The sequence below is a fragment of the Eschscholzia californica genome, unplaced genomic scaffold, assembly GCF_041429995.1.
Source record: "Eschscholzia californica isolate CP2 unplaced genomic scaffold, dmEscCali1.0.p SCAF_1, whole genome shotgun sequence".
Taxonomy (NCBI): Eukaryota; Viridiplantae; Streptophyta; class Magnoliopsida; order Ranunculales; family Papaveraceae; genus Eschscholzia; species Eschscholzia californica.
This window is the reverse complement of record NW_028238198.1, coordinates 27,270,857-27,513,396: the sequence shown is the minus strand read 5'-3', so window position 1 is coordinate 27,513,396 and position 242,540 is coordinate 27,270,857. Positions and strand designations below refer to the sequence as shown.

The following is a 242,540-nucleotide window of genomic DNA, read 5'->3' as shown; positions in this document are numbered from 1 at the left end:
TTGTGCAATCCATAACCGCACTAGTGGTAAATGTCCCGTATCTGCCACTTAAAGACGGGTGTTACTGGCCAGTAGCTTAACGCACACGCGGTAACATCTTAGCCGTCCCTCGAGAAATTCGAATATTCATCTGACGGTCAGATCCTCTTGCCCCTAACGTATCTCGCAGGAGTGATGACACGGAATAAATACGTCGGTTACTAGCTGGTTGTCATCAAGGCAATCCCTTTCCACCACTATAAATACGAGAAGCAAAACTCAGACAAAGGCATCCAATATTCGACTACAATACTCGAGTAATCCATCTTCACTACCAATCCCATCGATAAGTCTCTCAAAGAGCTCTCCATTCTTCCAAAGTCCCTGACTCATCGTCTTAGAAGTTGGGAGATAAGAGCTTGGTAGTCCCGAATCGAACAGTAATTGGCTAGTCGTATCGACACCATTACCACCACCACCTTATCGCAGAAGAAAGCTCTCAAGTCTCATATTGCTCTCATCCAGCAGTAACTAGCTGGCCGTAATACCCTTTCGCAGTAACTAGCTGGTCGTATCACCATCCTAATACGGCTACCTTCTCACCACATCACTCCCCTAGCGATAAGACGCTAGACGTATCATCATCATCCATCCAACGATTCTCACCGTCCGATCCACTTACGACCAGCACCTTATCGCAAGTTCACTTACGACTAGCAAGTTAACGACAATATATCATCACCATCACCCTCTTAGTACAGTAAGTATATCATTACCGTGGGGATCTGTTCTGACAACTCCACGAGCCGAGACACCTAAGCACTCCGACGACGGTTACCTCCTTATCGACCACTTTCTTTTATTTATATTTGATCGAGTGTCTGACTTGACCGTCGGAGCCCCCTTAGGCCGGCACCATCCCGGTGTCCCCGAGGCTTCACGATCTTTTCTCTCTTTTTGTGTGCAGGTTCTTTTCGACACGTAGCCGGTCCCCGAAGCATCCGACCCGACCCGACAAGACTTTTGACCGTCGACCCGTTGACTGTCAGACTTTCCGACCCGTAGACATTTTACCGTCTACAGAACCCATGTCTCGTCTACCTTTCTGAACGACGACGAGTTCATCTTGGATTACCCATGGGAAACTCTCAATAGGAAGATCAAGTTTCGAGGCCATCAGGAACTTGACGAGAAAAATATTCTCTTTGATTTCCGTTAAAGTAAACTTATGAGGATTGTGAATCACTTTGGATAAACGTAACATGGCGAGATTAATACTCCCTCCGTCTCAAAATGAAAGTCCATTATTCCTTTTTGGGTTGTCTCAAAATGAAAGTCACATACCATACATAGCCTATAATATTTATTCAATATTTTGACAAATATGCCCCTCCTTAATTCTATCAAAATGAAGTGCATTTATTAAGAAAGATAATGCATGTACTACTTATCTCCAATAAAATTCACTGGATTGAACGACAATAAATGCTAACAGTCTTATTTAATAAGGTAATATGGGAACACACAAAACAAAAATAAATCAGGTGAGTTTCGATAATGGACTATGAATATGAGACGAATGGAGTATCTATTTTCATTGTACTCTGGAACCAAATAACCCCACTCTTTATAATTTCAATGTCAGTGGGGATTAGATCTTCCCCTTCGACCGTTGAAGTTTCTTGTTAGTCCGTCGTTAAGGCCGCAAATTGTTGGAGAAACAGTAGATATTGCGCTTCCATAGTAGAGAGCTGATTAGGAACATGAGAGAAAATCATATGAAGAACACAAAGACGATTAGAGACTAAATCTCGTGAATCAATTCCCCTCTAGGGGCCCCTTTAGGGAGAGAATTAATAGGAATAAGACAATTAGAGTGGTGGCAAACCGCCTCCTCCGCCCTGAGCTGCCTAGTAACCATAAAATTTGAAGGAAACCACTAACGTAACTTGAAATACCACTGGTAACTCCTCCTAAAACTAGGGAGGATAACTGACTGACAAGGAGGTGCCACTCTTACCCAGAAAAACTCCTCCCGACTCATTCTCTCTCCTAGAGTTGTTTTTTCGCATTAGTATATTATTAATTAGATTAGAGGCGGACCCACCTCTTCTTCTTCTTGTTAATCTTAATCTTATTCTTTTATGGCTACTACAAGTAAACTACAATTTCTACCACTCCACTATCTTATTTATCAAACTCTAGATGGATGCAGAAGACAAAACCTCTCAATCTCCACTGGAAGAAGGTTTTCTAATCGTTTCTATAGTAGGAATTAATGATATTAATGAGGTAAAACCCTAACTTTTATTATTTTATTTTGTATTTTCAATTTTGTAGTTTGGAAGAATTGAAAACGATTTCATGAGCAAAATTCGAAGTGAGAGAGACAACTACCAGAATTTCGTGGATAACCCACAGAAATTTACTACTTTTACTAGAAGTTTCTCACGAAAATATAGGGAAATTATTTGTAGTTTGCCACAAAAATAAATGCAAATTTCTTGTAGTTTGTCACGAAACACGAGCAAGTCTGCTTGTTGTTTTTGTACAAAAAAAATCAAATTTCTAGGTTTTATTTTTTATTTCAAGGGGTTCTAGGGTTCATGAAGAAGACCAGACCTGTCATGGATTGAGTTGGTTTTGTTCAACAATTCATATTTGGGGAAGATTCTTCAATAGTTTCCTTTAATTTTTTTGGTGCCATGATCAACAATGTCTCCAAAGTTTCTCTCTGTACAAATTTCGTCTGTAATGAAGAAGAAGAAGAAGAAGAATAAGGTCTAAGGTTACTGTAAGCAAATGAGGGAGACTTAAGATAAATGCTCTTTTTTTTAGAGGACAAGATTGAAAATAATAGAGTGATCTCTCCTTAAAAATTGTTGTTCATATAAAATATCTAATTATTCTAGTGGCATCGTTCATCAAACGAGATGCCTTAACCCCCCCTGCCCAGTAAAATGGGATTGTTGCACGAAAGCACCGCCATATTCTTGAGATTGTTCGTTCTCCCCGACTACAAGCTCACCTTCCGCTTTCTTTTTGGGGAGAATGCGTCCTAACAGCGGTTTATCTCATCAATAAATTGCTGACACCCACCATGCATGGTCTTTCTCCCCCATGAAAAATTATTAGGATCTCCTCCTAACTTCAATCACCTTCGTGTTTTGGGGTGTCTATGGTATACCAGACGCCCCATTGTCAAAACAAAATCGGATTCCCGTGCTTCTCCAAGTACCTTTGTGGGTTAACCACCAGTCAAAAAGGATACCGTGTTTATGATATCTCTTCACGTAAAATTATTTCCTCACGTGAAGTTTTATTCCATGAGGATAAGTTTTCTTTGAAGTCTCCAACTTCGATTCTATCTCCACCACCCGTGGCACGTCCACTTCTTTCGATTCCAGACGGTGGGAGCTTTTTTTACCCTCCACGTCCATCACTGTCTGTTCGGCAAACTCCATGTCCGACTTCTACAGGCACCTCTCCGGCCTGCATCAACCCCTTCGACCTTGCTTCTCCATCTGACGATATAGGCGCCCCCACTCCGAAACCCCATTCGGAATTTGTTCGCCCTGCGAATTCAAGTCCCCTTGACCAGGTCCAACCGTCCATTTCTAGGGACGCCTCTGACTAGGCCCAACAGGCGGATCCCGTTCATACGACGATCCTCCTCTTCCTTTTGGTTCAGCCGGTTGTTCCTTCTTGGTCACAACGACCACGTCGTCTTCCTTCTTGTCTGAACGAATATATCTGCCACACTTATCCCTCGTCCGATGTTCAATATACAATTGCGAATTATCTTGATTTTGATACATTCTCACCATCTCATCAAGTTTTTCTAACCTCTGTAATTTTCACTCACTGTTGAGCCTACTTCTTTTTCTCAGGAAATCAAATCGCCTCATTGGCGTGAGGCAATGGAAAAAGAAATTTTAGCCTTAGAATTTAATAATACTTGGACCGTTACATACCTACCTTATGGCAGAAGGGCAATTTGCTGTAAATGGGTTTATATAATCAAATTCAAGGTCGTATGATCTTATAAATAATAGAAAGAAGAATGTGATAATTAAGGATGATTTGTAATAGTAATGAGTCCCTTTCATCTGCAGTTAATTAACTAATGCCTCTAATTATTACGGTGTTCCGTCACTTCCGTTTTAGAAACAAGTTACTCCTAAACCTTTCTATTTTAACCTTGCAAAAAAAAAGAAGTTTCTATTTTAACCTAATGATCTTATTCACTACCCAAGTTAGTTACTCACCGATCGAACTCTCTTATAAGTACTACTTGTAGTAGTAGTATCACTATATATATATATATATATATATATATATATATATATATATATATATATATACATATTCTCATTACATTCTCTCACCACAACAACTCCTCCTCCAGAAAGATAGATAGATAGATATTCACTCCCCTATCCCTACCCTACTAGATCTCTGTTTGGTTCGTTTTTTTTTTGTTTTCTAAGAAAAGATGACGAAGCAAATTTAATGATTTGAAGAACCCTAGCATCTCTCTTGCATCTCCCATCAATCAGGTATATATTCTTCTCATTAAACTCTCACTCTTTCTCTTTTGATCCTTTTTCCGTTTTCTTCTTTCATTATAGTAGTTTTTCATCTGTTAATGTTTTTTTTTTACTTTCAAAAATCACCCATTCTTGTTTGTCTTAGTTAGGATTAGTACAATTAAAACTAGTATATTTTATTAGGGTTTTGATATTTTACTTTTTCTTCAACCAAAAATAGTTCTCTTTTATATTTATTTAGACTTGGGTTCGATTCTTATTAGTATTCACTTGTTTCTCCCTACATAAACCACTACCCTCTCTGTGGTTCCTGTGTTGTTCTTTCTTTTATTGCCTTGTTCTTTTTCAATACCTGCCAATTATAATTCCAAGAATCATACTAGTTATTAAGGCACACCCACGGCTGAAGGAGCAAGCCCACTGAAGAAGATAGCATATGACCTATCCACGCTCTGTGAAACCGATACATTCATCATAGGCTATGGACCCCGAGGGAAATCTCCTTACATGGCCTGAGAATCCTACTCAACTAGATACGTTAATCAGACGGTACAAAAGTACGGATGCTATATAAAGATAGGAAGAAGCATTCAAGTAATTTATTTGATTTTTATCAAAATGTAACGAGGAAGAGGAAATTTGATAGAGAGATGAATCAAACTCAAAATCATGATAAAAATTCTAAGCTCTTATTAGTCCTTGTTTGTGGAGATGATTATGGGTTTACCAAGACATAACTACAATGGGGTCGTTGAGAGAATTTAATGATTTATTGGACTCTAAGTTGCAGAAAACTAGAAGAGAAGGAATTGGAATATTTGTGTAAAGAGAAGAAAACCTAAGATTGATGGTGAACTTCTTGGGTTTGTGAGAGGATTATGATCAAACCCATTTAGTATCATCCATGTATGGTGGTGGTGATAGACCGTCAACTTGGTTCATCAGGTCAACAAGTCCTTGGCCTTCTCTTTAGACAATTCCAGTTTCCTCTCTTTGAATATCTGCGATTTAGATTCCAATAAATCTTTAAATTCTTTTAATGACTCCTTTGTAGTTAATGCCTTGATAAACCCCTCATAATCGTCTCCAGAAACACGGACTAGGAGCTTAGAATTATCACCATCTTGAGTTTGATTAATAATTGTTTCAACTTTCTTCTTCATCATTAATTGGATCTTGATAATAACGGGTAAAGTACTTGAATGTTTCATTCGGTCTTTAATATCGATGCTTTGGTAACGTTTTATTAACATATTGAGTTGATTACGATTTTCAGGCCACGTGAAGAGATCCCCTTGGGGTCCATACCCTATCATGAATACATCAACATCTTACTCCTTTCTCGATCGATAACCCGTGAAAAATCTAACTGTGTTTTTGCCAGTCACCGTGATTTTCTTCTTCTTTTAGAATTTTCTTTCTTATTTCTGAAACAATCAAGCACTCAAGTTCAGTGAAAGAGCATCAAATTTCTTATTTTAGAAAGTAGTTAATATAGTTAGGTTACTCAAGTGTAGTATATCAAGGTCAGGGATAATAGTTCCATATGGAGTAGAACCAAAAGGATCCATGTTTGATTTCCAGGGTCTTGATTGAATAAAGTGAAATTAAACAAAGACTCCAAGTAAGGGTGTTTGATTTTTGCACTTATTAAGTGATTTTCACTTAGTAAGTGTGGGTCGGCAATTTTAAATCGTTTTTTTTTTCACTTAATAAGTGTGGGTCGACAAATTTAAGTCGTTTTTTTTTCACTTAATAAGTGAATATCACTTATAAGTGGTGCCAAAGTAAGTGCAAAAAAATAAGAGGGTGTTTGATATTTGCACTTATTAAGTGATTTTCAATTAATAAGTGTGGACCGACAATTTTAGGTCGTTTAATTTTTCACTTAATAAGTGAATATCACTTGTAAGTGGGACCAAAGTAAGTGCAAAAAAGTAAGCTCCAACTCGGAGCTTATTTTTTTGCACTTACAAAATTGGAGCTTGTTTTTTGCACTTACTTTGTAAGTGCTAAAAAAAACATTTTTATCCTTCCCCGAATATAATAATGACCAATATAATTATAATTAGAAAGAAAATCTTAAACAATTAATAAGTAAAAAAAATCTTTTATGACTTTAGCCATGACTCTTTTCCTTCTTCACTCATCCTTCACCTAAGCTTTTCTAAATTCTTTTCACATTTCTTACTTCATTAATCACGGAACCACCCAAACTCCATTATGCAACGTAAATTCTTTCTCCTTCATAAATTTTAATTGTTAGAGGTTAATATTTTCAAAACACAAAGTATTCATAAATCATACTTCTCTTGAATCCAAATTTAACTCGCGAGCATAATGTATTAATATGAGATGCTAATATGTAAATACTTTAAGGTCAAAATAGACAATTTCTCATTTGTATGACATTTAGAATTAATATAAAAATAAAAATCAAGCACTTATAAGTGATGGAAAACAAACGCCATAGTACTTCCTAAGTGATTATCACTTAATAAGAGGTAGCACTTATAAGTGCTAAAAAATCAAACACCCTCAAGCTTCAACTTGGAGCTTATTTTTCTGCACTAACTTTCTAAGTGCTAAAAAAATTTTAGTGCAGAAAAAAAAAAAAAAAAAAGACCTAAACAAGATTTAAAATTACAAATACCTATAACTACCTAAAACTCTATTCATCCAAAGGTCGATGTTTTGGAAAAATAAGAAAATGTTCCGTTGCACAAAGCTTTAGGTGGAAACAAGTTTCTTTTGTTTCGTCTAAAAAATACTTTTATTTATTTTTTGGTTCTTCTTCCTCCATCTTCCATTCTCACCACCATCAACTCCGACGACCATCAACTCCGGCAACCTTCCAACACTAATTTCGGTCGTCTCTTTGTTGCTCTCTTTCTTCAACCCTCTCTCTCTCTCTGTACCTCTCTTTTTTTCTATTTTTCAATGTTCTTTGACTAATGTAATCTTTTATGGCACAAAAAAAACTCATTACAAACTTTAGTAAACAAAATATATGTTTTCGCCATTAATACTTTAGTATAATCTATTCCAAACTTGTTTATTAACTATTAGTTATATGTAAGGATAATTTAGACAATTCACATTTTTCTAGTGCTGCTAAGTGGTGAAAACCAAATGACATTACACTTATAAGTGATAGAAAACAAACGACATTACACTTATTAAGTGATATCACTTAGTAAGTGATATTCACTTACTAAGTGCTATCACTTATAAGTGCTAAAAAATCAAATATAAAACAGTGAGTACCTTTTGATTCCAGAAAAGAACAAGAACAAAATATTGAGAAAGATTAAACACCAAGATTTAGTTTTTGTTGTAATATCTCCACCAAGGCAAGAACGTCTCATATTTGAAAGGAAAGAAGAAGTAAATAAGAAAGAAGAAAACAAGAAAGTGATCTAGAGAGAGAAAGTTTAATAATTTTGCTTAGTGGATGTGGTAATTAAGAAATACAGGATCTTGAAATTTAATTATTCTGAGGAGAAAGACGAAGCTAGCAAAAGAGATAGACGGGAGTGGTAATAAGAGAACTAATAAACATATTAGTAACCCAACCCTAATCCTTTTATAATGTCCTAATCATATACAGTCGGTTATTAATGGAATTTGGGTTATTAATGGTATAAATTAAGTAGTTTGATGGACTTCGGGACTCGGCATATACAGACGCCTCTGTCTCACGCCCTAAACTGGGAGAAAGGAAAGTGCTTACAGCTCACCGACTCAATCCCAGAATCTCCCTAAAAGATCCCAGTCGGTTACAGTTATTAAGTGCTTAAGCAAACTTGGGCTTCAAGAGTCTGAGAGGAGAAAGTATCTCCCCAAAGATCTATCACTTCGACAAGATATCTATGAAGTATCCTTGAACTTAGGAACTTTCATTTATCTAAGATCCGAGATAGACTATAAGGGAAACCCTGGATACGAATAAGAGGAAACTTCTCTAACGGTTTGACGGCCACCGCCTCACCACAACTACTAATCAAAGTCGGCTTAACATTGCCTATAAAAGGGTCCCCCATCGTCTTCTACAAGACAGGTTCACTTTCTCTGAGTAACACATAATCGCCCCCCAAAATGTTCAATCAATATTCAATCTTTTACTGCAAAGAACACCCTGACTGTCCTGAACGTCGGAGCGATTTTCAAACCCTTTGCAGGTTTTTCCCCTGGAATCGAGGAAGCAGGACCAAGAAGGAGGAGCTGGAGCTTGGAGCAAGGAGCAGGAGCAGGAACCAGAGCTGGAGCTAGGACCAGGCGAGAGAATCAGACTCAACATCACACAATATTCACACATAATAGAGGCTGTCATGCATCAACTCCCTTTTTCATGCTGATATAACGGAAGACCATTTTCTGACATCAAAACATATATTGACCACATTGAGTTTTTAAAAATAGCCATGTAGAGGGTTAACTCGGGGCAACATATATAAAGAGAAAAAAAAGAGTTGTCTATGGGATAAAAAGCTTTGATTTCTTAGTGTATTGTGTTTGTTGTATGTATTATTAGAAAGTGGTAAGGATGTTTAAGAGGTTGTCCTAATCCTAAATTAGAAATATTTTAAGAAGTTTTCAAAAAAGAAACTAGTTTTATCTGAAAGCTTCCACCTTAATAAGGCCTCACTTCTCACTTACCCAAGTGTCTATATTACAGCCAGGAGACCGTATGATCTTATTAATAATAGAAAGAAGAAGGTGGTAATTAAGGATGATTTGTTATACTAACGACTCCCTTTGGTCTTTAATTAATTAACTAATGCCTCTAATTATTACCGCGTTCCCTCACTTCCGTTTTAGAAACAAGTTACTCCTAAACCATTCTATTTTAACATTGCAACAAAAAAAAAAATTCTATTTTTAACCTAATGATCTTATTCACAACCCAAGTTAGTAACTCACCGACCGAACTCTCTTATAAGTACTACTTGTAGTAGTAGTATCACTATATATATATATATATATATATATATATATATATATATATATTCTCATCACCACAACTCCTCCTCCAGACAAATAAATATTCACTCTCCTCTCCCCATATCCTAGCTCTCTGTTTTATTTTGAAGAACCCTAGCTAGTTATTTTCTTTCTTGATCTATTACCAAATCCAAGTGATCATTTCTCTTGCATCTCCCATCCATCAGGTATATATTCTTCTGATTAAAATCTCATTCTTTCTCTTCATCCTTTTTTTTTTCTTCTTTCATTATAGTAGTTTTTTTCATCTGTTAATGTTGTTTTTTTATTTTTACTTTCAAAATTCACCCTTTCTTGTTTGTCTTAGTTAGGATTAGTACAATTAAAACTAGTATATTTTAATATAGTTTTGATCTTTTTCTTCAACTAAAAACAATTCTCTCTTTTTTTATTTAGACTTGGGTTCTTTTGTTTCTCCCTACATAAACCACTACGTATAAAAACATAGTTCCTCTGTTATTCTTTCTTTTATTGCCTTCTTGTTTTTCAATCTTCTCATCAATACCCACGAATTTTAATTCCAAGAAAGAATCATACTAGTATTTGAAACTTAATTTAAACCCATTCAAGATTCAGTGATTACCAATAATTTCACACCGGTTTTTATCATCCCTCCCCAATAAATAATTAGTTTATTGTAATAAAATAAGAATTTGTGATTGTTTAACTGATACTGAATTTATTTTTACTGAATTTGCAGAAACAACAGTAAAAGAAGAAAGATGAGTTTATCCTCCTCCTCTCAGTCATGGGTTAAAGAGAAGAGTAAGAAGAAGTTGAATCCTTATTCCAATCGAAAACTCAATTTGATGAAGAAAGCATCTGAACTATCAACACTTTGTCAAACCGATACATTCGTAATAGGCTATGGACCCCAAGGGGATGTCTTTACATGGCCCGAGAATCCTACTTAACTCCATACGCTAATCCAACGTTACAAAAGTACGGATGCTAAAGATCGAATGAAACATTTAAGTAATTTATCTGATATTATTCATCAAAATGTCACCAGGAAGAAGAGGAAAACTGAAACAGAGATGAATCAAACTTATCAAAATGATGATGAGAACTCTAAGTTCTTATTAGTCCCTGCTTCTGGAGATGATTATGGGTTTACCAAGACATTAACTACATTGGAGTCATTGAGGGAATTTAATGATTTATTGGACTCTAAGTTGCAAAAACTAGAAGAGAAGAAATTGGAATATTTGTGTTATAAAGAGAAGAAGAACAGAAGATTGATGATGGTGAACTTCTTGGGGTTGTGAGAGCAAGTCATACTAATTATAATCAAACCCATTTAGTATCATCCTAATATGGTGGTGGTGGTGGTGGTGATCCATCATGTTGGTTCATCAGGTCAAGAATTCCTTGGGCGCCTTCTTTCTCCTATGCTGCAGGATCTCCAATTATTTATGGGAATGCTACTAAAGCCTCCTACTGTTGTTGTTCTACTACTGATTGTGGAGATTTATCATCGATAGTATATGGATCGACTCCTCAGGTTTTTTCTTTTGCTTCTTCATCTTGGGAAGGAAGAAACTCATTGATTTCAACTCCTTATTATACGGGTTGTGAACAATATTATAATCATGAGATACAACCATTAACAAGTCGCCTTTTCGAATTGGTGGCACAAGATGATGAGAGTAGACCTACTACTAGTACTAGTCCTATTGATTATGATGATGTTATTGATTTCAGTTTCCTTTTTAGTTCAGAAGAGACACAAAGTGTGGAGAAGGAGGAGAGTTGAAGTTATTGGTGTATTTTTACATTTTTGCAACTACATTTGTATTTGATGATTTGCTAATTGAGGTCATATTGAATTTAATGAATAACTTTTCAGGTTTCATCTCTCTCTAGCTAGATTGATTAACTCATGAAGTTGCTAAGAAGAGAAACAGAGTATTTTTACTACACTTTTACCTATGTCAATAATGTATGAAGGTTCACCTTTAAAGTTGTAATTGATCAAATTATACTAAGGTCATGTGTTTAAAAATACAAAAAAATCAGATTCGACTCGAAGTCTGAATGGACTAGACTCAGATTTTAGGACGTTGGTTTTTATCATCTGGTTCGTGCTAGTGACTTGTCTGAACGAATGACATGAGCTAATTTTGGCAATTTGAGTGAGACATATGATATATCAAAGTTAATAGCCCAATGTCTAAGACTACCTAAAATAACGAATACAAGTGATCAAATTCAGGTGAGTCCGATGCAAACATTAGAGAAACAAATTTTCGGGTAATGAGCAACATCAGAATAGTGTAAAACTATAAAAAAAAAAGTAAGAAAAGAGAGCAAAAACAATGTTGATCACACTTTCTTGATTGTTCCATAGAGTTGAAGCTTTGCTATATAGATGACTCCCATTATCCGGCTTTGCACAAAACCATCAAAGATTAAAACAAAGATCATTCGTTTATAGGGTGGTTGGCGATCCAGCAAAGGCTAAAAACTAAAGTTAAACTCCTTCACTGGGGTTTGGATATAGTCGATAATAATAATATCCACTACATATTTTGTTTATGGACTCAATGTTTTGAAATGTTTTCAAAACATTTTGTCTATAGACCAAATGTCTTGAAATGTCTACAAGACATTTTGTCTACGAATCAAATGTCTTGAAGTGTCTCCAATATTTTGTCTACGTACTCAATGTCTATAAAGACATTATGTCTAGATAAATATCTCGAGTTTGAGAAGATTAATATACCAACCCACAACTACACGAGATGTGATAAAATGATTCGGTTTTGGTTCCTATTTCACTATATTATTCGACCAAGTACCAACTACACATTTAAAACTTAGAACCAATAAAATTATCAGGAACTTACAGTCTGTATCAGTTCAGCAAGCACCTCTAACACTGGTCCAAGATCTCATGATAGTTCAAAATTAGAAAGGTATATGGTAGTTAAAATTTTAGTGGAGACGATTTCACTTAATGCTAAACTAGTCGGTTTAAGAAAGAAGTTCAAAATTAGAAAGGTACTCCATGGTAGTTAAAATTTTAAATTGGTGAGAAATAGGGTAGGATGTTTGTTTAATTGGTTGTTGTGTTTAGTAGTAGTAGTAGTAAGTACTAAGTAGCAAAGTTAGAAAATATTTGTCTGATCAGTGAGAGTGTTAAACAACAAGTTTCTAAAATTAATAATTAACCGCCTGAGTGTTTGTTACCTAATAAGTACTTAATAAATCACTCACAATTCTCACAAGTTACTAATTTCCTAATTATTAACCGCCTGGGAGTTTCTCACTCTTTTCTACTCATCTCAGATAGTTATAAATACCATTCATTCTTTTCTACTCTTACATAATAAATAATCCTCTCTTTCTAAAAACAAGAAGAAGAAGAAGAAGCAGATTTCATTACTAGTTCAAAAACCCTCCTTCTTTCTTCATTACATCAGGTATTCCCATTCTCTCTTGTTCTTCTTCATCTTTTTTGTTTTCTTTCTTTATTTGGTTTTTGGTTTTATTTTTTCCTATGTGTTTTTTGATCATAATTTCATTCATTCTTCTTTTGTCTGTTATCTTAAGACTACAATATCCTAATTGTGGTTTTGTTATATTTTCTTCAACCAAATTCTCTCTTTTTTGTTTTCTTCTTTAATTGGTTTTTGGTTTTATTTTCCTCTGTTTATCTTCCTTTTTTTGATCAGTTTCACCCATTCTTCTTTTCTCTGTCTTAAGACTACAATTACAATATCCTAATTGTTGTTTTTTTTTTATATATATATATATTTCATAAAAACCTAGTTTCTCACTTCCTGTTCTTACCATTCTTTTGTCTCTTCTTTACATAAAAACCTAGTTTCTCTGTTTCATCTTCTTTCTTTTATTATTGCATAAAAGAATTCCTCAACTCTTTTCAATACCCACACACACCCATTATAATTCCAAACAAAATAATTCTTATGTTATATATTGTTTAACTCATCATCATCATACTCAATTTATTTTTATTGAATCTACAGAAACAAAAAAAGAAAAGAAAGAAAGAAAGGTGGATTTCTCCTCATCCTCATCCTCTCAGTCACGGCGGCCGGTTACAACCCATCAAGAGAAGAAGACTAAGAAGAAATTGAAGACTTATTCCAATCGAAAACTCAATCTGATGAAGAAACCCTCCCCGGCCCCTCCTTCTTTCTTCATTACATCAGGTATTCCCATTCTCTCTTGTTCTTCTTCATTCTTTTTGTTTTCTTTCTTTAATTGGTTTTTGGTTTTATTTTCCTCTTCGTTTTTTTTATCATAATTTCATTTATTCTTCTTTTCTCTGTTATCTTAAGACTACAATATCCTAATTGTGGTTTTTGTTATATTTTCTTCAACCAAATTCTCTCTTTTAATTTATTTACACTTCCGCTTCTTACCATTCTTTTGTTTCTTCTTTACATGAAAACCTAGTTTCTCAGTTAGGATTAGTACAATTAAAACTAGTATATTTGATTAGGGTTTTGATATTTTACTTTTTCTTCAACCAAAAACAGTTCTCTTTTATATTTATTTAGACTTGGGTTCGATTCTTATTTGTATTCACTTGTTTCTCCCTATATAAACCACTACCCTCTCTGTGGTTCCTGTGTTGTTCTTTCTTTTATTGCATTGTTCTTTTTCAATACCTGCCAATTATAAGCTCAAAATCATGATGAAAATTCTAAGCTCTTATTAGTCCTTGTTTGTGGAGATGTTTATGGGTTTACCAAGACATAACTACAACGGTGTAGTTGAGAGAATTTAATGATTTATTGGACTCTAAGTTGCAGAAAACTAGAAGAGAAGAAATTGGAATATTTGTGTAAAGAGAAGAAAACCTAAGATTGATGGTGAACTTCTTGGGTTTGTGAGAGGATTATGATCAAACCCATTTAGTATCATCCATGTATGGTGGTGGTGATAGACCGTCAACTTGGTTCATCAGGTCAACAAGTCCTTGGCCTTCTCTTTAGACAATTCCAGTTTCCTCTCTTTCAATATCTGCAATTTAGATTCCAATAAATCTTTAAATTCTTTTAATGACTCCTTTGTAGTTAATGTCTTGATAAACCCCTCATAATCATCTCCAGAAACAGGGAGTAAGAGCTTAGAATTATCATCATCTTGAGTTTGATTAATAATTGTTTCAACTTTAATTTCTTCTTCATCATTAATTGGATCTTGATAATAACGGGTAAAGTACTTGAATGTTTCATTCGGTCTTTAATATCGATGCTTTTGTAACGTTTTATTAACATACTAGGTATAACCCGTGCCTTCAGCACAAACAATTTCTTTGGAAATTAAATATTGAACTGGTAAAGTAAGAAAATTATTTTAAAGATTTCTTATTATTCATATGTTGTATACAAAGAGTCGTCGAAAATGAATATTTTTATCTTACTTATCTTAAAATGTGAACTTGTATGTCTACATTATAGATTATATTAAATTCAAACTTTAATGAATTTGATATCAATTGAAAGATGAAGAAAATAATCATATATAGAAATAGCGAGATGAAGAGAAAAAAGATACATATTGAATTGCTAATCAGTAAAATACATGATAATAACCATATAATTAGCACGCGTCTCCAACACAAAGGCCTTTGTGTAGAATTTTACGTCTTTTAACATATTTTGGACTTGGTGTTATTGCATCGAGTGGCATTTTTTTTCATTATTAGACCTTTTGAATCAAGGGGATTGAACAAAGGACAAGATTATGGGCCTAATTTTTCATTAGGTTTTTTTGTAAAACAATTAATTTGGAGAAGAAGAAAATGTATAAAAGAAATAGGAAATGATATATAATATAATTATGTTAATGGGTGAATATTCCAGTGATGATAAATACTATATCAAACACAACCAAGTTGAGGGAGAATATTATACAATTATGAACCTATAACAATTTCCCAACGAAAATATTTTAGATAAGTTATTGATAAGAATATCTTGAGCCAATTCTAATAGCTTACCCTTAATTTTAGAAATCATTAAAATAAATTGTTGAGTACAAATAACTAAATAGGGTAACTCGGAAACATCATATAGAGAGAAACTGACAGTTTTTTTCTTATTTCCACGCATAGAATGCAACACAATGATAGAAACTAATTAATTAAGGAATATGTAATGACATGTTCTCTTTTTCTTTCTTCATCACCTTTCCCACAGCCAGTACATGAACTCTCCTTTCACTAAGAGCAACTATCCCTGCTTCGATGCACAGCCTGCAAGTACAAGCAGGGACGGAGGTATGTGAAGACTAACCCAGGCTATAGCCTAGGTTAGTTCTTATAACTCTCCGACCTAAGTATCATCACTTAAGCTAGTTAGCCCGGACGGTAAAAGCATCTCCCAACGCTCGTTAGGCCAGGGGTTAGACCCACCCAGTGAGGTTATTTCCTTTCGTTTTTTTAAACTGACCTTGTTTGAAAGGAATCCCCTATTTATATGCAAGTCATCATTTTGCTCTTATTCATAACCAACTGTCGTTTTGGAACATAATTTTGTCTGAACTTCTTTTTTAGCCCCCATTCTATTTTTAATTGTTTTGTCGTCCTGATCTATTTTATTTTTCTTTCTTTCACTTCATCTTTCTCGCTCATATATTTCATGTTTCTATCTTAGAATGTTTACAATATTTTGTTTCATTTACTTTGTGAGACAAAAGAGTTTATTTGATAATTTTTTTTGTTTTACCTCCAATTTAACTTAAAAATTGTCTTTCACTTCTTAAATCATAGACATGTCTATTAGTTAGAAAATTAAAAAAATTAATCATAAAATGGTTAAACGTACGAAGCAATTGTAATTGAATAAAAAAAATGCATTTATCTTTTGCAAGTACTGATTCTTTCTAAATACAAATTTAATACGCAAATTTTTTTAGGTCAGCCCTGTCTAGGACAAAATCCTGGCTCCGCCCCTGAGTACAAGTAGCCGAGTACTGAGATTGGTATATGAAGGAAAGGAAGAGCTAAAGTAGTAAGTTGGAACAATATGAACATAATTATTTCCTTCGCATAAAAATAAAACAGAGACCAGGATAATATGAACAGGAAAACCGCTCCTTCTCTCTCTAGTCTCTCTCTCTTCAACTTTCTTCTTCTTCGTTCTTGTTGTAGTTTTAGTGTAACCCTCGCCAGATCCGGCGAGGGTTACACCTCTCTTTCCCTCTATTCCTCTCTCTCTCTTTGGTCCAATTCCATCTTCTCTCGTTATCAAACCCCATCTCTTTTTCTCCAATTTTCAGTTTAGTAAACCATTTAAATCCCTTTCCCCCTCTCACTCTCTCTTGATTTCACTGTAAATCTGTTCATGGTGGGGTATTAGATCATGCAAGATTTGGTAGTGGTGGAGTATTTCAGATCTACTGGTTTCGAGTGATCTTTGGTGCGATTGGGTTGTCTGTCGATGTGATGGCGGTGGAGTGCTTCAGATCTGGTAGACTTTTCCGGCGAAGGGTGGAGATGACTTTGGTTATGGTTTGTATATGATTAACACTGAAGATCTGGGTTGAAAGAACAAGGAATCACTTTCATCAATAACAAATAAAAAGGAATTGACTCGTTGAGACTTGCTGAGTTGATTATTCCTTCCGGTGATGACGGCGGTTTTCCGACGGTGGTTTTCCGGCGACAGTTTTCCGGCGACAATGGCAGTTTTCCGGCGAAAACGAAGGGGATGTAAATTTAGTATTTTCTTAATTTGTATTTTCAATTATTATTGTTGTAATTTGCTTTTAGTCAGACCTTTAGGGTCTCCTTTCACGGATCTTTAGGATCCTTTTGTCAGACCTTTAGGGTCTTTTTTCTCGGATCTTTAGGATCCCAGTAGTGTCTGTGTCTAGTCCAATTTCTTCATGAGGTACTTTGCATTTAAAGGTATGTAACTCTCATGAAGTTTTCACAGGAGAGAAATAAGAATTCATCCATGTAAACATTGTGATTCAATCACTTATTAATGGAATTTGTTCCCTTGGTTTCAAAAAAAAAAAAAAAGAATTATTTCTTTCGCATAAAAATAAAACAGGGACCAAATAAATTTTGGATTCAAGATCTATATAACCAAAATTATAGTAGTTTTGCTTGAGAAAATCATACAAACCATATCACTTTATGTTAGAGCAATTCATACAAACCAATTAACTATTAGTACAACAAAAGTAAAGAAAGAGATATCAGTGTAAACTTGGATTAGAGAAACTCAATATATATAATAACAAAAAGTATGGGAGGCTTGCTTCGGAGTAAATTTGGATGATGACTGGAAACTCAATAGGAGGTGTGGGTTTTATAGAAAGGGGGAGTAATGGAAAATATTGTAGAAAGAATCATTTTAGAGGAAGTGTTTGGTAACTGTAGCCCTTTGTATTCAACGTTTCTTTTGTTGAAAGTTGTATTCAACCTTTGATATTCCATGTTTGTAGAGAGAAGGAAAGACATTTAAGAGGACAAATAGGAATAAATAGCGTTGAAGAGGAAGAGGGCGGTTTTTGTTATATTTTGAGTTGGTGAAAGAATTATGTTTGTTTTTAGGTAGGTGAGAGATCAAAAGGTCAATGTGTTAGAAGAAACAAAACGGGTGGCTAGATTAAAATAGCCAATGTTATTAGCAATAAATTAGAGCTATGCTGGTATTATTTTCTTTGTTATATAGAGAGTCAAGATTTATCACGAGATAACGTACGGCTAGACTTATCCCAATGTTTGTCTATTGGGTTTGTCTTTTAGTTTGTCCCAGTTAGCACTCACCATTCTATTTTATATAATAGACTAGAGTATAGCTCGTACCCGTAGGGTACGGATTTTCTATAATGATAAAGAATTTTTAAATGAAAAGATGAAAGGTGAAAAGAAATTCTTTTAAAGAGAGAAGAACAGAGTTTTGAAAACAAATTGTTGAGATCATTTACGGGTGGGAGAGAGATTTATGGGTGCAGAGAGATAATTTTAATTGTGGGTAGTTTAAATATAATTGGCAGAGAGATTTTAGGGAGATGAAGATGTGGGCAGTTTTCTTGTTAGTATTTAAGACATAAATAACCTTTGATATTATATCTAATTACAAAATTTGTTCTGATAATCCGACAGACCTGAATATCTCATACATAAATCTACGGTCCACTCAGAAAATCACCATTGCGTTATAATTGGCAGAGAGATTTTAGGGAGATGAAAATGTGGGCAGTTTTCTTGTTATTATTTAAGACATAAATAACCTTTGATATTATATCTAATTACAAAATTTGTTCTGATAATCCGATGGACCTGATTATCTCATACATAAATCTACGGTCCACTCAGAAAATCACCATTCCGTTTTATATAATAGACTAGATATAGCCCGTGCCCGTAGGGCACGGGGGAGTGTTTATCACACAATTTGATGTAGAATTCGGAAGCAATTGACTAATAACATCATACAACTATTTTTTCTTGATCGAATAGTTCCACTTTACATCTGAATGAGATTCTATCCTATTAGAAAACCTTTATTACAACAAAATTTAAGCTACGAAACAGAGGAAAACCGACAAACTCATTTCATTCATTCAAACCTAAAAACACTCATTTTTACAACCTCTATAAATGAAACAATCAATATCCTACTTACACAAATAAAAAGAAGGAGAATATTTACCAAGTATCAATGGAGAACTATCTACCTCTCTAATTCTCACATTATGTCGTTTTGTGTTCATGACATTATCTTCCATAGGCAAATTATGGTCCTGAACAACAAAATCCTTATTAAAGAAAAATCAATTATGATCTATTTCCTTAAAATAAAACACCAAGAAAATGCTTACCTAGTGCAAATTATTTATGATAACATCCACTGCTCCAACATCCTAAATAGTTAGATATAATACATTTCCAGCTACATCCCCAGAGGTTTCATTGTGTACAATCTCTTGCATCTTGTAATTAGACAGTTTTCCCTTTTACCTGTATTGGTTTTGATGACGAAACATAATAAGATATCATGAATAGTCTGGTTTAAATTCGCCATAAAGACCATGATACAAAAAAGTGAACATGATGGTTTATAAACCAAGTTACCAAACAAAAAGAATAAAAAAACCACGAGTACAGTTGTTGTGAGTTACAAATCGCTTCCTAGTTCAATAACTCCTCTTTGTCTAAATGGTTTTCCAAATGCCGTGCATGTTAAAAAATTTAAACTTCACTGTGTGATTTGTGAAATTGCCAAATGATTCACTTGCTTGCATCCTACGTTTCTAGGTGTAAAATAACGTCTCGAAATGTTTTTTGTAGTCAGGAATCTTAACTCTTTTATAATAACAAACATTACATTGATGCATTCCTTTCACACCATAAGAACAAATTACTAAATAATCCTCGATTAAAAAAAAAAATCTAACAACCTTGTCATAATTCTAAAAAAAAAACCTTTGTCATAGACAATTTTAACTTCTTCCAACCACCAAAATCAATTAGATTATTGTTCTAAAATTAAAAAGCAATAATTTATTTTCCAAAGAAATTAACTCTCTTAGTTGAATTTCTGAATAATGAAAATACCTGTCCCTGGCTAATGTTTTGGTATTCAGTTCCTGCCAATACCGATATATGGAGTAGAGCTCGAGTAACACCTTTCAATCTAAAGTACCTACTTGAGCAGTTGAACAATAAAAAACCAATTAGGTATCTCTTTGAAAGAAAGTAAGATTATCATTCACTTTCATTAAACCAAAACAATTACAAAGATTGAGTTATATAGTTCATCAATCTAGAGAGAGAGTCAGTTATAAGTTTGTTAAGACTAATTACATCTTAACTACCATTAACTAACAGTTAACTAACCTAACCAACTAATTATACACACACAAACTATTGGCACATGTGACAGAGTGTAAACAGGGTGTGAACAAATTCAGTTAAGCTTCTTCTCTTCTTCTTTCTTATCTGCTTTATCTTCTTCTCTCTTACACCCCCCCCCCCCTCAAACTCATGTTTCGAAAGAGGAACAAACATGAGTTTGTCTCTGATTGACTTGAGAGTGGAGAAAAGCACCCCCTTTGTAAGAATATCAGCTAAGTTATCTTCAGATGCCACAAACTTAACCTCAAGCTTCTTTTGAAACACCAAATCCCTAATAAAGTGAAAATCTATATCCACATGTTTGGTTCTGGCATGAAGAACAGGATTAGATGCTAGGTATTTTGCACCCATATTATCACAAAAGATAGTCATAGGCATCTGTACTTCTAGATGAAGTTCCTTTAGCAAGTAAGAAACCCATAACATCTCAGAGATAGCCAAGGAAAGAGCTCTATACTCTGCTTCTGTAGAGGATCATGAAACCACCAATTGCTTCTTAGAAGACCAGCAAATGAGAGTAGAACCCAGAAAAACACAGTAACCACTTGTTGATCTCCTAGAATCTGGGCAACTGCCCCAATCTGAATCAGAATATCCAGACAAGGAAGTAATATTTCCAGGGACAACTCTTATACCAGCACCAATTGTTCCCTTTAAATATCTTAAGACCTTCTTGAGCAGGATGAGATGAGTGGTGCTAGGTTCCTGCATAAATTGAGCAAGATAGTTCACAGCAAAAGCAATATCTGGCCTTGTCATGGTTGCATACTGAAGCCCTCCAACCATACTCCTATAAAAAAGTGGATTTTCAATTGGTTCCCCATCAAACTTAGAAGCTCTCTTGCCATGAGACACTGGTATTAAACTTGGCTTACTATCTTGCAACTCAGACTTATGAAGGAGCTCAGAGATATATTTAGTCTGAGTCAATTCAAGATAGGAACTATGAGATTGAACTTCTATACCCAGAAAATAATGAAGTGTACCCAACTGTTTCATAGCAAACTCATGTCCCAAATCAGTCACTAGCTTTTTCATTAAGAACTCACTTGAGCCAGTGAGAATGATGTCATCAACATAGAGGAGAAAAATGAGAATCTGTCCATCTAGATAAAACACAAACATAGATGTGTCAGATGAACTTCTCTTGAAACCCCATTGGTGCAGATAGGATGCTATTCTTGTAAACCAAGCTCTTGGAGCTTGCTTAAGGCCATAGAGAGACTTGTGGAGCTGACAGACATGAGTAGGAAATTGAGGATCCTCAAAACCAGCAGGTTGTTTCATATAAACCACTTCACTCAAATCACCATGGAGGAAAGCATTTGACACATCAAGTTGTTGTATAAACCACTTATGAGTCATAACTAATGTAAGGGTAACTCTCACAGTTTGAATATTCACTACAGGGCTAAAGGTTTCTTGATAGTCTATACCTTCTTGTTGGTTATATCCCTGAGCAACCAACCTTGCTTTATATCTTTCAAGAGACCCATCTGAATTGTACTTGACCTTAAAAACCCATTTACATCCTAGGACATTCATAGAGGGTAACCTAGGTGTCAAGGACCATGTTTTATTTTGAACTAGAGCCTCATATTCAGATTGCATAGCCTGAACCCAATTCTTATCCTGAGAAGCAACCTTATAGGTCTTGGGTTCAGGAATAGAAGAGATGACAGCAATATAAGAAGCATGGAAAGCATGAGGAGTAGTAAAATATGAGACATGATCAGGAATTCCCTTAGGCTTAACTATCCCACTTTTTAGTCTAGTTTGCATAGGATGCTGATTAGTGAGAATAGGAGGAGCAACCTCTGAAAGAGAATTGGGTATCTCCTGGTTATTTTGAGAAGGTTCTAATGAATCATGAGATGAACTAGGTGATGAGGATATAGCAGAGGATATCTCCTGGTCATTTTGAGGATAGCTACTATGATAAGAGGGTATAGAGGTATTTGAACTTTGATTAAGCATAGGTAGTTGAAAAATTTGATAGGAAGTAGTGTTATCTTGGCTTTGTGAAGGAGTATGTGCAGTAATGTCAGCAAAGGGGAAGGAAGACTCATCAAATATAACATGTCTAGATACATATTCCTTATGAGATGACATATCCAAGCATTTGTACCCCTTATGAGTTGTACTATAACCTATAAACACACATTTAACAGACCTAGGAGATAGTTTATCATGCTTCACATTTCCCAAATATGGATAACACAAGGAGCCAAACACCTTAAGCATTGAGTAATCTGGACTTTTATTGAACAAAACTTCATAAGGTGTGGAATAAGAAAGTACCTTAGTTGGGGTTCGATTTATAATATAGCTTGCTGTGTCATAAGCATGAAACCAGAAACTCTTGGGCATTGAAGCTTGAAATAGCAAGGAATTCCCAACTGATGTAATCTGCCTGTTGTTCCTCTCAGCAGCTCCATTCTGCTCAGGTGTGTAAGGACAGGAACTTCTAAGGAGTATACCACACTTGGTCAAGTGAGCTTTGAAGTCTCCTTTAGATAGTTCAGGAGCACCATCACTTTGGAATATCTTGATGGATGTGGAAAATAGCCTCTCATAGTGTCTTTGAAAGGTTTGAAAGCAACTCAAACTCTCAGACCTGAGCTTAAGGGGATATATCCAAAAGAACTTGCTAAAGTCATCCATGAATAAGATATAATACCTTATCCCAGACTTTGTTGTTACAGGTGATGGCCCCCAAATATCACAATAGATTAGTTGTAGTGGACCAGAGGAGGTACTATCTGAGGTATAAAATGGTAGCTTATGACTCTTACTTAGTTGGCAAGAGTTACATAAGGACATGAAGTCTCTTGAACTCAGTTTTATTCTTTTCTCTTTTTCCAAGCTCAAGATGATATCCTTTGAAGGATGTCCTAGCCTATTGTGCCAGGTTTGAGCAGATGCTGTCACGGAATAGGCTTCCTCAATGGTATCTTGAGGTTTTTCATAAGGGTTTAGTGTGAGATCAATGCTATAAAGGTTGTTTATCATAGGTCCATCAGCAAGGACCTCTTTAGACCACAAGTCTCTAACTAGAAAACCCCATGGCAAGAACTCAAAACTGCAGAAATTTTCTTTTGTGAATTTTGAAATGGAAAGCAAGTTTCTTTGAATGGTTGGTACATGGAGTACCTTTTTGAGCTGAAAAGAGGCTGAACCAGAACTCACATTTGCCTCTCCTGTGTTGGATATGGATAGTGATTTCCCATCTCTTATCATGACCCCATTGGTACCCTTGTAAGGCTCACTGACATTGAGATTCCCTTTGCTATAAGTCATATGACTACTAGCTCCTGTGTCAGCAATCCATTTGCTGTCATTCTTGTTCTGATAAGATGTGTTTGCTGCATAGGCTACCTCTTGATTTTCATCACAATAGACAAGATGAGCTTGCTCTTCTTCTTCTTCATCTTGTTGTGTCAAAAACCCATCTTCATCCTCATCCTCCTCCTCTAATTCTTGCAAATGAAGATTTGCAAAATTTCTTTGGGGTAACTTGTTTGAGGATGATGGCTCAGAGAAATCCTTAAACCTCATCCTACATTGCCTAGCTGTGTGACCCCATTTGTAGCAAATACCACAAGGTATAGTAGTATAGTCAAAAAATACATTTCTTGGTTGAGATGAAGATGATATTTGTTTTTGACTCTGTCTGAATTGATTTCTCTGTTGAAAACCATCTGAATTTTGGGTTTGATTTGGGTATCTGTAAGAGGGTTTTGTTGGGTTTCTTGGTTGGTATTTTTTTACAAAGTAGGATTCATTTTCATCATTCATGTCTTGTTCTTTTAACCAGACTTCATGATGAGTTAATCTACTTCTGAGTTCACCAAAACTCAATATTCCTTCTCTATTTTGAATTGTAATGACAAATTGTGAATATTCTTTACCTAATCCTTGTAAAGCTATTCTTGTTAATTCAACATCACTAACCCTATCATTTACTGCTACAAGGGAATCAGCTAGGGTTTTAATCATACTTAAGTATTCAGAGATGGAAGATGTACCTTTCTTGATGGTTTGTAGTTTATGCCTCAATGATGACTTCTTGGCTTCGAATTCTTGAAGATAAATCTGTTCTAGATATCTCCAGATGTCTCTTGCTGTTTTCAAACCCAGAATATCTGATGCTATAGATTGATTAATTGTGGCTTTGATGAATGATTTTACAAAACTGTCATTCTTCCTCCATTGAAGATAGGTAGGATTCACAATATCTCTTCCTTCAACCACAGTCAATTGTGGTGGTTCTTCATAAGATCCATCGATATAGCACATAAGATCATTACCAATTAATGCATTTTCGATTTGATCTTTCCAAATTAGAAAGTTGGAACCATCTAATTTTGTTGAAATCAGACTTGTTATGTTAGCATTGTAAGAAATTTGACCTGGATTAGGGTTCATAATTTGAGGATTGTTGATGATTTCTGGTTGTTCCATGGAATGAGATCAATTCTCTGATTCTATGATGCAGAAGATGAACTCTTAGTTGCGAATTAGAAAGACTGAGTACTCCGATTCTTTGATGACGGAAGTTTCAGCTCCTTTTGATCGATTTTGGTCTCGTCCCAATTTTAGGGTTTCTTGAATCAATTTTGATCTTCAACTCTTAGGGCTCTGGTACCATGAAAGAAAGTAAGATTATCATTCACTTTCATTAAACCAAAACAATTACAAAGATTGAGTTATATAGTTCATCAATCTAGAGAGAGAGTCGGTTATAAGTTTGTTAAGACTAATTACATCTTAACTACCAGTAACTAACAGTTAACTAACCTAACCAACTAATTATACACGCACAAACTATTGGCACATGTGACAGAGTGTAAACAGGGTGTGAACTAATTCAGTTAAGCTTCTTCTCTTCTTCTTTCTTATCTGCTTTATCTTCTTCTCTCTTACACTCTTCAAGCTTACTATAGTGAAGTGATATCAGTACTTTAACAAAGTTGGATTGAAGAGAATCAAATGGAACTTACAGAATCAGAGGCAATAACTAACTCATGAATCAAATTACAAATCTGTTATCGATAATTGCGACAAAATTGAAGTGTAACGCAACAAAAAAAATCCATGATTCATAATTTTTTTACTAAAATACTTGCTAAAATCACATTAGCATAGAACCTAATAATCAAATTAAAGTTAACCTGGAAGCCCAAACCATATTGTGCATTACTTATTAGACATATCATACAATAAATCCTTGACATACTAACAATAGCCTACATTATTAAGAAAAACCCCTTCAAAAATAAGGTTGGTACAAAAAAGAAATGAATAAAACAATTGAGCAATGAAGTGAAGGAAATGGGTGAGCAAAGAACAAAAAACCTAGTTTATTAGGTTTCCATAATCCTAATCGAGCAGTCACTATGCCGAACTTCAACTCACCTATGGTCCTATAAGGTAATGATTGGATGGAGGGTAAAGAGAGTTGTTAAAAATTAACATAGAGATGGCATAGTTAGATATAAATAATTTTAGATTTCATTTTATTAGAAAGACAAAAATATACTCCCTAGCGTGTCTGAACAATAGATGCATAAAAAATAACTCATTTAAACTTACAATAACACAATATACCTTCGAGACAGGCAGGACATACTCCTCTATTCCCGGAGCAACATTTTCGCTTAATTTTGAAGGTTCACTGGTCTTCTTTGGGAAGGAGGTATACCATTTGCTCCATTTGTGAAATGCATATCATTTGGAAAAGCTTTTTAATCAAACTTCCACTATTTGTAGTTTTTCGACAGAACCAAAATCTCCAATTATGGTCGCTTCATCGATCTTATCGTCTCCGCTCCCAAAGTGTTTGGTGATGTTTGTGGACGCCCAAAATCTGCATCATAAGAAATTTGAGAGGAGGAGATCATTATGTGTCAGGCCTTGACGTGGCGATACTAGTATCAACCTGAAATCCAGTTGATGGTGCAGAGATTACATTAACGGGTGATGACGAAGGCCGACACTCTTCTATAGCATAAATGAAACTTAGCATTAAACAGAAACTAATCTAATCAAATTAACAAACCCAACAAATAGACATTAACATCAAGAAAGAAACATAGAGGAACACTCTGCAAGCAAGATAACCAATTGGTAAACTGAATAAAGGAAAATAATATCAAATTTGAAGATCATTTCATAAAGTTAAATTAAATCAATGAATCAAAAGTTCAACCATTCTGCAAATCCTATAATAAATAGAACATAAATGTAAACAACACATAAAAAAATGACCAATTTAAGGAGTTATGGTTTTAGGATAAAAACTGTGATGGAAAGACATGGAATATCGAGGGTAATTGAACCATAATTGAATCAAAAACATGTTTTATAATGGAGAAACTCATCACTCCAATTTTGAGTTCACTTGTAATGAAAATGTTGACTCTATTGGTGGCATAGCCTCCTCACCCGTCTGTTTATGTAACACCCCAAATCCAGATTTCCACGTCGGCCGCCATGAAAATCTAAATTTAAAGCATTTCTCCGCAGAACAGTTAACATATACGATATACTCATCAAGGAGACAAATAGTATCGAACACGAAGCTCAAAAAGTAACGATAAATCAAACTAATGAAACTTTACCAAGTTTCTCAAAACTCACAGGATGTCTCTAAATCATCGACACAAATGTCGAAAAAGATAAAACATAAATAACACCGAGTGTTTAGGAGATACAACTCCAAATAACTACCTAAAGAAAGAAAGAAAACCACTAAAGAAACTCCTCCAAGGCTAACTATGACTCAAGCAGGTGGCACTTCCCGATTTCCTTGTCCTGAAAAATAAAAGGTTGAGTCAGACCCCAACAAGTAGATTTCGAAACCTCTAAAGCCTCAATAGACAGTTTCAAGAGCTATCAAAACAAATAGACAACCACATAACATGTAAAGATGTCCAAGTATAGTATCCGAGTTGTGACCATTAGAAATAAAGTGTACCACATAAGTAACAAACAACAAAAAAAAGCGACATGACGAGTTGGTGTCCACCTTATGTAAGAGTGTGGTCCACAAGGTCATCCATTGTGTTAGCGCCGACCCCATACGCTCCATACCTATATCACATCCGGTAGAGAGGGTCGAACCAACCACAAAACTCTTACAATCCTTCACCAACTCCATCACGTCACACATACATAATATCACACCATTTGTAATAAACAACCAAAAGCAATATGACAAGTTGGTATCCACGTTGTATGAGAGTGTGACCCACAAGGTCATCCATTGTGTTAGCGCCGACCCCATACGCTCCATACCAATATCACATCCGGTAGAGAGGGTCGAACCAACCACAAAACTCTCACAACTCTCCACCAACTCCATCACATCACACACATATAATAACATCACACCACAACATACACAAATCAAAATCATATTCGTTAGTATGTTACGACATACAAGTTTCATATTTGTAATTTTGCAAGTAATGAATCAATGATGATAATAGCCTAAAATTCTTATATCATGTTAAGTTCTAGGGCATGTTCATGTATCTATATAAAGAGTATTGTCCAATAGTGAGAGACATATAATTATAAGAGCTATATACTAAAATCATGGCAAATAAAGAGGTTTGGCCCTAAATATCATTGTAATACATGAATTTAGCATGAAAATGTAAATGAAGGTTGTATGGTTCATCAAGTATGTCATTATAGCAAATATCCTCAAAATCTAACACATAGATGAGATTCAAAGTGACCCTAAATATCATTGTAATACATGATATGGCCCTAAATATCATTGTAATACATGAATCTAGCATGAAAATGTAAATGAAGGTTGTATGTTTCATCAAGTATGTCATTATAGCAAATATCCTCAAAATCTAACACATAGATGAGATTCAAAGTGACCAAAAATGAGTTTGTACAAATATAGATCTATTACTTCTAGCATATATATTTATGTCAAGAACCCTAATCTATGTTGAAGTAATACTAAAATCTAGGGTTTGTGGTGTTATATAATTTGTCTAGGTTTTCTATAAAAATGGCTATTCAAGCCCTAGAAGAGTAGAAATCTACCTTAGATCCAAAGCAAACCAAGCCCCACACCAAGAAAAACAAAGAAAACAATCACCAAGCTCCAATCCTTCCTTCCTTCTTTTTGGCTCTTTCTCTCTCTAGCACCTTCACTATCCCACCATCACTTTCCCACCAACTTTAACTCACCCCGTGCTGCCTAGTGAGGAGGGGAAAGTAAGTGGGGGAAATAGGGTTTAGGAAAAAGGGATAAAAAGGCTTGGTGCTAAAGGCACCCCAAGAAAATGATAGGGACACTACAATCTCCCCTCCTAAAAAAAAATTTCGTCCTCGAAATTTAAAGTACCTGATGAGAGGAAAAGATGAGGAAAACGAAGTTGCATATCATCCTCGTGCTCCCAAGTAACTTCTTTATCATTGTGATGATTCCACTGAACTTTGACCATGGGAATAGTCTTCCGGCGAAGCACATGCTCTCTACGATCAACGATGCGAGCGGGTTCCTCCTCGTATGCTGCATCTGGTTGGAGTTCTAAGTCATCGTAGCCAATAACTGAATGTTGCTCTTCATCTCTCACATGCTTCCGAAGCATCGATATATGGAATGCGTTGTGCACTCCTGCCAAGCTTGCAGGCAAGTCAAGACGATAAGCTACTTTGCCTACCTTCTCAACTATTCTGAAAGGTCCAATGTACCTCGGAGCCAATTTTCCTTTCTTACCAAACCGTAAAACACCTTTCATAGGTGACACCTTCAATAACACCTCCTCTCCAACGATAAACTCCAAATCCCTACGTTGTTTGTCAGCATAACTCTTCTGACGGCTCTGAGCTGCTTTGAGCCTACTCCGAATTAAGGCAATCTTTTCAGAAGTATCCCGAATTACCTCTGGTCCTTCTACTTTAGCATCTCCTGCCTCTGTCCAACATAAAGGTGATCGACAAGGCCTCCCATATAGTGCCTCGAAAGGAGCCATGCCAATGCTAGATTGGTAACTATTATTATATGCGAACTCTACCAAGGGCAAGTGATCTTGCCAACTACCACCAAGATCTAGTATCGAGCACCGTAACATATCCTCGAGTACTTTGTTGACTCTCTCTGTCTGCCCATCCGTCTGAGGGTGAAAGGCTGTACTAAAGTGTAATGATGTTCCCATAGAAGCTTGAAAACTCTTCCAGAACCGAGAAGTAAAGGATGAATCTCTATCTGACACAATAGACACTGGAACTCCATGCAACCTGACAATCTCCTTAATGTAAAATTGTGTCAGTCGATCTCCACTATCTGTCGTCTTCACTGGTAAGAAGTGAGCCGACTTAGTCAGCCTATCAACTATCACCCAAATGGCATCAAAGCCTCGACTCGAACGCGGTAAACCTGTGATGAAGTCCATCGATATGTTCTCCCATTTCCACTCTGGAATAGGCAACGGTTCTAGAAGTCCCAATGGATGTCGATTTTCTGCTTTCACCATCTGACACACCTCACACTTCCTCACATGTTCAGCAACATCTTTCTTCATTCCGGACCACCAATATTGCCTTTTCAAGTCTTTGTACATCTTGTTACCGCCAGGATGAATAGTGTACTTACTCCGATGTGCCTCGTCTAATATATCCCGTCTCAAGATCGGATCTGCCGGTACAATTAACCTCCCTCGGAATCTCCATCCTCCGTCCTGTCCTGTACTGACCTCAGTTTCAGTTTCTTGCATTAACGAAACCTGTTTCTGACACCACTCATCGTTAACTTGTGCATCCACAATACGGTTCAGTAAGGATGGTCTAACAACCATACTACCCAGAAATAACGAGTCAACTCCTGACCCAACCATATCAATGTCATATGTTGCCACATCCTCCAACATCTTCCACTGATTCATCATCAATGCGGCTATGATACCCCTTGGTTGTCGACTTAATGCATCAGCTACTACATTAGCCTTACCCGGGTGGTATTGTAGCGAGAAATCATAGTCTTTCATCAACTCTAACCATCGGCGTTGGCGCATATTCAACTCCTTTTGCGAGAATAGATACTTGAGACTCTTATGGTCGGTAAAGAGATCAAACTTTTCACCGTACAAATAATGTCTCCAAATCTTCAAAGCAAACACTATAGCTGCCAACTCCAAGTCATGAGTTGGATAATTCCGCTCATGCGGTCTCAACTGCCTCGAAGCATAGGCAACCACCTTATCACTCTATATAAGAACACAACCCAAACCCTGAATTGAAGCATCAGTGTAAATCACTAACCGAACACCACCCTCAGGAATGGTCAAAACTGGTGCAGTAGTCAATCTCGTCTTTAGTTCTTGAAATGCCAAGTCACACTCTGTAGACCATAGAAACGGAACTTCCTTCTTAGTTAGGTTCGTCAAAGGACCTGCAATACTCGAGAACCCCTTGATAAACCGCCTGTAATATCCAGCCAATCCCAGAAAACTACGAACCTCCGTCGCAGATGTGGGTTGCTTCCAATTAAGCACTGCCTTAACCTTAGAAGGGTCGACTGATAGTCCGATGCTAGAAATAACATGACCCAAGAACTTTACTTCTTCTTGCCAAAATTCACACTTCTCGAACTTAGCATACAACTGATGTTCCATCAGTCTCTCTAGTACTTGTCGCAAGTGATCCTCATGATCTTCCTTAGTTCTAGAGTAGATAAGGATATCATCAATAAATACGATGACAAACTTATCTAAGAAATCTCGAAATACCCAATTCATCAAATCCATGAAAACTGCTGGAGCATTAGTCAAACCGAAAGGCATAACCAAAAACTCATAAGAACCATAACGTGTCACAAATGCAGTCTTAGGAATGTCTTCTTCTCTAACCCGTAACTGATGATACCCTGATCTCAAGTCAATCTTCGAAAACCACTTGGATCCTCTCAGTTGATCGAATAAGTCATCGATCCTCGGTAAAGGGTACTTATTCCTCACAGTAACCTTATTCAACTCCCTATAATCAATACACAACCTCATCGACCCGTCTTTCTTTTTAACAAAAAGAACAGGCGCACCCCACGGGGAGCTACTCTGGCGTATGAAACCCAAGTCAAGTAACTGTTGAATCTGGTCCTTGAGCTCACGTAGTTCAACTGGAGCCATTCGGTAATGAGTTTTAGCTATCGGTGCAGTACCCGGTTCTAACTCTATGCAGAAGTCAACCTCTCTGCGTGGTGGCAACCCTGGTATATCACTGAACACCCCATGGTACTCACATACCACATCAATCATCTCTAGCGTCTTACCCATCACCGGATGTTCTATCAGTTCCACGTTACCCAAGTGCATCTCCCTCATCTGTCTCGTAAGTACAGACACAACCAACACCTCTTCACTCGGAAGAGAAAATGTGACCGTCTTGGCAAAACAGTCCACAAGTGCATGATATGAAGCAAGCCAATCCATGCCTAGGATGACATCATAGTAAACTAACTGAAGTACAAAGAGGTCTGAAGCAAACTCTCGTTCACCTAACTTAATAATGCACCCCCGACAAATGTGGTCTATCACTATAGACCCACCCCAAGGTGACGATACAACAAAAGGGCTCACACATCGATCTAACACAATAGGCAAAGTGCGTACAAAAGAAGTAGAAATAAATGTACCCATAGCACCAGGATCAAATAATATTCTTCCCAGATTACTATGAATAAGAAATGTACCTTCAACCACCTCAGCAGGTGCTCCAACATCCCTAGGAACTATGGCATTCAGCTGCAGCTGCTGACCCCGTCCCTGCAACCTCTCTTGTTGATTAAGATCATGTTGTCGCCCTTGATTACCAGTTCGAGTCTCAGTCTTCTTAGGACAATCAACTGCTTTATGACCCTGCCCATGACAAGTGTAGCAAGTTCCCTGGAAAGCTCTCTGTCTTCCCCAGTTGCCATTCAGTGGTTCTGGTTGTCCACCAGTTGCTACCACTGCTCTATCATCCCGATCTGTACGAGGCCTCTTGCCATCACGCTGTCCATGATAGCGGTCACTTCGATTCTTACCACCGCTCTTGTTGTTATTACCACTCCATTTCTGGGTATGTCCCATCTCTCCCTTGACACTCCTCTGCTTCCTCATCTCTTGAATGTAGTCATCTTGTGCCTTAGCACATGTCACCACTTTCTGATAAGTGTCAAAACTAGGTTGCCCAATGATTTGTCTCGCAATGTTAGGGAGCAACCCATTCACAAACCTCTCAATCTTATATTGTTTAGTAGGGATCAAGTGAGTTGCAAACAATGACAGTCGATGAAACTCCTGCTCATACTCTAAGACTGTCTGATTCTCTCCCTGCTTCAAATTTTGAAATTCTCTTGATACTTTCTGTTGTGTTGAATATGGAAAGTAATTTGTCTTGAATACATCCTTAAACTGTGTCCATGTCATAGCCATAGGATCTACTAACCGAGCCTCTGTATCCCACCAAGAAGCGGCATTTCCTTCCAACTGAAACACTGCCATTCTCTGCTTATACACATCTGAGCACTCGAGATTCTGCAAAATCTTATCCATCTTCTGGCACCATGCATGTGCTCTTAAAGGTCTCGCAGTTCCATCAAATACAGGTGGCCCCATCTTCGTGAAATGGTGATAATGTTGCACCCAAGTCATCTCAGTTGGTGGTCTCTGATTCACCACCCGTACCACAAGACCTCCTGTTTCCCGTGTTGGAACCTGAACCCGATCTCGCTCTCGCATTTTAGCCTCCGCTGCAATGTTAATCAAATCTTGCAATGCAGTCGCGTCAATGGTCACCGTTGCCCCTCCATTCGGATTTTGAACTGGAGTTGCACTGCTCTCAGCCTGCGCCGTTGTACCCACAGTTCCTGTTGATCCTCTTTCCTCGGCAAGGACTCCTCGACCTATCGCCTTGCCTGCACCTCGGCCTGTCCCCCTGCCTACACCTCGGCATGTACCTCGACCTCGGATGCGAGCACTACGACGTCCCCTACCAAAAACTCCATCTCCGTCCATGAATCTAATGAAGAGAAGAATAAGGAGATAAACTAAATTAATGTCACGCACAACAACCAAGAAAAGATTAAAGTGTCACTACTGCTTCTAACTGTCTAATAGCCCTAGACACAATTTCTAGGATTTATGAACCTAGAGCTCTGATACCAGTTTGTAACACCCCAAATCCAGATTTCCACGTCGGCCGCCATGAAAACCTAAACTTAAAGCATTTCTCCGCAGAACAGTAAACATATACGATATACTCATCAAGGAGACAAATAGTATCGAACATGAAGCTCAAAAAGTAACGATAAATCAAACTAATAAAACTTTACCAAGTTTCTCAAAACTCACAGGATGTCTCTAAATCATCGACACAAATGTCGGACAAGATAAAACATAAATAACACCAAGTGTTTAGGAGATACAACTCCAAATAACTACCTACAGAAAGAAAGAAAACCACTAAAGAAACTCCTCCAAGGCTAACTATGACTCAAGCAGGTGGCACTTCCCGATTTCCTTGTCCTGAAAAATAAAAGGTTGGGTCAGACCCCAACAAGTAGATTTCGAAACCTCTAAAGCCTCAATAGACAGTTTCAAGAGCTACCAAAACAAATAGACAACCACATAACATGTAAAGATGTCCAAGTATAGTATCCGAGTTGTGACCATTAGAAATAAAGTGTACCACATAAGTAACAAACAACAAAAAAAAGCGACATGACGAGTTGGTGTCCACCTTATGTAAGAGTGTGGTCCACAAGGTCATCCATTGTGTTAGCGCCGACCCCATACGCTCCATACCTATATCACATCCGGTAGAGAGGGTCGAACCAACCACAAAACTCTTACAACCCTTCACCAACTCCAACACGTCACACATACATAATATCACACCATTTGTAATAAACAACCAAAAGCAATATGACAAGTTGGTATCCACGTTGTATGAGAGTGTGGCCCACAAGGTCATCCATTGTGTTAGCACCGACCTCATAAGCTCCATACCAATATCACATCCGGTAGAGAGGGTCGAACCAACCACAAAACTCTCACAACTCTCCACCAACTCCATCACATCACACACATATAATAACATCACACCACAACATACACAAATCAAAATCAGATTCGTTAGTATGTTACGACATACAAGTTTCATATTTGTAATTTTGCAAGTAATGAATCAATGATGATAATAGCCTAAAATTCTCATATCATGTTGAGTTCTAGGGCATGTTCATGTATCTATATAAAGAGTATTGTCCAATAGTGAGGGACATATAATTATAAGAGCTATATACTAAAATCATGGCAAATAAAGAGGTTTGGCCCTAAATATCATTGTAATACATGAATCTAGCATGAAAATGTAAATGAAGGTTGTATGGTTCATCAAGTATGTCATTATAGCAAATATCCTCAAAATCTAACACATAGATGAGATTCAAAGTGACCAAAAATGAGTTTATACAAATATAGATCTACTACTTCTAGCATATATATTTATGTCAAGAACCCTAATCTATGTTGAAGTAATACTAAAATCTAGGGTTTGTGGTGTTATATAATTTGTCTAGGTTTTCTATAAAAATGGCTATTCAATCCCTAGAGGAGTAGAAATCTACCTTAGATCCAAAGCAAACCAAGGCCCACACCAAGAAAAACAAAGAAAACAATCACAAAGCTCCAATCCTTCCTTCCTTCTTTTTGGCTCTTTCTCTCTCTAGCACCTTCACTAGCCCACCATCACTTTCCCACCAACTTTAACTCACCCCGTGCTGCCTAGTGAGGAGGGGAAAGTAAGTGGGGGAAATAGGGTTTAGGAAAAAGGGATAAAAAGGCTTGGTGCTAAAGGCACCCCAAGAAAATGATAGGGACACTACAGTTTACAACAATGAAAATTTCATAATCGATAATATGATCATAAGTTGAATATGAAAAAATATTTTCAAATTGAATGGCTTATAATTCAAATTGCAGGAATTATCTCATGATTATTTAAATAGGAAAACCTCAAGATTGAAGAGAGCTTGGTACTATAAAATCATGCAGTTGTTATAATGGATTCTCCATAATCAACTCCCTTATTACCATAGCTAAAAGACTGTCCAAATCAGTTTCATTGCATTGGGGACTCAAATATGTTCTAATAAATACTCACCAAATGTTCTATTTCAGATTTTGATCAGAATTTTCTATTTCTGAGTTATTGAAATTTGGTCAAGCAAGAGTTTAGCTTCTTATGTAGATCAAGAAATCGACAGAAAGAACATCCAAGTCAAACAGTACTCAAACATAGGATATTCATCTAAAAAGATCTAACTAAAAGAATCCTCAGTGCTAAACTTTCACCAAAACATTCTAAATCCAGCGAAAGGGGAGGCCAAACCGAGTGATTGAACATAATAGCTAAAATCTGCAATCTTAAACTTCATTAAAAACCGAGATGAAGTGAAAATTATATGCTCATGATATCACAAATAAACTCAAAATCAAATGCAAAAGAAAAAACAAAAAAGAAAAAGAAAACAGAGAAGAGAGGTAGTACCCGTCAAAGTTGTCAAGAAGATTTGATTTCTTGGCCTTCAAAGTTGTCAAGAAGATATTCTGAGAAGCTAGCAGTTCAAGAGATTCAATTGGTTAACTTAATAAAATTATGAGAAGCTAGCAGTTTAAGAGATTGGATGAGAACAACCATTAATGATTCCAAAAATGGGTTAATTTAATAAATAAAATTAAGACAGAATACAAATTATAGAGATTGAAACGATTAAATACACTTGAATCAAATCTGAACCCACTGTACCTGATTAAATAATTTGATTTAGCGTAGGATCTTTATGGGGAGTCCGGCCATTTCGTTACTCCACTGGCCAGTGATTGAGGTTGAAGATAGAAATTGATGGTGGAAGATTTGATTGATGGAATTAAGGAAGATTTTGGTGAAGATTCAACTTCTCTTCTCTCACGACCCCGATTTATTGTCTTCTTTACTTTGTTTTGTATAATAGATAAGGAGGGAAAGTTACCATATATTAAATATGAGGATTAAGTATTTCTTGAGACCTATCCTTCTTGAGACTCAAGAGGGACGGGAACCAGTCAACTAATCAAGTATTTCTTCAATCTCGACTACACTAACAAATACGTAGGGTATTATATCTCGGTAAAACACTTAAAACGTAACAAAGATAAAGAGAATAAATGATATAAGCTTATACCTTGTAAACTTCCCAGGGCCTATGATCTCCCTATTCCACAACCTGTAACAACAAAAACTATGTCATTAACTTTAAAAACCATTTAAAACCAAAATCAAACTGAACCAGTAAACTATTTGCAAAAGATCACTAATATAGATTTTTAGATTATTAGGGAAAATCTGAAGCCATATAAATGTGAAGAGGAAAATGAACAACATTTTCCGGTTTAGCTTGAGAGATCGTATGTGAAGATGAAGAAATTCAAAAAGCTGTATTATTTAACATCAGTTCTACTGAAGCAGTTCAATCGTGGAGATAACAATCTTTCAATAGCATTTGATCATTTGATTCCAATAACACTAACAATTTCAATAGCAAAATAATAGGAGGAATACCTAATTTACTGCAAGATACAAATCCAGAAAAACAAAATTAAAAAATCAAATATAAAACAGTGAGTACCTTTTGATTCCAGAAAAGAACAAGAACAAAATATTGAGAAAGATTAAACACCAAGATTTAGTTTTTGTTGTAATATCTCCACCAAGGCAAGAACGTCTCATATTTGAAAGGAAAGAAGAAGTAAATAAGAAAGAAGAAAACAAGAAAGTGATCTAGAGAGAGAAAGTTTAATAATTTTACCTAGTGGATGTGGTAATTAAGAAATACAGGATCTTGAAATTTGATTATTCTGAGAAAAAAAAAAGAGAAAAAAAAGAGAGGTGTCTATGGGATAAAAAGCTTTCTTTCTTGATCTATTACCAAATCCAAGTGACCATTTCTCTTGCATCTCCCATCCATCAGGTATATATTCTTCTGATTAAGATCTCATTCTTTCTCTTCATCCTTTTTTGTTTTGTTTTCTTCTTTCATTATAGTAGTTTCTTTCATCTGTTAATGTTGATTTTTCGTTTTTACTTTCAAAATTCACCCTTTCTTGTTTGTCTTAGTTAGGAATAGTACAATTAAAACTAGTATATTTTAATAGGGTTTTGATCTTTTTCTTCAACTAAAAACAATTCTCTCTTTTTTTATTTAGACTTAGGTTCTTTTGTTTCTCCCTACATAAACCACTACGTATAGAAACCTAGTTCCTCTGTTATTCTTTCTTTTATTGCCTCCTTGTTTTTCAATCTTCTCATCAATACCCACGAATTTTAATTCCAAGAAAGAATCATACTAGTATTTGAAACTTAATTTAAACCCATTCAAGATTCAGTGATTACCAATAATTTCACACCAGTTTTTATCATCCCTCCCCAATAAATAATTAGTTTATTGTAATAAAATAAGAATTTGTGATTGTTTAACTGATACTGAATTTATTTTTACTGAATTTGCAGAAACACCAGTAAAAGAAGAAAGATGAGTTTATCCTCCTCCTCTCAGTCACGGGTTAAAGAGAAAAGTAAGAAGAAGTTGAAGACTTTTTCCAATCGAAACTCAATTTGATGAAGAAAGCATCTGAAATATCAACACTTTGTCAAACCGATACATTCGTAATAGGCTATGGACCCCAAGGGGATGTCTTTACATGGCTCGAGAATCCTACTCAACTCCATACGCTAATCCAACGTTACAAAAGTACGGATGCTAAAGATCGAATGAAACATTTAACTAATTTATTTGATATTATTCATCAAAATGTCACCAGGAAGAAGAGGAAAACTGAAACAGAGATGAATCAAACTCATCAAAATGATGATGAGAACTCTAAGTTCTTATTAGTCCCTGCTTCTAGAGATGATTACGGGTTTACCAAGACATTAACTACATTGGAGTCATTGAGAGAATTTAATGATTTATTGGACTCTAAGTTGCAAAAACTAGAAGAGAAGAAATTGGAATATTTCTGTTATAAAGAGAAGAAGAAACAGAAGATGGATGATGGTGAACTTCTTGGGGTTGTGAGAGCAAGTCATACTAATTATAATCAAACCCATTTAGTATCATCCCAATATGGTGGTGGTGGTGGTGGTGATCCATCATGTTGGTTCATCAAGTCAAGACTTCCTTGGGCGCCTTCTTTCTCCTATGCTGCAGGATCTCAAATTATTTATGGGAATGCTACTAAAGCCTCCTATGGTTGTTGTTCTACTACTGATTGTGGAGATTTATCATCGATAGTATATGGATCAACTCCTCAGGTTTTTTCTTTTGCTTCTTCATCTTGGGATGGAAGAAACTCATTGATTTCAACTCCTAATTATACGGGTTGTGAACAATAATATAATCATGAGACACAGCCATTAACAAGTCGCCTTTCCGAATTGGTGGCACAAGATGATGAGAGTAGACCTACTACTAGTACTAGTCTTATTGATTATGATGATGTTATTGATTTCAGTTTCCTTTTTAGTTCAGAAGAGACACAAAGTGTGGAGGAGGAGGAGAGTTGAAGTTATTGGTGTATTTTTACATTTTTGCAACTACATTTGTATTTGATGATTTGCTAATTGTGGTCATATTGAATTTATTGAATAACTTTTTCAGGTTTCATCTCTCTCTAGCTAGATTGATTAACTCATGAAGTTGCTAAGAAGAGAAACAGAATATTTTTACTACACTTTTACCTATGTCAATAATGTATGAAGGTTCACCTTTAAAGTTGTAATTGATCAAAGTATACTAAGGTCATGTGTTTAAAAATACAAAAAAAATCAGATTCGACTCGAAGTCTGAATGGACTGTTGAATATAGGATATATTCTCTCAATATAGCATATATACATAATATAGAATATATTCTCTCAATATGGGATATATATTGCATATATGATATATATGATATATGGGATATTGTTGAATATAGGATATATTCTCTCAATATAGCATATATACATAATATAGAATATATTCTCTTAATATGGGATATATATTGAATATATGATATATATATGATATATGAGATATATGGGATATACTAAATACGTTATATAATATATTCTATATATGTAACTTTTGTAATTATATAAGGGGAAGAACATCTCCTATTGTATACACAAGAATTATTAAAAGAAAACAAGTTTATCTCAATCTATTATTAATTTGTATTAGTTTCTACTTGGTATCGATAGCAGGTTCGGTAATTGAACCTGGTTATTTTGAATTGAATTGAATTGAATTCCGCTGCGAATCTTGAAATTGAAAGCTCAATGGGTTCCAATGATGATGCAACAATGGTACTATCAAACCCTCACGTTGTTCACAACCACATCGATGCACCCTTTCCATTAGGTAATACCCTGAATGAGAACAATTACACCCTTTGGTCAAAGGTCATGAAGATGCGTATTAATGGTCGGAAGATGTGGGGGTATATTAGTGGCACTAAAGCGAAACCTGCAGAAGGAAGTGAAGAATATGAAAATTGGTACTCGGAGAATGATAAGGTGAAGGGATGGTTGTGTGACTCAATGTCCACAACACTAATGAACAGGTATGTTTGTTTGGAAACTGCGAAAGAAGTTTGGGACTCTCTTGAAGCTATGTATACAGACACATCTGATGAAACTCAAATCTTTGAGTTACATAGGAAGTGTTTCTCAACAAAACAAGCTGGTCGATCTATTGCAACCTATTATGATGAATTAGCAGCAATTTTTCAAGAAATTGACCAACGCAACAATGTGAAAGGAAAAAGTGCTGAGTCTATCGCCATCTTACAACAATATGTAGGACGTCTTAGAGTTCACATGTTCCTTTCTGGATTAGATAGTATGTATGATCAGGTGCGAGGTGAGATTCTTCGAAAAGACCCTCCACTAACTTTGGAACAATCTTATCAGACAGTACGAAGGGTGTCAGTTCACAAACAGGTGATGGGAACCCAAACACTTGTAACTGAGTCTTCAGTTATGACAGTCAACTATAAAAAGGGACAACCTCAAGGTTCCTGGAATTCTCACAAAGAGGCTAGACCCTTACGCCATGATCTTGAGTGTACCCACTGTGGAGAGAAGGGACACACAAAACAGAAGTGTTATGAAGTCATTGGGTATCCAGAATGGTGGGATTTTACAAAGCGACCTAGGAAAAACATATCTGCGAAGAAGGATTCTGCTATAATTCCTCCATCAGTGAATGTTGCCCAGTCAGGTATGAAAATTAAAGGCAGTGTTTTATCTGTAAATTCTTTGAATAATACTTGGTTAATTGATACTGGTGCATCGGATCACATGGTAAATGACACTAGCATATTATCATCCATTATACCTTCAACCCAAACCTCTATATACACAGCAAATGGTGGTTCCTCTCCTGTAATTGGGGAAGGTTCCACTGACATATCTGAAAATCTAACATTAAACTCTGTCCTCATTGTTCCCGCGCTAGAGTATAATATCCTATCAGTCAGTAGGATCACTGCTGCACTTGCATGTACTGTGACGTTTTGGCCTCAATTATGTATTTTTCAGGACATAGTGACGCGGCAGGTTCTTGGTTGTGGTGTTAGAAAGGGCAATCTCTACTATTTGGACCTGTCTAGTAGTGGAGAGCAGAGGATTCATCAGGTGAATAAAGTTGGAGGAATTGAAGAAGCAAAAGCTAATGTTTGGTTATGGCATCGGCGATTGGGTCATCTCTCCTTCGGATATCTTCAGAAATTAAATTCATCGTTATTTTCGAAGTGTAGTGTTTCAGAATTTAAGTGTGATATTTGTGAACTTGCTAAAAGTCACCGTATTCTCCAAGTTTCAATAAAAGTTCAGAACCTTTTAGTATTATTCACTCTGATGTATGGGGTCCTGCACGTATTCCTTCTTTGTCTGGAGCTCGTTACTTTGTGACTTTTATCGATGAGTACTCGTATGACGTGGGTATCGCTACTCACTCATAAAAGTGAAGTCTTTGAAGTATTTAAAGTATTTTTTCAGATGGTTTTGACCCAATTCCAAAGGAGGATACAAGTGTATCAATCTGATAACGGAGGAGAATTTACTAGTAATTACATGGCGAAGTTCCTGATAAATAACGGCATTCGACATCAAACTTCTAACGCTTATACCCCACAACAAAATGGGTTAGCTGAACGAATGAATAAACAACTGTTAGAAGTTGTTCATGCATCTCTTTTCGGAATGAATATGCCATTAAATTATTGGGGAGAGGCGTTAAAATCTGCTGCCTATGTGATAAACCGCACACCATCTAGGGTCATTGAATTTCAGACCCCTTTCAAAAAACTCTATGACCTTATCACCATCCTTGCAATGCCAAACCTAGAACCACGTGTTTTTGGGTGTGTTGTCTTTGTTCATATACCTAAACATCAACGAGGAAAATTAGATCATTGTGCTCGAAAGTGTGTGTTTCTTGGATATGCTGATTTTCAAAAGGGTTATCGTTGTTATGACCCTGAGGAGGGAAATGTATATATCTCATTAGATGTTTCGTTTCGAGAATTAGATGCATATTTTATGGGATCTTCCCTTCAGGGGGAGAAACAAAATGATAGTGAAGGAAAGTTCTCCATTATTGGGGATATATTTCAGGAACTAGAGGATTTGACAAGTAATTTCAATAGGCCTAGTAATCTAGGTGATGATGGAAAGGGGAGTGAACCAGAGCAGATTACAGGGGGGGATCAGGGTAGTGAAGATGAATTTAATGAGAATGGAGAGGATCAGACAACAGGGGGAGATCAAGCTGAAGTAGTAGAAGTTGCCTGTGACTCCAACTTTCTAACACCATCTACCGAAGACATGCCTCCGAATGTCGAACCTCAGGTATTACTTGATCCTACCACTGTTAATGATGTTCAACCTAGACGTTCAGAAAGGTCTACTAAAGGTATTCCAAAATTTACTTATGAACCAGATATTAATTCTAAAGCCAAATACCCAATTTCTGATTATGTGTCCACCAATAGGTTGTCTAAGTCATTTACATGCACCATGAATCAATTATCCTCTGTATCTATTCCTACTAATTTGCAGGAAGCATTATCAGATCCACGATGGAAGAAAGCTATGAATGAAGAGATGAATGCATTACAGAAGAATTCCACTTGGGAACTTGTTGATAAACCCCACGGATATCGTATTGTTGGGTGTCGTTGGATCTTTACAGTAAAGACGAATCCAGATGGAAGTGTTGACAGGTACAAAGCCAGACTTGTTGCCAAAGGGTATACCCAGACTTATGGTGTGGATTATGAGGAGACCTTCGCCCCGGTGGCAAAGATAAACACTATTCGTGTACTCATGTCTCTTGCAGCCAATCAAGGTTGGCCATTACAACAGTTTGACGTGAAGAATGCATTTCTCAATGGAGACTTAGAAGAAGAAGTATACATGGAGTTACCACCTGGAGTCACGAATTCTGAAGTAGGAAAAGTATGCAAATTAAAGAAGGCATTGTACGGGTTAAAACAGTCACCACGAGCTTGGTTTGGACGGTTTACAAAGAGCATGAAGGCATTTGGATATAAACAAAGTAATTCTGATCATACTTTGTTTATAAAACAAAAGTTAGGCAAACTTACTGCTCTTATTGTTTATGTTGATGATATGGTTGTTACTGGAAATGACTCAGTGGAAATGGAGGCTCTGAAAAACTATTTGTCGCAGGAATTTGAGATGAAGGATTTGGGGCAATTAAAATACTTCTTAAGCATTGAAGTTGCAAGATCAAGTCAAGGTATTTTCATGTCCCAACGAAAGTATATATTAGATCTTCTTGTTGAAACTGGGATGCTTGATTGCGAACCAGTATATACACCGATTGAAGCAAATCATCACTTGGGAATATTTTCAGATCAAGTTCCATGTGACAAAGGAAGGTACCAACGCTTAGTGGGGAGACTAATTTACCTTTCTCATACTAGACCGGATATTGCATATTCCATTAGCGTCGTGAGTCAATTCATGCATAATCCAAGTGAAGAACATATGAAGGCAGTCTTTCGAATACTAAGGTACTTGAAGAAATCTCCGGGAAAAGGTCTCTTATTCCGGAAAGGTGGTGATATGGAAGTAATGGGATACACCGATGCAGATTGGGCAGGAGATATAACGGACAGGAGGTCAACCTCTGGATATTTTACGTTTGTATGTGGGAATATGGTAACATTTAGAGCCAAGAAGCAAAAAATTGTTGCTAAATCAAGTGCAGAATCTGAGTTACGGGGTATGGCTCAAGGGGTGTGTGAATTACTATGGATACGAAATATATTGAAGGATCTTGGATTTAAGCTTGTGAAAGCAATGGATCTGCACTGTGACAATAAAGCGGCAATTATGATTGCACATAATCCAATTCAACATGACCGTATGAAACATGTTGAAGTGGATCGGTTTTTTATCAGAGAAAATATTGACAAAGGGTGCATATGTCTTCCATTCGTAAAATCAGAAGATCAACTTGCAGATATTCTTACAAAAGGAGTTTGCGGACGAATATTTAACAAATCGATTGACAAGTTGAGCATGATTGACATCTATGCTCCATCTTGAGGGGGAGTGTTGAATATAGGATATATTCTCTCAATATAGCATATATACATAATATAGAATATATTCTCTCAATATGGGATATATATTACATATATGATATATATGATATATGGGATATTGTTGAATATAGGATATATTCTCTCAATATAGCATATATACATAATATAGAATATATTCTCTTAATATGGGATATATATTGAATATATGATATATATGATATATGATATATATGGGATATACTAAATACGTTATATAATATATTCTATATATGTAACTTTTGTAATTATATAAGGGGAAGAACATCTCCTATTGTATACACAAGAATTATTAAAAGAAAACAAGTTTATCTCAATCTATTATTAATTTGTATTAGTTTCTACTTAGACTCAGATTTTAGGACGTTGGTTTCTATCATCTGGTTCGTGCTAGTGACTTGTCTGAACGAATGACATGAGCTAATTTTGGCAATTTGAGATTTGAGTGAGACATATGATATATCTAAGTTAATAGCCCAATGTCTAAGACTACCTAAAATAACGAATACAAGTGATCAAATTCAGGTGAGTCCGATGCAAACATTAGAGAAACAAATTTTCGGGTAATGAGCAACATCAGAATAGTGTAAAACTATAAAAAAAAAAGTAAGAAAAGAGAGCAAAAACAATGTTGATCACACTTTCTTGATTGTTCCATAGAGTTGAACCTTTGCTATATAGATGACTCCCATTATCCGGCTTTGCACAAAACCATCAAAGATTAAAACAAAGATCATTCGTTTATAGGGTGGTTGGCGATCCAGCAAAGGCTAAAAACTAAAGTTAAACTCCTTAACTGGGGTTTGGAGTCGATAATAATAATATCCACTACATATTTTGTTTATGGACTCAATGTTTTGAAATGTTTTCAAAACATTTTGTCTATAGACCAAATGTCTTGAAATGTCTACAAGACATTTTGTCTACGAATCAAATGTCTTGAAATGTCTCCAATATTTTGTCTACGTACTCAATGTCTATAAAGACATTATGTCTAGATAAATATCTCGAGTTTGAGAAGATTAATATACCAACCCACAACTACACGAGATGTGATAAAATGATTCGGTTTTGGTTCCTATTTCACTATATTATTCGACCAAGTACCAACTACACATTTAAAACTTAGAACCAATAAAATTATCAGGAACTTACAGTCTGTATCAGTTCAGCAAGCACCTCTAACACTGGTCCAAGATCTCATGATAGTTCAAAATTAGAAAGGTATATGGTAGTTAAAATTTTAGTGGAGACGATTTCACTTAATGCTAAACTAGTCGGTTTAAGAAAGAAGTTCAAAATTAGAAAGGTACTCCATGGTAGTTAAAATTTTAAATTGGTGAGAAATAGGGTAGGATGTTTGTTTAATTGGTTGTTGTGTTTAGTAGTAGTAGTAGTAAGTACTAAGTAGCAAAGTTAGAAAATATTTGTCTGATCAGTGAGAGTGTTAAACAACAAGTTTCTAAAATTAATAATTAACCGCCTGAGTGTTTGTTACCTAATAAGTACTTAATAAATCACTCACAATTCTCACAAGTTACTAATTTCCTAATTATTAACCGCCTGGGAGTTTCTCACTCTTTTCTACTCATCTCAGATAGTTATAAATATGATTGTAATAGGTCAAGATGCCCTAAACAAGGGCAGTAACTTCTATTATATAGAAAGGAATTACAAGTGAATGTACCAAACTACCCTTGTACAAAGAAATGAAATACACTTGTATTATATACATTTATATCCCCCCTCAAGCTAAACTACGTTTACGAGTGTAAGCTTGTCACGTAAAATGTTGAACCTCGGAGTTGAAAGACCTTTGGTAAAAACATCGGCCATATTGTCATCTCCCGGAATATATCGAACACAAAGTTGACCATTGTTTACCCGTTCACGAACAAAGTGGAAGTCAATGGCTGCATGTTTCGTTCGGGCATGAAGAACGGGATTGACGGCAAGGTACGTGGCGCTGATATTGTCACAGAAAATGGTGGGGGGTGCCTCAAAAGAAAAACCAATTTCTCCCAACAAATTTTGAATCCAAGTAACCTCAGCAGCCGTATGGGCCATGGCCCTATATTCGGCCTCGGTGGAGGACCTGGACACCGTGGGCTGGGTTTTCGAAGTCCAGCTAAGAATGTTGGGACCCAAGAACACACACAGCCCTGACGTGGATCTTTTGTCATCTGGGGACCCTGCCCAGTCAGCATCGGAATAGGCTGTGAGGGTGAAGTCAGATGATCGCCGGAGTAAGATCCCATCGGAGATAGTACCTTTTAGATATCGAAGAATCCGTTTAGCTGCCGTGAAGTGAACCGATGATGGGGATTTCATAAATTTGGAGACCTGATTTACAGCATATGTAATATCAGGTCGAGTAAGATTTAGGTATTGTAACGCCCCAACTAAGCTTCGATAAATTTGAGGATCAGAGATTGGATCACCATCATGAACAGATAACTTTGATCCTGATTTAACCGGCGATGGTGATGGTTTCGAATGAAGTAACCCAAAACGATGCAGAAGATCAACAATATATTTTTGTTGGGTTATCTTTATAGAATCCATACTCCTCGCAACTTCCATACCCAAGAAATAAGATAAATTACCCAAATCTGTTATGAGGAAGTGTTGGTGTAAAATTGAAATTAGGGAATTTACCTCTGATGCAGTAGACCCTGTTATCAGAATATCATCGACGTACAATAAGATAACAATAAAACTTGTACTTGTTCTTCGATAATACATCGAAGGATCTGAAATTGACTGTTTAAACCCCAATTGAACCAGAGAAGAAGTGAATTTTTGATGCCAAGCTCGAGGAGCTTGTTTAAGACCATAGATAGCTTTGTTTAATCGACAGACGTGATTAGGATAAGAAGAATTCTGAAAACCCTTTGGTTGAGACATGAATACGGACTCTTGTAAATCACCATTCAAGAAAGCGTTCTTCACGTCAAGTTGTCGAATCGGCCAATCATGCATGATAGCAAGAGATAACACTGTGCGAATAGTAGAAGGTCGAACAACCGGACTAAAGGTTTCGGTATAGTCAATACCCTGTTGCTGATTGAATCCCCGAGCCACCAAGCGAGCTTTGTAGCGATCCACCGAACCATCTGATTTTTGTTTAACCTTATAAATCCATTTGCAATCAATAATATTCATATTAGGTTTAGAAGGAACAAGATCCCAAGTATGATTACGTTTTAGAGCTTTAATTTCCTCCTCCATTGCCTTTCTCCAATGTTCAGACTTTGAAGCTTGACAGTAAGTGATAGGTTCCACCAGATTAGGGTTTGTAATGTGAGAGAGAAGAGATGGAGGTAATGTGTGAGAGGAGGTGAACAAAATTTTGGGTCGGCGTGTTCCGTCACGACTCCTTGTTACCATTGGATGCCGAGAAATAACCTCCGTTTGTGAGTTATCAATAGTGGGTATAGAAAACCCACTCGATGGAGGGACCACACTAATGTTGGGAGGTTCAGAAGGTAGAGACGTGGCTGGAGTAGGACGGACAGAGGGCTCAGAGGAAACATCTTGCGGGACAGATGGAAGGGAAGGTGGACTCTGAGCACCAGCTGGCGAATTTGTCGAGTGAACAGATGGACGGTGAGAGATTAATTGTGGACCAGGATTAGGCAGAGAAGACGGATTCTGAATTGGTAAAGTAGATTGAATAGAGAAAGAAGAAGTGCGAGGAACAGTCCAGGAGAGAGAAATCTCTTTTGAAGAAGATGAAGACGGATTAGTGAAAGATGAGGTTGAAGATTGTAAGTGACGAAAAGGAAAATCCATTTCATCAAACAAAACATGACGTGAAATATAGATGCGATTTGTAGAGGGATCAAGACATCTGTACCCATTATGATCGGAGCTGTAGCCAAGGAAGATACAGGGACGAGATTTTGGTTGAAGTTTGGAGGTGTTGTATGGTACCAACAGAGGGTAACAACGACACCCAAACGTACGAAGATCATTGTACTTGGGTGACCTGGAAAACAACTGTTGAAAAGGGGATAAACCATGAAGGACAGTGGTGGGAAGACGATTCAGAGTGTAAATGGCAGTATTGAAGGCATCAGGCCAGTAGGTAGTGGGAGTTGAGGACTGAAAAAGCAGAGTCAGAGCCGTTTCTACAAGATGCCTAATTTTCCGTTCAGCAAGCCCATTCTGCTGGGGCGTATGAGGGCAAGATCGACGATGAATGATGCCTGAATCAGCAAATAACTGAGACATTTGTCGATTAACAAACTCTCCTCCCCCATCCGATTGAAAAATCTTAATTGTTTTTGAAAATTGATTTTCAACTTGAATTTTAAACTGTGTGAAGGTTTTTGTAACTTCTGATTTGTTTTTCAGGAAATAAATCCAAGTAAAACGTGTGAAATCATCAATTAATAGCAACACATAACGATTTCCAGAGTGGGAGACAATCGGAGCAGGTCCCCACAGATCGGCATGGATAAGCTCTAAAGGAAATTTAGAATGATGAACAACAGTATTAAAAGGCAAGGCATGATGTTTAGCTGAAACACAATCTTGACATAAACTTCGATCGATTACAGACTTAGTTACTGGTAAGTTAAATTTAGACATGATAAATTTAAAATTACGAAAATGTGGATGAGCTAATCGCTTGTGCCATATTTCAGGACTGGTTCGAGAACCTTTTGAAGCCACTTGGGTAAATAAAACTGAAGCTGAAGGAGGAGCTTGAAGATTGAATAGTCGAAAAAGACCATCAGATATCGTTCCGGCGAGTAGAATCTTCCCTGTGGGGAGTTCCTTAACAAAGAAACCAGATCGATGGAACACAATGACACAGTTAATATCACGAAGAAGTTGGGAGATTGAGATGAGATTTTTTTTAAAATCAGGAACTAGAAGCACATGTTTGAGAATAAAATTATTATAGGGAAGTTGAACATTACCAGTACCAGCTACAGCAGAGGTTTGGCCATTGCCTACCATGACCTGATCAGGAGCTTGGGTCTCTGTTCGAGAGATAACAGAGGAGACATCAGAAGCTATGTGACTGTTGGCACCAGAATCCATATACCAGTTGGGATCATGAGTGAAATGATCAAGACCAAGAGCAGCAAAAGAGTGAGAAAGATCATTGGGACGAGTGATGTTGAAGCACTGTCGAGCAGTGTGACCAGGACGACCACAATATTGGCAAATAACAGAGTATCTTTCTGGAGGAGGACCAAGAACAGAGCCACTACCTCGAGTTGATGCACCTCGACCACCATTTCTGTAAGTACCTCTACCTCCTCTTCTATTATTAGAACGACCTCTGTAAGAGTGAAAGGAATTGATAGGAGGTCGAGTGGAAGTAGGGTTTTGGGTAAGTAAGGCAGTAGGTGGTGGAGATTGAGAATGAAGAAGTTCAATTCGAAATTCCTGAGTAAGAAGAAGAGAATAAAGCTCATCATAAGTAGGAGGAGTGAGTCTAGTTGTGATAGAGGTGACAAAGGATTCAAAATCAGGTCCTAAGCCTGATAAAACAATAAGAACCAATTCCTGGTCTGAAACAGAGTGACCAACAGAAGCTAGAGAATCAGAAAGATTTTTGATTCGCAAGAGATAATCAGAGATGGTTTGGGAACCTTTTTTACAGGTTTGGAGCTGAAGTTTTAGGTTCATCAGCCTAGCTGAGTTGACAGAAGAGAAGTTTCTCTCAAGGGCTTCCCACACAGCTTGAGAAGTGGTAAGACCAAGAACTTGAGACAGAACTGGTTCAGTTAGTGTAGCATTGATCCAAGATAGTAACATTTGATCAATTCGATACCAAAAACAGAAATCAGGGTTGGGAATGAGGGCTGAAGAAGAAGGAGTAGAAGAGGGAAGAAACTCAGTGGGTGAAGGAAATGAGCCATTAACAAATTTGAACAAATCTTGACTATGAAGAATAGGCAGCATTTGGCTGCGCCATAGAAGGTAGTTAGTTCTGTCGAGCTTGATAGAAATGAGATTGGAGATGTTGGTGATAGAGGGAAAAGAAAAGGTGGTGGGAGGGTTTTGAGGGTTTTGAGGGTTTTGAGAAGTGATGGGAGTGGAATGCATTTCACTTGAGTCAGCCATTGATGATGAACAGAGGAGGAAGATGAACACTGAAACCAAGAAGAATGAGACTTATTCTTTTGGAGGCTCTGATACCATATGATTGTAATAGGTCAAGATGCCCTAAACAAGGGCAGTAACTTCTATTATATAGAAAGGAATTACAAGTGAATGTACCAAACTACCCTTGTACAAAGAAATGAAATACACTTGTATTATATACATTTATAATAAATACCATTCATTCTTTTCTACTCTTACATAATAAATAATCCTCTCTCTCTCTTTCTTTCTTTCATAAATTTATATTCTCTCTCCTCTATTAATCCTCTCTTTCTAAAAACAAGAAGAAGAAGAAGAAGAAGAAGAAGAAGAAGCAGATTTCATTACTAGTTCAAAAACCCTCCTTCTTTCTTCATTACATCAGGTATTCCCATTCTCTCTTGTTCTTCTTCATCTTTTTTGTTTTCTTTCTTTATTTGGTTTTTGGTTTTATTTTTTCCTATGTGTTTTTTGATCATAATTTCATTCATTCTTCTTTTGTCTGTTATCTTAAGACTACAATATCCTAATTGTGGTTTTGTTATATTTTCTTCAACCAAATTCTCTCTTTTTTGTTTTCTTCTTTAATTGGTTTTTGGTTTTATTTTCCTCTGTTTATCTTCCTTTTTTTGATCAGTTTCACCCATTCTTCTTTTCTCTGTCTTAAGACTACAATTACAATATCCTAATTGTGGTTTTTTTTTTTATATATATATATTTCATAAAAACCTAGTTTCTCACTTCCTGTTCTTACCATTCTTTTGTCTCTTCTTTACATAAAAACCTAGTTTCTCTGTTTCATCTTCTTTCTTTTATTATTGCATAAAAGAATTCCTCAACTCTTTTCAATACCCACACACACCCATTATAATTCCAAACAAAATAATTCTTATGTTATATATTGTTTAACTCATCATCATCATACTCAATTTATTTTTATTGAATCTACAGAAACAAAAAAAAAAGAAAGAAAGAAAGAAAGATGGATTTCTCCTCATCCTCATCCTCTCAGTCACGGCGGCCGGTTACAACCCATCAAGAGAAGAAGACTAAGAAGAAATTGAAGACTTATTCCAATCGAAAACTCAATCTGATGAAGAAACCCTCCCCGGCCCCTCCGTTCTTCATTACATCAGGTATTCCCATTCTCTTTTGTTCTTCTTCATTCTTTTTGTTTCTTTCTTTAATTGGTTTTTGGTTTTATTTTCCTCTTCGTTTTTTGATCATAATTTCATTCATTCTTCTTTTCTCTGTTATCTTGAGACTACAATATCCTAATTGTGGTTTTTGTTATATTTTCTTCAACCAAATTCTCTCTTTTAATTTATTTACACTTCCGCTTCTTACCATTCTTTTGTTTCTCTTTACATGAAAACCTAGTTTCTCAGTTAGGATTAGTACAATTAAAACTAGTAGTATATTTTATTAGGGTTTTGATATTTTACTTTTTCGTCAACCAAAAACAGTTCTCTTTTATATTTATTTAGACTTGGGTTCGATTCTTATTTGTATTCACTTGTTTCTCCCTACATAAACCACTACCCTCTCTGTGGTTCCTGTGTTGTTCTTTCTTTTATTGCATTGTTCTTTTTCAATACCTGCCAATTATAAGCTCAAAATCATGATGAAAATTCTAAGCTCTTATTAGTCCTTGTTTGTGGAGATGTTTATGGGTTTACCAAGACATAACTACAATGGGGTCGTTGAGAGAATTTAATGGTTTATTGGACTCTAAGTTGCAGAAAACTAGAAGAGAAGAAATTGGAATATTTGTGTTATAAAGAGAAGAAAACCTAAGATTGATGGTGAACTTCTTGGGTTTGTGAGAGGATTATGATCAAACCCATTTAGTATCATCCATGTATGGTGGTGGTGATAGACCGTCAACTTGGTTCATCAGGTCAACAAGTCCTTGGCCTTCTCTTTAGACAATTCCAGTTTCCTCTCTTTCAATATCTGCAATTTAGATTCCAATAAATCTTTAAATTCTTTTAATGACTCCTTTGTAGTTAATGTCTTGATAAACCCCTCATAATCATCTCCAGAAACAGGGAGTAAGAGCTTAGAATTATCATCATCTTGAGTTTGATTAATAATTGTTTCAACTTTAATTTCTTCTTCATCATTAATTGGATCTTGATAATAACGGGTAAAGTACTTGAATGTTTCATTCGGTCTTTAAGAAGAGGAAGAAGCAGATTTCAAAAACACCCTCTTTCTTATTCATTACCACCATCATCAGCCATCAGGTATTATTCCCATTCTTCAAAAGCATTCTCTCTCTTGATCTTGATCTTGATTTTTTTTTCTTCTTTGGTTTTTTTTTTCTATTTTCCTCTGTTAATTAATGTTGTTTTTTAGTTTCAGCCATTCTAACTAAATCTTGGGATTACAACTATAACTAAATCCTAGTAATTTGGGTTTTTTTTATATTTCTTCAACCATAAAAGAAATTCTCTGTTTTAATTTCCTGTTCTTAGCATTCTTTTGTTTCTTGGTACATACATGAACCACTCACTACCCTCTCTTTCATCTTCTTTCTTTTATTGCCCTAAACAATTGCACAATCTTTTCAATACCCAATAATTTTAATTCCAAGAAACAATCATACTAACAATTTTAAACCCATTGAACAATCATATTCACTCACCAATTATTTCAGACTTATTATCCGTCATTATTTTAACTACAAGTTTCTTTAATACTAAGAAATTGTTTACTGAATTTATTTTTACTGAATTTGCAGAAACAACAGTAGTAGAAGAAGAAAGATGAGTTTATCCTCCTCCTCTCAGTCACTGGTTAAAGAGAAGAGTAAGAAGAAGTTGAAGACTTATTCCAATCGAAAACTCAATTTGATGAAGAAAGCATCTGAACTATCAACACTTTGTCAAACCGATACATTCCTAATAGGCTATGGACCCCAAGGTGATGATGTCTTTACATGGCCTGAGAATCCTACTCAACTCCATACGTTAATCCAACGTTACAAAAGTGTCGATGTTAAAGATCGAATGAAGCATTCAACTAATTTATCTGATATTATTCATCAAAATGTCACGAGGAAGAAGAGGAAAACTGAAACAGACATGAATCAGCAAACTGATCATCAAAATGATGATGATAATTCTAAGTTCCTATTAGTCCCTGCTGCTTCTGGAGATGATTATGGGTTTACCAAGACATTAACTACATTGGAGTCATTGAGAGAATTTAATGATTTATTGGACTCTAAGTTGCAAAAACTAGAAGAGAAGAAATTGGAATATTTGTGTTATAAAGAGAAGAAGAAACAGAAGATTGATGATGGTGAAATTGGAAGATTTATTGGACCAAGTCATACTAATTATGATCAAACCCATTTAGTATCATCATCCCAATATGGTGGTGGTGGTGGTGGTGATCCCTCAAGTTGGTTCATCAGACCAGGAAGTCCTTGGGCGCCTTCATTCTCCTATGCTGCAGGATCTCCAATTATTTATGGGAATGCTATTAAAGCCTCCTATGGTTGTTGTTCTACTACTGATTGTGGAGATTTATCATTGATAGTTCATGGATCGACTCCTCAGGTTTCTACTTTTGCTTCTTCATCTTCGGAAGGAAGAAACTCATTGATTTCAACTCCTAATTATCCGGGTTGTGAACAATATTATAATCATGAGACACAGCCATTAACAAGTCGTCTTTCCGAATTGGTGGCACAAGATGATGAGAGTAGACCTACTACTAGTACTAGTCCTATTGATTATGATGATGTTATTGATTTCAGTTTCCTTTTTACTTCAGAAGAGACACAAAGTGTGGAGGAGGAGGCTAGTTGAAGTTATTGGTGTATTTTTACATTTTTGCAACTACATTTGTAATTGATTTGCTATAAGACCCATGAATAGTAAAAGATGCAAACACTTGTAAACCCTGATCTTTCCATTTAATAAAAATATTCAAGGACAAAAAAACGAGCTCGAAGAGAACTTAATGTTTACTTCCAGCTTCCACTCGATATGAATTTCCGATACACAAAGCTGCTGAACCTAAAAACCTGCACCATATATAAGTGGTTTTCCACCACCTAATTCACTCAAATACAAATGTTGTAGGGAGAAACTTAGCTCCAAATCACTCGGCTCATAAACAAATTCAAAATCACTCTTTTGCAATTATATTTGATACAATGATGTAAGTTTCAATCCAAAAAAAAGAAAGAAGTTTGTTTGGGACTTTGAAGAACAAAACCACATGACAGAAACTAGTACCAATGACTACAGTAATTCGCTGGGGTTGAAGTTTGGAGACTCCTCCCATATAAGTTGCTTTATGTCTTCTTCACTTAAGTTAGATTGTTCGAAATCAAAAAAGAAAGGAGATGAGCAAATGGGATGATGTCGTGAAAGTCGGAAAGAAAATGAAAGACACGGGAGTAAAGGAGTCTGGGGTTAGTTAGGTGCAAATTTGAGATAACAAATGAACCTATTCGCCATACTAGCTCCCTGGTCAGCTTCATTTATCGTTTTCTCGGCCTAATATTGAGTCAGATGATGTTATCGTTCTTTTTCCTGTTGACATGATTGATGTTTTCTAATGGTGGGCAAATCTTATGCTGTAGTATTCTGTATATTAGAGTTTGGCATCCTGCCTGGGAATAGCCTGATATGACCTGTTGAAACGGCAACCAAAAACGACACATCCTGCTTATACAATGCGGACCACCGTTCGTTCATTGGGTTGGTAGGTTAAATGAAAAATTTGCCCTTGTTACTTCTTCAACAGTAATTTACTTCACATAATAGAGCTGTCCTGGGGGACTTTCAATCTTTGTCCAGGAAGCTATAGCGGTGTCATGGGAGTTGTTATCGTTGGAATGGAGATTATCTCTTGTGGGTGTAGCGCTCTTCTCTCCTTACCGACTAACATAGTTTCAAAGGGCGATCCCTCGTAAACAAAGAAGCTTATTCAGGATGGAAGACGAATAGGTTCATTTAATTGGTTTCAAACTAAATAACTATGCTTTGGTGGACTCAATGTAGTCTCTCAAATGAACCTATTGGAACAAATCTATGAACGATTAACTGAAAACCAATGAAATTATAGGCAACTACCGCCTAGTACAAATCTAAGATGAATACCCTAGGAAAAAGAGTTGAAGGACACCGAGATCTTTGTAACCAAAACAAAACTTACAGAACAAACAAGATTAAACTTTATAAGTATATCAAATCTCTCACATGGAAGCTAACATTCAGTGAACCATATAGAAATAAGGTCCCATTTGACAACGCCAAAATAAATTATCTTTTTACTTACTAAAGAAGTAAAAAAATTTAGTTTGGTAATATGAAAATATCCGACTTCACTTAAATTAAGATTTGACTTTTTTAAAATCTAAATTTTAACTTTGACTTTAAAGTAACTCATGTGCAACATATGCATGAATTTTATTTTATCCAAATTTTTTTCGTTCTCTATCTCTCCACCACCACGACCTTAACAGCCATCTTCGTACCTCCAACACCATCAACACCCCCCATACCTCCATCACCACCTCCGTAATCTCCACCACCACCACCATTACCATACCTCATAGCTCCATCATTACCACCACCTCCATACCTCCACAACCACCACCGCGTACTTCAACCACAACAACCACCATATCTCGGTCAGTGTGGAAATTTAACAAATCTACGGAAATGATATAAATGTGCTGTAGTTGTGCATAACAAGACTTTCAACCATAACTAAGCATAAAAAAAAATATGTAGTCTTGACTCTAACATGAAGTACGGGGTAAACTTGCAAAAAAATTGACGGGTTGTGACAAAATTCGTCAACTTGAGGGTTAATCTATAATAAAATAGTAATACTAGGGGGTTAACTTAAAAAAAGATAACTTGAAGGTAAATATTAGAAATGTGGAAATTAAGTGACATCCCAAATGAGAGTTAAGGGCGCACCCTGTAAGTGTTAAAAGCGCCTCTCTTGTGAGTTAAGGAGGTGTTCTTTACTCTAAAGAGGGGCGCCTTTATAAATTCTCATTAACCCTAAAACAAAAAAGCGTCTTCTTCTTCTCTGATCTTTCCAGCCGACAAACTTTAGGGTTTTTTTTAATTTTCTCTCTCTAGATTTAGGAATCAAACCAAAACCACTTTAAGTTTCATGATTTTGTTGGGGGTTTTAACGGGAAAGATGATAATAATGAATTGGAGAAGAAATCAGAAGAAAGTTTGAAGAAATCGACCTCAAATTGAGAAAAAAGACTGCATAAAGTTAAGCTCAAGGTATGTTATTTCTTCATGTTGAGAAGTTGATGGAAAATGTCGAAATTTGTTGATGTTTCGACCGAAATCTCACAAGAAATTCATGTAAACGTGTTTCTGTGCACCTAATTCAGAAAACCGACATATTTCGGCCATCTCGACCGAAATGTCGACTTTTCATTCCTTGACCTCCGTAGCTCCATCACTACCAAAATATGATTATGGATGTGGAATTAGAAAGGTGGAGTATAGGGTAGTTAAAATTTTCAATTGGTGAGAAATAAGGTAAGAGGTAAGGATGTTTCTTTAAATTTTTGTTTTGGAAGGTTGATTTTTTTATATATTATTTAATTTATGCATAATATCACATGTCAAACATGTTCTTACTAGTTTTGACAAAAATATAAATTAAAGGAGGTAAGCTCAATTACCAATTACTGAAGGGAGTAAACTCAAAAAACCATTGTTTAATTGGTTGTATGTGTCTAAAGAAGTTACTAAATTAATAACTAACCGCCTGAGTTTCTCACTCTCTCACTGGTCACTACTACTACCCGAGTGTATTCTACTTATAAGTAGTAGTATCACTCTTTCAGTCTTTTTCTACTCTGAAATATATAATTCGTCTGAGTTTTAAGTATTTTTTTTTTCTTAAGAAGATGATGAAAAAAGTTTAACTTACTGTCATTACATTTATAGTAGAGTCTATATTGTACTTTTTTTTTATGAAAGGAGTCTGTATTGTACTTATTTATTTAATAGTGGATTTATTGTGCTATTAAGCTCCACATTTTAGACGTTCCACCCAGGGGCGGAACCAGGATTACATACTAGGGAGGGCAAGTCTAAAGTCTCTATAAAGTAAACTTCTAAATATAATCGTATGGTCTTACAAAATACAACACAAGACAAGTTTTTTAAGAACACTCTTTCTGCCTTTTATATCACAATTTTTATATTTATCTTAACAACCTAAATAAAATAATAAAAGTAATCTTTTGACTTAAATTCATAAATTAACGTTACATTAGATAGCTCGATTAAGTACCAAATTATTCAATGACACTTGACGTAAAAAAATTACATAGTCAAGAGTATACCCAAGCAAAATCAAGATTTTCTCTAGCAATTGCCACTTAATTTAAGTCTCCTTACTCTTTTAAAGAAAAATGAAAATTAAAAGAAAGCTAAGGCAGGCTCAAGGACTTGAATGTGGGTGTTTGGGTTGGAAGGATAAAGTTTGCACCACTAGAGCTAAAGCAACATTTGTGAACAATGGTAGCTTAGCTTGTATTTGTGAGATCAGGCCGGGCAACTGCCCAGCCTGGTCTCCAAATAGTTCCGCCCATGGTTCCACCAATATCATCACTCTTTTCTACTCTTACATAATTCACTATTATGAGGTCACTTCTCACTTCCGTAATAGCCACTTGACTCAAGTTAATAAAATTTCCGGATGCTAACAGCCTTTTGATTTGGTACCTTTAGAAGCACCCAAATAAAAATTGTTAGATATGAGTATGCTACAACATCAATTGGACCATGCGTAGACTTTATGATTGAAAAAATCTAGATGATACGAAGAATTTTCCGCACATGATCCAAATGATGATGCAGGTGTCTGAGAGTGAAAAATGAGCATGCTAGATCATATGCCGGATCATGCGTAGACAACTTTTTTTAGCCATGCAACACTTCTTTACAGTATGTGAGGAGCTCAAACAAACAGATCTTGTATTGTACTTGCAAATTATTATTTTATTTTATCTTTTGAGAAATCGACTACGATCTACATTAGTCGTTACAAGACATTAATACATCATGAAAATTGTGATAAACACGATAACCGCCTAAGTTGAACCATAAACGAAAGAGGCCTACAACCCAACAACATGAAAGAGGCTAAAAACCCGACAAGTTTATTACATTATTTATACTTTTAATAAACCCCACAAATGTACTTACATATTATTAGAAAGTGGTAAGGATGTTTAATTAGTTGTCTTGATCCCAAATTAGAAATATTTAAAGAAGTTGGCAAATCCCTTATTACTATTTCTACCTCAAACGTTATGAGGGCGGCACTTCTCACTTCCTTAATAGCCACTTGCTCAAGTGTATAAAAAAAATGTGATTTTTTTTTTTTTTGCTTCAAAAAAAAAATGCTAAGGAAAATGCTAAACTAGTCTGTTTAAGAAGTTTCTAAAATTAGTTAGTATTTAGACTTAAACCTTTGAGACTCACTGGTAAACAAGTTACTATATTACAACCGCCTGAGTTTCTTTCTTTCCTTCGTGCCCTACTTATAAATATCACACTCTTTTCTACTCTCAAATAGTTATAAATACCATTCACTCTTTCAGTCTTTTTCTACTGTGAAATAATCCTCTCTTTCTAAAAACAAGAAGAAGAAAAAAGAGAGAAGAAGCAGCAGATTTCAAGAAACCCTCCCAGGCCACTCTTTCTTTCTTTCTTCATTACCCCCACCAACACACAACCATCATCAGGTATTCCCATTCTCTCTTGTTTTCTTTCTTTAATTGGTTATTGGTTTTTGGTTTTATTTTTTCCTCTGTGTTTTTTGATCAGTTTCACCCATTCTTCTTTTCTCTGTTGTCTTAAGACTACAATATCCTAATTGTGGTTTTTTTTAATATTTTCTTCAACCAAATTCTCTCTTTTTTAATTTACTCTTCCGCTTCTTACCATTCTTTTGTTTCTTCCTACATGAAAACCTAGTTTCTATAACAAAAGAAGATAACCTAGTTTCTCTGTTTCATCTTCTTCTTTCTTTGATTATTGCATAAAAGAATTTCCTCAACTCTTTTCAATACCCACACCCATTCCATTATAATTCCAAACAAAATACTTAAATTCTTTTGTTATTGGTTTAGCAGGTTACTCATCATCATCATACTCAATTTACAGAAAAAGAAGAAGAAAGAAAGAAAGATGGATTTCTCCTCATCCTCATCTCAGTCACGGCCAAGGGTTACAACCCATCAAGAGAAGAAGACTAAGAAGAAATTGAAGACTTATTCCAATCGTAAACTCAATCTGATGAAGAAAGCATCTGAACTATCAACACTCTGTCAAACCGATACATTCCTTATAGGCTATGGACCCCAAGGTGATGATGTCTTTACATGGCCTGAAAATCCTACTCAACTACATAGGTTATGTTAGGACCCAAGTGGAAGATCAAGCTGTAGCAAAAAAGGTCACAAAGGTTAGATTTATCGGACCATCAAAACCTAGAACACCAACCCTAGATCAGAAAGTAAATGGGGTGAATACACTATTAAAGATGGAGATTAAAGAGTTTCATCACCTTAATGAAGAGGGGATAACAGTAGCACCTGGTCGTGTATCTCGTGGCAACCCACAAGGATCTTGGAAGCCAGGGATGGTGCTTGTTGGTGGTGGCAGCAAGATAGAATTGAAAGAAAAAGAAAATAACTTACTAATGTCGGTCATGGAAGTCTCTTACACAAGTGAAAGTACTTTAGGGTTTGAAACTCTTCCTGGCTGTACTTTCAAGAAGACAACATTTTATCCACCTTTGGATCTCAGCCACATGTTAACATCACAGAATGGAGAGGAAGAAATAGGACAGCTGGAAGAAACTGGGTCAACAAGACTCAAACCTAATATGGGCTTATGTTGACTCTATTATTGTCCTTTATTAGTAAATTCCTAAGGTGCTTTAATAAGCCCAAAGAGAGTCTGTTCATAGGCCCAGGCCTCAGTATGCTTTTGTGGTCCTGGCCAAACTATTTAGGGTTTCTGACAAAGCTTTAAATAGCAATGATTGTAAATCTTATCATTATGCAATCATTACAAAAATTTGGCTGCTGCCTTTTTCTAGGGTTTATCTGGAGCAGATTACTCTATTTACTCTATTTTCAACTATTACAATTGTGAGGATTCAAAAATCCTTACATTTGGTATCAGAGCCACTCACAATGTCTCACACCAACCGAATTCAAGCATTAGAAGATTTAACTCAGACTCAAATCACTGCCATAACTTCTATGCAGACTTCCATTAATGATATCCAAACTGGTATGCAAGACTTGGAGGGAAGACTTCGTTCTGACTTTAAAAATGACCTGCTTCTTGCATTAGATGAACAGTTCACTCGGTTGAAGGAATGGTCCAGATCTGGTTCGTGTATTTCACGAGATAAAACTCGAGCTCCAGATCCAGGAGGTACTTCTTCAAATACACCTGCAGAAAACAGAAATGAGGTGGTTTCTGAAGAAGATTTGACAGGTATAGCTGATAACTCTATTCCTATGGATGATTTTTTGAGACTAAGTAGGGCTAAGGTAGATTTCCCTACATTTGAAGGGGTTGACACTGATGTTTGGCTGCGTAGGAGTAATTCGTATTTCTTACTCTATAAAATGTCTAGTAGACAAAAAGTGTTAATGGCTTCCTTGCACTTCAAAGGAAATGTTAATAAATGGTATCAAGGGTTAATTACTAGTAACCCTGACTTGACTTGGGAAGAACTTACCCTAGAAATGCAGTTGAGGTATCCCAATATCGATCCAGTTGATGTGGTGTCTGAATTTAATAAGCTCAAACAGTTTGGCACTGTTGACGAGTACCTGAGCAAATTTGAAGAGTTAAAAACAGATCTGGAATTCTTAATAGGCAAACATCCAGAAACATATTACATATCCAGTTTTTACAGTGGGTTAAAGGCCGAAATCCGAGAACCAGTCCAAATGCTCAATCCCCAAAATTTTCCTCATTTAGTGCTGCTATGTAAGAGGCAAGAACAACTCAATCTTAAGAGCCAGAAAAGAATCGGTCCCTTGACCTATAACCGAACCCCAAATATTGCCAATCAAACATTCAGGTCTAACAACTTCAAAACCTCTTCCCAAACAGTTACCCCAATTATCAAAAAACTTTCCCCCACAACTCAGTCCAAAGAAACCTTATATACAGGGGCAGGAACACCCTACTCCCAAGTTAAAAGGATGAATGCTGAGGAAATGCGACAAAGACGAGCCAAGGGGCTTTGCTTCAACTGCGATGAGCAGTGGAAACCCGGGCATAATGCACATTGTGTACAAGCATTTGCTATATCATGTATTGAGGAAGAAGAGGGAAGAGACCAGGATATAGAAGAGGTTATGGCTGAACTGGAAATGGAAGATTTACCTGATGGAGGTATGTCAACGTGCGCCTTATCTAGCCATTCGTCTTCTACTACCATTAAATTGAAGGGGACTGTTAAGAAGCAAGACCTTATCATTTTAGTAGACAGTGGAAGCACTCACTCCTTCATTGATCCTGCATTAGCAAACAAATGTGGATATGTCATGGACTGCATCAAACCAATGTTAGTAATGGTGGCCGATGGAAATCAGTTGATTAGTAATTCGGGATGTAAAAATTTTACATGGCAAGTGCAGGGAATTACCTTTCAAACTGATGTACGAGTGCTAACACTTGGTGGGGGGTGTGATATGGTACTTGGTGTAGACTGGTTAAGGAAGTTCAGCCCGATTCTTTTTGATTTCAATAAGCTGCAGATTTCATTCAAACAGAATGGTAAGAGGGTGACATTAAAAAGCAACCAAGATCAGCCAAAAATCTCAATGATGGATGGGAAATCATTTAAAAAAGTGTGGAATAAAGGGATACTTAACCTTGTTGGTCAATTTTTCTCTCTTACTACTGCTGAAGTACCATGTACGACAACTGATCCAAGTCTCCAAAAGTTATTACAGCAGTTTGATGATGTATTCCAGGAGCCTATCGGGTTGCCACCCACTCGAGCTTGTGACCATTCCATTCCTCTTAAACCAGGAGCTCTAGCTGTCAACCTGCGACCATATCGTATTTCACATAATCAAAAAGATGTGGTAGAAAAACTTATCAAAGAAATGCTTGCTAGTGGAATTATACAAGACAGTAAATCACCATTTTCCTCGCCCATTTTGTTGGTAAAGAAGAAAGAGGGTGATTGGAGGTTTTGCGTGGACTACAGGCGACTAAATGATCTCACCATTAAAGATAGGTACCCTATTCCTATCATAGATGAGCTCCTAGATGAGTTACACGGGGCGGTAGTGTATTCTAAGATTGACCTTCGATCAGGTTATCACCAGATCAGAATGAATCCAGAAGATGTGTATAAGACAGCTTTTAAAACTCATACGGGTCACTATGAGTTTCGTGTCATGCCATTTGGCTTGACAAACGCCCCAGCCACTTTCCAGTCCCTCATGAATCACATATTTCAACCCTTTCTAAGGAAAACAGTGTTAGTCTTTTTCGACGACATATTAGTATACAGCCCCACTATGGATCAACATATAAAAGATTTAAGTGCTGTTTTACTTACCTTAAGAGAGAACCAACTCTTTGCCAAGCTCAGCAAGTGTTCCTTCGCTCAAGAAAAGGTCGAATATCTAGGACATATAATCAGCAAGGATGGTGTAGCTGCGGAAGAAGGGAAAATATCAGCAATGAGAAACTGGCCTAAGCCTACTTCAGTCAAAGCATTAAGAGGATTCCTTGGGTTGACAGGGTACTATCGAAAGTTTGTGAAGAACTATGGTCTTATTAGCAAACCATTGACATCCCTCCTTAAAAAAGATGCGTTTCACTGGAATATTGCAGCAGAACAAGCATTTCAGCAGCTAAAAGAAGCAATGAGCAGTACACCAGTCTTAACATTACCTAACTTTTCTTTACCTTTTGAGTTACAGGTTGATGCATGTGACACAGGCATTGGAGGAGTTTTGATGCAGCAAGGGAGACCAATCGCTTTTTACAGCAAGGCCCTTGGACCCAAGTACCTGAGTTATTCGACATATGAAAAAGAATTGTTAGCAATCGTACTCTCAGTCACCAAATGGAAATCATATCTGCTGGACACACATTTCATTATCTACACAGACCATCAAAGCATAAGGCATTTCATGGACCAAGAAATCCACACTCATCTCCAACAAAGGTGGCTGGCTAAACTCCTAGCATATGATTACGAGGTGAAATATAAGATGGGGAAGGAAAACAAGGTAGCTGATGCACTTTCTAGGGTTGCCCAAGATCTGCCCGCGCTTAATGCGATTACTACTATTCAACCTAAGTGGATTGCCGATGTTCTACTCAGTTATGAAGGTGACACTTTCGCTAAGGAAACAATAACTAAATTGACAATTGATGCAGCAGGAGTAATAGGATATACCTTGGAGAGGGGAATCCTGAGATACAAGGGTAGGATCTATATAGGGGCACCAACTGCTTTGAGAAGTAATATCATCACCACCTTACATGACTCAGCTGTAGGAGGGCATGGTGGCATCAGATCAACCTGTCAAAGAATAAAGCTTTACTTCTTCTGGAAGGGAATTAAAAAAGATGTAACAGATTATGTGAGTGCTTGTGACACTTGCCAAAGAAACAAAGGGGACAATCATTATCCATTCGGACTATTGCAGCCATTAGAAGTTCCAGATCAAGCATGGACAAGTATCTCAATGGATTTTATCGAAGGTCTGCCCAAATCTGAAGGAAAAGAGACAATACTAGTAGTGGTGGACAGGTTCACGAAATACAGCCACTTTGTGAGTATATCACACCCTTACACTGCAGAAACTATTGCTAAAATATTCATGGATTCGGTCTACAAATTGCATGGGCTACCTAGGTCAATTGTGTCAGACAGAGATAAAATCTTTATAAGTCATTTTTGGAAGGAATTATTCAGACTCATGGGAACTCAGCTGTGTATGAGTTCATCCTATCACCCACAATCGGACGGTCAAACCGAAAGGGTTAATAGGTGTTTAGAGTCATACTTGCGATGTATGACAAGTTATGAACCAAAAAAGTGGGCGAAATGGTTGTCATTGGCAGAATGGTGGTACAATACGAATTACCATACAAGCATCAAACAGACACCTTTTCAAGCGTTATATGGGTATCCACCCCCTCTAATGATGATACCAGACACTTTCGAGACTCCTAATGCAATGGCTATGGATTATATTCAGCAGAGGCAGAGAATGACACAACTCCTAAGGGACACTCTACATGATTCTCAAAACAGAATGAAACAATATGCAGATAAGAAAAGAATTGAGAGACATTACGAGGTGGGAGATTGGGTGTATCTTCGACTTCAACCTTACCGGCAAACAACAGTCGAACTTAGGCGAAATCTCAAATTGTCTCCTAGGTTCTATGGGCCTTACCAAATCATAAAAAAGGTGGGTACAGTAGCATACCAACTCCAGTTACCTGAGGGATCTAAGATCCATCCTGTGTTTCACATCTCGCAGCTAAAAAGGCGAATGGGGAAGGATGCCAAAGTCACTAACTCGTTACCTTTGATAGATCCCAATGGTGTAATGAAGGTAACACCTGTGCGAGTCAAAGATCAGAGGTTAGTAACCAGAAAAAATCAAGTTATACAACAAGTTTTAGTTGAATGGAGTAACTTGTTACCTGAAGACTCCACTTGGGAGGATGTGACAGTGTTGTATCAACAGTTTCCTGACTTCAATCCATGGGGACATGGATCATCATATGGAGGGGGGAATGTTAGGACCCAAGTGGAAGATCAAGCTGTAGCAAAAAAGGTCACAAAGGTTAGATTTATCGGACCATCAAAACCTAGAACACCAACCCTAGATCAGAAAGTAAATGGGGTGAATACACTATTAAAGATGGAGATTAAAGAGTTTCATCACCTTAATGAAGAGGGGATAACAGTAGCACCTGGTCGTGTATCTCGTGGCAACCCACAAGGATCTTGGAAGCCAGGGATGGTGCTTGTTGGTGGTGGCAGCAAGATAGAATTGAAAGAAAAAGAAAATAACTTACTAATGTCGGTCATGGAAGTCTCTTACACAAGTGAAAGTACTTTAGGGTTTGAAACTCTTCCTGGCTGTACTTTCAAGAAGACAACATTTTATCCACCTTTGGATCTCAGCCACATGTTAACATCACAGAATGGAGAGGAAGAAATAGGACAGCTGGAAGAAACTGGGTCAACAAGACTCAAACCTAATATGGGCTTATGTTGACTCTATTATTGTCCTTTATTAGTAAATTCCTAAGGTGCTTTAATAAGCCCAAAGAGAGTCTGTTCATAGGCCCAGGCCTCAGTATGCTTTTGTGGTCCTGGCCAAACTATTTAGGGTTTCTGACAAAGCTTTAAATAGCAATGATTGTAAATCTTATCATTATGCAATCATTACAAAAATTTGGCTGCTGCCTTTTTCTAGGGTTTATCTGGAGCAGATTACTCTATTTACTCTATTTTCAACTATTACAATTGTGAGGATTCAAAAATCCTTACAGGTTAATCCAACGTTACAAAAGTACGGATGCTAAAGATCGAATGAAACATTTAACTAATTTATCTGATATTATTCATGATCAAAATGTAACGAGGAAGAAGAGGAAAGTTGAAACAGACATGAATCAGCAAACTCCTCAAAATGATACACTACTACTACTTTCTAAGTTACTAACCATGGAGAAGTCATTGACAGAATTTGAAGTTATGTTGAAACCTAAGTGGGAAAAGGCAAGATTAGACAGGGAATTCGAATTGTTTAATGGAAAAAAACAGAAGATTAATCAAACCCATTTAGTATTATCATCAAGATATGGTGGTGGTGGTGATCCGGATACTACTGTTGGATACCCAATGTATGGGAATGCTACTGATTGTGGAGACTTATCATTGATAGTTTATGGATCGACTCCTCAGTTTTCTTCTTTTGCTCCTTCATCCGGATATGGTGGTGGTGATCCGGATACGGCTCGATACTCAATGTATGGGAATGCTACTGATTGTGGAGATTTATCATCGATACTTCATGGATCGACTCCTCAGGATTCTTCATCTTGGGAAGGAAGAAACTCATTGATTTCGACTTGCAATTATTTGGGTTGTGAACAATATTATAATCATGAGACACAGCCATTAACGAGTCGCCTTTCCGAATTGGTAGCACAAGATGATGAGAGTAGACCTACTACTAGTACTAGTCCTATTGATTATGATGATGTTATTGATTTGAGTTTCCTTTTTAGTTCAGAAGAGATACAAAGTGTGGAGGAGGAGGAGGCTAGTTGAAGTTATTGGTGTATTTTTTACATTTTTGCAACTCCATTTGTATTTCATTTGCTAATTGTGGTCATGTTGAATTTAATGAGCTTTTCATTTTTATCTCTCTCTCTCTCTCTTGATATATACACACAAACAGATTGATTGACTCATGAATTGTAGTTGCTAAGAAGAGAAACAGATTATAATAACTAGTATATCTATATAATTATGATCAATTTGGAGAAGGTGATGAAGCTTTAAAGAAGCTCTTAGAAGGAATGGAAAACTATGGAGTCAACCCAATGTAGTTACATTTACTTCTCTTTTAACATCTTGTAGCCATGGAGGTCTGGTAGAGAAGGGATTTATGTTTTTAATTCAATAACCGAAAAGTATGGTGTTTTGTCAAGTACAAAACACTGTGTATGCACGGTTGATATGTTCGATCGAGCTGGAATTGTCAGCTTACTTGAGGAGTATAACTCCGTGTCTCGAACCCAGGACCTCAAGGGTGGAATCCAACTTGGTAACCACTCCAATCCAGGATTATCGACGCAAATGAATCTATTTGCCATGCAAGTTCCCCAATCAGCTTCATTTATCGTGTTGATATGTTTGATGGTTTCTAATGGTGGCCAAATCTTTAGCTGCAGCTGCTCATGGGACAGAGCTAGTCGTTTGTTTGCATTTCAATTTCTCTAGTTTACCAACAATTGTAATGAGCTGATTCTTGAGTTTACTCAGGTTAGATGAGTTCTTAAATTTAGAGTTTATTTGTTGATGTTGTGGTAGTATGTATATTAGAGTTTCGCAAGCAACCGTTGTCTGCCTGGAAATAGCCCAACATGACCTGTTAGCTCTTGTGGGTTTTGCGATCTTCTCAGTCCTTACCGACTAACATATCAAAGGGCGATCCCTCGTAAACAAAGAAGCTTAGTTAGGATGGAAGCCGATAGGTTCCTCGGTGAGCTTTGGTCCCAAACTTCTCGTTCAAGCCCAAAGAGTCTCACGTCGAAATGCTTGAACCACTTGTCTGAGATTATCAAGGTAGTTGATTTTTAATAAAGTTGTAGGTGAAAAGGATACGATCAGTGAAACCAAGATTCACACTTGAAAGATTGAACATAACAAAGAACTAAAATGGGAAAACAAAATGATGAGAATAACAGAAAAACGATTTGTATTGCTGAAACAGAAATAAAATCAACAGACCAAAATAATCTTCATTCTTAGCAGCTTCACATCATCTTTTTTCCTTCTTGCCATCCACATCAGTATCTCAATCTACATATAACAAGGAATAATTTAGAGTAGAATTAGAAGATCAATTTAGCAAATCAACATCAAAGTAGCATAATCAATTTCAAATTAAAAAAAAAGATGTACATCTTTACTCTTCGTTCCTTTAGGTACTATCGCAGTCTCCGTTGTATGTACCACGAGGGTTGTGCATTTGAGGACGATGTACGCCCATTAAGACGTCCATATGTGACTGCAATAACAAGAAAATTCATTAATTCAATATACAATATTTTGGAAATGGCTAAAACAAATATAAGAAATTATAAATTACCGTATGGAAAGGCGGTGTCGAGATCATGTTCTCTTGTGTAACAATACCGCCGTGTCTACTCGCTACCGTAGTTATAAGATTGTGATTCAGTTCAGGAACCGGAGGATCACAAATAGGATTAGATGTAGGTGTTCTAGAAGTTGTGCACTAAATGAGAAAACTACGAATTAGTTAACAACCTATACACAAATAAGAAAGTAAGAGAAATATATGTTTGGATTTACTTACTCGCTTCTTCAACTTGTAGCTTTTCCTTTTCAAACTATTCTCTCGAGGACGCCCCTTCGCCTCACTTGACATTATATCAATAATACGTTGTCGAGCATTTTCCGCAAAATCGACATTATAACCAGAATCACTACTCACTTTATCTTGTAAGTTCATCTTTTGCTTATACTTTAGGATATAAGCTTTCAATTCCTGGGTAGCTTTTTCACTTTTAGAAGCAACCCTAGCTAGTTCCTTAAAGACCAAACATAATTGCTCGTATCGTTTTTGTTGCGGTGTTAAATCCGATCGCCCATAGTTCACATTAACGTTTGTGTAAAATCTTGGTACATCTAATCCAACATTGTGTTTTTCATCCTCAGACTCATAAACATCAGAATTTGAACCTTCTGAACTTTCTGAAATCATTTCTGTATAAAGCTAAAATCAGTTAGTCATCATTCAATGATTCAATATTGTATAACAAACTAAACCCTAATGATGAAAACAGAACCCCTACTGTTATTTACTAATAGTTTATCCTATGAACTAATTCAATCATTCAAAGTCTAGTATAATAGTAAAACAATGTGAGAATTGTAGCAACGATTGATGTTTTTTCTTTCTGCTTTCATTTAATATTTCTGTCATCTTAAAAAAATATTTGGAATAAAACCCTAAGTGTCATACCTTAAGATTTTTGGCGGATTTTGACTCGATTGGGCCTTCAAAGTTGTAGATTTTGAGTAGACGATCTTCACTCTCGAACCCTAGTTATGATACCCTCTTGAATCGACCAAAAAGGGAAGAAAAATAGGATTTCTCTAGGGTTTTTCACCTCTCGGTTGATGGTACAGATTAGAGAGAAAAGTTTCTCATCAAATGAACGTTTTTAAGAGGTGCGATTTGATATGGACAGTCAATCTGTTTAGACGGTCCAGATCAAAAAAAGAGTAGGGACTACGATGAAAACTAGCTATTTTCATGGATTAAAAATCAAATTTCTCAGATTTTGGAAAAGAGCGGCGCCACCTTGGATTTGGTGAGTAAGTTGGCGTGCCACGTCCTTGGTCTCCAGTTTGGCCTCCTATACATTTCTCTTTAATGAAGGGGGTAGAAAACATAAGAGCCATGATGCTATGTCCCGCCAATATTCCGACCAATCTTGTTTTTTCTTCTTTCTAAAAACAAGAAGAAGAAAAAAGAGAGAAGAAGCAGCAGATTTCAAGAAACCCTCCCAGGCCACTCTTTCTTTCTTTCTTTCTTCATTACCCCCACCAACATCAACCATCATCAGGTATTCCTATTCTCTCTTGTTTTCTTTGTGTTTTTTGATCATAATTTCATTCATTCTTCTTTTGTCTGTTATCTTAAGACTACAATATCCTAATTGTGGTTTTGTTATATTTTCTTCAACCAAATTCTCTCTTTTTTGTTTTCTTCTTTAATTGGTTTTTGGTTTTATTTTCCTCTGTTTATCTTCCTTTTTTTGATCAGTTTCACCCATTCTTCTTTTCTCTGTCTTAAGACTACAATTACAATATCCTAATTGTGGTTTTTTTTTTTATATATATATATTTCATAAAAACCTAGTTTCTCACTTCCTGTTCTTACCATTCTTTTGTCTCTTCTTTACATAAAAACCTAGTTTCTCTGTTTCATCTTCTTTCGTTTATTATTGCATAAAAGAATTCCTCAACTCTTTTCAATACCCACACACACCCATTATAATTCCAAACAAAATAATTCTTATGTTATATATTGTTTAACTCATCATCATCATACTCAATTTATTTTTATTGAATCTACAGAAACAAAAAAAGAAAAGAAAGAAAGAAAGGTGGATTTCTCCTCATCCTCATCCTCTCAGTCACGGCGGCCGGTTACAACCCATCAAGAGAAGAAGACTAAGAAGAAATTGAAGACTTATTCCAATCGAAAACTCAATCTGATGAAGAAACCCTCCCCGGCCCCTCCTTCTTTCTTCATTACATCAGGTATTCCCATTCTCTCTTGTTCTTCTTCATTCTTTTTGTTTTCTTTCTTTAATTGGTTTTTGGTTTTATTTTCCTCTTCGTTTTTTTTATCATAATTTCATTTATTCTTCTTTTCTCTGTTATCTTAAGACTACAATATCCTAATTGTGGTTTTTGTTATATTTTCTTCAACCAAATTCTCTCTTTTAATTTATTTACACTTCCGCTTCTTCCCATTCTTTTGTTTCTTCTTTACATGAAAACCTAGTTTCTCAGTTAGGATTAGTACAATTAAAACTAGTATATTTGATTAGGGTTTTGATATTTTACTTTTTCTTCAACCAAAAACAGTTCTCTTTTATATTTATTTAGACTTGGGTTCGATTCTTATTTGTATTCACTTGTTTCTCCCTATATAAACCACTACCCTCTCTGTGGTTCCTGTGTTGTTCTTTCTTTTATTGCATTGTTCTTTTTCAATACCTGCCAATTATAAGCTCAAAATCATGATGAAAATTCTAAGCTCTTATTAGTCCTTGTTTGTGGAGATGTTTATGGGTTTACCAAGACATAACTACAATGGGGTCGTTGAGAGAATTTAATGATTTATTGGACTCTAAGTTGCAGAAAACTAGAAGAGAAGAAATTGGAATATTTGTGTAAAGAGAAGAAAACCTAAGATTGATGGTGAACTTCTTGGGTTTGTGAGAGGATTATGATCAAACCCATTTAGTATCATCCATGTATGGTGGTGGTGATAGACCGTCAACTTGGTTCATCAGGTCAACAAGTCCTTGGCCTTCTCTTTAGACAATTCCAGTTTCCTCTCTTTCAATATCTGCAATTTAGATTCCAATAAATCTTTAAATTTTTTTAATGACTCCTTTGTAGTTAATGTCTTGATAAACCCCTCGTAATCATCTCCAGAAACAGGGAGTAAGAGCTTAGAATTATCATCATCTTGAGTTTGATTAATAATTGTTTCAACTTTAATTTCTTCTTCATCATTAATTGGATCTTGATAATAACGGGTAAAGTACTTGAATGTTTCATTCGGTCTTTAATATCGATGCTTTTGTAACGTTTTATTAACATACTAGGTATAACCCGTGCCTTCGGCACAAACGATTTCTTTGGAAATTAAATATTGAACTGGTAAAGTAAGAAAATTATTTTAAAGATTTCTTATTATTCATATGTTGTATACAAAGAGTCGTCGAAAATGAATATTTTTATCTTACTTATCTTAAAATGTGAACTTGTATGTCTACATTATAGATTATATAAATTCAAACTTTAATGAATTTGATATCAATCGAAAGATGAAGAAAATAATCATATATAGAAATAGCGAGATGAAGAGAAAAAAGATACATATTGAATTGCTAATCAGTAAAATACATAATAATAACCATATAATTAGCACGCGTCTCCAACACAAAGGCCTTTGTGTAGAATTTTACGCCTTTTAACATATTTTGGACTTGGTTATTGCATCGAGTGGCTTTTTTTTCATTATTAGACCTTGTGAATCAAGGGGATTGAACAAAGGAAAAGATTATGGGCCTGATTTTTCATTAGGTTTTTTTGTAAAACAATTAATTTGGGAAAGAAGAAAATGTATAATAGAAATAGGAAATGATATATAATATAATTATGTTAATGGGTGAATATTCCAGTGATGATAAATACTATATCAAACACAACCAAGTTGAGGGAGAATATTATACAATTATGAACCTATAACAATTTCCCAACGAAAATATTTTAGATAAGTTGTTGATAAGAATATCTTGGGCCAATTCTAATAGCTTACCCTTAATTTTAGAAATCATTAAAATAAATTGTTGAGTACAAATAACTAAATAGGGTAACTCGGAAACATCATACAGAGAGAAACTGACAGTTTTTTTCTTATTTCCACGCATCGAATGCAACACAATGATAGAAACTAATTAATTAAGGAATATGTAATGACATGTTCTCTTTTTCTTTCTTCATCACCTTTCCCACAGCCATTACATGAACTCTCTTTTCACTAAGAGCAAATATCCCTGCTTCGATGCACAACCTGCAAGTACAAGCAGGGGCGGAGGTATGTGAAGACTAACCCAGGCTATAGCCTGGGTTAGTTCTTATAACTCTCCGACCTAAGTATCATCACTTAAGCTAGTTAGCCCGGACGGTAGAAGCATCTCCCAACGCTCGTTAGGCCAGCGGTTCGACCCACCCAGTGAGGTTATTTCCTTTCGTTTTTTTAAACTGACCTTGTTTCAAAGGAATAATAATTGTTATTTGGTCCCCTATTTATATGCAAGTCATCATTTTGCTCTTATTCATAACCAACTGTCGTTTTGGCACATAATTTTGTCTGAACTTCTTTTTTAGCCCCCATTCTATTTTTAATTGTTTTGTCGTCCTGATCTATTTTATTTTTCTTTCTTTCAGTTCATCTTTCTCACTCATATATTTCATGTTTCTATCTTAGAATGTTTACGATATTTTGTTTCATTTACTTTGTAAGACAAAAGAGTTTATTTGATATTTTTTTTGTTTTACCTCCAATTTAACTTAAAAATTGTCTTTCACTTCTTAAATCATAGACATGTCTATTAGTTAGAAAAATTAAAAAATTAATCATAAAATGGTTAAACGTACGAAGCAATTGTAATTGAATAAAAAAAATGCATTTATCTTTTGCAAGCACTAATTCTTTCTAAATACAAATTTAATACGCAAATTTTTTTAGGTCAGCCCTGTCTAGGACAAAATCCTGGCTCCGCCCCTGAGTACAAGTAGCCGAGTACTGAGATTGGTATATGAAGGAAAGGAAGAGCTAAAGTAGTAAGTTGGAACAATATGAACATAATTATTTCCTTCGGATAAAAATAAAACAGAGACCAGGATAATATGAACAGGAAAACCGCTCCTTCTCTCTCTAGTCTCTCTCTCTCTTCAACTTTCTTCTTCTTCGTTCTTGTTGTAGTTTTAGTGTAACCCTCGCCAGATCCGGCGAGGGTTACACCTCTCTTTCCCTCTATTCCTCTCTCTCTTTGGTCCTATTCCATCTTCTCTCGTTATCAAACCCCGTCTCTTTTTCTCCGATTTTCAGTTTAGTAAACCATTTAAATCCCTTTCCCCCTCTCACTCTCTCTTGATTTTACTGTAAATCTGTTCACGGTGGGCTATTAGATCATGCAAGATTTGGTAGTGGTGGAGTATTTCAGATCTACTGGTTTCGAGTGATCTTTGGTGCGATTGGGTTGTCTGTCGATGTGATGGCGGTGGAGTGCTTCAGATCTGGTAGACTTTTCCGGCGATGGGTGGAGATGACTTTGGTTATGGTTTGTATATGATTAACACTGAAGATCTGGGTAAAAAGAACAAGGAATCACTTTCATCAATAACAAATAAAAAGGAATTGACTCGTTGAGACTTGCTGAGTTGATTATTCCTTCCGGTGATGACGGCGGTTTTCCGGCGGCAGTTTTCCGGCGACAATGGCAATTTTCCGGCGAAAACGAAGGGGATGTAAATTTAGTATTTTCTTAATTTGTATTTTCAATTATTATTGTTGTAATTTGCTTTTAGTCAGACCTTTAGGGTCTCCTTTCACGGATCTTTAGGATCCTTTTGTCAGACCTTTAGGGTCTTTTTTCTCGGATCTTTAGAATCCCAATAGTGTCTGTGTCTAGTCCAATTTCTTCATGAGGCACTTTGCATTTAAAGGTATGTAACTCTCATGAAGTTTTCAGAGGGGAGAAATAAGAATTCATCCATGTAAACATTGTGATTCAATCACTTATTAATGGAATTTGTTCCCTTGGTTTCAAAAAAAAAAAAAGAATTATTTCTTTCGCATAAAAAAAAACAGGGACCAAATAAAATTTGGATTCAAGATCTATATAACCAAAATTATAGTAGTTTTGCTTGAGAAAATCATACAAACCATATCACTTTATGTTAGAGCAATTCATACAAACCAATTAACTATTAGTACAACAAAAGTAAAGAAAGAGATATCAGTGTAAACTTGGATTAGAGAAACTCAATATATATAATAACAAAAAGTATGGGAGGCTTGCTTCGGAGCAAATTTGGATGATGACTGGAAACTCAATAGGAGGTGTTGGTTTTATAGAAAGGGGGAGTAATGGAAAATATTGTAGAAAGAATCATTTTAGAGGAAGTGTTTGGTAACTGTAGCCCTTTGTATTCAACGTTTCTTTTGTTGAAAGTTGTATTCAACCTTTGATATTCCATGTTTGTAGAGAGAAGGAAAGACATTTAAGAGGACGAATAGGAATAAATAGCGTTGAAGAGGAAGAGGGCGGTTTTTGTTATATTTTGAGTTGGTGAAAGAATTATCTTTGTTTTTAGGTAGGTGAGAGATCAAAAGGTCAATGTGTTAGAAGAAACAAAACGGGTGGCTAGATTAAAATAGCCAATGTTATTAGCAATAAATTAGAGCTATGCTCGTATTATTTTCTTTGTTAAATAGAGAGTCAAGATTTATCACGAGATAACGTACGGCTAGACTTATCCCAATGTTTGTCTATTGGGTTTGTCTTTTAGTTTGTCCCACTTAGCACTCACCATTCTATTTTATATAATAGACTAGAGTATAGCCCGTACCCGTAGGGTACGGATTTTCTATAATGATAAAGAATTTTTAAATGGAAAGATGAAAGGTGAAAAGAAATTCTTTTAAAGAGAGAAGAACAGAGTTTTGAAAACAAATTGTTGAGATCATTTACGGGTGGGAGAGAGATTTATGGGTGCAGAGAGATAATTTTAATTGTGGGTAGTTTAAATATAATTGGCAGAGAGATTTTAGGGAGATGAAGATGTGGGCAGTTTTCTTGTTAGTATTTAAGACATAAATAACCTTTGATATTATATCTAATTACAAAATTTGTTCTGATAATCCGACAGACCTGAATATCTCATACATAAATCTACGGTCCACTCAGAAAACCACCATTGCGTTATAATTGGCAGAGAGATTTTAGGGAGATGAAGATGTGGGCAGTTTTCTTGTTATTATTTGAGACATAAATAACCTTTGATATTATATCTAATTACAAAATTTGTTCTGATAATCCGATGGACCTAATTATCTCATACATAAATCTACGGTCCACTCAGAAAATCACCATTTCGTTTTATATAATAGACTAGATATAGCCCGTGCACGTAGGGCACGGGGGAGTGTTTATCACACCATTTGATGTAGAATTCGGAAGCAATTGACTAATAACATCATACAACTATTTTTTCTTGATCGAATAGTTCCACTTTACATCTGAATGAGATTCTATCCTATTAGAAAACCTCTATTACAACAAAATTTAAGCTACGAAACAGAGGAAAACCCACAAACTCATTTCATTCATTCAAACCTAAAAACACTCATTTTTACAACCCCTATAAATGAAACAATCAATATCCTACTTACACAAATAAAAAGAAGGAAAATATTTACCAAGTATCAATGGAGAACTATCTACCTCTCTAATTCTCACATTATGTCGTTTTGTGTTCATGACATTATCTTCCATAGGCAAATTATGGTCCTGAACAACAAAATCCTTATTATAGAAAAATCAATTATGATCTATTTCCTTAAAATAAAACACCAAGAAAATGCTTACCTAGTGCAAATTATTGATGATAACATCCACTGCTCCAACATCCTAAATAGTTACATATAATACATTTCCAGCTACATCCCCAGAGGTTTCATTGTGTACAATCTCTTGCATCTTGTAATTAGAAAGTTTTCCCTTTTACCTGTGTTGGTTTTGATGACGAAACATAATAAGATATCATGAATAGTCTGGTTTAAATTCGCCATAAAGACCATGATACAAAAAAGTGAACATGATGGTTTATAAACCAAGTTACCAAACAAAAAGAATAAAAAAACCACGAGTACAGTTTTTTTTTAATCGAAACCACGAGTACAATTGTTGTGAGTTACAAATCGCTTCCTAGTTCAATAACTCCTCTTTGTCTAAATGGTTTTCCAAATGCCTTGCATGTTCAAAAATTTAACCTTCACTGTGTGATTTGTGAAATTGCCAAATGATTCACTTGCTTGCATCCTACGTTTCTAGGTGTAAAATAACGTCTCGAAATGTTTTTCGTAGTCAGCAATCTTAACTCTTTTATAATAACAAACATTACATTGATGCATTCCTTTCACACCATAAGAACAAATTACTAAATAATCCTAGATTAAAAAAAATCTAACAACCTTGTCATAATTCTCAAAAAAACCTTTGTCATAAACAATTTTAACTTCTTCCAACCACCAAAATCAATTAGATTATTGTTCTAAAATTAAAAAACAATATATTTTTTCCAAAGAAATTAACTCTCTTAGTTGAATTTCTGAATAATGAAAATACCTGTCCCTGGCTAATGTTTTGGTATTCAGTTCCTGTCAATACCGATATATGGAGTAGAGCTCGAGTAACACCTTTCAATCTAAAGTACCTACTTGAGCAGTTGAACAATAAAAAACCATGATTCATAATTTTTTTTACTAAAAATACTTGCTAAAATCACATTAGCATAGAACCTAATAATCAAATTGAAGTTAACCCCGAAGCCCAAACCATATTGTGCATTACTTATTAGACATATCCTACAATAAATCCTTGACATACTAACAATAGCCTACATTATAGGAAAAACCTCTTCAAAAATAAGGTTGGTACAAAAAAGAAATGAATAAAACAATTGAGCAATGAAGTGAAGGAAATGGGTGAGCAAAGAACAAAAAACCTAGTTTTATTAGGTTTCCATAATCCTAATCGAGCAGTCACTATGCCGAACTTCAACTCACCTATGGTCCTATAAGGTAATGATAGAATGGAGGGTAAAGAGAGTTGTTAAAAATTAACATAGAGATGGCATAGTTAGATATAAATAATTTTAGATTTCATTTTATTGGAAAGACAAAAATATACTCCCTAGCGTGTCTGAACAATAGATGCATAAAAAAGAACTCATTTCAACTTACAATAACGCAATATACCTTCGAGACAGGCAGGACATACTCCTCTATTCCCGAAGCAACATTTTCACTCAATTTTGAAGGTTCACTGGTCTTCTTTGGGAAGGAGGTATAGAATTTGCTCCATTTGTGAAATGCATATCATTTGGAAAAGCTGATTAATCAAACTTCCACTATTTGTAGTTTTTCGACAGAACCAAAATCTCCAATTATGGTCGCTTCATCAATCTTATCGTCTCCGCTCCCAAAGTGTTTGGTGATGTTTGTGGACGCCAAAAATCTGCATCATAAGAAATTTGTGAGGAGGAGATCATTATGTGTCAGGCCTTGACGTGTCGATATTAGTATCAACCTGAAATCCAGTTGATGGTGCAGAGATTACATTAACGGGTGATGACGAAGGCCGACACTCTTCTATAGCATAAATGAAACTTAGCATTAAACAGAAACTAATCTAATCAAATTAACAAACCCAACAAATAGACATTAACATCAAGAAAGAAACATGGAGGAACACTCTGCAAGCAAGATAACCAATTGGTTAACTGAATAAAGGAAAATAATATCAAATTTTAAGATCATTTCATAAAGTTAAATTAGATCAATGAATCAAAAGTTCAACCATTCTGCAAATCCTATAATACATAGAACATAAATGTAAACAACACATAAAAAAATGACCAATTTAAGGAGTTATGGTTTTAGGATAAAAACTGTGATGGAAAGACATGGAATATCGAGGGTAATTGAACCATAATTGAATCAAAACCATGTTTTATAATGGAGAAACTCATCACTCCAATTTTGAGTTCACTTGTAATGAAAATGTTGACTCTATTGGTGGCATAGCCTCCTCACCCGTCTGTTTACAACAATGAAAATTTCATAATCGATAATATGATCATAAGGTTGAATATGAAAAAATATTTTCAAATTGAATGGCTTATAATTCAAATTGCAGGAATCATCTCATGATTATTTAAATAGGAAAACCTCAAGATTGAAGAGAGCTTGGTACTATAAAATCATGCACTTGTGGTAATGGATTCTCCATAATCAACTCTCTTATTACCAAATGTTCTATTTCAGATTTTGATCAAAATTTTCTATTTTTCTGAGTTATTGAAATTTGGTCAAGCAAGAGTTTAGCTTCGTATGTAGATCAAGAAATCGACAGAAAGAACATCCAAGTCAAACAGTACTCAAACATAGGATATTCATCTAAAAAGATCTACCTAAAAGAATCCTCAATGCTAAACTTTCACCAAAAAATTCTAAATCCAGCGAAAAGGGAGGCTAAACCGAATGATTGAACATAATAGCTAAAATCTGCAATCTTAAACTTCATTAAAAACCGAGATGAGTGAAAATTATATGCTTATGATATCACAAATAAACTCAAAATCAAATGCAAAAGAAAAAAGAAAATAGAAAAAGAAAACAGAGAAGAGAGGTAGTACCCGTCAAAGTTGTCAAGAAGATTTGATTTCTTAGCCTTCAAAGTCGTCAAGAAGATATTCTGAGAAGCTAGCAGTTCAAGAGATTCAATTGGTTAACTTAATAAAATTATGAGAAGCTAGCAGTTTAAGAGATTGGATGAGAACAACCATTAATGATTCCAAAAATGGGTTAATTTAATAAATAAAATTAAGACAGACTACAAATTATAGAGATTGAAACGATTAAATACACTTGAATCAAATCTGAACCCACTGTACCTGATTAAATAATTTGATTTAGCGTAGGATCTTTATGGGGAGTCCGACCATTTCGTTACTCCACTGGCCAGTGATTGAGGTTGAAGATAGAAATTGATGGTGGAAGATTTGATTGATGGAATTAACGATTCAACTTCTCTTCTCTCACGACCCGGATTTATTGTCTCTTTACTTTGTTTTGTATAATAGATAAGGAGGGAAAGTTACCATATATTAAATATGAGGATTAAGTATTTCTTGAGACCTATCCTTCTTGAGACTCAAGAGGGACGGGAACCAGTCAACTAATCAAGTATTTCTTCAATCTCGACTACACTAACAAATACGTAGAGTATTATATCTCGGTAAAACACTTAAAACGTAACAAAGATAAAGAGAATAAATGATATAAGCTTATTCCTTGTAAACTTCCAAAGGCCTATGATCTCCCAATTCCACAACCTATAACAACAAAAACTATGTCATTAACTTTAAAAACCATTTAAAACCAAAATCAAACTGAACCAGTAAACTATTTGCAAAAGATCACTAATATAGATTTTTAGATTATTAGGGAAAATCTGAAGCCATATAAATGTGAAGAGGAAAATGAACAACATTTTCCGGTTTAGCTTGAGAGATCGTATGTGAAGATGAAGAAATTTAAAAAGCTGTATTATTTAACATCTGTTCTACTGAAGCAGTTCAATCGTGGAGATAACAATCTTTCAATTGCATTTGATCATTTGATTCCAATAACACTAACAATTTCAATAGCAAAATAATAGGAGGAATACCTAATTTACTGCAAGATACAAATCCAGAAAAACAAAATTAAAAAATCAAATATAAAACAGTGAGTACCTTTTGATTCCAGAAAAGAACAAGAACAAAATATAGAGAAAGATTAAACACCAAGATTTAGTTTTTGTTGTAATATCTCCACCAAGGCAAGAACGTCTCATATTTGAAAGGAAAGAAGAAGTAAATAAGAAAGAAGAAAACAAGAAAGTGATCTAGAGAGAGAAAGTTTAATAATTTTACCTAGTGGATGTGGTAATTAAGAAATACAGGATCTTGAAATTTGATTATTCTGAGAAAAAAAAAAAGAGAAAAAAATAGAGGTGTCTATGGAATAAAAAGCTTTCTTTCTTGATCTATTACCAAATCCAAGTGACCATTTCTCTTGCATCTCCCATCCATCAGGTATATATTCTTCTAATTAAGATCTCATTTTTTTCTCTTCATCCTATTTTTTTTTTGTTTTCTTCTTTCATTATAGTAGTTTTTTTCATCTGTTAATATTGTTTTTTCGTTTTTACTTTCAAAATTCACCCTTTCTTGTTTGTCTTAGTTAGGATTAGTACAATTAAAACTAGTATATTTTAATAGGGTTTTGATCTTTTTCTTCAACCAAAAACAATTCTCTTTTTTTTTTATTTAGACTTGGGGTTCTTTTGTTTTTCCCTACATAAACCACTACGTATAAAAACGTAGTTCCTCTGTTATTCTTTCTTTTATTGCCTTCTTGTTTTTCAATCTACTCATCAATACCACAAATTTTATTTGCTAGAAAGAATCATACTAGTATTTGAAACTTAATTTAAACCCATTCAAGATTCAGTGATTACCAATAATTTCACACCAGTTTTTATCATCCCTCCCCAATAAATAAGTAGTTTATTGTAATAAAATAAGAATTTGTGATTGTTTAACTGATACTGAATTTATTTTTACTGAATTTGCAGAAACAACAGTAAAAGAAGAAAGATGAGTTTATCCTCCTCCTCTCAGTCACGGGTTAAAGAAAAGAGTAAGAAGAAGTTGAAGACTTATTCCAATCGAAAACTCAATTTGATGAAGAAAGCATCTGAACTATCAACACTTTGTCAAACCGATACATTCGTAATAGGCTATGGACCCCAAGGGGATGTCTTTACATGGCTCGAGAATCCTACTCAACTCCATACGCTAATCCAACGTTACAAAAGTACGGATACAAAAGATCGAATGAAACATTTAAGTAATTTATCTGATATTATTCATCAAAATGTCACCAGGAAGAAGAGGAAAAATGAAACAGAGATGAATCAAACTCATCAAAATGATGATGGGAATTCTAAGTTCTTATTAGTCCCTGCTTCTGGAGATGATTATGGGTTTACCAAGACATTAACTACATTGGAGTCATTGAGAGAATTTAATGATTTATTAGACTCTAAGTTGCAAAAACTAGAAGAGAAGAAATTGGAATATTTGTGTTATAAAGAGAAGAAGAAACAGAAGATTGATGATGGTGAACTTCTTGGGGTTGTGAGAGCAAGTCATACTAATTATAATCAAACTCATTTAGTATTATCCCAATATGGTGGTTGATGTGACACGAAAATGTCACATTTAAGGAGCCTAACATAGACTAATTAGTCCTTTTCGAGTGTTTTTTGTAATAGTTTATGTGTTTTTCTTGTTTAGGTACCATATTTGGAATAAAGAACTTAATTCGGAATAAAGGGAACGGATTATCACTATCATTTCATGTGCCCAAAACGAGAGAAAAAGACTTTAAACAAATCAAATGAGAAGAGGAGTCAAAGACGAGTCCAACGGTGAAAACGGAAGTCAATTCCGAGTTCGGACGGGGAAGTTGTGAAAGAAAGAAGTCAAGGTTCGGTCTTAAAACAAGGATTCCATAAAGGCACTCCTTGGATTTCTAGTTGAGAAGCCCACAACCAAGCCCAAGAGCCCAAAGAAGAATGACAAGGAAATATTATATGAGCACCCTCTCTTTATGGACTCAAGTTTGAGTCAAAGTCAAGTCTTGACCTAGGGTTTGAGTAAAAAAGGAGGGGGTCATCACTATTCATCTTCTTCTTTATTCAAACAATACACAAGCTTAGGAAGAGAGAGAAAGGGTTGGTGTTCTTGGTTGCTAGAGAGAGAGCTTGAAAGAGAGGGTTTGAAGAGAAAGACAAGAGAGAGGAAGAAGGAGGATCCGGCCAAAGCTAGGGCCGGCCAGCACACTAGGCCGGCCTAGCTTTGGCCGGCCGAGCAGCAGCTCGAGCTGCAGCACCAGCAGCTGCTCGGGAGCTGCTCGGGTAGCACGGACAGCAGCAGCAACAGCACGGCACCAGCAGCAGCAGCAGCTACACGGGAGCAGCAGCAGCAGCTCCGGGACGCAAGGACAGCAGCTCCGACCGGACACAAGGACGCAAGGAAGCTTGCTCAGCTGCTCGGATGTGCACGGCTGCAGCTCGGGACGTACGGGAGTGCAAGGGACGGCCGCGACTTGCTCGGATCTGGCCGGACTTTCTTGGACAGCCACTTCCTTCAACTTGGCCGGATTTTTTCTATGGTTTCCGACCACCTTCTTGGCCGGAAACCTTAGGGCTTTTACTCCCCATGTCTTGATCTAGCTTCCCATGTGGTTTGATTTGATTTTGGGTGAAAAATCTCTAGAGAGAGAAAGCTTGATGAAGCTTTAATGGTGGATGTTCTTGAGATGGAGAAGATGATGATGAGTGCTATGGGGAAATCTGATTTTTACTCGGGGACACCCAAATTGCATTTTTAAAGGAAAATTCAGAAAATCGCTACGGGGAGATCGACTACACTTAGAGACTCATTTTTCTCGACGAACCTAGCCTCGAGCCATATCGAAAAAGGGGGATTTCTCTTATCATTTCTTTTCATTTATTACTTATTCACCATGTTAGCTAAATCAAGTGTGTCGATTATATGAGATGAAATGTGATGAATTTGTGATTATGTTTAATATGATTTGATATTTTGATTATGAATTGATGTTCATTTGATTCGATTATCGTTTTGATCGTATTTTCATGTGTCTTGTCAAGCACTTCGCATAGTTAATAGATGAAACGAGGTATTCGATATCGATAGTAGTCTAAGTCATAATTTCATGTGTCTTGTCATGCACTTCACATAGTTAGGCGACTAGACAACACTTTCGTTGACTCGGGATTAACCGATTATGACGTTTGTTTGACTAAGTATGATCTCCGGATATACGTAGTGCTTATAGACATCACATTAGGAGTCGAACATCGATTATACTTTGAAACATTAGATCGGACTACACATAGTCGTAGATTTATCATTATGGATTCCCGGACTTCGACACCTCTCTCACTTATTTGTTGCCCGAATCGAGTCTTACCGTCTCCCGACTCTTGTTCCTCCAACACTTCTCTCGAATCTCTCTCGCTCGTTTTACTTATATTGTTTAGTTTAGTTTATTTTACTTGTTTGCTTTAATCTCTTATTGCTTATTCATTAAAACCCATATTTATCCTTGTTTCTCTTCTTTTTAGTCTAAGTTAGCCCTTAATATCTAGACAGAGGGATAAGACCCTTCGATATCCACACTACCTTCCTATCCTTGGATCGACTCCGGTTTTACCGGTTACTACTTGATACCTCCGCTTGGGTGTGTAACCTTTTCGGCTGCATCAAGTTTTTGGCGCCGCTGCCGGGGATAGGTTTAGTAGTTAGGATAGCGTTTGTTGTTTTGTTCATTAGTCTTGTGTTAGTTGCTTTCTTAGATGTTTTCTCTTTATTTATTTTTGTAGTTTTTTTATCTTCTTTTTAGGTACCGTTTTCGAGAAAAGAGCCAAAAGTGACATAAAGGCGAAGGAAAAGGAAGGAATCGAGAAGCCAAGGAAAAGGCGAACGAAAGGAGAGGAGCACTTGATAGTATCACATTCTATCTCTTCCTTTTGACTTGTGTGTGATTGTTAGTCTATAAGTGTTTGTTCCCATTTTGCGATTGTGTGTTAGTATCCTTGAACATTGTGAGATCATGGCAAGTTGGTCATTTGATGAGAATGACCTTATGCGAACCCTTTCCAACACTAGTCGACCATCTACAAGTCATCAGGACTACTCAAATTTACATAGGAATGTTCCGACTAGTGATAGAAATAGGCGAGTTGAGCCTGACCGACCTAGGATAACCATGGGTGAATATCGACGGATGTATGGAGTCGGTCAGACTTATCCTGAATATGGTTTTAGGGATTATGAGCATGAGGGTAATCAACCCCGTAAGAGTCTTCGAGACTATCGACAAGAATTTGGAATGACCACACCTTCATGTATGAATTTATCATTTGATGAGGACCGTCGTTCTATTAGTATTGATCGACCACGTCGAAGTCTTCGTGACTATCGACAAGCATATATGAACGGTTCACTTAGTGATGACAATTCCCGACTCGATGATTCCACTCAAAGAGTCGAGTCTAGGTATCTACATGAAGGTAGTGAAGAAAGGACCATGGAGACCATTAGCCCGGTGTGTGCTATTTGTGCGAGCTTAGACCATTTGACCGACTATTGTCCCATGACCCGTGTTCCGCGAGAGTCTTCGTCTAGTTATACTCATGTGCCTTATTACGAGGAGATGTCTGAAGACACTCTCCAAGCAATTTTAGAGTACCAAACTAGATTCAATCGAGAAATCAAAGAGATCACGGAATGGATTCTCAATATTGTTGATAGAATTGAGTCGGAGCCTATCATCGACGAGGAAGGGGTTTGCGCACCCCAAACTCAAGAGGAGACTATGAATGACGGTGAGGGTAATACACCTAACTCTAGTCTTAAGTTAAATGTCGATGAAGCTCCTGATAGACCATTTGAGATTGAACAGACCGATGACCCTTGTTGCTCACTCCCTCGACCATTGTCATCTCATCATGATCATACTACATTAGATTGTAATGTTCAGGATGATAGCTCTATGAGCAAGTTTGGGGATCACACGTTATTGAACTTTCCAACTTTTACCACTTGTGATTATTTGGATGGTTTATGTAGAATGGAAGGTGTTATGCCTAACTTTGAGGCTCCCGATGCCTTTAAGGACGTCGATGACATAGTAGTTAGAGACGTAATGGATAGTTTATCGGACCATTTACCTAAGGAAATTACGGACCTTGACTTGGTCCCCGAGCCTATTGACTTACCCTTAGAGTCTAGTTCGACCTTCCATATGATCTCAGACTCGGTTGTTGACCCCTTATGGGACACTTCGGACGTCTTTCCTAGCATGTCTAGAGACTTAGTGGATGTTCTATCCACTAAGCTTGGGTTTGACTTTTTACCTTCGACCGACTTCCTGACCCTTCAATTGTATGTCGATCCTTTTGACGACTTCTTAGTCGTCGCCCCTAGCATTCATGCTAACTTAGTGGACCGTGTATCCACTAAGTTTGGGGATGGCCTCTTTTCGGTTTTCGTCTCACTTGCACGTTATAGCTTGTATATATTTGTGAGACGATTACCATGTGTATATAGCTTTCTTTGGGTTGATCCCCAAATCTTCCGGCTTTTACTATATGATCGTTAGCCGACTAAGATGGGCCTTGATGTTTGTGGGTAACATCTCTGGAAACCCTCCGCGAGACATGACTCGTGCTCTTGTGTGAAAACAAGAGAATCAAAGGCTAATTGCATAGCTCGATGCAATCGTCTATACCCGCGTTAGTGGTAGACTTTATATGGTCATGTCTTCTTTTGTGCTTCATTCTCATTATATTTTTGGATATTTTAGGAGCATTTATTATATGTTTTACTTCTAAGGCGTGGTTTGTTCCAAGTTTGGGGATGGCGTGAGCTTGGCATCAACTTGGAACCTCGTTATACATGAGTCTTGGTAGTATCATGATGAGTCATGAAAATGTCTCATCTGAATCTCATAACTCGGGATAGTTAGTCCAATTCGAGCCTTTACTCTGATAATTTGCTTGTTTCTCTTTCCAGGTGTCTTTTACGGAATTGTGCTCGAAAGTTAAATAAAAACGGGAAAAAGACACACCCAGGGGTATTTTGGTAATTATGGTAGTCTGGTGATTTGGCAATTTTTATGCTCGGATGAAAGTAGGGTTCAAGACGAGGCACTTATAGTTGGTCAAGGTTTGGGTCGGAATTAGTTGACTAAAGGTCAACATAGATCGCTCTGTGACACATGGCGCAAATTGGGTGGCTTAAGTGATTTTTTTCGGTACACTATCGGGCGTCCGTGGTACACTTTCGGGACTGATAAAGGAGGCTTATCCTGTACTTTCTACGCAACTAATCTTCTATGCTCCTGCTTGAGTTCAATAATCCTAGGGGTACACGTGCGCATCAACTAAAATCCAACGACCACTGCACCACAGCTCAAGTACTCCCGTAGCCCGCAAAACACAGGATCATCCCATGACCAGCTTGCATGCAATCACGTGTGGATGACCCGGTTATTCCTATCCCCTATTATTTTGTAACTACTAACCCTATTTAAGCATATCTTGAGAGATTTTATTTTAAAAGATTTAAGGGATTTTGGAAACAAATGAGAAAGGGAAAGAGATGAGCTGTGAAGATCTTGAAACGAATTTAAAACCGAGAAAGAAAGAAGATGACCATGGACAGCAAGATTGGATTCGAAATATAGGCAGCTAGCTGATCGGTTATCTCTCCATGATGGGATATTCTAGAGAGAGATTGAACAGGGCTAATGGAGATTCGACTAAGATTGGCAAGAGAGATTGGAGGGATGATTTTTATGATATTTTCAGAGATAGAATGCTGGATATATTGAGAAAGAATTCGAAAATGAAAGGAAAGCAAGATTTGCAGAGGAGGTTTCAACAAGGTGATTGAAGATTTCATTGAGAATGGAATTAGAGAAATTAAAAGTTGGCTGATTCTCCTGTCTTCTTTCCCATCTCTAACTTATCTTCTTTCCATAACAATGGAAGAGAGAAAGAGACTTTTATTCTCTTGACATGGAAACATCACGATTAGAGAAGAAAGGATAGAGAGAGAGTATATATTCTCTTTTCAAAACTAATAAAACAGAGAGAGAGAGAAAGGAAGGATTGCTTCGAGAAAGGAAAGAAGATTTAAGAAGATTGAAGAGAGATTGAAGGAGGGAGTTAGCTGGAGTTTTCTTTCTCCTCGGTTTATATAAAAACCAGGAACATAGTGAGAGAGAGACATCTCGGATTGGGGGTCAAATCATCCTCTCTCGAGCTCACCAAACCAGAGAAATACAAGAGAGAGAGAGAGAGAAGTTAGAGACCATTATTTCTTCATCATCTATTGTCATCTTCTTCTTTTTTCTGTATTTTCTTTTAGTGAGAGAAAGAAACAGAGAGAAAGGAATCAGAGAAAGAAACAGGAAAGAGAGAGAGAAAGAGAAATTTGTAGAGAAACAGAATCATTTTCTAATGCCTAAATCTATTATAATCTTCTTCTCTTTTTCTGTAATTTAGTGGCTTTAGTTGATTTGAATTGAAATAAAACAGAGAGAAGAAAAGAAGTGGAGAAGAAGACCACGTTTGGGTCAATAATCTCTCTGGAAAATAATTTTCCCAGAGAGTATATATTTCCGAGAAGATGAGAAAACTATTTTCCTTAAGGGTGCGTTTGGCTTCCTGACAGGAAAATCAGAAGGAAACCATTTCCAGGAAATCAGCAAGAAAAGTTTTGTTCTTCTTCCATATTCTCTCTTACTTTCCGTATTTATTTTAATCTCATATTATGAATAGCTAACTCTCTCCATCTAGGGTTTTAGTTTGAAACTCATACTTGAACCTTTAGAGACATATTTTTATTTTGTTAATTCTCTTGATTGTGATTCAAAATTGAAATTGTTTTGATTTGTAGAATTGATTTTCTTTTCATTGTTTATACTTTTAAATTTGATATATCATGCTTAGATTAGATTCTTTGATGATATATGCTTATTGATTGTTAAACAATAGTTTAGAGATTTGTTTTTCGAAATAAACAATTACATTGTTATAGATTATTGGGTTTAAACGAATACATCTTCCGGAATTAAGATAGTTCATTATCTGAAATTCCGAGTTATAAAGAAAGAGGATTGATTAGATGACTATTTGTTTTAAAGGTGATTTAGTAGATTCCGAAACCCCTAGACTTATCTCCCCATTTGAGTTCATTTTCATTTCCATAATTTTATTTTAATATTTTATTTATTTTATTTTAAAAACCAAAACCAAATCATTTTACAATCTTATTACTTCCTAATTTTAGAATAGGTTTAACTAGTCTCTGAGGAACGAACCGGTCTTACCGGAATTATTACTTGACGCCCGTATACTTGCGGGTGGTGACCTATTTAGGAAACTTTCTAGGCCCATCAAGTTTTTGGCGCCGCTGCCGGGGACTAAGTTTTAAATTTTTTCTAATCTTGGAAAGTTCTATTTTTGGTAAGTTTTAAATTTTGGATACTTTGACTTGCTTCTCTGTTTTTGGTGTGCAGAACACTAAGGAGCTGAAGAGGAGGCGCAACAAGGAGGAGGACCTCAGAAGGAAAAATTTACAGTTTTTATTTTTTTATTTTGGTGAGAAAGAGAGACTTTAGACTTTCTTAATTTTATTTTTTTGGATTAAAGTTTTGACCCTAAATTAGAGGGCTTTTAAATTGTAACCGAAAATCAAACGAAGCCTCGGGTTCGAACACTCGCGGGGAGAGTGGCCCGGGTCGTCTGCAAAGTCGTCGCCCGTCTCGAACGGGAGGTAACTTTCTCTAATCACCCACGAATCCCCTGTTAGTGGGTACTTTTTATAAGATCTTCGTAGTGCTTCCTCGGTTTTCGTGTTAAAAAAAAAAAAAAAAAAAAAATTTGATGAGAAATGGATAGATCGTGGTCCCAACATAATGGCAGAAGGGACGAGAGTTTTTCAAATCTACCATGGTGGTATTTAGCAAATGGGCAGAATAGTAGTAGTCATCCTAGAGACAATGTGCATAATGATGGTCGTAGGGATTATTACCAACCTCAAGAAGGTTATGAGCCATATTATAGATATCCTGACAGATCATCTTACATGCATTATAGTAGAGAGTCTTATGCTCCAAATGTGTCCCAACCTCAATGGGAAAACATTGAAACTAATGACTCTTACATGAGGACAATGTTAGTTTTAAGTTTGGGGATGCGGGATATGACCATAACCAATGCATGACCATGGGTTTCAAAGACAAAAGGGTTCAAATTAGCCAAAATTTGAAAATTTTTGAACATTTTGAGTAGATTTGCATGTGATTATAGTGATAGTTTTAAGAATGTTGATGCATATGTGTCGAGTTGATGAGTTTTGTGATTGCTAATGGTCTTTGCATGAAAGTCGAGTCCTTGAGTGTTTGTGTTATGCTATGGGAGTAACATCTTAGTGAAGAAGAAACAACTCTAAGAGACCTAGAGTAGTCATTAGTGGAGACTTAACCCATGTGAGAGCTCAAAGCCTAAAATGTCCTTCGAGTGTACTCTTCCGCGCTAACTCCGAGTAGAATGAAGAGCTACTCAACCTCGTAACTTATAAAAGAGCTCATTTGATCTTGTGTGCTCAACTTCCTTAGCCATTAGGAGTGACATTAGGATAGCGAATTAACCTTGCCCTTGTAGTCTATGAAACCCAATGAGAATGCTAACTAGAGGAAGGCGGATACTCCATCACCATCTATCATCTTATATCCCGAGAATGAAGACATGAGAAGAAAATAACGAAGAATTTCCAAAGCAAATACGAAAAGAAAGTTGATTGCAAGAATATGGTATTGTGTGAGTTGAAATTGTTTTGTTTTGTGTGATTTTATGTTATGAGAAAAAGAAAAGATAAAAAAGGAATGAAGAAAAAGAATAAAGAAAAAAAAAGAAGTGAAAAAAAAGAAGGAAAAGAGAAAGAAAGAATGAATGAAATAAAGTTGTATATGAGTATGTTTGAGCATGTGTTAGCTCTTATGTGTTGTGATGTGAGTGTATATATGTGTTGGTGTTTGTTTTCATGAATAAGTATTCGAAGCAAGAAACAAATGTGAAGATGCTTGAGAGGTTCATCATGAAGAGGTCGACATTCTCGGGAATCTACCATCTCATCCATCTTTTGTATCCGTCAACCTTTGGAAGGCATCCTTAGAGGGTAGAATAGGTGAGAAGGGCGAGTGAGCTTCCCCACTCTATTTAGTGGCTAATTCCTTTTCGAAGATCATTCGTTCCAAAATGTTGTCCTCACCCCTTTTTATGTGTTGAGTCCATGTTAGTGATCACACTCACACATACGAGCGAACCATTCTTGAGTGATTTCATATTTGGTGTGTATGTCCGTGAGGCCAAAGTCGAGGCGAAATGTACTAAACTAGGGATCAAGGCTTTGTGACTTCGGAACATAGATGTTGCTTATTATGGTTTAACACTTGCACTTTAGGGTAAGATCATTAGTGAAGAGGTCTTTAGCTTTCGCATGAACTTGTTTACGTGATTCATTATGTTTTGACATGCTTAAACCCTTTACTATATGAACCATGCTTATATATGATGTGGTTGTTGGACCCTTGTGTATTTGAAACTCGATGTTTGTGGGTGTCATCTATGGAAACCCTCACGAGACAACACTCGTCCACTAGGGGTAACCTAGGGGTTTAACGGCTTGTTGCATATGCTAAATGCAACCGGGATTCCTCCGAAAGTGAGTTAGGCTTTTATTTTGTTTTGTTTGCTCGAGGACTAGCAAAGTTTAAGTTTGGGGATGTTGATGTGACACGAAAATGTCACATTTAAGGAGCCTAACATAGACTAATTAGTCCTTTTCGAGTGTTTTTTGTAATAGTTTATGTGTTTTTCTTGTTTAGGTAGCATATTTGGAATAAAGAACTTAATTCGGAATAAAGGGAACGGATTATCACTATCATTTCATGTGCCCAAAACGAGAGAAAAAGACTTTAAACAAATCAAATGAGAAGAGGAGTCAAAGACGAGTCCAACAGTGAAAACGGAAGTCAATTCCGAGTTCGGACGGGGAAGTTGTGAAAGAAAGAAGTCAAGGTTCGGTCTTAAAACAAGGATTCCATAAAGGCACTCCTTGGATTTCTAGTTGAGAAGCCCACAACCAAGCCCCAGAGCCCAAAGAAGAATGACAAGGAAATATTATATGAGCACCCTCTCTTTATGGACTCAAGTTTGAGTCAAAGTCAAGTCTTGACCTAGGGTTTGAGTAAAAAAGGAGGGGGTCATCACTATTCATCTTCTTCTTTATTCAAACAATACACAAGCTTAGGAAGAGAGAGAAAGGGTTGGTGTTCTTGGTTGCTAGAGAGAGAGCTTGAAAGAGAGGGTTTGAAGAGAAAGACAAGAGAGAGGAAGAAGGAGGATCCGGCCAAAGCTAGGGCCGGCCAGCACACTAGGCCGGCCTAGCTTTGGCCGGCCGAGCAGCAGCTCGAGCTGCAGCACCAGCAGCTGCTCGGGAGCTGCTCGGGTAGCACGGACAGCAGCAGCAACAGCACGGCACCAGCAGCAGCAGCAGCTACACGGGAGCAACAGCAGCAGCTCCGGGACGCAAGGACAGCAGCTCCGACCGGACACAAGGACGCAAGGAAGCTTGCTCAGCTGCTCGGATGTGCACGGCTGCAGCTCGGGACGTATAGGAGTGCAAGGGACGGCCGCGACTTGCTCGGATCTGGCCGGACTTTCTTGGACAGCCACTTCCTTCAACTTGGCCCGATTTTTTCTATGGTTTCCGACCACCTTCTTGGCCGGAAACCTTAGGGCTTTTACTCCCCATGTCTTGATCTAGCTTCCCATGTGGTTTGATTTGATTTTGGGTGAAAAATCTCTAGAGAGAGAAAGCTTGATGAAGCTTTAATGGTGGATGTTCTTGAGATGGAGAAGATGATGATGAGTGCTATGGGGAAATCTGATTTTTACTCGGGGACACCCAAATTGCATTTTTAAAGGAAAATCCAGAAAATCGCTACGGGGAGATCGACTACACTTAGATACTCATTTTTCTCGACGAACCTAGCCTCGAGCCACATCGAAAAAGGGGGATTTCTCTTATCATTTCTTTTCATTTATTACTTATTCACCATGTTAGCTAAATCAAGTGTGTCGATTATATGAGATGAAATGTGATGAATTTGTGATTATGTTTAATATGATTTGATATTTTGATTATGAATTGATGTTCATTTGATTCGATTATCGTTTTGATCGTATTTTCATGTGTCTTGTCAAGCACTTCGCATAGTTAATAGATGAAACGAGGTATTCGATATCGATAGTAGTCTAAGTCATAATTTCATGTGTCTTGTCATGCACTTCACATAGTTAGGCGACTAGACAACACTTTCGTTGACTCGGGATTAACCGATTATGACGTTTGTTTGACTAAGTATGATCTCCGGATATACGTAGTGCTTATAGACATCACATTAGGAGTCGAACATCGATTATACTTTGAAACATTAGATCGGACTACACATAGTCGTAGATTTATCATTATGGATTCCCGGACTTCGACACCTCTCTCACTTATTTGTTGCCCGAATCGAGTCTTACCGTCTCCCGACTCTTGTTCCTCCAACACTTCTCTCGAATCTCTCTCGCTCGTTTTACTTATATTGTTTAGTTTAGTTTATTTTACTTGTTTGCTTTAATCTCTTATTGCTTATTCATTAAAACCCATATTTATCCTTGTTTCTCTTCTTTTTAGTCTAAGTTAGCCCTTAATATCTAGACAGAGGGATAAGACCCTTCGATATCCACACTACCTTCCTATCCTTGGATCGACTCCGGTTTTACCGGTTACTACTTGATACCTCCGCTTGGGTGTGTAACCTTTTCGGCTGCATCAGTGGTGGTGGGGGTGGTGATCCATCATGTTGGTTCATCAGGTCAAGAATTCCTTGGGCGCCTTCTTTCTCCTATGCTGCTGGATCTCAAATTATTTATGGGAATGCTACTAAAGCCTCCTATGGTTGTTGTTCTACTACTGATTGTGGAGATTTATCATCGATAGTATATGGATTGACTCCTCAGGTTTCTTCTTTTGCTTCTTCATCTTGGGAAGGAAGAAACTCATTGATTTCAACTCTTAATTATCCGGGTTGTGAACAATATTATAATCATGAGACACAGCCATTAATTTCAGTTTCCTACTATACTAGTCCTATTGATTATGATGATGTTATTGATTTCAGTTTCCTTTTTAGTTCAGAAGAGACACAAAGTGTGGAGGAGGAGGAGAGTTGAAGTTATTGGTGTATTTTTACATTTTTGCAACTACATTTGTGTTTGATGATTTGCTAATTGAGGTCATATTGAATTTAATGAATAAATTTTTAGGTTTCATCTCTCTCTAGCTAGATTGATTAACTCATGAAGTTGCTAAGAAGAGAAACAGAGTATTTTTACAACACTTTACCTATGTCAATAATGTATGAAGGTTCACCGTTAAAGTTGTAATTGATCAAAGTATACTAAGGTCATGTATTTAAAAATACAAAAAAATCGGATTCGACTCGAAGTCTGAACGGACTAGACTCAGATTTTAGGACGTTGGTTTTTATCATCTGGTTCGTGCTAGTGACTTGTCTGAACGAATGACATGAGCTAATTTTGGCAATTTGAGATTTGAGTGAGACATATGATATATCTAAGTTAATAGCCCAATGTCTAAGACTACCTAAAATAATGAATACAAGTGATCAAATTCAGGTGAGTCCGATGCAAACATTAGAGAAACAAATACCAACTAACTTTCAGACCAAGTACCAATTTTCAGGTAATGAGCAACATCAGAATAGTGTAAAACTATAAGAAAAAAAAGGAGCATTTGGTCGATACAATACCAATAAATATAATCAGGATTGAAAAGAGAAATTACCTCAGATGAATATGGAAGAAACTCAGCTGGAGCAGGATATGTTCCATTAACAAATTTGTATAAATCTTGAAAGTGGAGAATAGGAAGCAGTTGGCTCTTCCACAAAAGATAGTTTGAGTTATCAAGTCTGGTAGAAACTAAGTTAGCAATATTTGAAAGAACAGGAAAGGAAGAAGAAGTGTTGACAGGAGAAGAAGCCATGGTCGAGAAGGAAGAAGAAGGTGAAGTACAAGAAAAAGGAGGTTAAAAAGGCACAGAAAACCAAGAAAAATCTTTCTAGAGGTGTGCTCTTGATACCATGTAAATGTTAGAACTCAAGATACCCTAAATGCTAGGGTTTTGATATTTTATATACAAAGGTAAGAAATACAATGTACACATTTATCCTTGGCAAATGGATTAAATACAAAACAAATACACAACCTAAATTGACACATTTATCCTTCACTGTTTAAAAGATAAATATCCTAACCTTCTCTGTAGAAATTAGATCTTGCTCCAGCCAATGCTTTCTTTCTCATATTCTCCTTTAGTAATTGCCATCAGTAGAGAGAAGAAATATAGGAAATAAAACTCAAAAGGCAACTCCAAAAATTATCTCCTCCCTCTCTCTGTTCTTATCTCATCGATTCTCTCCCTCTCTAAAAAATCTCCAACCATCATTTTCTTCTCTGTCTACAGTCCATAATCACTTTCCATTACCTTCTAAATCTCCTTTTGATCTCTCACCAATTTTTCTCGAGATATAGCTCACATTCAATCAAATCCTTCAATCTCTTCTCATATTTGTTATCATCCAACGTTTCCCATATAAGAGTCAAAGAGAAATGGTAATAAGAGAAAAGATGATTTACCAGAAATATGTTGTTGGCATTATCCAACTAGAGAGAAGGCTATGGCAAAACCTGGACTACCGATACAAATAGAATTGACGCTCGATGTCAACTTCCCCTCTCTTTGTTCGTCAGATCATGTAGGGAGCACCTTGGGTCGGTTATGCGTGAGCACCAGATCAATCCCAAGCAACAATCTCGAGTTTAACCCATGTGTCCCAATAGTATACCGAAACTGTGCATCCTTGAGCCAGATTCACGCCACGTCTATTTAATTGATTTGGTCAACTATCTTGGACTCCCCTCTTTGTCTTGGACAATCTTTCGCATCCGGACTCTGATTTGACTTCTGTTTTCGCCTCTGGATTTATCTTGAACTCTACTTTTCATCTAAGCATCAACATTTGTCAAATCACCAGATTCAACGAATAACCAAAATGCCTCCAAGTTTGTCTTTTCTCCCGATTTTATCCGGTTTTCGCGTTCAATTCCTTAGAAGACACTGGGTAAGAGAAACAAGAAACTCATAAAAATAACACCTCAAAAGAGACTAGAATGCCAAAGTTAAAAGAATCAGATGAGACATTTTCATGTCTCATCACTTATGCATGGAATGAGTAAGTTCTTGTGCTATCACAATATTGTCGGTGATCTGTCGACTAGGGACAAAAGCATTTTGTGACCATGTGATGCAATCTTCTAGGTAGGATCTAATTTGTTGGCCAAGAGTTTCGTGATGAATTTATAAATAAAGTTGGAAAGAGAAATTAGACAAAACTCAGAAGCGGTATTCGGATTCCTAACTTTTGAAATTAAAGATATAGTGGTGAGGTTAAGAGAAGGATCAATACAACCTGATCTGAAAGCTTGTTGGATGTATGTTGTTAGTTCCTCTCCCACCGCGCCTCAATGATGTTGATAGAAAAAGCATGGGAGACCATCAGGGCCAGGGCTCTTAGTTGAGCCCATTTCCAGCATTACTGCTTTAATTTCGTCTATAATGGGAATCCTGGAGATATCGACATGAGCTTCGTCTTAGAGTATCTTATAACCATTTAACATGTCTATAGGAGGCTGAACTGTAGGTTCTGCCCGGAACAAAATCTGAAAATAGTCGGTAAGTTCCTCAACTATATCGTCTTGGCCAGTGGAGTGAGACCCTGCACGAAGTTGAAGTTCATGGATACGGTTTTTTTTTCTTCTTTGAGACCCTGCACGAAGTTGCTTACCAGCCACCTTGGGTGGCCCATAAATACAAAAGATTTCCCATGTACTCTTGAATAATGCACATTGTAGTGTTGAGTGTATCAGATTAGGATCCGAGTTATGGATAGTAACATTTAAATTACTATTCCAAACTAATAACAAACCACCACTACGACTCACAGAAGGCACTTGAACATGATTAACTAAATTAAATTTAGTAAAAAACGAAAGTAAAGAAGACATATTAGATAGTCTAGCTTCCGAAAGGAAAACCAGATCTGATTTAATAGATATATGGAATTTTTTTAGAGTCTTTTTAGTCGGGTCGTTCCCTAATCCCCGACAATTACACGCAAGTAGACTCATTGATCCAACGACATTGGGGTTGCCGACACCCTTTTATCTGACTGGTCTGACATCATCTGAATAACATCCCTTTTATTCTGGCGCTTTTCTTGTTGTTTATGCACTAGAATCGATTCTGTCTTTTGGATCGTCGGCTTGGACAAGGAACCACTACCACGAACACAGGTTGTCATCTCCATTGATGTAGTCCTTTCAGAATGGGACGTTTTGCTCCTTTTCACCTCTGATAAGTGAGTCAACAGATCACCTATTAGTAATAGATGAATTATAAGGATGATGTTCAGTGGAGTAGTTTCTTCAGTGGAGGCTGATCCAATTTTAGAGAACGGAGTGAAGTCCTTGTTGGCTGAACCATATTCTCTCGTCAGATTACGAGCATTAAGGGGGACTTTGAAATAGTTCTTTTACTTTACCACTATTGCTCTTTGATCGTCCGTAAGTTGTTGTTTCAACAGATCTCCAAAAGCCAAGAGGATCAGACATAACTTTGAGTTGTGGCCTATAATTCCACAAGAAACACAAAACCAAGGAAGTTTCTTGATTCACATCTCAATGGCAATCAATTTCGTGTTAGATAAGCGGAGGTATACTCGTTGATGCAAGGGTTTAAGAATGTTATATTTTAATTCAACCAAATACACTCTATTTATTTGCATCTTCAGTAGACGTTGGAATAAATGTACCAATCAAGGCCGCCACTCGGTTAACTGTTGAGATGGCCAAGAGCAATACCATGGAGTTGAGTCCAAAAACATGTTTTGTCAAATTCATGCTCACTCGGACCCATGTCTCGTCTACCTTTCTGAATGACTACGAGTTCATCTTGGATTACCCATGGGGAACTCTCAATAGGAAGATCAAGTTTCGAGGCCATCGGGAACTTGACGAGAAAAACATTCTCTTTGATTTCCGTTAAAGTAAACTTATGAGGATTGTGAATCACTTTGGATAAACGTAACATGGCGAGATTAATACTCCCTCCGTCTCAAAATAAAAGTCCATTATTCCTTTTTGGGTTGTCTCAAAATGAAAGTCACATACCATACATAGCCTATAATATTTATTCAATATTTTGACAAATATGCCCCTCTTTAATTCTATCAAAATGAAGTGCATTTATTAAGAAAGATAATGCATGTACTACTTCTCTCCAATAAAATTCACTGGATTGAATGACCATAAATGCCAACAGTCTTATTTAATAAGGTAATATGGGAACACACAAAACAAAAATAAATCAGGTGAGTTTCGATAATGGACTATGACTATGAGACGGATGGAGTATCTATTTCCATTGTACTCTGGAACCAAATAACCCCACTCTTTATAATTTCAATGTCAGTGGGGATTAGATCTTCCCCTTCGACCGTTGAAGTTTCTTGTTAGTCCGTCTTTAAGGCAGCAAATTGCTGGAGAAACAGTAGATATTGCGCTTCCATAGTAGAGAGCTGATTAGGAACAGGAGAGAAAATAAAATGAAGAACACAGAGACGATTAGACTAAATCTCGTGAATCAATTCCCCTTTACGGGCCCCTTTAGGGAGACAATTAATAGGAATAAGACAATTAGAGTGGTGGCAAACTACCTCCTCCGCCCTGAACTGCCTAGTAATCGTAAAAATTTGAAGGAAACCACTAACGTAACTTGAAATACTACTGGTAACTGCTCCTAAAACTAGGGAGGATAACTGACTGACAAGGAGGTGCCACTCTTACCCAGAAAAACTCCTCCCGACTCATTCTCTCTCCTGGAGTAGTTTTTTCGCATTAGTATATTATTAATTAGATTAGAGGCGGACCCACCTCTTCTTCTTCTTGTTAATCTTATTCTTATTCTTTTATGGCGACTACAAGTAAACTAAAATTTCTACCACTCCACTATCTAATTTATCAAACTCTAGATGGATGCAGAAGACAAAACCTCTCAATCTCCACTGGAAGAAGATTTTCTAATCGTTTCTATAGTAGGAATTAATGATGTTAATGAGGTAAAACCGTAACTTTTATTATTTTATTATGTATTTTCAATTTTGTAATTTGGAAGAATTGAAAACGATTTCATGAGCAAAATTCGAAGTGAGAGAGACAGCTACCAGAACCCTAGCTAGCTACTCTCCTCTCCCCCTATCCTAGCTCTCTGTTTTATTTGAAGAACCCTAGCTAGCTACTTTCTTTCTTGATCTATTACCAAATCCAAGTGACCATTTCTCTTGCATCTCCCATCCATCAGGTATATATTCTTCTGATTAAAATCTCATTCTTTCTCTTCATCCTTTTTTTTGTTTTCTTCTTTCATTATAGTAGTTTTTTTCATCTGTTAATGTTGTTTTTTTATTTTTACTTTCAAAATTCACCCTTTCTTGTTTGTCTTAGTTAGGATTAGTACAATTAAAACTAGTATATTCTAATAGGGTTTTGATCTTTTTCTTCAACTAAAAACAATTCTCTCTTTTTTTTTTTAGACTTGGGTTCTTTTGTTTCTCCCTACATAAACCACTACGTATAAAAACCTAGTTCCTCTGTTATTCTTTCTTTTATTGCCTTCTTGTTTTTCAATCTTCTCATCAATACCCACGAATTTTAATTCCAAGAAAGAATCATACTAGTATTTGAAACTTAATTTAAACCCATTCAAGATTCAGTGATTACCAATAATTTCACACCGGTTTTTATCATCCCTCCCCAATAAATAATTAGTTTATTGTAATAAAATAAGAATTTGTGATTGTTTAACTGATACTTAATTTATTTTTACTGAATTTGCAGAAACAACAGTAAAAGAAGAAAGATGAGTTTATCCTCCTCCTCTCAGTCACGGGTTAAAGAGAAGAGTAAGAAGAAGTTGAAGACTTATTCCAATCGAAAACTCAATTTGATGAAAAAAGCATCTGAACTATCAACACTTTGTCAAACCGATACATTCGTAATAGGCTATGGACCCCAAGGGGATGTCTTTACATGGCCCGAGAATCCTACTTAACTCCATACGCTAATCCAACGTTACAAAAGTACGGATGCTAAAGATCGAATGAAACATTTAAGTAATTTATCTGATATTATTCATCAAAATGTCACCAGGAAGAAGAGGAAAACTGAAACAGAGATGAATCAAACTTATCAAAATGATGATGAGAACTCTAAGTTCTTATTAGTCCCTGCTTCTGGAGATGATTATGGGTTTACCAAGACATTAACTACATTGGAGTCATTGAGGGAATTTAATGATTTATTGGACTCTAAGTTGCAAAAACTAGAAGAGAAGAAATTGGAATATTTGTGTTATAAAAAGAAGAAGAACAGAAGATTGATGATGGTGAACTTCTTGGCGTTGTGAGAGCAAGTCATACTAATTATAATCAAACCCATTTAGTATCATCCCAATATGGTGGTGGTGGTGGTGGTGATCCATCATGTTGGTTCATCAGGTCAAGAATTCCTTGGGCGCCTTCTTTCTCCTATGATGCAGGATCTCCAATTATTTATGGGAATGCTACTAAAGCCTCCTATGGTTGTTGTTCTACTACTGATTGTGGAGATTTATCATCGATAGTATATGGATCGACTCCTCAGGTTTTTTCTTTTGCTTCTGTTGGAATCGGAGCTTATTTTGGCTCGAGCCGACTCGTCAAACTCAGAAACGGAACGCGCCATTGCGTTCGTCTCGTCGAGCTCTTCAATTTAGAGCCAAGAATCACTCAAATCCGATTCCGGATGAATGAGAAATTCAAGGTTAAAGTTTGAACGAAGATCGGTTGAAATAGGTACTAAAGCGTCAAAGAGGACAAGTCAAGTTGAGGGGCGTTTGCGCGAAGAGGACGCGTGCCAATCTGGACGGTCAGCGTTCATCGCGCGGGATTTCACGCGATCTGACGTCAGGCGTTCCTTCCGCGTTCGGGCATGCTCCGGGCTATGATCTAACGGTCATTTGATCAACTGTGGGACAGTTTCGGGACAGATCACGATCATCTAAAGGCTGCTGTTTCACCCGAGTTGTGAAGGCAGATCCAACGGTCTAAAACCCACCCGAAATTCCCAGTTATATAACCAACTCTCCTCAAAGAGTTGTGTCCCTAAAAACCAAGAGTTTTGTCCCCAAAACTCTAGAGATGTGTCCCAAAAGCTTATACCTATTCAATTCCTATATAAACCCACCAAACCCACTTCATTTTTCATCAATTCATTTTCTTCTCTTCTTCTCTTCCCTTCTAACAATTAGAGGTTCTGGTTAGCCTAGAATATCTAATTAAAGGAGTATTTTCTAGAGGTTCTGGATAGACTAGAATATCTAGAAAAGGAAGAAAGAAGTTCTTCATTAGTCGTCTAGAACATCAATTCAATTCATTCTCTTCTTCTCTTCCCTTCTAACAATTAGAGGTTCTGGTTAGCCTAGAATATCTAATTAAAGGAGTATTTTCTAGAGGTTCTGGATAGACTAGAATATCTAGAAAAGGAAGAAAGAAGTCTCGAGTGAACTTGAATTTCAGAAGCGTCTAGAAGATCATTCGCATTAGTCCAAGAGCTCATAATACTGACACAGGTTCGTCCGCTTTCAGAATATAGAAGTACCATCTTAAAATTCTGAAAGGTTAGTCGTTGTATCCCGAAGGCATTCACCCCAACGTTTGGTACTGTTACGGGGGTGTAAAATGTCTTAAGGAAAGAGAATTTATTCTTGCCTCGACTAAATTAACACCTATCACGGTTAGCCCGAAAGAAGGAATATTAATTATTCTTTATTAGTTTATCTCTCTATAAGTTAGAGAAAGGAAACTCTGTCTAAATCAAGCCAAGACAGAGAGAAATCGACTTATCGATTAATAACCAGAGAACAACAATCTTAAGACATTTTATATAACAATTATTTCTCTGGTTATAAGATATTGATCTGGGTTATTTTCTGTGTGTTTCAGAAAAAATGGCAAGAACAAGAACAACCCTACGGGTTCTTCAGCCTAACACCACATACGTGGAAAACCCAGAGATGTTCAAGGGAACTGACTTCGCTCTGAAGCAGAAGCGAGGCAAGTCGAGGAAAAGGCAAAGGCCTGTCGAATGCTACAAATGTAGAAAGCGAGGCCACCTAGCCAAAGATTGTCACTCCACATATGACAGTCAAAGGGAAAAAGCCGATAACCAAGCTTTATTAGCAAAAGACACCGAAAATCGGAATCACCGTCTAATGATTACTGAGTTCGAAAAGGCGTTTGATCTACTTCATAAAATGAACCTCTGTGCAGAGGCACATGAAGATAACCTGGTTAACAACCAGAGATGGTGGGTCGATTCTAAGACAAATCATCACGTTTGTAGTGACAAAAGCCTATTTTCTTCCTATACAGAGGTAGCCGAAGGAGAAACCTTATCCAAGGTAAACGGCTCGACCACCCAAGTCAAAGGAAGGGGAAAGATCGTGTTAAAATTCACTTCCGAAATAGAGGTGACTTTGACCGATGTACTCCATGCTCCAGACAATCAAAAGAACTTGATTTCTGGTTCTCTTTTAAGTAAGAACGGGTTCAGACTAATCTTTCTGTCAAACATCGTTATCATATTGAAGAAAATGATGTATATTGGAAAGGGCCACTTATGTGGGGGGTTATTTCAATTAAATGTTACCCATGTAATGCCGAAGGCACCTATTATTAATAAAATTAATAATTATGCGTATGTTGGTGAGTTCTCCAATGTTTGTCACAAAAGATTAGGACATGTAAGTCATTAAAAGAATTAATGAGCTTGGAGTTAAATTCCGAAACTCGAAATTTACTCAAAGACGTACATGTCAAACATGTGTATAGTCAAAAATGACTAAAACGTTGTTCAAGTCTTTAGACTTAATTCACAATGAACTCTGTAACCTAAAAACGGTTCAAACATGAGGTGGAAAAAGGTAATTCATTACCTTTATCAATGACTCCACTTGGTTCTGTTACCTACTAACACGTAAGGATAAAGCAATCGAAAAGATCGAGCTTTATAAAATCAAAGTAGAAACTCAACTTTGTAAAAAGATTGAGGCTTTGAGAAACGACTGAGATGGAGAGTATGAATCTCCCTTCGCCGAGATATACGCCAAGAATGGCATAGTTCATCAAACGGCGACTCTTTTGGGTATAATAAAAGCACAGAACATTAGAAGGGATAAAACTCTATCAGTGGAGATTAAAATCGATGATCAATCTAATCTCGATGGATTTTGTGAAGTATTTCACTAAAATCTATTACCAGCCATGAACAGAAATAAGGTTCAACCCATGGTGACCATAAATGTTGACTTAGGTGATGACTCCTAAAATATCTTCTCGATAATAGAGACATCGAAAAACTAAGCGACACCTTGACCACCAAGTATCGACATAAATACTGGGTGTGAAACCATATATCGAGAATACATAGAGCGATCAATGATGAATACATGATCCTAAAGATTCAATTCGATGACAAATCGAAGATGACAACCGCATAAGTTAGCGGAAAAGTATGTCAAGACAAATGTCAAAACCTAAACGGTTAGACAAGGTCGATGACAGAATGTTCTCGTTATACAAATAGCACGAGACGATGAACTGTTCGAAAGAAATCATCGGTCTGAGATAATGAAAATTCCGTGAAACATTTCTCGAATACAAAGTTGACGAAGAATGCAAAATTCTGAAATTAAACTTGTCTTCGAGAAAGTAAGTTATTTCGTATAACATATTCAGGCGGTAAAATAATTCTCTAGAAGGTCCTTAGGCCTGTCTAAGAATTACAAGGAATCCTCAGATGTGTTAAACGGAAGGACCTTGGCTGAAAGATCTCGAAATCAGGAGTTATTATAAATAAATCCTTAAGTCTTTGTAAGGAGGTCCCTAGTTCTGTATTATTACAGAATAGTCCTTATAAATCCTCATGGCAACCTAATCTTCTTGGATAGACAAGAGAATTAAGGTTGACAAGACGTAAAATTGAATATTACATCATTCTGTCTAGACGTGACTCGAATAGTAAATTCAAGGGTCTTGGTAAGATTTTCGATTCAAGAGTATGAACGAAATCTAGAGACGATAAAGGACAAAATAATGAATGATAACTTTGATGATCATAGTCTATCAAACGAGTATATATGATTAAGACATATAACTTAAGAAAGAGTTAAACGAGAAACTCGCCTTGTATTATATCTCAAGGTTTTAATGATCATAAATCATCATGTTATAGAACAAAACTAAAGACACTACACTAAAGTATTTGTGTACGAAAATAGTTTTGTTAAAGAGGAGAATCCAATGGTTACCCTAGAACTGTGGGGGCAGATATTATCTGAACAGTACCCTATATGGAATACTATAAAATTCCACCCAAATTGACGAATAAGAGAAAATACTCTTGAAATGTGGGGGGGACCAAAAGGAACCAAAATGCCAATTATAAATGGCATAAAAGTCTCTATATTCTCCTAACGATACAACATCATATGGACGTGAAAAGAGGGAAATTATAGAGTACCTCGGAAACCAGATTTAACCAATAAGAATGATTGGTCAATAAGGTTTCATTGAGTTAAGAACTATAGTTATATTCACTAAGTTGTGACAAGAGTCGGAAATCAAGAGTGTGAATATAAGTGATGACGTGAATGTCCAATTCACTCAACAAATCTGGAAAAACACAAATGGAAAGAACTTCTCTTCCTAATCCTAAACTAAGTAACGAGATTCAACCGTGAATCATCTGTTCAAAAGAACAGACAATACTAGTTAGGAATAAGAAAGTGTTTAAGAAGATATGATTCGATGCTTTTCCAGATTGAATCGTTACTCATGATTGATAATCTAAAGTGCATGGTTAGACAGAGAATGGTAGAATAACCACTCAAAAACCACGATAAGCATAAATACTTGAATTTGAACAAATTCAAGAAAGAGTTGTCATAGTAACAAATAGTTCTTAGGTATCTGAGCAGACTCGTATTAAGTGGGTGTACATATCATAAAAGAAAATGAAGATATGTGGACAACACTCGAGTCTCAGATACAAAACAGTGGATATGACAAACCACTAAGGGCTAAGATATCACAAAATCCTCAGAGGCAGACGTGCATAGCTGGATCAATAATGTAATCCTAAAGGCCTTGATGGATACATTGTTTTGGAGAAAGCAAAGGAAGTAGGTGAACTTCCTGGAGGATATTTGTTTGTGATTGAAGCCAGTGCACGCAATAAACCTAAGTAGTTGTTGCGTAGGCACTAATACGGTAAGTCTAGAGAATTCAAAATAAATAGACTAGCACCGTAAAGCAATTGCTCTCAAGGAATGCATAAATTAATTATGCTCAATCCTAAGTTACCTGGCGGATCCGTAAAGAACAAGGGTGAACAAGAGAGTTGAAATTGCATCATCAAGGGGAATGTGGCAAAAACGCCTAAAGTAAATGAGTAAAGGCATGGTGAAACCCTACCTAGATGACTGGAGATCCCACGATCTAGGTTCAAAGGGCAACTGAAGCTATATCCTGACTCGACAGTAACACTGTAAGAGATTTCTATCTCTTACCCATTCCTAGGATGACAACAGTGTTACCTGCGTTGAGAGGTTAAGCATTAAGCTTTTAATGAATCCGAAAACTTAGAACTTGATTCTAACGTGAGGTATAGCAGGATACCTTATTACGGATAACCTATATGTGTGTGAATTGATGCCGGTTCCGTGGGAAGGTCGTCTAGGCCGACTTCTCTAAAGCACACATGAATTCGGGAATGTTCAGGGCCGAAATGAACACAACCGAGAACCTAAGTCGGTAAGGGATTAGCTGTGTGATAGCTATTCAGGTTTACAATTTCCAGGACTCAGTTCAAGACGATAAGTTCACTGCCGTCCTTGTAGACCTTGTAGTTATTCACTAGGAAAGGTTCAAAGTCGAAAGACTACCTTCTTCCGATGCAGCGAAGTTCCGCATATGAGCTCTTTTAGTGTCAGTATGTCAGTATAGTATGTTTGTATAGTAAACCTCGAATTTTCATTCATGTGGGGGATTGTTGGAATCGGAGCTTATTTTGGCTCGAGCCGACTCGTCAAACTCAGAAACGGAACGCGCCATTGCGTTCGTCTCGTCGAGCTCTTCAATTTAGAGCCAAGAATCACTCAAATCCGATTCCGGATGAATGAGAAATTCAAGGTTAAAGTTTGAACGAAGATCGGTTGAAATAGGTACTAAAGCGTCAAAGAGGACAAGTCAAGTTGAGGGGCGTTTGCGCGAAGAGGACGCGTGCCAATCTGGACGGTCAGCGTTCATCGCGCGGGATTTCACGCGATCTGACGTCAGGCGTTCCTTCCGCGTTCGGGCATGCTCCGGGCTATGATCTAACGGTCATTTGATCAACTGTGGGACAGTTTCGGGACAGATCACGATCATCTAAAGGCTGCTGTTTCACCCGAGTTGTGAAGGCAGATCCAACGGTCTAAAACCCACCCGAAATTCCCAGTTATATAACCAACTCTCCTCAAAGAGTTGTGTCCCTAAAAACCAAGAGTTTTGTCCCCAAAACTCTAGAGATGTGTCCCAAAAGCTTATACCTATTCAATTCCTATATAAACCCACCAAACCCACTTCATTTTTCATCAATTCATTTTCTTCTCTTCTTCTCTTCCCTTCTAACAATTAGAGGTTCTGGTTAGCCTAGAATATCTAATTAAAGGAGTATTTTCTAGAGGTTCTGGATAGACTAGAATATCTAGAAAAGGAAGAAAGAAGTTCTTCATTAGTCGTCTAGAACATCAATTCAATTCATTCTCTTCTTCTCTTCCCTTCTAACAATTAGAGGTTCTGGTTAGCCTAGAATATCTAATTAAAGGAGTATTTTCTAGAGGTTCTGGATAGACTAGAATATCTAGAAAAGGAAGAAAGAAGTCTCGAGTGAACTTGAATTTCAGAAGCGTCTAGAAGATCATTCGCATTAGTCCAAGAGCTCATAATACTGACACAGGTTCGTCCGCTTTCAGAATATAGAAGTACCATCTTAAAATTCTGAAAGGTTAGTCGTTGTATCCCGAAGGCATTCACCCCAACGTTTGGTACTGTTACGGGGGTGTAAAATGTCTTAAGGAAAGAGAATTTATTCTTGCCTCGACTAAATTAACACCTATCACGGTTAGCCCGAAAGAAGGAATATTAATTATTCTTTATTAGTTTATCTCTCTATAAGTTAGAGAAAGGAAACTCTGTCTAAATCAAGCCAAGACAGAGAGAAATCGACTTATCGATTAATAACCAGAGAACAACAGCTTCTTCATCTTGGAAAGGAAGAAACTCATTGATTTCAACTCCTAATTATACGGGTTGTGAACAATATTATAATCATGAGACACAGCCATTAACAAGTCGCCTTTTCGAATTGGTGGCACAAGATGATGAGAGCAGACCTACTACTAGTACTAGTCCTATTGATTATGATGATGTTATTGATTTCAGTTTCCTTTTTAGTTCAGAAGAGACACAAAGTGTGGAGAAGGAGGAGAGTTGAAGTTATTGGTGTATTTTTACATTTTTGCAACTACATTTGTATTTGATGATTTGCTAATTGAGGTCATATTGAATTTAATGAATAACTTTTCAGGTTTCATCTCTCTCTAGCTAGATTGATTAACTCATGAAGTTGCTAAGAAGAGAAACAGAGTATTTTTACTACACTTTTACCTATGTCAATAATGTATGAAGGTTCACCTTTAAAGTTGTAATTGATCAAATTATACTAAGGTCATGTGTTTAAAAATACAAAAAAATCAGATTCGACTCGAAGTCTGAATGGACTAGACTCAGATTTTAGGACGTTGGTTTTTATCATCTGGTTCGTGCTAGTGACTTGTCTGAACGAATGACATGAGCTAATTTTGGCAATTTGAGTGAGACATATGATATATCAAAGTTAATAGCCCAATGTCTAAGACTACCTAAAATAACGAATACAAGTGATCAAATTCAGGTGAGTCCGATGCAAACATTAGAGAAACAAATTTTCGGGTAATGAGCAACATCAGAATAGTGTAAAACTACAAAAAAAAAAAAAAAAAAAAAGTAAGAAAAGAGAGCAAAAACAATGTTGATCACACTTTCTTGATTGTTCCATAGAGTTGAAGCTTTGCTATATAGATGACTCCCATTATCCGGCTTTGCACAAAACCATCAAAGATTAAAACAAAGATCATTCGTTTATAGGGTGGTTGGCGATCCAGCAAAGGCTAAAAACTAAAGTTAAACTCCTTAACTGGGGTTTGGATATAGTCGATAATAATAATATCCACTACATATTTTGTTTATGGACTCAATGTTTTGAAATGTTTTCAAAACATTTTGTCTATAGACCAAATGTCTTGAAATGTCTACAAGACATTTTGTCTACGAATCAAATGTCTTGAAGTGTCTCCAATATTTTGTCTACGTACTCAATGTCTATAAAGACATTATGTCTAGATAAATATCTCGAGTTTGAGAAGATAAATATACCAACCCACAACTACACGAGATGTGATAAAATGATTCGGTTTTGGTTCCTATTTCACTGTATTATTCGACCAAGTACCAACTACACATTTAAAACTTAGAACCAATAAAATTATCAGGAACTTACAGTCTGTATCAGTTCAGCAAGCACCTCTAACACTGGTCCAAGATCTCATGATAGTTCAAAATTAGAAAGGTATATGGTAGTTAAAATTTTAGTGGAGACGATTTCACTTAATGCTAAACTAGTCGGTTTAAGAAAGAAGTTCAAAATTAGAAAGGTACTCCATGGTAGTTAAAATTTTAAATTGGTGAGAAATAGGGTAGGATGTTTGTTTAATTGGTTGTTGTGTTTAGTAGTAGTAGTAGTAAGTACTAAGTAGCAAAGTTAGAAAATATTTGTCTGATCAGTGAGAGTGTTAAACAACAAGTTTCTAAAATTAATAATTAACCGCCTGAGTGTTTGTTACCTAATAAGTACTTAATAAATCACTCACAATTCTCACAAGTTACTAATTTCCTAATTATTAACCGCCTGGGAGTTTCTCACTCTTTTCTACTCATCTCAGATAGTTATAAATACCATTCATTCTTTTCTACTCTTACATAATAAATAATCCTCTCTCTCTCTTTCTTTCTTTCATAAATTTATATTCTCTCTCCTCTATTAATCCTCTCTTTCTAAAAACAAGAAGAAGAAGAAGAAGAAGAAGAAGAAGCAGATTTCATTACTAGTTCAAAAACCCTCCTTCTTTCTTCATTACATCAGGTATTCCCATTCTCTCTTGTTCTTCTTCATCTTTTTTGTTTTCTTTCTTTATTTGGTTTTTGGTTTTATTTTTTCCTATGTGTTTTTTGATCATAATTTCATTCATTCTTCTTTTGTCTGTTATCTTAAGACTACAATATCCTAATTGTGGTTTTGTTATATTTTCTTCAACCAAATTCTCTCTTTTTTGTTTTCTTCTTTAATTGGTTTTTGGTTTTATTTTCCTCTGTTTATCTTCCTTTTTTTGATCAGTTTCACCCATTCTTCTTTTCTCTGTCTTAAGACTACAATTACAATATCCTAATTGTTGTTTTTTTTTTATATATATATATATTTCATAAAAACCTAGTTTCTCACTTCCTGTTCTTACCATTCTTTTGTCTCTTCTTTACATAAAAACCTAGTTTCTCTGTTTCATCTTCTTTCGTTTATTATTGCATAAAAGAATTCCTCAACTCTTTTCAATACCCACACACACCCATTATAATTCCAAACAAAATAATTCTTATGTTATATATTGTTTAACTCATCATCATCATACTCAATTTATTATTATTGAATCTACAGAAACAAAAAAAAAAGAAAGAAAGAAAGAAAGATGGATTTCTCCTCATCCTCATCCTCTCAGTCACGGCGGCCGGTTACAACCCATCAAGAGAAGAAGACTAAGAAGAAATTGAAGACTTATTCCAATCGAAAACTCAATCTGATGAAGAAACCCTCCCCGGCCCCTCCGTTCTTCATTACATCAGGTATTCCCATTCTCTCTTGTTCTTCTTCATTCTTTTTGTTTCTTTCTTTATTACCCCCACCAACATCAAGCAGCAGATTTCAAGAAACCCTCCCAGGCCACTCTTTCTTTCTTTCTTTCTTCATTACCCCCACCAACATCAACCATCATCAGGTATTCCTATTCTCTCTTGTTTTCTTTGTGTTTTTTGATCATAATTTCATTCATTCTTCTTTTGTCTGTTATCTTAAGACTACAATATCCTAATTGTGGTTTTGTTATATTTTCTTCAACCAAATTCTCTCTTTTTTGTTTTCTTCTTTAATTGGTTTTTGGTTTTATTTTCCTCTGTTTATCTTCCTTTTTTTGATCAGTTTCACCCATTCTTCTTTTCTCTGTCTTAAGACTACAATTACAATATCCTAATTGTGGTTTTTTTTTTTATATATATATATTTCATAAAAACCTAGTTTCTCACTTCCTGTTCTTACCATTCTTTTGTCTCTTCTTTACATAAAAACCTAGTTTCTCTGTTTCATCTTCTTTCGTTTATTATTGCATAAAAGAATTCCTCAACTCTTTTCAATACCCACACACACCCATTATAATTCCAAACAAAATAATTCTTATGTTATATATTGTTTAACTCATCATCATCATACTCAATTTATTATTATTGAATCTACAGAAACAAAAAAAAAAGAAAGAAAGAAAGAAAGATGGATTTCTCCTCATCCTCATCCTCTCAGTCACGGCGGCCGGTTACAACCCATCAAGAGAAGAAGACTAAGAAGAAATTGAAGACTTATTCCAATCGAAAACTCAATCTGATGAAGAAACCCTCCCCGGCCCCTCCGTTCTTCATTACATCAGGTATTCCCATTCTCTCTTGTTCTTCTTCATTCTTTTTGTTTCTTTCTTTAATTGGTTTTTGGTTTTATTTTCCTCTTCGTTTTTTGATCATAATTTCATTCATTCTTCTTTTCTCTGTTATCTTAAGACTACAATATCCTAATTGTGGTTTTTGTTATATTTTCTTCAACCAAATTCTCTCTTTTAATTTATTTACACTTCCGCTTCTTACCATTCTTTTGTTTCTCTTTACATGAAAACCTAGTTTCTCAGTTAGGATTAGTACAATTAAAACTAGTAGTATATTTTATTAGGGTTTTGATATTTTACTTTTTCTTCAACCAAAAACAGTTTTCTTTTATATTTATTTAGACTTGGGTTCGATTCTTATTTGTATTCACTTGTTTCTCCCTACATAAACCACTACCCTCTCTGTGGTTCCTGTGTTGTTCTTTCTTTTATTGCATTGTTCTTTTTCAATACCTGCCAATTATAAGCTCAAAATCATGATGAAAATTCTAAGCTCTTATTAGTCCTTGTTTGTGGAGATGTTTATGGGTTTACCAAGACATAACTACAATGGGGTCGTTGAGAGAATTTAATGGTTTATTGGACTTTAAGTTGCAGAAAACTAGAAGAGAAGAAATTGGAATATTTGTGTTATAAAGAGAAGAAAACCTAAGATTGATGGTGAACTTCTTGGGTTTGTGAGAGGATTATGATCAAACCCATTTAGTATCATCCATGTATGGTGGTGGTGATAGACCGTCAACTTGGTTCATCAGGTCAACAAGTCCTTTTGGCCTTCTCTTTAGACAATTCCAGTTTCCTCTCTTTCAATATCTGCAATTTAGATTCCAATAAATCTTTAAATTCTTTTAATGACTCTTTTGTAGTTAATGTCTTGATAAACCCCTCATAATCATCTCCAGAAACAGGGAGTAAGAGCTTAGAATTATCATCATCTTGAGTTTGATTAATAATTGTTTCAACTTTAATTTCTTCTTCATCATTAATTGGATCTTGATAATAACGGGTAAAGTACTTGAATGTTTCATTCGGTCTTTAATATCGATGCTTTTGTAACGTTTTATTAACATACTAGGTATAACCCGTGCCTTCGGCACAAACGATTTCTTTGGAAATTAAATATTGAACTGGTAAAGTAAGAAAATTATTTTAAAGATTTCTTATTATTCATATGTTGTATACAAAGAGTCGTTGAAAATGAATATTTTTATCTTACTTATCTTAAAATGTGAACTTGTATGTCTACATTATAGATTATATAAATTCAAACTTTAATGAATTTGATATCAATCGAAAGATGAAGAAAATAATCATATATAGAAATAGCGAGATGAAGAGAAAAAAGATACATATTGAATTGCTAATCGGTAAAATACATAATAATAACCATATAACTAGCACGCGTCTACAACACAAAGGCCTTTGTGTAGAATTTTACGCCTTTTAACATATTTTGGATTTGATTATTGCATCGAGTGGCTTTTTTTTCATTATTAGACCTTGTGAATCAAGGGGATTGAACAAAGGAAAAGATTATGGGCCTGATTTTTCATTAGGTTTTTTTGTAAAACAATTAATTTGGGGAAGAAGAAAATGTATAATAGAAATAGGAAATGATATATAATATAATTATGTTAATGGGTGAATATTCCAGTGATGATAAATACTATATCAAACACAACCAAGTTGAGGGAGAATATTATACAATTATGAACCTATAACAATTTCCCAACGAAAATATTTTAGATAAGTTGTTGATAAGAATATCTTGGGCCAATTCTAATAGCTTACCCTTAATTTTAGAAATCATTAAAATAAATTGTTGAGTACAAATAACTAAATAGGGTAACTCGGAAACATCATATAGAGAGAAACTGACAGTTTTTTTTCTTATTTCCACGCATCGAATGCAACACAATGATAGAAACTAATTAATTAAGGAATATGTAATGACATGTTCTCTTTTTCTTTCTTCATCACCTTTCCCACAGCCATTACATGAACTCTCCTTTCACTAAGAGCAAATATCCCTGCGTCGATGCACAGCCTGCAAGTACAAGCAGGGGCGGAGGTATGTGAAGACTAACCCAGGCTATAGCCTGGGTTAGTTCTTATAACTCTCCGACCTAAGTATCATCACTTAAGCTAGTTAGCCCGGACGGTAGAAGCATCTCCCAACGCTCGTTAGGCCAGCGGTTCGACCCACCCAGTGAGGTTATTTCCTTTCGTTTTTTTAAACTGACCTTGTTTCAAAGGAATAATAATTGTTATTTGGTCCCCTATTTATATGCAAGTCATCATTTTGCTCTTATTCATATCCAACTGTCGTTTTGGCACATAATTTTGTCTGAACTTCTTTTTTAGCCCCCATTCTATTTTTAATTGTTTTGTCGTCCTGATCTATTTTATTTTTCTTTCTTTCAGTTCATCTTTCTCGCTCATATATTTCATGTTTCTATCTTAGAATGTTTACGATATTTTGTTTCATTTACTTTGTAAGACAAAAGAGTTTATTTGATATTTTTTTTGTTTTACCTCCAATTTAACTTAAAAATTGTCTTTCACTTCTTAAATCATAGACATGTCTATTAGTTAGAAAAATTAAAAAATTAATCATAAAATGGTTAAACGTACGAAGCAATTGTAATTGAATAAAAAAAATGCATTTATCTTTTGCAAGCACTGATTCTTTCTAAATACAAATTTAATACGCAAATTTTTTTAGGTCAGCCCTGTCTAGGACAAAATCCTGGCTCCGCCCCTGAGTACAAGTAGCCGAGTACTGAGATTGGTATATGAAGGAAAGGAAGAGCTAAAGTAGTAAGTTGGAACAATATGAACATAATTATTTCCTTCGCATAAAAATAAAACAGAGACCAGGATAATATGAACAGGAAAACCGCTCCTTCTCTCTCTAGTCTCTCTCTCTTTTCAACTTTCTTCTTCTTCGTTCTTGTTGTAGTTTTAGTGTAACCCTCGCCAGATCCGGCGAGGGTTACACCTCTCTTTCCCTCTATTCCTCTCTCTCTTTGGTCCTATTCCATCTTCTCTCGTTATCAAACCCCGTCTCTTTTTCTCCGATTTTCAGTTTAGTAAACCATTTAAATCCCTTTCCCCCTCTCACTCTCTCTTGATTTTACTGTAAATCTGTTCACGGTGGGCTATTAGATCATGCAAGATTTGGTAGTGGTGGAGTATTTCAGATCTACTGGTTTCGAGTGATCTTTGGTGCGATTGGGTTGTCTGTCGATGTGATGGCGGTGGAGTGCTTCAGATCTGGTAGACTTTTCCGGCGAAGGGTGGAGATGACTTTGGTTATGGTTTGTATATGATTAACACTGAAAATCTGGGTTGAAAGAACAAGGAATCACTTTCATCAATAACAAATAAAAAGGAATTGACTCGTTGAGACTTGCTGAGTTGATTATTCCTTCCGGTGATGACGGCGGTTTTCCGACGGTGGTTTTCCGGCGGCAGTTTTCCGGCGACAATGGCAATTTTCCGGCGAAAACGAAGGGGATGTAAATTTAGTATTTTCTTAATTTGTATTTTCAATTATTATTGTTGTAATTTGCTTTTAGTCAGACCTTTAGGGTCTCCTTTCACGGATCTTTAGGATCCTTTTGTCAGACCTTTAGGGTCTTTTTTCTCGGATCTTTAGAATCCCAATAGTGTCTGTGTCTAGTCCAATTTCTTCACGAGGCACTTTGCATTTAAAGGTATGTAACTCTCATGAAGTTTTCAGAGGAGAGAAATAAGAATTCATCCATGTAAACATTGTGATTCAATCACTTATTAATGGAATTTGTTCCCTTGGTTTCAAAAAAAAAAAAAGAATTATTTCTTTCGCATAAAAAAAAACAGGGACCAAATAAAATTTGGATTCAAGATCTATATAACCAAAATTATAGTAGTTTTGCTTGAGAAAATCATACAAACCATATCACTTTATGTTAGAGCAATTCATACAAACCAATTAACTATTAGTACAACAAAAGTAAAGAAAGAGATATCAGTGTAAACTTGGATTAGAGAAACTCAATATATATAATAACAAAAAGTATGGGAGGCTTGCTTCGGAGCAAATTTGGATGATGACTGGAAACTCAATAGGAGGTGTTGGTTTTATAGAAAGGGGGAGTAATGGAAAATATTGTAGAAAGAATCATTTTAGAGGAAGTGTTTGGTAACTGTAGCCCTTTGTATTCAACGTTTCTTTTGTTGAAAGTTGTATTCAACCTTTGATATTCCATGTTTGTAGAGAGAAGGAAAGACATTTAAGAGGACGAATAGGAATAAATAGCGTTGAAGAGGAAGAGGGCGGTTTTTGTTATATTTTGAGTTGGTGAAAGAATTATCTTTGTTTTTAGGTAGGTGAGAGATCAAAAGGTCAATGTGTTAGAAGAAACAAAACGGGTGGCTAGATTAAAATAGCCAATGTTATTAGCAATAAATTAGAGCTATGCTCGTATTATTTTCTTTGTTAAATAGAGAGTCAAGATTTATCACGAGATAACGTACGGCTAGACTTATCCCAATGTTTGTCTATTGGGTTTGTCTTTTAGTTTGTCCCACTTAGCACTCACCATTCTATTTTATATAATAGACTAGAGTATAGCCCGTACCCGTAGGGTACGGATTTTCAATAATGATAAAGAATTTTTAAATGGAAAGATGAAAGGTGAAAAGAAATTCTTTTAAAGAGAGAAGAACAGAGTTTTGAAAACAAATTGTTGAGATCATTTACGGGTGGGAGAGAGATTTATGGGTGCAGAGAGATAATTTTAATTGTGGGTAGTTTAAATATAATTGGCAGAGAGATTTTAGGGAGATGATGATGTGGGCAGTTTTCTTGTTAGTATTTAAGACATAAATAACCTTTGATATTATATCTAATTACAAAATTTGTTCTGATAATCCGATGGACCTAATTATCTCATACATAAATCTACGGTCCACTCAGAAAATCACCATTTCGTTTTATATAATAGACTAGATATAGCCCGTGCACGTAGGGCACGGGGGAGTGTTTATCACACCATTTGATGTAGAATTCGGAAGCAATTGACTAATAACATCATACAACTATTTTTTCTTGATCGAATAGTTCCACTTTACATCTGAATGAGATTCTATCCTATTAGAAAACCTCTATTACAACAAAATTTAAGCTACGAAACAGAGGAAATCCCAAAAACTTATTTCATTCATTCAAACCTAAAAACACTCATTTTTACAACCCCTATAAATGAAACAATCAATATCCTACTTACACAACTAAAAAGAAGGAAAATATTTACCAAGTATCAATGGAGAACTATCTACCTCTCTAATGTTAGAAAGGTTGTGAGTCTTAGACACTCAATTGCAACTAAAGTCGAATATCGAATAACACGAAGATGAACAACTTTGTAGATAGATTTATACTTAAAGATGAATTACTTACAACTTCTTCTCTCTAAATAAGGAGATAACAATTATGAACAACCTCTCTCTTATTCTAGGAGATGTACTATCAACTCTCTCTTTACCAAAGGAAAGACAAGTATTTAGAAGAAACTAAACTCTCTTTCTAATACTAACTCACTTTCTCTTCACTTGGCTTGCTTATGAGATGGAATAGATGGGATGAGAATGGGATGATTTTGAATTGAAGTTCTTCATCTCCTTTTATAGTGTTGGAGGAGAAATATGGTGTGGACACCTCAACAAATGAGGTGTCTCACCAACTCATGGTGTCTACTTGATAAATTGCCACCTCAAATGATAAGAGACTTATCACCAAGGTGAGATGTCTCATTTAGAATAGATTGTTCATGTTGCTTGACACCTCACATGGTAGTTGACACCAAGAGCTTGGTTGATGCCACCTAAAGCTTCAAACAAAGTAGCTTTATCTCATCACCATTTTCAACATTCTCCCACTTAAAGTTACTTTTGTTTGTAACTTCTCCATCCTATCTACTTTGCTCTTATGCTGCTCACGTTTTCTGCTAGGCCGATGGAGGATCGACACCATATAAACTTGTTACTGTCTACTGGCTTTGTTAATATGTCTGCTAGGTTCTCTTTTGTATGGATTTTCTCCATACTAATGCTTCCTTCTTCCACCTTCTCACGAACAAAGTGATATTGAACTCGTATGTGTTTCGTCCTCGAGTGAAATGCTGGATTCTTTGCCAAGTGCAAAGCGCTTTGACTATCACAAAACAAAGTTACCTTCCCTTGTTTGTGTCCAAGCTCCTCCAATAACATTTGCAACCATATTGCCTCTTTGCTAGATTGTGTAGCTGCCACGTATTCTGCTTCCGTCGTAGAAGTAGCCACGATAGACTGCAGTTTCGAAACCCAACTTACTGCTCCTCTAGCAAGAGTAAACACATACCCTGTGGTGGATTTGCTTTTATCAAGATCACCTGCATAATCCGAATCAACATAGCCTCTAACAAGAAAGTCTGGTCCTCCATAACATAATGCAGCATTTGAGGTACCCTTGAGATATCTCAGGATCCTCTTCACCGTATTCCAATGCTCTCTACCAGGATTTGCCATGTACCGACTAACCGCTCCCACTGCTTGTGCAATGTCTGGTCTTGTACATACCATGGCAAACATTAGGCTACCCACTGCTGATGCATACGGTACTCGAGACATCTCCATCTTCTCTGCTTCACTGCTAGGACACATACTTGAAGATAACTTGAAATTAATAGGAAGAGGGGTAGAGATTGACTTACTATCTTGCATATTGAAGCGTCGCAAGATTTTCTTCAAGTAGTTTTCTTGAGAAAGCCAAATCTTCCTATTACTTCTGTCTCGGTGAATTTGCATCCCTAGAATCTTGTTTGCTGGTCCCAAGTCCTTCATTTCAAACTCCCTAGCCATTTGAGCCTTCAAAGTTTCAATACGATCTTTGCTGGGGCCTGCAACCAACATGTCGTCTACATACAACAGCAAAATTATAAAATCACCATCACCAAATCTCTTGTTGTAAGTACAAGGATCTGCATTAAGTCTGTTGTATCCCAGGCTCGTAATGAAGGAATCAAATCTCTTATACCAACATCTCGGCGCCTGTTTGAGACCGTATAGAGATTTGTTCAACCTGCAAACCAAGTTCTCTTTTTCTTCAAAACCTTCTGGTTGGAGCATATAAATTTCTTCTTCAAGTTCTCCATGAAGAAATGCAGTTTTAACATCTAACTGCTCTAAGTACAAGTCATATGTAGCACACATCGCCAGGACTACCCGAACTGTTGTAAGTCGTACAACAGGTGAGAATATCTCGTTGAAGTCGATACCTTCTTTCTGAGCAAACCCTTTCACTACTAATCTAGCACGATACCGCTCCACTTGGTCATTGCTATCTCGTTTGATCTTGAAGACCCATTTGTTTCCGATAGCTTTCCTTCCTTGTGGTAGATGAACAAGATCCCATGTATTATTTTTATGGAGAGCTTCTATTTCTTCTTGCATTGCCGCCATCCATAGAGAAGCTTCTTGACCTTTTATAGCTTCATGATAAGTTGAAGGTTCTCCATCTTCCATTAGCAGACAGTATGCAATATTCCCTTCCATAAAATAATCTGAGTGCCAAGCTGGTTCTCTCCGCTCCCGAGTTGACTGTCGAATTAGTGGAGTTTCAGTCTCAGCTTCTTCTTGATCTTCGTGCTCTAGTTCCGCTTCAGAAGAATTTTGATCTTCTTGTTCATTTCTAACATGAACTGTACTAGTCTCTGGTTTCTCCTTCGAAGTGCTATCATTTGTATGTACTTTGTCTTCTGTAAATATCACGTCCCTGCTGATTATTACCTTGTGGGCAGTGGGATCCCACAGGCGGTACCCCTTCACACCATCAGCATACCCTAAGAAAATACATCTTCTAGATTTCGAATCTAGCTTTGATGTTTCTTGGGCGTTGTACATCACGTACACTGGACCTCCAAACATATGTAAGCGAGAATAATCAGCTGGTTTACCTGTCCACATTTGCATTGGCGTCTTTAGATCAATTGCGGTTGATGGAGACCGATTGATCACATAGCACGCGGTCTTGACTGCTTCCGCCCAAAAAGATTTGTCCATTCCTGCAGCTCTCAACATTGCTCTTGTTCTTTCTAACAAGGTTCTGTTCATCCGCTCTGCTACTCCATTTTGTTGTGGAGTGTACGCCACTGTGAACTGCCTTTTGATGCCTTCTTCTTGACAAAAGGTATCAAACTCAATACCAGTATATTCTCCTCCATTGTCTGACCTCAGACACTTGATCTTCTTCTCAGACTCAAGCTCTATTTGCGCTTTGAAATTTTTGAAAACTGGAAATACATCTGCCTTCCTCTTGATTGGAAACACCCAACATCTCCTAGAGTAATCATCAATAAAAGATACAAAGTATCTTGCACCTCCTAGGGATATAACCGGTGATTGCCACACATCAGAGTGAACAAGTTCTAAAATAGTCTTGCTTCTAGCATTTGAACTACTGAACTTTAACCTGTGCTGCTTACTAGTAACACAATGCTCACAAAATGGTAAAGAAACATTTTTGAGCCCTGGAAGAAGGTTTTGTTCGACGAGAATCTTCATACCTTGTTCTGATATGTGACCGAGTTTTTGGTGCCAAAGATTTGTTGACTCTTCTATCGAACTTGTTGATGCAACTGAAACTTCTCCCTCTTGTTGTGTTTCTCCTTGAAGCATGTACATATTAGCAGCTATCTTTTCCGCTTTCATGATCACAAGTGCGCCTTTGATCACCTTCATTTTCCCACCTTCAATATGGGTTTTACATCCGAGACTATCTAATTGTCCTATAGACAATAGATTTTTCTTCAAACCTTTAACATGTCGTACCTCCCGGATAGTGCGAACGGTACCATCATACATCTTCAGTTTGATGCTCCCAATACCAGCAATCTCCACAACATGATCATCTCCCATGTACACAGATCCTCCAGAGGTGGGTTCATATTGATGGAACCATTCTCTCCGAGGGGTCATATGCCATGTGGCTCCTGAATCCATTAGCCAAACTTCAGCAAAATTTCTTCTGCCTTCATGAACTGTTGTTGCCTCGCTGTATAAAATTTCGCCTTCATCCGAGGTACCTGCTACACAACCCTGAGCGTTTGACAGCTCAGGACTTTTTCCTTCTTTCTTCTTGAGATTCCAACACTCCCTTTTGTAATGCCCTTTCTTTCCACAATAGTGACACTTCACATTCTTCTTACTCCTTGATTTTGATCTACTCTGCTTTTGACTCCCACTTGAGCCACGTTCCATTGATCGCCCTCTCATCATCGTCAAAGCTTCAGCATGTTGTGAGCTTTCTTGTCTATCTTCTTTGTTTTTGCGTCGATTTTCTTCTTCAAGAACTGCAGCAGCAATATCATCAAAGGACAGAACTTCTATATTGGTGGTAATATTGATGATGAGTTGATCATATGAATCCGGTAGACTTTGAAGTAGAATTTCCCCACGTTCAACCGTGTCCATGTTATGCCCTATTGATGTAAGTTGAGAGAATAGAGTATTAAGGGTGTTGATGTGGTTTGTTACCGTTGTTGACTCCATCATTCTAAGAGTGTAGAGTCGTCTCTTCAAGAAGATTTTGTTGTGTAGTGATTTGGTCTCGTACAACTTTGTTAAAGTATCCCATATTTCTTTTGCTGACGTCTTCTCAGCTACACTTGATAATACTCCATCGGCTAGTGCTAGGTGTAGATTAGCAATAGCATTGCCATCTATCTCGTTCCACTTAGCGTCATCAAGCATATCAACCCGCCTATCTTCAATTGCCGCCAGACAATTATCTTTTCTCAAAATTGCCTTCATCTTCATTTTCCATAATGAGAAATTATTCCCATTGAATTTTTCTATATCGTACTTTGCCGCCATTACTTTGGTGTCTTCTTCCACTAACCAAACCGACAAGAACCTGGGCTCTGATACCACTGTTAGAAAGGTTGTGAGTCTTAGACACTCAATTGCAACTAAAGTCGAATATCGAATAACACGAAGATGAACAACTTTGTAGATAGATTTATACTTAAAGATGAATTACTTACAACTTCTTCTCTCTAAATAAGGAGATAACAATTATGAACAACCTCTCTCTTATTCTAGGAGATGTACTATCAACTCTCTCTTTACCAAAGGAAAGACAAGTATTTAGAAGAAACTAAACTCTCTTTCTAATACTAACTCACTTTCTCTTCACTTGGCTTGCTTATGAGATGGAATAGATGGGATGAGAATGGGATGATTTTGAATTGAAGTTCTTCATCTCCTTTTATAGTGTTGGAGGAGAAATATGGTGTGGACACCTCAACAAATGAGGTGTCTCACCAACTCATGGTGTCTACTTGATAAATTGCCACCTCAAATGATAAGAGACTTATCACCAAGGTGAGATGTCTCATTTAGAATAGATTGTTCATGTTGCTTGACACCTCACATGGTAGTTGACACCAAGAGCTTGGTTGATGCCACCTAAAGCTTCAAACAAAGTAGCTTTATCTCATCACCATTTTCAACATCTAATTCTCACATTATGTCGTTTTGTGTTCATGACATTATCTTCCATAGGCAAATTATGGTCCTGAACAACAAAATCCTTATTATAGAAAAATCAATTATGATCTATTTCCTTAAAATAAAACACCAAGAAAATGCTTACCTAGTGCAAATTATTGATGATAACATCCCCAGCTCCAACATCCTAAATAGTTACATATAATACATTTCCAGCTACATCCCCAGAGGTTTCATTGTGTACAATCTCTTGCATCTTGTAATTAGAAAGTTTTCCCTTTTACCTGTGTTGGTTTTGATGACGAAACATAATAAGATATCATGAATAGTCTGGTTTAAATTCGCCATAAAGACCATGATACAAAAAAGTGAACATGATGGTTTATAAACCAAGTTACCAAACAAAAAGAATAAAAAAACCACGAGTACAGTTTTTTTTGAATCGAAACCACGAGTACAGTTGTTGTGAGTTACAAATCGCTTCCTAGTTCAATAACTCCTCTTTGTCTAAATGGTTTTCCAAATGCCTTGCATGTTCAAAAATTTAACCTTCACTGTGTGATTTGTGAAATTGCCAAATGATTCACTTGCTTGCATCCTACGTTTCTAGGTGTAAAATAACGTCTCGAAATGTTTTTCGTAGTCAGCAATCTTAACTCTTTTATAATAACAAACATTACATTGATGCATTCCTTTCACACCATAAGAACAAATTACTAAATAATCCTAGATTAAAAAAAATCTAACAACCTTGTCATAATTGTCAAAAAAACCTTTGTCATAAACAATTTTAACTTCTTCCAACCACCAAAATCAATTAGATTATTGTTCTAAAATTAAAAAACAATATATTTTTTCCAAAGAAATTAACTCTCTTAGTTGAATTTCTGAATAATGAAAATACCTGTCCCTGGCTAATGTTTTGGTATTCAGTTCCTGTCAATACCGATATATGGAGTAGAGCTCGAGTAACACCTTTCAATCTAAAGTACCTACTTGAGCAGTTGAACAATAAAAAACCATGATTCATAATTTTTTTTACTAAAATACTTGCTAAAATCACATTAGCATAGAACCTAATAATCAAATTGAAGTTAACCCCGAAGCCCAAACCATATTGTGCATTACTTATTAGACATATCCTACAATAAATCCTTGACATACTAACAATAGCCTACATTATAGGAAAAACCTCTTCAAAAATAAGGTTGGTACAAAAAAGAAATGAATAAAACAATTGAGCAATGAAGTGAAGGAAATGTGTGAGCAAAGAACAAAAAACCTAGTTTTATTAGGTTTCCATAATCCTAATCGAGCAGTCACTATGCCGAACTTCAACTCACCTATGGTCCTATAAGGTAATGATAGAATGGAGGGTAAAGAGAGTTGTTAAAAATTAACATAGAGATGGCATAGTTAGATATAAATAATTTTAGATTTCATTTTATTGGAAAGACAAAAATATACTCCCTAGCGTGTCTGAACAATAGATGCATAAAAAAGAACTCATTTCAACTTACAATAACGCAATATACCTTCGAGACAGGCAGGACATACTCCTCTATTCCCGGAGCAACATTTTCACTCAATTTTGAAGGTTCACTGGTCTTCTTTGGGAAGGAGGTATAGAATTTGCTCCATTTGTGAAATGCATATCATTTGGAAAAGCTGATTAATCAAACTTCCACTATTTGTAGTTTTTCGACAGAACCAAAATCTCCAATTATGGTCGCTTCATCGATCTTATCGTCTCCCCTCCCAAAGTGTTTGGTGATGTTTGTGGACGCCCAAAATCTGCATCATAAGAAATTTGTGAGGAGGAGATCATTATGTGTCAGGCCTTGACGTGTTGATATTAGTATCAACCTGAAATCCAGTTGATGGTGCAGAGATTACATTAACGGGTGATGACGAAGGCCGACACTCTTCTATAGCATAAATGAAACTTAGCATTAAACAGAAACTAATCTAATCAAATTAACAAACCCAACAAATAGACATTAACATCAAGAAAGAAACATGGAGGAACACTCTGCAAGCAAGATAACCAATTGGTTAACTGAATAAAGGAAAATAATATCAAATTTTAAGATCATTTCATAAAGTTAAATTAGATCAATGAATCAAAAGTTCAACCATTCTGCAAATCCTATAATACATAGAACATAAATGTAAACAACACATAAAAAAATGACCAATTTAAGGAGTTATGGTTTTAGGATAAAAACTGTGATGGAAAGACATGGAATATCGAGGGTAATTGAACCATAATTGAATCAAAACCATGTTTTATAATGGAGAAACTCATCACTCCAATTTTGAGTTCACTTGTAATGAAAATGTTGACTCTATTGGTGGCATAGCCTCCTCACCCGTCTGTTTACAACAATGAAAATTTCATAATCGATAATATGATCATAAGGTTGAATATGAAAAAATATTTTCAAATTGAATGGCTTATAATTCAAATTGCAGGAATCATCTCATGATTATTTAAATAGGAAAACCTCAAGATTGAAGAGAGCTTGGTACTATAAAATCATGCACTTGTGGTAATGGATTCTCCATAATCAACTCTCTTATTACCAAATGTTCTATTTCAGATTTTGATCAAAATTTTCTATTTTTCTGAGTTATTGAAATTTGGTCAAGCAAGAGTTTAGCTTCGTATGTAGATCAAGAAATCGACAGAAAGAACATCCAAGTCAAACAGTACTCAAACATAGGATATTCATCTAAAAAGATCTAACTAAAAGAATCAGGGAAAACTAATTCAGTAATCTATATCAATATCAATAGGTAATACAAAAAAAGAGTAGGTAATACAAGAACTTACTTTGGTGAGGAAATATCCCTAAGCACAGTTTCTGCCTTTCAGAAAATGGGTCGATTTGGTAACGGAAAGGAAGTTAGAGAGAGAGAATGAAATCTCATTCAGGGGTTTGGGCGTTTCAGAGACAACTAATTGGGTGTTTCAGAGAGAGTTCATGGAGAAATAGAGTTATTCTAATCTGAACGTTGAACCAGCCCTAACCGGGAGTTTTAGACGGTCTAGATTCAGAGTCTTGTTTACTTTCTTGCATTTAGTGGGTGAATAAACTTATATCTTTTAGAGTGGGTAATAGATCATAGGGTGAAGATGTTATCAAAATTGCAACGGACGACTGGATTTGTCTTTTGGCTTGTCCCAGTCAGCAAAAAACATTGTGTTTAATATAATAGATTGAGTTGATTACGATTTTCAGGCCACGTGAAGAGATCCCCTTGGGGTCCATACCCTATCATGAATACATGAACATATTACTCCTTTCTCGATCGATAACCCGTGACAAATCTAACTGCGTTTTTCCCAGTCACCGTGATTTTCTTCTTCTTTTAGAATTTTCTTCGTATTTCTGAAACAATCAAGCACTCAAGTTCAGTGAAAGAGCTTCAAATTCTTATTTTAGAAAGTAGTTAATATAGTTAGGTTACTCTAAGTGTAGTACATCAAGGTCAGGGATAATAGTCCCATATGGAGTAGAACCAAAAGGATCCAAGTTTGATTTCCAGGGTCTTGATTGAATAAAGTGAAATTAAACAAAGACTCCAAGTAAGGGAGTTTGATTTTTGCACTTGTTAAGTAATTTTCACTTAGTAAGTGTGGGTCGGCAATTTTAGGTCGTTTGTTTTTTCACTTAATAAGTGAATATCACTTATAAGTGGTTCCAAAGTAAGTGCAAAAAAGTAAGAGGGTGTTTGATATTTGCACTTATTAAGTGATTTTCACTTAATAAGTGTGGACCGACAATTTTAGGTCGTTTAATTTTTCACTTAATAAGTGAATATCACTTGTAAGTGGGACCAAAGTAAGTGCTAAAAAAGACATTTTTATCCTTCCCCAATTATAGTAATGACCAATATAATTATAATTAGAAAGAAAATCTTAAACAATTAATAAGTAAAAAAAATCTTTTATGACTTTAGCCATGACTCTTTTCCTTCTTCACTCATCCTTCACCTAAGCTTTTCTCCTAAATTCTTTTCACATTCTTACTTCATTAATCACGGAACCACCCAAGCTCCATTATGCAACGTAAATTCTTTCTCCTTCAAAATTTTAATTTTTTGAGGTTAATATTTTCAAAACACAAAGTATTCATAAATCATACTTCTCTTGTATCCAAATTTAACTCGCGAGCATAATGAATTAATATGAGATGCTGATATGTAAATACTTTAAGGTCAAAATAGACAATTTCTCATTTTTATGACATTTAGAATTAATATAAAAATAAATATCAAGCACTTGTAAGTGATGGAAAACAAACGCCATAGTACTTACTAAGTGATTATCACTTAATAAGAGGTAGCACTTATAAGTGCTAAAAAATCAAACACCCTCAAGCTTCAACTTGGAGCTTATTTTTCTGCACTTACTTTCTAAGTGCTAAAAAAAATTAAAAAAGACCTAAACAAGATTTAAAATTACAAATACCTATAACTACCTAAAACTCTATTCATCCAAAGGTCGATGTTTTGGAAAAATAAGAAAATGTTCCGTTGCACAAAGCTTCAGGTGGAAACAAGTTTCTTTTGTTTCGTCCAAAAAATACTTTTATTTATTTTTTGGTTCTTCCTCCTCCATCTTCCATTCTCACCACCATCAACTCCGACGACCATCAACTCCGGCAACCTTCCAACACTAATTTCCGCCGTCTCTTTGTTGCTCTCTTTCTTCAACCCTCTCTCTCTCTCTCTCTCTCTCTCTCTGTACCTCTCTTTTTTTCTATTTTTCCATGTTCTTTGACTAATGTAATCTTTTATTGCACAAAAAAACTCATTACAAACTTTAGTAAACAAAATATATGTTTTCACCATTAATACTTCAGTATAATCTATTCCAAACTTGTTTATTAACTATTAGTTATATGTAAGGATAATTTAGACAATTCACATTTTTCTAGTGCTGTTAATTGGTGAAAACCAAACGACATTAAACTTATAAGTGATAGAAAACAAACGACATTACACTTATTATGTGGTATCACTTAGAAAGTGATATTCACTTACTAAGTGCTATCCCTTATAAGTGCTAAAAAATAAAATATAAAACAGTGAGTACCTTTTGATTCCAGAAAAGAACAAGAACAAAATATTGAGAAAGATTAAACACCAAGATTTAGTTTTTGTTGTAATATCTCCACCAAGGCAAGAACGTCTCATATTTGAAAGGAAAGAAGAAGTAAATAATAAAGAAGAAAACAAGAAAGTGATTTAATAATTTTACCTAGTTGATGTGGTAATTAAGAAATACAGGATCTTTAAATTTGATTATTCTGGGGAGAAAGACGAAGCTAGCAAGAGAGATAGACGGGAGTGGTAATAAGAGAACTAATAAACATATTAGTATCCCAACCCTAATCCTTTTATAATGTCCTAATAGAATGGGAGAAAGACTTCAACCCATGTGAGATATCTGAGCCTTTCTATTGCTTTTGAGTGTACTCTTCCGCACTAACTCCGAGTAGAATGAAGAGCTACTCAACTTCGCAACTTTCAAAAGAGCTTAGACGATCTCATGAGCTCAACTTCCTTAGCCACTAGGAGTGACATCGGGATAGCGAATAAACCTTACTCTTGTAGTCCATGAAACTCGATAATAGTGTCGACTTTAGGGAAACGGATACTCCACCATCCATTCATCATACTACTCCCGAGAATGAAGGCATGAAAAGTAAAGAAGAAAGAATGTGAAAGCAAAGTGTGAAAGTAAAGGTGATTTGTTGAGAATACTAGTTTGTACTTTTGTGTTTGGTTATGTGTGTAAAAAAGAGAAAAGAGAAAGAAAAAAAGAAGAGAAAAATAAAAAAAAGAAAAAAAAAAAGAAGAAAAAAAAAAAGAAAGAAACTTGTTTTTGTGTAAAAGTTCATGTGAACTTTTGAGTGTTTATGTAAGTATTTGGTATAAATAAAGTATTCAAAGCAAAAAGTCAAGTTAAAGGTTGTTTGAGTGTTCTTTTATCATTGAAGGCGTCGACATTCTCGGGATTTCATCATCTTCCATTCCATCACTTGTATCCGTTTACCTTTAGGAGACATTATTAGAGGGTACAGTGGGTGAGAAGGGTGAGTGAGCTTCCCCATTCCGTTAGTGGTTATTTCCATTCCTAAGAGATCATTTCGTTTTAGAACTTGATATCCTCATTTAATTTTTATATGTGTTGAGTTTACTTTATTCCATGCTCACACATGAGAGTGAACCATTAGATTCCATTTTGAGTGATTTCATGTTTAAGAGCGTATGACCGTGAGGCCAAAGTCGAGGCGAAATGTGCTATGATAGGAAACAAGGTTTTGTTACTTTAGACTTGGATGATGCTCATGATGATGGGACACTTGCACTTGAGTATGAAACTATTAGTGAGGAGACTCTTAGCATGCTTTTGTGTTTGTTGGTTTGATTCATATGTTTGACATACTTAAGTCTCTCACTTGTTGATCATCACCTTATTTGCACCGATAGTTGGACTCTTATGTCTTTTGGAAATCTAGAACTTTGTGGGTGTATTCACTGGAAACCCTCACGAGACGACACTCGTCCACTAGGGGTAACCTAGGGGTTTAAAGGCTTGTTGCATACGCTAAATGCAACCGGGAGTCCTCCGAAAGTGAGCTAGGTTTACTTTATTGTCTTGTTTTGTTTGTTTGCTCGAGGACTAGCAAATTCTAAGTTTGGGGATGTTGATGTGGCGTGAAAATGCCACATTTAGGTCACTTAACTTGGATGAGTTAGTTCTTTTCGAGTTTTATTTCTAATTAATTATGTGTTTTCATTGCTAGGTAGTTTATTTGGGGTTTGGCGTGTAATTCGGAATAAAGAGAGCGAATTATCACATTTTCATCTTATGCGGCAAAAGGGAAGAAAAGAGCACCAGGGGTATTTTGGTCATTTTGGTCAATATCAGAAGTCAAACAACAAGTGAGTTCAATGACGAGTCCGACGGTGAAAACGGAAGTCGATTCGGAGTTCGGACGGAAAAGTTGTGAATGAAAGAAGCCGAGGTTCGGTCTTGAAACAAGGATTCTATGAAGACACCCCCTTGGTTATAAATGTAGAGACAAAATGAAAGCACTCCCTTGCTTTAGAAAGAAGCCCAACCCAAGAGCCCAAAGAGGAAGAGAACAATAGAGATTCTATGGGCACTCTTTTTGGTCCAAGTCAAGAGTCTTTAATGATGGACAAAGTCAAGGGTTTGAAGTAGTCTAAAGACTTAGTCAAACTTTGACTAAGTCTAGGGTTTGACTCAAGCTTGAAAAAAGGGGTCAAGGGACCTATCTACGATTCATCATCTTCTTCACCAAGAGAGGAGCTACCAAGCAAGAGAGAGAAAATAGGCAAGAGGGTTTCTAGGGTTTGAGTTTTTGTTCAAGAGGTTGAAAGGGTTTGAAGAGAAGGGAAAAGGGAGAAGAGGAGCCGGCCAAGCTAGACCGGCCAACACTAAGGCCGGCCATAGCTTGGCCGGAAAAATCGCGGGAGCAGCTGCTGCAAGAACCAGCAGCCACTCGGGAAAGCTGCTGCTAGAGCGGGAGCTGCCAGGGACGTGCACAGCAGCAGCGCCGGCACGGCCAGGGACGTGCACAGCAGCAGCTCCGGCACGGGCAGAGACGTGCACAGCAGCAGCTGCCGGCACGGACTGAGTCTTCACGGGACGCGTCTGCAGCCTTCACGGGACGCGTCTGCAGCAGCACGGGCCGGAATCTCCATGCTTTCTTGGCCGGATTTGTTCTTCTCTTTGGCCGAATTTTCAAGGGTTTTCCGGCTACCTTCTTGGCACGAAAACTTAGGGCTTTTACTCCCCTCACTAGTTGCTATCTATCCCTTGTGTTTGATTTGGTTTTGGTGGTGAAATCTTAGAGAGAGAAACCTTGAGTTGAGCTTTAATGGTGGTGGGTTCTAAATGAAGAAGATGAGTCTGGTTGTTAAGGGGAGATCTGATTTTTGCTCGGGGACACCCATTATGCACTGTTAAGGGGAAATCCACAAATTTGCTAAGGGGAAATCGGCTGAACCTCAACTACTCAAATTTTCCGACGAACCTAGCCTCGAACCACATCGAAAAAGGGGGATTTTCTCTTCATCTTCTTTTCATTTATTACTTATCACCATGTTTAGCTAAATCAAGTGTGTCGATTATATGGATGAAATGTGATGAATTTGTGATTATCTATGTGATGATTTAATGTTTTGATAATAAATTGATGTTCTCTTACTTTGATTACTTGTTTCAATCGTTTCTCATGTGTCTTATCAAGTATTTCGCATAGTTAATCGATTAGGCAAGGTGATCGATATCGACCGTAGTCTAGATTCAAATTTCATGTGTCTTGTCATGCACCTCACATAGTTAGGCGACTAGACGACATTTTCGATGATTCGGTTTTAATCGTTTAGGTAGTTTGTTTGACTAAGTATTATCTCCGGACATACGCAGTGCTTATGAACGTCCACCTTGGGAATCGAGACTAGATTTACATCAATCCATTCGATTAGACCGTACATAGTTGTTAGTCCATCACATCGGATTCTCGGACTTCGACACCTCTCTTACTTGTTGTTCCCCGACTCTTGTTCCTCCGAACTCTTCTCTCAAATCTCTCTCGCCCTCTTACATTGATATTTTAGTTTGTTTTACTTACTTTATTGTCTTATTGCTTATTTGATTATAAACCTCATATTACCTTCATTTATTTCCGCTTTTGTCTAAGTAAGCCTTTAATATCTAGATCGAGGGATAAGACCCTTCGATATCCAAACTACCTTCCTATCCTTGGTTCGATCCCGGCTTTGCCGGATTACTACTTGATACCTCCGCTTGGGTGTGCAACCTTTTCGGGTGCATCACTATGCTGCAGGATCTCCAATTATTTATGGGAATGCTACTAAAGCCTCTTATGTTTGTTGTTCAACTACTGATTGTGGAGATTTACAATCGATAGTATATGGATCGACTCCTCAGGTTTCTTCTTTTGCTTCTTCATCTTGGGAAGGAAGAAACTCATTGATTTCAACTCCTAATTATCCGGGTTGTGAACAATATTATAATCATGAGACACAACCATTAATTTCAGTTTCCTACTAGTACTAGTCCTATTGATTATGATGATGTTATTGATTTCAGTTTCCTTTTTAGTTCAGAAGAGACACAAAGTGTGGAGGAGGAGGAGGAGAGTTGAAGTTATTGGTGTATTTTTACATTTTTGCAACTACATTTGTATTTGATGATTTGCTAATTGAGGTCATACTGAATTTAATGAATAACTTTTCAGGTTTCATCTCTCTCTAGCTAGATTGATTAACTCATGAAGTTGCTAAGAAGAGAAACAGAGTATTTTTACTACACTTTTACCTATGTCAATAATGTATGAAGGTTCACCTTTAAAGTTGTAATTGATCAAAGTATACTAAGGTTATGTGTTTAAAAATACAAAAAAATCAGATTCGACTCGAAGTCTGAATGGACTAGACTCAGATTTTAGGACGTTGGTTTTTATCATCTGGTTCGTGCTAGTGACTTGTCTGAAGGAATGACATGAGCTAATTTTGGCAATTTGAGATTTGAGTGAGACATATGATATATCTAAGTTAATAGCCCAATGTCTAAGACTACCTAAAATAACGAATACAAGTGATCAAATTCAGGTGAGTCCGATGCAAACACTAGAGAAACAAATTTTCGGCAGGGATAAAGTTGGGAGAAATTCCGATGACTAAAAAGGCTAAGGCAGGAATGGATGGAAAGATGAAGCACCAAACTATAAGTGCCATGCACGCTCAGGGATTGGGTGGTGCCAACCACCCGACTAGTCTATTCGACGGCCAAATCAATAGACATTCAAGACAGAGACAGCAAAACCAAAACCAGATAGAGATAGAGAGAGAAACACTAGAAAATCGAAGGGACTAAAGCAAAAGACAAAAGAGAAGTCGAAGAAACAAGGAAAAAATCAATAATGACGCAAGAGAGGCGTTAGAAAAGGGATCTTACCATTAATGCAGTCCAAAGCGTGAAAGGAGAAGCTCTCGGGGAAAGCGCACACCTGCGTTGAATGTACCTCGATCTGATATTCCCCCAATGTGTTCGTTGCCTTCTGATGGTTGGTTTTACTGCATGCAAGCTTGACAACTTCTCGGGAAGGTGTACTGTTGGTGATTGGGGTGAGGGCTAATCAAAGCTTGTAAGTGGCGATGATGATATTCTGTCTTGAGTGAATGGATGATCTGTCGCTGATTACCAAGATAGGAGTTGATCGGCAGCTGATTACCAAGATACAATTGAGGGATTCAGAGTTATTGCTATTGGGGTTTTGATGGATGGTTTCGGCTGGATAGAGGTAAAAAGGAGAGAAGGGCTGACGTCGCCCTTGGATTATGAGAGGGATGCTTCTTGTCCTTAAGCAAGTGGATTTCCCACTTACTGAGAGTGTAGATGATCTGTTTTACGAGCCTATGTGGTGTACTCTCTACAAACTGCCTTTAGCTATTCAAAACAAGGAAGATCTTGACACCATTTTCGAACGTATGGGCAAGATTATTGAAATCAAGCCGAGAAGTTTGGGTTTCATTAATAATAAAGTTATCAAAATTCATTTTCTCTATGATGTTCGAACCCCCCTCTTGGCTGTTATTAACCTTCTCTTTGTGGATATTGAATGTAATATCAACATCAGCTATCAAAAGTTTCCCGGAGCCATCTGTCAATCTTGTCGTATCATCGAACATCCGATTGGTCACTGCCCTACCCAGAACCCATTAGCTCCCTCAGATGATGAGGATGACTCTAGCTATGAACCCATGGAAGACATTGAAGAAGTTCCAACTAACCCACTGCATGAAGAACCACTTTTGAGAGCCCCACCACCATCTCCTGTCAATCAATTTAACCACCCTTCTCGTCGAACAACCACTACTGGCAAGAGGGTCAGACCTAGCTCGTCTCATCAATCCATTAGCTCCTCCGATGACTCCCTTGAAACCACTCAATTCAGGTCTAGGTTGATGGATAATTTTGAAGCTCAACAACTGCTGGAGGAGTCTAGGCTGCTTTCCCGTAGTCTAGACATACTCGGGTCTCAGGGAGAGGATGGTGCCTCCATACCACCTGCCTAGTCTTATTTGGTTTTAGTCTTGTTGTTTAGTTTTTAGTTTTATTATCTTCTCTTTAGTTTGTTTCTGTTAGTGCTGGACTGTCTTGCTGGCTGGGTCTGTTTTGTTTTTTGGGGGCACCTTGGTACACTCGCAAGAGTAGCTGCTTCTGTGAGCTGCATCTGTGGTGCCTGTAGTGAACTCCTAGTGGGTTAGTTACAGGCACTCCCAGAGGGGTGCCTTAAGCACTCTTTTTTGTTTCTCTAGCTCGGTGTACCAGGGTTGGCCTTGGGTTAGGTGGTTGACCCGTTAGGTCTTGGAGTCAGCAGTTTAATTTTCGGTCCTGAGTCTGGGCCTGTACTTTCTTGTTTTTTGTCTGTTGGTGTTTTTCCTTTTCAGTGTATTCTAGTTCTTTCCTATTTTGTCTCTGCTTTTTTAGTTGTGTTTTGTGCTGGTTTTATTTTCCCCGGCCCCTTGATGGCCCTTATTGCTAGTAACCCTCTAGGGGTTTTGACCGGGCCTACCTGGGCCTCCAGACCTTGTAGTTCTTCAGACACCCCCGCCTTACACAATCTGTCGATTCTTGCTTGGAATGTGAGGGGTTGCGGAAATTTCCTCAATCGCAAGCATTTGTGGTCCCTTATCAAGGAGCATAAACCTGATCTTATTTTTCTGTCTGAGACTAAATGTATGAACACTAACATAGACAGACTTCTTAATCTCCATTCGAGCTATAAAAAAACCACGATTGAGCCTGTCAACAAGGGAGGGGGCTTGGCTTTGTTCTGGGACTCGGATCTAGATATTACTGTTAGTTATGCTGACCACAACATGATTCACATCCATCTTACTTTAGAGGGTTCTCAGGACCAATTAGTTGTTACTTGCTTTTATGGGTGCCCTCATAATAAAGATCGTATTAAACCTTGGGAAACCCTTAGCTCGATAATCCCGCCTCCGGAGTGCCCGTGGCTTCTTATAGGTGACCTTAATACGATTATGCATCCCGCTGAGAAGAACGGAGCACCCAAACCTCTGCCCAACTATGCTAGAAAGATTATGTCTTATACCAACACTTTTGGCCTTCTTGACTTAGGTTTTAGTGGTCCTACTTTTACCTGGTCTAATCGTCAATTTAATGGTAATCTGATCCAAGAGCGCCTTGATCGAGCTTTATCTAATATGGCTTGGATGTCGTATTTCCCTCACTCTAGAGTTCAGCATCTCCATGGGGTTGGCTCGGACCATCTTCCTATTCTCCTATCTACCAACCCTCTCACTTTTAAAGGCAGCAAACCCTTCAAATTTATCAGAACTTGGATGTCCCACCCAGACTGCAGCTCCTTTATTCTTGACAACTGGTCCCGCTTCCCCCATCTTATTCAACAGAAACTTAATTTGCTGGCCATCAAGCTTTTCAAGTGGAATAAAACTGTGTTTGGGCACATTGAGCATCGTATCAAATCTCTTACCTTGGCTATCCAATTCACTCATAACTCTGAATCTTTACTCAATCTTACGAATCAGCTTGAAGAGGCCTATAATCAACAGGAAAGTATCTGGAAGGAAAAATCTAGGGTGGCTAATATTCAATTGGGAGATCGTAATACGAAATTCTTCCACGCCAAAGCGATTGCTCGGAATCGGAAAAATCAAATTACCATGATTAAGAAAGAGGATGGCTCTTGGTGTGATGATCCTACTGATATCTCCCAACTCTTCTCCAACAATCTGAAAACCATTTCTAGCTCTAATATGACTGGGGATTTAAGCAGCATTCATAATCTTTTCCAACCCCAAATCACTGACATCCAAAACCTGACCCTTCTCAATACTCCGAATGAAGATGAGATCCGTACTGCTACTTTCTCCCTCAAACCGGAAGCTGCCCCGGGTCCAGATGGTTTCCCTCCCTTCTTCTACCAATCTAATTGGGAAACTGTCAAAAATGATATTATTCAAATGGTCTCTACCTTCTTCCATTCTGCATCTCTCCCTCCGGGCACCAATCATACTCATATCTGCCTCCTACCCAAGTCTAAATCCCCTCAATCCACTTCTGACTTCAGACCTATTAGCCTCCTGAACACCACTTATAAAATCATTACCAAAATCCTGGCTAACCGGCTCAAAACGACGTTGTCTGGTATCATCTCGCCTTTCCAAGCAGCTTATGTTCCAGGTAGGCAGATTACCGAGAACATTATCATCAGCCAAGAAGTGGCGCACTCTTTCAAAATAAAACGTGGGTCTAAAAGTTTTTTTGCTCTGAAATTGGATATGTCGAAAGCTTTTGACAGGGTAGAATGGTCTTACCTCGAGAATATCATGTCCAAACTTGGCTACCATCAACATTGGGTCAAAATGATTCACTCGTGCATCTCCACTTCCTCGATGGCGGTTTTAATTAATGGTCGCCCGGGTAATTCTTTCAATGTCTCTCGAGGCTTAAGGCAAGGAGATCCGCTCTCACCATTTCTTTTCACTCTGGCCATGGAAGGTCTCAGTAGGCTTCTGGAGTCTCCAGACAGTCCCTTCAACTTTATTGGGTTCTCCATACCCAGATCCTCCTTTACCATCAGACACCTCCTCTTTGCTGACGACTGCATCATTTTTGGTCGTAACACTCTTGACAATATTATGACTCTTCTCAACATCTTCCACTCTTTTGGTCAGGATTCCGGCCAAATTATAAACTACAACAAATCAACCATTTTCTTCACCAAAAACACCCACCCTAAGTTCAAACGTATAATCATCAAATCCCTCAAAGTCCATCAAGCATCCTCTCTCGACAAATACTTGGGAACCAAGCTCTTTATTGATGCCAAGAAAAAGCTTGCTTTCTCCTCGTTGGTTGACCAAATTCAAACTAAACTTTCCAAATGGCAGTCTAATCTCCTTTCTCAAGCTGGTCGCGCCGTTGTGATTTCATCCGTGGCGGCGGCCGTTCCCCGATACCAGATGCAATGCTTCGCCATACCCAAAGGTGTTAGCAATCGCATTGAGACTTTGCAAAGGTCTTTTTGGTGGGGCAAAAGCAAATCAATTCACACTATTCACTGGTCGAAAATCTGCTGCCCGCGCAGGTTTGGTGGGTTGGGCCTTCGGCTCCCCCACCTTGATAATGAAGCTTTCCTGGGCAAACTGAGTTGGCGTCTCCTCAAATTTCCGAACTCTCCATGGGCTCAACTTCTCAAAGCTAAATATTTCCCTAAAGTCGGTAAACCATCTAAACCCAAACAACATCACTCCTGGGTGTGGAAGTCTCTGGCGGGTCCTATGAATGAGATTAATAAGCTTATCTTTTGGGATGTGAACAAGGGTACTAATGTGAATATTTGGAACGACTATTGGATTCTCAACCATAGACCCCCGATTATGAATCACAATAATTGTCCTTTTGATTTGGTTGCGAACTTGATCTTAAATAATAATTGGAACACGGACCTGATAGATACTTTTTTTAACGAGGACATAAGAAGAGCGATTCTTAGTATCAATATACATCCCAATGCAGACGACAACATGATATGGACTTTAACTAAATCAGGTAAATTTACTTTGAAATCGATGTATTTTCACTTAAGAATGAGAGATACTAATGCAGAACTCATGAATTGGAATTTCATTTGGAATATTCAAACCATACCTCGGATAAAACTATTCCTTTGGAAATGTTGCACCAACAGCCTCCCGGTTCGGGCAAAAATCGGTAAATTCATTGGTAATAACTATATGTGCTCTTTCTGTACGGAGAATGAAACTATTTCACATATTCTGCTGCACTGTCACTATGCTCGAGCTATTTGGCACTACTTTAATATCAGAACGAGTAATTTTCCTACAGTGGTAGATTGAATTGTTTTTTGGCAAACTATGGAGGAAGAAGGCATGGCGAGGATGGCTAAAATAATGTGGTTCATATGGAAAGCGAGATGTGAGAAAAGCTTCGGAAAGATTGATGTTACACCTTTACAGACCATTCGCAGGATTCAATGCTTTGACACCACCATGCTGGTATCCGAACCTCAGAAAAAGAAAGCTAATAAACCTAGGTGGCAACCTCCGGACCCTCCGTTCCTCAAGATCAATGTGGATGCCTCATTCATCAATTATGCCGAACCAGCTGGTATAGGGGGTATCATTCATGATGACCGTGGAGACTTCATAATAGCAAGAGCGAACTCCATCAGAGGTCAAACAGCAGAGGAGTGTGAAAGTATAGCGATACTGGAGGCAATCAAATGGGCGTCTGAACTCAACATTACCCATCTCCAAATTGAAAGTGACAATTGCAACCTCATCAATTATCTTAGAAATCAGCAAAATAACATAAATTGGCAATCGAAGAACTACATGGAAGAAATCAAATCACTCAGTAGGAACTTCGTGCAACTCCAGTTCCATTACGGTCTGAGGACTATCAATACCCAAGCGGATCATTTGGCTAAATGGGGACGGAAAGCTACAGAAAGTGCAAACATGGAACTCCAAAGAGGCGATGATGTCGGATCTGAGATTGTAATTAGCTTTGGTCTTGTTTTTTGTGTTTCTTTCAGCAAAAAAAAACTTATTTTATTTATACCTTTTATAACCCAAGTCAAATAAATCGCGGATCCCATCTCTGCTGGAAACAGAACCTCGAACTCTATTTTGAAAAATATTTTTTTTTGGAAACTTTTGAAAAATATTTATGTTATCAGATGCTGGAAAAAAAAGGAAGAGGAGTTATTGTGGAGAAAATTGGACTTTTTATTCTTTTTACAAAATTGAAAATAGAGGGATTGGGTTACTAATAGAGCTAATACTCCAACTCCAACTCCAACTCCAACTCCACGCCACATCTCTGTATACATATTAGGTTAGTTCTGTTATTACCACTCCGGTCAATCTCTCTGTCGCTCTTCGTCTTTCTCCTCAGAAGAAGCAAATTTCAAGAACCTCTATTTTCTTCTTAATTACCACCAACAACTCCAACTCCAACTCCACTCCGCCAGGTTAAATAATTAAACTTTCTCTCTCTATCTCTAGATCGCTTTCTTCTTTGTTATTTACTGCTACTTCTTTCCTTTCAAAATTCAGACATTCTTGATTAAAATCATGGGTTTCAATTTTTTGTTCTTATTCTTTTCTGGGATTCTCTGTTCTTCTGTCTTTTTGTAGATAAGCTTTATTCAATCAAGAACCCTGGAAATCAAACTAGGATTAGAACCGATTTCAATCAATACCCAAGAATCATACTTGTTCAATTTTTAAATCAATTCAAGATTCATCATCAACAGTAATTTTAAATCTTTTGGTTCTAGCATGAGACTATCCCTGATCTTGATAAACTGCACTGAGTAAATATTAACTACTTTTTAAAGTAAGAATTTGGAGCTCTTTTACTGAATTTGAGTGCTTGATTGTTTGAGAAAAAGAAGAAAAATTCAAAAAGAAGAAGAAGAAGAAAATCATGGTGACTGGCAAAACACAGTTAGATTTGTCACGGGTTATCGATCAAGAAAGGAGTAAGAAGTTGAAGAGTTTTTCTAATAAAAAACTCAATCTGATGAAGAAAGCATCTGAACTATCCACACTCTGTGATACTGATGTATTCATGATAGGGTATGGACCCCAAGGGGATCTCTTCACATGGCCTGAAGATCGTAATCAACTCGATATGTTAATAGAACGTTACAAAAGCATCGATATTAAAGACCGAATGAAACATTCAAGTACTTTAGCTGATTATCAACAACATCCAATGATGAAGAAGAAAGTTGAAACAATTGTTAATCAAACTCAAGATGATTATGAGGGGTTTATCAAGACATTAACTACAAAGGAGTCATTAAAAGAATTCGAAGATTTATTGGAATCTAAAGAGAGGAAATTGGAATTGTCTAAAGAGAAGAAACAGAAGACTGATGGTGAATATATTGGGGTAGTAAGGGAAAGTCGTAACGATCCGACCCATGTGCTCAGTGGTGGTACAATTCTTCGGCCGGTTCATCAGGTTTCTTCTTCTGCTGCTGCTACTTCATCATGGAATAGAAGAAGCTCGGCGATTTCAACATGTAATTGTTTGAGTTCAGGGTATTATTGTCAGCCTCAGCCATTCAGAACTTGTTTTCCAGGATTTGTGGCACAACAGAGTAGTCCTATTGGTACTAATGTTATTGATGATGACGATGATGATGATGATGATGAGCCAGAACCCGCTTCTTCTTTCAAGTTGGAATTGAAAATATAAGTTGGAGAATATAAGCGAGCGAAAACTGGAACTGTGTAAAGGGAAGAAACGGAAGAGAGATTGGGAGGTATAACTTCTGACTCTTGAGCAATTTTATTTGATTTTCTGTTATTCTTAGCTGTTCGTGACTTCAGTAGATAAAGGAATTCATGTTTTCAATTCAATAACCCAAAAGTATGGTGTTTTGTCAACTACGAAACACTACATATGCTCGTATTTTCAGCCCAATATTGAGTCAGATGATGTTGGACACGAAGAAGAGATCGCCGCAGCTGAGAAAATGGAGATGCACTCTGCTGCTAATCCTTTTTTAGGTTATCATTCTTTTTCGTGTTGATATGTTTGATAGTTTCTAATGGTGGGCAAATCTTTAGCTGCAGCTGCTCATGGGAGAGACAGATCTAGTCGTTTATTTGTATTTGCAATTGCTTGGGTTGTGAACAATATTATAATCGTCAGACACAGCCATTAACAACTAGCCTTCCCAAATTGGTGGCACAAGATGAGAGTAGACCTACTAGTACTAGTCCTATTGATTATGATTATTGATTTCGATTTCCTTTTTAGTTCGGTAGACAAACAAAGTGTGGAAGAGGAGGCGAGGTGAAGTTTTGGTGTATTTTTACAACTACATTTGTATTTGATTTGCTACAAGACCCATGAACAGCAAAATATGCAAGCACTTGTAAACCCTGATCTTTCCATTTAATAAACTCATAAACCTTATTCAGAATTTTACATAATAAAATATTCAAGGACAAAAAAAAACGAGCTCGAAGAGAACTTAATGTTTACTTCCAGCTTCCACTCGATATGAATTTCCGATACACAAAGCTGCTGAACCCAAAAACCTGCACCATATATAAGTGGTTTTCCACCACCTAATTCACTCAAATACAAATGTTGTAGGGAGAAACTTAGCTCCAAATCACTGGGCTCATAAACAAATTCAAAATCACTCTTTTGCAATTATATTCGATACAATGATGTAAGTTTCAATCCAAAAAAAGAAGTTTGTTTGGGACTTTGAAGAACAAAACCCATGACAGAAACTAGTATCAGTGACTACAGTAATTCACCGGGGTTGAAGTTTAGAGACTCTTCCCATATAAGTTGCTTTATGTCTTCTTCACTTAAGTTAGATTGTTCGAAATCAAATACGAAAGGAGATGAGCAAATGGGTTCTTCGTTGATTTCATGGAGGCTTAGCAAAAACGGGTGGTTCAGTGCTTCATCAACTTCACACGCATATCATAGAAAAGTATCCAAATATTAGAAACTAAATAATGGTTGAGCTGTAACGATTCTAGAGAAAACACTACTATAAGATTGAAAGTTTTCGCCAGCTATACCTGTAATGCGTTTTGATGGATCAAAGACTAGCATTCTCTCTGCAAGATCAATAGCTGTGGGTGATGCATTTGGAAACATTTCCGAGAAAAGTTGCTTCGGGACTTGTGGAAGCTGCTTTACATATTTCCGAGCATTATCACTCCTTATGAACCCAAGGTCGGAGTCCTCCGGGGATCCTAATAGCTGTATACCGAGAAACAGAGAGAGAGAGAGAGAGGTTTTCAGCATTTCGCGCCTAAGATATAAAAGTTACAACGACTAGGGCTAGGTTTCCATGTTCAGGGAGATCTTGATCTTACCTCAGTTATAAGTTTCAATTGTTGAACATAGTCTTTCCCAGGAAAAATCGGCTCTCTTTTGATAATCTCCATGAAAATGCAACCGACGGACCAGATATCAATGGCTGTAGTATACTCGGAACAATTAAGAAGTAATTCAGGGGCCCGATACCAACGAGTCACAACATATTCCGTCATGAAATCAGTCTCAGAAGTGGTTCTAGCTAGACCAAAGTCACAAATCTTCAGATCACAGTTTGAATTAAGGAGCAAGTTGCTTGGTTTTAGATCTCGGTGTAAAACATTTGCAGAATGTATGTATTTCAGACCTCGTAATAACTGGTATAGGAAATACTGCAAAAATTCGAAGGAGAGAATGAATTTAACAGTTGAGATACGCAAATAACTATCTATAAGAATTTAAGACTATTAGAATGAACTACTAGAACATATAGTGAAAGGAACAAGAATCAACAATGTGGGACTAATGATAGTTTTGGAATGTCTATGCATACTGAATATCGAAGAATACTACTCAATCAATATCCGCAAAAAGCAGTCAAACTTGCTCACATATCTTTGCTAAACTATACTTCGACTACCATTCCTACAAGATTTTCTCATTAAAATAGTTAAGAGATGCAAGTTCATTACTGCTAAAGCCATGTAAATAGCAAAATTCTTTGCTAGAATGAAAAGAACAACTAATTTACCTGACAATGATCTTCCGTTAACATCTGGGTAGACCGTATTATTTGATGTAGGTCTGTATCCATTAACTCATATACAATATAGACATCGTCAAAGTTCTCCTTTTCGGGTGGGCGGATAATATCCTTAATTTTTATAACCTGCATTAACAAGGTATCAAATCTATTAGTTTACCTATAATTTCAACAATGAAAAAAGAACACAGTTCTAACTTATTCGTTCTGCCCTTTATATTACATTTTCGTGATCCATATGGCTAAGAAGTTTGATCTCCCGAAGAGTCCTCTTTGCATCGATCCTATTATCAAAAGCGTTCCCAATTTTTTTGATCGCGACCTCTTCATTCGTCTCTGAGTTCGTTGCTCCACTGTAATAAAAGCATCTCAACTACTTTAGATAACGAATAGGACGAAAAAATAAAGTCGAATAGGTTTCGTTGTTTCGATAGATGGAAAACCTAACAAAAACTCCTCACATATTTCATTCATTTCCCCCATGATCTCTTTCTAAGTTTTCTTAAATAAGTCAACAAATTACTTCACTCTAACTGAAACGAAATCCGAAGTAGAAGAAATCAGAAGCTTTTATTAACCATTTTTCAAGGAGAGATCTACTTAACACAAGAAATCAGCTCAGTTAATTAAGTTTTGAGCTTCAATTGATTGCTCAATTCAAATTGAAACTTCATAAATCAACTCAACAATCAAAACTAGAACATTAACCCTTAATCAGATACAATTTTGATAGTCTCGACTAACCAAGGATGTGATTCAAAAAACAAAACCCTAAATCAAAATAAAAATTCAAATCAAACCCATAAAAGAAACATAGATTTGTACTGAGAAAGAGTTGGAAATTTTACCAAACGATGCCGTAAGCACCACGACCTAAGGGTTGAATTGGAGGAACGTATTTGGAAGAAACTTCGAATAGATTACCGAGAAGGTTATACTGAACGTAAGTTCCGCCATGGGTTGGATCTCCTTTCAATTCTATGGTGATTGATGGGGTTCTAGGGGTAGTATTTTCGTCCTCCATTGATGGATTGATTCTGTGGGAAATGATGGGGAGGAATTTGAACCCTTTCTTTCTCTCTCTCTCTCTCTCTCTCTCTCTCTCTCTCTCTCTCTCTCTAGGAGTCAGAACCAGATTGTCTGGTTAGTACAGAAAAGGATGTCAGAACGGGAAAGCCGTTTTGATTTTTAATACTAAATTGATTTTTAATACTAAATAGAAAGAAAGAAAGATAAAGTGGAAATTGAAAGAGAGGAGATTGATAGGTGATGACAGCCGTTGGATCCTTGACCATTTTCCCTCCTAAAGCTTTTGAAATTTGAAGTTGGGAAATGTTATTTACACTTACCATTTATAGTGGCTACACTCACACATTTTGGTCAAAAATCTTTCTGTCTGACAAGACGATTACGGAAGGTCCGAAGGCATCTGAACTAAATCAGAAAGATGTGTCTTATTTAGACCTTCGGTTGTCGGTACCTATCTTATCGAAGAAAACTGAGAACAACATTTAATAAGGGTAGCTATTGGTTTTCAGTTGGTAAGACGATAACCACCGCTATTTGAATTAAGTCAGAAAGATTCATCTGACTTTTGATTTTTGGACGTTGGTATTAATCCTCCCAATGAAGAATAGAGAGTAATATGTGGCTTCCAGTTTTTCGTCGGGTAAGACGGTTACCGACTCGATATGAATCAAATTGCAAAGATGCGATTTTGTTTCTCAGTTCTTCAGTACTCATCCTCCGACGGAAAACCGAGAAAAATGTGAAAAAATTTACGAAGCGAAAGTGTGAACCTTCTTCGTATTCATTTGTCAATTGTAAAAAGACCGCAACTTTGGGGCATCTGAGATAGTCTCTAAAGAATAAAGACTTGGTCAATCAAAATTGACTTAGACGGTATCCCTATTGCGAAAGTGTGAACTTTCTTCGTATTCATTTGTCAATTGTAAAAAGACCGCAACTTTGGGGCATCTGAAATAGTCCAAATATAAACTTTATTGCATTTTACCCCTGATCTTCATCCTCACGCCACCACCACGACCACAACTTCCCACCACCACCATCTCTTCCGACCATCGACCATTGAGCACCACCACCACCACTACCACAAACTTTTTTTTTCTCTCTCCTCTCTCTCTTCTTCCTCTCCTCTTCCTATTCCTCTTCGTCTCTTTCTAAATCACCCCGACAGATCTCAGATTTCATCAGGATATCTTCTTCAACACAGATCTCAAAAGATCTGAGTTGAAGAAATAGACGAAGGGGCTTCCCCTTCGTCATCGATGCAGCAAGGCAGAAAATCTGCTTGGTTTCATTCACCAAAAACATATTAGTTCGGTTTGGTTCCCATTTGCTTTTGTCCACCCCTAGTTTTAACAAGAAGTGGACTTATAGAGACCAATATGTACAATAATTTGCATATATGAACTTTAATCAAAATAAATATATTTCTATTGATAAAATTCAAAATGGAGAAGGAAATATATGCTGGAAATGAAGCAAAGGATAAATGAGTTGTGGGTTTTACTTACAATTTACAAATTCACTTTGATTATCTTCTGAAATACTAACAGTTGGATGTGGTTAGTATCACTTTATAGGTGCTAAAATTGTGTAAATTAGAAGGAAAGAGACCAAAACAATGGCTCCAACTAGAGTGAACCTTGGACTAGTCCATAACATGAGGTTTGATCTTTCAGTTCTTTTGATAGGGTCGATCTCTTCGGATATCGGGAAATCGGAAGGCTTTGGGTCCCAACTGACATACTTATTTGGATTGAATTGTGAGAACAGTGTCTTCTTCCCTTGCTTCTTAAAGCTTGACCAAGCTTTGTCCCAGTCTGTTGAGAATTTATCTCCTGTAAAATGAACAAGAAGATAGTAAACCACATTGAGCATTCAATAATTTTGTAGGCTTAATCATACTAACAAACCAAAATCTAAAACGAAATGGCATTTTCTGATCAAAATTGTGTTTTCTTTCATTAGATTGAACAGAAGAGATTGCGAAACACATGAATTGTTCTTACAAAATTAGATCGAATGATCTTCACTTTTGGGGGGTCGGGCTACTGTCAATCGTTGAGAATCTGGAACATTTTACACCTCTGAAGGAACATACAAAGCAAGAATCACTAAGAAGCTAGCTAAGATGATATCAGGATGTTTTTACCAAAAAACAGAGATTGAAACAGAGTTCATAAAACCCATATTAGGCGATCTAAAGTCTAAACACCACTATGACAGGTTTAAAAGTTGAGGTTTTACCGATGGGACTAGAGCTGGATTGTTAATAAGAAACCGTCAGAACTCAGAAAGAACTCAAGGTAAGTTCTTTCGCTACTACAGCCTACAGAAATCGAAGACGTATTGTACGTCTGACTAAATCTACCCTAGTTGTAATTGAAATCCTCAATCACAACCAGTTCTATATAAGACAATATGAGCTTTTCCCGGAGTGGTGGACAATTGTAATCCTTCTTCATAGCAAACACGTTCACCAGTCCTGCAGGAAAATAGGTTGGTCTAGCAGACACGATTAGGTAGTCTTGACTTATCCTTTTCAGATAATTAGATAATCTTTTCAAGATCAGGCCTTGTATTTGGTACTTTTTATACGGAAATCATTACGAATAATATGTATAAAGCAAGATGTTATGATGTAGAACAAGAAACCAGTAAAGTAATAATAGAAACAAACAATCACACCAAAACACAAGAGATACTGTGGTTCCGTTGTATCTCTCCTTTGATGGAAGAGAATAGGAGAATGTGGATTGGGGCTATAGAAAAAGGATTCTTGATCAAATCATGCTACAAGGCTCTTTCTAGAGGGGATACCTCTTCGGTGGAGATTCTAGTCTGATGGATTTGGAAAGTAAAACTTTTGTGTGGATAGCTTCTCTGAAGAGGATCCCAACTATAGACAACTTAAAGAAATATGGGGGTATTTGGGTTAACCGATCCATATTATGTAAAAGAAGTGGAATAATCGGTGAACCATTTACTTTTACATCGTGAGGTTACTTGGCCTTTACAGAACCTATTTGTGCATGCAACGAACACTAACTGGACGGCTCCAAGATCGGTGAGTGATTTAATCTGGTTGTAGGAGGCTACCATATTGGTGAAGAATCATATAAGAAGCCATTGTACTTATTACCTCCACGCAAAATTGTGGAGCATTTGGATATCTAGAACCGAGCAACCTTCAAAGGTGAAAGGCTCAATTTTGACAATATCAAGCTCTTCATCTTACCACATTTCCTTTTCGGCCAAAGGAAAAATTAGCAGATAGATTTTGTCATTTAGAAAATTTTACTTTGAATTGGGAGGATATCTTCTAAAATCATAATAATGTAGCCCTAAATAATACTTGTTGTAAATTACTATTATCTTGATACATAATATATTTTTGTTCTTCTTCTTCTTAAAAGAATACCCTACTCCAGGGCAAACAATGCCACAATTATTTCACTATATATGAAGAACGAGGTTACGGAGATTTCTCAAGAACTTGTAAATATATATATATATATATATATATATATATATATATATATATATATATATATATATAACTCCCTCCTAATCCTAGCACCCTACCATCTTTAACCAAAAAACAAAATGACACCCCTTACATTGATAACTGTCCTCTCTATAAGACTAGGGCAAACATAACATAATATTAGGGTCAGAGTGTCAGACACCAATCCAACAGTTTCTCCGGTTGCACTAGGAGTTGTAGAGCATCTCCAATGCAAGACTCAAACTCTAAATCTTAGAGTGCCACATAGGATTATTTAGAGTTTCTCTTCCAAATCCATCTCCAGTGCAACGCTTAACTTGGATCTCTAAAATGAGGTGGCGGTAGTTATTTTAGAGATCCTGAAGAGGACACTCTAAATTTAGAGTGTTACATAAGCAAATTAAATAAATTTACACTAAAATATACTATGTTTTTAGAGTTTCTCTTGAGTGTTACATTGGAGAAGGCTTTTCAATAGAGTATCTCTAAATAGCCAAATAGGAAAGAGACCATTTAGAAATTCATTTTCACACTTGACACATAAGATTTTTAGAGTTTTTCTTGAGTCTTGCATTGGAGATGCTCTGAGGTCGACCCATATTGGAGACATTTTTTCAACACAAGACATGTTTTAAGTCAAATGATTTTGGTAGAAATTTGGCCCTTGCCCTCTGCTAAAATGGCATAGTAATTCTTGTAACAACATGTTTAATCTCAAATTTTCAGTTAGAGTAATACCCACATAATATATAGCCTGAAAAGTGATTAGAAACAAGAATTGATTGATCTATATGAGAATTTATTGATCTTATATATATCCTGAAAAGTGATTAGAAGCAAGAAACACAAAGGGATATATTGTAAACCCTAGTTTAGGGACAAGTAAAAGAAGGGTACCTTTTTTGTTACTATCACCTTCTGGTGGTGGAGGCTGGGAATTCTTCCTAGAAGAACAGTATGGGGATTTACTAGAAGATGAAGATGAAGAAGAAGAATGTGATCTAATTCTTGACCACAAAATCCTTGCTGTTGTTACACTTCCAAGCGGAATATCCATTAATTCTCTTCTTCTTCTTCTATTTTTTCCCCCAATTCCTTCCTCCCTAATTCTATTGTTACATTAAAATGAATACTTTCAAACACTGCCTTCTCTCTCTCTCTCTATTCTCTCTTATCGGACTGGAAGAAAACAAGACTGTAATTCGTCCACTTCATCTAATACACATCCACGTGCCATCCATTTATTAGCCCAAGAGAATTACAATTGTCCAACGAATAGCCCGTGCCAAGTGGGGTAGAGTTAATTCTGTCCAAGAACACATTAGGCAAATATGAGTTCACTAACCAAATAAACATCCCAAAATAAGTGAATGCAACCTCCCCAAATTCAAACTATTTACGTGTGTATGAGATTTTGATTTCCGGGTTCCGGAGGGAAGTGAAATATCACAAGAATAGGTTAAAGTTGAGTTTAAAACCGTATACCAATGTTGATTTTCTTTCCTTTCTCCACTTATGGAGCCAATTCAAATTTTGGACTAGTTCTGTCCAGATTGCCCTTCAGGTGCAGGCGGCAGCAACCTACAAGGGAGAAAACAAACTAGAAAAGAGGAGTCCAAAAAAACTTTTTTTTTTTTTTTTTTGTTAATTACTTCATAAATTAAAACTTAAACGAGTACACTATTACAATACATATTAATTAAAAAAGAAGGAACAACTGTCCAAGACTTCGACTTCTTCTGCTTTCTCGCCCATTTTGCAATTTTGTCTGCTTTATCGTTCAAAAGTCTATTAGTATAGCTGAATTGCACATTGTCCATTCTACTCTTAGCTTCTCTGATCTTCTTTATATGAATGTTAGAGAACCAATGAATGGCCTTTCTCCGATCTGTGAGATGATTGATGAGGTTAATATTGTCGCTCTCTATCATAATGCTTCTATAATTATTCTTTTCCGCCCAGATTAGACCATTTAAAATGGCAACAACTTCTCCTTCTTCACTATTCCTTACTCTTTCCAGGGTCGTGGATGCTCCCATAAACTTTGAATCCGTGTTATGAACTATAATACCAATACCAGCGTTTTCCATCACAGAGATGAAAGATGCATCAACGTTGATCTTGACATAGGGTGCTTTTGGCGGTTTCCATTTAGTTGCTTTGGGATTGTTTATTTTGATCTTTTCTGTAGATTTTTCTGGGAAACTATTGATATTGTTTATAACAATTTTAGGGTATGTAATGGTATTTTGGAAGCAGTCATCACATCTCATTTTCCATATATTCCCAAGAATCGTGGCAAAGTGAGTGCTAGTAGCAGTAGTGATGCTCTGGGTCGAGTCTTGCCAAGTGAAGATCCATTCTATGATTGATCTGATATTTTCCGAAATGACATTAAAGTAGAACCAGATGTTTTTTGCCATCGGGCAGTGTAACAGTGCGTGCTCCATGGTTTCAGGGACTGCACATTTTGAGCACAAAAGATCATTCCCAATAAACTTGCCTATCCTATTTTTAACTGGTAAAGCTTTAGTGCAAATTTTCCATATGAAGAGTTGGATTCGAGGAATAGAGGGGATCTCCCAAATGAACCTCCAATTATAATTATTGGTAGGGTTATCGATATTGCTATTTCTCAGATGGTAATACATAGACTTTACTGTGAAGTTTCCAGAGTTTGTTAATTGCCATTTAAGTTGATCCTTCCCATTACTGTCAATGGGAATAGCTTTTATCATGTTTCTAGTATTCTCATCAAATGTTTCCATAAGAGTGTTCTCATTCCAGGTATCGTTCGTAATGAGTTGGGAAACCTTAATAAGGTTTGAGTTGAAATTATTATGAGGAGGGGAATTAATAGTTGGAATCCATTTGTCCGTCCAGATATTGATATCTGTCCCCGAATGTGTTTCCCAGCATGAAAGCTCATTCACTTGATCATTATATTTATTGATATTTTTCCATATCCAAGAGTGGTGAGATTTAACACGTCCCGGAATGTCTGTATTGGGATAATATTTAGCTTTTAGCAGCTGCACCCAAGCTGCATTAGGTTCCGTGCGTAATCTCCACGCTAGTTTACTGAGAAAAGCTTTATTATCTAATTCCGGTAGATGTAAGCCCAGACCTCCATCTTTTTTAGGCAAGCAGATAGAGTTCCAAGCTTTAGTACATATACCTTTAGACTTACCCCACCAGAAAGACTTTTGAATAGTCATTATGCGTTTACTTACACTCTTTGGGAGTGCAAAGCATTGCATCTGGTATCGAGGTACGGCTGCCGCCACAGCAGAAATCACCACTGTACGGCCTGCCTGAGAAAGGAAATAGTGATTCCATTTGTTAAGTTTTTTATTGATCTGCTCTATCAGATCGTTAAAAACTTTCGTTTTGGTTGCCCCTATAAATAACTGTGCCCCTAAGTATTTCTCCGAGGCCGAAGCATATTTGACTTTGAGAGCTCTGGTAATCATCCTCTTGAATTTGGGGTGAGAGTTCTTGGAGAAGAATATATTAGATTTACTATAATTGATCATCTGCCCCGAAGAGTCACAAAATATTCGTAGGAGATTCTTAAGATTGGCTATATTATCCAAGGAGTTTCTGCCGAAAATGATGCAGTCGTCCGCGAATAAAAGATGAGTCAGTTCCAGCTCTGGATTACTAGTCGGGAAGCCCAGGAAAGAAGTATTACCTGCTTTAGTGGAGATGAGCCTGCTAAGACCTTCCATCGCCAAAGTGAAAAGAAACGGAGAAAGGGGATCTCCTTGTCTAATACCTCTGGAAGGATAGAATTTGAGACCAGGTCTGCCATTAATTAGAACCGCCATGGAAGAAGTTGATATGCAAGTGTTGATCATGTTGATCCAATGATCCGCATAGCCCAATTTCCTCATGATTTCTTCTAGGAAATTCCATTCGATCCTATCGAACGCTTTAGACATATCCAATTTGAGGCCGAAGTATCCTTTGTTACCTTTCATCTTTTTAAAAGAATGGATAATCTCCTGCGCCATGATGATGTTGTCTGATATTTGCCTACCTGGAACATATGCATATTGAAAAGGAGATATAATATCGGTTAATGTTTCTTTGAATCTATCAGCCAGGATTTTGGTGATAATCTTATAAGTAGTGTTCAGAAGACTGATAGGACGATAGTCTGCCGGAGTCTGAGGTGAAGTGGTTTTGGGAATGAGACAAATATTCGTGTGATTTGTGTCTTCGGGTAGATGAGCAGTGCCAAAAAAATTGGTAACCATCATGTAGATATCCTGGTTGATCGTATCCCAATTGGACAGAAAAAAGAAAGGAGGGAAGCCATCGGGCCCAGGAGCAGCGTCTTTCTTTAAACACTTAATGGCCTCATCAATTTCCGTCCTATCAGGGATTCTCGTCAACTCTCGATTCTGAGTATCAGAGATAGAAGTATGGAAAAGATCACTAATCTGATGGTTCATGTTAGTATTGTTAGTGGTACTAATATTTAAAAGGTGAGATGAAACGGTGTTTTGAATGTCATTAATATTTTCCTGCCAATTCCCCATATTATCTTTAATGGCCAGTATACGATTGTGCCGGTTTCTATAAATCGCTTGAGAGTGGAAATATTTGGTGTTTTTGTCTCCTAGCGTAATGAAGTTGTTTCGCGATTTTTCCTTCCACATGCTTTCTTGAAGTTTGTAAAGCTCCTCAAGCCTCTTACTAAGGCCGATATAATCATTGTGGCAATTACAATCCTGCATAGAAGCCACTATTTTGTTTAGGGTTATTTCCCTAATGGCCCCCTACTTTGTGACCAGCTTCCCGCCTGGCCCCCTACTTTACAAGAAATACCCATATGGCCCCCTAAAACCGTTAACTTTAACTTTCCGTCACTCTCTCTCCTCCATCTCTTTTTCTCTCTCTGCCATGTCACGCCACCTCATCTAGTAGGCCACCTCATCACCATCTCCGGCAGAGGTCGCCGGCCGGCCAAATTTCCGGCCGGCGACCTTCAAACTAAAAAAAAAAATTTTTTTTTTTTTCTCTCTTCCTCTCTCTCTCTCTAAAATTACTCCGGCGAAGGGAGACCTTCGCAGGAGTGGTCTGTTCATTGAAGAACAGACCAAGGTCTGTTCAGTGAAGAACAGACCAAGGTCTGTTCAGTGAAGAACAGACCGAGATCTGTTCGTGAAGAACAGACCCAGGTCTGTTCTTCAAGAACAGACCAAGGTATGTTCAGTGAAGAACAGACCTCGGTCTGTTCATTGAAGAACAGACCACTCCGGCGAAGGGAGAGCCACTCCGGCGAAGGTCTCCCTTCGCCGGAGTAATTTTAGAGAGAGAGAGAGGAAGAGAGAAAAAAAAAAAAAAAATTTTTTTTTAGTTTGAAGGTCGCCGGCCGGAAATTTGGCCGGCCGGCGACCTCTGCCGAAGATGGTGATGAGGTGGCCTACTAGATGAGGTGGCGTGACATGGCAGAGAGAGAAAAAGAGATGGAGGAGAGAGAGTGACGGAAAGTTAAAGTTAACGGTTTTAGGGGGCCATATGGGTATTTCTTGTAAAGTAGGGGGCCAGGCGGGAAGCTGGTCACAAAGTAGGGGCCATTAGGGAAATAACCCTTTTGTTTATGTTGTTTTCAATATTGCCAAAGACTTTCTTATTCCACTGAGTGAGATGTTTGCTCAAGTGAGTAAGATTAGCTTGAATATCTATCTGAGGGAAGATTTTGGATTCCCATTTGTCAGAAATGAAGTTCTGACACTCCGGGTGAGACATCCACGTACGGATGAACTTAAAAGGTTTCGGTTGTTTATCATTGGGCTCGAAACTAGAGAGCAGAATCGGGAGATGGTCCGAACCAATACCTTTTAGATGAGTGATGCCCGAATTGTTGTATTTTTGTAGCCATGGCTGGTTGGCCAGGGCTCTGTCTAAACGTTCTTGAATCAGATTATGACCAAACTGTTTATTAGTCCACGTATACGGGTTTCCCTGAAAGCCCATATCCGTCATTTCCAGTTTCGAGATAATATTGTTTACTTTAGGAGTGGTAGAGTTGGAGTTGGAATTACCCCCACTCATATCCTGAGGGTCCAGAATGATGTTTAGATCCCCGATAATCATCCACGACATATCTGAACCCGGGTTGATATTAATAAGTTGTTTCCAAGGTTTCATTTTGTTTTTATTATATGGGCTTCCATAGAAGCCCGTGATAAACGATCGACTATTGTTTTGGTTATCTAACATCTCCAAGTGGATCATATTATGGTCCGAGAAAAGAATAGAAACCTGAAGATTATGTTTCCAGAACATCGCTAGACCTCCTGCCTTATTTTCCGGTTCTATGATATGACTAGCATATTCTTTACCTATACGAATATGTTTCATGATGTTAACCGATCTGTTCTTTGTTTCAGCAAGGAAAATAATATCCGAATTTTTACGAGATATAATATTGAGGAGGTGTTTTTTCGTTGTAAATGAAGAAATGCCCCGAACATTCCAACTTAACATAGTTGGGCTGATTTCTAGGGGGGGCGGTTTCCCATATGATTCTAACGGCACTCACTTCCTCTTTCCAGGACCGAGTCAGTCACTTGCTTCCAACTATGGCCGGAACACCTAAGCAAGCAAAAACACAGCAAGCCAACCAAAACCGCAAGATAACAGAACAAATCTAAATCTAGAAGAGAAGAAGATAAAGTGATTAACAGCTTATAAGCATAAACACTTCATCATCATAAACTATAATTGTAACAGTCCCTGGACAAAACACAGTAAAACCTAAACAAAATAAACTAAACTGAGACTACTCCTGCTAAGATCTCTAGGAGTAAAACCAAGGACTGCACACCAGAAACCACATACACTAAACACATAAACACATCAACCATGATAATGAAAACATAAACACAGACACACAAAATATAGACTGAAACCAGAAGACAACACTAATCAACTAAACTAGGCTGTTCATCAACCCCCTCATCTCTAGCATCTGAAGCATCATTTGGAGAAACCAACAAAGAATCTGCAAAGAGATGTCTCCTCCTCTCTTCGTGGCTGTCAACTGGTTCTGGTGGAGGGAAGTACCAATTAGGAAGGTGTGAGTGGGCTAGATCATATTCAACCAAAGCTTAAAATCTGTTACCACCTCCACTGCTACCTTCACCAAAAGCACCAAAACCCCTGTCTCTGACTTTCTTCGACCCTGATCTATGAACTTCCCCTTCCTCTATCTTTACTTCCATAAGATGGTCAGTCTCCTTCCTCTTACTGTTCTTAGTATTTTGTTCCAAGCTAGGAACTTTCTCTTTGTTCCGGGTATTAGGAGGCACTACTGACAGAGCCCAATTCTGAACAGAAGGGATAGGAGAGGGGGAGATGTCCATCTTAGAACTAGAAGCTCTAACATTAGGCTTGATACATGGGACTGGGGAATGCTCAATAATACGACATCGATGGCAAATAGCTTTGGGAAAACGTAAGTAACTGAAGTTGACTGGCTTACCTCCATCTGTAAAGATTGAGTTCAAAGTGGCTAAAAGAGGGGTCCTCACGTCGTACATGAACTGGATACGAATCACTGTGTTGGTCACCATACTAAAGTTCTTTGGTTGGACTTGCATTATATAACCCATACATGAAAATATGATATCGAGATCTTGACGATTCTGAATAGCTGATGGAAGACCCGCAAAGCTGCACCACATAGGCTCACACATAAGTTCAGGAGCTTCTTTACCCAAGGGGAAATCCACTTCTTGCATCACCACTAAAAGACCCCTGATAATCCATGGTCTACCTTGGTTAATCTCGTTCATGACTACTGAGCTCCTGGGTTTGATAATAAAGTGATTAGGACCATAGGTAGATTTAGAAATCTCACACTCTCGAAAGAACCTAGATTGAGCCGAAAGATTTCTCCTAATGAAACCTATGCCATAGTCATAAGAACAACACAAACGCGCCACGAAACCAGCTTCAATCTCTTGCAAGTCCTTATTAACCGATGGCTTCTGATAAGCTATGGTTAAGTTACCATATTCTGTAATATTCATCTGAAGAGCCATCTTATTCGAGAGTTCGTCTATACTGAGTTTAGAGAAGGTGTTCGACATTAACAGATGAGAAGGAAGATGAAAAGGGCGGAGGTCGGTTGAAGTCTCAAATAGGAATAAGCAGACAACCAGAATGAATCTCTCTCTCAAGGTATAAGAGCAATAAAAGCTCTTTGCATGCATGATCTTGGTAAAATAAATCTCTCTAAACCAGAATCCAACCCCTGAGATACGTCAATGAATCTTGGGAAGGAGCGAAAGGCCTTAATCCGATCACCACTTGTAAACAATTAACGAACTGACCAATCCCCGAAAACCAAACGTAAGAGAAGACGAGAAGGCCGGCACACGCGTGATGAGGGGTAATGAACAGCCTAGTTTTGATTAATTACTCTTGACACATGTAAGTAATGCACAAATAGAAGAATTAAAATCACTTACCTCCGTATCTGAGGAGAATCCTTCGTGATTATACCTTTGGATTTTCGCTAGTTCCCTAGGACTTAGATGAAGGTGCCTTCTTTATGCTTCTTATTTCCTTTTTTTGTTCTTTACTCAGCTTTTATATTGTTTTTGATGTTAGGTGATGATCCTTTGCCTTGTTGTTCGCTAATGATTTCGATCTGACGGTTACTAGGAAGGTTCTATGAGAATCTCTACTTGCATGTAGACTAAAAAGGCAGTATACACTTGTTAATGGAGTTTTTAGGGTTTTGCAGAGGGGAAAGGAGAGGGAAGAAAAAACGCCTGCTGACGTCAGGTTGGAGCTTCTCTCTCCTAAAAAACCTACAAGTGATGGCTCGGTTGGTTCGAGTCCAAAAAAACTTGAGCATAGATTACTAAGCCCCAGTGTACAGGAGAAATCCAATGATCAGAATACCCTTCTTACAAGTCCAATTCATGTAAAATTATAAATATCCTTTTATAAACTTCATGAATTTCCAGAAGAATGTTTTCAGGGAAATATATTACAGTAAGAAATGTCATCCATATAAGAACGCTTTTGCTCTGGGTTTTTCTTTATTTGATCCCTTCTACTGCCGTTAAATAGTATCTCACTCTTCAAGACTCGACTCCATGATAATTCTTATCGAACCCATTCTTACCGACTGAGCTTCATCCAAACAGAATCTCTGACATCATTTCATAATCGGCCGAACAATGTAAGAAGTGTGTTTATCTGTGAGAAAAGGGTCGGAAACAATTAGTCTGCGTGTAAACGTTATGAGCTGAGTAATACTGTGAGAATCTCCAAGTATGAGTAATGGTTTTTAAGTGGATAATCATGATCAAGCAGTAATAAGCACCAGAATTGGTTATCTGTATTCTATGCATCTCAAAAGAAATACAATAAGCTAATTGAATACGTATTTGACAGACTCTGATGAAGTGGCAGAGTGTTGTTTGCTATCAGCTACATAAACCTAGAAGACATGAAATGCCCAAAAATTCGAGCTAAGTAGACATGAAGTTATAGGTGACCTCATGAAAGAACAGATGAAGCACTTCGTGTGCACCCTAAACTTTTTAATACACTACAAAAATAACCTAATCTCATGACACCTGATCATCAAAATCTCAAATACACAATCATGACTAGGAGGCCACTGCAAATATCACACCCACCGCTTCAAAAGAGTTAGTTTCACATTAAATCGTGTAGACTAGCTTTAGTCTGTCAACTTGACTTTCAAATATGTCTTACTACCATGCTTCAGAAATAAGTGAATATGAAGTTGGAGATCCGCACAAGAGCATCTCTCCAAGTCGTTGACTTGTTGAATCAAGAATAATGATGCTAAATATTATAGAAAAGATCACCAAGAAAGTTAGAATGTTCAGACATGTCATTTGTGTGTGGGATTTTAAGGCAATCCTAAAATCAGAAAACTCGGTCCAACCCAACTCACGCTGGACCTAAAATCGGAGCACACGATACTCAAGTTAATGGTCTTCGAAAAGTCAGAATTGGGTTAAGTCAGTGTCCAGGCATAAATATGTTCTTAACAAGATCTCTTGCTTAATAATACGGATAACTAAAATAAACACAAGAAGACACAAAATGTTTGTACATTTATTACAAACAAATGCTCGGTAAGTAAAGATACAGCTCCAACAATACCAGACTCCCACTAGAAACACGAGTTCGCGACGTGAAATACATGGCAGACTCACTTTGAAGAAGGCAGACATTAGGTTTCAAAAACCCCTCCAAACGTTACCGAATTTGTTATGATGCAAAAGAATTAAACCTTAAAACTAGACACCAAAGAAAGAACCAGCAAAAGATAATCAAATATTCAATGAATTGCATAATCAGTTTGTTCATATCCTGGAATCACAAAATAAAGTAAGAAGGAAACTATTGAAAGTGAAATCTCCATTAGTTCAACAAGTAAAAGTAGCAAAAAATAAAATTTAATGCACAAGGCTTCTTTACCTGAAATACTTGAAGGAAAATGCACTGAAAGTGAGCTTCAATCATCATCTTCCTCGTCAGAACTTCCATCACTACTATAATCACTACTGGAATCATCATGATTAATATCAAGTTCGACATACCGAACTTGTATTGGTGCAGATGGTCGAGGTTGTTGTTCCTCAACCTTACTTGGAGGAACAATGGCATCCAATGGGGGCAATGGAACTGGATCCCCAGGCTTCCATCCAGGTGGCGGCAAAATTGGAAAATCGGTTGGCAATTCCACTGGCATCCCAGGTCGCCAACCTGATGGAACAGTAAGTTTTGGTGGAATGAGCCCTTGAACTGCCGAGTCGACATGGGGATTATTCTCTGGTAATGGTGGTGGTTCCATTAAAGTATCAATAGTATTTTCTTTAGTTTCTATCTTAGGTAATCCAACATCAAGATCAGCAAATTGATATAGTAATGAAGCGCGCATTTGTTCTTCTTGAGGAGCAGGTGGAAGAGCTCCCCTTAATGGAGCTTGACCCGCCCCAAATTCCGGTGGTGCAAATGTAGTATAACTAATCCGATGAGCATACGATAATATATCTGATAATTTCAATGAAGTTGCAATACTAGTAGTAGAAGATGATGAAGATGGAGATTCATTATCATTATTACCTTCAAGTTTGCATCTTTTTGGACGACGATAATCAGCATAATCATCCACAAGGAGATCAAGAACTTGTTCAGCTTCTTTTAGCTTATTAGCAAAAGCAAGAACAGCAGAATCCTTAGCCCTAATTTCTCTAGCAATTTTTTGTTTAGCATCTTGCAGATGGAGAATTTCTTGAAGTTCAGCAACAGATTCAAATAATTGGGTTTGAAGAGAAGTGAAAACAGATAAAATTTCTTTGGTAGAAGAAGGGGGTGGATGAAGTGGAGGAGGATTTAGGGTTAGGGTTTGAGAAGAAAGGAAAGTAGGAAGTGAACCACGGAAAGAAGCAAGCCATGAAGCTCGATTTGGGGAAACTTCAAAGAGTTTGGTAGCAAGAGAAGCCATTTGAAGAAGAAGAGATTGAGCTCTAGAAAGAGGTGGGAGGAGAGAGAGTAAAGTTGAGGTGGTTGTTGTTGTTGTTGTGGTAGTAAGAGTGGTTGTTAATGGAGATTGTTGTTGTTGGTGGTGATGGTGTTGCTGGAGATGGTTTTGTGGGGGGATTTTGGGTGTTGTGGGATTTGAGAATGATGGTGAATTAGGGTTTGTGAGCCCTAATCTCGCTGGAGATTGAAGCATTTGAGATTGCTGCATTTGCAACATTTTTGGTTTCTTGGTTATGGCTTCTTCTCTTCTACATAAGAAACCTAAGAAGAGGAGAGGCAGCAGAGGAATCACATAACCTCTAATCAGAAGAAGAAAATATTCACTTTAAATTCTATGATTCAAACTATCTCTGTTTATCATTGAGAAGAAAAAAAAAAAGGGTTATTTTGCGAAAGGGTCATACATAAGTACCGGGTTTTGCGAAAGGGGCATGACTTTTTATTTTTTTGCAAAAGGGTCGTGGACTAGTGTTGGCCAGTTAAGTTCTAACACCGTTAATCTAATTCCATTACTTAAAAAATGTATTGTTACGTTTAAGAAATTTATGCGATTTTTACACTAAATTCGCAAACGTGAAAAATAAGACATCCACCTTGAAAAACATTATTTTTCTAGATTTTCTAGCATTACACATTTAAATAATGAATTTCATAATCTAATACATGATGAATAAATGATATAATCAAAATATATTTATGTGAAACATAAAAAAGGAAGCAAAATTTCAACTCCGGCATAAACAAGAGAGAAAAAAATCTAAAAGCACATGAATATAAATCTAATCTACTCAACTTAAAGAGTTAGAAAGTAAAAGGAATTTAAGAAGTGTGATGAGGATTCGTAAAAAAAAAAATTAAAAAAAAATACCAAAAAACTGACAAAAAAAAACCCTAAGCTCTTCTCTTGTCGGCACAATCTCTTTGTAAAACTCAAGCGACAACACCTCTTTCAATTTCCGGTGAAAATTGAAGGTGGAAGAAAGAAAAAAAAAAGAAGATGAATAATGTTAACTATTCATGTAATGTGATGTTAAATTTAACATTTATTTAACGGTCAATGTTAGTCCACGACCCCTTCGCAAAATAACAAATAGTCATGTCCCTTTCGCAAAACCCGGTACTTATCTACGCCCCTTTCGCAAAATAACCCAAAAAAAAAAAGGGTTATTTAGTGTATAGACCCCAGTTATTTACCTATATTAGGGATCTACCCCCAAAACGATAATGCTTTAGGGGTTACCCCCATTCTCTATTTTTCCGTCAAAAGCCCGTTAAGTTGCGAGCGTGCCTGTCACGTGAGCTTCCTTTGACAAATTTGCCCTCTCCATCAGCTTTACTGTTGGGGGTCTTTCCCTAAATAGTTGTTTTACAGTGGGGGTCCTTCACCATTTTAATACTACTTCCTATCTTTTCGTAAGAAAGCTGTGATTTTAGTGAAAACAAAGTTCAACTCTCTTCCAAGTGAGTAACTAGGTCGAGGTTTAACTTGGGTTTTGGAGCTCAGCTATAATGGAGTTTAGAAAAGAAGGTTTCAGATAAATGCTAACTAAAATTGGAGATAATTGTTAGGTTTGAGTCATTATGTTCAATTTTAATGTTTTCTTTGTAAATTTGTGTTCTTCAATTTAGTACTTGATCTTGAATTTGAAGCAATTAAGCAAAAGTTCTTTGCTTTTGAAAATTTTTTCAATCTTTTTCTCTTTTTCTCAAGATCAGACTGTTATTCATGTAATGTAGTTGGTATTTTAATCTTTCTCTCTTGATCTTGATCTTGAACAGATTGAAATACCAACTACATTACACGAATAACAGTCTGATTTGAGAAAAAAATTGAAAAACTTCTGAATTTTAGCTGCCATTTATCTGAAACCTTCTTTTCTAGAAAGAACTCCATTATAGCTGAACTCCAAAACCCAGGTTAAACCTCGACCTAGTTACTCACTTGAAAGAGAGTTGAACTTTGTTTTCACTAAAATCACAACTTTCTTATGAAAAAATAGGAAGTAGTATTAAAATGGTGAATGACCCCCACTGTAAAACAACTATTTAGGGAAAGACCCCCAACAGTAAAGCTGATGGAGAGGGCAAATTTGTCAAAGGAAGCTCACGTGATTGGCACGCTCGCAACTTAACGGGCTTTTGACGAAAAAATAGAGAATGGGGGGTAACCCCTAAAGCATTATCGTTTTGGGGGTGGATCCCTAATATAGGTAAATAACTGGGGTCTATACACTAAATAAAAGGACAAGCAAAACCTACACCCCGAGAAAATACAAAATCAACAAAAAAAAACACATATTCCAATTGAGAGGAAGATAACAATAAACCTCAGTTTTGAACACAAACTATCCCCCTTGAACACCTTACTCCTAAAAAGCAGAAAATTTGTACTAGGCTTCTAACTTCAGTTACACCTACTCCCGAAACGCTGCAAACTGCTCCAAAAGAGAAGGAAATGAGCATGAATTGGGCATCCTCGTCTACCTCATAGCGTTAGATAATAATCTGAACTCATGTGCAGCTATAAGAGAAGGTTCGATTTTGGTCTAGGACTCCGAAAACACCCCATTTCACTGTTCATTGTTTGGCAGGCCATGCAACTATATTTCTTGCAATCAAACGGTGCAAGTCAACAAAAAATGCAGAGTCTTCAACAAAAAAAAAAAAAAAAGTACAGAGAGGGGGAAAAACAAATAAAAGAATCAAGGATGCTGAGAAACACGCAGTGCGAAACTCTATTCAACATTCTAATAGGATGGTGAATCGGGTTATACCTATTAAATGTAATATATGTTGAGCATATCCCCTAATAACATACGAGTACACGACAAAATAATCCTAATGGTCTGGATCCCACCGTGGTGGAAGATATATCCAAATATTCCTCTCATATAATCATAAGTTTCCCTCTTTTTTTTTTTTGTTGAACTAGCATAAGTTTCCCTCGACAAAAAAAAAAGAAAAAGAAATATAATCATAAGTTGTAACTAAGGTGAATGTAGTCTAGATTGTTTTTAAGATCTCTTAGGACCAAGTGAAGATAGTTTATCCATACATAGATTGCCCTTTGACTTTGTGAGTGGACTAAGAACAATTCAAGTTTTATGTACACACCAATTCGACCACAACCTTCTTTCATATTTGAACACCACCACCGACGATCCAACCAAACACCATCACCGACGAGCCAACTGAACACCACCACCAACGAGCCCATTGACCACACCACAACCGACTAGTCCATCAACCACACCACAACTGACGAGTCCATCAACCACACACACCACCACTGACTAGTCCATCGACCACACCACAACCTTCTGCTTTCCTATCTCACCACCCTCCCTCAACGAGAGAGAGAGAGAGTACGAATAATATGTGAATAATATGTGCGGGCGATTAGTAAAAATGTGTCTGCCCAACCCGGGTCATGAACCGACCCAATAATATTTCAGCCCCGGGTAGTCTGGGCCCGCGTCTGCGGGTATAGAATAGGCGGGAATGACATATTCCTTCCACCAAACAGTTTAAGCGGGAGAGAGAGAGAGATGGCGAAGAAGCTGATCGCTGAAATGGGTCTTCCAAAATCCATCGCTAACATATTTATTGCTCGTAACATCTTAACTGCCAAGGTATCTCTCATTCAACTAAACCCCTTTTTTTTTCTTTCAATTCATCATTCGCTTCAATCTTCTTTCCTTTTATTTTTTTCACTCTAATTTCTCTTTCGTCAAATCTAGGGTTTATTACTGAATCTTCACTCTTTCGTAAATTCTAGCTTGTTAACATTTATGTTTCTCAAATGCAATTGAAAACCTAATTCTAATCTCAATATCCCACCAAGGAAGAAGAAGAAGAAGAAGAAGCATATATTGTTGTGGATTATAACCATACTTACTTGTCTACTCAATTAGGGTTTAACACAATTTCCATTATTCTCTCTTTGATCTTGATAAATATTTGGAAAATGATTATAATGTTGGCACACATTATTCTTTTTCTTTTCAGCTTCCCTTTCATATATCTAGGGTTTACTTGAACCTTAAGTCTTTCGTCCATATATAACTGAATGATGACTCCTTAGTACATCTAGGTTGTTACTTTTTTTGTTTCTTGTCGCATGGAGGAAGAAGAAGGTTTACATGGACAAACAGTTTTGTTCATTTTGAAGTTTAGCCAATTAGGTTATAACTCATAATCTATTTGTTTCCGTTCTCTGATCAAAATACTGACTACAAAGATTGTCCAGGATGCTTTGTCTTTAACCGAATTCGACCTGATGGAGTTGTTAGATGTGGGTCTGGGTGAAGTAAGCTCCGCTGTGGCACATATCAGTGAAATTACATCTCCACCATGTCAAACTGTAAGCTGTTATCCTTCTCTTTGGGTGATCTTTGTGAGTTTGCTCTACATATGTGCCTTCGAAGAGTCAAAATATGCTGGTTTAGTTGTTTATAGGCTCTCTCGCTGATGGAGGAACGAGTTCAGAATGAACACTTGGCAGGCCATCTACCAACACGCCTAAAAGGACTTGATGATGCATTATATGGTGGAATACCATTTGGTGCTTTGACAGAGTTGGTCGGTCCTGCAGGCATTGGCAAGACACAAGTAAGTAAACTATTCTTTAATCGTTTTTGTATTATTTTAGTAGTTTAATAACTGAAAAATTAAAACTTCAAATTGAACTGTATCCTGTATTATAGATATTTTGGAAATACCGGCTTTAGGAAGCGTTGCAATTATTTGTTTTAGGTTGCTAAATTGATAAACATTTTTTTATAGGCCATACAGGATGCATATTTAGTGAGTTCTGAGGCCTTGTCTCGTTGATACTGGATTGCGACAGCCCAAGAATTAGTAAACCTAATTTATTGTGTTTTTGGTGTTGAAAGTTGGAATGCACTTGTAAGCTTTTGATGCCAAACTACTGGTGGTGATCTTGACAGGACTCTATGAAAACTAATCACATAATATACATCCGTATGGGAGAGAAAATGAATGTAGGATTGGTTAATGTCTTTTTCTTTTTGTTTCTTGTTGTCATGGTTAAAGAGGGCCAAGAACCTCCAAATGAAGATAACATGTGATACCAACCAAGTTCGGTTCTCGGTCTCGAGGACATTGTTTCAAATTTTTTGCATCTTGACTAGAACAAAACTAGTTCCAGTGACGAAAAAAAATCTTATAACTTTGTTCTTCAAGTGTTTCATGCTTCTGTCTTGCGTTGTTTTTCTTTTTCGATGCCTTGCCTCTTCTTGTAACTTTTTTTCGTTGGGTACAAGCATTTTATTGTATCTGTGTTGGCTGAGACATTGTCCAATCACTCTGCAGTTTTGTCTGAAGCTTGCGTTACTGGCTGCCCTGCCGACTACTCATGGAGGTTTAAATGGTCGAGTAATATACATTGACGTGGAATCAAAATTTAGTTCAAAAAGGTTTTTGACTCGTATTTACAGATTTAGGTTCCTGCCTTAATTGTGATGCAACTTTATTTCAGGACACATCTTCTTTCTTCTTCTGACAGATTGATAGAAATAGGAGCAACAACTTTCCCTGAGATATTTAACTTGGACCAAATGGCGCAGGAGGTTTTATGATTTTACTTTTTCTGCTTTTTGACGTCCACATGTATATACATGGCTAGATGTATAATATGTATTCTTGACGGCTTCGAGATATTGCCTTGTTTTTTGCAGATGGCTGGTAGGATACTAGTTTTACAGCCTTCATCACTGTCTGAATTCACAGATAGGTACACCCTCATTATTATGCACTCAGCAGTCACATTGCTTATGATTTAGTTTATATGGTTGTTCTAATTTCTAAATTATGCTGTACAGTGTTTCCTTACATTCGTAACACATTAGCATCAAATAGCAGATCGGTAGGAGAATATCGAAGTTGCATATGATGTTTTATTTGATAAATGAATCTCTCTTCAAGGTTTATCTGTGACAAATGTTAATTATTACGTCAAAGCAATTACTTTATACTTTGTTGATTTTTCGTTTCCACGTATTACGTGTTCTTTTATCTCTTGAAGTTAGAAAGATGAAGTGCAAAACCTACTCCTTTATTATGGTTTTTTTTTCACTTCCTTCTATCATGAAATCTGTACAATTGAATAGCTTGCTGCATGTATAATGAAATCATTATCTGACGTTTTCTTCTGTCGCTTGCAGCTTGGAACAAGTCAAGCTCTCTGTTCTCCAACATCAGATTAAGTTGCTAATTATTGATAGTATGGCTGGTCTTACTTCAGGGTAAGTATATCCTTTTCCACAGCAATAATGTCAAATTATGAGTCTCTCAGAGTTTTCTACCTCAGGTATAGTAATTCAGAGATAGAGACTGGGCATCGTAGAGTGAAACCCACATTTATTGATTGAGATGGAAGTTGGAATTTAGGTCGACCCATTTGGATTGTTCATCATACAATAATGTTAAGATGGTCCCTGACCCCAGCTACCATTTCTTTGAATGGTGAACTTGTCCTTACTAAGCATTCACTGTTGCCCTGGTGTTTCAGTTCTTACACAATATTTAAGATCCATTCATGATTTGTATCTTTGATAATGAAAATGCTCTACGATGATATATTCAGGGATAACGAAAGAGATGTTAAAGCTCCAAGAAAACATTCATTAGGCTGGCACATTTCTTTTATGAAGTAAAACTGAAACTAGCTACCTTTTTTTTAATGTATATGCTCTAGATATCTCTGAGAGTGATAATCTTTTTTTAACATCTTCTAGGTCACTTGCAGAATTTTCACGAATTCCTATTGTAGTGACCAACCAAGTTCGATCTCAGAACCGTGATGAAGTAGTCCAATATCCTTTCCAAGGTCTGACGTGATAACAATTTTGCCATATCTGGTAACTGTACATTTATTAAATATAGTACTCGTACTATGTGCAGGCCAGTCCGAGCATGAAATAGTAAAAGGTCCTGAGAGACTCAATTCTCACCTTGTTGCTGCTTTGGGAATTCACTGGGCTCATGCTGTAACAATTCGACTCGTGCTCGAATCTGATTCAGGTCTATACTGTGCACATTCATTATGATTAAATAGTCGTAAGCCGTTGTCAATTAACTGATAGATTGATGACCACCTAACTAAGCAGAGAGTTAAGTACACTTGTATTGGAGCCTATGGAGGTCTTAACATTTATCATTTTTGTGTACTTTTGTCGTCCTGAAATGATTTTGTGCAAGTATGCACAAGATGTACGTACAAAATCCCATATTATACTCTCTGAGTCGACTATGAGTACTCCGCCACTCCTAAAAAGAAATGGAATATCCATGTTATAACCTGATCTGAGATCTCATTATTTAGATAATGGACTATACTTGATTACTTGTAACTTGGAATTGTTGGCTTTTGAAGGTCGTAGGTTCATCAAGGTAGCGAAGTCTCCAATATCTCCACCTCTTGCATTCCCATTTACCATTACTTCATCAGGGATTTCGTTACAAAGTGACCAAGGAATAGAAGTACAAGGTTCAGAAATCGGCTCAATCCATTGTCAAGGTCAGTCTAACAAGTTCCCCAAGTTTACTTTTTCGTTGTATATTCTTTCTTCTTCTATATATTCAATCTAATCTTTCCAAAAAAAAAATTGTCAAGGTCAGTCACTCGGAAATGAGGAAATTTTCATCTCAACTTCATTTACGATTCTTTACTCCCTAGAAATTCTTCCTAGTTCTTCTAGTTAAATTTCTTGCCTCAAACGACACGGGAAAAAAATTAACGAGTTGATGAATGATAAACTGCAGGCTTCGATCATATTTTCACATCTACTAGTACAGATTATCTTGATTAAAAATAAACAGGTATGCTTTATCTGCTTTTCCTTTATGTGGTTTTATACTTGTTTCCTGCACTAGAAAGTTTTGCCGATATGTGAATGGTTTACTTTCATGTAGGAGTCGCCATTATCTGCACTATACACCGTTCTCAGTTACTGCATCCAGAATGCCTTTGAATGGAAAAGATAAGATAAGAATATTTTCCTCTTTTCATCTATAAAGTATAAACAGGTTCGGATATTCTATGCAATGCTTTTATATGTTTCTCTTTTACTCAAACCAGAATACATGGAACCGGAACGATAACCCATGGAGTGGGGAAAAACATGGATGTTTAGGTTCTGGTTGGTGGAGTTAGGACTAAACCTTCTTATCTATATCCTACTATGCAATTTATACTGTTAGGATTTGAGGATAGTCTTACATGGAAAATGCACGAGTTAGAGAAAGAACTAATATAATGTTTAGAGCTTTTCCACTCATTTCAATTTGGTTTGATATACACAAATTCACTATAATATCAGTGCTAGGGCAACACGTGGTATATTAGATGGTCAAACATGCTCCACGTTACCCAACATAAATACATACTAGGCTTAAAGAACGAAGGATGTAAGGGGGCGTGTGACAATAATCCTACACTGGGAAACATAGTACTAGTTTCAACTAGACTTTGAGGTGTCTGGTTCGTAATTAGTCAAATTACATGTAGTTTCAATCTAAGGTGATGTGAATGTGACTTGTGATTCTGAATCTCTCGAGTCAAATGGACTTGAAATCAGTTTGAGTTTGCCATTCAGACAAGTCAAACATTACTATGATATCTGATTCAATTAAACCTAATTAAAAGAAAAGCAAATGGTACCTATTTGGGTAGTTTTGGTATTTGATAGTATTGATTATTTCTCTATCACCCTTATCCTAACGAGAGCCGTTAGCATCAACATCCTTAAAGATTATCTATAAAAAGGTTAGGGTCCCATTTCATGATTCTTTGACCCTTTTTTAAAAAGGAAAATCTCTACATTTATTCTGGGTAGGTATTTAGCAACAGTACCTCTCTCTCTATCCCTTCTTCAAACACGTGATCCACGTAGTGTTAGCTTTTACCTTTCGCTTTCTTTATAATATTTTAACGAAAGATGCAATAATCCTTATCTAAAGATAGAAATATGCTGACTGATTAAGGATGCAATAATATTTTAACGAAAGATGCAATAATCCTTATCTAAAGATAGAAATATGCTGACTGATTAAGGATTTAAGAATATCTCCCCCCCCCCCCCCCCCCCCCTTCCTCTTTTGATATTATATTGTTTTTTATAGGGTTATTTCCCTAATGGCCCCCTACTTTGTGACCAGCTTCCTGCCTAGCCCCCTACTTTACAAGAAATGCCCATATGACCCCCTTCCGTTATAACACCGTTACTCTCTCTCTTCCATTTCTTTTCTCTCTCCTCCAACATGTTTTCTCTCTCTGCCACCTCGTTAAAACCTGCCAACTCATCATCTCCGGGAAGGTCGCCGGCCGACCAATTTCCGGCCGGCGACCTTTAAACCTTAAAAAAAAAAAAAAAAAAATTTCACCTCCCTCTCTCTCTCTAAACTCCGGCGAAGGGGGTTACCCTTCGCCGGAGGACCTTTAAGGTCTGCCCGAGCAGATCTGGAAGGTCTGCTCGGGCAGACCTTAAAGGTCCTCCGACGAAGGGTAACCCCCTTCGCCGGAGTTGAGAGAGAGAGAGGGAGGTGAAAAAAAAATTTTTTTTTTTTTTTTTTTAGAGAGGAGAGATGAAAATTTTTTTTTTTTTTTTTTTAGGTTTAAAGGTCGCCGGCCGGCGACCTTCCCGGAGAAGATGATGAGTTGGCAGGTTTTAACGAGGTGGCAGAGAGAGAAAACATGTTGGAGGAGAGAGAAAAGAAATGGAAGAGAGAGAGTAACGGTGTTATAACGGAAGGGGGCCATATGGGCATTTCTTGTAAAGTAGGGGGCTAGGCAGGAAGTTGGTCACAAAGTAGGGGGCCATTAGGGAAATAACCCTTTTTTATATTGTTTTTTGCCTTTTGCTCTAAGTGGTCAGTTTGGCAATGACAAGTCTGTGCATGGATCGTGAATGTGTTTTTTCATGAGTCACGGTGAATTGTGGCCAATGGAGTTGGCCATAGTAGTCTAATGGTGGTAGCTCTCTAATCTACTAAAAACAGTTTGTTTGTGGTAGATTCGCACTATTTGTTTATGAATGAGATGTTGTTAGCTTCGCATAGCCAAACACTGGGTAATGTAGCAGTTTCTGAACTAGACATTACCGATGTGCTTGAAGTTTATGCACTTCTTTTATATGAGACTATAAATTATATTCTCTAGTGATGGATTAGTAATAGGATGGATCCTCCTTCTTGGATCAAGTTGTGTCTGTTGTAATAGCATAGAAAAATGAGAACGAAGTCAGTACTGGTTCGTTTGTTTGATCTTGCGAGACGCTCTTTTAGAAAGAAAATATAAGTTCCACAAGTATTGTATAGGAAGAAGCATAGTAGGAGAAAGTGGTGATATAAAGACGTTAGTTTTTTCAATTGGAAACGCTGAACTGTCTGAAACAATTGGCCGACTATAGCCGAAGGCTCCTATTAGACCAGGTCTGGTGAGAGAGCAACAGTCTGTCCAATACGAGCAGTTCACACTACCTTTCGACATGTACACTTTTTTTTTTATTGGGGCAGTTTAGAACGAGTGTTCCCAATTAAAGGCTACATGAAAGGGAGAGCTTCCTAAATCCATGGAGACAAAACGTCCACTTTTCCTTATGAGTAAACCTCGTATCCCACCACTTGAAGAATACCAACAAAAACACCACTAATTCACCAAAACATTCATGTCAGATGTCAATGTCAACATTATTAGCAAACAATTACTTATCCTAAAAAAATCTCAAACCACCAATAATACAAAGCCATATATCACTTTCCTACCCTCTTCTTCTTAACCTTTCAACCATGCCCGATCACATTTTAGTGATGATGGACTCTTCAAGGTAAAAAAGGTCAGGTCGTATTTATCTATACTTGGAATTTCATTACTAGGTGGATGTTAGGACAAGCTTTATGTATAACTTTTGAGAGCATCTCTAATTTTTTAGTGCCACATTTTGGAACTGATTTTTAGGAAAACATTTCTTAAGATGATGTGCAAATATGTAATTTTTAGATGTTTCAGTTATGAGTCTATTTTTGAGATCTCTTTTAAGTATGTTAAGTAGCTTTTAAAATTAATTTTAGGCTGATAGAAGGTTTTTTTTTCTATCAACTATCTCCTATTAAATATAGGTGTGACTGTGTGACACATGTTTTTTTTTAATGTTGCATTGGGGAATGACTCGAATTAGAAACACTCAATTTATCTACATAGGAAAGGAAAACTCAATTGAGATTTAAAACAAACCAGAAAGTTTTTTGAATGTCGCATTTGAGATGCTCTTATTTCAACTAAAGAAAAGTATAATTAATTAAGGGAAATCAGGGGTTACTCTTCTAGAAATTCTATTCAAACCTCCATTTGCTCCTTCCCACAGTCTTTCAGTTGATGTGGCAACATATCACTTGAGTGTGGAACAAATAGAGAAGGAATAGTAAAAGTATATACTCCAGTGATACGTCGTCGTCACATCAAACAGAGTTGGGGAAAGACCAAATGGAAAGATGAATACAATTTTTACTCCACTAATCTAATCAAGGTTACTCTTTAGTATAATACTATTTCACACGCGTGACCGCACGTGCAAGAAGGGACAAAACTATCCCAAAGAAATGTTAAGGATGGGGAGTGATGGACAATGAAAAACAGGCAAAAAAATATCATAGTACATGAGTGGGAGTGGGTAGCTTGGGCAGGACAGCTGGACAATTTAGGGCAGCCAAAGACGTGTACGGCTATCACCCTTTCAAATATGTGCGAAGATAACATTAAAAAAAGGGTTATTTCCCTAATGGCCCCCAACTTTGTGACCAGCTTCCCGTCTGGCCCCTACTTTACGAGAAATATCCATATGGCCCCCTTCCGTTATAACACCGTCACTCTCTCTCCTCCATCATGTTTTCTCTTTCTGCCAACTCACGCCACATCATCTGTTACGCCACCTCATCACCTTCCCCGGCAAAGGTCGCCGGCCGACCAAATTTCCGGCCGGCGACCTTCAAACTAATTTTTTTTTCTCTCTTCCTCTCTCTCTCTAAAATTACTCGAAGGTCTCCCTTCGCCGGAGTGGTCTGTTCTTGAAGAACAGTCCGAGATCTGTTCGTGAAGAACAGATCTCGGTCTGTTCAGTGAAGAACAGACCACTCCGACGAAGGGAGACGGCCGGAAATTTGGCCGGCTGGCGATCTCTGCCGGGGAAGGTGATGAGGTGGCGTAACAGATGATGTGGCGTGAGTTGGCAGAGAGAGAAAACATGATGGAGGAGAGAGAGTGACGGTGTTATAACGGAAGGGGGCCATATGGGTATTTCTCGTAAAGTAGGGGGCCAGGCGGGAAGCTGGTCACAAAGTTGGGGGCCATTAGGGAAATAACCCTTAAAAAAACACTCAGAAAAAGTCATTATGGTCATCATTACTTAATTATTATTATATTACTATTATTATCTTAATCAATACTAGTAATTTAATCAACAAAATCTTCATTTCCTTCCCGATAAAGCAAATAATCAAACAGTACAAAAAGAAATAAAGTCATTAGTGCTATTTAGGGAATGAAAGAGTACTCCCTCCGTCCCATTTTGTTTGGTTGTTATTCCTTTTATGGATGTCCCAAAATGTTTGGTCACTTTCCTTTTATAACATTCATTTAATTATTAAAATGATGAAACTTCCAAGACTACCCTTTAGTTTGAATATCATTCAAAGGTTCTATCTAATTGGTTATACGCTTCTACCAATGTTGTATTTAATGAAATACCCTATACTAAATGAGGGTAGTTTAGGAAAAGTCTTTATATTTGTCAACAATAAATACCATTCCTTAATAAGTTGAATTCCCCAAAACTACAAACAAAATGGGACGGAGGGAGTAGTATTTAAGTAGGGTCCACTATATGAATTTGTGGTATTACAGATATTTGCCACGTGGTATCTCCCTAAACAATGGAATAGAAATAATTGGTTCTTCCTCTTCATTCTACTTTTGATTTTGATTTTTCATCTCTCTATATCTAATAAGAAGAACAATATATTGATCTTCATAAATATTAGTATTTTTCATCATTTTTTCAAATCTCAGATTTGACTCTTTGATTTTGATAGTGTTTTTGGATTGTGGGTTGATCCATTAATTTTTTTTTTTTTTTTTCTATTAACTGAACTATTTATTGATTGAGAAGATTAAACCCATTTACCCCTTTCTTTGTTCAGTTTCTTAAAATCATCAAAATCCTACTTTTTTCCTTTTGAGTTTCTGATTTTCCATGAAAAATGGGAACTTGAATGTTTAGTTGACAACTGTTTTCTGGGTTATTTGTTCTTCTCAAATAGCTATAAGTCTAAAGCTTTGATCTTTTTCTTCTTCTACTTGAAAAGAGAGATGTTGGATCTTAATATTGTAGTATCAGACGGGTTGACGATCGGAGGAGGCGAAGACGATGAAGTCACAACGATGAAGACCACGGTGGTCAAGGTTTCAGAAGGCTCTGGAAGAGATGGGTATGTGGTGGGAAACTCAGGATCTACTAATTCGTATATTGTGAATGCTGAAGTTGATTCCACCGACGATGGTGGACCTGGTGGTGGTGGTGGTGATGAAGAGGATTCCTGTTCAACTAACACCACTAAGAATAATACAACTGGTAACAATAATGATCTCTTAGTAGCCCTCAGCTTTGATATCTTAAAGAACAAAGATGGTGGTAAAATCACTGATTCAATCAAAGTAGAGGAAGAAGAAAAATCTGATGCCATGGGGGCAAATTTGACTCTTTATCAATCAAGTTCCACTACCAAGCAGTTTTTTCCGGTGAGTGGTGGGGCTCCTGGTGGTGCTAGTGGTGGTGATTTCAGTTTGTTGTTACCATCTTCTTCCTACCATGAAAACACTAGGGAAGTGAATGTTATCAAGCATCCACAGCCACAGCAACAAGTGAAAAAAGGTCGAAGAGGGCCGAGGTCTAGAAGCTCTCAATATAGAGGAGTAACATTTTACCGAAGAACGGGTAGATGGGAATCTCATATCTGGTTAGTAATTTTAATTAAGAAGAAAATTGATCTTCCCTTTTATAGTGTTCAATGTTTCTAAAACAAAATTTTGATCTTTTTGGACAGGGATTGTGGAAAACAAGTCTATTTAGGTAAGGGTTGTTATTTTTTCTCTTGATCTTGATTCAGTTTAGTAAATCTAATTACTTGGATGAATCTGGTTAAATAATGAAGTTTGGGTATTGGGTTTTTTCAGGTGGATTTGACACTGCTCATTCTGCAGCAAGGTAACAAGAACTCACTTGTTTGTTATCAATTTAGGGTTTTGAACTTTGTTTTCGATTTTGTTTATTTGGGTTTTATTATCTCAGAGCATATGATCGAGCAGCGATCAAATTCCGAGGAGTTGAAGCTGATATCAACTTCAATCTTTCTGACTATGATGAAGATTTTAAGCAGGTAATCCATATATATATATATATATGTATACTTGTTCTAGTTAGCATTGATTTTTCTTTTCGCTTCGGGTTGAGGGTAAGTTAATAAGACTTTGATCCAATTTCAATTAATCTCCAGACTTCAAATCTGACCAAGGAAGAATTTGTCCTCATCCTTCGTCGCCATAGCACTGGATTTTCGAGGGGTAGCTCAAAATATAGAGGGGTAACACTTCACAAATGCGGTAGATGGGAAGCTCGAATGGGGCAATTGCTCGGCAAAAAGTAAGAAAGGGTTTCATAGTTCTATAACTTCATTGGATTGAAATAACATTCTTAGATGATCTCGAATCTTTACTACATTAAATTTGAGATATCGAATCATCTCTAAAATGGGTCTTAGAAATTCTCATTAGGTAATAATTTAGCCCTAGAAAAACCATTTTTTGTCGATGAGAATGAAGTGCTTGGTTTGCAGGTATATGTATCTTGGACTATTCGACAACGAAGTAGAAGCTGCAAGGTCTTATTGATGATCATGAATTTCACCTAATTTCTTTCTTTAATAAGATTTTATCCAACATGTCTCTCTTTTTTTTTGGTATTAGGGCTTACGACAAGGCAGCTATATCATGTAACGGAAGAGAAGCCGTTACTAATTTTGACCTTAGTACATATGCAAAGGAAATACTACCCAAGACTGAGGCAGGAGGTATTATTAACGATGTGTTCTCGTTTGTCTTAATACTAATCAAGTATGTTTATTCAATTTCTTAAGGAGATTCTAATCTCCTTTAACGGTTTTGTGTTATCCAGGCAACAAGGACAATCTTGACCTCAATTTAGGAATTTCTAGCTCTTCTTTGACTGATCGACAACGTGGAAGCGATTTTGGCGGAAGTTTTCATTGTAGTTACAGTCATTTAGACATGAATGACGCCAAGAGAGCACGGGTAATAATCAAACTAAATACTTGAATTTGTTATTGCATTTCTTTGATTCAAATTCTAGAATCACTAGTTCAAAATCATTTTTCTGTTCGAGTATCACTCAACTTTTCGAGTTTCAATAAGTTTTGGGATGTAAATGTGATTGAATTTATTAGAACCCTTGGCTTTTACTAGTAGATAGGTATAAAAAGTGCACAATGAACATCGAAATTTTCCTAGTTTTAGTCCTTCAAGTTATTGTTAGATTGAGCAAATAATTAAGTAAGCTAAATTATATTCTCTCGCTCGCTCACTCTCATGCTGCTCCAGACAGACCACCCTCCTACATTTGCAGCACGGCGTGATGAACCTAACAGTAGTCGAGCAATGGCATCCGAGCAACGACCCTTCTGGGCTGGAGTATCTCCTAGCTTCATTTCGAATCATGAGGTATAGTCTTAGCCTCTTAGGTAGTTTAGTATTTTCTAACTTCTGAAATCTTACACGAGGTCTTAGTTGACTCGAGTCAGATTTTCATGATGTTTGTGAATGGCTTATTTTAGGTCCATTTGAGTCAGATGAGTTAGACTCAAGACAGTGAAAAACAAATAAACACCACCCTGGTTCAACTAATCGTGTTTTCGTTACTTCTCTCCTGAAGAGAAATAAAACACAACATAATGAACTGCCTCATTTATCTTCACTATAATGTTGCTTCTCACATTACAGAATAGAGCATTGTCGAGGTTTGAGGCCGGAGGAAATGAAAATCGGCCGTTGCAAATTCTTGGCTCTCATGGATTCACTACGACAATGCCTCTGTTTACAACTGCAGCATCATCAGGATTCTCTTCATCAGCTACCATGGCTTCACCGACAGGTACTCCATTGCCACAACACTCACATACCAACACCAACTCTCACTACTACTATAGGAGCTGAAAAATACTACTATCCATCTTTAGAATGACAAAGCATTACTTTCGTTCTCTGCATATTGACTAGACCTTCATATCCATGTTATTTATACTGTTTTGCTTCATTATAGCAGCTCAAACTTTAGAGTAAGAATGTCAAAACACTTGAGAAGGAAGAGAGAGAGAGAGAGAGAGAGAGAGAGAGAGAGAGAGATTGATATTATTGTTTGTGTGTATGTGTGTATGTGTGTATGTGTGTATGTCTCTTAAGTGGTTGTAAACATTAAACAAGCGTATATTTATACGTATATACATCATAGAATACGTATATTGATAGAAACTCTTATGTATATTACTTGAAACTTGATATTTGGATACAATATGGTATTTCTTTTGCATTCGATTAGTAAAATGTAAACTTTTACTTGGATGAGTCTGCATTTGAAGTTAAAGTTCAACAACTTGTTATGGGATTGATTAAATGACTTAAACAACTTTTGGTTGTTCTCGGAATTATTAAGTTAGAACTTGTATTTAAAAAAAAAATTATATCTTCCCTTAAATTTGATCTTTATCATACTGACAATACAAATTGAAAGGCCATTCTTGTCTCTCCCATAACCGATCGAGTTGTTTTATTATATAAGATTTGCCAATGAAACGATATGCAATGTTAAATCATTTGGTCCCACGCTGAAAGTAGAGTATTCGTTCATATAAAATGTATGTGACAGAAAGATTCGACCTTTTCCGTATCAAGTTTTGGGTGGGCATAACATCACAATTTTTTCACTATTGGATGATTCTATGCCGATTGTGGAAAGGGTTATGTGGTTAGTTTAAGTGGGAAATGAAATTTCACCTCTTTAGCTAACCTTTGGAATGAGAGAGACCTAAGAGCATCTCCAATGGGACACTCAATCTTTAACACTTAGAGTGCCACATATGACTTTTTGGAGTTTTTGTTAAAAAATCATCTCCAATGGAACACTTTGTTACACACTCTATTATGAGTTGGACACATTTATTATAGAGTGTCTAGAGAGAGAATCTCTAAAATGAGAGTGTCTACTTGAGACTCTCTAAGTGTTACTTTATTATTTCAACCAATAGAAAACTTTGCTTTTCAACTACTTTTTATCTATTGAATTGAAGAGGGACATGTGTATTAAGTAAGAGATTTTAGAGATCTCCATTGGAGATCAAACAAATGTAGAGTGTCTCTATATTGACACTAGGAAAGAGAATCTTTATTTGACACTTGACAACTAGATTTTTAGAGTGTTTATTAGAGTGTCCCATTGGAGATGCTCTAAGACCATACAATACTGGTAAAAGTCTAGGAAATAACTAATCTTATCCCAAAAATCTCTCCAAGTTAAAATCTGGAGGAGATATACCTTTGGCAGAATGCCAGATGGATTGGGTTGTGAAGATGGCAAGTGGTTGGTTTTGAAGTGTTAGAAAAGGTCTGACTTCTTGAGTCTTTACCTAGCTGCTTAGGTTAGAGAGACTCCACCTCTTGCATATAAGCACTCAACTTTCTTGTTGGTTTCCCAAACGGTAGGTGTTATGGGCACACAAGATTTTTTTATACTTGGTCCATATTTTTGATATAATTGACACACACTTTAAACTACAAGCCTACACACTTTACTAGTACATGCAACACTAACAAGAAATTTTTTTTTCTCCTCCATCTTCACCACCACCATCGCCATCTGAAAAAAAAAAAATCAGAAAATGAATAAGATCTAGCAGAAAAATCAGAAAATGAATAAGATATAGCAGAAAAAGTCAGACCTAAACGTAAGAGATAAAACAACTTATTTGATGAATGAGGATAAAAAGGAAAATCTTGGAAGACTAGATATTAATGTTCGTAGAGAAAAATGTAATACCTAAGTTTGTGGGCATGTTTGGGATAGTTCAGTCCCAAGTCGTGCACATTAAGGGGGGAAATGCCGGGGTGCTGATTTTCAGGGGCGGCCCGAGCCTAAAACAACCAAAGTAGCCGCTTTGGGCCCAACCACGTTTCGGCCCCCGACCCCCTACAACTTAAGGTGCGTATTATCGCAAGCTGCCTCAAGCCATACCCAGTGGCGGACCCAGGATTTTCATACTGTGGGGGTACTTTTAGTTAAAATATGATTAGCGCAACTTATGTTTGTAAAAATGTTAAAATATAAAATATAACAATATCAATATTTGTACAATTAGTCTTATAAAAATTCGCATGTTATACAAAAATTAAATGCGTAAATTTTAATTCAAAAGAAAGAGAATCCGTTATGTCTTGAATACACCGCATCTTATATTCGTAAAAATGTATAAAAAAAGAGAGAGAGAATAGATGAGATCTAGAAAAAATAGTCAAAATATATAAAGAAGACGTAATGATACGTCGGAAAATAACTCTAACAAATTCAATGAGTGTCAACATTGAGTTAATATAGGAAAAAACTTATAGAATTAACTAATTTATAAGTGGGGGTTGAAAGGAAAAAGTAACAGGTTAAACAATAATTGTGGACAAAAGAAGGGGCATAATCAAATTTAACCAAAGAATCTTAATATGAAAGAACCTAACTTAAAAAAGAGCATGGTGGGAGTTGAACTCGGGTTGGACACACGGACATATCTAAGTCAGCCCATCACACCAGAACCTTTTTGCTTATCAAATAATGGTTTTCAGTTTTATATATATAATTCTTTCTATTCAATATTAGAATTTAACTTTGGGCTGTGGGGGCACGTGCCCCCACGGGTCCCTACATGGGTCCGCCCCTGGCCATACCATGGGGTGATGAAGGGCCTCTATCAACTTCAAAACAATAGTTATATTCTAATCAAATTTCTAACATGATCTAAGTTGTAGCTTAATGACTAAGAGTTTAGATCATATACAAGAAGTCGAGAGTTCAAAATCCTCTCTTAAGCTCATTAGAAATTTAATTTAATTTTTCTAACATGCCTTACTTAAGGCCCCAATTTTACTCCCTTTAGGACCAAAACCTTGGGGGAACATGGGCTTCTTCAAACACGAATGTCGCAGCTTATGATTACTGTCTACAGACACTCCTCAACTTTTTTTGCTTTTTCTTTTTCGAGATTGTTGTGCACAATTTCATCTCTTTCTAAAAATCTGTTTAATCTCTTCCTTTTCCCCTTTGAACAATTCCTCTAAATATTTCTCATTTTAGCTTTCTTAACTTCTACATCAATTCCTTTTTCATCTTTGCCTTCCTTTTCCCCGGCTTCATTACCTCGTCTTCATTTTGTTCATCTACGTTTTTATTCTTGTTTAGTCTCATTTGATTCTGAATTTTTTTTTTTTCTATTTCTACATTTTCTTGTTCCTCAGTTTTCCTCCATATTTTTTTTTTCGTTGTTTGGCAACAACCCATTGAAAATTCATTTGTTTTTTTGATAATTTTGTTTCTAGAAACTACTTTTTTTCCTCAATGATTCTTTTTTTAGACTGTTGTCATATTTGAGCAAATTTAATTTGATATTTTGTAATAAGAATCCTTAAACTAGAAGAGTCGAATTCAATTTGTATTTGTTGGCTTAATATTCGAAGTATTTTAGGTTCATTATTGATATATAGCAAATGGTTCAATCAATCTCATCCTCTTCGATTTGAAGAATATCAAGAGTTTGTAAACTCAAGTGATCCAAAACTTAGCTATAAATTTATCACTAACACAACCCACCACACCTACACGTGTTTGAAATGAACGAAACAAATGATTTATCTTAAAAAATATATTTTCTTCTTCTCATTTTGCTTTTTCTCATAACAAAAAAGAGAAGAAGAACTATTTTTCAAATTGCCTTAAACATAAATAAACTTTTGAATAATTGTGGTCATTATCTTTCCTAGAATTTGTTTAATAATACCCACTATCTCAAAAAAAAGGCTTGCTAGCCGACCAATCTTGACTCTCAAGTCTTCGACAGAAAATAACAGACAAGAAGAAGAAGGTACAAAAACTTTGGATTAAAATCCAACGGCTGACAATGAATCTTGTCATTGAAAATATTATCCTTGACAAAATAGAATCTTTTCTAAAATAGACGCGTTCACACCTTCTATTTCGTTTCCACCAATCCGACGATTCCCATGCCTCCCACGGTTCAAAGGTTACCATTTTTAGACATTTTAAATGTCAATAATACCCTCGATTTTAACCCAAATTTCTCTAGTTTATGAGGTTAATTTGGTAATACTGTAAGCAATCCTCTTGATTTGAAATGACACGAATATCGAGGATTATTTCCACCAATGGATGGCTGTCTTTCACTTTCTGAACATCCCCACCAACCAAAGCATATTCTGTTATAGTAAGATAATCTTAGCTGTTCAATTACAAAAGCTAGTTAACTAATCTAACGGTTAAAAATGTCTTACTAGAACATTCTCTGTTTCTCTATTTAATGGTGGCCTTGAAATGTTGGGTTGTTGAAGAAAGAAAATAACATCCTTCCAGTGTTCTCTACTCGTTTGAATTCTATTTTCTTCTACATCCTTCAGTTGTTGTCTTTTCTACCAGGTTTTTAATTCATTATTTATAGTTTTGTTCATATTCATTTGAGGAGTTCTTGAATCTTCATTTATATCTCTGGATGCTAACCAATTAGTTTTTTTCTCTGGGTATTTGATTTTTTCAGTTTATATAATAATCATGGGAAAGTGCTATCCAAATGTCAGTGAAGAATACAAGTATGAAGTTGAGAAATGCAAGAAGAAACTTAGAGGATTGATTGCTGAGAAGAATTGTGCTCCTCTTATGCTTCGATTAGCGTACGTTCTATCATTTTAATCTTCATGTTTTAAACAAGTTTATGAGTGAGAGCTAAAGGCCCTCTTGGGCTAGAGTTGTCAAGAACTTTGTTTCTGACCTCATGGTCATTGGTTTGAGGCGTTCTGGGTTCAGACTCCCTTAAAAAGTTTGTTTGTTACTTACACGAAAAGAAAAAGTTCAGAGTAAGAGCCACATACCCTCGGCTCGAGTGGTCAAGAACTCATGGTGCCACGCGTTTCCCTTAAAAAAATCAACTGACTTGTACTAAAAAAGAAGTTTCATTGTGGGAACTGAAAACCCTTAGTTAGAGTGGTCCAGAACTTTGTTTCGGACCTAAAGATCATGGGATCCGGCTTTTTTGGGTTTATACACCCTTAAAAAGTTTTATGACCTATATGAAAAAAAAAAAATGTTTCCAAGTGAGGGCCAAAGGCCATAGTTAAGAACTTTATTTTTGACCTCAAGGTCATGGGTTCTAACCTTTTTGGTTTCAACTACTATTTCAAACAGACGGCTGACCAAAATGAAAATCAAAAAAATTTTGTGAGAGCTAAAGACTTTCAACTAGAGTCGTCAAGAATTTTGTTTCTAACCTTAAGGTCATGAGTTCCAGTAGTTTCGGGTTCAGACTCCCTTGAAACTACTAAAAAAAAAAAAATTGAAGTGAGGAGATTTTAAATGTGATGGTAATTTTTTTTTTCTTCATATTTTAAACAAGTTTCTGAGTGAGAGCTAAACACCCTCTTCGGATGGAGTTGTCAAGAACTTCTCGTGGTTATTGGTTTGAGGCGTTCTGGGTTCAGACTCCCTTAAAAAGTCTATTTATTACCTACACGAAAAGAAAATGTTACGAGTGAGAGCCAATTAACCTCGGCCCGAGTTGTCAAGAACTTTGCTTCTAACCTCATGGTGTCATGGGTCCAGGTGTTTCCCTTAAAAAATCAGCTGAATGATACTAAAAAAAGAAGCTTCATTGTGAGAACTGAAAACCCTCAGCTGGAGTGATCAAAAACTTCGTTTCTGACCTAAAGGTCATGCGCTCCGGTTTTTTTGGGTTTATACACCCTTAAAAAGCCTATATGAAAAAAAAAGTTTCCAAGTGAGGGCCAAAGGCCATAGTTAAGAACTTTATTTTTGACCTCAAGGTCATGGGTTTTTTGACCTCAAGGTCATGGGTTCGAAGCTTTCAAATGTGATGCTAAATTTTTTTTTTTGTTCTTTTTTGGGGGGATTAGATGGCATTCAGCTGGAACTTTTGATGTGAAAACAAGAACAGGAGGACCATTTGGGACGATGAAGAACCCTCAAGAGCTAGCTCATGCAGCTAATAATGGATTAGATATTGCTGTAAGGCTATTAGAACCAATCAAAGAACAATTTCCCACCATTTCTTATGCTGATTTCTATCAGGTAAATATATAATTTCTTTACTATTAATGTTTTTTTTTTTCAGATGTTATTCCTCTCAGATCCTTTAATCTTTCTACTGAATTAATAATGGTGAGTATGTTTGATTATTTAGTTGGCTGGAGTTGTTGCTGTTGAAGTCACAGGAGGGCCTGAGATTCCATTCCACCCAGGAAGAGAGGTCAGTCTAGTGTGGAACCTTGTTTTTGATGTCTGGTTTGGTCAAGAATATGACTGGTAGAGATTAATTTTGCTTTTGTAGATTATTGATTAACGATGTCAATGTGAAGAGAATCGTAAATCCACTCACATCCTCGGTTTAAGATTTCCCCTCTTGGGCGAATCCTATTCCACTTGGAATGCAGTTCCTAGTGACTTCCCATGTACCAACACCATTCGGAATATAAATTTTTGAAATCGTGTTTCATTCTCGCGCCCCAAACATGGCTTGAGTGTAGAAGACAGAAATCGAAAAGATGCAACTTACTGGTCTAATTAATATTGCTTACTTTTCACAGGACAAGCCTACACCGCCTCCAGAAGGACGATTGCCGAATGCTACTAAGGGTTGGTGTTTTTCTTTTGTATTTGCTGATTTGATTATGGATTATATTCACTTATTCATCTAATTCAATGGAGTTATACTGATTTCCTTTCTATAAATGTCTCATATTTCTGTGCAAAACCATTACAGGATCAGATCATCTGAGAGATGTGTTTTATGGAATGGGTCTAAATGATCAAGATATTGTTGCTCTCTCAGGAGGACACACCTTGGTATGTTCACAACTAATCAATACAATTCATCTTATAATCGAACTCCTATCCAGTATAAAACGTCTACTCTTTTACAGGGAAGGTGCCATAAGGAACGTTCTGGATTCGAGGGTCCTTGGACTTTTAATCCACTAATCTTTGACAACTCCTACTTCAAGTATATAAAAAGCTTTCTTTCTCATATTCATCTTCTCCTCATTCTCTACTTTTGCCTTTATTCTCAACCAATTCTTTTCCTTCGGTGCAATAGGGAGCTTTTGAGTGGAGAGAAGGAAGGTCTTATCCAACTACCATCTGACAAGGCCCTTCTTGAGGATCCTGCTTTCCGCCCACTCGTTGAGAAATATGCAGCGGTTTGTGTCATATCTCTAGCTTTTTTCTTATATGTTCTTGTTTTGGTTTAACTCTCTTCCATTTTTCAGGATGAGGATGCTTTTTTCCAAGACTATGCCGAGTCTCACTTGAAGCTCTCTGAACTTGGGTAAGTAGAATCACTTATTTCTTGACCTCATCTTCATAACCAGCAGTTAAGGAAGGGTAAGTAGCTGATAATATCTTTTCATGGAATTACAGGTTCGCAGATGCATAAAGATCGTCATTGAGAATCGAATGAAGCTGTCCTTACATATTTATAGTCTGGTTTATTTCGTTATAGGTGAACTTGGTTGGGGCATTGTAATTGCAAGTTTGAACTAATTTTGCTGTTTGTGCAAATGAGAGAAATGAGCTGTTTTTTAACTTATCATCTACTATTAAATAAAAAATGGTGTTTAGGTTGATTTATCGAATGAATTGTGTTTTTTAAGTTGCATTTGTTTTGTCAGTTTCATCCAGCAAAATGCCCGAATACTTCAACCTACTAATTCAGAAAGTTTGATTAAGTCTGACTCGACTATTCAGTTCAACAACTCAAAAGTGGAAAGAAATAGTGAGTTGTGCAGCAACCCAAGGCCCTAAATAGTAAAATCTCAAACCATCGTTCTGTTTAATGCATAATTTGAGAGTGAATTCAATATTCACAGAGTTCTGCTAAACCCATCTTAATGACCATTAGATTTCCAATTTGTTATTATCTCTTCATGCTAATAGATATAACTTAATAAGAGACTCTTTCGACAATCACAGGCTGACTAGTTATCTCTTGTATAAGATGACTCAAGTCTAGAAATCATTTAAACATTTGAGAAAAACAAAGAATTTGTGCACATAAAGAGTCATGGGTTCCATATAACAACTACTAAGTTCACAAAATTCACTATTAACTAATAGCTTGTAAGCATTATCCACCAAGGCATTAGAAAAAATTTCAGTAGAAAATTCAACATTTCAACTTAAGATCTTGGCTTCTCTTTCTTCTCCTTGAAGAGAGCTAAAAGAGAAACTCCTGATACTTTGACAACCTTAAACCTAACTCCGGGAATATCTCCGACAGCATGTCCCTTACGTCCAAATCCAGCAATCAAAACCTCATCCTGCAAGTAACAGAACAAGTTTAGGGTATCAATAATAATAAACCCTTGGAACATTTACTTCCATGGAAGACAGAAATTACGAAGTTAATGCACAAAACTCGCATAGATACTTACATTCTCTTCTATGTAATTCAAACAACCATCGTTGGGTACGAAAGCAGCAATCTTCTTTCCGTTTTTGATCAATTGAACACGAGCACATTTACGGATAGCAGAGTTAGGCTGCTTAGCTTCAATTCCTCTGTTAAATATATTAGGTCAACTATTTAGAAGGTTTGTCTTTGAAATAAAAAAACAAACCTAAGACAAATTAAGATCTTACATCTTTTCAAGAACGATACCCTTGGCATGGGAAGAACCAGCGAAAGGCTTCTTCCATTCGTTACCAAGGTGAGACTTTTTGTATGATTTGTCAGCCCATCTTTGGCGCCTTCTATGGGATTTGAGCTTTCTACCAGCTCCCATTCCACGTGTCTTACTGTATAACAATTAGATTTTTCATTAAGAATCCATTGAAACGAATTTATTCATCAAAACCAATAATATGAACAAAGAACATTAGCATATAACAAACAAAAATCTCAGAGTATGATATGTTAGGTTTACAAGATAAAGAGGTCATGAAAATTTCGAGTCATCCAAAACTTTGTTTGTTAATCAAGCCATATGTGGAAATGAAATAATAACTCCCCAGAGTCTCTTTATTCATTGATCGAATCCTCAATCTCCACAAGGGGGTATAGAACATAAAAATGGAGACATATGATGTCAAATTTCCCCATCATTTCATTGCATTACCTCATTCTATAGGGCATAACTTCGATAATGCGGAAACCACATACACAAAATCAAACTATAACGTCTCTTCCAAATTTATTATGCAAGACTAGTAGTCGAAATCAATCGGCAGCTACCATGCTTCTTGCAGAACTAGATCGTAATGAAGGTAGATATTAAGATTAACACAAACAATTTAGAACTCAACTAACAATGCCATATAAATAATGAGCTCTTATCAATTTTACATAACTCAAAAGAACAAAAGAATTCATGAAAAACAATCCTAATATAGATTCATTATGCAACTATTATATCTAGTAAGAAAGTAGTTGTTCAAGAATTGATAGAGTAAACAATGGAGATTTTGTTAACCCAGGTAGCAAATCAATCAAACTAGGTATATATATATATATATATATTCAATGAAGAGGAAATGGGACAATATTTACGAATATATTAAATTGGTCCAATTATCACATATACCCTAGTTTTTTTTTAAATGAATTGATCAGAGCAAAAATCGAAGAACCCTAGAATGTAAAATACAAAATTGAGTGAAAACAGATATCAACCATTGAGTGTTGCAAATTTAAATCAAACCCTAGAATACTAAAATCTTTGTAAAAAGATAGATGGAAAAAGTAGATTTGGTACCCCATGGTGACTGTGAATGGAGATTCCTCGGCTGCAACGACAAAGCAAAGAAGGGTTGAGGGCGAAGAGAGAGAGAAGAAAGAAAATGATGAAGCTATAGAATGAATCCTTGCTACGGTTAAATATGAAACAACATGGGAGATTAGGGTTTGCTACTTTGAGTGAAGGTGGTTCCGAGCCACCTGCCTACCCATGAAAGCCCAGGCCCATGAAAAATTGAACTTCGTTCATTTTTGTTAAATACTTAAGTGACGTGACCCTAAGTTTAATACTATAGCCTCTCGTCAACACTTGGTACCTGAACCAAGCCCGGGCCCATGAAAACTTGAACTTCTTTGTTTTTTTGTTTTTTTTTTGTTGAAGGATGAAAACTTGACCTTCATTAATTTTTGTTAAATACTCTAGTGACCCTAAGTTTAATACTAGTAGGTTTGTCTCGCCTCACTCGTCACAATTGGTTTCCTTTTCCAGGCCAATTTCCTTAAACAATATGGGTCAATTCCGCCTCACCTCGGAAAACCCTACCGTTACGTTCAGAAATGTTATAGATGTATGTTGTGAATTCTAGGTTGCCTAGTTGATCATGTATGGTATTACCGTGGAACGTTTATATACACTAGTTTATCTACTCCGCCCAACCGCCCTGTGGTTTCGGTTAACACCTAGCAATGACGAAAGTTCATACCAAATAGTAGAGAAGCTGCATTTGAACAAGATATGTTCGTCTGTTTCACTCTCCAATTGACATGGACAGATCTCATCGATCTCCATACCCCACAACCGCAATTTGGCTTTCGTATTCAGACATAGTTCTTGCACTTGGTCGTTTTATCACTTGCATCATTACGTTCTTTTGAAATATTAAGAAGTTGCAAGATTGGCTTTCTAAGAAGTGGAAGGCTCTTGGGAGTTTACGTGTGATTCACAAGTAATGTTACTAATTCTCATATTTGATTGCAGTTAATTTTTTACAAGAACTCTTATTGATTAGGGAGTCCCATAAGTGAAAGTTCCACATTTTGTTATCATTTTTAGCCTTCAACTTTGCCAATCTAAACTAGCAACAAATCACAAAAGGGAATTTTTTTTTCTCGTCACTGCATTTGAGATCTTATAACTCATTAGTGAAAATTGAAAGCAATTTAACTCCAACTATGTGAGAATAGTCCAACATGAGATATGGTAATCTATTAACTAAGATTATAATGTGAAGTCATCTCCCTTTGCTGCGAATCGACCCACACATGATAGATGTAAAAGCTATATATGCTCCCGTGCTCCACAATACTCAAGAGTGAAAAAAAAAGACATGATATATGCTCAAAGAACCCGTCCTGGAAAGGGGCCTGTGAGAAGATGGTGATCTAGTAACCAATAATATAATGTCTCGGTCCTCTCCCTCCACCCCATGTCAATTGGTTTTGAGTTGGAAGACAACAAACTTAATAAAACTTAATCAAGATCAAACTAAATCGTCCACAAGCTTCATCAAGTTAAGATCTATTAGAGATGGATGAGATAGTATATCAACAAAACCTAGTCCTGCAATATTAACAAAAACCAAAGACAAGACCCTGAAATTCTTTGACAACAATCAGAAGTTATTACATCACAAGTAATCAACTTCAGAGGACAACAATGGATGCCAATCTTAGTATCAAGAACCATACATGAACATCCTCTTAAGGAAAAAAAAAAAAAGTGTTTACCTCCACATTTGCCCATGTACCAGAAAAAGGTAGAGAAGCTTCTACATTTACCTAAAGGAAGAGTCGCGTATCGGGTAAGCATATCGGCCAACCTGTTTATGATACCCAATTCAGCAAGTAAAAAGAAAATAATAACAAAGCCATCTAATAATATGAAAATCATACGAACCTTGCAATATGATCCATCTACTTCTGACTTCTTCTCCATAAAAATTTCTTCAACATATTGCCATTCTTCTTCTTGGGAGAGTCATCATCCATGTCCGAATAAGGTGAACTTAGCTTTCCAGTAACAGGATGGAAGTTGCTATCCATCGATCCCGATCTATCCATTAAGCTCCCGTTGTTCCCTGTTGAAAGAACAGCAGCTGCTGCTTCTGCTGCTTTTCTCCATTGGTCGGACTGAGTTTTAAGCCTTCTTAGCTCTGCCTCCATTTCTGCGTTTGATGCTTGTGCTGCTTCGAGTTGCTCAGTTACCCGTGTCACCCTCCTGCTACTCTCGTCTGCTTCTAGTTTTGCATATCCTAGTTTCTTCAAAGCTTCCTGCTCTGAGGCTCTCGCTGCCTCTGTATATGTCTTATCATTTACTTTGCTCTCCTTGAGTTTGTTCTTTTCGACTTCGGACTTTAAGATTTCATTTTCCTCCAATACGCTCTGCATTTGCGTCTCCTTGTCCATTAAACATGCCTTCAAACATGCAACATCTTCCTTTGATCTCTTGAGCTCGATTTGTAGTTCAGATTGTATTTCACCTGATTGGTTTTTTACAATTTGCAATTTCAGTCCTACATTTTCCTCTAAAATGGTCTGCAATTCCGTCTTCTTGTCCATCAGTGTCGCCTTCAACTCATCAATATTTGCTTTGGCCCTCTTTAGCTCAGCAACCAATTCAGTCTCTCTCATGCTAGCTTCAGATTTGACGTGTTCCACCAGTTCATGGGCAGTATTTATTTCTGACGTGGTACGAAGTTGTTCTTCTCGATACCTAAGTTCAGTTGTTTCTAATGCAGACCCCAGCTGATTTGACTCTAGCTTCACAGAAACAAGCTCTTTGTTGAGCTTTTCTAGCTCTCCATCTTCAGTTTTCTGTGTATGTTCATCATTACCAGAAGTACTTGCCATTATCTTAGCTAGATCAAGCTGAAGTTTGCTTACCAGTTCCTCAAGTGAAGTAACTTTCGCCCTTGACTTCTCCAACTCCAAAGATAAGGAGTAGTAGGCCTCCACCGTTTTAAGGCCATCTAGTTTGTCTTTCTCTGCAGTTGCCTTCACTGTTTCCAGATCCAGAAGAGTATCATTAACCAATGCTTGGGATTGAGCTTCTTTTTCTTCAGAGACTCGAAGTTGGGTATTCAAATTATCAACAAGCATAAGTGTCTCAGACAATTTTAGTTGCAAACTCCGTATCTGTGCCTCTTCATCCCCATTCTGTAGCGTCCCTGACTCGGCTGACATCTCGAACTGGATCTTCGGCTTTTCAATCTTGTTCGAGGCAGAGGCTAAAGCAGCTGGGGCCTCGGATTGTTGCTCCTCAAACTCAGACTGGTTGACTTCTTGAGATAATTTCTCGGTTTCATGGAGTCGAGCTTCCTCTGAATTGGACTGATCAAACAGTTGGCGCTGTGATTCTTCAAGCTTTGAGTTCAATTCTACGAGTTGCTTCTTGGCAGCTTCAGCCTCTTGTTGTGCTAGGCTCTTGCATGACTCCGAAGAACTCAATTGGTGTTTTGCCGCCTTCAATTCCTCTTGGAGTTGAGCAACCTGAGACTCTAACTCAGACAATTTGCTTGGACGCTTTTTCTGCAGCTTGCACAAAAGTGGAAGTTAAATAATAAAATTAGCAGAACAATATAAACAAATTCACTAAGAAGTACGATTAAAGGCTGACAGGATGTGTTATTCTCAGCTAGGGGTTTTCAAGTTACTAGAAATCAAAACAACAAAAACAATACCAAAATATCAAGGGAGTGGAGTAAGGATAATACAAAAGTTCAAGTGCGAGACAGAGATCTCTAGACAAGTCTTAAGTCTCGACTTAATTGAATTTTCTGCAGGAGACAGGAGTACGTAGTAACTGCACGTCTGCACCTAATACTATATGAGATATATCTCCATATGCTTAGTTCTAGAAGACTTTCTTCCTTTTTGTATCATCATCAATATTAGGATACAGTTTCTGGTCCTTTTTCAAGTTCCAATCAACCAAATGGAAATTATTTATGTGTTTGCTTGAAGATGGGTAAATTAGGTTATATTTCATTACCTCAGTAACTGGACTTCTAGGAGACCTTCGTTCAATGACTTTAGGGCTTCTATCTTTTGGAGTCCTGGTTGCTGAATGTGAAGAGGCTGGTTCCGACTCCGTAACACTTACTCTGGGTGACCGAGCAGTTCGAGGTTTAACAGGTGAGGTTCTTTGAATAACTTCAGAAGATCCCGTTCTACTCAAAACAAGAAAATAATAATCAAATAAGATACCATTAGTGAGACATCCATGCCATCAGTCGTCCCTCTGTGAACATATAAGAACGAACAGCAAAGATCAAGTATTTGCACGTAAATACTATATCTAAATAGACATCAATTATCACACAGACACGAACAAGGGATCAATGGCATTTTTTGTTGTCAACCAAGCACAACTCACAAATCGAACTACCACACTTATAATTCTTAGATGAGATCATATTATGTTGAACATAAAGTATCGTCAGCTTCTGCGCTCTCATACTGCACCAACAACACTCTATGTTGAACATGAAATTGTTCTATTTCTATTACTGAAATTGGTCTCACCAACAAGTTCACAATTTGATATGCAAGCTACTGAAGGCTGAATGGAACTTAAATCTATGGAATTAGCTCAAAACTCTAACTTTTGGACGCTTATATGTAGATGACATGCTTAAAGTAAAAAAGAATTACCAACCGAAATGAGATAAAGTTTGCCCTTTGCAGGCATACAAATTTAGTAGAAGCAACTGTTTTAAGAAAAAAATAACACCTGAAAGGAGTTTGATCAACCAAAAGGAGTTTGACCAACCAAGGTTTCGTGAAAGAAATATGAATGAATTTAAACTACAATCAGGATACTTCAAGGGCCATATCAACCTTCTATTAAGACCTCATGTAGAAATAAAGATTCGAAATTTTTTTTGAAAGTTGAGATTAGAAGATATTACGCAAAATTTACAAATAGGCAATCATTTGGAACTTGTTGCTTTTCAACTAGCTTATAGATAACAGAAGCTTTTAGATTTAACCACACAGTAGAACAAATGGGTCTAAAGAGAAGTAGAAGTTACCTTGCTTTAGTTGTCTCCATATTTTTTGTTTCTCTTACCGGAAATAGATTGCTAAGAATAAAAGCGTAGTTCAGTATATCTTGAAGAGTCTAACCTATAAGACCAATTCAGAATAGTCACGAGGTGAGAGAATGCTGACACAGGAATTCATTCGATAAAATAAATGTCATTGATAGATAGGCTCCTCTTACCAATAAAAGACTAATAGTAATACCCCTTTAAAGAAACTTCATCAATCTACCTTCACTGGAACCAAACCCGAAAGAAAAAAGTTCATGAAGAAGTATACACATAAGAAAGATAATAAGTACTCAATAGTCAATATCCACTAAACATCCAGCTTTTCTTTTAAGGTAACAAAATAAAGTCTCAAAATCCACCAACCACTTGAAAATAGACACAAATCCACTAAAATACCCTGAGAAGTTGGATGAAAATCTTTGTAATAAGAAAAACTGTTTCTATATTTGCCCTAGTAGTTACATTAGATCAAAAAGAAAACTCAGTGCCCTCGCTATAGGTATTTTGGGGAGTTGAAAGGAATAAAGCCATTAGGTTTGAGGTTTATCCACATTTCCTCTATTTCCACTATCAACAAAGAACATTACTGTCTACTTCTTGATCATGGCTGAAAACTTGAATACAAGAAGATCAATACCTGTAAATCTGCTCAGTGTTGAATAACGCCCCTAGAATCAATCTGAATCAGAAAAACATCAAAATCAGCTCAAATGTTAACAGATTGAACAGAAGAAAGATAACGGATAAGGAAAAACCAAAAAACGGATTACAGAAAGATCTTTTTTCTAAAGCGATCTCATTCACTCACCAGTAAGAATGAACTAAAAGACCTAAAAAGTAGAAAGTTCAACTTGACGAACTCAAAACAAAACTACTTTCATCATTATGATCAACTTTATCAATAAAGAAACTAAAAGTTGCTTATAAAAAGAATCATCATAAGTTAATAACAACTAAAAGGCAATAAAAAGTTCAACAAAAAACCTAATTTCAAAAACGTGATGTAATTTCCGATGCATTCAAACAGAAAAGGAACTAGTTAAGATGATTTTTTAGACAAAAAGAGATGAATGAAAGAGAGATTTACGCATGATCTTCTCACTACTCCAAAGCTAGGTTTATTTCATCGTTTGAGGTTGAAAGGATTGTTTTGTTTTTAGGCAAAAATGAACTTCTTCTGTTTTTAAGTATTGGTATTCCACTTTTTTATTCTTCAGTATCCGAGGCGCTTCTCACACACTCTCTCTCTCTCTCTCTAAAATCACTGTGTCGCTTTTTTTCCTCTCTCTCTCTCTAGACTTGCTCTATTTCTCTACTTTGGAGACGACAACGAGCGTAGATAGTGGGAAAAAAATTTTAAAAAGTGGGAAAGATTAGGGCGGGATTTTGTCGTTTCGTCCTCCGTCGCTTTATTGTTCGTATCTGGTTTCCGCATGCTAGGGCATTAACTTCCTCGATCGGTAAATTGAGGTGACAATATGAAGCTAAAGTTAAGGATGAAAATGGAGATGACTCTTGACGAATTTCCAAGATTTTATCTTTTTTTTTTAGGCCGCGGCTTTGGAGAATAAAGAAAATTCTCCGGAGAATAAATTCTCGAGGGAATCCAATTTTTTTTGAAAATTCTCCAGGAATAAATTTTTATGGGGAATACATAACACATTTTTTTTTAAAGTTCTCCTCCATCTCATTATTTCCTTCTTCATCTGAAAAAGTTAGCCCTAATTGAATTAGCTTCAACATATCAACATTTGCTTTTAGGGTTTGATAATGATACTCTGAACTTGTTTTGAAATTCCCAATTTGACGAAGAACACTTCCTGGGAATTCAGTATCCATCGCTACATAAGGGTAGTCATCAACGATTTCTCGAATCAAATTGAATTCACTTTCTAGGTTATGACGCCAAACATCCTTGATTTCAATCAAATCCCCTTTAGCTAGAATCGACATCCTCAAACCAGATATAAAATAAGCAAATCTCGAACCCTCAAACACGTAACTAGTCGTATTTCACGTAGATCTGGAAAAACCCTAACCCAAATTAATCTCTAAATAAAATGAAAAAAACCCTAAATGAAACTTTAAGAGAAGATAGATATAAATTTGAGAAAAGAAGAAGAATAAGATTAGATCTGTGAGAGAACTGACCTGAAATTTAATTGTGAAGTTTGATTCACATAATTGTCAACTCCCAATTACTTACTGAATTTTTGTTTCGTTAAGAAAGGGGGAAAATATCCAGATGAGTGCGTTGAGATGATTTCTAGGGTTTCTCACGAACATACCTTCTCTCTCTAGATCGGTTCTAGAGAGAGAGAGAGAAAAAAGAGAAAAAAATTAGATAGAGAGAGAGAGGAGAGAGAAAATATAATTTTTTTTTTTTTATGTTTGAAGGTCACCGGCCGGAAAATTGGCCGGCCGGCGACTTTCGCCGGAGAAGATGATGATGTGTCGAGAAGATGAAGTGGTAGAATGAGGTGATGAGATGGAGGAACCTTTTTTATAGCATCTTCTAAAATTAGAAGCCCCTTAGCAATAAAAAGAAACATAAAAAATCAATCTTATTTGACTAGTGTTAAGAAAAGTCTTTATTCCCCGGAGAATTTTCTTTATTCCCCAAAACCGCAGCCTTTTTTTATTGACCATTGACCAAATATAGAGGTGACAATGTGGGAGTTGGAAGAGGCACATGAAATTATTATTATTTTTTTTTTGTTGAAGGCACATGAAATTATTAAATTGGATTTTTGAGTGAAAGGTTTAATATTTGGTGGGGTGGGGTGGGGTGGGTGGGGGGGGGGGGGGGGGAGGGGTAAAACCAAAATAAATCAAACTTTGTCAAAATATGAGTTTCCAGTTCAAATGTCAGGACAGCTTATTGTTTCCTGATTTTTTTTTATCCCCCTCTTGCCCTTGGACGGGACATGCTGACGTTTCCTGACAAAAAAAAAAACTAGATGGTAAATAAAATAATTTCCCGTACACAAAAAAATTCAATTTTTTTTTGAAAATTCAATTTTTTTTTGAAAATTCAAACGAAATTTCAAATTGTCGCCCAGCAAACCATCTCTTCCTGGTAACTAAAATAATTTCCCGTACACAAGAATATTCAAATTTTCAAATTTTTTACTAAAATTCAAATTTTCGCCAGCAAACCATCTCTTCTCGGTAAATAAAATAATTTCCCGTACACAAGAAGATTCAAATTTTCAATTTTCAAACGAAATTTCAATTCCCGTTACAAAAGTGTCTAGTACAGAAAAATTTCCGGTAAATAAAATAATTTCCCGGTCAAAAGAAAATTCCCGGTACAAAAAGTGTCTAGTACAAAAGAAAATTTTCAGTAAATAAAATAATTTCCCGATGCGTCAGACAATTTTTCAAAAAAAATTTGTTTCCCGGGAATTTTTCGATGGCAATTCCGTAAATTTCTGAACAGTACAGATTCTGATAGACGGGTTGTCAGATTCTTTTTCAGAAAAAAAATCGTTTCCCGAGAAAATTTTGATGGCAATTTTGTAATTTTCGATGGCATGAACCGTAAATACTTTGTTTTCCAAGGGCCATTTCGTCATTTTTTTTTTCCAACCTGACTCTTTTGACCTGCCTTTCATTTTTTGGCTACCTAGGATAGGAAACCTATTTCTTCCCTCATTTTGGATGGTTAACCCAATCCCTCTTATTAAATTACACTAAATAAATTTCAACAAAAAAATTACAGTAGATATAAATAATAAGTTTCAACAAAAAAAAGATATAAATAATAAAATTACTATAAATAATCAGTATATATGTATATACATTAGGGTCGACAGTACTTTCAATCAGATTTGGTCTGTTTAATAAAGTATCTAAGAAAGAAATATACAAATGAAAATATATCCGAGGTAACGAGGTTAGATTTCACTTTCAATTTTTGACTTTTGATAAAAATGTTTTGTGTAAAATAAATCATTATCTTAGATGTTTTGACACTTTAACCCCCACAATCACCTGTTTTATTTCAGTGTGAGTGTAATATTCTTATCACATCTTATCGCTCTATGTGGAACAACCGATGACTTTCATTGACATAGTTAGTGGGCGGTTCACAGGAGATAACATCGGATGCTCGATCATGACAAGGATATATACTTTATAGTCTTTGTGGAAAGTGGGGAATGAGATGGTATTTGAAGGGATTAATCCACGTAATCAATGGTTGTTCCGGAAGCTATAAACATGACGAATGACTTCTCGTGAATGAGACTGAGCAAGATGATGTGGTGGACAGAGAAACAAGTGAGACGGAAGTAACATAGACTCCTATGGTTGAAGTGATGGAACACAACTTTGATTCTGCTTTTAAATATGGTAGAGCGACAATAGTGGCGGTTGGGAGGCACCATGATGGGTCATTCACAACAACCACACTTACAGTGGTGATGGCAATGAATGTATTAGAGGCGGAAGTAATGTCGGCAAGTTAGCCTTACGTCTAGCTAATCAAAGTTTTTTTTGCCGGGAGTGTATCATTGAGGGCGATGCAAAAGTAGTGGTAGATGCTTGCTCCAATAATAATGAAACCCCTCCTATGAAGACAAATAACGTCGTGGAAGATATCATAAGCGCAAGTATCTCCTTCTACATTCTACAGGTTTCTTTCTGTTCGAGAAAGTGAACCAAATAACTCTATACTAGCAAAACTTGCGTTCGATTTAAATTTAAATAAGATTCGAAAATTTATTAAGATCTCTAATTGCATTGTAAGTTAGTTGCCGATAGACAAAACCAACATTACCTTGAATTCTAATTCTTAATACATAATAGACAAACAACTAGTTTTACAAAATCAAAATCTCACAACTAGTCAAAGCACTTATTCTTTACTAAATTTTTAGTTGCACTCAAAATTGAAACTTCTAAGTCAAATTTACTTTCCATTAGTTCACTTGTATTCCAAGTCACAAGACTCACAAAATTCACAACAATCAAGTGAAATCTCAAGGTGCAATTTACAGAATTAAAGAGAATGTCTCGAATCATGCCCACCAACTTCCCAATCCGACTCCCCCCTAAAATGTCTTGGAAATCTTCCATTTATGATACAATTATTATATGGAGTCAAACAATACCCTAACTTTGACCAATTTAGTTGGCCCAAACGTCCTAAAAACATTTGGCGGGAGGGTATACGTACTCGAAGTTTAAATGACCAAAATAGACTTGTTTCCGTTATTGAAGGGCAACTGATGATCCTATAGGCGCCTCTTATTATTGCTTTTGGCGCTCTGGAGAGGCAAAATTGAGAAAAACTTTTATACCAAGTAAAGGGTAGCAATTAACAAGGGCGAGCGCTTAATTCCCCGCAACTGATTCGTTGGAACAGCCCATAGGCTTTAGGCCCATATAGAAGCCCAAATATTACTAACGTACAAAGGACGCGAGAACGAGGATAATATTGTCATTTTCGTGGAAAAAGCAAATCATCATGTACGCTTTATCAGGGCAGTTACAGTAGACAGAATCACAAATGAAATTCTAGAGAGAGAGTGAGAGGATATATTGCATTGGACGAAGACGACCTAGAAAAAATGGCAGGAAAAGGGTTTAATTCTGATCTCGATTTTGCCTTCCGTTTGCAGATGGAGGAAGCCATGAACGCCTCTAGATATGAAACTGGATTCACAGACAGTGATTACGATCTTGATGATGATGATGACGATGATGATCTAGTTTATCTGACTGGCTTGCGAACCCTAAAATTGGACAACTTAGATCAAGAAAAAAAAGATCATGATCACTCTAGAATTGTTCGTGATTATCTTCAAAGTCGGACTGATCATCGTAATGTCACTCAATTTCCCGATAAAGAAAGGGCAGGTCACGGTGATTATTTCAAGAAACCATTTGGTGAGGGTTCTTCTTCTTCTTCTTCGGCTTCTTCATTTTCTTCTTTGTATTCAGTAACTGGTGAACCATATAGATTGTATTTTAGGGGTTTAGTCAGTGAAGAAATAGTTAAAGGTCATAAAGTTACTTGTTCTGCTATTGGTGCTGCTATTTGTGATCGTCGAGATAATTTGATTCTAAAAATTCAAAAACCATTGATTGGTAATTTGAGAAGTCATCGTTTTGTGGAAGTAAAAGCTTTGATTGATGGTCTTACTGCTGCTCATTCTTTGAAGATCAAGAATATTGTCATCTTCATTGATTATTATCCCCTCTTTAAACAAGTAAGTTTGCTTTACTTTAAACTTTCCATTCTCCATTTAAAATTGAAGTTCTGAACATGTCTGGGTATCACTTATTAGTTGGGTTTTGGTCGGGAGCATAAGATGTATGTAGGCGTTTTAAGATTGTGAACCTTTCCCCCCATTCCGAATTTCTTATCCTAAGTTGATAATCTAGCAGAATTGGTTATTCCCTTAGATGCACATCAAAGCGTTTGGGTTGTATTTTGGCCCAACCCATAATGCATCTAAAGGCTCAAGCAATGTATACGCATTTCATTTGTGAGCTATATGTCTAAATGTAAAAACTTGGTCGAAGCGTACAGCTTGAGGTGTAAGGCTTGAGGCGTGCATCAAATCTATTCGGTCGTATTTTGCCTGAAGACGTACATCTAAAGGCCAAACACTTCGTGAAGCATATGCCTTGAGGCAAACAGAGGCTCACGTATTGGGGCACAATTGTATGAAATGGTTTATAGTAACCTTTTTTTCTCTTACAAGTTTAGTCTGATTTTCTGCTTCCTGATATCAAAGGCACTAATTTATGGCTACCTCCTCACACAGATCACTGGGAGATGGAAAGTGAAGCAACGTAATATGGAAGTACTAATCAAACAGGTGTTTGCCCTTCGAAGGATGTTTACGAGTTGTCGTGCAGTTTTACTGGCAAGGAATGATGTTAAATTTGCAATCAAACTGGCAAGGGATGCTATAGATTCTCAAACCATGAAGCCGGACGAATCTAATAAAGCCAAAAACATCAAAGAAACGTGTAAAATCTGCTTGGAAGATATTGATATTAGTCAAGTGTTCGCCATTGATGATTGCTTGCACCGCTATTGCTTTCCTTGTATGAAGCAGCATGTAGAAGTTAAGTTACTTCATGGCATAATACCTGAGTGCCCTCATGAAGGATGTAAAATCCTGCTGAAAGTAGATAGTTGTAGAAGATTTTTAACCCCTAAATTTGTTGAGATGATGAACCAACGTATAAAGGAGGAATCTGTTCCTGCGGAAGAAAAACTTTATTGCCCATACCCAAAGTGCTCGACTTTGATGTCTAAGACGGAGCTTTTGTCTGATAATGATTTATTCGGCAATACAAATCGATCTGGAGCCAGGAAGTGCATCAAATGCCATGGGCTTTTCTGTATCAATTGCAAAGTAACATGGCACAGTGGCATGTCCTGCGATGAACATAAACAGGTAAATCCGCGTGGAGAAGAAGCAAAACTAAAGTTTATTGCTTCGCAGAAACTGTGGCGCCAGTGTATGAAGTGCAACCATATGATAGAACTGGCTGAAGGTTGCTTCCACATGACTTGCAGGTATTTTTTTTTCTCTTAACAACCAACCCAAGTTTGCTTTGTTTTGAATATTAAGATAGAAACATATGATCCTATCCTGAAATTCATGACTATTATTGGTTCAAGTGTGTTCTTGAATGTTCAACTTCATTTTTGGACTGGGTTCTTTCTGCAAACAATTCTCGGCATGTTGACTTATTCTCTATGCCTAACATCTTTTTTTGCTCGAATCATCGATTCTTTTGTGCATAACAACAACTCCTCCTTACCAGTATAAAGATTAGAAACTGTAAAAGTTTATATCTGTTCTCTGCTTCCTTTCCTTAAAATATAGTATCTGTAACATTCTTTCATACCATCTCTTGCTTTACGTATTCTGAGTGTTAGAGTAGAAACAAGAGGAGATAATTTTTCTATCATGCTTCATTCGCTCTCTTCCTTAATGCAGAGGTCCCAATAGTTGAGCATTTCGATTTGATGTTTACGACTTGGGAAAATCCCTATGATATATCTACTTGTAATGGCGCAAGCCCTTGTAGTTATTAATATTGTCCCCTCTTCTACCACTCGGGCCCAAGACCAACGTGTATAAAGTTTTGTTCTTGGCAACTGCTCCATGACAAAAGGCTTTTACAGACTCTAGGCTAGAGTTCATACTCATAACCCAGTCTCCGAAGCCCCTCCTAAGTAATGTAGGATGTTGAAGAACTCTTCCATGTTTTGACAATATCTTAAATGCCAACTTACTTGGGTTTCAGGTGCGGCAACGAATTTTGTTACAAGTGTGGAGCAGAATGGAAGAACAAAAAAGCAACATGTTCTTGTCCACTCTGGACCGAGGCCAATATTTTGCACGGAGACATTGAAAATGACGAAGATTTTGATGACGAAGAAGAGTATGAAGAAGAAGAAGAGTATGAAGAAGAAGAAGAAGACTATGAAGAGTGGCTTGATGAAGATGAAATTGCAGTTCTGCGGCCAGGGGGCACTTTCTTTTTTTAGAATACGACTCTCATGAGCTCAACTGACATTGTGAGTAATGGTTGAACTTGTCCATCTGAACAGAAATTCATTGTTTGGTTTTATATTTTCTTTCCGATGAATAGTTAAGGTTGGTCTGACATTACTTTATGCTACCATTTGGAGACGGCCAACCTAAGTTTTTGTGAAATTTGAAAAGGTTTGTATCTGTGTACCTCAAATTCTTAGGTTCAGTGATCAGTGCTTCTTTTGGCTGTAAATGTGTATATATTTTTGTTGCAAATTAGGTGGGATGATGAGATGTTTGTCTCAGTAGTCATTTCCCTCTACTAACCACATGGCAGTTTTAGTTATAGGGAGATAAGTTGAACCTTATAATAGAAGTCAATTAACTTCAATAACAATATATACATTTTTAGAAAGATGAGATAAATCTTACTCGGATAACAACACTACATGTTAAAGCTTAGATTCATCTACGACTTACTCTTATAGTTAAATGACTTCGTTTTCGTTTAGTTACTTGGGTTATAATTTTTTTTTTAATTACTTGGGTTATAATTTTTTTTTAACTAGTCCAAAAGGACCTTCAATATGGGTTGGCATCAATCCTCAAATCGTCAGCCGCGCGCTCTAGGTTGGACCTGTTAATTTTTCATTCTCCAGTTTCTGGTAATGTATTTCCGGAAGGAACCTTGTTTAACAGAAAAGGAGAAACATGAAAAACTTATGACAACCTTCTGAAGGCCAATAACATTATAAAGAATATGTACAGACTACAACATAATTTGACAATATCTGCTTCTCTCTGCACCGCCCCAATGGAACAACTCTCTAACAGAGTCAATAAACTAAACCCTAACATTCATACATCAATTTACAGACAACAAAAGAAAGAATTAACTTTAGCACGTCGTAGTTGGAACATTTTAATGGCTACATTTACTACCTATCTTCAACCTGTTGAACTTCTTGCAGGTTCTTTTTCTTCAATGAAAAACGAAGTCTAAATCAACGATTCACACTTCCATCTACCACTAATATGATACAACGCTGTGCAAGCCCATGGCTTGGGGCCAATTACGGAAGGGTAACCTCCTTCCTGAAACCTGCTGCAGCCCATCTACCATAACAAGTTGCAAACTGCAAGTCATCCTGTTCAATTTTTGTTCCTGTACCAGTCCGCTGCTCTGTTATGGCACAATGCAGTTTTATGGCTGTAATAGGATAGGATATGGCATTACAACTTCCACTTACCCGGCTTCCTCCTTGAGACGATCCTGATTCAGTTCCAAACCCATCGCATTCTTGCAGCTCTGGAAAAGAATCATGCCGCTTTATGTCACAACTGCAAGGGGCTTTACTTTTGTGTCTTCGTAGCTTCTGTACACTCGATAATCGATCAACTCTTGATCTTTGGTCAGAGCTGGGATAGAATCCAAGTTCAGGTCCTTTTCCTTGGCAACTGATGGCATTGGTTGCTCATCTCCTGCTTCGTAAGAAGCAGGAAAATCGTTTTTCAAGGGAAAACCTTCTAAACCTGAATGATTGCTAACATCAAGCTTCAATGGGACCGAAGTTTCATCTAATCCTTCATCATTTAAATCCAAGTTAAATGGCTCGGAAGTCATTTTTTGTCTGGTTAACGACTTATCATTGGTCTCACGGGATGTCGTTAGTGGATTTTGTGAAGATGGTTGAGGACTCAGAACTTGCCCAAAAAGTTTGATATCAGTTGTTCTCTCTGAATGCTCTAATCCATCAGACATACTCCAAGAATGGGCTCTCCTATGATCACTTGATGATTCATGAAGTTCCGTGGACAGATATGGGAGCTCAGACAATGAACTTCGTTTTGTGCCATTGCAGTTTTCATGAGAAAGGTTATTCTTAATACCATCCTGAACTGAAGACTTTAGATGGTATTTTTTCTCGAACTCCTCAAGAACATTTGATGAGATTGTATCGTGTCGAACATGGTCCTCTACATGATCGATGGAAGCAGGCAGAAAAAGGCAATTCCCTCTTTCCCGCAAGACAAGCTTCGACTTCACTGAAGAAATCTGTTTCTGGTGATCGAACGAAGAACTGAAACATGGGTCAATACTTCTAACATTTGTACTCGAATCTGGAACAGCATATGAACTACTAGTATGGATTATATCTGTAGCTTGTCTATCAGATTCAGCTCTAGACCCTTCAACAGAAGCAGCTGGTGATGCCTTAAAACATGATGCATCGGATTCCTGATTGCACTGCAGTAAATTTGTAGCTGCAATGAACTTCTGGCCACATATTTCAACTGAACTTTTTTCATCATCATTACCGACTTCCTGCTTCTCCGCCACCATCTCTTTAGCCTTCAGAAGACAACGAGGATCAATTTGCTCAATTCTATGAACCTCCTGCGAAGCGGTCTCGAGATAACCCGAAACTTCATTATCTGGTATTAAATGGATCAGGTCGAGTCCAAGGCATTTACGGGCCTTACTAAAGAAGATTTGGCATTGTGCACTAGACCTTGACCCGATACACTCCGCGAGCTTGGCAAAATCTTTACCATATGTTTGTGTTGCCCGATATAAAATGTTTTTTTCCTCGTGGGTCCAATCTACATAATCCAAATCTCCACAATATTCATCTGAAGACGTTCCCTCGTCATCAACATCACATGGAACATCAAGTGTGAAAGAATCAGTCTTTTGGTTCTTGAACTCCATACAGGTCTGGTCAGGGTGAGTAGAACTTACACCACAATGGCCCATTATTAGCTCTGAAGATAGAGAACAATAGCCCATCAGCCCGTTGGTATAAGTTGCTGCTCCATCACCAATTATATCATCCCTCGTATTTTTCAATACACCATTTTTAACCCGAGATGATTTACTCTTGCAAAACCCGCCGAAAGATGACTTTACTGAACCAGCATCTGTTTGATTTATGCTGACATCAGCATTAGCTGCCGTCACCGAAGCAGCACCCAGTACATCAAGGGAAGCAGCATTTAGATCAGATCTCCATTTCCTCCCTGATGATACCAGATATGTATTGGTAGGGAAGCTTCTCCCGTTCTTGTTGACCTGCCACTTTTCCTTTACACTATCGAAGCTATCGGATTTTTGGTTTTTGTAGTAAAATTCAACACAATCAGCTGTTGTTTTGTGATCAAGAAAAGAAGCAATTTTTTTGAAGTCCTTGCCGAAAGTTGCAAGCATCTCCAAGAATACTTCCTTCTCTTTAGGAAACCATGGATTGACCGTCGCCCTTTCTTTCTCAATGGTGCAAGGATCTTCAACTAATCCGTTTCTTGTGACAAACCTCGACACACTCTTCTCTCTCTCATCTAACATTAAAGCAGGCATCCTCAGAGTAGTCCTGTCAAGCTTCATTTGGGAGTTTGCCACCAGCTTGCTGTTAAAGCTCAGAGTCTCAATGGAAGGGAGCACAGTCAAATTGCCTGCTGTAGTAGGAAAAAGGACATGCACAAACCAGCAAAGAAAATAATCAACACAATATGCAGATTATAGGAAACAAGTACGTACTAAGCTTACACCGTGGATCTTCCAGAACTTAAGTCCATAAGAACATAAAAAAACAAAAGATAATGAGGTAACGGACAAAATAGTGGTCTATGGACTCTATCAGAGCAAACAAATTATGTACCGACTCTAGCAACAAGAAATTAACTGTTAGGTAGATCGAAGACTTCCAGTAGTACATCGGGAGTCCGTTACCACTGAAATGTTATCGCACAAAAGGCTCTTTTAGTTTTGCTTTAAAGAAGATTGATAGCCAAAGGGCCAAGGAGAATGTTTTGGTGTAAAAGCTTTGGGCTTCCTGCGAGAAACGTGCTAACACAAGTTTTAGGACAGTTTCTATAGAAGTGGACAACCAAAATATGTTGCCCTATGTTTGTTCACCTAGGATATAATTCAAAACTAGACACTTGAGGCAAAAGTTCATGAAATTTAAGCACAAAGAATAAGCACGACATCTATTTATCAGAAACCATAGACCATTATATCGCTCATGAGTCATGCCAGATCAAAACTTAAAGACACTGTGGCACTTACCAGATGAAGTAAATCGCAAGCGGATTGAGGTCCCCTGTTTATGACATCCACTGGCTGATGTTTTTAAGCATGAGTTAAACCCTATCTGAGGCTTTGCAAGAGACTTCTTAAACGAAAGTAGACAGAGACCTTCCTTCCATATATTTAGAAGAGCCTTAAACTTAAGAGTCAGAACTTTCTTCTTGAACCTGAAAAAGCATTTCCATATGCCAAGCTTTTCTTTTACAAGGGAAATATTTTGCATGCAAGAGATTCTGCTAGCCTCCCAAATATCAAGATGGGAGTTTTCAGTTGGCAATAGTTTATAAAATATTTCCGATGTTTCTCTAGCAGTAATTTGATTGGATACCAAAAGTGGAACTGGAGATGTAAATATAGCTACTTGAGAAACTCCAGAAAATTCTCCAGATTCGGCAATAATAGGTGCAGATATGGACTTCTCCAACTGTTGAGGCTCAATAGATTTGGCGGCAGCAATGCGAGGATTATCAACGTAAACATCTTGAATTTCAGCACAAGAATCTTCAACTTTACCGTTACATAAACGTGGTATCTCAACTGGCGTATTAACAGTAGAAACTAGTCTCACAGGACCATATTTTTCAGGTACCTTGGGTTCAGCTCTGGCTACTTCACAACTTACTGTGCATTCCACCGACAACGACTCAGATGTTATTGGATGAGAACCGCTAGTTACCGATTCAGAATTCAGAAACTTGAGTTCATTTTCAGATACATCAATTTCAGTTTCAGTCTTCTCTAGTGCTCTCAGAACATTGCTCTTCAATAGAAACAACTTACTTGTTAAAGTTGATTGTAGAAACCCAGAGTCCCCAGAGTTTGAGTCTTCTAGTTGTAGAAACTCGACAGGCAAAGAGCTCAAATTACTGATGTGGCTGAGCTCAAAATGCTCCAGTTTGCTGGAGACATGATCAAAATTTGGACACCCATCACTTGGTAATAAGTGGATCATCTCCTTTATATTATTCGCAGCCTCTTCTAGACCTGCTGCACGAGACCAACAATCACAATATGCAGAAGCAAAAGATTAACTTGACTAGTAAAAGTGAAACTACTAAATAACGCATAGAGAGAGAGAGAGAGGTGGACACGCAGGCTGAGGTAGTTGAAAGATAATCTAGTAGTAATGCTCTATAGTAGCTATAGATAGAGTTCAATGGAAGACCATGAGCCCTAACAATATCATATTTTGACGAGGCACAAGTGATGATAACAATTATGAAGAGTGTAGCATAAATATAGAGACTAGTGTTGGACCTCTGTATAACACTTGACAGGAGCAAGGCAACATCTCCAGAACACACATTCATCTAAACGCAGTATCTGTTCACTGGAATTTTAATACCGGGGGCTATAGAAAAGAAAAAGATACAATTATTAACTCCATTGGAACTATCAGCACAAATTGGTCGACCCACTTTCCCTCTTCTATTTTTTAAGGAAAATCCACCTTCATCTGAACTTAAGAGAATAACAAAAGGAATGAAGTCTGTTTTCTTTCAAATTTTTAATAATGATGCCTCAAATCTGAAACACAAAAATCATATCCTGTAACTACTAGAAACAAAGAACCATCCATGAAAGACATGGCAAGGAACACTTTATTTACCTGGTGATGAACTGCATGAGATAGAAGAGAGAGTTGCAGGAGATACAGACCCAGAAAGTGGAGTAACATTAGGCCCTTTATCTGAAGATACTGGGACAAGGCTACAAGGCGTCTCAGAGTTGCTAGCAGAAGTGACCAACCCATTATTGCATATGGTTTCGTTGGGCACTTCAACCTTCTTTTTTTCATACTTCGCTAGCCCCTGCCCCCATCCAATTCGCTGCTTTCTCATGAAACACGCCTCCTCAAGCGATGCAGAAGATATTTTATCAAGAGGAACATCCTCAAGGAGGGGCTTAATTCTTTCATCCAAATCTTCTCCAAAGCTCCTTGAACGGCATGAAGCAGAGCTGCGTGATGGCAAACTGCTAAAACGAGAGCATTTAAGAGGCTCCCATGAAAGGTCCTTGTGTCGTTTACGATCATTATTGAAGCCATTGGAACTACCCGTTGTATCAGGTAGATCTTTGGACATTAACGTTTCTGAAAAAATCTTTTCATTGTCGGAATGGTGCTGAGACGGGTGCACGCTGACAGATCTCTGGGAAACTAAAACAGGCGACCTTCGTGAGGAGTTAGCAGAGGTGCCAGCGTTTTCTGACGGACTCTCTTGCCAGTCGTTCTGACTAACCAATCTTTCATTTACGTAGCCGTTCCTGCCAAATTTCCCCTCTCTGTCTCTGCAACCAAGATGGTTATGGCAGCTATCTCCCTCCACCATCCTGTCACTGGACATTGAAGGCATACATCCATGACCAGGTTCCTCAGAGAATTGTTGATACCGGAGGCCCTGCTTACCATAACCTTCAGCAGAAATTTTTTGACAGGGTAAAAAAGGGAAACTCATAAACGAACACAAACTAGCAATAATGCAAGAGATAATTATATATAGCAGGAGACCGAAAACTAGAGAATTGATTATCACCTAATAAAAACACAAAACAAGCAAGAAATGGAGTTCAGAAACTAGTTCTTCATAGTGTTGATTCCTCCTAGTCAGTTGCAATTATAACATAGAATCAAAAGCTTTCTGTCCCAAAAATCTAATCTTTTTTCTAAGCAGATTATCAAACACCTCTAGAGAGAGAAAGAGAGAGAGAGAGAGAGTGAGAGAGAGAGAAGAAGAAGAAATCTCACCTGAAGGCTTGCGAGAGAATCGTGAGTTCTCCATCTGGCGAACCCTTTGGGCTCGTTATGAGATGTCTTCAGTCTTGCCCTAGAAATAGTGAAATCTTTCCGATCCCTAGGCAAAGCTTCAGACGGCATGAACAAACAACCTGGTCAAATCATCGCCATCCAAAGTAGAGCACTGTAAAATCTTCTAAACTATCTAACTATGAAGACCTTCCATATCTTCTTCAGAGCTACAAAAAATGAAATCCCAGCCGCCAAACTTAGAACCCTAATACAAGATTGAGTCTTTTTTTGCCCTAAATTTACAAGCTAATGACTTGAAACAAAACCCAGAAATGAGAAACTATTTCTTCTGCAAATCTCTATCTTTCTCTCTCTCTCTCTATGTATATATACAACTGTGTCTCAGTTGGGAGTATTTTGAGGAGTAAGAAAGGGGAGAGGAGTAAGGAATTCAATATCTTGTGATATCCTCTGATAATTTATCTAATATCTTTATTTGCTCCTCTCACCCCAAAACCCCCAAATTTCTTCCTCTTCTTCTTTGTAGTTTAGGATCCGTTTGATACGTGAGAAAACGTTGGGTAAGAAAATTAACCTTTTCTTATGGGAAAGAAAATGACTTTCTTTCCTATATGAAATTCAAGTTCTAGTGTTTGGTTGGTTGTGAGAAAATTTAGAGTGCCTTTAAAATTCTTTGAAACTTTAGTTTCTCTCCTGCATCTCTGTAAGCATTTTAGAAACTCTTCAACATCTTAGTTGCCCACTAGCAAGCAGTGGTTTAAACAAACGAACAACATCCATTGACCCTCGAGTTTTACCAGCTCCAAGAACAAGATGAATTTCATCAATTCACAAATAGCCTCGATATTTCGCACCAGCTACTAAAGCACCCATATCTAAAGCAATCAATCTAATATTATGAAGATTTCTTGGTATATCTCCTCTAAATGTCTATGTTATTCCATTGTGATAGATATCCCATAAAGACTAAACAAAATAAACCAAGTCAATGGCCAAATAACTGAAATCTAACATATATACCGATTCTCATTCAATACTAGTATTCATATTAAATTTAGTTGAGTAATTCTAATCACTACAATCAATAAAGAAAAGAGAGACTATACAAGATGAATGCTAGAAGCCAAGACCTACATGAACCCATTCAATTGAGGAGACGACAAGGGCATCTTAATGCTACTGTTGTTCAAGGCATCTTATGCTACCGTTCCTTGGTTTTTCATTCTTCAATTTCAGGTTGCTATCTTCATAGTGGGAGACGACAAAGGCTGGAGATTTGGAGTTGCTTGTTGGACTCTTGGCAGAACGTTCAAGGTCGGTGATGTCCTCGGTTAAACATTTTACCTGTACATCAAAGTAGTCTTGTTCAAGAAATCAAAGCAGTCCTTTATAAATAATACAAAAATTTATAAACTAAGTAGTGTAAATGCAAAGTAGTTTGGGTCGAACGACACATCCAAATAACTCGGGGAATGATCGTGTTAGGTGCAGCTCGAGTATATCCCATGTGAACTATATACGAAACTTTTGGGTTAGTAAGATGTGACTAGTTAATTCCCCTTTGGTAACTAGAGTATAAATATTTTCATCCACATTCAATAACTTGTTTTGAACATCTTTAACAAATTGTCATTTAGAAGAAACAAAACATTTTCAAAATTCATGAAAGTGCGAACATGAGCACAAAGAGATAACATTGATCCTTGCAATTGTTTAATCTAGATAACAATTAATAACAAGATCGGGCGTGCCTAAGTCACGAGTTATCACGAACCATGGTATAAATCACAACGAAAAACATAAATAACTGTAGTTGAAGATAGCAGTTCGGATCACCTAACCGAGCACATAAAACAATACAACAATGAATAGCATAATCGATATCGAAAGAGTTAAATGCAGTAACACCGACACCAATCTGCTCATATTTAGGGAAGTTTGGTTACGAAAGTAACACTCATAAATTGTTATTTAGAAGTTCAGAAGTGTAATGATTACTTAGATGGAAGAACTGCCCAGAAGCATAAAAAAAGGGTTTAACTTTCAAAATTCTCCTAACCTTTCCTTCTTCACTGTGGATCATAATACATATTAATGAATTTTAGAAGAACCCTGGGATTCTAGGAAACATGAAGAGCAAGAAACCTATGAGTTTGAAGCAGCGAAAACTCACAGTTCCTGCTAAAGAAACCCCAATATGATCACAAACTTCTCTTGACCTTTCCAGTTCTTATAGTTTATTTTTGATTGTTGGCATAAATGCTTACTCTTGTTTTCCATCTAACAATTTGTTTTCTAATATGATCACAAACTAGGTTAGATGACTACTAAGGAACACCCAACAAACAAGATTGTAAATCATAGGGTTCAAATCAAACAATTAGGGCAATTAACAGAAAAATACAAAAGTTGAGAGATAGAGAGTGAGAGGCATACTTTTTTACTCGATTTGCCTTCTTGTCTTGGATATTCAGTTGGTGGATTCAGAGAGGGAAGAATGATCAAGGGAGAGGTGGATAGAGATTTATGTGGTAAGTTGAAGATTTGTGAAGGATATCTGAAAAAATTAGGAGGAAGCAAAGGTGTTTTTTACGGGAGGAGAGAGAACGCGTAAAAGAATGAGTAAGAAAGTGATTTTCATACCTTGTTGATGGTAAAATGTTTTAGATGTTTTTCCAACCTTTTTTTCCCACGAGAATTACACTTTCACACTTTTTGGGTTCTATCAAACAGTGGAAAACTGAATTCGTAGGAAAATCGATTTCCCAACCTAGTTTTCTCACGTATCAAACGGACCCTTAGGTCTTTACCTTCTCTCTCCTCCCCATCTTTGTGTTCATTCTACGGATACTACCGGAAATACCCTTCGATTTTGTGTGATTTGATAAAAGTTTGGTAAAAGACAGAAATTAAGGGGTCAAAGCTTGGTTGCCATGTGGTTCTATCGACATAAACTCAAAGATTCTAGAAGTCCTTCCGAGAGGAGGTAGAATCCATGGTTATTAAATTTGAGTTATTAAAAGTGTAAATTGTCAGGTTTTAGGCTCTATATATTGTTGGGTTTTAGGCCCATTTAATTCTTGGTTTAACTTAGGCGATCATCGTATTTGTCACATCTTGATGATATATCAATTTCTTGTAATGACTAACGTAAATCGTAATCGATCTCTAAAAAAAAAAAAGCAAAGTGTTTGATATACTCCACCAGGCGTCCCGCCGTCTCCTCCTCTGAGTAGCGATAAACCAACAAAATTCTATGACAGGTTTCAGGTAGAATTTTAAGTAAATGGCAAAAATTTCTTCTTCATATACGATACAAAACACGAAGTTGACAAACCAATTCTAACACGTTGATTTTGAATTCCCTCCTAAATCTTCAGAGGATTTTCTTCCCTAATTATATTCCTTTTGTTATTTACTTTGGCATGTCACAGCCTCATCCAATGTGTTATTACTTTACATAGGCCTATGCTATGCGCCACGTACCTTCTTCCAGATCTCATTGGACTCGACTCCAAACCCGTACCTCTATACTCCTTCCTTCTCCTTCTCTGACCTTCTTTTTCACTTGAAATTATGTTTCGAGAGAGGAGCGAGGAGGTGAGGAGGGAGGAGAAAAAAATAAAGTGAAACAAGGAAGGGGGTCTGATTGGCAATGAATGCATTGTTTTCGATCAAAAAATTATGTGTTATATTTCACCAAGTGTGGTGTGTATATACTATATCCCTTGAGTTGGTCATATTCAATTGACCAAGTCAAATGGTTTGCAGCATAAGATACACAAATGTATAGTGTGGCTACATTTTTATAAACTTATATACTAAGCAGAATGACGGGACAATAGTAATATGCGAAAAATCAATGTAAGCCCATAGGGCAAAACAAAATCTCGAGTTGTCGGGTACATCCAACTGGACATTGTTCTCGCGGTTGTGACGGTTGATGACAAAACTAGTATCCGCTTACGTAAAATCTAAAACTCTATTGAAATCGCTTCTGTTGCTCTTTTTTATTTCATTCCCCCCATCAACCATCTTCATTTGGTAGGATGTTGTATGCGGCTCTACACACTGATTGTTGAATCATGTTTTGAATGTTGTCACCTTTTTTAGGTACGACATGATGTGAATGTTGAGTTAATACATTACTACTTTGTCATAGCTTGAATTTAACATTTTTTATATTGCATGATCTACTAGCAAGATATAGTTATTCTGCCCTAAATTGGTCTTAATATCTTCTTACATACTTATCACGAAATCGACTATTCCCTATTGTTTATAATTTGATGGGAATGTACAAATTAGAGTATAAGGATGCACTCGTATTACGGGTAAAACCTAAAAGACAGAGGACTCCAACCAGAACCAAATAAGTACTTCACAGCCATAAAAGAAAATCTCTGGGGAATAAAGACTTCGTTAATCAAGATTGATTTATGGGGTATATTTATTTTATAGTCAAAAAAATAGTATGATTGTCTTTTACCCCTTAGTCTTCATCTTCACCACACCTTCACTCACAAATACCAATCACCACCACCATAATTTCCGATCATCACCAACCATAATTTCTAGCCACCACCATTTTATTCTTTCTCTTGCTCTCTCTTCTTCTCTCTCTCCATCTTCTCAAACTTATAGTGGTGGTGGTGAAAAAACAGTGAATAAGAAGTGCCAAATAAACGAAAACAATGGCGGTGCTATAGTAAGATTATGGCGCAGGAATAATAACAATGCAAAAAGAAATGATCTAGAGATAGAAAGAGTGAGATAAGTGAGTGAACTTATGAGCGAGAGTGATGGATGGATGATGGATCATTCGAGACTTCTCCACTATCACTTCCCATGACATTTACCAACAATTTCTTCATTTTCTCTCTTTAAAAACCCTAATGCTTCTGTAGGATCTAGGATGAGTTCATTATGCAGAGAGAGAATACGAGAAATAAGAGAATAATATAGAAAATGAATCTAGGGTTTGTTTTCATCTTGTTACTAGAGTGAATCCAGTAGGTGGGATTTGGATAAAAATTGGGGTTTTCATCAATTTACATCTTATTCTCTCTTGGCTTTTAAAACAAGTGGAATTATCAGTGGTTTATATGTTTGGGTTATTGTTTTTAGAGAGAGAGAGAGGGGAAGTGTAGAGAGAAAAAAATGAGTAGAGAAATAGTTGAACTGAAGAGGATTGAGAACGAGAAGATTAATCGTCAAAGTAACATTGTCTAGAGAAGAAATTGGGTTGCTTAAAAAACCTTACCAGCTTTGAGTTTTGGTGGTAGCCAGAAATTATGGTGGCGATGGCCGGAAATTGTGGTGGTGGTGTCCGGAATTTGTGGCTGAAGGTGAGGTGAAGATGAAAGCCAAGGATTAAAAAATAATCAAATTTATTTTTAGACTATAAAATAAAGAGAAATGTTGCTTGGCCCGAGTTGCAGTCCGACCTGGGCCCGATTCCTGACGTTGCCTGCCACTCGGGACCAAGCTGGCAATCACGTAAGAAAATTAGGCAGTATTTCTCTTTTCGTCCTAGGACTTAACAATTAATTTCGGGAACGTCCTTCCCCTCATTGTTGTTCAAACAGACTAGAGAGAGAGAGAGAGAGAGAGAGAAAAGAGATAGAGAACTCACGAACGGGAGAGAAAACTAACGAGGGAGAGAACTCGATTTCATGCTCGAGCAACATAGACGGAAACCTAAAGGATTTTGCTGATAATTGCTTACGGGATTCAAGGCTTCCAGCTTCAATCTTGAGGTAAGTTATTCCAACTAAACCCTAGAGTTAAATTGTGTCATTGTATTCATCTTCATTGCCAAAATTTGAATTTATATGGTTTAATCTAGTCATTGTTAGGTTCCAAACTAAATCCTATAGTTTAATTATTTTTTTGTTGAGAACCCTATAGTTTAATTTAGTCATTGTTATTCATCTTCTCTATTAGGTTTTAATTTTTAGGGTTTATTTCAGCCACTTATAGGGTTTCAAACTAAACCCTAGAGTTATTCATCTTGATTGTTAGGATACCAAAAACAAATCTGTCATTTATGAATACCACATACATAGAGATGATATATTCAAGTTGAAACACCAAGAGTTTGATTAGAATCCAATGATGTTCAAGAATTGTACCGATATTTTCTGGCGTATGCTAAACAAGTTGGATTTCAGTGAGGAAGAGATCGATGAAAAGGATAGACGGACTTTTAAGATATGTTGCGATATCATGTAGAAAAAATGGCAAACAAGGACCGGGAGGAAGCAATCCAATGACACCATATCCTTGCAGGAAAATTGGATGTAAGGCTAAAGTTGTGGCTAAGTTACTTGATAATGGGAAGTGGGAAACAAGTAAAGTCAATTTAGAACATAATCATATCCTAAGTCCGGGGAAAGTTCGTCATTATAGATGTAATAGGAAGATCAACCCATATGTTGTCAGATAACTTCAAATTTGTGATATTGCCGGAACTAAAGTGAGCCAAAGTTATAGACAACAAGTGGTAGCAACTGGAGGACATGAGAACATCACATTTATAGAAAAAGATGTTAGAAACTACATCGAGAAAATGAGAAGGTTACGTTTGGGCGAAGGAGATGTTTTGGCATTTCAACAATATTTTTTAATAATGCAAAGAAAAAACAATGGCTTTATCTTTAGTATGGATCTTGATGATGATGGTTGCCTGTGTAATGTGTTTTGGGCAGATAGAAGGAGCAGAGAGACCTACAAAGAATTTGGCGATGTTGTAACTTTTGATACGACTTACCTAACGAATAAGTATAGTCTTCCGTTTGCTCCTTTTGTTGGTGTTAACCATCATGGACAATCTACTTTGTTTAGTTGTGATTTAGTGTCTAATGAAGATGAAGATACGTTTGTTTGGTTGTTTAGAACTTGGTTGTCTCGTATGGATGGTAAGGCTCCAAATGGTATTATTACAGACCAAGACAAAGCTATGCAGAATGCAATTGAGGTAGTATTCCCAAACACCAAGCACCGTTGGTGTATTTGACATATAATGAAGAAAATACCAGATAAATTACGAGGCTACAAGAACTTCCGTTTGATATGTAGCAGTCTTCATAATGTTGTCTATGAATCACTTAATCCAGCGGAGTTTGAATGTAATTGGAAGAGTATGATAGATCAATATGGCTTAGAGGAAAATAATTGGTTAGATGGTCTCTATTCAGAGAGAAGACGATGGGTACCAACTTATGTGAAGATTAACTTTTGGGCGGAAATGTCTAGTATCCAACGTAGTGAAAGCATTAATGCTTTTTTTGATGGGTATGTTAACTCAAAAACATCACTAAATGTATTTGTTGAACAATACAATGTCGCTTTAAGAGATAAAGAGGCAAAAGAAGATTTTAACTAATATCATTTTCACTTGCCATGTGTGAGTGCATTCGAAAGAGAAAAGCAACTAAGAGATGCATACACACTCTCGAAATTTAAGGAATTTCAAAGAGAAATGATTGGGAAGCTGAATTGTGAGTTCAATAATTTTAGAGAGTTTGGTGACATGTATGAGTACATCATTTTAGAATGCAAGGCATTTGGTGGGAAAGAAAAGACTGATAATTATATGGTGGAATTTCATCCTATCGAATGTGAATTTAAATGCAATTGTCTTCTTTTTGAGTTTAGAGGGTTATTGTGTCGACATATACTAATGTTTTTGTGTAGGAACAAAGTAAAAGTTATACCGAATAAATACATCCTTAGGAGATGGAGAAAAGATGTATGGAGGTCTCATACAAAGATTAATGTGAACTATGGGGGTTGGGATATGACAACTGAACAACGACGATATGATAAAATGTGTCTTGCATTCACCGAATTAGCGGATCTTGCTTCAACGGATGAAAAATGCACTTCTGATGTAGAAGCATGGATAAAGAAGTATAAGTTAAAGGTGAAGGCCCGTGATAAGAATGGTAGTTCTTCAGGGACAAGTAAATCAAAGGGGGGGGGGTGTACAGTCGATTGTGAGGATAATGCAAGAGATGACATCCGTGATCCAGTAGAACGCAAGTCAAAGGGGCGTCCTCGAGAAAAACGATTGAAAAAGAAGAGTTACAAGTCGAACAAAAAAGTAAGTTTGTATTATTTTAAGCCTTCATATATTTGTTTCTATGCACACTAACTGATAATATAATCTTTTTGTAGAGTTCAACTTCTAGAATGCCAACATCTGATCCACCTACACAAGAAACTACGTCAAGTGTTAATTTTGCAAATGAGAACATGTATTTCGCACTAAAAACATAATTGGTAAGTTCCTTTACGAATTTGTTTTACAAAAGGTGAATTTGAATTTTTATTATTTAATATTCAACTTTATTTTTGCAGTCAAACATAGACTTGTTACAAGGAATGTATCACCTCAACCCTACTTTCCACAAGGAATGTATCATCCTCAACAGTACTTTCCACAAGGAACGTATCATCCTCAACCATACTTTTGACAAGGTGCATACACTGAAAATGGTGGATGTGGCAGTTCGTCAAGTTCTCACCTTAGGACTGAATAGATGGTTGTTCACTATAGGCTCAGTAATTTGAATAGTTGTTTTGAATGGTTATTTTAGAGTACGTATTTGTTTTCACTTTAGGATGGTAAGCAATTTTGAAATCAAATAGGAACCTGAAAGAAGAAGCATTTTTGAATGTTTGTGATTTGAGTGATGTTTAACAGGGAACCTGTAAGAAGAAGCATTTTTTAATGTGATTTGAATGATGTTTAACAAGAACCTGAAACAGGAAACATTTTTTGTATACTTGTAATTTCGGAATTCTTGTGATGTGAATGATGTTTAACGGTGCTTAAATTGGAATAACAGGGACAATCATGTTTAACAGGAACCATGTAAACAAAAACAACAGTGACAATGTGTTAAGTACGAACCTTTGTAATTTAAATTGATACATAACATTAACTTGAATCATGTTCAACACTAAATCAATAATGAAACATGCTACATCAGTGACAATTTACGTTGGTTCTTGTTGAAGTAACATTCAAACATCAAAAAGCAACATTGAAACAACACGAAGTTCAATCACTAGGATTTCTTCTTCAACTTCTCGGCAAGGTCTGCCTTCATTTCTTCACATTTTTAGTGATACTTCAACACCCGACGGATTCCAACTCTAAACGCATCATTTTTTCATAGATGCCAGCTAGTTCGGCGTCTCCGATTCTTTTTCACAATCTTCTATGTCATTGTCATCGTTAATATCTTCTTCGAACACGTGGAAACCACTACCAGGTTTCCCATTATACGTCGATTTTAGGCAACAATAAAATCTGCAACGTTCACTGGTTGTTTTCAAGCGGATTAATTTTGCCGCACTATCCTACAAGGATACATACACAAATCATCTAACCAACACCAAAATCCACACCATTTATCATGAAATCTCTACCAAAACAAAGAAAACTGACATTAAATCATAACAATTACATAACAACTTCAGAATAATATGGAAGTATGGTGAATTTTGAAATTATAACACTAATTTTAATGGTGTTTATATTGTTTTAATAGGTAAGAAAAAAGTGCATGGTATTCAATGACAATATATCAAAGAGGTTGAGTCTCTTGGTAAAGGATTTTTGTGCAGAGAACAAGGCTGATGCCTTTGCATCAACTTCATGCTCATTTTTTTTCAACTGATTTCCTATAATAAGATGCATCTTTCCAAAAGGATCATAAACCCTAGAAAATTCCAAACTAATGTAATATCATAAATTTAGGTATCAAAAACCCTAAAAAATCAGTAAGGAATGTTACAAATTTCTGAATTAAAAGTATCATGAACCCTAATTCATAACACTTCATACAGTAATTATAACAATAGTTTGAGGAAGATAATAAACCCTAATCTTACCTTTCGTTTTTTATGAGTAATGTCATGAATTTCTTGCTTCAACGAAGATGGTGAAGCGTAACCCCAACGAGAAGGAGAGAGAAAAACTTCACCCAAACTGAACAATCTTTGGAGAAGATTGAGAAAATAGAGGAGATTGTGTGGGAAAAGCTCCAGATCAGCAAAATCCTTTAGGTTGTCCTCTCTGTTGCTCGAGCATGAAATCGAGTTATCTCCCTCGTTAGTTTTCTCCTCCGTTCGTGAGTTCTCTCTCTCCCTCTCTTTCTCTCTAGTCTATTTAAACAACAATGAGGGGAAGGACGTTCCCGGAATTATTGTTAAATCATAGGACGAAAAGAGAAATACTGCCTAATTTTCTTACGTGATTGCCAGCTTGGTCCCGAGTGGCAGGCCACATCAAGAATCGGGCCCAGGTCAGACTGCCACTCGGGCCATGCAACATTTCTCTAAAATAAATGAGAAATGCTACATTTACAACAAAAAATCTGGAAAAAAACATCCAGATTATCTATGTGGCAATCTTGGAAATTAGTTTGCATTTATGGAAAAGTTTTTTTTTGTTGCCAAAAGTACCCTCTTATTTTTTCTTTTACTTCTGTCTAAACCTTTCTCTTTCTTCATTATACATAGAATTAGACCTAAAATTTTTATCGTGATTCTTCTTCTTCATCTTCTTTTTGAACCTCAAACATGGCGATTCTTCTTTTTCTTCTGCTTATGGAGAACCCAATTTTTCTTACTCTCATAGAGAAACTAATCCCATTAAATCATTAATTTCCTGCCACATATGTAAATTAGGATTTCATGTTCTTTGAAACTAATAGTTTTTTTCTCATATCTGAATTCATTGAAAGAGTTTTTCAATCTCCATCAATAATTTTAAATGTTGGGTTCAGAGGTTGATTGTCTTCATGGGTAATGTTTCTCTGGTTATGATTTGTTTGTGGGGTATTTAGCGATACCCCCTCATCGCTAATGTCCAATAAGGGTTACTCCCTTTTTTAATTGGATATTAGGGATACCCCCTTTTTTGGACTTTAAAGTACACAACTACCCCTATTTTTATTGTTGTTTTTTTTTATTTGACATCTTATACCACTTCGATGTTATGCTTATCAACTTATTTTCGTTTCTCATAGTTTTTTTTCTCTTAACCATTTTTTAAAATTTACCAACAAAATTTATCGAAAATTTAAAATTGATAAATCACAACAATTCGAAATAAAAATCGTAAATTTTTTTAAAAAATTAACTTTCTATTTGTTTTTTTATTTTACGTTAATATTGATGTATGTGACAGATTTGAAGAAAACCTCTTGATATCTGTTGTTCTTTTTATTAATTATAACTCGTATACATTTAAAAAATACAAATGGAAATTGAGATTATGAATCGAACAGAAAATAAAAAAGTTCAAATGAAATTACTCAATGAACTTGCAAATGAGATTGAAAATCCTTAGAACGAGCGAAATTAGAGTGTTATGTTAGTCGTGAATTTACAAACTAGATAGGAAAAAATCACGAGAAGACCAAAGTTAGAGTGTTATGTCGGTCGTAGTGATATGAAAGGGAAGAAAAGAAAATACAATATGCCGGTCGTTGTGATTTATTAATTTTAAATTTTCGATAAATGTTGTTGGTAAATTAAAAAAAGATAGATAGGAAAAAAAAATTATGAGAAACGAAAATAAGTTGATAAGCACAACATCGAAGAGGTATAAGATATCAAAGAAAAAAAAAACAATAAGAATAAGGGTAATTTTGTACTTTTAAGTACAAAAAAGGGGTATCTCTAATATCCAATTAAAAAAGGGGTATCCCTAATTGGACATTAGGGATGAGGGGGTATCGCTAAATACCCCTTTGTTTGTTGAGATTTGCTATGGTTTATGTAAAGCTTACAAATTCATCAAATCCAGTATTAACCCATTGGTATGAACCAAATTAGGGGTTCTTGGCATTGCGTTAGTTCTTCTTGTATTAGGTCTAAATTTACCTCTTTAGTTCCATTAATGAAACACGAAATATTCATAGTTAGGTCGGATCAATCCAAAATTAAAGAAGAGTCCCACAAAAATGTAGATCAGAATCCCTAAAATTGGTGAAATTCATATCACAATATGATTTCAAAAAGAAATTAGACTTTCATTTTGAATTTTTAGAAAAGGAGAAAGAGCTTACTTGATGAAGAAAGAACATAATGAAATCATAAAAATATATTCAATGAGATTGAAGAAATGATATCTAAATGGAGAAGAAGTCACTTATAATTTTATAAATTCATATTCTTAATAAGAAGATCAGAAGAAGAAGAAACAAAAGATAAAGAAGAATATGTATAATGAAGAAAGAGATGCATATTCATTTGGAAAGAGAAAGAAGTTACTAATTCTACGCATAATGAGAAAGTTTTAGACATAAATAAAAATAAAACAAATAATGAAGAAATAAATGGAGAAAGAAGTTACTAATTCTACGTATAATGAAAAAGTTTTAGACAGAAATAAAAAGAAAACAAATAAGAGGGCACTTTTGGTAATATTTTTTTTCCATAAATGCAATCTAATTTCCAAGATTGCCACATAGATCTGGATGTTTTTTTAGATTTTTTTTTGTAAATGTAGCATTTCTCTAAATAAATATGCTTTCTAAGTCAATCTTAGTTGACTAAGTCTTTACGTCTTAAAAATTTTCCTTTATGCCCCAAAGCCGCGGCCTTCGAGACACTCAACAGAAAAAAAAAAGATCAAGGGTTTGAGCTACTTCAACAAAAAAAAAAAAGGGTTTGAGCTCTTTGTATAATGAAAAAGTTTTAGACAGAAATAAAAAGAAAACAAATAAGAGTGCACTTTTGGTAATATTTTAATACGGGGGATGTGTTTTAAGTCCAAAATCGCATGATCAATGAGTCTAGAGACCAAAGATAATCTGAAATAGAAAATAAATCCACTCAAAGTAAATTACATGTCTATCCTCTCATTCTCTTTTACTGCCTAACCTATCCTAAGTTAAAAAAAATAACCTAAAATAATATATACCATAATATTTAGAGATTCATTAAATGATTTCCTTAAAAACAAACTTTCCTTCCGGAAAAATAGTTGCCTTTACCGTTTAGCAGAATACTTTCTTTTATATTTCTATTAGAATTGGGCAAAAGCAAATCGAAGAGAGAGAGAGAGCATCGTCACTTTCTAATATATGAATTAGGTTTTGATTTCATTCATCATCGACGCCCAAATTAAACCGAGTGAAAAAGGTGAAAGCATCGAGTGGGAGAGAGAGAGAATCGATTGATGGTTTCATTCATCATCTACAGTATTGAAGAGTAAGAAAAAACAAACGTTAACATAAAATGTTAAAAATGTTGTTAGACTCGATAAGATTCTACCAGCATAAAATTTTATTAGAATCAACCTATTGTAACAAATTCATATCAAATGGTAACAGAATCAAGAAAATGCTAGTAAAATACTGAAAATGTAACAAAAACAATGTCACATAATATATTTTAATTACTAAAAAGTATTTGTTAACCTATTGTAACAAATTCATAAGATGATAGCAAAATATTCTTGCTTTTTAAACTACTGTATTCAAATTTATTTAACCGATGCTAATAGAATGTAAAAGTTGCTATTAGAATCAATAAGATGCTAGCTAAATAGTATTTGCTTTTTAAACTACTTTATCAAATTCATTCATCAGATGCTAGTAGAATGTAAAATATGCTAGTAGAATCACTAAGATGCTAGCAAAATAGTTTGCGTTTTAACCTCACAAAAGAATTTGTAGATGTTTAATTGGATCGAGGTAGAGATAAAAAGCAAATCACAAATTCATACTTTCTTGAAGTTCAAAGAACATAGAGTTACAAAGAGAGAAAATCGTTTTTGGGAGAGAGCATCTCGTTTTAGGTAAATACTAGGGTATATCCAGTACCCTAGGGCACGAACACTTGTATCAATCAAATGTTACGAAATTTAGTGTTATATTTTATTGAGAGAGATTTTTATTAGTTATTATATTTTTGTATTATATTTTTGTTTCTTTCTCTTAAATTAGTTATTATTTATTAAGAGAGAGAGATTTTAATTTCTTTTTTTAACCCTTGGAAAATTATTTTGTTTCTTTTTTTCTTAAATTAGTTATTTTATTTTTAAGAAGGAAAGGAATTGTTTTTTAAATAGGTAACTTTATTCTACGAAGGACTATATTTTAAATTTCTAGAAGGGCTTCTAGACAATATGCTTTATTAAAAAAGGATGTTTGTCCCAGTCATCGTTTTCCCTTCTGTTTTATTATATAGATTAGTTGAATTGGTAGGTTAATTTAGACAAATATCAGTTTTAGAAATAATATATTTTCTTGAATTCAAAGAACATATAGTTACAGAAAGAGAAACTCGTGTTTGGGAGAGAGAGAACTAGTTTTAGGTAAATATCCATTGATTTAGTAGGTTACTTTAGAAAAATATAAGTTTTGGAAATAAAGATTAACATTAAATATCCACCATAAATATTCTTTCATAAAATTACTAAAAAGTATTTGTTAACCTATTGTAACAAATTCATAAGATGCTAGCAAAGTATTCTTGCTTTTTAAACTACTGTATTCAAATTTATTCAACCGATGCTAATAGAATGTAAAAATTGCTATTAGAATCAATAAGATGCTAGATAAATAGTATTTGCTTTTTAAACTACTTTGTCCAATTCATTCATCAGATGCTAGTAGAATGTAAAATATGTTAGTAAAATCAGTAAGATGCTAGCAAAATAGTTTGCTTTTTAACCTCACAAAAGAATTTTTAGATGTTTAATTGGATCGAGGTAGAGATAAAAAACAAATCACAAATTCATACTTTCTTGAAGTTCAAAGAACATAGAGTTACAGAGAGAGAAAATCGTTTTAGGTAAATATTCATTGAATTGGTAGGTTAATTTAGACAAATATCAGTTTTGGACTTAATATATTTTCTTGAATTTAAAGAACATATAGTTACATAAAGAGAAACTCGTGTTTGGGAGAGAGAAACTAGTTTTAGGTAAATATCCATTGATTTGGTAGGTTACTTTAGAAAAATATAAGTTTTGGAAATAAAGATTAACATTAAATATCCACCATAAATATTCTTGCATAAAATTTATGGAAAGAATAATTGTATTAACTCAACTATTATAAACCTTTGGTTTACCAATGGTTAAAAAATATTTATGAAAGGGCAAAATTGAGAGAAAATTAAAGGATTGATGCATGGGGCCCACCAAATAGTGAATTTTTGGACTTATTTTACATTTTCGATTTATTTTGGTTTTATTTTATTTATTGATTTAGGAGTGGATATATGACTAATTACCCCCCTATTTTTGGACCTTAAACTCAAAAATCCTATTTTTTTTCCATAAATGCAATCTAATTTCCAAGATTGCCACATAGATCTGGATGTTTTTTTAGATTTTTTGTTGTAAATGTAGCATTTCTCTAAATAAATATGCTTTCTAAGTCAATCTTAGTTGACTAAGTCTTTACGTCTTAAAAATTTTTCTTTATGCCCCAAAGCCGCGGCCTTCGAGACACTCAACAGAAAAAAAAAGATCAAGGGTTTGAGCTACTTCAACAAAAAAAAAAAGGGTTTGAGCTCTTTGAATAGTAGGTGGATCACGCAAAATAACAGAAACAAGGCAAGTGACCAACCAACCAAAAAAAATTGATTAACAAAAAAAGGAAAATTAGATGAAGTCCCTTTTTCTTGTTATTTACACTACAATAACTATTAACAAAAAAAATAGTTATGCTAATAAAATTAACGATGTTAATTAATTTTTTAACTCTAACAAATGATATTAATTAGTCCATTAATAGGCAAAGTTAATATATGGCTCTTCTGTAAAATAATAATAAGCCATGACTCAAAACCAACATTCCGTACTTATCCGTGACTCTATTGTGAAATAACCCAAAACAACAATATAACTAAATATCACATAGCTAGTCAGTTATGAGGTTTGAGAAACACTATAAAAGGCATGGAAGTTTTCTTTCTGTTTGGTTGGTACAAAAGTATAAAATATAATTAAGTGAGCCGAAATACCTCAAAGCATCATTACGAAGCGAATCAGGTATACACAAAGGTTGCTTTAACACTCTTGAGGAAGCTAAACTAGCCGGACAGATAGCTGCACTAGCCTCCCGACCCTAAACACAAACCATTGAGAAGACAAAAATAAGCGAGACAAAGCTCGGATATCTGTCTCTGAAATCTCCATAAATTAAATAACACAATTCTAAGGAGGATCAACCTGTCCATGCACTTAGTTCTAGGTGTACCATTAATGTACATGTAACTTTACAATGTATCATATGAGGTTTGTGGAGTTGTCCTAAATGACAACTTGATTGTGTACAAGGAGATAAATTGTCACAAATAAATCAGTATGGTCAGTATATTTGGATAAAGACGTGAGTTGTCCAATTTATCCCATCTAGGGCATTTGGTCTAGTGGTATGATTCTCGCTTAGGGTGCGAGAGGTCCCGAGTTCAATTCTCGGAATGCCCCTTCTATTCTCTCATCTTTTATCAAACAATTAACATCATTTGAGAAAGTAACTATGGATTGTCGTTATTGAACCGTAGTATAATTTTGTTTAGCGCACCAAAACAAAACACCACTACCAATTAAAAGTTTCAAAGTGATATTTAGTGTATGGAAATGTATCAAAAATCACCGTTCTAATTTAAGATTTAACTTTTTTAGAAATGTGAATCAGATAAACTATATAGAAATGATCTCTATCAAAATCGTATGTCAGAAAAACAAGATGCAACTACTGCCTTACCCCAACCCACCAAACTCAACCATATATGCCTTATGTAGCAAGCTTTAAGGATACATAGATCTCACAATCGGTAACTCAACCTCAGCCGAAACAAGTCAGGAAAATAAAACACCCCAGCTTTAGTCCTTCTGCCTCTCCACAAACCACTCATCTTATTCAAACACTTGGGTACATAATATGGTCATTCAAGAAAATAAGTATACCACAAAAAAAAGGAGCTCGAAACAATGGGCTTGAGTTAACTTTAATGGATTAGATTATTTCGATAAATATGTCTTCTTCTTGAATAAAGTGGAAACAATGTACCATTAATGCACCGCCAGGCTAATGGTGGTGGTGGTGGGCTTGTTGAGGATATTACAGATGATCTCTCACTGACTTGAGCTTGTCTGAGTTGACTCCCTGCACCACCAACTACCACCACCAGAACCACTACTGGCTGTAACCAACATGAAATCTATATATTGGAGCCAATCTAGGTTTGCCTTTAAACAGGATTAAGTCCAATTCTTTTCAAGTTTTATAGGGAGGGTGGTCTTAGTAAATGTGGTGGTGCTTTATGAAATATCACTAAAGAGGTCATTTGAGAAGGCCTTCAATTGTGAACAGACCAAGAATTAGAATTAGAATCAGGTTAGGTCAACTGAAATGTGTATTAGCCACATCCCAAATAGCACTGCAGAATAAAGCTAGATCAATCCCAAATTTGATCTCCCCAATAGTTCCAAATGAATGATCTTGTGACTTACTAATTTTTTTCTCATATGATTTGAGTGAATCTTCAACATTTTACATGACATGAAACTGATTGAGCATTTAATCTGTTATACATCATATATAGATATAGATTTCAGGTCATATATTTAATTTGTATGGAACGATCCCGATTACAAGAGTAAGAATATTCGTAATTCTGTTTTAAACTTTTAGATCTTGATAAAACTATAATGATTAAATTTATTATCTAAAATTTGTTTGTATCTAATCATATTAATCAATATGATTTCTAGTGTCGACACTTCGAGGACTAATGGTGATGATACAAATACAAGTCTTAAGAAGGCCCTTTTGCAGTATATGGTGGCCTTTCCTGTTGCTCTCAAGTTTCTAGGGTTTCACAGATCGAGATTATGTTGTGGTGGTAGTCGCGGTTCTTGCTGTTATGGTAGTCGATGTGTTATTGTTGTGGTGGTCGCGGTGTATGGTGGTGGTATGATTTTTGATATATGGTGGTGGCGGTGGTTTAAACGATAGTGATGGTGGTCTGATTTGTTGTGTATGGTGGTGGCGTTGGTTTGAACGAAAGTGATGGTGGTGGTCTGTTTTCGTGGGTTGGTGGTTTTTCGATGGGGATGGCGACGGTCTGTTTTGTGATTTGAGATGGTGGTGGTTTTGTGGTTTAGTCATGGTGGTTTTTTTGTATTGACGGTGGTTTCTCCGTAGTGGCGGCGGTCTTTCAGTCAGGGGCGATGCCACCAAGGGGCCTGTGGGGGCGCATGCCCCCACAAGCTCCAAAGTGACCTCCTTTACCAAATTGAAACCATACCCTCTAATATATGGAAACTAATTCACTTTACATGTACACCACCAATGTTAAGTAATCAATTATCAATGTAGTCATTCAAGCCCATGTCAAGTACTCCAAATCCCACCTAAGTTTAATATTATTATTATATATAACTATAGAGTATATAAAGTGTATTTATACGGAAATTTTTCTTTAAACTTCTTCCATTGAATAACAAAGTTTATTCTAATTCTTTTTCCATAAAATGAGGTATTGTTCACTTACATAACATTTACATCTTTTTCGATATATGTTATTACATTAATTACATAACTTGATTATTTATACATAAATTTGTAATTAAAGTACAATAAAAATATAAAATGTGAAACTTTTCAAGAAAATAAAACTTGACTGGAGATAGACAGTCGCCTTAAAAATCAAACAACAAAAAGTTTGTTAAACTACAGACTTTAATAATGATCCGCCCAAGTCTACCGATTTCAATGAGGTTGAACACTTTCTGCTAGATAAAACTTAAATTCGGTGGACCGGGACTGATTTATTTCTATTTCCACTTGAGCATATTGAAGTTGAATTCGGTGGACACGAGCTGAATTTTCAAACTCTGAATCCACAACTAAGGAAAATCAAACCAGATTTACTAAGTAAAAGAGAGTGCATAACAAGAACGGGAGACGTTTTCAAAACTTCTGTAAGATTAAACGACCATATGTTAATTGAAAGAATCTTCTTACCTTAAAATGTCATTCTTTAAATATGGTAAACTGTTTTGTTGGACCAATTTTTTTTTCTCTTGATTGGTAATCCAGAAAGTATTCGATACAATATATTAAGACATTATGAATAAATAGATAACGTTTTATTTACTTCTAATAAAATAAAATTTATTTATAATGAAAAAGTGCCCCCAGAAGGAAAATTTCCTGGCCTCGCCACTGCTTTCAGTGGTGGCAAGGATTTTCCGGTGATGGCGGCAGTTTCTCTGGTTGGAGGCAGTTTATGTTCTAGTACAATAAATTTTATGACCTTTAGGGTCTTTTCATTCTCGATCTTGATGATCTTTTCATTTACGACCTTTAGGGTCTTTTCATTTAGTCTGTGTCTTGTTATTCTTTTCCCTTCATGAGGCACTTTACGTTCGAAAGTTCTGTGTAGAACTTTACTTATGTAACTCTCATATAGTTCTCAGAGGAACTAAAATTCTCAAACCATGTAATGTTGTGGATTGATTTCTACTTATGAATGTAATTCTGGTTTTACTCAAAAAAAAAATATATTAAAGAGAATTTTCTATTCTAGAAGAAAAAAACCCAACATATTTTCACATTTTCTTCAAAATATGTACAATTACTAGTAATTTGTTGAAAAAGATTTATTAGTAAAGGAAAGTATACATGAGGACTTGAATAATTATAATCATGTACTGATCAATCATCAATCACGTTACAGAAAAAAAATTAACAATCAATCAATTGCCGAAAATTCAATTATTGTTAAAAATTGCAAAAATGGGTCAAAGGTCCAAAAGCAGCTCCTTTAATAAGTGAAAAACACAAGCTAGAAAAAAAATGGGTTTGAGGTCCAATTTGACAGTTTTGGTGGGACCAAAGCAAAAAAGTCACCATAATTTTTCTGACATCTCGTGTTTACCCTTCACGTCCATTCCCCTCTAATTTTTTTCTCTCAGCTAATTTTCTCTTTATAGTTTCTCTCTCTACCTTGCTTTCTCTCTCCAACTTTTTATCATTTTACTATCAGATTTGAAATTTTTAACTCATTTTTTTTGGATCTCTCCATATTTTTTTCTTGTTTGTTGATAAATAATCCTAAAATCAATAGGAGGGGTGAACTATTTTTTCATTAGCGGAAGCCTGGATAATAACAAATCTGGATTGGATGATAACAAATCAAGGAAGTTGTAAAATTTGTTTTTATTTCTCCATGGATAATAACAAATCTGGATTGGATGATAACAAATCTGGATTTTCATCAAACTAGATAGAATATCTTTGTTAATTCAGTTTCCTATTTATGATCAACCTTGGGTTTATTTGTAAGAGGTTTTTTAGATCTGTTATTTTTGGGTAAAGATATTGAGTGAAATTTACGATTTTTTAGATCCCTAAAATTGTGTGAAATCAGATTTAAAATTGCGAATGAAATCTTAATCTAAATGGGAAACTATATCTGGATTTGACGAGATCTAAAATTGTGTGAAATCAGATTTAAAATTTACGATTTTTTAGATCCCTAAAATTGTGTGAAATCAGATTTAAAATTGCGAATGAAATCTTAATCTAAACGGGAAACTATATCCGGATTTGACGAGATCTCCCTGTTCTCTTAGATATTGTACCATTTTTTTTGTTATATTTAACGTCATTTACGTATTGAAATGTAGTATACATTCCTCAGTTCTCGCTACGTTTTATCGGTCCCAATCAGTTCCCACATTTCCTTGTTATGTGCAAGTTTACTGTACATTTTTTAGTTTCCTTCGTCTTATATTTCCATCTTTTTCCTTATTTTGTGAAGATCCAATTTAGAAAGAGAGATAAAGTAGTTAGAGAGAGAATTTACGAGAGAATATTAACTTGTTTACAGTACATTATATGTTGGTGAGTAAATACGAAAATGTATTGTAAGTCTTATAGTTCCCAGGATACAGTAGTCAAACTATTTGTACTATTCATAGTACATTCGCAAATGTCTAACACATTTCAAAATTTCTTGTTCTTGTTTGTTTTAGTAGATTCCAAGTGCATGTTAAGACTTAAGAAGGCAAGACATAAAAAAAAAAAAAATATATATATATATATATATATATATATATATATATATTAGTTACATACGTAAATATATATATTCGCAAATGTCTTGTTTTTTTTACTAAATTTTTTTTTTCTCTAGAAATTTCTAAAAGTGTATCTTATCTTTACAGATCTTCATATACTTTTCATATACTTTCTTTCCAAAAAGGTTTAGTACATAACCAAATGGCCAGTACATAAAACAGTTTTCTGTACATAAGAAAATTCCCAGTACATAAATAAATTCCTGATACACAAGAAAATTCCCAGTACAAAAGCCTCTAGTACAACCAAATGATCAATACATAAAACAGTTCCCGGTACACAAGGAAATCCCCAGTACAAAAGTGTCTCGTACATAACCAAATGGCTAGTACATAGAGCAATTCCCGGTACACAAGAAAATTCCCAGTACAAAAGTGTCTCGTACATAACCAAATGGCTAGTACATAGAGCAATTCCCGGTCACAAGATAATTCCCAGCACAAAAGTGTCTAGTACATAACCAAATAGCCAGTATATAAAACAATTCCCGGTACACAAGAAAATTCCCAGTTCAAAATGACCAGTGCATATTTTCCAATGTATTGTTTGTTTCTCAATGTTCTGCACATTTGCGAATATACACTTTGAACGCTTTCTATACTAAGGAACGCTTTCTAAACTAAGTCATGAGATGTATCTTAGTTTAGAAAGCGTTCAAAGTGTACATTCGCAAATGTCCAGTACATTTCAAAAAATTTTGTGCATGTTAAGAAGGCAAAGTATAGAAAAACCCCATATTATGCATCGTATATTTGTAAGTGCCCCGTGAATTCACAAATGTCTCGTACATTCGAAAATGTCCCATACATTCGCAAATGTCCCACACATTTCAAAATTCCCGATTCATGTTAAGAAGGCAGAGTACATAAAAAGTTTTACTATTCATCGTAAATTCGTAAATGTCTAGTAAATATCATTTATATTACCACATTTAGATGATTATATGAAAGATAATTATTTTATTTATAGTACATACACAAATGTTCAGTACATATCAAAATTTCTTGTGCATGACAAGAAGCAAAGATGGAAAAAAGTTACATTATTCACCGTAAATTCGTAAAGGTCCAGTAAATATCATATATATTCCCCCATTTCTAAATTATGTGAAAGAAAATTATTTTATTTATAATACATTTCAAAATTTCCTGTACAATTTCAAATGTCAAGCGAAAGGAAAAAAAATATGGGAAGGAAAGAAAAATGTGAAAAAAAAAAAATCTTAAGAAAAAAAAATGAGAAAGAAAGAAAAATTAGGAATTGAAGAAAGAAAAAAAAAAAAAAAAAAAACTACAGATAAGGAAAGTAGTTAAATAAAGAGATGATAAATATTTGTAGAGATAGAAAGAAAATTAAAAACAAAGAAAGAAATTAGTTAGATTGGAGAGAGACAAAAACTATAGAAAGAAAATAATTAATGGAGAGAGAAAATAGGAAGAAGAAAAAAGATCTGGAAATAATATTATAGAAACAATAAAATTATAGAAGAAAATTTGAACAAAGTTGGAAAAGAGAAAAAGTTGAAAAAGGGAGGATAGTATGTGCATTTTTTTGGTTGAAAGGGAGTACGATCCTATTAAAGAGAAAAAAAAAATGACGTGGAAGGTATGAAGGGTAGGGTTGGGAATTTGGTCCGAAAACCCGGATCCGCCCGCGTCCGCCCACGTCCGCAAAGGACCGGGACCGCCCGTGACCGAATCGGGCAAGACCCGTCCGACCGAGAAGGCTTTAGCGGACGGTCACGGACAAAAGGGCCTACCCGGAGGTCCGCCCGTGACCGACCGCTTAAGTGAAGGTCCGTCCGGCCGTCCGGATTACCCGCCTCTAGCCCGAAAGATTACTGACCCTTAGATTTCTTAGGGTTATATTTGAGCCTTTAGATTTGCAAGTGACTTATATATAAATACAAAACAAAACCTAAAATCATTTTACCCTTCTCCCGACCACTTCTCTTCTCATTCCCAAATTCTCAACCCCTCAATGTAGGTATGACTGCTGAGACACATGTTTGAAGAACCCTAAATCTCTAACCTTTAGTCTCCAACTTTTCAACTTATCTTCAAGATTTCAACCTCAAGGCTTCAACCGTTCGATCAACTCGGTAAGATATACTCATCTTCTCTTTCTTTTTGTTCGATCTACTCATCTTCTTCATCTTTTTGTTTGATCTACTCATCTTCTCTTTTTTCTGTTCGGCCTATTCATCTTCTCTTTTTTTTTCGATCTACTCATCTTCAGATCTAAACTCGGTAAGAGATTTTCTTCTCTGTTTGTTTCTATTTTAACTTTGAATCTTTATTATTTTATCTGTTTAAATCATTATTATTATTTTGTTCAAGTCATTCTTACTTGATTTTTTTTTTTTCAGGATACAACAACATTACTGTCATTATCTTATGCAACATATTGTCATTTTTATGACTTTCTTGATTTGAATATTAACTTTTGTAATTTTTTAATTCATTTAGAGATTAAGTTCTAATCTTATAACTATAATTATGTAAATTTGTTACTTTAGTAAATTTTGAATTTTGGCATTTGTTTAGGTATTTTAACACTATACCCGACGCCCGACCGACCGGTGCCCGGCATGTCCGGTTGGATAAAACGGACACGGGCGGACATTTTGAGGAAAAAATTCCGGTTAGTCCGCCAGCCCGAGTGGTCATCGCGGAGTTTTGTCCGTTCCGCCCGGACCGGGAGCAAGTCTGCCCGCGAACTGCCCGTCCGGACCGATTCCCAACCCTAATGAAGGGTTGCCATTTTGAAATGGTTTTAAATGGATGGCAAAACTGTAATTCTCTAAAAATGTCAAGTCCGGAAACGAAATTTCCCACCCTCCCTGCCATTTTGGACCTGATCCTTATATAAAGGTGGTAGGGGATTTCAGTCCTATTAAAGTCCACTTTTTGGATGGTTGAGTCAATCTCTCTTAAAAATTTGATTGGTATAATCTCGAAGGAAGAATCAAAGTTTGTCCTTGCAAATAATAATTGTCATTTTTAATAGTGTCCATTTTATATCACAAAAGTGCTCTGAATTTAGGCAACCCCACACTGATCTACTAATTATTAATTAAGATGTGACTTAACGTCCACTAGTGAGGCAGAGTTTTTACATTATATTTGTTTGTCTAGATTCTAGACCACATTTATATTATCATATCTAATATTTTATGTAGAAAGATTACGTGATATAGTTGTAAAGACAAATTTTTTAGGTAACATTAAAAAACGATTCTATAGTGTATGAAGAATAAAGTTACATATATTGCACCTATACTTTTCCGCTCTATTAAGGAAAGAGAAAAACGTAATCACAAACCTACCCCTCACAGTTCAGATTGTTATTCTTAACTCGTTTTCACAGTCTTAACGTAAACGAATTACATTGTGGATGAATTTGACGCCCTCTAGGTTTGTGTCTCGTTTTATTTTTTAACCTTTTAGAAAGAAGGATTAGTTCCATCCTGGCCTCCAATTTGTGACCAAGCTTCAACTTTGATTTTTTTTTTTTCCGATCTTGTTCTTTCCTCCCAACATCTCCATCTCTCCCGTTCCCTCTAGCTATCTCCCTGCCCCATCCCACCCTTCTCTAGATCATATACTTCATGAGAAAAAGCGAAACACAGAGATGGTGGTGGTGGGAGGAAGAAAGGTGAAAAGAAGAAGATCACAGACGGTCGATCGTCTACTGACGGTTTTGCAACAGGAGGGTAGATAAAGGACATGGAGGAAATCTTTTTGAAACAAAGCGTAAAATGGAAAGAAACTATTGACGGCTGACTAAGGAAATCATAATTTTTGGGCCAAAATTGAAATGTTGGACAACTATTGAGGCCAAATTCCCCAGATGGTCACAAATTGGGGGTTCAAATTGAAATTACTCAAAAAAAAAAAGAATTAGTGGAAGATGAGTAGATCAGACAAGATTTTTATTTGATTTTGGAAGATAGATATGTTCCTTTTCCATTGGTGAACAATTTTATAATTGCCAACTCTAATCCCTTTTTGCTTCAGTTAAAGAGATTATTATACATACATATAGAGAGAGAAAGTGAACTGAAAAAAACAAGAATCAACAGCTATTTACAGATCCTACTCTCTCTCTCTCTAATTACAGATTTACAGATCATATATATATATAGATTGATAGATTGATTGATTCATGAATTCTAGTTGGTAAGAAGAGAAACAGAGAGAAACCCAGAGAAGAGAAGTGGAAAAATTTGAAGAATCAGAAGGTTTTCATTTCTAGGGTATTGAAGAAGATAAATCATGGAGGTAAGAAATAACAGTGGTATTGATCATAGCATGAGTTCAATGACTCACTCATCAACTTCAAAGCAAATCAAGACTTCCCCTAATACAATCGACACCAATTCTGTCACTCTGAGGTTGTTAACAATTTCAATTTAGTATCATCTATGTCTCATTTGTCTCCCTCTACACCTCAGAATTTGTTCTTAATCTAATAAATTTATACCCATTTTCAGGCTTCAGAAGGAATTGATGTCTCTCATGGTATGTTAATCCTTTCTTCTTTTGTATTTTTAGGGTTCATCCTTCATTCCTTTGTCTGTCTAAATTGGGTTATTGGTTTATCATGGCTCATGGGTACTGAGTAATTTTTTATATTTTCACCTTCTAGGGTTCATGATGCTGTTTAACAGAACAAGTATCCATGTCTATCTATCAGAAGCGTACAACTTATGACCTAGATCGAATTTGTACCTAAATAATACTCATATATTCCATGGTTTAGAAAATAAATTTCACTCTACAATCCATATTATATATTTATGGTATTATTATGATCTTTGTGATTGTGAAATCGAAAATGACGAACTCGCTTTGGTTGAGCTTCTGCTCGGCGAGGTTTATCATCCTTCATAAAACCACAATGCAATTCAACTAAAAACCTAAAAATTACTCATTGGGAGTTGCTTGTTTGAACCATTTAGAAGCTCGAAAATCAAGTAGTCTAACTCTATTTTTTTTCTTTATGAAGTTATTTGACATGATTTCGCACTTTTATCCGCACAACTTGTAGACTTGCACTTTCCATACACGTTGTATTGATGTAATGAACTTAAGAGAGGTGTGAAAGTTGTCGTTTCTCCATTGTAAAAGCATCGGTATGGAGTGATTGACTATGAAATTATGTTTACCTTGATTGCCTAGGCAAATCAGCTAAAACACTCTTCTTTTCTTTGTTTCTAGGATTATCTGATTTGTTTTTTCCGGTTTCCCTTTTTGTATTCATTCAAATATTCCGATAAGTGGCTTATCTGGAGATGTTGTTATGTTCTATTCCACAGATGAGTGGAGGCGAGCTTGGGGTATCAGCATTTCCCGAAAACGAGAATATTTTTTCCTGGATAGGCACTATAGAAGGTTGTAAAGGAACTCCATATGAGGGTTTATCATACAAACTTTCTCTCCAGTTTCCCTTTGATTATCCTTTCAAAGCCCCTCAAGTTAAGTTTGAGACTATGTGTTTTCATCCAAATGTGGATCAATACGGAAACATCTGCCTTGACATATTACAGGTATTGTCATCATAAAGTTTTCAGAAAACCTAATTAGTAACTTTCTTCACTAGGCTATCTATAATATGAAATTGCTTGATCACGATTTTTCGCCACTTCACTTTCAGCACCAATTTTCTCAAAATTAAATTGTTCAAATCTGACTTCAGTGTTTCTTCATCATCTTGTAGGACAAGTGGTCCTCAGCTTATGATTGCAGAACAATCCTTTTGTCCATTCAAAGCTTATTGGGAGGTGGGTAATTAGTTTAAAGTAGTAAATGTTCGAGCCACAACCTCGATTTCGTATCGTCGTTTAAATCTCTGATGGTTTTATGCAGAGCCGAATAATGAGAGTCCTCTAAATAGCTATGCTGCAACACTATGGAACAACCAAGAAGGTGTGATCAACATCGTTTTCGCTCTCTTTTCTTACTTCTGTGTTTTCTAGTTTTACACGTTTGTAATGTTGCTAACTACCCAAAAATCTGTGCTTGGTCTAAGAGTTAGCTGATGTTTATTTATTCTATTGTTTGAATTTGAGTCTCCCGAGTTTGATTTGTCTTAGTCAGGGGCATAATAGTCGTTATTTTAGGTAGTTTCAGACATTGGGCTCTTTAGACTTATTTTATATTTCACTCAACTGACCAAGTCACATGCACGAATCAGGTAAGACAAGCAAATGGTCTAAAATCTGTGTCGACCAGTTTAGATCTCGAGCCTGATTTCAAATCTGAACTTCGATCCACCTTAGTATATTATTCGATCAACTACGAACTTAAAGGTGAAACCTCATACTTATCGACATGCCTATTTTGCAGATTACAAGAAGATGGTTCGAAAGCAGTTTATGTTTGAAGAAGCATTCGAGAGCACTCTTCAGTGAAGTCTGGAATTCATAGTGAGTGGAGTCTAGGAGTAAACCTTACTAGCCCTCTTTCTTTTTTTCCATGTTAATATATTGAATATTGTTTATCTACTGAAGTCATGAACAGCTAGGAATAACAGAAAATCAAATACAATTGCTCATCAGAAGTTATACCTCCCAATTTCTCTTCTGTTTCTTCCCTTTACACAGTTCCAGTTTTCGCTCGCTTACTTTCTCCAACTTATATTTTCAATTCCAACTTGAAAGAAGAAGCGGGTTCTGGCTCATCATCATCATCATCATCATCAATAACAATAGTACCAGTAGGATTACTCTGTTGTGCCACAAATTCTGGAAGACTTAACGGCTGAGGCTGACAATAATGCCCTGAACTCGAACAATTACATGTCGAAATCGCCGAGTTTCTTCCGTTCCTTGTTGAAATAGCAGCAGTAGCAGCAGAAGAAGAAGAAACCTGATGAACCGGTCGAAGAATTGTATCGCCACTGAGCAGATGGGTCGGATCGTTATGACTTTCTCTTACTACCCCAAAATATTCACCATCAATCTTATGTTTCTTCTGTTTAGACAATTCCAGTTTCTTCTTTTTCACTTCCTGCAATTTAGATTTCAATAAATCTTTAAATTCTTTTAATGACTCCTTTGTGGTTAATGTCTTGATAAACCCCTCATAATCATCTCCAGAAACAGGGAGTAAGAGCTTAGAATTATCATCATCTTGAGTTTGATTAATAATTGTTTCAACTTTCTTCTTCTTCGTTGGATCTTGATAATAGGCTAAATTACTTGAAAATTTCATTCGTTCTTTAATATCGATGCTTTTGTAACGTTCTATTAACATATCGAGTTGATTACGATCTTCAGGCCACGTGAAGAGATCCCCTTGGGGTCCATAGCCTATCATGAATACATCAGTATCACAGAGTGTGGATAGTTCAGATGCTTTCTTCAAGATATTGAGTTTTTTATTAGAAAAACTCTTCAACTTCTTACTCCTTTCTTGATCGATAACCCGTGACAAATGTAACTGTGTTGTGCCAGTCACCATGATTTTCTTCTTCTTTTTCTCAAACAATCAAGCACTCAAATTCAGTAAAAGAGCTTCAAATTCTTACTTTAAAAAGTAGTAGTTAATATGGTTAGTTACTGTTGATGAATCTTGAATTGATTTAAAAAATTGAACAAGTATGATTCTTGGGTATTGATTGAAATCGGTTCTAATCCCAGAAACAAGTTTGATTTCCAGGGTTCTTGATTGAATAAAGCTTATCTACAAAAAGACAGAAGAACAGAGAATCCCAGAAAAGAATAAGAACAAAAAATTGAAACCCATGATTTTAATCAAGAATGTCTGAATTTTGAAAGGAAAGAAGTAGTAGTAAATAATAAAGAAGAAAGCGATCTAGAGATAGAGAGAAAGTTTAATAATTTACCCTGGTGGAGTGGAGTTGGAGTTGGAGTTGGAGTTGTTGGTGGTAATTAAGAAGAAAAGAGAGATTCTTGAAATTTTCTTCTTTTGAGGAGAAAGACGAAGCGAGACAGAGAGATTGACCGGAGTGGTAATAAGAGAACTAACCTAATATGTATACAGAGATATGGTGCATACCCTAATCCTTTTATACTGTCCTAATCATATATTAGTAACCCAATCCCTCTATTTTCAATTTTGTAAAAAGAATAAAAAGTCCAATTTTCTCCACAATAACTCCTCTTCCTTTTTTTTCCAACATCAGATAACATAAATATTTTTCACAACAGAGTCCCAGGTTCTGTTTCAGCAGAGATTGAATCCACAATTTATTTGACTTGGGTTATTAAAGGTTTAAATAAAATAGGTTGATGGGCTTTAGGCCTCTAGTTTAGATAGACTTTAGGACCAGTAGTTTAGAATGTTTAAGTAGTTTGATGGGCTTTAAGGCCTCTAGTTTATATGAACTTTAGGCCTCTAGTTTATATGAACTTTAGGCCCATTAGTTTAGAATGTTTAGGTTCAGAGAATTATCGTGTTTATCAAATCTTGATGATCTAACAATGCCTTTGTAATGATTGTATAGTCACCCTTCTAAAAAGAACTAATGCTAGTAGATAGTTATTTACACATTTTGAATGTTAAATTCCTTATCTCTTTTTGTCACGAGGGCTAAATATAATGTTTTGAGGAAAAGCGTAATATATTAAGTGAGTGCTAAAAAAGAATAGTGCAAAGGGAAAGAAGAAATTAAAACAAAAATTACATGTAGTTAGTGATGTTCTCCCAATAATTGATCAGCTCATTCAACATAATATCCTCAAAAAATCTTGTTGGCTTACAGAGGTGAATAAATGTCTTTATCGAATTTAATTACCCTTTGAACAAGGTTTTTGATCTCTCTAAAAGACTATTATCATCTCTAGCCAAGTTCCCCGCCAAAAAGCAAAGGGTGTGTGGCAAAGGAGAGAAAGACTTTCAATGTGTTTGACTTATCGAAATTTCAGAGATTACAGGAAGGAGACTAAAAGGGGAGGCGTTGAGAAGAACAAAGTTTGAACAACCTAGGCAAAGAAGTTCGAGATCGAGGTGGTGAAGGAGCAACCAACCAAGATGTGAGAACAGCTTTCTTCAGCTTGCTAGGATATTGAACATTTGCTTGGGAGTTGAAAACCTTTAGACATCAACATATCTATAGTTGAAGTGTGAAAATTAGCTTATGGAGAGATTGTACAGCGAAATCACCATCCTGGGAAGGACTCCATTTCCCGGAGTCAGAAATTTATGCAAGGAGTGGAGTTTTTGCCATGGTATGAAAGAACTCTTCTATATGTTAGAAACCGTTGAATTTATCGAGTTATCTTAATGTCTATATCCCAAGTTCTTCGATTTCCCTAGCCAGATATGCAGTCAAATTCACTTATGTTTGAGAAAGATATTCTTCAAACTTATAATTGCCTAACCAATGATCTTCCCAAAATCTAAATGAAACCTCATCGTTGGTCTCCAATTCCGAGTTCTGAAAAGTTGTGTTTGTTGTTGATATTACACTTCTCCAAAAGCTTTGTGTTATTTGGACACCCCAAGCTTGATTTTGACCTTCGTATTTTGCTTTCAATCGAGATCTCCAAATGGTCCTTATTGTCTCTTGACAACTTTTTTCCTAAGTGATGTAATATTTAGAATTCTTGATCCTTCTACTGACGTTTTAAACCGACATTTAAAAACCAAACAACTTGCTCCTTAAGTACTGAAACTTTCATCTGGAGATTTGTGACTTTGGTCTAGTTAGAACCAATTTAGATACTGGTTTCATGACGGAATATGTCGTGACTTTGGTTGATTTTTTTCCATGAAAAAACTGTCAACAATTGAAGCTTATAACTCAGCTAAGCTAATCCTTCCTTCAATTCAATCCTTTCAAAATCAAGATGTTCCTGAACATGGAAACCTAGCCTAGTCGTTGTAACTTGTATATATTAAGAATTTAGACGCGAATAGCTGAAAACCTCTCTCTCTCACTCTCTCTACAACTATTAGGATCCCCAAAACACTCGGACCTTGGGTTCGTAAGGAGTGATAATGCTCGAAAAATATGTAAAGAAACTTCTACAAGTCAAGAAACAACTTTTCTCAGAGAAGTTTCCAAATGCATCACAGAGAGCCATTGATCTTTGAAAGAGGATGTTAGTCTATGATCCATCCCAACGCATTACACAGTCATGTATAAAAATGTAAAAAGTGAAAAGTTATTGATTAAATTCAATATGACCTCAATTAGCAAATCAAATACAAATGTAGTTGCAAAAATGTAAAAAAATACACCAATAACTTCAACTAGCCTCCTCCTCCACACTTTGTGTCTCTTCTGAAGTAAAAAGGAAACTGAAATCAATAGCATCATCATAATCAATAGGACTAGTACTAGTAGTAGGTCTACTCTCATCATCTTGTCCTACGAATTCGGAAAGAAGACTTGTTAATGGTTGTGTCTGATGATTATAATATTGTTGACAACCCAAACAATTGCAAGTCGAAATCAATGAGTTTCTTCCTTCCCAAGATGAAGAAACCTGAGGAGTCGATCCATGAACTATCGAAGATAAATCTCCACAATCAGTAGCATTCCCATACATTGAGTATCGAGCCGTATCCGAATCACCACCACCATATCCGGATGAAGGAGCAAAGGAAGAAACCCGAGGAGTCGATCCATAAACTATCAATGATAAGTCTCCACAACCAGTAGCATTCCCATACATTGAGTATCGAGCCGTATCCGGATCACCACCACCATATCCGGATGAAGGAGCAAAAGAAGAAACCTGAGGAGTCGATCCATAAACTATCAATGATAAGTCTCCACAATCAGTAGCATTCCCATACATTGGGTATCCAGCAGTAGTATCCGGATCACCACCACCATATCTTGATGATAATACTAAATGGGTTTGATGAATTTTCTGTTTTTTCCCATTGAACAATTCGAATTCCTTGTCTAATCTAGCCTTTTCCCACTTAGGTTTCAACATAACTTCAAATTCTGTCAATGACTTCTCCATGGTTAGTAACTTAGAAAGTAGTAGTGTATCATTTTGAGGAGTTTGCTGATTCATGTCTGTTTCAGCTTTCCTCTTCTTCCTCGTTACATTTTGATCATGAATATCCAATAAATTAGTTGAATGCTTCGTCCGATCTTTAGGATCTATACTTTTGTAACGTTGGATTAACCTATGTAGTTGAGTAGGATTCTCAGGCCATGTAAAGACATCCCCTTGGGGTCCATAGCCTATTAGGAATGTATCGGTTTGACAGAGTGTAGATAGTTCAGATGCTTTCTTCATCAGATTGAGTTTACGGCTGGAATAAGTCTTCAACTTCTTCTTAGTCTTCTCTTGATGGGTTGTAGCCCGCCGCCGTGACTGATGAGATGAGGATGAGAAATCCATCTTTCTTTCTTTCTTTTGTTTCTGTAGATTCAATAAAAATAAATTAAGTATGATGATGAATTAAACCAATAACACAAGCAATAGAAGATGAAACAGAGAAACTAGGTTAATCTTCATGTAAAGAAGAAAGAAAAGAATGCTAGTAAGAAGCGGAAGTGTAAATTAAAAGAGAGAATTTGGTTGAAGAAATATACCAAAAAAAAAAACCACAATTAGGATATTGTAGTCTTAAGATAACAGACAAAAGAAGAATGAATGAAATTATGATAAAAAAACACATAGGAAAAAATAAAACCAAAAACCAATTAAAGAAAGAAAACAAAAAGAAGATTGAAGAAGAACAAGAGAGAATGGGAATACCTGATGGCTGATGTTGATGGGGTAATGAAGAAAGGAGGGGCCGAGGAGGGTTTTTGAAGTAGTAATGAAATCTGCTTCTTCTTCTTCTTCTTCTTCTTCTTTAGAAAGAGAGGATTATTATGTAAGAGTAGAAAAAGAGTGAAAGGCCCTATTTATAGTAACTATCTGAGATGAGTAGAGAAAAAGAGTGAATGTCCCTATTTATAAGTAACAAAGGCCGGAAACAAAGAGTGAGAAACTCCCCAGGCAGGCGGTTAATAATTAAATTAGTAACTTTGGTTTCCAAAATATTTCTAAATTTAGTACTTATAAGGTAACCAACACTCACGCGGTTAAATATTGATACTTCTTGTTTAACACTCTCATTGATCAGACAAATATTTTCTAACTTGCAAGTACTTACTACTACTAAACAACCAATTAAACAATTACATCCTACCCTATTTCTCACCAATTCAAAATTTTAACTACCATATATGTACCTTTCTAATTTTGAACTTCTTTCTTAAAGGGACAAGTTTAGCATTAAGTGAAATCGTCCCCCCTAAAAGATCTTTTTATACACTTGGCACTTGGGTAAGTGGCTACTACCGAAGTGACAAGTGGCATAGTCACAAGGTTTTATGTAGAAATACTAATAAAGGATTTGGAACCTTCTTAAATATTTCTAAATTGAGATCAAGACAACTAATTGAACATTTTTACCACTTTCTAATATATGTAAGTACATTTAAGTACATTTGTGGGGCTTATTAAAGGTATAAATAATATAATAAATTTGTTGAGTTCTATGCTTCTGTCATGTTGTTGAGTTTTAAGTCTCTTTCATTTATGGTTTAACTTAGGCGGTTATCGAGCTTATCACATCTCCACGATATATCAATGTCTTATAACGACAAACGTAGAGCGTAGTCGATTTCTTAAACAATAAAATAATAATAATAATATGCAAGTACAATACGAGATCTGCCTATTTGAACTCCTCGCATACAGTAAAGAAGTGCTACATGGCCAAAAAAAGTTGTCTACGCATGGTTCGACAGACGATCTTTCATGCTCATTTTTCACTCTCAGACAACTGCATCATCATTTGGATCGTGTTCGGAAAATTCTTCATATCATCTTGATTTTTTTAATCATAAAATCTACGCATGCTCCAACTGATGATGTAGCATACTCATATCTGACCATTTTTATTTTGCGGGAAAAAAATCTTTTTTGTTATCACTTTATAATGTAAATATTTTTGCAGAAGAAACAACACACTCCGACTAGTGAACTCAAGGAACTTGAAATCACGGCACGTGGACATTGTACATAAATTACCAATATGGATGATCGTTTCATGGGCCAAATCTTGTCGTTTCTTTGGGCTAAGTAGTTGATATTTGTCGTGTTTGAGAGTGTAGCGGTACCATTTGTTGAGAGGATGGTAGCTCTAGTACTCGTTCTTTAGTTGATTGCACCGTGCTCACAATGCCAACATTTTCTCTCCGATCAATCATTAGTTTCTTCTCGGTCTCGAGCAAATTTCAGCTTCGAAAATCCATTATAAGAGATTCCCATTTTCTTACATTTTTTTTTCACTATGCCACTTTGTCAAAATCTCTTTGTAAGGGCTATTGGTTTCTTGAATGGTTTGGTGCACATAAAGCCCACAAAGCGCAACCCCATGCAATAGCCCTAACAGCTAGAGCAGGCTGCGCCTGATGGAAAAAAGTACCTGTGGCAGCTCAGTTTGGCTCGATTATTCCCCAAGTCACATTGAGGAAGACCTCCAAACTTTTCTTTCATGTTATGCACATTCAGATGCACCAAAATAACATAAAACAAGCACACCACATTTATTCATAAAACAAGCACAGAGTTTACATAATCATAAAGATAAACCAGGGGAATCGATTTTCTCTCTTCACCCTGAACAAGGAACTAGAAACACACATAACTAGTAAGTCCCAAAACATAGTTGAGGAACTCAATCGAAATAAAGTCTTAAACAACAATAATAATAATAATAATGACAACACTTAAGAAAGCAAACTTTCGCCCCTCCTTTATTTCTACATCCATTGATGGACAAAAACTCCACTACTTCGTAATCCTTGGAAGAGATCTACACAGTTTCCTGCAGATTTCCCACCTTTGTCGTCTTTAGTTTCTGCGCAACGAAGGAAGAGCTCGTCGACAAGGCATATAGCTTCACTTTCAAATAATTCATGGAGGATTTTTAGTTCTACTTCAGCTGCATTCATCTTTAAGATAACGAAATCACCTTCTTCCACTGTTTCTTTAAACCAGGCAATAAAATCAAACCCTCCATCGATCGATAGTGGAGGCCAATCATCAGCTTCATCGAAACTTAAAGTATTTATATTCGGATCCAAGCCAGGATGATACACGAAAGTAATACGCGGTTTGTTCACATAGGATGAGAGGACAGAAGTATCATGATCGACAACGTAAATATCGAAGGCTCGGGACTGTATAGGATATGAGTCGAAGAAACGAGTTGTAATATTGGAATCAAGAAACTGCCCAGCCCCTATATCGATATAGATGAATCGTTTCCTAGAAGAGACATTTAAGAGATTGGGTAAGTAGGAAAAGTTTCTTTTAGCCCCTATTGATTCTTTCTCCAAGAGTGGTTCTAGGTTTTCGATGACAAGCTCGTTGGTCTTGACAGAAGAACACTCTTCCGGAAGCTTATAATGCTCAAAGGGATTCACATTCACTATTTTTTTCTGGAAGACAACCATTGAAAAAGAGTCAACTGTGCTCACAAGAACGATATCCGAGCTTTTCAAGAACGATGAAATTGGGGCAACAGATTTCATCAGGTTACCAGGATTCAGATAAGGTAATACAATAAGAACTGCTCCAATTCCACCTGGTTTTATAATACGCTCGATCTCGAGTACATACAGAGCAGAAATGGAAACCCTAGGGGCTCTAGAGAAGACAAAATCGAACGAATTCTCATCAAAATCATGCCCATGAACGATATTTCTTCGCTTGAACAGCGGAATTGAGTGTTCTTTCACCATTAGGGCATCTGTAAACCCTAATTGCATCAATGCTGAAACAGCAGAAGCTGATCCTTCCCCAACACAGAGTACTTTACCATCAGATTTTAACATTTTCTTATCCAATAGCTCTGTGAAGAGATTCAGAGTGAGATTTTCATTTTCCTTGCACTTGAAATTCGAGGGCAAAAATGAAAACCCATAGCCAGAAAAGGGTATCAGAAACCCTAAATCTTGGGTACATCCATCTGAATTCATGGCGAAGAACAGAGGGCGATTAGCACGCATAAGAAGCATAAAGGGGAAGATTGTCATGGCAGTAGCTAACAGAATAAGACGATGAAACACACGTCTGCCTATGGATCCACGAAGAAATTGCAATTTCAATATGTTCAGAGTCATGATTCTTTCCTTCAAATTAAACCCCATTTTGCATAAAGATCAAATCTTTCAGATCTTACCTCGATCGGAAGCTCAATGGCGAAATTGAGTACTCAATGAGTATTGTTTTAGTAGATTCAAGAAAAACGAAAAAGAGAAGATTGAATCAAAGCGAGAATTAAAACTCGGAAGTGAAGAAAGATTTAACGAGTACAAAACCTGGAAGAGGTGTGATTTCCACCCACGAGGACACCTTGAGTCTTTTGAAACCCTAGCCAAACCCTTTTTGGAATTCTAATTGATCTTTTGAACCAGATAGAAGGAACCATCTTCATCTTCATTCGATTAAACACCATCCCATTAACTGTTTCTACATTTCCTTCTTACTAAATGTTTCAGTTACATGAAATTGATAGCCTTTTCTTCCAGATCAAGAAGGGATTTCTCCTCAGGAAATTAGGGTTAGGGTTTCTGAGATGACAAAGTGGGGATGGAAGAAGAGTGAAGAACCAAAGAAGAGGACTGTCCTAATTAATCTAGATCTGAAATGTCGCATATATAGGGACCTCCTACTCGGTGTATAGGGACACCATAGTAGAATAGCGTTTTGATGTTTGGGAGAGGGGCGTTCCGTACATTACGGCATTACCCAGCATTTATGTTTATTTTCGAATTGGAAAGACGCTTTCAACTTCATCACCATTACCACGACAACCGTCGTCTTCGACACCAACTTTTTTGCATGCTCTCTCCGTATTTCATCTCTATCTTCACCACTTCTCTTTCCTGTCATTTATATTATCGAAAACTTTGTCGTCCGAGTGAAGAGAAAATTTCTTTGTTTGTACAACATAAATGTAACCGAGAGAAGTTTTCAAGTTTAGTGTAGACGTACTCGAGATAAGTCCTAAAAAGTAATAGAGATGTCACACTTATTTGATTTATAGTTCAAAACTGATACAATACATTTACATTTTTGACTTTAAATTAAACACTAAAATTTTCCCAGAACCCGTTGATAACTCAAATATAAAATTATATTTCAACAAAAAAAAACTTAAAATATAAAATTATTTTTTTTTAGTAGATGCAGCATTTTGAAGTTTCATACAAACATACAAAGAAATTGTCTACCCAACTAGAGGGGTTATAGTGTCCCCGTGTCCGAGTAGAGTTGGTGCCCCTGTACATGAACTAGTGGTCCTCGTACAATCAATGATATGAAACTAACAAACCAACCTTAATTGCCAATTAATTATCATTATCTCAATCATCAAAACAATGTTGAATAATTGACTTCAATAATGAATTCCTTGTTTTTATGGTACGACATCTTCTGAAAATGTCGCAACTCTTAGATACGCAAACAGATTGTCTGTGGGACCCGATGAGGTTGGGCAAAATTAAATTATGTGGTCGTTTCGGATTATTAGCCTGCGAGATTGGAAGATGATGTCTTAGTGGGGGAATATAAGATAAGCATCTAGAGTACTATTATTTCTTTTAGGTTGGGGCCCTTAGTAAAAACTGTCAATCTTTCTTGTCCTTATGAAAGTGTGTCATCTTTTGGTGTCGGTGCATCAATGTGTCATCAATGTGTTCTGGAGAGTGGATGGTAATGTGTAGCACCACATTTGTCTGAGTTAATAATGAATAACATGCCCTGGTCTTTTTTTTTTTTTTTTTGTTAAAGGGATAAATATTATTAAACTAAATCAGAGTCTCATTACAATACATATTAAGAAGAAAATACGGGATACAGGTCCATTTTTTGACTCTTTTCTTTCGACGCGTCCATTTTGCTAACTTGTCTGTTTGAGTATTTAGATCCCTCTTGATGTAATGGAAATTAACCTGATGCATTTCCTTCTTTACATTTCTGATTTGCCGAATGTGAGCGAGTGATTGCCATTGGACCTGATGCTTTGGGTTGTTCAAATGTTTGATAAGATTTATATTGTCGTTTTCGATGATTACATGCATGTAATTGTTTTCTTTAGCCCAAGAAATGTCGTTCAGAATAGCTAATGCCTCTCCTTCCTCACTGTTTCTTGCTCTGCCAATATTCACGCTTGCGCCGATAAACTTAGACCTGTAATCATGAACAATCAGACTAGTTCCTATCATTTGAGCCACATGCCCTGGTCTTTCTTATCCTAGTAATGTTGCATTCTGGAATGAATCTTCCATTTTAAGAGGCTTAGACAATTAGGGATTGAAAGTTCAATTAGATCGTTTTTCTAAATTCTCTTTTAATTGAACTCTTGTCACAAAAGAGAATTAAGTTATTGGAAACCATAGGGTTTGAACTCGAAAAGGTTTGATACGATTTTATTTGCAGTTAAAAGCGAAGTTGTGTTCAAGTATTGATAGTAATTTAGGTCCGAGTTTGACACACCTAGGCTTTCGTATTACCTTTAGATGATATCAAAAGGTAGCTTCTTGGATATCCCTAACATAACAAACTTGTGATTTTTATTTTTATTTTTTCTCCTTTCTACAATAATTGATTACGTAGGGAGGGACGTACTTGCAAATATATTTAGGTTCTCAAGTTAGTTCAATGTGTAGGTTAGAAATCAACGGAACCTCAAGATTGGATCCGAATTCTCTTTTCAGTGTAAACATGTGGCGGTTTATATACGTTTGCATGACGGTGATAAATGATCGGTTGTGACTATGCAGTGTAACGCCCCAAGTCTTAGCAGTTGTCGATATTGTCCTCGTTTTTGCCACCATACACAGGTACGAGATTTTGTTATTGGCAAAGGCTCTAAGAGCCCCCCCCCCCCCCCCAAAGGTCTTGACACTTACTAAGCGATAGCGTACACCTATTGCCTAGCTCTGGATACTCTCGTGAGCGATGACTCTGGATACTCTCGTGAGCGATGTGAGACTATTACAATTCCCCACCCTCAGTGAAAGAATCGTCATCCGCTCTGACACCACTTTGTGACGGCCCAAGCCTCAACAGTTGTCGATATTGTCCCTACTTTTGCCACCACAAACAGATACGAGGTTTTGTTCTTGGCAAAGACTCTAGGAGCCTCCACCAAAAGGCTTCATCATTTACTAAGCGCTAGCGTACACCTGTAGCCCAGGCTATTGCCACTCTTGTGAGCGATGTAAGACTATTACATGCGGTGATAAGACGCGTGCCTTAAAAGATAGTCTTGGATCAGGTGCATATATTTTTAATGATCGTATCTTTTGAAAATAACGTCTTACATGTAGAAACACAAATCTTTGACACTATTTAACCTTCCGCGTAACTATCATTCTCTGGGAAGATTATAGCTAAAAGTGTCGAGCGTAGTTCCGCAGACCTCCCTATTCAGAGCTCATGTGGCAGGGCTTAATCTTATCTGTTAATCTTCTTCTGTTTTAAGTTGCGTTAGAGTTCTAGG

The 242,540-nt window shown here is 36.4% G+C and overlaps 18 protein-coding genes, 5 long non-coding RNA genes, 1 other non-coding gene and 2 pseudogenes across 44 annotated transcripts; 10 read left to right on the top strand and 16 right to left on the bottom strand.

Annotated features, from left to right (window-relative positions):
- Positions 1–19,406: 19,406 nt before the first annotated feature.
- LOC147565667 (uncharacterized) lies at positions 19,407–26,076 on the bottom strand. Its single transcript, XR_015237358.1, has 3 exons — positions 25,996–26,076; positions 20,086–20,173; positions 19,407–19,488 (listed from the first exon to the last, which is right to left on the bottom strand). It is a non-coding gene; the product is annotated as an uncharacterized LOC147565667 (long non-coding RNA).
- Positions 26,077–39,755: 13,679 nt separating this feature from the next.
- On the top strand, positions 39,756–40,447 carry LOC147565666 (uncharacterized). Its single transcript, XM_086652329.1, has 2 exons — positions 39,756–40,338; positions 40,389–40,447. The coding sequence occupies exons 1-2, from the start codon at positions 39,756–39,758 to the stop codon at positions 40,445–40,447; spliced, it is 642 nt and encodes a 213-aa protein (XP_086508455.1).
- A 13,693-nt stretch (positions 40,448–54,140) lies between these two features.
- LOC147565659 (mitogen-activated protein kinase homolog NTF6-like) lies at positions 54,141–141,434 on the bottom strand. 2 transcript variants are annotated; one of them, XM_086652169.1, is made up of 7 exons: positions 141,087–141,407; positions 140,462–140,591; positions 140,227–140,364; positions 139,535–139,867; positions 139,235–139,418; positions 138,962–139,120; positions 54,141–54,472 (listed from the first exon to the last, which is right to left on the bottom strand). In XM_086652169.1, the coding sequence occupies exons 1-7, from the start codon at positions 141,260–141,262 to the stop codon at positions 54,447–54,449; spliced, it is 1,146 nt and encodes a 381-aa protein (XP_086508295.1). In that variant the 5' UTR covers positions 141,263–141,407; the 3' UTR covers positions 54,141–54,446. The 2 variants fall into 2 exon arrangements, with proteins under 2 accessions (XP_086508295.1, XP_086508296.1); XM_086652170.1 differs by lacking the exon at positions 54,141–54,472 and having other exon boundaries at positions 138,566–139,120; positions 141,087–141,434.
- LOC147565665 (uncharacterized) lies at positions 58,827–66,669 on the top strand. The gene is made up of 3 exons (XM_086652149.1): positions 58,827–58,961; positions 59,352–59,630; positions 65,791–66,669. Exons 2-3 carry the CDS (start codon positions 59,407–59,409, stop codon positions 66,572–66,574), a joined length of 1,008 nt encoding a protein of 335 aa, XP_086508275.1. The 5' UTR covers positions 58,827–58,961; positions 59,352–59,406; the 3' UTR covers positions 66,575–66,669.
- Positions 67,582–69,244, bottom strand: LOC147565664 (uncharacterized). 4 transcript variants are annotated; one of them, XM_086652144.1, is made up of 5 exons: positions 69,018–69,244; positions 68,349–68,758; positions 68,121–68,267; positions 67,934–68,039; positions 67,582–67,831 (listed from the first exon to the last, which is right to left on the bottom strand). In XM_086652144.1, exons 2-4 carry the CDS (start codon positions 68,754–68,756, stop codon positions 67,953–67,955), a joined length of 642 nt encoding a protein of 213 aa, XP_086508270.1. In that variant the 5' UTR covers positions 68,757–68,758; positions 69,018–69,244; the 3' UTR covers positions 67,582–67,831; positions 67,934–67,952. The 4 variants fall into 4 exon arrangements, with proteins under 4 accessions (XP_086508270.1, XP_086508272.1, XP_086508271.1 ...); XM_086652146.1 differs by having other exon boundaries at positions 67,942–68,039; positions 69,018–69,215; XM_086652145.1 differs by having other exon boundaries at positions 68,349–68,768; positions 69,018–69,182.
- On the bottom strand, positions 75,607–77,717 carry LOC147565663 (uncharacterized). Of its 2 annotated transcripts, none has more exons than XR_015237355.1 (4): positions 77,349–77,717; positions 76,717–76,804; positions 75,958–76,096; positions 75,607–75,879 (listed from the first exon to the last, which is right to left on the bottom strand). It is a non-coding gene; the product is annotated as an uncharacterized LOC147565663 (long non-coding RNA). The 2 variants fall into 2 exon arrangements; XR_015237356.1 differs by lacking the exon at positions 77,349–77,717 and adding an exon at positions 77,096–77,255.
- LOC147565662 (uncharacterized) lies at positions 78,126–79,145 on the bottom strand. The gene is made up of 3 exons (XR_015237357.1): positions 79,046–79,145; positions 78,788–78,854; positions 78,126–78,189 (listed from the first exon to the last, which is right to left on the bottom strand). It is a non-coding gene; the product is annotated as an uncharacterized LOC147565662 (long non-coding RNA).
- LOC147565661 (uncharacterized) lies at positions 120,666–123,708 on the bottom strand. Its single transcript, XR_015230248.1, has 4 exons — positions 123,357–123,708; positions 122,056–122,314; positions 121,425–121,512; positions 120,666–120,804 (listed from the first exon to the last, which is right to left on the bottom strand). It is a non-coding gene; the product is annotated as an uncharacterized LOC147565661 (long non-coding RNA).
- Positions 136,446–138,612, top strand: LOC147565660 (uncharacterized). Its single transcript, XM_086652171.1, has 3 exons — positions 136,446–136,644; positions 136,811–137,949; positions 138,106–138,612. Exon 2 carries the CDS (start codon positions 137,103–137,105, stop codon positions 137,880–137,882), a length of 780 nt encoding a protein of 259 aa, XP_086508297.1. The 5' UTR covers positions 136,446–136,644; positions 136,811–137,102; the 3' UTR covers positions 137,883–137,949; positions 138,106–138,612.
- Positions 141,435–142,672: 1,238 nt separating the features above from the next.
- Positions 142,673–145,949, bottom strand: LOC147565658 (2,3-bisphosphoglycerate-independent phosphoglycerate mutase). Its single transcript, XM_086652168.1, has 2 exons — positions 145,670–145,949; positions 142,673–143,102 (listed from the first exon to the last, which is right to left on the bottom strand). Exons 1-2 carry the CDS (start codon positions 145,827–145,829, stop codon positions 142,834–142,836), a joined length of 429 nt encoding a protein of 142 aa, XP_086508294.1. The 5' UTR covers positions 145,830–145,949; the 3' UTR covers positions 142,673–142,833.
- A 490-nt stretch (positions 145,950–146,439) lies between these two features.
- Positions 146,440–149,517, bottom strand: LOC147565657 (uncharacterized). Its single transcript, XM_086652304.1, has one exon. It carries the CDS (start codon positions 149,515–149,517, stop codon positions 146,440–146,442), a length of 3,078 nt encoding a protein of 1,025 aa, XP_086508430.1.
- Positions 149,518–153,720: 4,203 nt separating this feature from the next.
- On the bottom strand, positions 153,721–156,709 carry LOC147565656 (mediator of RNA polymerase II transcription subunit 4 pseudogene; annotated as a pseudogene). Its single transcript, XR_015230251.1, has 2 exons — positions 155,261–156,709; positions 153,721–154,000 (listed from the first exon to the last, which is right to left on the bottom strand). The product of XR_015230251.1 is annotated as a mediator of RNA polymerase II transcription subunit 4 pseudogene (transcript).
- A 3,107-nt stretch (positions 156,710–159,816) lies between these two features.
- On the top strand, positions 159,817–164,628 carry RAD51B (DNA repair (Rad51) family protein). 4 transcript variants are annotated; one of them, XM_086652164.1, is made up of 13 exons: positions 159,817–159,960; positions 160,578–160,691; positions 160,787–160,939; positions 161,663–161,766; positions 161,856–161,919; positions 162,028–162,083; positions 162,514–162,594; positions 162,936–163,001; positions 163,087–163,178; positions 163,253–163,372; positions 163,725–163,868; positions 164,114–164,170; positions 164,264–164,628. In XM_086652164.1, the coding sequence occupies exons 1-12, from the start codon at positions 159,877–159,879 to the stop codon at positions 164,158–164,160; spliced, it is 1,125 nt and encodes a 374-aa protein (XP_086508290.1). In that variant the 5' UTR covers positions 159,817–159,876; the 3' UTR covers positions 164,161–164,170; positions 164,264–164,628. The 4 variants fall into 4 exon arrangements, with proteins under 4 accessions (XP_086508290.1, XP_086508293.1, XP_086508291.1 ...); XM_086652167.1 differs by having other exon boundaries at positions 159,844–159,960; positions 160,777–160,939; XM_086652165.1 differs by lacking the exon at positions 162,936–163,001 and having other exon boundaries at positions 159,850–159,960.
- Positions 164,629–168,880: 4,252 nt separating this feature from the next.
- Positions 168,881–172,943, top strand: LOC147565654 (APETALA2-like protein 3). Of its 4 annotated transcripts, none has more exons than XM_086652161.1 (10): positions 168,881–170,359; positions 170,447–170,472; positions 170,577–170,607; positions 170,692–170,779; positions 170,897–171,042; positions 171,236–171,280; positions 171,366–171,469; positions 171,574–171,710; positions 172,017–172,136; positions 172,416–172,943. In XM_086652161.1, exons 1-10 carry the CDS (start codon positions 169,713–169,715, stop codon positions 172,626–172,628), a joined length of 1,557 nt encoding a protein of 518 aa, XP_086508287.1. In that variant the 5' UTR covers positions 168,881–169,712; the 3' UTR covers positions 172,629–172,943. The 4 variants fall into 4 exon arrangements, with proteins under 4 accessions (XP_086508287.1, XP_086508289.1, XP_086508286.1 ...); XM_086652160.1 differs by having other exon boundaries at positions 169,182–170,359; positions 172,021–172,136; XM_086652163.1 differs by lacking the exon at positions 171,236–171,280.
- A 3,788-nt stretch (positions 172,944–176,731) lies between these two features.
- On the top strand, positions 176,732–180,400 carry LOC147565653 (L-ascorbate peroxidase 1, cytosolic-like). The gene is made up of 10 exons (XM_086652158.1): positions 176,732–177,159; positions 177,278–177,410; positions 178,647–178,821; positions 178,934–178,999; positions 179,337–179,385; positions 179,513–179,595; positions 179,673–179,752; positions 179,846–179,948; positions 180,018–180,076; positions 180,169–180,400. The coding sequence occupies exons 2-10, from the start codon at positions 177,292–177,294 to the stop codon at positions 180,182–180,184; spliced, it is 750 nt and encodes a 249-aa protein (XP_086508284.1). The 5' UTR covers positions 176,732–177,159; positions 177,278–177,291; the 3' UTR covers positions 180,185–180,400.
- A 392-nt stretch (positions 180,401–180,792) lies between these two features.
- LOC147565652 (small ribosomal subunit protein uS12) lies at positions 180,793–182,735 on the bottom strand. Its single transcript, XM_086652159.1, has 4 exons — positions 182,502–182,735; positions 181,390–181,545; positions 181,182–181,308; positions 180,793–181,067 (listed from the first exon to the last, which is right to left on the bottom strand). Exons 1-4 carry the CDS (start codon positions 182,504–182,506, stop codon positions 180,927–180,929), a joined length of 429 nt encoding a protein of 142 aa, XP_086508285.1. The 5' UTR covers positions 182,507–182,735; the 3' UTR covers positions 180,793–180,926.
- Positions 182,736–183,985: 1,250 nt separating this feature from the next.
- On the bottom strand, positions 183,986–188,991 carry LOC147565651 (interactor of constitutive active ROPs 3-like). 2 transcript variants are annotated; one of them, XM_086652156.1, is made up of 7 exons: positions 188,624–188,991; positions 188,174–188,215; positions 187,707–187,761; positions 187,516–187,609; positions 186,474–186,651; positions 184,380–186,010; positions 183,986–184,302 (listed from the first exon to the last, which is right to left on the bottom strand). In XM_086652156.1, the coding sequence occupies exons 4-6, from the start codon at positions 187,533–187,535 to the stop codon at positions 184,397–184,399; spliced, it is 1,812 nt and encodes a 603-aa protein (XP_086508282.1). In that variant the 5' UTR covers positions 187,536–187,609; positions 187,707–187,761; positions 188,174–188,215; positions 188,624–188,991; the 3' UTR covers positions 183,986–184,302; positions 184,380–184,396. The 2 variants fall into 2 exon arrangements, with proteins under 2 accessions (XP_086508282.1, XP_086508283.1); XM_086652157.1 differs by having other exon boundaries at positions 188,521–188,824.
- Positions 188,992–192,957: 3,966 nt separating this feature from the next.
- LOC147565650 (E3 ubiquitin-protein ligase RSL1-like) lies at positions 192,958–196,299 on the top strand. Its single transcript, XM_086652155.1, has 3 exons — positions 192,958–193,754; positions 194,316–195,079; positions 195,817–196,299. Exons 1-3 carry the CDS (start codon positions 193,113–193,115, stop codon positions 196,058–196,060), a joined length of 1,650 nt encoding a protein of 549 aa, XP_086508281.1. The 5' UTR covers positions 192,958–193,112; the 3' UTR covers positions 196,061–196,299.
- Positions 196,300–196,766: 467 nt separating this feature from the next.
- LOC147565649 (uncharacterized) lies at positions 196,767–203,432 on the bottom strand (annotated as a pseudogene). The gene is made up of 4 exons (XR_015230250.1): positions 202,880–203,432; positions 201,743–202,546; positions 200,113–201,120; positions 196,767–199,499 (listed from the first exon to the last, which is right to left on the bottom strand). The product of XR_015230250.1 is annotated as an uncharacterized LOC147565649 (transcript).
- Positions 203,433–203,901: 469 nt separating this feature from the next.
- Positions 203,902–205,526, bottom strand: LOC147565648 (uncharacterized). The gene is made up of 2 exons (XR_015237354.1): positions 205,337–205,526; positions 203,902–204,244 (listed from the first exon to the last, which is right to left on the bottom strand). It is a non-coding gene; the product is annotated as an uncharacterized LOC147565648 (long non-coding RNA).
- Positions 205,527–208,981: 3,455 nt separating this feature from the next.
- On the top strand, positions 208,982–211,564 carry LOC147565647 (uncharacterized). Of its 2 annotated transcripts, none has more exons than XR_015230249.1 (4): positions 208,982–210,522; positions 210,599–211,007; positions 211,082–211,186; positions 211,265–211,564. XR_015230249.1 is itself a non-coding variant. In XM_086652154.1 (4 exons), exons 1-3 carry the CDS (start codon positions 210,384–210,386, stop codon positions 211,181–211,183), a joined length of 642 nt encoding a protein of 213 aa, XP_086508280.1. In that variant the 5' UTR covers positions 208,982–210,383; the 3' UTR covers positions 211,184–211,186; positions 211,265–211,564. The 2 variants fall into 2 exon arrangements, 1 of the variants encoding a protein (XP_086508280.1); XM_086652154.1 differs by having other exon boundaries at positions 210,607–211,007.
- A 7,732-nt stretch (positions 211,565–219,296) lies between these two features.
- On the top strand, positions 219,297–219,368 carry TRNAP-AGG (transfer RNA proline (anticodon AGG)). Its single transcript has one exon. It is a non-coding gene; the product is annotated as a tRNA-Pro (tRNA).
- An 8,539-nt stretch (positions 219,369–227,907) lies between these two features.
- On the top strand, positions 227,908–233,309 carry LOC147565644 (uncharacterized). 6 transcript variants are annotated; one of them, XM_086652143.1, is made up of 7 exons: positions 227,908–228,430; positions 228,530–228,557; positions 229,355–229,585; positions 229,756–229,819; positions 229,905–229,964; positions 230,385–230,464; positions 232,928–233,309. In XM_086652143.1, exons 1-6 carry the CDS (start codon positions 228,312–228,314, stop codon positions 230,447–230,449), a joined length of 567 nt encoding a protein of 188 aa, XP_086508269.1. In that variant the 5' UTR covers positions 227,908–228,311; the 3' UTR covers positions 230,450–230,464; positions 232,928–233,309. The 6 variants fall into 6 exon arrangements, with proteins under 6 accessions (XP_086508269.1, XP_086508267.1, XP_086508268.1 ...); XM_086652141.1 differs by lacking the exon at positions 232,928–233,309 and adding an exon at positions 230,702–231,086; XM_086652142.1 differs by lacking the exon at positions 232,928–233,309 and adding an exon at positions 230,699–231,086.
- LOC147565645 (MADS-box transcription factor 56-like) lies at positions 230,501–232,150 on the bottom strand. Its single transcript, XM_086652137.1, has 2 exons — positions 231,886–232,150; positions 230,501–231,722 (listed from the first exon to the last, which is right to left on the bottom strand). The coding sequence occupies exon 2, from the start codon at positions 231,498–231,500 to the stop codon at positions 230,673–230,675; it is 828 nt and encodes a 275-aa protein (XP_086508263.1). The 5' UTR covers positions 231,501–231,722; positions 231,886–232,150; the 3' UTR covers positions 230,501–230,672.
- An 848-nt stretch (positions 233,310–234,157) lies between the features above and the next one.
- Positions 234,158–235,901, bottom strand: LOC147565643 (uncharacterized). The gene is made up of 2 exons (XM_086667942.1): positions 235,730–235,901; positions 234,158–235,390 (listed from the first exon to the last, which is right to left on the bottom strand). Exon 2 carries the CDS (start codon positions 235,367–235,369, stop codon positions 234,254–234,256), a length of 1,116 nt encoding a protein of 371 aa, XP_086524068.1. The 5' UTR covers positions 235,370–235,390; positions 235,730–235,901; the 3' UTR covers positions 234,158–234,253.
- Positions 235,902–237,549: 1,648 nt separating this feature from the next.
- On the bottom strand, positions 237,550–240,043 carry LOC147565642 (uncharacterized). The gene has a single exon (XM_086652152.1). It carries the CDS (start codon positions 239,179–239,181, stop codon positions 237,790–237,792), a length of 1,392 nt encoding a protein of 463 aa, XP_086508278.1. The 5' UTR covers positions 239,182–240,043; the 3' UTR covers positions 237,550–237,789.
- Positions 240,044–242,540: the final 2,497 nt, after the last annotated feature.

Excerpts from the sequence above, each read along its gene's own strand:
- LOC147565666 (XM_086652329.1), top strand. The coding sequence starts at position 39,756 with ATGGGTTCCAATGATGATGCAACAATGGTACTATCAAACCCTCACGTT. Across the intron at positions 40,339-40,388 it reads TATGTATGATCAGGTGCGAG|ACAGTACGAAGGGTGTCAGT; the intron begins GTGAGATTCTTC and ends CAATCTTATCAG.
- LOC147565665 (XM_086652149.1), top strand. The coding sequence starts at position 59,407 with ATGGATTTCTCCTCATCCTCATCTCAGTCACGGCCAAGGGTTACAACC. Across the intron at positions 59,631-65,790 it reads AATCCTACTCAACTACATAG|GTTAATCCAACGTTACAAAA; the intron begins GTTATGTTAGGA and ends AAATCCTTACAG.
- LOC147565664 (XM_086652144.1), bottom strand. The coding sequence starts at position 68,756 with ATGATTTCAGAAAGTTCAGAAGGTTCAAATTCTGATGTTTATGAGTCT. Across the intron at positions 68,268-68,348 it reads GCTACAAGTTGAAGAAGCGA|TGCACAACTTCTAGAACACC; the intron begins GTAAGTAAATCC and ends TTTCTCATTTAG. Across the intron at positions 68,040-68,120 it reads CGACACCGCCTTTCCATACG|TCACATATGGACGTCTTAAT; the intron begins GTAATTTATAAT and ends TTGTTATTGCAG.
- LOC147565660 (XM_086652171.1), top strand. The coding sequence starts at position 137,103 with ATGGTGACTGGCAAAACACAGTTAGATTTGTCACGGGTTATCGATCAA.
- LOC147565659 (XM_086652169.1), bottom strand. The coding sequence starts at position 141,262 with ATGGAGGACGAAAATACTACCCCTAGAACCCCATCAATCACCATAGAA. Across the intron at positions 140,365-140,461 it reads GCCATATGGATCACGAAAAT|GTTATAAAAATTAAGGATAT; the intron begins GTAATATAAAGG and ends TTGTTAATGCAG. Across the intron at positions 54,473-138,961 it reads GTCTCTAAACTTCAACCCCG|CGAATTACTGTAGTCATTGG; the intron begins GTGAATTACTGT and ends CTTCAACCCCAG.
- LOC147565658 (XM_086652168.1), bottom strand. The coding sequence starts at position 145,829 with ATGGATATTCCGCTTGGAAGTGTAACAACAGCAAGGATTTTGTGGTCA. Across the intron at positions 143,103-145,669 it reads AGGTGATAGTAACAAAAAAG|GAGATAAATTCTCAACAGAC; the intron begins GTACCCTTCTTT and ends TTCATTTTACAG.
- LOC147565657 (XM_086652304.1), bottom strand. The coding sequence starts at position 149,517 with ATGCAGGATTGTAATTGCCACAATGATTATATCGGCCTTAGTAAGAGG.
- RAD51B (XM_086652164.1), top strand. The coding sequence starts at position 159,877 with ATGGCGAAGAAGCTGATCGCTGAAATGGGTCTTCCAAAATCCATCGCT. Across the intron at positions 161,767-161,855 it reads TCAAAATTTAGTTCAAAAAG|ATTGATAGAAATAGGAGCAA; the intron begins GTTTTTGACTCG and ends TTCTTCTGACAG. Across the intron at positions 161,920-162,027 it reads TGGACCAAATGGCGCAGGAG|ATGGCTGGTAGGATACTAGT; the intron begins GTTTTATGATTT and ends TGTTTTTTGCAG.
- LOC147565654 (XM_086652160.1), top strand. The coding sequence starts at position 169,713 with ATGTTGGATCTTAATATTGTAGTATCAGACGGGTTGACGATCGGAGGA. Across the intron at positions 170,780-170,896 it reads ATGATGAAGATTTTAAGCAG|ACTTCAAATCTGACCAAGGA; the intron begins GTAATCCATATA and ends ATTAATCTCCAG. Across the intron at positions 171,043-171,235 it reads GGGCAATTGCTCGGCAAAAA|GTATATGTATCTTGGACTAT; the intron begins GTAAGAAAGGGT and ends CTTGGTTTGCAG.
- LOC147565653 (XM_086652158.1), top strand. The coding sequence starts at position 177,292 with ATGGGAAAGTGCTATCCAAATGTCAGTGAAGAATACAAGTATGAAGTT. Across the intron at positions 179,596-179,672 it reads TCTCAGGAGGACACACCTTG|GGAAGGTGCCATAAGGAACG; the intron begins GTATGTTCACAA and ends ACTCTTTTACAG. Across the intron at positions 179,949-180,017 it reads TCGTTGAGAAATATGCAGCG|GATGAGGATGCTTTTTTCCA; the intron begins GTTTGTGTCATA and ends TCCATTTTTCAG.
- LOC147565652 (XM_086652159.1), bottom strand. Across the intron at positions 181,309-181,389 it reads GGTATCGTTCTTGAAAAGAT|AGGAATTGAAGCTAAGCAGC; the intron begins GTAAGATCTTAA and ends TATATTTAACAG. Across the intron at positions 181,068-181,181 it reads TGAATTACATAGAAGAGAAT|GATGAGGTTTTGATTGCTGG; the intron begins GTAAGTATCTAT and ends TGTTACTTGCAG.
- LOC147565651 (XM_086652156.1), bottom strand. The coding sequence starts at position 187,535 with ATGGAGACAACTAAAGCAAG. Across the intron at positions 186,652-187,515 it reads ATGGAGACAACTAAAGCAAG|AACGGGATCTTCTGAAGTTA; the intron begins GTAACTTCTACT and ends TGTTTTGAGTAG. Across the intron at positions 186,011-186,473 it reads CTAGAAGTCCAGTTACTGAG|AAAAAGCGTCCAAGCAAATT; the intron begins GTAATGAAATAT and ends TGCAAGCTGCAG.
- LOC147565650 (XM_086652155.1), top strand. The coding sequence starts at position 193,113 with ATGGCAGGAAAAGGGTTTAATTCTGATCTCGATTTTGCCTTCCGTTTG. Across the intron at positions 193,755-194,315 it reads ATTATCCCCTCTTTAAACAA|ATCACTGGGAGATGGAAAGT; the intron begins GTAAGTTTGCTT and ends CTCCTCACACAG. Across the intron at positions 195,080-195,816 it reads TGCTTCCACATGACTTGCAG|GTGCGGCAACGAATTTTGTT; the intron begins GTATTTTTTTTT and ends CTTGGGTTTCAG.
- LOC147565647 (XM_086652154.1), top strand. The coding sequence starts at position 210,384 with ATGATTGGGAAGCTGAATTGTGAGTTCAATAATTTTAGAGAGTTTGGT. Across the intron at positions 210,523-210,606 it reads GGAATTTCATCCTATCGAAT|TAAAAGTTATACCGAATAAA; the intron begins GTGAATTTAAAT and ends GTAGGAACAAAG. Across the intron at positions 211,008-211,081 it reads GTTACAAGTCGAACAAAAAA|AGTTCAACTTCTAGAATGCC; the intron begins GTAAGTTTGTAT and ends ATCTTTTTGTAG.
- LOC147565644 (XM_086652143.1), top strand. The coding sequence starts at position 228,312 with ATGGAGGTAAGAAATAACAGTGGTATTGATCATAGCATGAGTTCAATG. Across the intron at positions 228,431-228,529 it reads ACCAATTCTGTCACTCTGAG|GCTTCAGAAGGAATTGATGT; the intron begins GTTGTTAACAAT and ends ACCCATTTTCAG. Across the intron at positions 228,558-229,354 it reads AGGAATTGATGTCTCTCATG|ATGAGTGGAGGCGAGCTTGG; the intron begins GTATGTTAATCC and ends TCTATTCCACAG.
- LOC147565645 (XM_086652137.1), bottom strand. The coding sequence starts at position 231,500 with ATGGTGACTGGCACAACACAGTTACATTTGTCACGGGTTATCGATCAA.
- LOC147565643 (XM_086667942.1), bottom strand. The coding sequence starts at position 235,369 with ATGGATTTCTCATCCTCATCTCATCAGTCACGGCGGCGGGCTACAACC.
- LOC147565642 (XM_086652152.1), bottom strand. The coding sequence starts at position 239,181 with ATGGGGTTTAATTTGAAGGAAAGAATCATGACTCTGAACATATTGAAA.